We start from the raw sequence: 252,091 nt of genomic DNA on the forward strand, positions 1-252,091 counted from the left end.
CACACACACACAAAATGGAATACTACTCAGCCATAAAAAGGAATGAATTAATGGCATTCACAGTGACCCGGAGACTATTATTCTAAGTGAAGTAACTCAGGAATGTAAAACCAAACATCATAGGTTCTCACTCATAAGTGAGAGCTAAGCTATGTGTCACTTATGTGACTCTTACGTGTCACATAAGAGTGACACAATGGACTTCGGGGACTCAAGGGGAAAGGGTGGGAAGGGGGTAAGGGATAAAAGACTATAAATTGAGGGTAGTGTATACTGCTCGGGTGATGGGTGCAACAAAATCTCACAAATCACCACTAAAGAACTTATGTAACCAAACACCACCTGTTCCCCAATAACCTATGGAAATAAAAAAAAAAATTTAATAAAAAAACTAAAAAATAATAGTTACAGTAATCAAGACAGATTGGTATTTGTGCAATGATTAACAATTAGATCAGTAGAGCAGGATAGGGAGTGCAGAAATAGACCCACACATTACTGACTTCTGATTTTTGACAAAGGTGCAAAGGCAATTCAGTGAAGCAAGAGTAAGCTTTTCAACAAATAGTGCTGAAACAATTGAAAATCCATCTGCAAAAGAAGAAAAGAACTTTAACCCCTACCTCGCATCATTCGCAAAAATTAACTCACAATAGACCATAGACCTAAACATAAAACCTAAGACTATAAAACTTCTGGAAGAAAATATAGATCCCTGTGATCTTAGGTTGGGCAAAGATTTCTCAGATATGAAAAATACAATTCATAAAATATCAAATTGACAAGTTGTTCATCATAATTTAAACTTCATCATAATTTAAAACTTACATTATTTGAAAGACATTGTTAGGTAAATGAAAAGACAAGACACAGACTGGGAGAAAATATTTGCAAATCATGTCATATGTCAGATAAATGACTTGTATCTAGAATATATAAAGAACTCTTAAAATTAAAAACAACAACAACACAATTTTTAAAAAATCAGTAAAATAGTTCAACAGGCATTTCACCAAATATGATACACAATTATTAAATAAGCACATGAAAAGATGCTCAACATCGTTAGGGAAATACATACTAAAACCACAGTGAGATATCACTTCCCACCATTGGAATGGCTAAAATTAAAAAGAGTCACCATACCAAGAAAAGCTGAGTATGTGAAGGAACCGGAACTCCCATACATGGTGGGGTTATGAAATGGTATAACCACTTTGGAAAACAGTCTGACAATTTCTTAAAATGTCAACATATATTTACCATATGATCCAGCATTTCTACTAGGTATTTCTCCAAGAGAAATGGAAGCACATGTATGTATAAAGACTAGTACAGGAATGTTCATAGCAGCTTTATTTTTAGTAGCCTAAAACGGGAAGCAGCCCAAATGTCCATGAACAGGTGAATGAATAAACAAACGGATATCTATACAATGAAATGGTATTCAGCAATACAAAACAATGAAATTGATGTATACGACAATATGAATGAATTTCAAATAATTATGATGAGTGAAGGAAGCTAGGCAGAAAGAGACATATTGCATGACTCCATTCATATAAAATTCTAGAAAGTGCAAACGAATGTACAGTAATAGATAACAAATGAGTGATTGCCTGAGGATTGAGGGAGTGGGAGGATGGGGGACAGGGATAGGAAAGGACACAAGAAAACTTTGGGGGTGGTGGGTGTGTTCAACATTTGATTGTGTTGATGAATTTGTGCGCATATCCATATGTCAAAACATATCAAATTGTACACTTTAGGTAAGTGCAGTTCATTGTATGCAATTATACCCCAGATGAGCTACTTAAAGAGACAAAAAAACTAAAATCTTTACAATTATGGTCTCAAAACTTTCAGTGTGGATAGGGATTACCTAGGATCCTGTAGATGATACTACTTATCTCCTTTCTTTCTTGAAACTTTCTTTTGCCACCATTTTCCTAACATTATTCCTTCTAGGCTCCTTTCTCACCTCTCAGAGCCTCCTGTCTTCTCTGTTTTTTTCTTGGTTCTTATCCTTCCTCCTGTGTCTTAAACGAGAGCATTCTTTAGGGTCTGTAGTTGTTTTCTCTTTTATTCTGATATATACTCCTTTCTGAGGCATCTCTCCATCCTTCCACCTCAGCTACTATCTATACAACAATAAATCCCAAATCTACATGGCAAGACTTGGCCTCTCCATATTTCTACCTGGCTCCGATCGAACACCTCTATACCACTTCCAACTTAAGACTGCAAAATGACATATCTTCCCCCATCCACACCTGCTGTCCAGCATGTGTTGAGGTCTCAGTTTGCAGCACCACCATCTCTACAGCTAAGCATTGCACAGTGGATGAAAGCATGGGCACTGGATTTGAGTCTTAACTTTGACACTTATCAGATTTGTTTCTTGGGCAAGTCATTTACCTTCTCTTTGCTTTGCTTCTTCATCTTTATAATGAGTCTGTTCCACATAAGATTACTGTGAGGATTAAATAAGATTATAAACATAAACTGTTTTATATCGTGCCTGACAAATAGTAAGCGTCCAAAGATTACTTTGTGGTAATCTTTGAATTGTGTGTGTCAGGGCTGTTTGTTTCATTTCTGCAGCTTTCTTGTGCCCTTCTCTCTCTCTCTGCCATCTCTAATCCCAAACTTATTATATCTTGCTGCCATGATGAGACAGCCTATTCTGATCTCTTCTCTTCAGTCCCTTCTTTAAAGTCCTACCTAAGTGCCCACTGAGCTCAGGTCAGATCATGCACTTCCATGATCAAAGACCTTTAATTGGTCGCCTTTGTTCAAATAGCATGGGACATAACAGGACATTCAAGAGTCTATAAGCTCTGACACCACCCCACTCTTCCAGCCTCAACTCATAAGACACTCTCTGGCCTGAACCCCACATCATCCAGCTACTCTCAACTATTCTGCCCTATCCTCCTTAAACCCTAACCAGCGCTCCTGTCATGGTTTTGAGGACGGCATTCTTCAGCTACCCACCTTCCAGCCTCAGCTCAAATATCCCTCTTTCTTTTTTTCTTAGCCAGGTCTCATTCTGTCACCCAGGCTGGAGTGCAGTGGCACGATCATGGCTCACTGCAGTCTTGACATCCCTGGGCTCAAGCAATCCTCCCACCTCAGCCTCCTGAGTAGCTGGGACTACAGGTGTATGCCACGGCACCTGGCTAATTTTTGTATCTTTTGTAGAGACAGGATTTCACCATGTTTCCAAGGCTGGTCTCAAACTTCTGAGCTCAAGCGATCCACTCGCCTCAGCCTCCCAAATTGCTGAGATTACAGGCATGAGCCACTGTGCTCAGCCCAATTCCATGGCTGGAATTAATCAGTCTCTCTTCAGTGCTTCCACTATACTTTGTTTATATGTTGATCTGGAAGCTAACATTATTGTCATTTATTTTCCTGTTCCCCTAACTTACCTTTGTTTAGGCATTCAACGAAGGCTTGCTGAATGGAAATGAAACAGGAAGAAAGAATATGACAAACAGTCTGCCTAACAGCTGCCTGACATCTCCCTGGTAATGTCACCTGCTCACAGAGGTTCTTTGAAGATTGACACTTTACAAATTAGCATCCTGTTCAAACTGAAAGAGCACCAGAGAAACATCTCAATGGAAGGCATCAAAGTATAATAGCAGTAAACACCATTCATGGGTTTGCAGAGTGGGAGAAGAGAAATACGTAAGTGAGTAAATGAATGCTGACTTAAACTCAGGTATTCTGAAGGGTTCCTCCTGAAATTAAGATGTCTGTCTTCTGAAAGAGAAGTTGCTAACTCTTCATCGATCAGGAATGCAGGCATGTACCCTGGAGACCCTCTCCAGTCTTATTATTTTGTAAATTACAGTGCAAATTTTAAAGCTGGGACTAAGACTGCATGACCATGCAAAGTCCCTGATGCAAGAATGTGGGAGGCACTGACAGCAGCTTGTCCTTGATAGACTCCTCCAGCCACCACTAAAGGGCACTCACGGACAGGGTTAGAACGTGACAGAAGGAATGAACCCAAAAAGGTGGCTGCCAGTTTCTCCTCCCCACATTCTTCCAAATTCTCCAGGGCATCTTTTGAATATGACTCTTAGTCAGTTTTCATTTTTAGACCAATATTTTTGGAAATTTTTCACTAAAGCAGTCAATGACAACTCAACATAGTCAACAAGTCAATGTCAACTTTGACATTGGTCCATTGATTGCCCTTTCTTTTCCCAGAAACTTTGGAGTTACCGCACAACCCATACCACTATCAATGAGAGGCCACCTTCTAACTGCGAATGGTGGGCCACAGAAAAGGCCCAGTAGAGCAGAGGAGAGTATGGCCTCATGCAGCCAGCAAGGACAAATGCACCTCGGGAAGAAGGAGATGGGGCCACATCATGGGCCACTCCGCCATGGACACTGTGGCCATTCTCTGTCTATCTCCACTCTTAAAGGCCAGGGCCCATGACTTACTCTTCTTTGTATACCCAGCATCTAGTTCAGAGGTTGGGTTCTAGTAGAATTAAATGTTTGTCGAATAATGAATAAACCAATGCACTTCTCAGAGAAGTATTCTGAGTAGGATATATGAGGAATAATTTCTACATGTGGGAAAAGCCTTGTTTCTCTTTCCTTGGTATTAATTGTATCAACTATGTATAAAGGAAAATTCACTTTTTTCTAGACATAAGTACTTAGGTACAGTGGCATAACTATTAAGAAATTTTTAACTCTAAAATTTAGGAAATACGGGGAAAACTTTTCTATGTCTGAGAATACATAGAAAGAATATATATAACAATGAGTTTTGCTTGGTCAGGTAATTTTCATTCCAAATAAACTTATCACAAAAAAACTCAGCTTCCCAGGATCATCCCCACCCCTGCCAGATACATACTTATCTCTGAAAGAGCTTGGAAGATGGACCTTTCAATTCCTCTACAATTAGTAGCTGAGTTACAGAGTAACCTGCCAGCAATCCTATCAGCATTCATCAGACTATTTAAATAGAGCAAAGTCCACAAAAAGTTCCACTGAGACATGCTGAGCAAAGGCTGGAGCCCCAGAAGAAAACAAGTGCAGACTCAGAGGAAAGCTGCCCTGGTCCTGAGTGTGACTCCCACGGTCCCCGTGGGGTCTGTGTGGTTGGCAATGAGCTCTGTGCTGTCAGCTTTCATGAGGGAGCTCCCTGGCTGGTTCCTGTTCTCTGGGGTCTTCCTCCCCGTGACTTTGCTGCTGCTCCTCCTCATCGCCTACTTCAGGATCAAACTGATTGAGGGTAAGTCTGAGGCCACACAAGGAAGAACTTGGGCATCCTTTCCCACAGCACATCTTGAAATATACCGATGCGCCATCAGTGTTTTCTGGCCAGGAGAAACATATATATATATATATTTTGCAGGTACTTCTCAATCAGTGTTCTCTCAAGTTCCTTGATCAATTTGGCCAAGTTCGATGCTTTCCACTGTGTGGATCTTGTGCTGAGATGTGAAGGCCTGCTGTAGGGGGCCCTCACCTGTAGCACCTCACAGACATACTGTGAGTCAGCAATTTTGACATATGGTTGCTTGTCTCTCTTTCTCAAGGCAATATTGTCACATATGTGAAAACATTGTTCATGGTCTGCCTTCTTTACATGACAGATGTGTTTATGTGGCCATGTGCATGCATGTCCGTGCGTGTGTATGCACCCATGTGTGTGCACACACACAACTTTCTCATCCACTGAACTTCTGGTCAGGGAATGTTCCAAACATTCTGCTGTCACAGTCTTTGTAAATGTAAAGCCCTAATAGATAAATACTTGATCTTGGTGTAAACATTCCATGGGATTATAGTCTTAAGATGGAAAAAAACAAACCAAACCAAATAACTCAGGAAGCTTAAGGTGATTTGGAATGGACAATTGGGTCTTGGATTGACACTGTTTATTCTGCTATAATTAAAATTCATGAAACTGGGCTGTAACTAGATAGACTATGTGTTAATACTGTGCCAAGTACACATGAGATTAATATCATCAAGGTTAATAACTATTTTAGCAAAATCAACAAAGACCAGTCATATTTCTTAATTTGGATAGTGTCATATTAAAACAAATTTGAAAACCCCTCCTCTTTGAACATCTGTTTATGTAATAACATACATGAAGGCATTTCTTGGACTTGCCAAGATTTTGTGGAAATCTTAAATCACTAATGCTATAATATATAACCTAACACAAGTACAATGAGGGATATTTGTTCCTAAGATGAGATTTAGAACATAAAGAAATCCTAGGAGACATAGAGAGTATGTCATGGAATCAAGTTTTTCATCATAACTTACTCAAATATCCCCCTAGCCTTTCATTTTTTGTGTGTCTCATTTTTATGAACGGCCCTTTTGTTGAGTGGTCAAGCCATATTCTGCCTCACTCTATAATATTCATGTGATAAAGCCTTTTCTTTGTTAAGTCAGTTTATCCTCCACTGCCCTAAGACCAGTCTGTTGGATGCTCTTGTCACCCAGCCATTCATTACCACTGAACCCCGGAAGTAGCCTCCAAAAAGGAAGAGAAATAAGAAATCCCCAAGATCCTAACCATGGCTTCCCTTCAGTGTCTTCCAAGTCGAAACGTTTTTCAGAGTTGTTGCAAAGATTCCCATCAGTGACACTCACTGCATCTCAGCCTCCCATGGACATTGAACGTCCCAGGGACAATAAAAGAATGCTGATGTCACCACTGGGGACTTGGAGACTTCCTGTAGTTTCCAAGTTTCATCTCTGGCTGGATGAAATTTTCAGTATTTCAAAAACTGCACAAGTACAGGTCTAGATAGCCTCATGGATATCAAGATCCCTTATTGGCCTCTACTTCCCAGCTATTACAGGCCAGTTAATTCAGTGGGACATCCGGTATTTGGGATAGACTCTGCAAAAAGAGGGTGAATCTGTTTTATAGTTTTATTCATTCCTGGAAAAACGTCTGTAATATGTAACATGTAAATGGGTCTATGGTATTTTATTTAGATAATTCTGAGGTATAAATGTATCAATCACATTCCTTTAGAATGCCCTGGAAAAGTCAATGTGCAGGGTATGGCCTGGCATCACAGGGGCTGATGCAGGGGAAACACAGTCCAAGTGCGAGCCCCAGAGGAAGTGCTCCATGTGTGTACATCTCTGTGATGATTGCACGGTGATGCCCTCCTATCTTCAGCACTTCCCTGCCTGTGCAAGTTATCTAGAGATCAAGTCTCAGACAAAAGTTACTACTGTAAGTTTGTAACTCAATACAATTGAAACTACTTCTGAAGGATTTGAGTGAAGAGAGCAGAGGCTCCCAATAACCTAGTTTCTTCACACTTCCTTCCCCTTTCTTCATTCCAAATTCTGACATGCTACTGAGCTTTTCTTGACTTCTAGACTTGCCCACAACTGTAAGTCTGTCCCTTCCATCTCAGAGCCTTTTTTTTTGTAGCATAGGATCTAACCCAAGGGAAAGCAAGCATGTCACCCTCACACGATGAGGGTCCATGCTCACTGGGTAGAGTCATTACACCAACTTTAAAGCTTACTCCAAACTTATGTCATATTCTGGATAGTGATAATTCTCATTCATTTATTCAACAAATATTTGTCAGTCTATCATATACCAGGGACTGTCCCAGATACTGGGACAGATTTTTTCTATGGGTTTTTAAGACTAAGAGAAAATAATCCCAGTTCTAGAAAACCACAGAACGCATCTGGCAAAATCAGCAGAAGTTAGAGGAGGTGTTGCAAATCTGTATGTTTCTGACTCTGGCCTCATTAAATGTCTGATCAAAGAGCTATAATAATAACCTGGACTTTTCCCTCAGTGTCAGGGCTGAGCACTTCACCAGAGGCAGGATCCTCTACAGTGAAGGGGCACCCCCAGCCAGGTTATGAGCCTCCATTTTCTGTGGTTTTTCCCCATTGTCTCCTACTTGGGCTTGCTCTAATTGAAGTGTGCCTGGAGCTTCCAGGCTGCAGGTAGGAATTACAGGAAGAGTGAGTGAGGAGGCAGAAGGAGCTATTTATCATGGCAGAACAAAAATGTGTGCATCAGTTACTTAACGCAATGGGGGTCCCATCTGAAATTTATTGTTGGAAAGAATACTAATGACTAGAAACACTATTACTGCCAACCATCTGGAAGATGCTTAGTGAGGATGTCAAAGGCATTTAAACCAGAGCAACTCCATCTTGAATACAGGCTAGGTAAAATGATGCTGAGACCTACTGGGCTGCATTCCCAGACAGTTGAGGCATTCTAAGTCACAGGATGAGATAGGAGGTCAGCACAAGATACAGGTCATAAAGACCTTGCTGATAAAATAGGCTGCAGAAAGAAGCCACCCAAAACCCACCCACCAAAACCAAGATGGTGATGAGAGTGACTTCTGGTCGTCCTTACTGCTACACTCCCACCAGCACGACAGTTTACAAATGCCCTGGCAACGTCAGGAAGTTACCCTACATGGCCTAAAAAGGGGTGGCATAAATAATCCCCTCCATGTTTAGCATATAATCAAGAACTAACCATAAAAATGGGCAACCAGCAGCCCCAGGGCTGCTCTGCCTATGGAGTAGCCATTCTTTTATTCCTTTACTTTCTTAATAAACTTGCTTTCACTTTACGAACTCGCCCTTAATTCTTTCTTGTGCAAGATCCAAGAACTCTCTCTTGGGGTCTGGATCCGGACCCCTTTCCTGTAAGGAGGACAGCATAGCTGAGTGGATCAAAGTAGTCCTCCCTCATGGCAGTTTTTGTTCTGTTGAGACTGAGCCCAAAGCAAACTGGGTGAGAAAAGCGGGGGCCCTGGATGGTGTCCTTGACAGATTCCTGGTCAGGGTAGCAGCTGATGGGCAAGCTGCACTATACATTCCCTCCAGAAGTTTATATTCAAACCATCTTTTGGTTGTATTTCCCTCCTCTCCCACATGGAATCAGTGCATCTATTTTTTTTTTTTTGGAGTAATTCTTGATTATATTTTCCAGTGTTAGCAGCCAACTATAGACTACGGATATTTTCGTTTTTAGGTTGATCTGGTCCCTTTAATTCCAAATATGTCTTCCTCCTAAGAAGAAAAACCACCCAAACTCTAAGAACATGGAGCTTTGAAAAAATTATAGTTCTTTCTGGCACCATTTTCCTAAGGGTAAGTAGTACTGTCTTCTCTCCAGTTTGAGGGCAAATGAGATCACTGGACTCGAAATAAAATATCACCAGTTTGTATCTCCATTTCACAGCATCCACTTAAGAAACTGTCAACAGATGGTCAAATGTCATGTCGTTAATCTTCCAACCAGGGTTATGGCAAATGTAATCATGTCTATTTTATTCCTGTAAAGGGAGGGACATTGATAGATTAACTGGCATGTTCGCAGAACCCCAGAGTCCTGCATTCTAAAACAGAAAACCAGCTTGCCTGTCTCATACAGCTGGGTCTGTCAGACAAGAGAGCCATTTTAAGATGTGATGGAAAGCATGTGGAGATATTGTAATCACTCAACATTAATCCCCACACTTCAAGCCTTAGGAGGTAATGGTGCATGTAAATTTAATTAGTATGTAGAGAATATCAATTTTCTCGCAAAGGAAGAAAGAAAATTCTCTAACATCCCGCACTCTTCAATCTGTGTCAATTTCCTTGAAGAGTAGCTCTTGGGGTGGAAGTGTGTGTCATGAACTTCCCATAGCCAATCCCTGCATCAGCCATTGTCATGGACATTTTGCATCTTCTAGGTTGGAAGTTTTCATTATCTTATTTCCCCAAGTCCTGAGATTCCCAAACCTCTACTTCCAGGCCACCCCACCCCCAAAACACCATCACCCTGATCAGGAACAATTGTTGTCTAAAATGACAAACATGGCCAAAAATAGTCATTATTTAATTAAATTTTAAAACGTGTCTACTGAAATGCCTAAATGTTTTTGCATGGAGTTGGACCCAAAAAGAAAGTCAGGTAGTTGACCAGGTCTTGGCCTTCAGCAACGTACATCCTAAAACAAATAACTAAAGTACTGATAATATACAGGCTGGCTAAGCATCTTCCACTGAACTTCATACTCCCTCTACTCAACCTCTTGAAGCTTCGGCCTCCTGGTCTGTAAAATAGAAATAACAGCAGGACATACTATAGGACTGGTATGGTGATTAAGTGAGGTAATACATACAAGGTTCTTAACAGTGCCTGTTCTGAACAACTGTTAGTCATTATTATTATCCTGCTAACTTGAGAATTCTAAGAAGGCACTGTTTGTGTCATTATAGCATTACAGTAGCTATTATTAAAATAGTCTTGGGATAATTAAGTACGTTGCCCAAGGTTACCTACCCAGAAAGTGGTAGAAAGAGGATTCGAACCCTGGCTGGCTCCAGAGATAGCCCCTCTTCACCGACGCACCACCTCTGGAGTATTGAGTCCTCAGTAGGGGTCCTATCTGTTGAGTCCTTTTGGTCCAGACAGATAAACTTACCACCAATTGTGGGACAGTTTTAAGCAAGGCAGAAATTTTACAAAATCTTTGAAGAATTTGATCAATCTCTTAATATAACAGGGGTCATAATAATTATTGATGATGGTGATTCCTCCACATAAAGATCTGCCTGAGTCAGATCACATTTCTTTACCTGTGATCTAACAGGGCACACTGCATTGCTTGCAGGATTTTCCACAACCACGACCTTGGGTGTTTTCAAGGCCACCTGCCTATCGAATCTCTGCACACCCTCCTTAATAGACCCAATGAAATGAATGACAGCCAAATTGCAAGCTCTTTTAGGTGAGGGAGGCATTATTTTACTTCTCTCACTCTTCACATGGTGCCTAGCAAAGACACTTTATTCACTGGGTAGATGATTCACTGTAGATTGATGAGCTTCCTCTTGGCCTCTCCATTCTAGTTCTCTCTCCACTCTTAATTAAGAGTTCACTTTTTTTCTGTCTCATTATTCAGGTCACCCATTTTCAGCTCTACAATCTGTATCCTGGTCCCTCATTCAAAGCACCCTATTGTGCAGTTAGCCGTTGGTAATTAAGAATAAAAGGGAATAAATTACTCATATTTCAGTGAGTTAAAAGTCTAAGCCATGGGCCATCTCAAAGGAATACCTTTGAAATAGCAATGATCTACGGAAAGTCAGTGTGACTCAGTAGCTGAAAGTGTGGTCTCTGAAGTCAGACTGCCTGGAATCAAATCCTGAATTCATCAGTTTCTCTGATCTTGGGGAAATTACTTCATCATGATTTCTTTCTACCCCAGTTTGCTCATCAGTAATTTAATAATAATGATGATGACTAGCTCATCATGTCATCACAAGAATTGAATGAGAAAGATTGCAAAGGGCTTCACACAGAGCCTGGCACAGAGCAAGTGCTCAGTAAGTATTGGCTATTAAATCTTGAGGCCCATGTCGTCAAGGACTTGTCACTCTCCAACGCATATGTACCCTCCCCGACTAACAATGATAAGCATTTGTGGAAGACTGGTCAGGGAAAGTGCATGTGTCCTGGGGTACATGACATACAATGTATCAAGCAAGGGATAAATTGCATGGGCTTTATGTGGGAGCCTAAGACAGCATTTTCAGGTTCAAGCCTATAAACATGTTTATTATCTCCCATGAGATTAGAAGCTCCTGGTCTCTGGCTTGATTAATTATACTTCTGAAAACAAAACTTTTGAGGGTGAAAGCAGGATCAGTTGTGCATCCTGGTTTCAGGAAGAGAGCTGTGTCTTCTGATGTACGAGGAAGATCAACGAATATGTTTCAGGATCTCAAGAGGGATCTCAGGGCTAAAAATCAAATCTAGTTATTGCCAGAGACGTAATAGTTGAAGCTAAGGAGCAGATAAAAGTACACAGGTGGCACACAATAAAAGCCAAAGGGAGGAGAATGATGGGGGCAGACAGAGAGAGGGGTTGTGTTGAATGCTACTGAGGAAGAAAACTAGGGATTGGAAAATGCCACTAGAATCAGTAACTCGATGTCATGGTGAGTTTCAATATTTTAGTAGAGTAGCTTTAACTGAAATTATATATTAAGGGGTTAAGGAATGAGCAGGTTGCAAAAAGTTGAAATAGAGTCATCAGTAAAATATACCAAAAGGTAAAAGGGAGAAAACTAATTTGACTTGTCTAAAGACTATAAGTGCCCAGACACATTTTTGGGAGGGATGAGCAGGGGCAGCCACTGTGACTTGCTGTGGGAGTTTCAACTTAATCAACAAAATCTAAATATACTTAGCATGTAACAGTTCTCATTACAGTGGTATTTTATTTGCTCTAACCAGGGCCATTCTTTAGAAAGAAGCCTTTACATTTCCACTGGATGTGGTTGAGGAGATAAGGATTGATCCTGTAATAGGATCTGCTTGGAAGACCTGGACTTCTGTGACTCGCCAAGGCCACCAGTGTCAGATATGCTGGCCAATAGCCCTTATGAACTCTAAATGACCAATGGCACTCAGATGTCTCCAAATTATTAACTAATATTTTTCCTTTCAGTTAATGAAGAACTGTCCCAGAATTGTGATCACCAACATAATCCCAAGGATGGCTCTTCCCTGTACCACAGAATGAAATGGACGTGAAGTTGGGACTTTCCAATAACTAAAGCACAATGCATTTCTACTGGTCAGCAAGCAATGGTCAACAGTTCAGCTAATAAAGTAGGTTGATAAACTAGAACCATAGCAAAATAGAAAGAATACTAAGATACTCATTCTGAACCATATTGAAAAGTGGCAGCTATTATCCAAGGGGACTTCTCAGAGACTCAGTAAAACAGCAGCTCTTGAAAAGTACCAAGAATGGATTTCCTGCGTATATACACTGGACACATTGTAACGTTTTAACTTTTACTGTGGCTGTGTCTGCTCTAAAGGTCATAGTTAAAAAATAAAATTCTGCAGCATCTTACTACATAGTCCCATGGGAACCCATATTATTCTGATTTTAGAGGTGAAGAAACCTTGGTAGAGATCCAATGAATAGCAAAAGATGAATGCCTTGGAGAGAGCTCAGTAGATTCCGTATGCAAGAATATTTCCACTTGCTCTTCTTGCAGTTCAGCAGCTCTTAAGTGACACTGTTCAGGTATCATTTTTGGACCTGACTTTGCTTCTCTCCTTTTCCTGATTGCTTTCACAAATCATTATTGTCACAAACATGCACAAAACAAGTGGAGTATCCCCACACTAGGTATGGATCACCCACAAATGTAGCTTTCAGCATGATGCGACCTGGAAATGTTGGCAATTTGGTAATGGGAAAAGGAAAGGACAGAATGTTCACATAATTCCTGAGGAGGAGAATACAAGTCTCTGCCTGTAATACCAAAATACAGGGAGCTGTATCTAACTATGCGGATAAGTCAACATTGCACTACAATTCTTCTCTTTCAGTGGGAGCCCCAAAGAGACAACATAGGTCATTGAAAAGAAACTTAATTCTACGGGTAGTTAAACTAGATTGTGGTTACTGTTGTGCTCCCCACATTCTTCCAGTTAACATAAGATGTTCAATGCATTCTAAGTGTAAGACTGGTTACATTCCAATCTTTGTGCAGGACACTAACAGGCTGAGTGATCCACTTTATAAAACATAATGAGTGTGGTCACCTGTAAGAAATGCACCTGTTTCAGTAGTGGCTTACAGTCATACAAAAGGTTGTGTGGATGACCCAAAGCAAAAATATACCACCAGTGCTGGATTTTTACTGCTTCTTCCCCTCAGCCCCACCCTAAAATTCTTGATACCCATTCTGTGAGTGGTTTCCACTTGCACTTCTTGCATAATATAAAACTTATTGCTAGAATAACGACACTCATTTCTGCATTTTACTGCACTTGATTACAATGAAAATGTCTGCCAGGGTTTTCAGACTGAACTAATTCAGAGTAACAAGTGCTCTTGCCATATGGAAGGAATAACAATATTCTTTCAGTTTTGGGAGAGATCTCTTTTTAGACCCTGGTGGAAATCAGCTTATGTAAAAATGCTTTCTTTAACAGAAAGTGTGAAAGGACAGATCGTATTCCTATCTCACGCAGCTGCCAGCCACATTTGTGGCTCAGCTATCAAGGTTTGCTCCATCTTCCTCCAATAATGGGCACTTCAGAAGGCCAGTTCCGGCTCTGGTGGGTGCTGGTCCACCATCTCAGCTATTGTGATAACAAATGAACTCTATATAGACATGTTTTCAGCACCAAGCACTACCAAGTACTTCAGAACAAGGCTCGTTTCTTTTCTGCCATCCAATGAGAGTAGAGAATCGCCAATGAAACTGACTAGATTTATGAACGTTTTTTAATATGTAGAGAGGGGCAGAAACATGTTCATTTTCCCATGAAGGAACAAGTCCCAAGGGTTTATCATCTGCCTGAAGGCACTGCTAACGAATTTGTCAAATCCTTTATCCAGCACAGCTTTACCAAGCAGCTGCACAGTCAGGCCTTTGCACTTCTCATTCGCATAGGTCCAGTTTAAGATCTCATTCAGGCGTGAACTGCTTCGGTCCTTTGCATTTCTGCTGTCTTGGCCTCCACCTAGACCAAGTTGGCAGTCTCCCTACATTACCCTATATTCACAGCTGCATCCTATGCTCCAAGGCCTTTCACCAGGAACCAGAAATGCTCCCACAACCCTAAATGGTCTCACTACAACAGTTCCTAATCTTATTCCAAATGCTATAGTATCTGAAACGGTTCACCAGTAGGGATAATGTTTCTCCAACTGGAGACCTTCAATAAAACACTTTAATAGGTGCTTTAATTTCTGTCACATTGTCATTATTTATTATTCAATAAATTTACCAAAAAACATATATATATATATATTATATATTGGAGACAGTGTCTTGCTATGTCACTCAGGCTAGGGTGAAGTGGTGCAATCATAGCTCACTGAAACCTCAAACTCTTGGGGCTCAAACAATCCTACTACCTCAGCCTCTGGCTACAGGACAGAAGTGCACAGCCTCACTTGGTTTTTGTTTTTTGTTTTTGGTAGATACAGGGTCTCAGTAGGTTGACCATGCTATTCTTGAATTCCTGGCCTCAAGCTATGCTCCTGCCTCTACCTCCCAAAATGCTGGGATTACAGGTGTGACCCACTGTGACCAGCTAAAAATTTAACAGAATGAACTCAAAGCTGTAAATATTATCTTTTCATCTCTCTTGATAATCATGTTGGTAATTTGGCAATTTGGTGTTGGGAAACTGCAGGTCCATGACTGCTCCACATCCTAAACCTAGCTGATAAAACAGAAATTTGGGCAAGAAAGTGCCCATATTATGTTTTCTGAAATGTTATTTGCAAACGTTTTTTAAAAATAATCTGGCCAGGTAACAGCCTCCAGAATTTTCCAGACATAATTTAGCGATTGGAAAATTCAGAAGAGGTAAACACTCGTAGACAATAAGAACAGCTTTTTGGTGAAATCTCAAGTTCTTTGGCAAGACTGAATATCAGAAATCAGAGTTCACAACTCTAACAACCATCAAAATTCAGAACTGATAACTCTCAGAATTCATGACATTAAGCACATTTTGAAAATAAATTTTCTGATTTCTATTTATCAAAAAGTTATTAGAATTTTCAAATCATGCTCACAAGATTCCTACTTTCTGACTTTATAATTGGTGTGCCAATCAGAAGAGGCCTCTGAATTTATCACAATGTAGGCAATGACATACAGTCTAATATGTGAGTGACAAGCAGAAGACAGCAGAAAACATGTATTCGAAAATACCATCCAATGTATAATTACCATCAAACAGATTGGGGATTTAAAAATATTCTTTCCACTTTTCAAATTTTTCAAATCCAATTTCCAAATCCTTGTTTGATCTACTTTCCTATTTATTCTATCATTTAGCCAAATTTACCAGATTAGATTATAACAGCCAGAGAAATATTTTATAATACAAAATATTTTTTTAAAAGACAGCCTTGCTCCTGTAGCTACAGGTGGAAATAATTATCAACATTGTTTCCAGTGGCTCTGTGGGTATTAATTCCCACAGATTCTCTCAATGCCCCAAGGACCCTAAACCCTGTTCTTGCTGTCTCAGCTGAATAAAACTGAGCCTAATCCCCGCACACCACATTTCTTAGTCCACGGGACCTGTGAAGACAAACTTTCTTCCTGTCACTGCAAATATGGTCTTCAAAACACCCAGGGAAGCTCAACCTATGATTTCAATGTGAGTGTTATACAAACTTTCCGATGAGACATACATTTGCAAAATCACATTTGGTTCCACAATATTTCTAAGGCTTGGCTTGCTGAATCGGGATTCTCCAGGGAGTTGTTGTTTTTGTAATAATTATAGAGAAAGTGAGAAAGACCTTTCACAAGGCGAGAGATAATTTAGTGGAAACAGATCTCAAAGACGACAGTTATGCAAATTGTATTTAATGTACTTACTTTAAATGACTAGAGAAAAAAATTCTATATAACACTTTACAAGAAATGTACCCTGTTGGTTATTTGCTCTATAATAACACCATAACCTGGTGTGCCCCGACAAAAGTTTTACAAGAAAGCATCCCAATCAGACTGGGATGCAGCCCCTCAGTGGCCTAGTTTGCCTGATATACAGAGGGCCAGTGGACACAAAGTAAAGAAGGACATGAAGCAGAGGAGCAAGATTCAGATGGTACAGCTAAAATATTTCCTGAAAACAAAATGAAAAATGCACAAAGAAAACAAGCAAAAATATCCCTCGGAGAATTTGTAAAAGCTGGAATGGATTATGTAACCAGGCAGAAGGAATCTGGCACTCTCAACATTAGATTTACAAACTTTCAACGTCGCTTTCACCGTTTCAAATAGTGATGTTGGCAGCATCATCAAATTACAGAAGAGCTGAAAACAGATTTTGAAATGCTACTTTTCACAAAATACTAAGACTTCTGATGAAAAATATCACTCGAGTTTGTTTTTTTAAACCTTTAGAAAAAGAGAAGTGACAAGTTTAGAGAATAAACAAACTTTATTTTATAACAGTATTACAGGAAGCAAAATATCATTTAATACAACTTGAAGCTGCTATAAATCTAATCTGGCATCGTAACTATACATAGGGTCAAAGGCAAAGGAAAAAATGTTCAATATAGTTAATAAGTCCCTATCAGGTCTCTGGTGCCAGCTTTAAATGGTATAACTTTCCTGTAACCAACAGAACACCACCACAGCCCCCTCCCCCTCTCCCCAGCGTCCTCAAACCTGTGTGAATCATAAAACTATCTGAAAGAGATAGGCCTGCTCAATAACAAAAGGTCAGTTTTACATGTGTAGACAAGGAGGTTTAATACAAAGCAAGAGTTCTACACCCAAGTGTTCAAATAATGGAAAGAATTGAAATTTGGGTATGTTAAGAAAGAAAGCACTAAGGTTTTAAGCTGCCTGAATCTTTTAGTAGAAGGGAAGAAAGTTTTCTCTTTCTCTTCCCTCCTGTTCTGGAATGCTGCCGAAGGGCATGTGTCTGACAAGCATTGGCACTGTGGTGCGGCAGGGTCTCTAAGCACAGTGCATAGTCAGTGAACTTCTTCATAATTCTCCAGTCCAGAGATTCCGACTCTCTACTAAAAGTAGAAAGTCACAGGACTGGAAAGTCAAAAGGGTCCAATATAAAAAACATCCCTGTGAAATTCTCAAATATTAGAAAATTTTCAAGATGTAAGAAATGCTTTTAATCTGTATTAATATTTTCTCATACAGTATATTTGCTGCAATATGAAAACTCCGTAAATATTTACTGTGAGAATTCAAGGAAAAGAATCCAGAAGAAGGAAAGCCACTATCTAAATTAGTCACAGAGTTTCCTTTCTGCACAACAGCACCTGTTCAAGTGAACAGCACCTTACCAGCTTGGGCTGGATTTGTTCACTGTCATTTGATCAAAGTGAGTCATTAAAAGCAGGTAGTTGCACACAAAGTAAACAGAAAACAAAAGCAAAACCCCTTAATTAACAACAACAAAAAGAAAGAGCCAAGAATATTTAGAAGTGGTTATAAAACAAAATAATATATTAAATGCATGGGAGCAATATAGACCAGAGCTGGTAAGGAAAGGTTTGGTGTTGGCATTTTAATTCTTCAGGCTTCTGGTCATTGTTACCAGTTGTAGCATAAATTCGCTGGAATAGTGGTGTGGCATTAAGACTTGGAACGGTCAAAAAATCTTCAGGGGTTCACAAAGTTGAGTGTTGTTTAAAAAATGACTTTCTAGAAGAGAAAAAAAAAAACAACAGAAGGCTTAAATATTCCAAAAACACAGGCTTGAAAAAAATGTTAAGTAACATTCATCAAGTTTTCAATCAAGTAATCAACAGTTACTGTCTGCCTAGTCTTACAGTAAATAGTATGTTTACCAGAAGACAAGCATGAGACACTATTCCATTCTCAAGGGCCTTAAAATACCTGGAGAATTGACAAGCACGCTAGAAGCAACTGGCAAATAAGAGTTCACTGCAAAAGAATTTATTAGCATAAAACAGAGACAATTCTTATGTAAGAATTTAAAGACAGAAACCAAGGTAGATTTTAAAGCTATACTCAGGGAAGGGGAAAGTCAAAGTCTATTTTCTTTGTGCTAAAACGAACGGAAATGGTGCTTCAGGTGGAAAAACACAATGAGGAAAGAGGCATGGAGGTGAAGAAGTACACAGTATTATGACAGTAAGATGTATGTTGGGGCAGGAGGCAGAAATGAATGGAAGGAATAGGACGGTGAAGAAATGGACATTACTAAAGTTGAGCATTGGTATAGTGAGTAGTAAATAAAGGTACAAAATATTAGGTCTATTCTTTAATAGACTGAGAAGTACCAGCTTGATCTAACAGACCAAAAAAAAAATGAATTAAGAACAAACATTCGGACGAAAAGACCAGTTGGCAATCTACTGCAATGGTCCAGGGCAGAGTGCAAGAGCCATGGATAAAAGACAGGTCAAAGAAACTGGGGTTGGCCAGTCATGCAGGGCATGATAAGCCCAGGAAAGGAGGTTGGGATAGTTTCTTCTTTGGTTTTGAGGAAGGGTTTGTCATGGTGTGATTTATGTTTTGAAAACACTGCTGTGGCTTCAGTGTGATGAATAAGCTGAAGCCGGCAAGGAGTAGAGGCAGGAACAACAGTCAGGAGACCACTGCAGAAGTCCTGCTGGATGAGGAAGATGACAAATGTCAGGCATTCCTGCCAGATGGCCAGGACCCAGACTTGAGTGGGCACCACAAAAATCAGGTGGGAGAGAAATTTGAGAGGCACCACTAAGAATAATAATCAGAGTGTGGTGGTTAAGAAGGAAGTATAAGACAGGATGATAAGGTTTGGAGTCTGGGACCTCAAAAAAAGGAGAGAATGAAGGCTTACAGCCTGGGTGAAGCATTAGACCTAGGGATATAGATTTGGGCATCAGAACAAGCAATAAGTGAAACCAACAGATAGAACTAAGTCTCATGTGAGCATAGGAATAAATGAAAGCCACAGAGTCTTCCAGAAGTCTATAATCAAAGGTAAGTGGAGAAGACTAAAAAAACCCATGATGGTGCAATGGCCCTGAAAGAGAAAAGGGTTTTAAGGTGGCAATTGTTTCATTTTATATTTCAACTTGGTTGGAAGTTTTGGCAAATGATAGGTAATCACAAAGGACAGTGCAGAGTGGTAATTAATGTCTTTTCCAAGAGACACTGCTCCCAAAGTCAATTAGAATGTACACTCTTTTGATTAGGTAAAATTAAGTCTTGCTTTAACGAAAAAAGTTCCTACCATTTAGATTTATCACAGATAATATTAGAGCCTCTTGATTATTCAGGACAGATTGATTAATCAACTTCACTGTTTTCTACCCTGTTGTCTGCCTTAAGCTATTTCATTACTCATTAGTACTTCTGCTTGATTCTAGGCCGGGGGAAAAAAAATCAATGGAGAAAACAGAAAGTCTTTTTTTAGGTTAGTAATTATGAAAAGAAATGTGGGGGATGATGAAGGGAAATGGATACAACTACCAATCAAATTGGATTTGGCGGTTATATGACACCTTCAGTCATGGAACCTGTTCTTGTTCCTTCAGAGCTGGTATTTCCATTTGCTTTGTTTAGTAAATATGCATCATTTGTTGAACACAGCTGCCATTTTGCCTAGTTTATGTTATTAAAAAAACAAACCCCTGATGCTATCAGGGCCTGAAAACCTACAGAGAGAACAATGTTTAGGATTCTAGTCTCCATTTTCTCTAGGCCCTATGTCACTTTATTTCTTTGCATCTGTTTTCATCAAAAATAAAAATTTCACTTTGTAATGAGTCATAAATTTGTAAAGAAAAGCTAAAATTAAACTTGTTTCAAAGTTATTACAGGAAACTAAGCATATGTTGGAATTGAAGGGATCTTGATCTCAAAAAACTTCAACATTTACTGAGCTAAATATAGAGAAAAAGACATGGTTACCCAAATAAACTCAAAATGTAATTTTTTCCATTAATAAACTTTTTTTCTGGTAATGAATATTATAAATGATAACCTTGATGTGCTCTTAGGATTCAAACAGCTTTCAGAATCATTTTATTGTCATTTTAATGTTAAAACTTATTTATTTTCTCATTCTTTAAAGATCAGTAAATCAAGTTTAACTCTGAGTTAATTAGATATTGTGTCAAAACATCCCAGTTCCTTATTGGCGTAGATGAACAAGAAGTAACTTAATGTACGAAGACTTTATTTACATATCCACTTATCTGTTTTGACTGTTTCTTGCACTTAAACACATGTAGAAATATGTTCCTAAGTACTAAACAGTTAGCTTTTGAGCTAGGAAAGAGAAAACATAAAGATAGAATAACCAATGTCACTGCTACATAAGCATCAGAAATATTGTACTTTTCTGTCCTCTGGCAGGTGTCTGTGAGAAATAAACTTAATATCTGACAATTTTTTACAGGCTAGAATGTGGGACTAAATGATTTATTACATATTCCAACCAAACTGAAAACTAGGCAATGGCTCTTCATGTAAAAGCTGTAAAAGTTTCAAGAACATTCTTTTCTTTCTCTAAGCTTGAATTCTACTCATATTCATAGAAGTCTGGGCATCTTTGTCAATACAAATTGGCAGGCATTAATTATAGACATTAATTCAACCTGCTTTCACTTTTACAATATCACAAGGTTCATCCTGAGTTTGGGTAAGATCATAGCTGTTAAGCATATGGATTATACTTTATGTATTAGAATTGTGGTCAAGTCAACAAAAATAAAAGCATTCATACCACTGTTCTGTTTCCAAGTGTCACTGTTCCATCCTGGCCTATACAATGTCAGTAAACATTTCTAACTACTATAGTCACATTCCTTAGTCTATGTCCCCCTCTTTTGGCCAATGTGAGAATAGATCAATGTGGCTCAATTTCATCTAATCACAGGTGTAATTCTATGTTCAAGTTCTTCAAGGATATATGTTGGTTGCGTGCCTTGTCTTAAGCACTCACAGAGGGATCAGAGAGTTATTTATCCCTCTCAGTGCACCCAATGAGCAGTGGTGAAAAAAGTCCATACATAGAAGTTCTATGATCTTGCCTGAAAAGCACAATCTTTGAGTTTCTAGAGACAAAGGGCTCCTGTATTGATCTCAATCCTGAGTGCTCTACTCCAGAAATTGACTCAGTAAACTGATTTTAAAAAGCATTTGACAGAAAATACTAGCAATGCTGCCTTTAAGTGGTACAACACTCATCTAGAGAGAAGTCTCAATAAAAATGCAAAAATGCGGTTTTCCCCCAGATAATACAACAATGCAAATAATACAAGAAAACAACATTTCTTCAGATTAATGAACATTCAATTACCACAGAGCAATAATATAATCAAATATTCTGAAAACAAGAATGAAATATTTACTTAAGGCCGGGCACAGTGGCTGACGCCTGTAATCCCAGCATTTTGGGAGGCTGAGGCAGGCAGATCACGAGGTCAGGAGATCGAGACCATCCTGGCCAACACGGTGAAACCCCGTCTCTACTAAAAATACAAAAAAAATTAGCTGGGCATGGTGGCGGGCGCCTGTAGTCCTAGCTACTCAGGAGGCTGAGGTAGGAAAATCACTTGAACCTGGGAGTCAAAGGTTGCAGCAAGCTGAGATCGTGCCACTGCACTCCAGCCTGGCCACAGAGCAAGACTCTGTCTTAAGACACTGCATTTCCCAAGCAAAAATGAACTCTGTGCACTCGGGTGTAAAATTAAATTTTAAATATGATACTTTATGGATTTGACAGTTATTTCAAATGCTGAACTTTTCATTTTATTCTTCTTTTATCCTCAATTTGCACGTTTGATTTTAATTTCTAAACAGAATTTCCATTGTTTAAATTATAAAAATCAGCTGGGCATGGTGGTTCACGCCTGTGATCCCAGCACTTTGGGAGGTCGAGAAGGGCAGATCACCTGAGATCAGGAGTTTGGGACCAGCCTGGCCAACATGGCAAAACCCAATCTCTACTAAAGACATAAAAATTAGCTGGGCGTGGTGGCACATGCCTGTAATCCCAGCTACTAGTGAGGCTGAGGCAGGAGAATCGCTTGAACCTAGGAGGCAGAGGTTGCAGTGAGCTGAGATGACGCCACTGCACTCCAGCCTGGCTGCCAGAGCGAGACTGTCTCGAATAAATAAATAAATAAATAAAATAAAAATCCCAGAGCCAAAAATGCAAGCATGCTAAATTTCCATTTGGTTAAACCCAGAAAAAAGTCAATTCTTAAAATGTCTGTATTACCATTAAAATACACATGAAGTGTAGCCTGCAGCCCCTGAGGACTGCTGAGTCTCTTTAAGGGGATCACAGAGTCAAAACTGTTTTCATTATCATGCTAAGACATTATGTCCTTTTCAGTGTGTTGGCATTTTCACCAATGGTGTAAACAAATAATGGTGAGTAAACCTATTGGCAGCTCAGCCTACATAAGTCAAAGCAGAGGAATCAAACTATATTTGAGGTAACCTTATTCTTTTTTTTTAGAGGCAGGGTCTCACTCTGTCACCCAGGCTGGGGTGCAGTGGTTCAATCATAGCTCACTGCAGCCTTGAACTCCTGGACTCAAGGGATCCTCCTGCCTCAGCCTCCCACGTAGCTAGGGCTACAGGCACATACCGTCGCACCCAGCTAATTTTTAAAAATTTTTTGTGGACACAAGCTCTTGCTATACTGCCCAGTCTGGTCTCGAACTCCTGGCCTCAAGCAATCCTCTCACCTCAACCTCCCAACATGTTCGGATTACAGGCGTGAGCCACCAGGCCCGGCCTGGCACCTTATTCTTTACCAGTGTGCACTCGCAGTAAAATAGAGAAGACAGTTTCACTTAAGGATGTCCTTAAGGACAAAGAAGAAATATTAATTTTCCTACATCTCAAGCCTGAGTGCATCTTTTTAATATTCTGTGTGATGAAACGGGAAGTATGCACACGCCACTCCCACTGCATACAGAAGTACAACAATGTCTAGAGGAAAAGCATCTATGCGAATGTCTGAACTGTGAGTTGAAGCAGCTGCTTTTTCATAAACCACCTTTCTTACTTGAGAGAATCACTGACAGACAAGGGATGTTATTCAATTTGGATACTAGGTAAACCTTTTATTGAAAATGAAGTTGAGCCTGTCGCCTCAAGAGAAACAATTGACAGTACTTGTTGCCAATGATAAAATTCAAGCTTTTAGGTGAACATTAGAATTTGGAAAATGGTGTTTTGGCCACCATGAGCTTGATAGCTTCCCGATATTAAGACTCTTGAGGAGATCAGTGGCAGCGAATGACCCTTTTACTGTCTCCATCATTTTACCTTTTCCAGGATGTCATACAGTTTGATCATACAACATATATAGTCTTTCTAGACAGACTTCTTTCACTATGTGATGATTTTTAACTTAATAAATATTTATAAAACTTCTCAGTTTTGACTTATGATAAATTTCAACAGATATAATTCACATGAACAAAATCTCTTTGGGCTCTTCAATAATTTTTAGGTGTATAAAGTGGTCCTGAGACCATTCAGTTTGAGAACTGCTTATATCCAGTCTGCTATCACTAAACTACTGCCGTTTTCTTCTGTCACAGATATTTGTGTATCTACTGAGTAGAGGGAGAAATTAAATCCAGTGTTTTTCTCTGCAGTCAAATGAAGCACAGTATCTGTTCTACAAATAATTCAGCAAAATGCCTTTGCTTCTCCTGGTTTGCTGGAACATGTTCATGCTGTTTGGAGCCCCCACCTTCTTAGGAGGCTCTTCTGTGGGTCCTTTAAGGCCCAAGTCCCATCTTCAGGCCTTTTGGGACTGGGTTGACCTTCCTGAGCCCTGTGTCCTCTGAATGAACTGTATTACTCTCAAAAGCCTACGTGCTAATATAACTTTACTTCAAAGAGTAATAAAGATACTGAGCTTCATCTGACTGAAAAGCAAAAAAATATCGGATTTAACTTTTATAGATGTTCCTATATGATATTTTACTCCTGGCTTTGCTTCCAAGTTAAATTCAATCTTACTCTTAGAGATGTCCAGTTCAGTCTCCCCATTACTAACTGTCTTTACCAGTATCTTGGTGTCTTTACAGGGTACTTCATCTAATCTAGAAGCTTTTCAGTCAATCATACATACTACTGATAAATTCATATTACTAAGGGACATGGCATGTAAGACCATCTGCAATTTACCTTCAACAAATGTTTCCAGCTGTGCTGAGAACTCTATACATAACCATAATGGAGGTTTGCTTTTCCCAACATCCTTCCCCATTGTTTTCCCATGTGCTCTTTCTTCCCTCGCCAGTCTCCAACTGTCCAGATTGCCCTTGGTGCTTTGCACAGAGGAGCTTTCCTGCAACCTTTCTGGAGAGCTTTGTCTTGGTTGGCCAATCAGAAGCATTTCTCCTGTCAACTTTCACAGCCCTTTATCTAGGCTTCTCTTCAAACATACTATTTTTGTGCCTTGAATGTTATTTTTATGCATGTTCCTATGCCTTCCCCTCTCACACACAGCTATAATAGTCCCTTGAACATAACAGGCTCATAATATAGATTAATGAATCCAGAAGTGAAAGTACCAGGGACTAATTTGTAACGTAAGACTGAAGAATAAGAGCTTGAGGAAACAGGGGGAAAAGAAAACAACAGAATTGCATTATGTCTTTAGGAAGAAGCACTAATTCCCATGTTTACCATTACTCTCATCTGCCAATTTTCTTGTTTAAGTAGAAAAACATCAGGTTTGTTTTTCTGTTCTCTTTTGTTGATTAACTGTATCTATGATATCCCATGAGGACTCTTACTTCTTTAAAAAACTGGTTTCCTCAAATCACTGAAGCCGTAACACAAGTTTCTAAGAGTAGTAGTGCTGGCCCTAAAGCTGTTAAGGTCTTCTGGTTCACTCTGCTAGGTCAAATCTTCTGAGAATTTGATATAAAAGCATTCTACAAAATCTTAAAGTTTATTTTAAATAACAAATGAATTATGGTCAGGCTCCACTCAGTATATTCTATTAGAGCTGAGCTTTTGTCACTTAGGTCCATAAGATGGGGAGCAATGAGAAAACATTTCTCTGTAGCATCAGATAAGAGCTTAAAAATACTCACTAACAAAGCTTTCATCTTTTAGAAAAAAAGGTTAGTGGGAATCAAAAGAAATTTCTAGACACAACTTTCTCACTTTTTATCTGAGGGAGCATGGGAAAAAAACCACTTTTCCTCAAAGTTAAATAAAGATAGCTTAAAACACTATTCCCTGCCCCCTAACAGTCTCTCTCTCTGTCTCTCTCTCCCACACACACACACACACACACACACACACACACACAATCTAAACTGCATTGTGCCATATTAGTTTAAGGTTTTCCTCTCACTTAATCCCTCCTACCCTCCACAGATCAACACTGTCCAAGAGAAATATACTGCAAGCAATGAATGTGAGCCACATACGTAAATTTTCTAGAAGCCACATTTCAAAAAATAAAAAGGGACATGTATATGTAATTTTAATGTAGTTATTAAACCCAATATATCCAAATTATTATATCAATAAGTAATTAATTTAAAAATTAGAAATAATTTATTTTTTCTCATGTCTGAAATCCAGTAAATATCTTATACTTACAACACATCTCAATTTGAACTAGCCACATTTCAAGTGCTCAATAGCCACAAGTGGGTATTGGCTACCATACTGGACAGAACAGGTCCAGACTCCCATGTGCTCTAATGCTAACTCAACTATTTTGATGCAAGAAAGCATCAATATATCCTTGGACTGTAATCCTCGTAAGGACAGGAGTATCTTTACAAAAACACACACATACACGAACTTGTTAATTAGTTGCCATAGTAAAATTCCCCTCTGATGCCACCCACAAAATGTACATGTTTAAACAATTGTTATCTGGGATATCTAACAGAAAAGCCTTGAGATAAATGAATCTATACTTAGCCCAGGTGACCTATGGCAGTTACATTAATGTCTAGGATCCTATTTCCTTATAAAAAAGGTTAGAGGAGAGACACGAAGATGCTCTATAGGCAGTTTAACATTAAATATTCTTTACATTTCCAGACTCTTAAACACAGCCTAGGACAGGGTAACAAAGTCATAACAACCACCCCAACACGGTCAGAGGCCAGATGGCTAACATATATGCATAAGGAGACTGGGCCCCAAGGGCCTCAACATAAAGACAGGATATGACAGGCAGTAGCACTGTGGTGACCTAGAGAGCTCCTCCCAGCCTGATGCTGGCCACACCTACTAAGCTCCAGCATCGTAACCACGGGGAGAGCAGGCTCAATGTCATCAGAGCTTCTGATTTTTCTAAAATTGCTGAGTATCTTCTAATTTTTAAGCATTAATAATTGATTCAAATTCTAAGATATACCCTTTAGGCAAAAACAAAAAACAAAACTGTGGATATGGCCTGCTTGTCTCTAAGCGGTCAGTTCTGTCTTGCCCCTCTCCCCACTTTTGGTGGATTTTTAACTCTTAATAACTTTTTAAATTGGGGGGAAAATGTAGCATATTTGACTAAGAGGTTAACAACTTTCATCTGAAAAGATTAGTTACTCATCTTTTCAAGTTACTAGGCTGTGTGATAACTGTGAAAACTGAGGGATAATTTAAATGCCCATTAGTAGGGATTATTTAAGTAAACTATCATGCATCCATTCAACTAATCTCTATAAGAGAAAAAAATAGACACCTGAATAGGAAAATGGACAAAGGATACAAACTGGCAACCAAAAGAAATGCAAATTATGTGTGTGTGTCTGTGCCTGTGTGTAGCATATGTATGCGTGTATTCTAACTTCACTAGCATTGAAAAAATACAATCAAAGAAGGTTCTTTCCTCACAGTTTAAACAAGGGAGAAACAAATGCTCTTTCCTGATCACACTAGCAAAGCTTTTTTCTAATGTTTAATAATGTTTAGTTGTTACCAAGGCTGTGGGGAAACATATGCTCACAAACTGCTAGTGGCGGTCTATGTTTGCAGAACCATTAAGGAGGACAATTTGGTAATATGTCAAAAACCCTTGGTGGGCAAGCAGTGGTGGCTCATGCCTGTAATCCCAGCACTTTGGGAAGCCAAGGCGGGTGGATCACCTGAGGTCAGTCAGGAGTTCGAGACCAGCCTGGCCAACATAGGGAAACCCCGTCTCTACTAAAAATACAAACATTAGCTGGGCGTGGTAGCACACACCTGTAATTCCTGCTACTCGGGAGGCTGAGGTAGGAGGAACGCTTGAACCCAGGAGGCGGAAGTTACAGTGAACCAAGATTGTGCCACTGCACTCCAGTCTGCGTGACAAGAGTGAAACTCTGTCTCAAAAAAACAAAAACAAAAAACAACCTTCATGGCATACCAAGTCCACTTTCAAACATATTTGCCCTGGAGAAACAATGAGATCAACATACAAAAATGTACAAACAAGTATAATCTTTGAAGCTATGTAATAATTGTGAAAACTGAGGGCTAATTTAAGTGCCCATTAATAGGGGTTATTTAAGTAAACCATCACTCATCCATTCAACAGCTGCTGAAAAATGATGAGGTAACGACAAGGATTAATAGCTATAATGTACTATTAAAGTGGAGGAAAAAGCAAGAATCACAATATCAGCCTATATAGAAAGAGGGGGGGGTGTGTGTATGTGAGTGTCTACATGTGTGTATATTTATGAGTACACACATACACACTGGAAAGAAATTCTCTGTCTCTGGGAGCATGGTACTTATGGATCACTGACATTTTCTACTATCTCTCCCTTTTAAAAAGTTATAACCTCTCTTTTATTACCAGAAAAAAACAATAAAGATAGTTTCATTTGAAAAAATAATAGTCAGTAATGGTTATGTCCAAGAGCAAGCCTTGGGGAATGAGTGACTACTGCCTGGTCTTAATGTACGCATTAGAGCAGTGGCACCCAGCACCTCTTGTGTGGGGGGGAGTTCAAATAGATTGTAACTGACTCATTGATAACACCTGGTAGATTTAGCAATGTTAAATGAGAACATTCCACAGCATTTCAGAGTGAAAACTGGCTATGCCTAAAACTCACTAAACCAAAACTGGCTTTTTATTTCCATGCAGAAGAAGTCAGTCCTCATCTGAGGTGTGATTAATCTATATTGAAAATGAAGCAGTAATAAGATGCTAATTTTAGGTATGAGACTAGCACAACTAGGTAAAAACAGAATAAAATAAAAATGCAACACACTTGATATGCCTGCAGAACTGAAATAATCATCTGGAAGTCAATAGGTTTGTTCTCTTTGAAGGTCAGGGGTGACACTCATCAGGGCCCACATGTAAATGAGTGGCTCATGATTAGCTAGAGCTCAGTTCAGCCAACAGGGTTCTTTTCTCTCATCAAGTCAGCTAGGCAGCTAATGTTAATTTCCTGTTTGGCTTATGAGTTCATGTTTTGAAACCCTGCACATCACCCTGACTTTGAAACAAACACAAGATTGTTTTGTTTAGAAATTGGCATTCGTGTACCACAACAATGGAAAAAGCAACACAACTAATTTAGAGGTATTCATTGCAGGTTAATGGGTGGGATGTCTAAGAGGTTCCAGGGAATGGTGAATTGACCCTGCTTTTAATAATCACACCACTAGCTCCAATGGCTCCATGACACCTAATGTTCTCCATCTTCTCAGATGAAGGCAGGCAGAGCTCATGGAAGAGCAAAAGGTCCTGTTACTGGGTTTTCAACTTAATATGTTTTCATGTGTTTTCAACCTGTTACAGGGCTCTCTCCCTACTACCACACTGAAACAGCTCTGACAAAGCCTCCAGGCTGACTTCTGTTCATCAGTTCCCAAAAACATGCTCATTTGGTTTTTCTGCCATATTTAATACTTGGTTACTCTCTCCTTCTTGAAGTTATCTTGCCTTGCAGCTTGTGTCACCTCCCCCTTTTCCCTGTTTCCTTTCTGCCTCCTGGCTCCTCCTTCTTTATGGCCTCTGTTCCCCAGACCTCAACTCTGAGCTAGCCCTGGATAACACAGCTCAAAACACAGGCTTCATCAGTACACAATTCATTCAGGGGACTCACAAATCTCTCTCCTGCTCAGAAGCCTGTTGCACTCTCAAAGCTCTTGTGCTCCCGAATGTGCCATTTCTGCATTTCACATGCATCTCAACCTCATTATCTCTGGGGTAGAAAATTCTCATTTTTATTGGACTCTTAAGAGCAAAAAGGGTTCATGGCCGACCTTATAGGTTATAAAAAGTTCTTAACAACCTGCCTTGGAAACAAGCCCTCCTGCTTCTATTATCATCCCCAGTTTACAGATGACAGCTCTGGGACAAAGGGATGAGACCAGCCAAGGTCAAACAACTAAGAAGTAGATATGAACCCAGCAAATCTGCTATCCTATGCTCCCTCTTAACATGCAGATGATCCAGGACACTTCCAATTAATGTCATGTTATAAGATGGGGACTTACAGATTCACTTCTAAGTTTCCTCCAGAATCCCCATGACAGTTGGTCTCTCCAGCAGTACCGCAGAACCAAAAATACACCTTTGCTTTAAGGTAGCCAAGCAGAGAAGACCAGCCATAGTAATATGGCCATGACATGCAAAAGACAAAACTCATGTATTGCACGATTCAAATTATAGGTGCCAACATCAACTCCCTGCCCAAGCCAAAAACCTAAATATGATGTGTGATTCTCCTCCGCTCCCATCTTCCTAATGCACTAAGTTCCACAGCCTCATGCTGACAGTCAACAAGTCACAAAGAAGGTAAGTTATATCCTTACCATCTCTCAAACACAGGAGGAGCAACCCCAGAAGACTCCTTAACATCGGGCCTCTGCCTCCTTCCTCCTGCATCTCCATTACTCTCCTACAAGTATCCCACAATCCAGCTACATCTGATTTTGCACTGTTCTTGGAGCGTCAGGTTCAATGCTCCCAATCCTGCCTGGAATGGCCCCCTTTACTCCTTTTTCACAGAGCTAACTCCTACCCAGCACGAAGCTTAAGTGAAACATCTCTGATGCTCTATTCTGAGTCAGAGGTCTCTCCTTCTTGTTCCCATTACACGAGATTCAGAATATATCGCAAAACTTGAAATTCTTCTGCTACCACTGATTTATTGTCTGAAGTGCAGACCTTATTTTATTTGATATTTCCATGGGAAAACAGCAGACGATACCCAGTGGGCATTCCATACATATTTATGCAATGAACAAATACATGAATGGATGAGTGAAAGGATGAGCAGCCACTCCTCTGTCATTTCATCCTTCAGGTGCTCACTGCTTTTGGATGAACAGGAGGCTTCATTCACTTTTTTACCTTACATCAATTATTACTCTAAGAGTCAGAGAGGCTCCTGTGAAGTCTGGGTTGGGAGAGCTCCCTCTCCTGTGGCTCATTCTTTCTGAGACCACACAGATCACACCACCAAGCCTGAAACCCTTCTTCCTCCTGATCGGGACCGTTTGGGAATACCACTGCAGTGGTGATAAGGTCAGCAATATTTTTCATCCTTGTGAGGGCTCATAAATATGCATTTGGGCTAAGCTGGCAGGAGGGAGTAGTCCTTGAAAGGACATTAAAAAGTTACAAAGATTTAGTGAAGTCCTCATCTGAAGTGTGTTTTCTTTTTAACAGAGTTTGCATTTAGCTCCTCTCTGCCTCACAGCAGGCTGCCACCCACTGAGAAAGGTGGACTTGGGAGGTTCGTCCTCTGCAGGTTGTTCTTTTACCATCTTTCTGTTTGCTCTCCCCTCCCCCTACTTTCAACACTTGATCAAAAGCTCAGAGCTACTCCAAAGGGCAAGATCAGGTCAGGAGGAGAGCTTTATGTGCCTGAAAAAGGGAGATGGAGCAGATACATTGCAGACAGTTCCCCTTCTTTTTTGACATTCAGATATTGTCCTGATCCTGCTCTTTGCCTCAGCCCACCTGCTGCCTCTGTGGGATCCTGGCAGGGCAGCCAGACAGTAGCTGAAGCAGTGAAAATACACTCTTCCCAGATCTGACAGTCACCAGCAAAGGAAATTTTTTAAGAGCGAGCTGCAGCCAGTGGGGGGTGGAGATGCCAAAATGACTTTGAGACACTGAGGTCATTCCTAGTCATCCTTCAGATTTTAAACTCAAACTTTGTTTCTCAAGTAAACTGGTTTCTAAAGGAAATTGGTTAAATTTATGATACTTCAAGTCTCCTATTTTGTTCTCTCATAGCATTTTATTTCCTTCAGAGGGCTGATCACATTTACATTTTGTTCATTTGTTAATATTCACACCTACCTTCCTGGAGCACATCCTCTCTGCCAAGGAGGGGGACCATGTTTGCTTTGTCTATCACGGAATCCTCAATACCCAGCCCTACCCTAGCACATTTAGGCACTCATTAAATACTTTTTGAATGCATGAATGAATGTTTCCAAATTTATCTAGTTTGTTCACCTTATATGTAAGTTTATACTTTAACTTCCTAAATCTGTTTAACAAGGCTTCTCATAAAAGTTAGCCTCTGAGATAGGCAAACTTCAAAAGTTGTGTGTGTGTCTGTGTGTGTCCATTGTAAAAATGAACATAAGGTGCTAGGAATAAGTGATATAATGAATTCATTTAAAAACTTATTAAAATGCCACAAGTGAAGGTGGAGCTACTGGTAAAGCTTAGAGTGTTATCAATTTTTTGCTAGTATTCCTGATTAAGAAGCAACTGATTCATAAAATTTAGAGAAAAAAATATCCAGTGCTATTACCTTATGTTTGTATAACACCCACTTTTCTCATTCATTATCTTACTCTATCCTTAGAATAAGTCCTATGAGTTAGGAAAGGTAGATCATACCATTCACTGACTTGCCTAATGTCAATATAGTTGGATATCTGGCAAGATGAAAACATAGCCTTCAGTCTTCTGACTCCTAAGTAAGAATGCTTTTAGCCTTCCCTATTTAAAAGCATTAGGAGCCAGGCGTGGTGGCGGGCACCTGTAGTCCCAGCTACTCGGGAGGATGAAGCAGAAGAATTGCTTGAACCGAGAAGGCAGAGGTTACAGTGGGTTGAGATCACACCACTGCACTCCAGCCTGGGAGACAGAGGGATACTTTGTCTCAAATAAATAAATAAATAAAACCATTAGGGGGCCGGGCACAGTGGCTCACGCCTGTAAACTCAGCACTTTGGGAAGCCAAGGTGGGCAGATCACTTGAGGTCAGGAGTTTAAGACTAGCCTGGCCAACATGGCGAAACCCTGTCTCTACTAAAAAATACAAAAATTAGCTGGGCGTGATGGTGGGCACCTGTAATCTGAGCTACTTGGGAGGCTGAGGCAGGCAGAATTGCTTGAACCTGGGAGGTGGAGGTTGAAATGAGCCGAGATCGTGCCACTGCACTCCAGCCTGGGTGACAGAGCGAGACCCCGTCTCAAAAAAATAAAAAATATATATAACCATTAGGGAAATACATCTCAAAGATAAAAAGATCAATATCCATATATAGCACAGTACATTTACTCAAGCCACTGGATGTTTTATTTTTACTAAAATTGTTAATGATTTCTGCTTATAGGCCCATTATATACCCTGTGTTTAAAATAGAATCTAAGATATGAAGAGTCAGGTTGCTAGACATAAGATTAACATAGAAAAGTCAACTGTATCTCTCTATGCTAACAACAGCTAGAAAAGATTTGTAAGACCTCATTTGATTAAAAAACTATATAATTTTAATGAAAGACATTAAAGTATATATAAATAGAGACATCTTATGTTCAAGGAAAAGAAGACAATATTAAAAAGATGTAATTCTCCCCATATTGAACTACAGAATAATTAAAATGCCAATTGAAGTATTGTAGGATTTAATCTTAGAACCCAGCAATCTGATTATAAAATTTGTATGTAACAGGAAGAGCCAAGAATGAAGAAAAAGAACACTATCAGTGGTGGGGGGAGGGGGTGCAGGGGGATAGAGACACGCATACCATATATCAAGACCCATTATAAAGTTATAGTAATTCTGGCACTGGAGCAGGGATAGACGCATGGACCAATAGAAATAGTGTCAGAAACACCTCCACACATAAGAAACTTGATATAGGATGCTGCAGATGAGAGGGGGGAAAGATGGGCTCTTCAATACAGTGCTGTAATGCTGGCTACTTATGTAGGAAACAGACCACTGTTTCTCATCATTTAGAAAAAATGATTTCAGATGGATTAAGAATATATGAAAAACAATGTTAAAATTTCTACATAAAAAATATCTTTATCACCTAGGGGTATGGAAAGAACATAAGTCATAAAGGAAAAGCTTGATAAATTCAACAATATTAACCATATTCAACTATTTTAATAATGAAAGACAAACCACAAGCCTGAAGATATTTGCAACACATAAAATTGACAAAGAATCAGTATGTAGAATCTATCAAGAATCAATTAACAATGAAAGAAAGAATGAAAGCAAAAGCAGGCAAGAGAGGTGAACAAGCATTTAAGGTTTTGAAGTTTTTGGCCATCTATATTTTCATAGAAGAGAAAACATGAATGGCTAATAACCATATGAAAATATATTAATTAAGAAAATGAGAATTATAATCACATATTAACCAAGCTAGCAAAAATTAAAAAGTCAGAGAGGCAGCTGTAAAACGGTAGGAATCCTTGCCTCCTAGTGTATGCAACAGCAGGTGGCTGTGCCATGCAAGGTAGAAAATGTGTATCCTGTGACCCAGCCATTCCTGTGGGTTACCTATCTATTGACTGTTCAACACACAGATTATTTTAACAACAGAAAGTAATCTTACTCTGTGTTATTGTGTGATAAGACCTGCTTCTTAAAGCCCTAATAGATAATTATAAATATTTACCCATTTCATCAAGATTTAGTTATCACATGGAAACAGCATAATGTGTTAACTAATCCCCTACTCTTGACCACTTCAATTTTTTTTTTTTTTTTGCTAATACTAGCAAATATAATACTCTGGTTTCTCTTCAGGGTGTGTAAATCTTTCATCTTTTACTAATACTAGCAAATATAAATTTATACAAATATAAATATTAAAATGTGATAAATACCCTTGTAGGTGAATATTTGTATATATTTCTGATTAAGATAAATTCTTATAAGTAGTTTAATGGTAGACATGTTTAATGTGGATTTTTTTAGATATATTTGTGTCAAATTGTCCTCCATAAAATATTACTAATTTATACAGCAGTATATATTTCCTGCAGCCTTCCCAACACTATTAAAAACATAAGTTTTGCCAAATTTATAGGTGAAAACTTGTCCACTGAATTTTTAGTTTGCATTGATTTAAGTAATAGTGAGGCTGGACAATTTTTGTTTATTGATCTTTTGGTTTGCACATAGTTTACTCATTTAATTCTCTGCCCATTTTTCTACAAAAGTGTTTAAATTTTCTTAATGACACAGTAGAGTTCTTAATATATTCAGGATACTATTCCTTTCTCTGCCAAGCACATTAATCATTTATTAATCGTTTGCTTTTGTTTCTGTTGGCTTAACTGAAGTATTTATTTCCATTTTTGCACAGTCAAAGAAATCTTTTCCTTTCTGGTTCATTCTCAGATGTATCTTTTTTTGAGATGGAGTCTCACTTCTGTTGCCCAGGCTAGAGTTCAGTGGCGCAATGTTGGCTCACTGCAACCTCTGCCTCCCAGGTTGAAATGATTCTCCTGCCTCAGGCTCCCAAGTATGGGATTACAGGCGTGCACCAACATGCCCATCTCATTTTTGTATTTTTAGTAGAGATGGGTGGAATTAACTCATCTCCCTCTTATCTCTCCTATAATAAAAATCTCTCATCCAAAGAAGGTTAATAGCATCTTCCAGAAAGGGTCATTGTGAATATTAATCAATGTAACTTACAGTAATGTGCTTGATAAACAGTAAAGCAATATATGAATGTCAATCATTAGCAGCCCCTCAATAAATCGGAGTTATTGACACCACACGACCATCAGTTCACAGAGATTATATACACCTGAGCAGATGCACCTGGGGATGATAACAGTCTAGAAAGTCAAATGTACTATAGGAAGAAGACACTGATATGAACTTTCATTTCACATCCTTTCACAAGTTCAGGAGTACAGAGCAGTCACTAGAAAGGCCACAGACAATGAGGGCTCTCTTACCTTACTTAATCTTCCCCTTCCTCAGCCAACTCTGTTTCTTTGTGTACCACCACTCTTGTGACCGACATGTCAGGGTGCTGCTCTCTGGCTTCCCTGATCGCCTGAGCCAGTGCCTGCCAGGGTCAGGACAGAGAACGGCTGTGAGCTGGGGAACAGCCTCCACCTCACGATGGCAAAACACACGCACACTGATCACCTCGGACCCAACCTCAAGCCAAGAGGCACTCACTTCTTTATTTGAGAAAGCAGGAAGATTTGAAATGGGTTCACTGTCATTTTACAGACTGCTTCTCATTTCCTAAATCTCCCAATCCTTCAGTCCACTTTCAAAAAATGACACCTGGAGGAAACATGCTGGCTTTGAATCCCAGGCTTATTATACTCACTGTGAGATTTGGAGAAAACAGTTCTTTGGAGCTTAGCATTCTTACCTGTAACCCGAGACCAATGCTGAGTTGTAATGATCATTTTAAGGTTTTCTGTGTGAACTGAAGTAATGCTGTAAAGCAGCCAGCCCAGTGCCTCATCTAGACATTCAGGTGATACTAGCTATCACCCAATTGCCTGAAACTGCAAGGCATAGGACCAGGCCTTGCTCATCTTTATCCTCTTAGGCTCTCAGTAATTGTTTGAACTAAAATGTTTGCTGAACTAAAAGACTGCAGGAAAGATGTCTATAAACCTCTAAGACACAGAACTAAAGAGCAGTAGCAACAACATACAATTAGTAAAGCTAAAGAACAGAGACTGACTAATCTTCGGGTTATAAAATACAGGTCCCCATTTGACAGCTGACAAAACTGCAGGCACAAAGATTAATGGGTCTTTCTCAAGGCTATCCAGCCTGTGAGCAGCAGGATAGGAGCAGGGAGGACCCAGAGGGCTGACTCCAGTGGTTTAGGGTCCTTCCTTGGACCACGCGGTAAGAAAGCAAAGTTTCTCTGTGTTTTATCAGAAAGTAAACTGTAAGAGTGTTGCAGCACAATGGAAAGATCCTATTTTTCAGAGGAGGAAAATGGCTTTCCTAATTATTACTCATTTTGTTTTTAAAGTATGGGTGAGAAAACAAAACACCAGAGAACAACCCTCGAAGTCTAGGAAAGAATTCTAAAGTCCAGGCATGGTGGCTCAGGCCTGTAATCCCAGCACTTTGGGATGCCAAGGCGGGCGATCACTTGAGGACAGGAGTTCCAAACCAGCCTGGCCAACATGGTGAAACCCAGTCTCTACTAAAAACACCAGGCTTGGCTGGCGCACGCCTGTAATCCCAGCTACTTAGGTGGCTGAGGCAGGAGAATTGCCTGAACCGGGAAGCGGAGGCTGCAGTGAGCCAAGACTGCACCACTGCACTCCAGCCTGGGCAACAGAGTGAGACTTTGTCTCCAAAAAAAAAAAAATGTCTAGGAAAGAATGCTAAAACAAAGAGAAAATTTTACCAGGACAGAGAATACCGTATCTCATAAGGAAACTGCATTTGAAATAAAGCCATGCAATTTTTTCTTTTGCTGTCAGCTGCCTAAGGGGACAACTGCATTTCTTGTTTGCATGATAGTTTCTGTCAGCTGTAAGGATACTAAGCAGAAACCCTAAGCCTCGTTTCATTTAAAAAAAGGTAAAGCTACCAAAAGAAAAAAAAAAGGACATCATTTTTATACCGAAAATTTTTTGCACAGAAACTTGGAAGACATTTGAGGGTGCTTAAATTTCCACCAGGGAACAAACTCTTGTGAGTGACCTGTGTTAGGACAATAGAGAAATAAGACATGGAACCAGACTCCAATCTGGGCAGTTAGACAAGTGTTTGTCAAGGGGGGAGAGTGAATGGCTGGAGGGCTAGCGTGGAGCAGGAGTGGGAGCAGGTATCTGGTTCCAGGGAAGGGCAGAGAAGCTTTTCAGCGTGTTGACTGGAATGGGAATAGGGAAGGGAGAGGAAGCACAGGGGTGCAGTTCTACATTTTGTGTGTGTGTGTGTGTGTGTGTGTGTGTGTGTGTGTCTGTCTTCAGAGGGAAGGAGACTGGAATGATCCAAGCCATTTACTACGTTGGTTTGTGCAGTCCACACTGGGAAAAGTCAAAGACAAGGACAGGCTCTGATGGGAGCCAAATGTAGCTACCGACAAATGATCAAATACTTTGAGTATCTGATCTACAAAGATCTGCCTACAACAAACCAGGGCAATTGTTAGAGAAAATGTAGATGATACCCAAGGGAAGGCAACACATATGAAGTACATTCTAATTCACAGAAAGGTTGGGAAAAGCAAAAACTGCTACAGTCATCTTGAAACACATTCAAAATCAGTTTGTTAAAACTCCTTTCATTCCATAATATCAGCACGCAAAATTAAATACTGTAAAATGTTAATTTATTATGGCAATAATAAGGATTATGAGAAAACATCACATCTTACTGCCAAATTGAGCAATTATTTCTTAGAAAGAAATACACTCTGAAGAGAAACTGCAGTGTATTTTACCCCTCCTTGGTATGGAGCTAAAAGTATCGTGACCAGCACAGGGTGAAGAATCTGCAAAGCAAGTTTCTGTAAAAGCATGCCTCTTTGATTTGCCAACACAAAAAAGATTTCTTGTTTTCTGTCTGGCCCAGTGAAAGTGTCCTTCCATTTTAAGATGCCTTTTTTATTTTTTTTTAATTTTGAGATGGAATCTTGCTCTGTCGCCCAGGCTGGAGTGCAGTGGCACCATCTCTGCTCACTGTAAGCTCTGCCTCCCAGGTTCACGGCATTCTCCTGCCTCAGCCTCCCAAGTAGCTGCGACTACAGGTGCCCGCCACCACGCCTGGCTAATTTTTTGTATTTTTAGTAGAGACAGGGTTTCACTGTGTTAGCCAGGATGGTCTCCATCTCCTGACCTCGTGATCCGCCTACCTCGGCCTCCCAAAGTGCTGAGATTACAGGCGTGAGCCACTGCACCCAGCCTTAAGATTCCTTTTAACGTAGGCAAGGAACTGAAAAAGATGTCAATGTTATGAAGGTCACTATATGATCAACATCGGATTTTGACAGGAAAGCGATTTCATCATTTAATGTAAAGTAGCTCTGTCATCTCATTACAGGCTTAAAGGAGAAAGTGAACCCCCAACAGCTTCTGGTGACAAGCAGACCGAAAGCCACAATCACATTTACTCAAAAATGTTGGCCAGGTGTGGTAGCTCATGCCTGTAATCCCAGCATTTTGGGATGCCAGGGCGGGTGGATCACCTGAGGTCAGGAGTTCGAGACCAGCCTGGCCAACACGGTGAAACCCCATCTCTACTAAAAACACAAAAACTAGCCAGGCGTGGTGGCGGGTGCCTATAGTCCCAGCCACTCAGGAGGCTGAGGCAGGAGAATTGCTTGAACCCAGGAGGCGGAGGTTGCAGTGAGCCCAGATCGTGCCACTGCACTCCAGTCTGGGCACCAGAGGGAGATTCCATCTCCAAAAAAAAAAGTTTATGCTATCTCACAAACATAAAAAGGCGAAATCTCTGTTCTCTTCATTTGGATATCTGACCTCAGTTTTAGAAAGGGCTGAAACATGACATCATATACAAAAAAGGAGATGCCTGTCCTTGCAACAGCAGCAGTTAAGGCTACAGGGTCATCATGATTTTTTAAGAGTCAGGTGTATATGTTATTTTGGCACTTGTATTTCAGATTGTGTTTTTAATATTCGCCTTTCAGAAGCAGTACTATCTAGATTTGAATTTTGGGGTAAAAAGGCCAAAACATTCTTTTGCCTTTTATAACAAAATTATTTTGCCTTTTGTTATAAAAGGCAAAACAATACACATAAGTAAAACCTGAGTACTGGAAAGGTGGCATTTTAAAGTGTGTAAAGGGCCTAGGTTCAATGGGTGGGGGGAAGGGGGGCGGTGGAAGAAACAATGGCTGGGAGAAGACCCTAGTTTGCACTTTCCACCATGCCAAAAAAGGTGAGCTTGTGCCTCACATATTCTAGGAATTCAGTGAGTGCTTATTGAGAAGAGTCCCAGAGAGAAAGAAGCAGGTTTGCTCCAATTTCTCAGGCGAAACTCAAGACTGTTCCAGTGGATAGTAGAATAAATCTGGAAAACTGGAGGCTTGTTTCCACATAAGTCACCCATTTTCCCGTGGTAAGCAGACAAGTGTACTAATGCTCTCTAGGAATCTCCAGTCCTATATCAAAATCCAGAGTCAAGGCAATCTTTTAACCTCTAATAACTCTTAAGAAAATTTTAAAAGTACATTACGAATATGTAAGTCAAATCATGCTTACAAAGGTCAAAAAAATTGGGAGTAATTTTCTTCTTAGGCATGAAAAAATCCATTTATCTCTGATCACATATAGGCAGCCTTTCTCAAATGAAGAATTTTGTTCTCTAAAATTTTCTTTCCTGAGCTCAGTATTATGTCCAAAGCTGTGTAACTATCGTCAGCTCCTCCTCCCCAGCTGAGATAGTCAATTGAATATTTCTTTTCCTTTTCTTCAAGTTGTTATAAAAGGAAAACAGCTTGGTCTCCTTTAAAGCTGAGTTAAAATCACTTTTAAAAAAATTGCCGGCATCACTTGGGACTGCAGTCTAAAATGAAAACTGCTCTCAAAGTCTCCAGCAGTTCCATTCATCACCTGCTCAAAGCCATGCATGCTGCCAAATTTAACATTAGAATGGAGGCATGATTCTTTTAAAAAATTTTCAGAATCAACGTAAATTTTCACTTTGTAAGAAACCTTATATTACCTCCCCTCCCCCAATAATCGCAATAGGAGAAAACACCTGGAAGTAAATAACTCAACTTTTCTAATGCCATATACTTGAAAAGTTCCTGAAAGTAGGCATAGCTCAAGCTTAGTGGCTTTCTTCATTTTTTGGAAGTTGGTGCATTGAACTGCCATTCATTTTTAAATATTTGATCACTTGCCTTTAAACCAGGCCCACACAAATCTAATGTTTTCCAGAAATCCTCCAGATTAGACCCAAAAGTACATGTAAAGCCAGTGGAAAATAAAGAGAAATCTGTGTTTTATGCTGATTCAGAGGTAGGAAAGCCTGTATCCAGGCTGTGTCTTTATGTCCTGCTTAGGAGGTGGACTTCACCCAGGAGGTATGGGGAGAAGAGGTTTACACAGGTATGTGACATGATGACAAATGTGAAACTTAGAAAACAAACATGGTCATTTCCAGAACTAGAACTTAACTTATTTACCTGGTCATGATCAATATCTCCATCTCCTGTGATCACAATGCGTTTCTCAATTCTTGTTTCAGAAATTCCACCTTTTACAGTCTAAAGGTCATAAAGGAGAAGAAGAAAAAACAGCAATCACTGAAGCATGTTTACACAGAGCAAACAGAGATGGGAGTCCACCTAAACCTGTGGATCATCGTAAGGCCACACACAACAAGGAGCAGAAAACTGATATTCTAGAAACACTCTGTGCTTTATTTTTAAGCTCAATAGAGAATCCTATTACTAAAGTTATAGCATCCACAAGTATCCCTCAACTGAGAGCAACCTTAAAACTAATTTATCAATATTCAAGATGGCATCTGTCCCATCTTAATCTCACTTAAGATAGGACAGATATTATTTAATCCAAGTAGCTCCTTTAGGGCATTGTTATAATTTCCCGAGTTTCTTTACTCCTAGCTGGCCAATTTTTAAAAAGGAGAGTAGGGAGAAATCAGTTATTTGCAGAATTACAAGAAATTATAAGAATTTAGGTATCTGTTTTTGGTTTGAGAAGCTGTTTGATGTGATATATATTTTTTTCCCCATCACAGAAGACTTCTGTATGATGTGATGGTTTTGACTGACGGATTCTGAGCATACAAATTTATTTGCCGATTTTGTTTATTGCATTTAGTGCAATAATTCTAAAAAGGATTTGCTTTGGTTTAAGATACGGAAGATGGATGAGATTTTTTTTGTTGAATGTTTGATTTGATGACACCCTGCGTAAGTAGTTGTACACGTAGACATGGCGCATGGCTGGACAAAGGATGCAAGCGGGGCTGGAGGAGGGAGCTTCTGGGGGAACTGCCTCACAGCGTTATGGGCTCCGTACAAGCTGAGAGTGCCTGGGGCACACTGGATGAGGCTGAGGAGATCATCTGGCTGTGACCTTCTAAACAGTCAATGAGCAAATACCACACGGTCCTGGGAAAGCACACACCCAACCTTTACAACTCTGATAAATGTACACTCTCAGTCACAAGTGACAGCATTTTACTGTAAGAAACCAGGCTTATCACTATGCTTAATAACTGGATATGCTTTAAAATGAGCACCAACAGTACCTTGCATTTATGCGGCATTTTTAAATTTACAAATTACTTTTGCTGTTTTTTAAATTGTTGTTGAAACATGGGTTGGGAAGGGCACAAGGGATACCTTTAAGACCTTTAGACACTTATCCAAAGTGAAAAACAGAAGCAGAAGGAAATAGTGGAAAATAAGGCTGGAGTTAGAAAGCTGATGACTTCAGCATGCATCAGAATCACCTGGAAGCTTCTTAAGACAATTCCAAGGTTTCAGGAGAACTGAAGTGGGGCCACGCTATTTATACTTCTAACAATGCCTCAGGTGAAGCTGATGCTGCTGATCCAGGGATGACTGGTTACCCAGTGCTAAACATTTAGAGAATTATGCGGGAAGGGACAGGGGAATGCCCCAAATCAGCACACTAGTGATCTTAAATGAGGGAAATTCTACATTATTTGAACAACTTGCTGAAAATTCTGAATGATGGCCTTCATTCATTCGCTTTAGTCAGGAGAGCTGGTTTAATAAAAGTAGAAGCACAAGTTTGTTTTTATAAATTATAAATTTTATTAAATTATTTATGCTTTTGTAGCAATCTTACATATAGCTATTTGTAACAGATTTTTACCCCCTTGTACTTCACAAAATTGCAATTTGGTTTGAATGCATTTGTCAATGGAGCCTAATTTCTTGGATACTTTAAACCAAGGCATTCTGATTCCACTGGCACTGTCTGTATCTTACCTGGAAGTGTGCACAGGAAGAGAGAAACAATTCAGAAAAGATTCTGTCTGTAATGTACCATCCTCTCCATATGATCCCCTGCATTGCTTTACCTTGGTGATGTGTGTGGTTGTCGTTGTTGACACGGACTCAGATGTGATGGTTTGTGCAGTCAGTAACGTGCCCGAATCACCACCAGCCCCGCCATCAATCTTTGGATAGTTGGGGGAAAAATACAAAGTAATGCTTAACTTCCGTTATGTTGTCAGAGAAGATCCCCACCCCATCGAATATGCATCTTTTAAAATCTGTGTGGTTTGCGTGTTTGCAGTAGTAATTACCATCCAGGAGAGCGGCTGGTATTTGAAACTGAGTAGAGGCAAAAGGCTAGGTGCACATGGAGAAGCAAACTCAACTGTGTGAGTGGAGAAAAGAGAGAAGAATGGACATAGGAGGTGCGACTGAAAGCTACAAGGGAATTATGACAGAATTTGTCTGAAGGACATTTGCACAAGCTAGAAAATGAAACTAGAGAGCCAGGCAGAGAAGTTTCCACAGTGACCAGAAGCGCTGAGTTTGTTGTTTTTTAAGCACAGGTGGGTAAAAATAGATAAACATTTTATCAAATTACCAAGCAACAGAACCTGACTAGGACAAACTGAATCTGCATGATTTGGTTATCTGCTTACCTCTAGCAGATTGTTTTTATCAACTACATTGTTCCTGTAATTGTATGTTGTGAGCATATATATGGGCACATATATTTCAATACTGCACATACGCATGTGCTCTCTACATATATATAAATCCCATACATATGTTAAAATAGATTTTAACTTGTTTGCTTTGATATTGAAAGATGCAGAAGATTCTAGAGTTTCCAAGGGGAAACAATGAAGCAAATTAACAGCCTAATAGTTTATGTTAAGATCACGAAACATATTTGCCTTCTGTTTCCTGACACTGACACGAGGAAATAACTGCACGGTCCAGAGCCTTTCTGACTGTAAGAGGAAACCTCTTTCAAACTTGGGTCATGCACCTGTATTTCTTCATTCTGGCAACTTACCACAATACAGACACATGACTAATGCTCCCCCGCCAAGCCGTTCATAAGAAACCTATTTGTGCTTATGTGGGATCAATGCACACACAGGGACGCCATATCCAAAACAATTTTCAGATGCGTTTCACACGTGCATGCATTAAACCTTTTAAAAAATATTCTGAGAGGTTGATAACCTGACATCCTCCACCATGATACAATTCTACCACAGAAGGTGCATCTTCTCAGTGGAGAAAATATTTATTTTATATTCTATTTTGAAATAATGAATGCTTTCTCTTTTTTTGTTATTCTTAAGGTTAAACATCTTAATGCTTATTCCAAATCTTTACAGAACCAATGTGTGAAAACCTAAAATCAAACACACAAATCTAATAATTATTTAGACACATGGTATCACCATTCACATATGAATGACTACATAGGTCTTTAGAAAATAATTCCACATGAAGGAGAAGCACAGGTGTGTGTGCCTGTGTGTGTCTGTGTGTGTATGTGTGTGCATGTGTGTTATTACAAGCAAGAATGAGTTGATTGGGTCAGTCTTCATGGAGTTAGAGAGGGAAAGAAGCCTAAATCACATCCACAATTAGATCGGATTATTATTAATCAATGAATTATATCAGATAAACTTTGCAAGAAAATTTGTTTCCTAAGTGTACACAAACATTCTTAGGTATGTCAACCCAGAAATGGCTTTCAATCATATGAACAAGATTGATACTGTCTGTCCTAAATAATATGTACAGTTCCCCTATAATTACTGGGTTACCAATTTAATTGCAGCTCTCTGTCTCAATCTAAGAGAAGAACATAGCAAATTATGTTGTTGAAGTACAGTTATAAAGTGCAGATACAAAAAGCTACATCAAAGCCAGAAACATGTAAACTAAGAGAAGAAAGAATGAAAACATGGATACACTAAGGGAAAAAAGAGCTCGAACAGTCCAAGTCTAGAGCTTTTGTACCTGTGGAGACTCATATGTGATGGTTTTGGTCTCAGTTTGGACAATGGGGACTTCCTTGGTGGAGATTTCTGTCCTTTGTGAGGCATCAGAAATTGTTACCATCTCTGTTTTTACCACTGGTGGCTGAGGTGGAAAAGGAAGGGAAAAATAAATTCTAGAGGTAATAAAGTAAAAGTGTTTAATGGAACCTTCACAAATAATAGTAAGAAACATATCCAAAGACACACTCATGCACAAAAGAAAAGAGTAAAAGCAAACAACCTAAAACAAACAAAAGAAATAAAAGAAAAATTTTCCTTCAAATATATCATATATACACACACATACATGTGTACATAGATACGTACATATATATGAATGTGTGTATGTGTATATACACATACATGAAAAATAAGTTGACATGATGGCTTCTTAAATTATGTTACTCTTTAAATTAAGATGGTCCCAAACTACTTTTATGTCAAGCCTAGTGTATAGTGATACACACACACACACACACACACACACTCTCTCTCTGTCTTGCTCTCTCTCTCCCTCCTTAGCTTTGGGCAAGTAATAATAAATTGAAAAGAAAATAGAATGAACTATGTGAAGTGACCTGTCTCTATTTTTATCATAATTTAAAGGACCACATAGTTTGTGTGAAGGCTCACTGCCTTTAACTGGCATGCCAGCTAGGTAGGCTAAGATTTGTTCTTCTGCCCACAATACCTTTTCTGCCTTATTGTTAACAGACACACCATTTTCAGAAAGGATGTCTTCAGGTATTACTGTTTTCAGTTATACTTGTCTAAAATTTGCAGTGTTTCTTCTGTATTACCTAAGTTAAAATGCTCCATCTAAAATTACTCCATCAATGTTACACCAATGCTTTGAACAATTTAAAACATTAAAGGAAATATTCGACGGCTTATTAACATTGTAGTCTGCGGAGTATGCATGTTTAATATTAATGCAACACCAGACTATACTACTACCAAAATACTGCAGTACTTTCTTTGAGAGAACATTCTCAACAGGCATAATTATTTAAAGAGGAGTAACGATATGTTAAACACAGAATAGTTCAAAGTGTTCAAAGACTCTTGAAAAATCTTCTCTAAAGTGAAACAGAAGTTTAAAAGTAACATGGTTAAAATCCACTTAATTATTTTAAGACAAAGTCACTTCAACATTTTCCATCCCATCGAAGAGAACAAAATAAATCTCTGTATTGTGGGCATTTAATATTAAAATCAAGAAATATTCCCAAGGAAATAAACCCTCCCTCAGCCTAACTCCCAAATGAGAGACACTGCACCTAGTGACCAAAAAGTTCTCTTCTTTGAAGAGAAGAGAAAAAGATTCATGTCCAATGTATAGATAATCCACAAAACATATAATCATCTGGCAAATACTCCAGAATTGACATTAGGATAGAATGAGAAGCGAGGATATCCTCCTATCAAATAGCCTAGCCTCTGGCTGCCTGGAAAGGCTCTTCACAAAACCATACAACCCCTGGAATCCCAAAACAGAAATCACAGTGGCATTCAAGAAATAACATTCTCATCACTGCTGGATACTGCATTCAGAGAACCACGGTAATCAGAGCCTGCTGTCATCTCTAAAACTCTGAAGTTGAAGAATGAGCCAAGAAGTCAAACCCAATCATGACATCAGGGGCACACGCACTCAGCACTGACCATTTTTTTTTCAACATTACATATACATTTTTCTAATTAAACCAAAAGGGGAAAAAAAGGCATTTAGTGTGAGGAAGCAGTGCAACTGAAGACAAAACAGTTGAAAACACCCAAAACATGCAAAGAAAAATTTAAATGTGAAAAGGGAAGGAAAAATTGATGTGGTGCTTGTAGGAAAGTTTACCCTACAGGTGTCCAGTGGCCGCAGAGAAGCTGGAACCCATGAACTGAGTGGGCAGAAAATCCACAAAGCAGTGCTTCCCCCTTCCTCCCATGAGAGAGAAAAATCAGATTCTTGTTGAAAAAAGCTGAAGAACCGGGAGGACAGGAGAAGAAAGGCAGGAGTTCCCCATCTGAGAAGCAGCTCTAGAGTTTGGCTCCCACCTGGGACTCCCATTTACCTCTGAACAACAAATAATTTGTGGCAAAACATCAATGTCAACATGGGACACCTCTCCGTTAACTTTCTGTGGCTCTTCCTCTGCTTCTTCTCCCAAGTCTTGCTTAAGAGCGCCTTCGTGTACACTCTTCTCTCCGGGTATCTTTTGGGCACCTACATTTTCCTGGATCACTGTTTCTAATGTGATTACACTGGCACCTGCTTGTGTGACTGGGCTGGCTTCGGGCACTGCTTCCTCCCTCTCGACTACCTTGGCTGCCGGGCGGGGTTCTTCCTCCACCTCTTCTTCATACTCCTGTTCCTCCCTGATGGTGCCCTCGGTCACTCGGTGGTGGGGACGGTACTCTCCCACGTCTTCCTCCTCACTCTCACTGCTGCTGCTGCTGCTCTCAGAAGACAGGGAGGTGGAGTCTTTTTGTGTCACAGGCTCCACCTTACGAATCTCCCCAGGACCACTCCCAGGTGATATCTCTTTACCATTCATTTCTTCTGTGATTACTCTTTCGTCTTTCCCAACCTCTGCCCGCTTCTTCTCCTCCACTATATTCAGAGTCTCATGTGAACTCTGTACAAAAAAAGATGGACGAGGGAAAACAAAAATATATGAATAAATAAAAACAACGGAAACCCAAATTAACCGATGGCAGATTCATGTCATGGAGAAAAACAAAGATGATTATGATGGCTGACTGAAAGGGAAGCGGGGCAAACGTGAGAGCAATGAGAAACGTGAGGCAATGGTGTTAACATGGAAAAAGGGGAGAACCTTAACAGCATCCCTGGCTCCAGTGCAAGGCCCTTCTGACTCAGGAGCACGTGTCTGCGGAACAAAAAGCAACCAAGGACACAAAATCAATACAGTTTTACCTCAACAACCACTGAAAAAAACATCTGACACTGCAAAGACAAAACAGCAAGAATCAACATCTACAGAAACCTCTGCTCAGGGTCACATAGAGGACAATCAAGACAAATGCCAAAAAAGCTTACAAAAAGACACAAAAACACAAGAACAGCCAGCATCCTCCCAAAGAAGTAAAATGCTTTTATTATAGATATATCTATAAGTTCTACCTATGTTGTTAAAACAGTTTACAAAAATTGAATTATACCAAAGCTGACTCATCATTTTAAAGAAAAAAATTTAACTTTTAAAACCTAGTAACAGTTTTGGTTTTAATCAGACTATAAAGTCTAGCCTGGAATCCTGATTCTTAAATGAACATAGAACCAAGGAGATGGCACTTTTATTTTTTGCTGGTTTTCTTTAAAAAAAAAAAAAAAGTTTTAATTGGCAAAATTATAGTTAGCCTCAGAAGGCTATTAACATGAAAATGTTCATTCCAGAAATGGTTATTAACATTCCAACTCATATCGTAAGTCGGCAAAGCCTATTATACAATAGAGTGGGTGTCAGTGGTGGCTCCAAGTGTTTTCTCTTACAATTTAGCTCCTCTACTAGCATCTTTGACATCTAAACTCAGTCAAGTTTATTATTTGACATGTTCACTTCTGTCCCCTTCAGACATCTGCTTCTTGGGAGTAAAGTAATTTACTCCAGTTGAGTAATATAGCACCTAAATGTTCAATAAATATCTGTTGACTGAATACATTAGTAACAAATTACTATGTTATGATATTATTAACTAGGGTGGAAACCTTTTTGTACAGAGGGGTTTTTAAAGCTTCACATTTTTCTCACACTTACAAAAAGTCTGCTTTACAATGATATAACTCAAGAATGGCCAACTTTTTTACTTCTAGGTGGTACTACTGCCTATTGATCTAACTTAAAAATAATTCAGCTAGAGCCAGGAGCCCTATTTATTCACGAAAGTGACTCCATTCTGGATGGAGAAGGGCACCACACCACTGAGCCCTCTGGATATTGTTGTTAAGTTGCCAAGGTACTAACTGGACTGGAGCCTATAACAGACAGCAGGGCTGAGTTCATCTGTCCCAGACACATGGACAACCATGAGCTGAAGATCCTAACATCACACACACATGTCTCTGCAGCACTGTCAACGTCTACTCACAAACTCTCTTGGACCTGCCCTATTATTCTTAAACACATGGTAAGGGCATGCTTTCATTGACCCAAATTAATACCATGTAAATCACATTACTAACAGAAGACAGCTATCTTTCCAGTTTCATTGAAAACTCAGAGGTTTTTAGATATTAAACTGAAAAAACTCTCAATCTATTTTGATAAACAGGTAACATTTAACCATGACTACATATAATAAACATATCCAGTGACCAGAACATTTCTGAAACACACATTTCATTATTATTATAGATCAGTTAATTACTATTATTGTTATATCTTAACCTCAATTGGCTGGATAGGTTCTGCCCAAGTTCAGGGAATTCCTTAGGGTCATTCAAAAGCAATTATTTCATGGAGCATGGGAGGCACTTCAGATTTTTTCCATATAAACAGAATTTTAAAAATAACATGCCATCAGAGGATGCCTGAAATTTGGGGTTTTGAAAATGTCAACTCTGCAAAGCACATCTGGTTGAGGGTTTCCCTCTGCTTAACAGCCCAGACTCTGGAACTTAATGATTTAAATTATTCTCTGAATTTAGGCAGATTTTTTTTTCTTTGACCAAAGAAGCAGGAGAGACATCCAATCTATATCTTTTCTTCATGTTCCAATTCAGTCATTGTTTCTTGAATGTTTCTCCCAGGAAGAATTAATTTCACCAATGAAAGCACTGGAGGGAATGGTGCCTGAATATTTAAAAAAATGAAAATCTCTCTCATATGTGGCTTTTAGTAACAGGGGAAACAAAGTAAAATGCACCTCAAGCAAGTGTGAGAAGGGCGAGGAAGAAAGCTTTTCAGAAGGTGCATTAGCGCTCACAACAGCGCCCTCTGCTGTCCAAGTGGTGGCTGAAGTGAAGGTGGCTTTCATGCTATCAGAAAAGCCCTTTTCACTAAACAAAATTGATGTTATCTCCTCTTCTAGGCTCTAGAGAGGTCAGAAAAGGAAGAGCAAAGAATTAGCAATAAGTCAGAACAGACAGCAGTGACCTATTGAAAGAAAGGAAAGGTTACACAAGAAAGAACAACAGAACAGCATAAAATGAAAGAAAAGATGAGAATTCTGAAAGATTCTGCAGCAGGCTTATACAGAGGTTTGAGCACCAGCTTTTCCACCCTGCTTGAGAATCTTTGATAGTTGTGACCTCCAGAAACCAGTGAAAATTGCTTGGCTGATCACCAACTGAACACAACCGACCCACCTAAACGCCATTTCATATATTTCTTGAGGTAGTTCCTTGGCCTTTCTCTGCACGGAATGGCCTCTTCAGTGGCCCCTACACTTGAAATGCTTATTCCTGTGTTACAGCTTGGGCAGTCCTCCCTCTCCTGCCTCCAAGGCCCTTCTTTGCCGTTCTCTGCACACTGTGCCCCTTTCCAGTTTTCTAACCTCCCTGAGGCCCACTTCATCATCTGTATTTTCTGTAAGGCCTTCCCTCACCACTCCAACTCCTACAATCTCCCTCCTCAATACCACCTTAACTCTGTACAACAAACATTCTGACAGTAGCCCACATTCATTCCCTCAGGCGTGCTAAATATGCCACAGAATAAATTACCCTGCCCCCTTTTTTTGCAAAAAGAAACAGGTAAAGAAAAACAATTCAAAATAGGAAGACAAACTCAGAGTTGAAAGCTCAATGAGCAACGTGAAAATTATTTCTCCCTAAATTAAACCATTAAAGCAAATTTAACTTAGCTGTGTCTGGCTCTTAAACAATGGCTTCTAACCTGCCTGAGGGACAACAGAACTGTCCTTAGAAACTTGAAATGTCAATACTCAAGAGTCACCATGAAGCACCCCCTCATGTCAGAAGTGTGAGAATAATTCCTAATAAACCCCACTATTCAGATTTTTTTTTTTTTTTTGAGACGGAGTCTCGCTCTGTCACTCAGGCTGGAGTGCAGTGCCGTGATCTCAACTCACTGCAACCTCTACCTCCCAGGTTTAAGTGATTTTCCTGCCTCGGCCTCCCCAGTAGCTGGGATTATAGGCGTGCAGCACCACGCCCAGCTAATTTTTGTATTTTTAGTAGAGACGGGGGTTTTGCCATGTTGGCCAGGCTGGTCTCGAACTCCTGACTTCAGGTGATCTACTCTCCTCAGCCTCCCAAAGTGCTGGGAATACAGGTGTGAGCCACCGCACCCGGCCACTATTCAGAAATCTTAAAGAAAAATCAATGATGCTCCCAAGGGGCCCCTTCATACCGTGAGCTAAGAAGGGTGAGGAGCGCAGAAAGTGAGGTGAGGAGGGTGAGGCGAATAGGCACTTGCAATATTCAGCAGAGAAAAAAGCTTTTGGACTGACTTAACTTCATTACCATCTCTACGATTACATCATCCCTAGGGGAAGTGGGGGTGGGTGGGATGCCCTTCCCAGTGAGAGATCACTGGGGAATTTAAAGAAATGCCACACATTTCATTATCCAATGACATACCTTCAAAAGTACCTTACAACTCAATGTATATAATCTCTTAGACTCAGGAGAGAATAGTCTATGCAAATTCAAGTCATCATAATTCGTACAACACATTAAGAGGATTACAATAGAGTTATTTACCCATTAAAGACTAAATGACTTAGTTTCCAATTTTCTGCTCTACTCTCAAAATTGTTCAAATTCAAACTACAGCCACTTTGAAAATTCAATGTATTTTTTTTTAAAAAAAGAAACTATTACTGCTTTTTTTTTAAAAAAGCTATAAAAACCGATATTACAGAAATTTGGAAAAGTGGTCAAATTATATACTTATGCATAATTTTTTTTATTTTACTTTCAATAAGAATTACAATTCAAAGATAAACGAGAACCCCTGCAGAATTAACAGTAAAATGAAGATACAACAAAGACAGAAATTGAAAAGGTACTCTGGGTAAAGTCAAAACACTCCCACAGACAAATGCTCACATACTTTCAACTAATAGTAGTATGTTATTTGAAGAAAAACAAAAAAGATACAATGTAGGTGGTCAATAAATATTTGCTGGGCAAACAGATGAATGGATGATTGTAATAAGAACAATATCTATATGAATGTCAAAAAAGTATGTATTTTCCTGCATGTATTGGAGAGGAAAAGAACAGAAAAACAAGTAACTTCAAATACAGATAAACCATTTGGGGGCTTTTCCAGATTTAAATTTCACATTAACATCACTTTAATGTGACTTCTATGGCAAGATATTTTATACTGTACATTTCTAAAACATGAGATCCAAAAAATGATAATAATTTTAAACATCTCCACTAAAATGTCAAAGTTGCCTACTGCAAAAACCCAAGGACATCACTTTAAATTAGATCGAATGATACCATGTGATTGCTTCTGGAGGATAGGTTATCAAAAATACATAATATTTCAAAGCATGTGATATTAAAGTCTTCATTATATACATGAAGTCTAATTGGCTTTGGTTTCAGGCTAACCTTTAAAGTATATAAATATGTCACTTGGTTTAGCTTCATGACATTATCTTTCTCATTTGCAATGTTCTGAAAATATTTCATCTCAACTAGACCACAAACTCCTTATTTCTACTTATTTTGCCTCCTTTCCCAACCCTGCTATGTGTTCTGATGAATACTCTGTACCAATTAATAGAATCTACTTTGTGGAAAGGAATCACTGTTTCCTTATTAATAATCTCTGCTCTCATTCACAGCCCCTATAATCTATTCCTCATCCAGTGCCAGGGGGACTTCTGTCAGACACAGGTGGGATTCTGCCACTACTCACCTTCAAACTCTCCAATGCTTTCCCATCATTCCTATTGTACAATTCCAAACTGTTAGCATGGCCTTTAAGACCGTGACATGACCTAGGGTCTAACCTCCTTGAATTTTCCTTCCTTCGTGCTCCCCCTTGCTCACCAAGCCCTTGTCATTTGGTCTTTCAGTTCCTGTGTTGTGGCTCTTCCTTACACGTGGATACATTTTCACATGTCCACCTGGTTATCATTAAGGTTTCAACTCAAATGTCATCTCCTCCCGACCACAATGACAAAACCGTCTTCCTAATCCCCTCCTAACACAACATTGTATTTCACCTTCTTAACATTTACTTCTTAGTGTCTGAAACTTTCCAAGTACCAATTAGAAAATTTTCTAATCACCAGCCAGGTGTGGTGGCTCACGCTTGTAATCCTAGCACTTTGGGAGACCAAGAAGGGCAAATCACGTGGTCAGGAGTCCAAGACCAGCCTGATCAACACAGTGAAACCCCGTCTCAACTAAAAACACAAAAAAATTAGCCAGACTTGGTGGCGGGCACCTGTAATCCCAGCTAAACAGGAAAGTTGCTTGAACCCAGGAGGTGGAGGTTGCAGTGAGCCGAGATCACGCCATTGCACTCCAGCCCGGGCGAATGTGCAAGAGTGCATCTCAAAAAAAAAAAAAAAAAAAAGAAAAGAAAAGAAACTTTTCTAATTAACTATTTCCATGTCTCCTCCACTAGACTCCAAGCTCTCCAGTCCCAGCAAATAACAGACTGACCATCTGGCTAAGTAAAATCAGTAGAAAGAGAAGAATGAGGATGTAAAAGCAATGGAAAGTGAACTTCCTCACCAATGTCAGAAATGTCACACATGCAGGAGCAGAGAGAGAGTTGAGGGGCTGCTATGGTGCATCAAAATCTTTGTTCCCATTAAAAATCTTACAAATGAAAACTCAAAAGGTTTCCATATGTAATTAGTAAACTCATAATCTAAGGCACATAAGTGGTTATTTTAACAACACGGCATGCATAAGTATTGTACAAACAGTGCATTTTCACATGAAATCAGTTTCCCAACTGTCAGCCACATACATCAAATTAGGAACCACTTATCACCTAAATTGGTTGATGTTTCTGTATTTCAAATTTTGACTTTTCAAGTGCTTCTGCAATATGGTATTTCTCATCCAACAATCCTATGCTTCTATACACAGGGGATTTAACTTTTTAAATGCTCAAAAATCATTTCAAAAAAATTTTAGTATGACACACAGGAAAAAAGAAATCTTATGGCTGTGGATAGAAACAAAAGGAAAAGGGGAAAAAGCAAGAGTAGATCCAAGGGTGCAAGGTGAACACCTTGTCCGTCTCCTGAGCTTTTTCTTCAACTGTCCGTGTTGTTGGCATCAGGTACTTCTCCTTCACGGATAAAATATCCTTGAAAAGATGGTCTCCTTTTCTCTATTGTTTTAAACAATAGACATAATCAACAAATAAGACACATACATTACACCTATAGCAACACAAACATAAAACACTGACCCAGTGTGGGTCAATGACACACACCAGGAGAAGCGGCACATAATGGAAGGCAAAAACCTTGGCATGGCATCATAACCTTTCTCCAGAAAACACAATATTCTGGAATAGATTGCTGAAATTGACATTTTTTATCATCTTCAGAAAAATCTGAAACTAAGAACTGAAGTTGTATCCAACTTCATAAGACTCTACCATGCATGTCTTAATATTTTCAAAAGTTCTGTGTTTCAGTTCAGCAATTCTTTTTGCTCATCTGTTCTTAAAGAGCTTTCTTTTCCAATGGCACAAACTTAGAAATTTAAAGCAACTAACAGCTTTTCTTTCTAAGGAAAGGTGAATAAAAATAGCACTAGAATATCTAAATCAATGTCTACAATTTGGCGACATTCAAGCCAGACTAGATGCTGAAAGGAAAAAGATGAAATTGTAGGGTAACATCTTTATACCATTTTTTAAACTACAGATTAAATATAGTATGATCACTGTCCGCTCAAGTATCATAAACGAGGCCATGGAAGTTCTTGGTCAATAACAGGAGGGATTTGGAAGAATCCTAGAGGCACAGATGTGGATGACAATGAGTGGAGAAGTATATTGAGAATATATCCTGAAGGCAATATGTACTCATATCAGTGGTGGGGAGAAGTAAACCATGAAAAGAAATAGAATAAGTGAGGAGAAATGTTATGATTGAAAAAACGTTCTTAAAACACAATTCTAACATTTCATTACTAGGGAGTTTCAACACAAAGTCGTATTATATATAATATTTTTCAAGATTTCAACAGGGCTCATCGGTCTTTAAAGCTAAGTTAAACTCATTTTCCTCACAGTAATAACCTTAAACCACTCTAAAGATAGTCTATATTCCTTTATTTATACTAAGTAAATTTCCCTATTTCAAATATCAGTAACTAAAAGGCTTATTTTCTAAATTGTCCTATATAACAATTCATTACTACTCCCAATTTACCTGAGTAAAACAGTGAAATTATCCTAAAACTATTTCAAAAGTATTTTGAAACTCATGCAATTTACCTAAGAACTAGGCCAATAACTATTACATTGTTAATAAATATTTAGTATTTAAAAAATTGTTAGTAATTACATAAAAATAATTAAATGGGAACATTTTGTAACTTCCCTAGACTCAACATAGGAGATTAACAATTTAAGTTTTATTGAGCAACTGGAGTGAGACAGAGCCAACAAATAGCTAATGACATACCCCTTGTGTCTGTAGGGACAGAGGTGTGATACGTCGTTTTTCCCATTCATTAGGGCGCGGCTCAGGTGTGGATTCCATAAAATTGCGCTTGAGTTCACTAATGCTAGCCTGATGTTTCAGTATGTCCTCCTGGGCCTTATCCAGTTCCTAGCAATATGTAACGTAACAAAGGGGGGAAAAATCCAAAAGGAAAAAACCCAGTAGGACAAAAATAAAACCAAAAAATAAGACAAAGCAAACTTATGATTTAAAAAAACCCATAGTAAAGCAAGAAAAATGCCAAGTCTCTAAAGCCATATTATTATCTATGAATAAGTTCATGAATTCATCAAAATTTGAAAATCAAGTCAATGCGTACTTCTTCAATGATTTACATTTTAAAGGGTTCTGATTTCTTCTCTGTTTAGGATTTTTATTACATTATTAGAAAGATGACATGGAACTGATCATCAAAATGGCTAATAACACTTCCTTCCAGTACCTGGATTTGAAACTCAGACTATGACTTTGTTCCAGCAAATTTACCTTTCTGATTAGGACTACTCCTAAAATTGCATTCTGTGAACATAGGAAATCAAGTACAAAATAGAGGAAGGTAGAGACTCAGAAGCACACTGGCTGGAAGAAAAAGCCAAACCATGATCATCCCCCAGCTGGAAAAGCCAAGGTTTTTTGTTTGTTTGTTTGTTTTCAGGAAATTCCAGTGGTGGCTTTTAATTCTTAAGGAATAAAAATTACTGCTTCCAGAGGCTGCTTCTGTTTAGCCTCTTTATAAAATAAATGAACCACAGACTGGTCTCATGCACTTGCCAAGCACAAAAGTGGGGTCTAGCCTCCGCAATTGCCAGATCGTCCTTATACAGACAAATATACAAGAAAAACTACCAGGTCCATTTTCATGGGAGCAGGCCCTGATAAATGGTATTTGTGGAATTTTTTGTGACTGGCTCTCATAAATAGTATTTGTTTTAACCAAATTTTAAATATTTATTTATATTTCAAAAATCATAGGGCCACCTGTGGATTATAGCTTTCATCCCACTTTAAGGAACAGGTCATGCAACCAATAAAATTAGATATTCCATATTCATGCACAAGCATAGTAGCTCATCTATGAGCTTCTATAGCCATTTGCAAAAACTCATGAAAATCTAAAAATCTTTGCATGGCATGGAAAAATGACTGTGGCTTGAGATCAGGCACATTTCTTGCATTGGTTCAAAGCAATGTTACTTATTACACTGTACAGCATTTTAGTAAGTTAAGCAAAAATACATTTCCATCAGTTACCAAGCTGCCAAAAGCAACCAAACAGATTAGTCAGATTACTGAGAGCTGCAGTTCTCCATTGAATACATTGCCACATACTACTGTAAAATAAGAAGGGGAAAAAAAAAATGTTCTCATGTGACACGGGGAACATATTTTACATTTTACATTCATAATTGGGTGATTGGGCTTTCTTTTTCTCCTTTCCTTCTCTCTCACTTTTGCTTGTTCTTTCTAATTAAAATAATTCCTTTAATTAGCATATTCCCAAACAGAATACTGAAAGTGGACCACATTCCCAATCATGGATTTTAACCAAAAAAACAAAAAAAGTGGGCACAGATCAAGATCAACAGTCAAATGATTTAATGCCAGATCAATAAACAAATCTCTGTTCTAGTTAATATATATTAAGGATGAGATTGTGTTACCTCAGGTTGATGCCCTAGGGTTAACCCTTTAGGAGAGAATAGGTTTACTTGTAGAACAACTTCAAGAGTACTGGATAAAAACTTGATTCATTTAACTAAACTTCTTTTTCCCACTTGTCACTTTGAGAACTTCTAGTAGATACAGTCCTGCCTAAGCCACTTGAAAGGAACACCGTCAGGCTGGTAACATGCACTCCCGAGTTGAATTCCCCCATGCACTGCATGCACCGTGCTTGAAGAACATTGCCAGCCAGCCTAGGCGTGACCTCCCGTCCACAGCAGCCGGGCAGCCATTAGGACAGAGTTGTTTTTTTAGATTATACAAACCTCCAACATTAAATTGCTATGTCTGACATAAATATTATCCCCTTCTACTCTCAAGGAATTTTTCTGTGAAATTAAATCACACACAGGGGGGAAAAGGCAAATAAACATAAGTGTATCAATCAGCAAGCACCAAAATGACCCAGAGTTCGACAGTCTAAGACATTAAAATAAAAGAGGAATACAAATCTTATGAACTTAAAGCCACAACAAACACAACTCACAAATAAACCCTGCAAGTGGACCCTCCCCGCACCATACTAATGGCAGGCAGCAGCCATGAGATGTTTAACTTTAGGGAAAACTCAGCCACCTCTTCCAGCTGTGTTTCCTCTTCTTCCATCTTCGCCTGAAAAGTCACACAGCAAATGGCCAGAAAGAAGGGGAGTATTAGTGGAAACTCTACCATCAGTGCAAAGAAGCTGTATTTGAACTTAAATGGTGAACCAGTGTTACCAACCTTTATTGTGAGGCCCTCAGAAGATGCAGAATATTAAGCCTCTTTGGTCTTTCTTCACCTACAGTGTTGTATGAATGATGGAAATGATCCTTTGCAAAGGTGGAATGGAGGATGGAAGCTTCACTCTTTCTCAGTCCCTAGATTATGCTCTGCTTTTGAATATTTTGTACTCAGGAACAAAAATATGAGAGTGCAAAAATGGCATAATTCAATCTGTTCTAATTTGAAACGTCTAAACAACTAGTGATGGGGTAGAGTGTAATGATGTAAAATTTGTTTTTAGCTTTATGTTGGGGAACAAATGTTCAACCTATGATTTAGTTTGTTAAATATGGATTTCTTTTCTGGCTGGGGGAGGGGGATTGGCTTATTTAACTAGTTTCATATTAAAATGGTGGGTATTTAAAAATAATCTTTGAAATATAACCACTTACATAAAATTCTTTAAACAAGAACAGCTTTTCATAGTTGGACATTTCTCAATATCTGATGATTCAAAAGAATGAATGTAGAAGTTTAAAACTACCAAATACTGACTGAATTTTGACTCAAGGGAAAAAATGGTGAGAATAAAAATATTGACTCCCTTATCAAAGGCAAATCATTTAACCTTTACAGGTTAATTCCTAATATATATCCTTTTCCTTCTTAATTAGGATGATAGTGTCAAATCTGAGAGTTCAAACGGCTTACCTTTTTAACCATTCATAGTATTTTTCAGAGGTAAGCAAGGAGCTCAGTCTTTATCAGATGTGAAAAATGAGACACAGACATTCAAAAATCTGTTAAGAAACATCTTCCAACTCCTTGGTCAACACTTAATTTCCCAAAATGTTGATCTTTGATATTCCTCAGGTAAACTTTTAACAACTGTGGTTTCTCCTACAATGCATACTCACTGCATTATCTTTACATTTTTCTTTAGGTTTGTTCTAAATTATGTATTGTTAGTATCCACAGAATATGAGGCACTAAATCATCAGGCCACATTTAACAAAATAATCAAAAATATATTCTACATGTTAATGCTGACTTAGTAGCACAGAGGTAGGATACTTGAAAAAAATTTGCCTTATATAGGGGTAAAAATCCTCAAATCAAACACCTAATTTTAAATAAAAGAGCACTAAGAGGCTCAATCTTAGTGTTATATAGTCTAAATTTTCAAAAAGCCATGTTTCACTTTTCATATACGTTAAAGACAACAGAATAGTACCTTCCTTATAAAATACCCTACAGTGACTCTTATATATAATTACATAATTTAAGGTTAGAAAAAAAAACTAGCTAAAATTCATCTGGTCTCCAAACACTACAATAATATGGAGATAAGGAGCTTTTGAGATTAGACTTACAAATGTCAGTAGTAAAGGTTACAGATACATCCTCATAGATGCTAGAACACACTTGGGTTTCCAACAAGAGAAATAACAGTACTAAGGAATTCTACTAATATACATCAAGAACAGTTATGTCCACTGCATCATAAGTTCTATATCAAAACAAAAAGGTTTCATCCTAAAGGAACAGCATTAATATCTGTTTGCAAAATGGAGAGACCCTGTATGGATTGTTACGGGCAATACAGGTTCCCTCCTCCTTCCCTCTTCCCCGACACCTTCTGTTACAAATCTAGTTTGATCTAGATATTTGTAAAATAATCCTACAATTACGCTCCTAACTTAGAATGTGTGGACCTGGTCAATGGTATCAATGAAGGAGAAGTGTCTACACTTATTTCTCATGCACTAAAATATTGTGTGTGTGAAAATGTGCAGGTACTACTATGTTGAGGGTAATCAGTTGTGAAATGTATGCACACATTTACACTCTATATTAGGAAGGGTTTAAGATAAAGTGTATTGTGTTGACTCCACAAACTGAGCTTATGTAGGCATGCCAGCAACTACTTCCTCTTCCTCTAGTTTGTCATTCAAGTCACAGTCATAAGAAACATTAAAGGAGGCGGCTTTAGCCTCCAGATAGCAGAGGGATAGAGCCAGAGGAAGGGAAAAGGCAAGAGAAAAAGGAACTGACTGAGAAGCAGACAGAAGTAGCCCAAAGATGAGGATAAGGGAAGGAATGAATGAAGGGGAGGTGATTGGGACATAGTGCTGCACACCAGCCGGGAGGAAGGAGACCCAGACCTTGGGGAGGCTGGGGAAAGCAAGATATCCATCTTCATCAAGAAGGGAGGGGAAGCCGGAGGGAAAACATTTGGGGAAGCCGGAGGGAAAACATTTGGAGAAACTGAAGGAGAAGTAACCAAACTCAGAATCACTGTTGTCAGCTGCTTTAAGAGTCTTCCCACGGATGGGAGAAGGACAGTCAGGCTGAGAAGGGGCTATGGCAGAATCCAAGACCAAATCAGGCATGGCAACTTCAGAATCCCCCTGTTCAGATGTTTCACCTGTGGAAAGGTGCTCTAAGCTGTCTAGTGTGATCTGGTCAGCCTCCCCAAAGGGGTCTTCCTCTGAAATGTCTGAAAGCAAGTCCATTTCAGGGACAGGCAATAGGTTTGGGGAAAAAGATGGAGTACGGTGGATGAGAGGTGAAGGTGGGCACATGGAAACAGTCTATTCTCAAGTGCAAACCCGTGATTGAACATGAAATTACACAACAGACACAATCAAAGGAAAAACAGATGCAAGAGAGAAAGAGGACAAAAGAAAAAATGAGTAGTTAGTGAAAACGATTACTTTAAAGGAGGGATCATATTAACACAGTGTAGTTAGAAATGAATTAAATGACCCATTTTTAAAGAGAAAAGACTAGACTACTTGTGTCACATAAAATTTATACATATTGACCCATTTAATTATTTTCAAACTGGTTGCAAATAGATCCCATGAAACTCAAACAGCATTATTTACTTTTAAACCTGGTTGCTGACATTCAAAGCATTAGCAAAAATGCCAGTGTACCCAGTTGTTTGCTGAAGACAAGCAGGATTTCCTTTGAAATTTAAAAGAACTTTTTCATTTTTTAAGGAAAATAACTAGATATGTCAAGTTAACTAGGCAAAATGGAACAGAGATATTCTGAAATGCTGAGCTCTTCTGTTTCAGATGTAAGCAGTCACTCTCCTGGGTGCCTTGTTAGCAAAATCTTTAAAGAACTATCCTGACAACTTGTCAGCAATTGAAAGAAACCTTGTTGGACACAATTTCTGTTATTTTTAACTGAATTCCCAACCAAATAATTTTTCCATATGACAGTCACAAATTCTTTAACGATGGAGTGTCGATGATTTGATGTCACTTGCTATACAGGTAGCACTTGACCTTGTGGCACAAGACTGGGCCCATGTGGTGGTCCCTGAGACCTTCTCCATGCTGAGCCTCAGAGGCTATCAGTGCAGGAATTCCTGAGGCACTGGCAGCTACTTCATCTAGCAAGTCTTTATACATTTATGTCTTTAAAAAATTTTCAAAGTTAAAATTTAGAAAACACTATACAGCCGGACGCAGTGGCTCATACCTGTAATCCCAGCACTTTGGGAGGCTGAGGCAGGTGGATCACTTGAGGTCAAGAGTTCAAGATGAGCCTGACCAACATGGCGAAACCCCGTCTCTACTAAAAATACAAAATTAGCTGGGCGTGGTGGCAGGCGCCTGTAATCCCAGCTACTTGGGGGGCTGAGGCAGGAGAATCGCTTGAACCTGGGAGGCAGAGGTTGCAGTGAGCTGAGATCGAGCCATTGCACTCCAGCCTGGGCAACAAGAGTGAAACTTCATCTCAAAAAAAAATAAAAAAAATAAAATAGAAAACACTATGAATCAATATGATGGATTCATTTGTTTTTATCTGTGCTTACTTCCAATGTTGCATGCAAAAAAAAGTTGCTTTGTGCAGACACAGAAAAGAGATCTGAAGAATTCAAAGGCTTCTCAAATCAATATTCAAGTGATGCTACTGCCCAAGGTAACAAAAGATAACAGTGACACATTTGAAAACACAATATGGGTTACTTCTCCATTTCACCATGGTGTACGCACAAGATAAAGCCAAAAGCAACACACCATGTTCTCACTCTCTATTCACAAAACAATTACCTTTTCTTGAGAATTTCATTAATTATAGATTATTAATGAATACATTTGTTCATAAAGATTATCTTTGGTGATGTCAAAAAATTCAAGTCAATAAAATAATCAAGAAGCTACATTTTAAAATTTACTTCAACCAAACCAAAAATAAATTTCAAATCATCATAGCTTTTCTAGTTTCAGGATTCAATTAGATAAGGTGATTATGAGGACAGTCAAAAAGGCCAGTAAATTACTTACTTGCATTAAAATAATTTACATTGAAATATTCTGCTTTGAACAACAATCAAACAAAGGTCAGAGTCCACTATGCATATTTGAAAACAGAAATGACCAACAGAGAACATAGAACAACTAATTTTAAATACTTGATTTCTGAAACAGAAAATACAACAGATACCCTCTAGGTTAAGTAAATGTTTAAAACCACATACTGTGCTACTTTACCATACCTTTCCTTCAATGAGCTGCAAATGGGGGGCTTTAGTTGGGCTTCTCACTTCCCTCCTGCCGTCCCCATCTTGTACCACGGCAATGCTGACAACTCCAGGGCCATAGGCTGAAATCTCCCTGGCAGCGCCAGGAAAATCCTTCATAAGACTTTGGTCCACGACACCAATCGGAGCTAGTAAAGAGTGACAATTTTGGATTATTTTAGGACATGTGAATCCTCAATTTCATGGAAAATTTCCCCCTTAAAGAGATAAACAGGCAGCATATAAATAGTGAACATGAACAGAGACATTGCTTGAGCTCTGAAAATACCCACCATATAAAATAAACTAATTTTTAAACGTTTACCAAATTCTGAAAGTATTCTGAATTTTAATGCACTGAACTACACCAGGGTCTCAAACCACAGGTATTGGGAAGAAAAACTCAGATCATGGGACTGGCCAGTAGGAGGAGCTCTAAGACCAGCTGAAACACCAGAGTTAAGGCAAACAGAATTACAAGGTAAGTAGTATTTTAACTCTTTGGTCTCCTATGATTTATTTCTGAATCTATCTATTGCAACAAATGATTATGCAATTATTAAGATGATTTGCTCCAATAAGTTTTAAGAATTGCTCCATAAAGGAACCTTTAATTTGAATACCATTCAAAAGATAAAATAGTAAATAAAAGACAGTAAAGGTAAATTTTAGGGATTTCAACTTCTGTATTTATGTTTAATATTTTTTATTTTTTAATCCCCTTCCTCAATGTCTCAACATGAACTATGGTAAATCTATACATACACACCTCCCTCATCCCAGAAAATCTGGCCCTCATGTGCTCTCTTCTTCTCTCCTACAGATAGGCAGAAATGTATATTGTATTGAAAATTCTGTCATATTGCAGATCAAACCAAGACTACCTCAAACATCAGCAAGGCAAAGTGAGTACTAGGTGGCAGGACCTCTGGCCATCTGTAGCTCCTCCCCAAACAACAGAACTACCACAAGGTCATTTCACTTTACATAAAAAGTACTCTACGGACACCATGAAGTTTACTCTGGTTGCATGTTCCAAGTGAAGCCTGGTCAACACAAACACCTTTAGACTGCAAGCTCTTGGAGGGCAGGATTGTGTGTGAACTACCATACTGAACTTGAGAGGCCTCAAGCACTTTGAATACATGTATCCCAAGATACCTCTCAATCCACAGCCTTCACCTGCCCTGTCTAAAACTTTATTCTTTCCCAGTCTTGCCTTTTTCACAAAATGCTCTTCTCATATTTGCTCCCATTTGCTTGAACTGGGAATGTGAACATCTTCCAGGACTCTACCTTCACCCCTCAACACCAGCAAGTCCAACAAGGTCCTTGTATATATTTCTAAATGTGGCCAGTTCTTTCCATTTCTAATTCTACCACCTCGCCTTGTGGAGATTTTCGCAGCCCTTAAGTACTCATACTTTGAATGCCCATATCAAATCATAGTCAACATTAGAATAAATTTGCATTTTACATTAAGTATAGTTATTTTCCAGCGGTTTTTGTTGTTGTTGTTGTTGTTGTTTGTTTTTGAGACACAGTCTCGCTCTGTCACCCAGGCTGGAGTGCAGTGGTGCAATCTCGGCTCACTGCAACCTCTGTTTCCTAGGTTCAAGCGATTCTCCTGCCTCAGCCTCCTGAGTAGCTGGGATTACAGGCATGTGCCACCACGCCTGGTTAATTCTTTGTATTTTTAGTAGAGATGGGGTTTCACCATGTTAGTCAGGCTGGTCTCAAACTCCTGACCTTGTGATCTGCCCTCCTTGGTCTCCTAAAGTGCTGTGGTTAGAGGTGTGAGCCACCACGCCTGGCCTCCAGCAGTTTTTTAATAAAAAAACCTCTAACAAGATTTAAATAATTTTCCCTTGGAAAGTATATGGCTATGATTAATTCTTTTGCTTACAATTATGATTTCTACACACCTATTATACATACTCAGAAATTTTGCAAAATGAAAAAATCTGACCTAGAAATGGCTTCAAATGTAATGCTATTAAAATTTGAATATCAAATTAAAAGTTATTAAATAAAGTTGACAAAATGCTGATTTTGCATACTTTTAAACACTTATTAATTTCAGCATGCAGTTTCTTGTATTTTGAAGCTGATACATTTATTCAGGTTTTAAACATCTAAGAAGCTTGTAGGCCCTGGCACAGAGCCCACGATACCAAATGGCTAACTGGCCTACTCCCACTAAAGGGAAGACCACCATCGCTTTCACCTGGACCATTCCTAGCCGGCCTGCCTGCTTCCTCGCTCAATCTAATTGTTCTCTTGCATCAAATGATTTTTTTTAAAAAGGTAACACTGTGCTCTTGCGTGCACATAAACCCACATAAACCCTTCAATGGTTTCCTAGAGCACACGGAATAAATAAAAACCACATTCTTCACCATGGGCTCCAAGGCCCTGCATGACCTGACCCAGGCTTACCTCTCCCGCCACTTCCTAAGCTCTGACTACACTTGCCTTCTTTCTGTTCCAGGAATGTATCCAGCTCTCCCTCGCCTTATAGCTTCATCGTTGCTGCCTCTGCCAGCTGGAACGCTTTATTATTAAATATCTCTTGTCCTTTCCTTGGCTGCCTCCTTCTCATCCTTCAAGTCTCAACTGACCTGGTTCCTCCTCAAATAGGCCTTCCTTTCCTGACGATCCTATCTAAGTAATGTCCCTGTTCATTATACTTTCCACCTTCAGGAAATCACTTGGTTCCTCAACCCCCAAATGTATCTTGGTTGTTGGTTCTCTTAAATGACTGATTTGTCTTCTTTGGGGTTTGATTTTCTAATCTCGGAGGAGACTCCCTGTCCTAAAACAGCTGTTCTACATTGATTTTCATTTTGATATTTGATCTTTAGATTGAATCCCGGTTTTCACTTGCTATGTAATCATAAGAGGATTTATTTTAACTTGCCAAAGTTTAAAGTGAGGCTAATATACCTAAATTATTCCAGCCTTACTTAAGAAGTAAACAGGAAAAAGAAAACACAATACATGAGGACTACAACAACAAATGGTATGTTGATAAGCAGCGGTAAAGAAAATAAAGCTCAGTGCCAGGTTACAGCCTAGCTTTGCTTTGGCAGAAAAAACGGAGACTATAAGCCCTAATCAAAGAGTTCACTGGCTGTCTGGTCATGTATTGGCATTAAAAGCCTCCTATTTTTCACAGTAACACAATAATCCTTTTGATGACTTACCCATCTGATGAATTACGGCCTCCAAAACACAAAGAGAAAAATAATGGATTACTGTGCCATGTTTGTTGTTTTTACTTGTAAAAATCATTGTTTTCAGATACAGACCTCCTGTAACCCTCTGCACTAACTACCCATACAAGATGGTGGATTTCCTTGAGCACAGTTTGTATACCTCAAAGAAAATGCTGTTTTACTGCTCTTTTTAAATGCCAAACTTTGCAATATAAGAGTTATACAGCCTCATAGTTTCAAACAAATGTTGAAAATAGATAGTGTTCCAGAAAGAGCAATGATTTCTCTCAGGGCACTAAACAACAGTGACTGTATTTATTCAGCACTTGTATAAATTCTCTGTGGCAAGGGGCAAGGCTTGGGAAATATTTACATGGGTTGGCACATTCTTCAGATTTACTTAGAAAAGTGCTCAGTTATTGAAGAGCTAAAAGATACTTTAGCAGTGATAGCACATTAACAATCAACTGAATTTAAATCATTTCCAGAATTCTGGAAATTTGTTTAAAGCACAGTTCACCATCCCCTTGCACATTTCAGGATTTAATAACTATATACCAAAATCCCAACCAACAAATCCTGGCAAATGTCTCTATGTGTCCACCTGCATTTGTTTTCCAAGTTTTTCTTCTAGGAAAAGCAGATGAAGGCAATCCATATGAATCCTTCACTATTAAGAAAGCTTTTTTATCTGTTAGCATTGTCTGATTTGTTTTACTCCAATTATTTAAAATATAAGTTGTTCGAGCTTATATTTCAGAAAAATATAAGTAATAAACAAGAAAAAGGGTTTCTGCTAATAACTAGTAGTAAAATACAATTTTCAAATTTAGTATTATTATTATATATATATTTTAGTTCAATCAACCAAAAATGTTGGAAAACTATTTCTTTGGGTAGAAAATTATCCATACTAATCATTTTCTATTACAAAGAAAGAATATTCCTTCATAAGGCATTCTAATATAAATTTAACCTTAGCTCTTTTATAGAAAATCTATTATTAACCCATTTTGGACCAGGTAATTTTTATATATATATATTTTTTTTCCATGTGTAGTTTATATAAAACTTATTTCATTTGTAGTTTATATAAAACGACAAAATGTAGCTAATTAGAATTCTAATAGAAAAAAATTCACATTTACACATATTTTCCCTTGGGCTAAAGAACAAACAAACACATTATATTTACTTTTTGTTAAAATGCTGTATTTAAAATGAATCCTTTGAAGCTACTAAAGCTTTCTCATAAGATGGAAAGTTTGGTAAGTTGTTTCACTCATGAAAATTTGCTGATGCAGGGAATGTTTTATGTTTGTCTGAATTAAGGTTCATATGCTACCATACAAAAAAACCCTTAGAATTACATTTTGCCATTAATTAACAGGTTCAGGAAACTGAACCAATAAAACACATCACGATCAAGAGAAATCAGTAAAACATATGTGTCCAACATCTCATAAATGAGAACTCTTTACAAATATTTGTGTGCACTGACAATACAGGTTGAGTATCCCTTAACTGAAATGTTTGGGACCAGAAGTGTTGCAGATTTCTAATATTTTTTGTATTTTGAAATATGCATTATATATACTTAGCAGCTGAACACCCCAAATCTGAACATATGAAATCTGAAATGCTCCAATAAGCATTTCCTTAGAGCATATGTCAGTGCTCAAAGACTTTCTGATTTTGGAGCATTTCAGATTTTGAGATATGGAATGTTCAATCTGTTTAAAAAAAAAAGTATGACAACTTCAAAAAAGAGTAAAAACTCTAAAACACAACAAAATTATTTTCTTGTAGGTGTAAGTAATAGCATTTTATTTACTCGGGAAAAAAATGGCTATCCCTGTAGGGTATTTCTGGTGGCTTTATTAACTGGATTAACATTTTCTGACCTCATGGGATTGGAGAAAGATGAATGAAAATCAAAATTATCATAAATGTGTTTACCTCCATCTAGACTCCTGGAGACCCGTTTACTAGAAGTGCGCTCAAAGTGTGGTGCTGGCCTGTCTATAAGGGTGCTGGCCTGGCGGGTCTGTGCTTGGGTGCGGCCACTATAGCGAAATTTGGACCCCAAGGTCAGGAACTTGGCTTTTGGTGGCTGCTCTGGAGAAACAAGCCTATAGGAGGAAGGAAAAAAAAAAAAAAAAAAAAAAAAAGGAGAGAAAGGGGAAGCAAAATTAGACTTTATGGATTTTTTTAAAAAAACTTTAAAGCTATGTACTTTCATATCTCATTTTAAGTATGATTACTCAGAAACTAAACTTTCTAAAGAACATTATTTATAAACCCTCCTACACACACAGCTTTATGACGGTGATGAGTAAATCCACATTCATGTATTCATGAATCAATGTTCTTCTCCACCTAAGCAAAGAAACAGCTGTTCTCAGTATATCAAAGGTTATTTATTTGTATTAGCTTAAATCATTTATATAAACACATCTGAATTTTTGCTTCTAGCTATAAGCGCCAAGTAACAATCCATTACCATTAGTAATTCTTAATATTTATGCCTATTTCTCCTGGGGAGAAAACATCTAACTCAGGAATCTGTTCCATTAAGTGATTCTTTCCCATGAAGAACACGCCACACAGTGGATCTGTAGAGATGGCTAACACTCCTTCTTGCCAGCACAATTCTACTGGTTAATCCCTGGGTTCATAAAGAATGAAATCAAACTTTCTTGATGTCAAATATTTCCAGGCTTATACAAAAGCATGTTTTTAGCAAATGGGCCAATCTTTTTGGCAGTTCAACTGAAATTATTTTGCTCTCTTTGATCAAAAGTTGACAAATATCTTAACAGAAACATAATCTCAGAGCTCTTAATTTATTAAATGGAAGACTTTTGTTGACAACTCGAAAACATGAAGAATTCCACCAAAACTTTTCCTATCATTTACTATGGAAGAGTGATTTCTTAAAGAACTCTATCATTTCAAGTATTTCTAGACCTTCTGTACAATTTTTTTAGAAATCACCTTCTGCAATAAAGAAAAAAAAAAAAGAATCCCTGTACAACACTCAGAATGGTGACAGGCTCTATTAAATGCTCCAAGCAAGGGTGTCAGCTTTATTTATTTCTTTATTTAATTTTTTGAGGAGTCTCGCTCTGTCACCCAGGCTAGAGTGCAGTGTTGCAATCTCGGCTCACTGCAACCTCTACCTCCTGGGTTCAAGTGATTCTCCTGCCTCAGCCTCCTGAGTAGCTGGGATTACAGAGGTACACGCCACCATGGCCAGCTAATTTTTGTATTTTTTTTAAGTAGAGACATGGTTTCACCACGTCAGGCTGGTCTCAAACTCCTGACCTTGTGATCCACCCGCCTCAGCCTCCCAATGTGCTGGGATTACAGGCATGAGCCACTGTGCCCGGCTGTATCAGTTTTATTATTACATTCTTGTTCCACTAATATCAATCTAGCTGATTGGCTATCAATTAATAGATCTGTTTATAGATGAATGGCTTCAATCTGCAAGCCACTGTAATTTTCTAAATAAATCATTTGTACCTTTTGTGATAAACTGAAACGGAATAAATTCCACTGATCTGATTCAAAGCAATCTATAGATAAAGTATGACTGGCCCTTTGTGTTAGATATATTCTTTTATATAGCTTTGTAAGCAACATTATGCAAGATTTAAAAATTTAAAACTGCTTTTGTTAACCATTATATTGAAAGTTTGCAGGAGCAAATTGGTCTACTTTTAAATTGGAGTCCATGGTACATTAGCAAAAATGAGGAGGCCTGAGGCTTTGCACAGCTAATGCATCTCGGAAACTCCTGCTACAAGAATACAAGAAGAGGACAGCACAGAGGTGAGGAATACAGGTCTCAGAATCAGGGGGCCCGGTCCCCATCTCTGCTCAGATGCCTGGCTGCTGTGCTCCTCCATAGGCACCAATCTCTAAGCATCAGTTGTCTTGCCTAGGGCGAGAAATAGACTACCACAATATAAAGCAATCAATTCTGTGTCTGACTCTAATAAATGTTCAATGAATGCTAGCACTTGTCATTTCTAAACAGATTATTGCTTTTTTTTTATCACTATGTGACAGGGAAAGCTGTTGTCTGCCCAGCTTGGACCTGTGTCATAAATGTCATCTACTAGCTTTATATGAGCTGGCTCATGTTGTCTGGAGGAGAAATTTGTTATGGCTACCAAGGAAAATTATAAAGTTTTCAAAGATATATATGATCAGTGTAACTTGAGGGATTCAAGTATATTTTATGAGTTATATTTCTCCTCGAAAATTAACATATTAGTCTTGAAAAACAGACATTAGTCAATTTAACTTCAAGAAAGAATCATTTGTGCCAGCTGATAATTCACATTAAAAATAGCAAACTGTGATACCAAACTAAGAATAATGATAATGGTGAAGATAAATCTTATGATATGCCAGAAATGGTTCTAAGTTGCTTCATGTGTGTTATCTCATTTAATTTTCAAAACAATCCTATGAGGTAGATACTAGTATTACTATCATATATGGATGATGGAAGTGAAGCAGAGAGGTTGGTAACTTATCACGGTCACACAGCTCGTATTTGGTAGAACAGTAGTAGACCATAAGTCCAGAGCAAAAACCTTAAAGATGAAGGATCTAGATACACAGCTAGCTAAACTGCAGTGGTAGAAAACTGAGGAAATGGAGAAAACAAAGATAAGCAAACTACATGTAAAAAATATGTCCTTGAAGAAAAGTATAAAAAGAGATAAGATATAAGCTAAAGATAGTTAGATGATCAAAGATTTTATATATAAAATCTTATATAACCATATATACATATTTGTTGTTGTTTTTTAAAGAGCAAGATGTGGACATATTTTTTAAAGAGCAAGATGTGGACATATTTATTGGCCAAAGAAGCTAAAGGTACCCACTAGAGAATAAATAATTTACAAAGCAGGATACTTTATGAGGCACAAAATGAGGGATCAAAGCAGAGGAATGATTATCTCCTCCTTGAGACAGGAGAAGGGAGAAAGAATGAATGGGAGGAGAGAGGAGCAATGCTTCATTAAAGGCAAAAGGGAAGAAGGGAAGTTGCATGAAACCAAGAACACTCATGCACAGCCTCTTCTTTCAGTGACCGGCACAGTGGAGGGCATCAGAAGAGGAAGCAGGGGTGCCTAGGGACTCACGAGGACAATGAGCATTTGGAGTGGCAAAGGAAGTCAAAGGACAAATTGCTTGCCTAGCAGCACTGAGGATCCAGCTCATGCTGGAAATTATTTATCTGTAATAGCACTAATCCATAGAGTTGTGCTATTTTTTGTCATATAGAGTAACTGCATGTGTCACAACAGTTGTACTATTTTTAAGGTAGCACTTGGACAGCACAGGTCCAAAAGTGGTGAGGTCAGGACACAGGACTAATCCAGGACTAGCAGACAGAGAAGGTAAACGTGCAAAGAGGAGAGTAGTTTGAGGGGGTCAGAACACCCTGACAAAGCAGTCAGACCACAGGGTTCAAGTTGGTTTGGGAAAGAAGTTAAGTCAGGAGGCAGCTGATGAGAATATCGAAGTGAAACCTAAGAGGAGGGATAGTGGAAAGAAGAATGGTTGCAGGCATAAGGCAGTGTGGCTGTGGTGGAAGGAAAGGTGGTTAGAGTCAGAAAGTGGAGCTCTAGACTGCTGCAGGGGCAGCTCAGTTCTAAATGACAATGAATGGACAGAAATGGACCTGGGAGGGACTGCAGACAAAGGAGATGAGGCAAGGAGGGGACAAAAGAGTTCAAAGACGGGGTTAATGCATCTGCCACATTCCCTACCACTACCACCTCCTAATTCACAGAGGTTACTAAAAGCAATACCAAGCTGTTTTCTTTCTTTCTTAGAAAAAGAGAGAGATGGAGTCTCAGTATATTCCCCAGGCTGGTCTCAAACTCCTGGGGTCAAGTGATCCTACCACCTCAGCCTCCTGAGTCAGTGGAATTACAGGCATGTGCAATCATGCCCGGCTTCCAAGCTGTTTTCCTAAAATTACCTGTAGAAAGTATGATGCTCCACGCACACTTTCCATAGTCTTTTTGCCGCCCGGTGGTTTGGCAGTTTGAATCCAATGGTACTCTCAAACTGTTCCAGCTGGAATAAATCCGTAAAACAAATCAGCACATTTCCTTAAGAACTGACTAGAAGTTACTGAAAAGCATGGATTCAGATGTTTCTGTTAGAAGCAATTATTCTTCTCAAAAAAGGTAAATATTATATATCTAATATAATCATATAAAGATGAATTTCATAGACTGCAATACTATTTTCTACAAAAAGCAAGTAACAACGGCTCACATAAACCAACTATCCTTCAATGTTCACTAAAACTCATCTTATTGCTTTCCTAATGATCACAACTTAATTGATTCAACAAGAAAAAATGAGCCCATACCTTATCACATTTTCTTTTTCGTAAAAAGCGTGATGGTTGCTTTTTTAAAAAACAGACCAGACATATATATACTGCAATTTTACCATTAAGAACCCTGATCTTTTACAATGGAAGAATAAACAGTTTATTTTCTTAAAATTTTAGAATTAATAGAATTTTTAAATTCATGGTTGCAAACAGACCGACTAACAACAACTGATTAGAAATGTCTTTGCTTACCTCTGCTGGTCTGACTTTAATGTAGAAGTTACTGCGTTTATAGGAAATTTTTAAGATTTTCGGCCAAGCAAAACGATTGATTCGCAGTCTGTCTTTGTAAATGAGAAGTCCATTAGCACACACGCCCAGCTTGATGTCCACACCTTCTGAGTCCTGCCAAGCATAACCCAATTAACCATGGTTAAGAGCTGTGAAAGTTATACAAATCAAGAAGCTAATTAGCTCCCTCAAATCACGATCAGGAATGCCAGTTTAACAGGTTTGTATTTAAAGTTTAGTGACAGTACGCACGTTAATGAAAACTACGGCGCACACACGTACATGTTAAATTTATTCATCTTCAGGGATCAGGTGTGATTTGCCGAAGAGTTATGGCAATGTGACTATAAGACACAGTGTCCTTCAAAAGGCATAATGCATATGTTCTCAAGCTCCACTGTAGAAGCTAACAGAGAAGAAAGGAAGCAGAACTAGAGATCCTGAAGATATGGGAAATAAAATGAGCTTTTCCTGTAGGCTAGTCCAGCCTCAGGGACAGTCTTTTGGCCTACCCTAAGATGTGTTCAACCGTTTTCCTTTAGGTGCATTTACCTCAGATGGATTACCCTAGCTAACAGCTCTTAAAATTATGCCAATATTTTGCAAAACACCAATCCCTCGCAGATAATTTCTCTTCCAGGCTGACAGTGCTGAAATCTCTGAATTCTTTCAAGCAGTTTTTCATTAACTTAGAATGCTGACATCCAGTTCTCATTAGGCATTCCTTTGGCTGGCATGTTTCAAAGGACTGCAGACTATTCTTGAAGTTATTAATAGTTTTCTTTCCCTAGAGCTTTAATTTGGAATCGATGACAATCTAGAATAATCACAGGCCTAAACTATGTTTTAAAAACCAAACAAATTTACAGACAAAAGTGAAAACCTGTCTCCTCACATTTCAAGTAGTGAAGATCTAAGATGCATGTATTCAAAATATACAAATTATTGTTTATCTCTAAGAGGAGAACTGGCTCTCATTCAACATATGTAAAATTGAAGACTACCGCTCAAAGATATTCACATTTTCAGAAATCACAAACAATACGAAACAAATTCTCACAAAAAATGCTGCAACAAACCCCATATTTAGTTTAACTCCCAATTTAATAAAAGGACATTTTGTCTATCTTATTACTCAGAACATTTTGATACCATTTAAATCAGTTTTTTATAAATAAAAGTATAGTATTAGCTAATTGATGCCAGTTGCTTTTCTCTGCTGTGACACTTGAGTAATTCATATACACTAATAAAATTACATTAGACCAACTTGAGCCATTTTAAAAAATCCAATCAATTGCTTTACTCACCCTTATCTTGGCAGCCACAACTCTCTCTAGGAATAGACTAAAAAGCTGGGGTGAATCAGGCACAGGTGCCCAAGCAACTTGGCACCAGACCCCATGGTGTGTTTGCCAAAACCATCACTGCCCATGGCCACGGGGAGCAAGGCAGAAGATTGCCCGAGACGGCATGTTCTCACCACAAGTGGGGAGGGAACCCGCATTTGAAACATTGAATGAGCCATCTCTAGTCTGAAGCAATCTTTGGAAAGGACAAGGAAGCTATTTTATCTGACTTAAAAATAGACACAACTCAGATTCAAGTAAATCAGTTGATTTTTGTTGTTCTATATAATTATTTTAGAATTACCAGTATTTGTGTGAATAGAAACAACAGATGAAGGGTAGGAAGTGAAAGAGGAAAAGGCAGGCCTTGATCCTTCACATGTAAGTTATGCCACATGGTATCAAAATCAGAAAAATAAACTAAGGGAAAGGAGCACATTCTCTGCATTGCTCACTGCCCCATACGGAGATGGCTGGCTTTCAAATGAGTTCAGTATAAAGGGAGTTCTCGCAAAGGATCGGGAGAGGAAGGAAAGGGAGGTCAGAGTGTTTAATACCCAGATTCCCTCCCTACGTGGTCACCTCAGGCTGACTATGTCCCTCTGACAATGGCTCCCCACAAGACGGCCCTCTCCACACATATCTCTCTTTGGGAGTTTTGGAAATCACTCTGCCCTCCCTCCTTCAGACAGACCTAGAGAGATTAAGATAGCTGCAGATATCAGCCTGGGGCTACCACGGGTGTCCTGCTTCTCTTACGGTTTCTCTGCACCTTTGTTGAGATTCCTTTTATTTAACACTCTCCAACTCATCCTACATGAATATGACATTACAAACTCTTCTAATTAAAAAAAAAAATCTGATTTTAAGGCAATGAAAAACAAAGACACAAAACTTTAAATGACATGAAATATGAAAAGTTCTTTTAAACTGCCACATATATTCTTCTCAATAAGCCACAAATATCTTGCTTATCAAATATTATCTAAGGAGTCTATCGGATGATAAACAGAATGAAGGTTATCTTGAATTTTTTTAGTGTTCTGCTCCTAACTACACAGCAAAAAAGAATATTATACTTAGAACAGAGTCCACAATTTCTTACTTTTCTAAGAGACAACATTAAAAAACAAGAATCCTGAAACCTTACATACAGCATTGCCATTTAAGAATTGGTTTCTAACTAACGATCAACAAAGTAAAGATGCAAGATTTACATGTGGTAAGAATGGCAGGGTCTAGAGGAGGAGAGGTTTGGGAGGTCTTTTTGGTCCCAAACTTATTTTTTCCTTCCTCCCTATTTCTGTTTCTTGGCTAACCTAGCCTGTCCCCATTACATAGAAAATGATCTGAAAAACACTGGAGTGTTAAGACAATCTGTTTCACCTCCTACTAGGATTTGCCAGACGGTATCAGGCAGACAGACCATTTAACAATACATGGTTTTAAACAAGTCATTCTCTGCACTGTTTTATGTAGCTGTAAAATTAAAAAACATTCAAACTTTAAATGAGATGGTATACTTGTAAAAAATGAGATGGTATGAAAGTACTTTTTAAAATTAACGGCATACAGCATCTAGTGGTTAAAAATGATGCTGCCAGAGACTACTTACTGACAGAAAAATCTTATAATATTAAATTAAAAAAAAAAAACTAACAAAAATGATGCTCATAGTATGACCCCAGTTTTAGAAGGCATGTGAATTCAACTGCCCAGAGATCTAAAAAAAAAAAAAAAGAAAAGAAAAAATGTATTAAGAGTGCTTATTTCTGCATAAAAAGATTTAAGTGATCTTTATTTTCTTCTGTTTGTCTCTGTTTTCTATGATGAACATGTATTAGTTTTGTAATAAAGAAAAATATTTAAATAAAGGAAGCCACTGAGGAGAAAAAAAGTGCTTTGTAAATATGAAGTATGATTAATAACACAAATGCAAGAATTATTAATCAGAGGCCTAGGGAGGAAAGACATCTTTGTGTGGGGAGCTTTCCTAGAGATTTCTCAAATCATATAATCTGGGCTTCTAAACAACATCTACAGATTGGCAGGGTCTTTTAAAAGCAGGCAACCATAAGGAAATGTTGACTCTGGACATATTTGTTAAAACCAAATTCATATTTCACCTTGCCTGTCATTCTCCTCCTCGACTCTTCCCACTACATAATCATCTAAACTAGAACCATGATGTAAGTGATATTGTTACTGGCAACCAACTATAGCGATGTGCGCTTACACATTTCACTTTTTGACTTATTTCTTTATGAACAGGATTTGTCTATTCATAACTCATACCCTGTGACTCTCATTAGTATACCGGAACATTTATGCTTGCAAAATATGTTATGTTACTACTGCCTAATTTATCGTGTAAAGTGGCCTATGAAGTTCTGTTGTGTTTTATGTTTCTCAAATCCCCCCTTAAAAACGTAAATAAATGTCTTTTAAATAACTTTTAAAATTATTTTTTCGAGCATTATATTTTTGAGATTTTGATCTTTTGGGATTATGGTGTTCAGGATTATGATTGGCTTCCCATGTCCCCATTGTCCCACTCTTTTACCTTCTTTCATATTAGACTGAAGGTGCTTTATCACCCAGAGCCTGGGCCCACCTACATTATCTTTCACAAAGTACAAAACACACCTACAGGGAAAAGACCAACTCTAGGGCTCCTTCATCACACAGAAGCTTTTTGGAAAGTGGTCCCATGCTGCTTTTGCCCTTTTATGGTTGCTAAGGTCTGCTCTCCTCTCCCAAGACAGAGGTGGGAGAGGGAACTGGGACAGACACAGCACTTGGCCTAGCAGAAGCTGCAATGCAGAATAAACCAGGATAAGCGGTGAAAAAAAAAAAGGCTGACAAGGTGTGTCACAGAAAGTACCTAAGAAAGGGCATTAATTAAAAAGACTGGGAAAAGAAGTGGTAGAGAGAGAATACATGGTCCCTCCCACAACCAAACACCCCATAATTAGTCACCAAGGAAATATTCCAGAGACCCTCAATTGAAGGCAAATATCCTTTTCCCAAAAATAAGCTGTGCTATCCTGAAACTGGAGCCCTCTCAAAACTTCAGTCAACAGACTGCTATGATGCTACTCCCCGTTACATTTACAGTACCTTGGCATGATGTAGGTCAACACCGTACATGGAAAGCCTCTTTGCATTTTCTAAGAACTGGGAATCAGCTTGTGCTGGAGATAAGCCCCTGAGAATCAAAAGAAACAGGATTATCTTATTAATGGATGCAGAGCAAATGTAGTCAGAATGGGAGGAGTGTCTGCGCTCAGAGGGTTTGGAGGAGAGAAAGAAACCCAGCCAAGTTTGCAGAAAAGTAGGAAATGGTAAGAAAACAACTCTCAACCTCTAACATTTTTCCCTTAATATCCTATAATCTAAACCTGCTAAACTGCATGGAGGTATACCTCCACTCTTACCCATTTTATCTTAAAAAGTTGCTTTTGATTATTTCCACTGAGGAAAAAAGCCCCAGCAATAGAGTACAACATAAGTACTGGAGAATAAAAAATAGTGATCTCATCTTTCTGTGATAAACACATTCTTACTCCTTCATTTTATTTCACTAGAGTTGATCATAATAAAGATTGAAACTACTTGTATTTGATTTTATACCTATGATAGGTAACACAAATCACATTCTGTCCATACTAAAATTATTTCCATTCCTATCTATATGCCCAACTAAATAAACTTTAAGCTCCTAAAGAGCAAGATCATGTCCCATTAATTTTCACATTCCCCATGGCATGTCAGTACCTGATATTTCATACTAGAATTATACAACGTCTATTGAGTAGAATTTAAGTAAATTAACAAGAAAACATTTAGAGTCAAATACCATATTGTTTTTTTAAAGAAAAATCAATGAATGTGGCCTGTTTAAAAACCTAATTTTTGAAAATTCCTTTCAGATCACTTTAGTAAATATTTAATAAAACTGTAATTTTGCAATATAGAATAAATTATCATTTTGTAGCTAGCGTTATAAAAATTTGTGTAAAAAGTCCATTTTCTTTTCACACACATATAAATGTTCTCGAAGCACAATATGGTATTGATGTAATGTCAGTAATCTTAGCTAAACCAACGGGTCATCTTCCAGTGGAACCACCTGTACATTTCAGTTACTATTCCTACGTCCATCACCACCTACGCTGGTAATTCAAATCCCAATGCCTCCTTATCTCCCTAGCTTTCTTACCACATATAGTAATAAGGACAATTATAAGGCAGAAGAAATATAAAGTAAATGTCAAATAAGTATGTGGGCATGTTTGTCTCCAATGTGTATGTGTTACGGGGATAGGCAGAAGAAGGTGTCATGTAGAAAAGCACATTTTTCCAATACATGAAAACATACAGTCTCACGAGCATAGTTTCTCACACGATAGTTATAAAAATAATGAAAGGATACCTCAAGGGCTCCACGTTGCCTTGATTAGTGCTAAGTGAAACTCCAAAAGGAAAAATTGGATAAGCCTGTAAATCGCGCTCAAATGTCTAGTAAGTGCTACAAGAGAAGCTATTTAAATCTACCATGGCCATTCTCTCCAGTAAGCAAGGCAACAGACCTGTGGGTTTTGTGCAGCTCTGCCACCTTCTCTTCCAGCTCCTTAGTCTGAGTAGGGGCAAACTGGAATTCACTGAGGTCGATGCTGCCATGTTCTTCTGGGTCATAGTCACCAAGTTCAGCCTGCAGGGTGTAGGATCCCAGGAGAGCATGAGTCACAAAAGAGCAGGGCAGGCGGCCAGAGGCAATGTCCTGCCGGAGCTGAAGGCACAAGAAGTATCTGCGAGGAGCAGAGGGAGAAAGGGGTCAGAGGAGAACCATTAGGTGAGATTGGAGCACTCACAGTCCTTAAAAGCTAATATCCCTTTGAAAACAAATATACAATATAGGCACTCTTCATATCCACAGCAAAAATCATCTTCTCTAATAAAAAGCCTCAACTTGTTCCTTGGGCTTCTAAACTTGTGGCTTATTTATAGAAACTGAGTCCAGAAGGCTAATTTATATGTGTGTGTATATATATATGATTACTATGAAGAGTTTTGTAACCGAAGTAAAAATTTCAATCACTTAAACTGTCTCCTTGGATTTCAAACTATAATAAAAATTAGCACGCCCCTCAAAAGATGTAAAGATTAATAGATTAAAAAAAAAACTAGTCTTAATCATTTGTAAGAAAAGCTAAGGTCACCCACCCTTTATCATCTTGACATTTCTTCTTTTCCAGAAACACCTTTAACAACAGTTATTGGTAAATCTCTACTTTGAAGCCCTTACTTGTCCACTTACCCCATCTAAAGCAGTAGCTAGCTCAGTTTAGTGGAAAAGGCCTGGGCTTTGAAGCCAGGAAGACCTGACTCTATATGACCTTGAGCAAGTTAATTTACTTGCCTAAGGGTAACTTCCCACCTGTAAGACGCTAAGAACTCTACCTCCCTTTGAAGATGAGCATGAACATTAGATAATATAAATAAAATATCTGGCACATGCTTAAGAATCAATAACTAGTAGCTATAATAATTAGTGGCTATAATAATGTTTCTCACTCAATGTTCCATGTGGCTCACTACAGTTATAAAAGAATTTCCATTTTCCATGAAATAAAATGCAGAAACACGTGATATACACTGTGTGGGTTCCCCCCCCCTTTTAAGCCCCACTATCAATTCCTCTTGGTAACATTTTAAAATGTGATTTCTACTCTCTAATTTCATCATTTGCTATGGTCACCACAGATCCTCCCAAATCAACAGCAGAGTCCTCATTCTTTAAGACCTTTTAGAGACTGGCATTCATACTGGCCGCTGGCCATCTTAGTCCTGTGGACACTTGCCTGGCCTGGGTTTTAGGGGCCAATCCTCTTCCTGCTCTCTACCCTACACAATCAAATGGGGAGTGCTGGCCTCTGGTCCAGGCCTTGTTGTTACTGGGTCAGAGAGTACAACTCAGCACATGGGGCCAGGTCAGTTCAGAACCTGGATTACCAGCCAAATACATCATCAGGCAGGGCAGGGACTCTGTTTATCATCACTATAGTCCCACCAGTTACTAGAGGGCTTGCCACATGACAGGTGCTTGGTAATTGAGAGACTAAAAGTCTTCTTGCTATCACTACAGTATTTGGAGTATTTTATGCCTTGCAGAAGTTCTCCTTTTAAGGAGGATTATATGTTTCCTTGACCCATAGAAAAACATAAGCGTAACTGTACATACTTCAGAAAACTGAATTTTCAACCATGGGTCCAGGTTATCCTCAAATTCTCTAATCAACAACAGTGATAGTTCTCCACATTTTATGGAAGTTTTAGAACCTAAACACAAAGATTCCATCTTGTTGCTTCCTTTTATATTATTGTCTCTGCTTTTCACATTAGTCCTTTCCTCTGTTTTCAAAGCCTAAGTCTAAACCCTAAAAACTTCAAACAAAAAATGGCATGAGCTTCCTGATTTACCCAACTGTACCTTCATACAGCACTATGAAGCATTCTTCGAACATTATTCGAAATAGTGTTCTTGCCCTTCTCAGAAGCCTACCCCACTTTCTAAATGTTCACTCAAGTCATGGTGAAGATTTCAATCATGACATTTAAGATTCCAAGCCACAAGTGCAGGCAGGTGGCTGGTCTCAGGCTGCACCACTGAGACCTCTAGTTAGCTGAGCAGACTATATTGTTCCTCCCACTAGATAGGGAGACTGTTCGAGTTCCATTTATATGGAAAACCAAAGTACTTACTGATGCTACAAAATTGCAATCACCAAAGGATTATCATTCCCCAAACAAATTACTACCAGGAGGAGTGTATGTACAGTGTTGGGTCACAAAGCCCCAATTACATGCATTGTTCAGAGGCACTCCTGCAGTGAAGCTCTGCATCTTACACACGCCATTCGGTCAGGTTTTATGCTCTAAGTAGCTCACTGTGCAGTTACAAAAGCTACTATTTATTATTTACTAGGTGAAGCTAATTCATTCAGAGCTTAATTAGTACATTCCTATTCAGCAACAAGTAGTTAAAAAAAAAAAAAAAAAAAAGGCCGGCCTGCTATATACCCAATATTGGAAAGAAATTTCCATCCTTCCTATTTCACATGGATATTATGCACTCTTAACCACCTCCACAACTTGATGTCTGACAACAAAACTGGCCTAGCAGAAAGCATCAAAGATACAGGAACTAAAGACAAGCAGACTCTTTTGCTAAGCCCCTCTAGTTTTCTAAAAGTCATGGACTGCACACAGTTGTACTTGACCATGTAAATAACCTTTTAAAAATATGGTATATAAAAATCCTCCTTTAAAAAAAAAAATCAACCCTTTATACTTCCTCTTACCAAAGCTAAGAAATGCTATCCCTGGTACCCAGTGTAATCAGGCTAAGAATTCAAGGTACTTGTTGATTGATTCACAATGTTTCTGGTACCCAGTCTAATTGGGCTAAGATTTCAAGGTACTTGTTGATTTACAAGGTTTCTTGGTTGCCAATCAAGTACTCAGAATCAATAAATATTCTCTTGCTCCTAAACAGAATACTTTCTTTGCAATTCAAGTGTATGTTCTTATAGCTCACACAATCTCCAAGGAGATGGAAATGAACTAACTACTGACTCTACATAAGAAATCCTACCTTGTTTGGTTCTGGAGGGAGAAGAGAGAAAGAAATTACCAGTTCAATTGGCCTTTCAAAATAATTTCATTTTGCTAACCTCATATCACCTTTGTAATGAGACTAGTATATAAGCACACATGAGTTATATACAATAAAAATGACCTTGGTATTAAAATCTCAAATATTAAATACTAGTGACTTTTAAAATATAACATAGAAAACAAAGCTGTCAGCAGTATCATTTTTAAAATTTTCATTACTAGAATATAAATGAAGATATTAAAGAAAGTGAATAAAAGTTTTGAAACTGGCAACATTTCAAACTATTTGGATGTACCCATTTTCAAGGAAACTTCTAAAACTTAAGAAAAACTGTTTTGGTTTTCAATCCTGAAATTACCACTATGCTCCCAGGGCACAAAAATAAATGAGAGCTGTAAGGAAAGGTTCATTTAAAAATGCAAATATAAAGTACCTGGTGATATCTTCAGTCAATTGAGAAGGATCAGGAGGATAAAACTTCACATTAAAAGTGAATAGCCAGGGAAGGTCTGTAATCATTAAATATCACAGTTATGCACCCAATTAACAGAAGAATGACTATTGTGATAAAATTTAAAGGTCAAGGATCAAACAGTACAGACTAATCCAACTATAAATCAGCATGCAGAATGTTTTTATTTAAATAAAATTAAAATTGTTTATAAAATTAAAGTGAAATAAAATATAAAATAGAAATCAATTACATAAATAAGCCACCATTAACGAGTAATAGGTTCTCTTTCTTATAAACATTTACTGGTACCTCAACATGTGTTTTATATGGTGATCTATTATACAAAAATTTTAATATAACCTCCATGTAATAGTTCTGAATAAGATTCGATTTAACCACAGGATCTCCTGTTGCCAAATATTTTCTACCCTTTTTTTTTTTTTTTTAATTCAGGATTTCTACATTGTTGTGGGGAAAGAGAGTAATGATCAAGAGATAATAGCTATTCAAAAAATTATTAATGGGCTATTTGAAGAAGGTGTTAAAAGAGATCCCAAGAAGGGAAAGTGTGGTATAATTTCATGATACTTTAGGACAATACAATTATTTCCCAGGTTTTATAGAGTAGGTGTAAGTATATTCATATATAACATACACTTGGCTGTATTGTGCCATAAAGAATGAATAAGTCAAGCAACCATATCATAAATGGCTTGTTAAAAGTTAAAACACTGCTATTTTTATACGTAAAATTTAACTGCTATTTTGATAGATCATGTGTAGGATAGCTTTAAAAAAGTAAAACTATGGGGGAAAGGGCAGGTATTATTTTTCTAATGGAATCCAAATAATTCCACTAGCCTGAATTTAGAGTTTGACTTCAAGTTCATAATATTTTTAAATTAAAAAAAAATGTGTGTGTGTATATGTAAGTTATTCCTTTTTTTTTTTTTCCTGAGACAGAGTCTCACTCTGTTGCCCAGGCTGCAGTGCCATGGCATGATCACGGCTCACTGCAACCTCGACCTCCCAGGCCTAAGTGATCCTCCCATCTTAGCCTCCCAAGTAGCGGCATGAGCTACGATGTCCAGCTAACTTATTTTTTACTCTTTCAGAGATGGGGTCTCCCTATGTTGCCAGGCTTGTCTCAAATCCCTGGGCTTAAGTAATCTTCCCACCTCAGCCTCCCAAAGCGTTGGGATTACAGGCATGAACCACCATGCCCAGCCAAGTTATTCCATTCTATACATATTTAAAGACCTTATGAGATGTTTAATTTATGAATTTGAAGAAAAATTCCTTGAATCCCATTCTCTTGTTCAGTGTGGTATTTTGGCCTTTGTCTTACCATCAGCACACTACCTTTTCACTCACTCAAATATTTATTAAATGGCTACTGTTGTATACAAATGCATTTTTGCTGGATTTTGGCTCAATGCACCACTGATTCAACCAATGAAGTCAATCCTGCTGAACTTAAGAAGCAGATTTCAGTTCTGCTTTATGCATTTAAAACATAATAATGTGATATAAGATTTTCCTGAATATCAAGATATATGAGGTTTCTTGGCCTATAGCGCCATGATGACTGTCAAATATTCATGCATCGTGTTTGTGTAAGCATTTCTTCAAGGTGACTGCTAATCTCGAATTAAGTAAAGTTATCACAGGATCATCATTTCTTAATTGCTCCTTGTTTGTTTTCTAGGTAATAACACTAGAACATGCTTGCCTGGACAGGACTCGGAGACATTTCTACTAGACCACATATTTTCTAATATACTTCCAAATCTAAAAGCTGTTGAAATGTACCAATAATGCTAAGCTTTTTTAAAACTGACAAATAAAAATGGTATATATTTATGGTATACAATATCATGTTTTAAAATACGTATACATTGTGGAATGGCTAAATTAACCTAACTGACATATGCATTACTCTTCACATACTATTTTTGCAGTGAGAGCACTTAAAATCTACTCCCTTAGCAGTTTTCAGGTTAAACTTTTAATTTGATTACATATTATTATCATCATAATTTTTACCTAGCTGTTTATAAACAGTCCTTCTAGCTACAAAAATGTTTACATACTAGTCATATGCAAGCCTTAGACATATAGTCTTATTTATGTTTCATTAAATAAAGGTTTTAAGGCAAATTTTAAACGAGAATCATTACGTTGTTGGTTGCCATAGGTAACTCAAAAAAGATTAATATTTATCTTCGCTAACTGCCTATGAGCTGAAAAATAAAAATAAAATTATAGCAGAGACCAAGGATAGAATAGGCAGGTTTTTTTGTCCATTTTAATACAGAAAGAAAGAGGTAGATACAACTGCTAAAGCTTCATTTCCTCAGCCTGCTTTCATGATGGGTACAGTACAGGATGCCATTTAAAGAACTGGTTCCAACAGTTTTAAAAAGTCTAATCTTACTGTTACTCATATTGCCAAACCGCAAGGGTAAAAGTTCTGAAATAACTTTTTGAAACTTCACAGATAATCAAAACATAAGAACATGATTCATAATTGGCAAGAGGTTTGGCTTCCAAAAGTTAGGAAATCTCCATGACTCTGAAGAGAGTGGCACAAAAAAAAATAATAATAATAGTCAAACAAGAACCCAAGCAAAACCATAGGAAACAACTCAATGGAACATCAATCATGTTTCAGAGGTTGCCCTGTTCTCTCTCTCTGTTTGGGTCACTTGGCAGGTCTGGTTTTAGAGAAAGTATAAGAACTAAGCATCCGTAACCTTTTTGAATGCATGCACTTTGCAAAGTAACAACTGCAGAAGGGACAAAGGAAAAAGTTTCAAAGCTCTGGTACTGTTTCTTCCATAAGGCAAGCAAAATGTATCTGGTGTCTACTTATTCCTCTTCTTTTTCTCCCTTTTCCGTCATGAAGCAAGCATAAATGGATGAAACACCAAGAAAATAAATGCAAGAGAGAGAATGCGGGAAAGCCAGGAATAATAATCAAAGGATAGTGACCAACCATGCCAGCCTGCCTGGGACTGGTTCCAGCTTTAGCATTTAAAGTCTCATATCCTGAGAAGCCCCTCAGTCCTGGGCAAATCAGGAGGTTGGTCACTCTAATAAAAGACATTTTAAAAAAGAAAAAGAAAGATGAGTCTACAGGGAGAGAAAATGGGAAAAATAAGGTATATGCTCAGAATAAAAAAAGAGAGTAGGGAAGCAAAGAAATGATAGGAAGACTACCAAAAAGATAAATAATTCAAGAGAGAAATAAAGAAAACAAATGTGAAGAACCTAAAATGGGAGCTAGATGGTAGATTAAAAGGGCAAGAAGGGAAAGGACAGATTGGTTTCAGTATTTTGACCTTAGGAATAATAAATAAGGAAGGAAATGAAATCAACAGCACAAAGGGCATCTTGCAGGCTGGCACCTGGAGAAGAGGTTTCTCCTGGGACAACTCTGGGCCCCACAGTCGAGGAGGGCTGTTAGGAATTTACCAGTCTTCAGATTTTATTCTCCAGACCGAAAATTCCAACTGCCTGTAGCTGCCTACCTTCTCTGCTTCAGTCATTCACAGACCCCGAAGTAAATTAAGTATCCAGATCCCCTAACAGAGATTTCTCTCTATTGATCATGTTTCTTGGCACAGATACCAAAAAAACAGCCACAGGCAACACAACCTGCAGAGGCAGAACGTATAGAGAGAGCTGAAGCTGGTTAGAGTGGGACCCTTGGAGTCATTTTGGGATTGTACAAGAACGAATGCGAAAAGGGGAAGAAAGGAACAATGAGGCCTAACTACAAGCTCAGGCTCAAAGAGCAGGCAAAGTGGCCTTGGATTGTAGAACCAATGAGCAGAGATGGCAGTGACCTCAGAGAACTGAAAAGATTGTTCCCCTTGCTTCTCCCCGAAGAGTCCTCACTCCAGTACATCCAGGAACAGTGTCTCTATATGTCTCTGTGGCCAAAGATGTGCATATTGAACTAATTATACACTCTCAAAATGAAGCAGACAAAGCAATAGTATCAGGTCTCACTGGAGTAAAATTTACATAAAAAGTAAAATTTACAGAAAAGTAGCTTCTTTTTCTTTCCCAGAAAAAAAATGTCAGATATTACTTGGTAGGACATTCTGAGTGAATATTTAGGAATGTAAGTCTAGAACCTTCTCAAAGGTAGGAGCACCTGAGCCAGGTATGAAACAGTCACAATTCCACAAAAATATTATTAGTATTATTAACTTCTAAGATGGCATAAATGCAAAATAGAACTGACCATTCTATTACTGATCATTTATATCACAAATAGATATCAAGATACCTTAACTTCAAAGAATGATTATTTATATACTTACTTCTCAGTTGTCTCTTTATTTCTTTAGCAGGATCTAGCCAGTTCTGCATGAGGGAAAAAAATTAATTCATAATAAATATTCTAGAGTCTAAAATAGAACAGTTTACAGTTCACATAATTATTTAAGTGTAAACACATTTTAATAAAGTCCTATTCAAAGCAACTTGCACCTATTGGCATTCCACTGGGCTAAGTATTGCTTTGTTCTTGAGGACATATGTGTGTAAATGTGTTAAGTGTGTATTATAAGTAAAATATTCACATGCTTTTAAGGTGGGTCTCATGGGCCTCATTCTCTTGCATCTAAAATGGTCCAAATGATAAGACATATCTTCACACAGTCTTTATTCTGTAGAACTGCCAACAAATAGCCCCTGCAGACACTGAAATGAGAGCTCTTCAAGGACAATAATGGGTTCTTAATCATGAAGGACAAAGTGTGAAAATTGAAACTGTTGGCTAAAAGTATATACATACCAATCAAACACAATTATCTCAACTCCTAAAACCAACTACTCCTCCTCCTTAATCCTCCCTTTCCCTCCAACTCTATAATTATAAGGAGAGGTAAGGTCAGATTGGAGACAATTATTTCCCTTCCTGGTCTTAATATAACATCCTTCTTTCTTCTTAACCTCATTCTAAGTTGGAAGTAACAATCACAAGGAACTCCTTAAGAAAGCTTTACTCAGACTGCTGTGCTGGCAGCTCTGACCAGAGCAATCAGGCAAGAGAAAGAAATAAAAGGTATTCAAATAGGAAGAAAGGAAGTCAAATTGTCTCTGTTTGCAGATGACATGATTGTATATTTAGAAAACCCCATTGTCTCAGCCCAAAAGCTCCTTAAGCTGATAAGCAACTTTAGCAAAGTCTCAGGATACAAAATCAATGTGCAAAAAATCACAAGCATTCCTATACACCAATAATAGCCAAATGATGAGTGAACTCCCATTCACAATTGCTACTAAGAGAATAAAATACCTAGGAATACAACTTACAAGGAATGTGAAGGACCTCTTTGAGGAGAACTACAAAGCACTGCACAAGGAAATAAGAGAGGACACAAACAAATGGAAAAACATCCCATGCTCATGGATAGGAAGAATCAATATCGTGAAAATGACCATACTGCCCAAAATAACTTATAGATTCAATGTTATCTCCATCAAGCTACCATTGACTTTCTTCACAGAATTAGAAAAAACTACCTTAAATTTCATATGGAACCAAAAAAGAGCCCATATAGCCAAGACAATCCTAAACAAAAAGAACAAAGCTGGAGGCATCACACTACCTGACTTCAAACTACACTACAAGGCTACAGTAACCAAAACAGCATGGTACTGGTACCAAAACAGATATATAGACCAATGGAACAGAACAGATGCCTCAGAAATACCACCACACATCTACAACCATCTGATCTTTGACAAACCTGACAAAAACAAGCAATGAGGAAAGGATTCCCTATTTAATAAATGATGTTGGGAAAACTGGCTAGCCATATGCAGAAAACTGAAACTGGACTCCTTCCTTACACCTTATACACCTTATAGAAAATTAACTCAAGATGGATTAAAGACTTAAACATAAGACTAAAACCATAAAAATCCTAGAAGAAAACCTAGGCAATACCATTCAGGACACAGGCATGGGCAAAGACTTCATTTCTAAAACACCAAAAGCAATGGCAACAAAAGCCAAAATTGACAAATGGGATCTGATTAAACTAAAGAGCTTCTGCACAGCAAAAGAAACTATCATCAGAGTGAACGGGCAGCCTACAGAACGGGAGGAAAGTTTTGCAATCTATCCATCTGACAAAGAGCTAATATCCAGAATCTACAAGGAACTTAAACAAATTTACAAGAAAAAAATAACCCCATCAAAAAGTGGGTGAAGGATATGAACAGATACTTCAAAAAAGAAGACATTTATGCAGCCAACAAATATATGAAAAAAAGCTCATCCTCACTGGTCATTAGAGAAATGCAAATCAAAACCACAATGACACCATCTCACGCCAGTTAGAATGGCGATCATTAAAAAGTCAGGAAACAACAGATGCTGGAGAGGATGTGGAGAAACAGGAACACTTTTACACTGTTGGTGGGAGTGTAAATTAGTTCAACCATTGTGGAAGACGGTGTGGTGATTACTCAAGGATCTAGAACTAGAAATACCATTTGACCCAGCAATCCCATTACTGGGTATATACCCAAAGGATTATAAATCGTTCTTTTTTAAGGACACATGCACACGTGTGTTTATTGCAGCACTGTTCACAATAGCAATGACTTGGAACCAACTCAAATGCCCATCAATGATAGACTGGATAAAGAAAATGTGGCACATATACACCACGAAATACTATGCAGCCATAAAAAAGGATGAGTTCATGTCCTTTGCAGGGACATGGATGAAGCTGGAAACCATCATTCTCAGCAAACTAACACAGGAACAGAAAACCTGCATATTCGCACTCATAAGTGGGAGCTGAACAATGAGAACACATGGACACAGAGAGGGGAACATCACACACCAGGGCCTGTTGGGGTGTGGGGGGCTAGGGGAGGGATGGCATTAGGAGAAATACCTAATGTAGATGACAGGTTGATGGGTACAGCAAACCACCATGGCACGTGTATACCTATGTAACAAACCTGCACGTTCTGCACATGTATCCCAGAACTTAAAGTATAATAATAATAATAAAAAAGAAAACAAGTCAATAGTTACATCCAATGGAAGTTAAATAAACTCTCCAATTAAACAACAAAAAAAGAAAGCTTTAAAAAAAAAATGCTAGGAAACTCTAACAGCATCTTAAAGCAAAAAAGACCAAATTTAAACCACTAGGTTCGAACCACCCAAGGACATTAAATTTTGTTTTTCGAAGCTACAAGCAAAAGTCCAATAAAAAATATAGATTTTTTGTTTATATTTTTATATTTACATTTTTCTATCCTCAAGTTATCACTAACATAGGAGAAGTGCAGTTTCTGAGGTACAATAAACTAATTCAAATAAATGAGTCTAATAAGTTTTATTCATTCTAAGCAGTGTCCAAAATAATATAACAGGGGTCCTCAACCCCCATCCCACAGACTGGTACCGATCGTGGTCTGTTAGGAACTGGGCTGCACAGCAGGATGTGAACAGCAGGTAAGTGAGCATTACCACCTGAGCACCGCCTCCTGTCAGAGCACCACCCGCATTAGATTCTCAGAGGAGCACAAACCCTATTGTGAACTGCACAAGAGAGGGATCTAGGCTGCACACTCCTTATGAGACTCTGACTAACTCCTGATGATCTGAGGTGGAGCAGTTTCATGCCAAAACCATTCTCTCACCCCTGCCCCGGTCTGTGGAAAAATTGTCTTCCACAAAACCGGTCCCTGTTGCCAAACAGGTTGGGGACCACTGTATTATAACATCTGTGCTTAAACAGAATTTTATTCAGATATATAAAGCAAACAATTAAAATGCTTATTAGTACACGGAAAATAACCTGCTGTCTTAATACCATATTAAAATGGTATAATGGAACATTAACTGACACTATTAAAAAGTAAAACAGTAAGATGCTGTGAAAGCAGAGCCACATGGCCCCTCGGGTTTCACTACTGTTCATGGCCCGCACTCGGGGTAGCAAGGATCCAAGGTGTGCATGGCTCTGTTCTAACACTGGTTATATTCAAACCTCTCAATAAAGAACCACCAGAGCATGGTCTAGTTTCATATTACTGGTGTCCCAGCTGCATGCACTACTGATGTGAGGGGCAGCAGGCCTCTCTAAGGGTGCCTCCAGTGCCATGTGAAGGAGCAACTCTAATTCTCCCTTCAGAAGACAGCCTGCCATTCAGTTTGCATGCACTGCAGCTGCTCTCCCACCCAACAGCTGGCTCACAAATGGCCAGCCTCGATAAGTGCACAAGAATGAAAAAAACACATCATTCAGCCTCTAGCCCAGACTGGTTGGAGGCTGGGAGAGAGGTGAGAAAGGGGCAAATGGGTGGAATTTTCACCCAAGGAACAACCATAGCAAGAAAAACGGAATTGGATGGAGCCAAATTGAAAAGAAAAAAAAAAGTCCCCAGAATATTAACACAGAGAAATAAGACAGTAGAGGAGAAAGCGCTGGTCTTAAAGACAGACCCTTCCAAATCCTCAATTTCATTAAGTGTGAGCAGTGATATAGATCCCCGGTACAGAAGAGCAACAAAGGACCCTTCTCTGTTCCAGAAGATGGTGGAAGCTTGTGACCCCAAGGACTAACCCTGTGTCCCAGCCACCTGGCACCTTCTATTCTCACCTAAAGCACCCAGCCCTTGTACAAATTACCTAACGGTTTCTATAGGGCATGGTGAGAGTCAGCTCTATAAACCCAGCAATATGAGTGAAAAGTCAGACAGCCAAATTCAGACTTGGTGTCATTCTCAGGCCACTTTCCACAACACTTCCAGAGAGATTACTGAAGGCTGAAATGGCTTACTTTCAACCATCCAAAGACTAAGTGGGCGGGGTTTACCTGATGTGATCAAACAGCAGCATTACTTCCTCACCTGGTTTTCCCTTTCCTAACCACATTCACTTTCACACTGTAAGTTCCATTCCTGCCAAGCATTAGGCTGTCTCCTCACTCCCCAGTACTACAACTTTGCAAGGGCTGGAACAGACTATATTATTTATATCTTCCAGGGTACTTAATACAGTTTTAGGCAACCAGTAAGAACTAAATTAATACCTGCTGACTGATATATGCCCATTGCTTGCCTCCTTCCTCTCCACGCTGTGATCATCTTAAATGATCACGTTATATTATTTTTATTACATTTATTTTTACTTGAATAAGTATCTCTAATCAGTACTTAGATGGTAAGTGGGGTACAACATCATAAATTCCTAAGTAAAAAAAAATGACTTAAATGACTTAAAAGAAATACAAGTTAATGATCTGCATAAACAAAACTTTTAAATAAATACAGTAAATAATAAAAATTAATTTATTGGTTTGACACTTAAGGAGGAGGGCTGAGCGGACCAAGAAGCAGATGCAAAAAGATGGAAAACGCCACAAGAGAATGAGAAAAATGCATGAGGGTGTGTGTGCACAACATACAACAACCGCCCTCACCCCATGATACATTACAGTATTCATTGCCAGGTTTTAGACTTAAAGATTCGTCTGCTATGGACACATATATAAACCATGGAATCAGAAATACATGCAGTCAAATTCTGGTTTTCTATCAACTCTAACTTGGGCACATTCCTTGGCTTCTTTAAGCCTCAATTTCCTCAAACACAAAATGGGGATCACAACATCTACCTCATACGGTAGTTCTTTTCAAACAATATTCAAGCCTGAAGAATAAATATGCATACAAGTACTTTCCCCAGCAGATCATCATTAGTAGAACACTATCTGCAATAATAAAACTAAATTATCATCTTTTGGTATATATCTCTTCTTCACATAATTTTATATTTCCATAGGTGATGTGTTATATACATTAAAGAATTTAATCTCTACATGAATATTTCTACCCACAAAAAGTTAATAAATCAGACTTTCGGTTCACAAAATAGGGTCACTGTATTCACAGGCGAGATGAAATGAAAACCAAGCCCTTTCTATATGACTAGTCTAAGAGCTTCTATGTACATGTTAAAGTATTATCCAGCTAAGCTTTTCTACTTTTTGGCCGATGGTAAAAATCCACCTGGCAAATTTTTTAAAAGACAGCTTTGTCCATGGACAACTCCCCGGAACATCCTAAAACAGTCTCCAGGGAAGGAACCCGGTAAAGTGACAGCCTCAGGCAATTCAAGATCAGGCAAGACAGGGATTTTCTCAGTGTTTCCCAAACATTAAGGTATAAGCAACCACGCAAAACTCGAGAGCTGACCTATATCAGATTTCAATAAAATTTATCTTGGTTTATTAAAAAAAAAAAACACAAGGATTTTGCCAACTACTTAGGGGCAGGAACAGTCACTTACTCAATTCAGTATCCTCCTCACTTTCTCCTCTCCACTCCCCAATCCAAACCCAAAACATGAACATAGTAAATATTTATCTCCTGAATGAACATCAGGTAAAATAAGAGACTAATAATAAAGTTACAAGGAATCCTAAAACAGGCTGCCATCAGAAGTAAAATAAAATTAAAATGTGGCCTTAGAATATCAAGTATTGTTAAATCACCTTCAAACATGAAATTGGGAGGTAATGAACTCAAGTTTGGGGAAATATTTTCCATCTTTATTTTTACTAACTTCTAACTGAAACTTAGCATCACTGTCAATTAGGAACATAGCAGAAAAAAACCTGGTTAATATCAGCAGAACCTCTCTGTCACCTGCAGAAATCAAAAACATTTCCACATCACATTGTAGTAGCTGCAGATCTTAAAATACCATTTATGCTAGCCAATATTTTGAAATCACAGTAGCTACTAGATTTGATACTGATGATTAATATATAAATAAAAACACATAATGATATGGTTTGGCTCTGTGTCCCTACCCAAATCTCATCTTGTAGCTCCCATGATTCTGACTTGTTGTGGGAGGGGCCTGGTGGGAGATGAGCGAATCATGGGGGCAGATCTTCATGCTGTCTCATGATAGTGAATGGGTCTCACGAGATCTAATGGTTTTAAAAACGGGAGTTTCTCTGCACAAGCTCTCTCTCTGCCTGCCACCATCCATGTAAGATGTGACTTGCTCCTCCTTGCCTTCTGCCATGATTGTGAGGCCTCCCCAGCCATGTGGAATTGTAAGTCCAATAAACCTCTTTCTTTTGTAAATTGCCCAGCCTCAGGTATGTCTTTATCAGTAGTATGAAAACAGACTAATATACATACCTATTACTTGGTCTCAAATTTTAGATTACTATTTTGGGAATGTTATTTAGTTATTGGCTTTCTTTGTAGCCCTGTGTACTTTTATTATAGTTATACATTGAAAACACTGTTCTGAGAAGCAGCCTATAGAATTCAGCAGACTGCCAAAGGAATCCAAGGCACAAAAAGAGGTGGGATTTTTTTTTCCTGCCTTAAAAGGTTACAGAATTTTTTTTTAACTAAGCAGCACAGTGAATAGCTGTACTTATATGTATTTTACACTAAAATCTTTCTATTAGTTAATTAGAGAATCTCCTTAATCTTACTCTTTATCTGCCACAAATCTGAGGATGAAAGTCTTGTCTTATGACATTTCCCCTACAACATTTTCATTATGGGTTCCCAGAAAAAGTGTTAAAGATGATTCTCAATTATGCTCTAGTGACAGAAACATCTAGGGAAAAAAAAAAAGCTTAATTATGAATCCTAATACTGTATTTATATTCATAGAATACCAGTGTTAGAAAGAACCTCAGAATATATGGTCCAAATGTCCATATCTGGGGAACGGCCTAACTCTTGCCTCAGTGGCTATGAATATTTGAACACTTCTGGGACCATGAACCACATGGGCCCACTAGGACTCCCCTCCTCCCATGGCTTTCATGACATTTCAAACTCCTGTAATGCTCTCTGCTACATCAAAAGAACAGTTTATCCCTACATCGGTGCTTCTCAAACTTTAAAGGTGCATATGAATCACCTGAACATCTAGCCAAAATAAAGTCTATTTCAGCAGGTCTAGGGTGAGCGCTAGAGTTCTTCATTTCTAAGAAGCTTCTGCATGGCGCCAACACTGCTGGTCCTTGGACCACTCTTTGAGTAGGATAGCCCTAGAGTTCTTTTTATGTAGAAATTCCTTTCTTTTCCTGAAAGCTCAATATAGAGAGACATTTTTCAAGTCCTATTGGCTTGTCAGCCTTGACTGAGTAAACCTTCTAATTGTTGACAGCTTTCTGCAGAAAGCCCTGGCAGGGCACAGTTTCCACATTCCCATATCTAAGTGTTCCTTTGAACTCTTCCCCATCACAATAAGCAGCTGTACCAAAGAATTCCAGGTCTTTTTATTCTAATTGCTAACCACTTTCACCTGACAAGAGATATGCAACCACAGTCATCAACTGGCATTAGTAGTCTGGGTGTGCAGTTGTCCACAGCACGGTCCTAACCATGCTTGACCTGGATAACAACCCAAAATACAGTCACAAAATCCATCTTCTAGTTAAGACAAAGAGTCTTTTCTTGACCAAACTAATTTAGTCAGGCTCCTCTGAATCCTCTTCCCAATTAGGCTTCAACTTTTAGACTTCTGGGTCCATCTACACACCATCCAACTTTAGCAAGAATCCTGTTAATAAGTTGGTTTAGTGGGAATCCCCCACCCCTGATAACTAATTACCCTTGATATCTGATGGGGTTCCTCATCCTCCACCATCCCCCAAGTGATATCAGATCACCCTCACCTGCCTTCAGCAAGAATCCTGTTAGCTTGGTTTAGCCAGAATTCCCCTAAGTGCCCCCCTGATGTTTCCTCTTAGTAGTTTCCCATCTACTGACCCCCACCCTGCTCCTTGACTATAAATTTCCACTTTTCCTTGTCGTATTTGGAGTTGAGCCCAATCTCTCTTGCCTACTGCAAAACCCCACTGCAAAGGTCCTTATACCTATTACAACAGTCCTGAATAAAGTCTGCCTTACCATTTTAACAAGTGTTAGAATAAGTTTTTCTTTAACAGTTCCTTTCTCCAAAAAAACATCTATCTCATTCATTTACTTCCCCTTTAAGTTAGACCCTAAGACCTCAGAGTTCGAAGTTTCTCAAATGCCTCGCCATGGCTTCCTCACTTGCTTTAGGTGATCTCTAATTTGGCCAGGTAAGAGAAATTAACAAATTCACAGTGTATTGCTAAGCGTTAAAAGTTAAAAGTAGTTTTGTCTAGAATCTGCATTTTCTCACAGGAATTTATAGTGCTGAAACAGATCCCCTTTAATGTACCTTTGCCTAAATTGGGTTTAAAATAACTACCGTAATGCTGGTGTTAGGAGAAAAGTTACAGGACTGTATCACAGTGAAACATTCACTACACATCTGGGAGAATGTGGGATTATAAAGTTGAACTAGATTGAATGTAGAACTTTATTAAAGAATAGTTTATATATGCAAACAGTTTAATATTTGAGTTTTTAGTTCTAGTTTCTGGAACAAAATGGTCTATTAGATGACAGCTTCAGCTAATTTTCATAAAGTTAGCCGTGGATATCAACTACATTTCTAACAAGCTCCTTTTTCAATATAGCTTGCAGCAAAATGACATTATAATGTCATTTTGGGCCAAATGCCAAACTATTAACATCAAAAATTCAAGACAATATTTTTCCCTTTAAAAAGAGTCCAAAACCCTTAACGATGGTTTCATTTAGACATGAATACAAGAACTATATGGACTTGGAATTCCATATTGAATAACATGTTGCTTGATTCCACATATTTTTAACAACATTTTCCATAGTAAAGTTTATATAAGCACTCTCAATAGACATTAAAAAAGCTTTAACACTAACAATGACAGATTTTTCATACCCAGAATGAAAAAGGCTTTCACCTCAGTGTCTCAACTATGAGAGATATAGTACTGTATTAAAACCAAACAAATGTGTAGATTTTCTCTCCATGAAAAATTTGTACACAAATAATCGTGGTTTTCACTCACCTTTACTTTATAATGGTTTGAATTAAGTATTAAAATTTCCCATAAGTACAGATAATATTCAGCATGGAAAGGAAAGATCCTTACATCATTATATTCTGTTGTTAAAACTGCATAGGTTTTAAACAAAGCAGGACTGATTGAGCTGAGTTAGTATAATAGTAATAAATTTCTGTGGGGAAAAAATAGGATACCACACAAATCTATAGTGGAAGAATAAGAGCTGTTTTGCCTAGATGTCTTGAGGACTGGACTTTGTCTACATAAGCAGATAGAAATTTTTAAAAATTACACAACATAAAAGTTATAGCAAATCAGATTATATATGAATAATTAAAGATATTGCTAATTATATTTAAATATTCACTCCTGAAAAGTGAATGTCTCAGAAAGGACACCTCATTCTTAAGTTCCCAAAGTTTTTGAGTTAAAGCCTATATACAAAGCACGTGTCTAATTTTATATGTTCATCTTACCTTTCATAAGAGAAACTACCACGTATAAGGAATTATGAATTCCTTATTTAGCGTTAGTGTCCTTCTGTCAATAAGAATGCTACAGTAGACCCAAACAAATGTACCTTTATCTTAGTATTTTCTTCCTTAATGACCTTAATCTCTCTCCTTGACTTCAGCCATCCCCTTTTACAGCCACACCCTGGGTCTTGTCATCATCACATAGCTCTTCACCTCATTAGACTTCATCAGCCCATTCTCAGATGCGATCATTTCCTCTCCCTCTAATTTTCTACCCATGTATCCCCACTGTACCTACTCTTCAACATCTTTGAACATTCATCCTTTGCCCCAGCCATGTTCTCCCAATGTATCAGCCTATTACAGCTTCAGTAATTTTCTTTCCTGTGACCCTGTGAATAATCGGCTTAATTACATCTCATCAGCAACTCCAGATTTCACAATCCTGCACCCTCTTACTATTGCCTCCATGAACATAGTCAACTGAGAACCCTGCTAATACTCCATTTCTCAACTATGATACTCAGGTTGCTAATGGCAATTAGAGAAAAACACACACAAATATATTCTGCTGTCATCCCTAATGTATGACCCCCCAATCTCAGCAGAACTATTAACAGCAATCCACATACTAATTCTTGGTTGGCTCCTTCTCTTGTCCCACTGCTACCCTAGTCACTCTTAAGCAAATGCTTTTACCCTCTATTTCACAGAGATTGGAGACTGCACTTTGCTCAACTAAGATTTTTTTTTTTTTAACAACTGCACCACCTTTTATTCTGTTTCTTGCAGACTCAGGATGACATAACATCTTTATTCAAGACTAATCCTCTTCATGACTTTCATCATCATAGTCACTCTCCTCTTTCTTCAAACATAACTTCTCTTGGATTTTCTCATAGCTAAACTCAAAGTTATTTCCATCAAAGTAAATCTGCCCACCCCAAAACTCTCAGTAAACTCTCTCCACTGTGCAATATGATAGCCACTGGTCACACGAGGCTATTTCAATTTAAATTAGTCACAGTAAATAAAATTTAAGTCTATTTCCTCAGACACACTAGCCCTCTTTCAAGTGATCAATAGCCATATGCCGCTAATGGCTGCCATGCTGGACAGTGTAGGTATCAAACATTTCATCATCATGAAAACTTGTACTGGACAATGCAGGTCTACATCCTCTGGTATCATTCTCCCATCTGTTCTTTTCTCCACAGCCAAACACTTCTTTAAACAAGTTTACACTCACTGTCAAATTTCTTTTTTTTCTTTCTTCTTTTTAGGCAGGGTCTTGCTCTGTCACCTAGGCGAAAGTGCAGTGGTGCGATCACAGCTCATTGCTGCCTTGACCTACTGGGCTCAAGTGATCCTCCCACCTCAGCACCCCTCTCCCCTCCTCCGAATAGCTGGAACTAAAGGTATATGCCACTATGCCTGGCTAATTTTTTAATTTTTTTGTAGAGACAGAGTCTCACTATGTTGCCCAGGCTGGTCTCAAATTCCTGGGCTCAAGTGATCCTCCCACCTGGGCCTCTTGAAGTGCTGGGATTACAGGTACGAGCCACCATACCTGGCCTCTCAAATTCTTTACTCTTAAATTTCTTCATCCTTCACCTACTCCCTGATCCCCAATCATCTAGCCAACAGCTTACAAACGTGTCCAACTTGGCAAAATAAAAATTAAATTCCATCTCCGCTCCCTAGCATACCTCAAACTGCTGCTTCTCCTCCAAGGTCCCTGTGTAAAAGTCTCCATCAAGCTCCCCAGCTCCCCAACCCTGAAACCTAGGACTTTTCCTCAACTCTCCCCTCACTGCCATAGCTAAGAGGTGGCAGTCACAAAGTCCGGCAGACATTACCTACACAGAATCTCTGTCCTTTCCTCTTCACTCCTAGTACCACTGCCCTGGTTTTCATCACCTCTAGACTAGACTACTGCAACTGTCTCCTGACCTTCCTGCCTCTGGTCTCAGTCCCCTATCATCTCCCTCCACATCATGAACAGGTTCTTTCTGATACACAAATCTGACCATGTTACTTCCTACTTAAAATCTAGATTCCTCAGCATGAGATACAAGATCCAAAGAATGATCTTTGCTTATTTTTCCAGCTGCTTTCCCATAAACTCCATTAGCACTCCCCACAAAGTCACCACAAATTAACCCATGATCTAAGTTAAAACAGTGTGCTCATGAGAAAACACAGCTGCAACACGAGTCCCTACCTCCCCCTGCCAGCTTGCCTACCCCTCACAGGTCTTTCCTATTCAGAGAGGCTGGAACTGCCACATCCTCCAGCCCTCCGGACAACTTTAAACTCCGCACCCACATCGTGATCATTCATGCTGGAACGATTACTTTTCTTCTGTGCAAAATGTCCCTTCCCTGCCCACATCCAGAATACTGGCAGTAATTCTCAATAGCTATAATAGAATGTCAACACTAAACTGCTCATATGATTTTCCAAATTTATAGATCTGCTTTAATATAACAATATAAAATATTCATACCACAGGCCCTTGTCAGGTAGTAAAACTTGAAAGTGTCTCTCCTATCTAGTCCCTAATAAATGTCCATCTGGTATTTAGGACAGGGTATATTAAGCTCTATCATTGAATTAAATTAGATTACTGGAAAGCTATATACTTGAAAATATCAACCTGACCAAAGGTTAATCTGTTTTCTGGCCTAACACATCTGAGGAATAGGACATATCCCTGCTGGTAGCACAGCCCAGAACATCCTTCAACATCCTATATGTAAATTAAATAGTAATGGCACTATTTTTTAACTGGAAAGGGAGGAGTCATGGCATACCCAATGAACGTGCATTTCTATGTGTGTGTGCATATGCGCACACGCACGCATGCATGTTTACGAACAATGGAGGAAGAAGAGAGATAAATAAGATTCCTAATTGAAAATCTGTCTCCCAGGTGATTCTAACACAAAGGAAGAAGTCTCTTTTGAGCAGTACTGGCTCAGACGATCACAGAATCACCATCAGTAAGTTGGCAGATGCCCTTAAATTTGTTGACAGTATAATAGAAACATCAACTGTGAAACTCATCCTAGGAACTCAGCTCACAATGTCCTTCAACACCCTATGTTTAAAGTCTTGCAAGGTGACTTTCAGAATTTGAGAACATGAAAAATTCCTCTGAGGCAAGATGGTATTCTTCTACTTTCCAGTTATGATAGCTATGAAAAACTGTGCCCATTTTTACCTTGACTGACAGAAGGTTTATAACTGTTGGCATTTTCCTTAAAATCTAAAATGTATTTTTTTTCCTGAGATTTTTGCCTGAATTTGAATCTTATCACCAACATTTATTGGCTAGGTGACCTTAGGTGACTTCTTTAACTTCCTCTATGCCTCAAATTTCTGCGTCTATAAAGTGTAGTTAATAGTACCTACCTCTTAGGGTTATTCTGAGAACTACATGAGACAACACAGGGAAGGTGCCTGCTGCCTAGTGAGAATATCAGAATGATCAGCTGTTAACAGCCATTTCTATTTTATTTGGAATATTTGTAGGGTAAAAGCTACCTCTGATTTTTTTTAAAACAAGTAAGTTACAAAGAAGTACGCCTGGTTACAAGCCTCCATATGAATATGATATTCACATCAGGAAATAAAGCTACCCCATGCACCCTGCACTGCTAAGACAGATTATACCTAGAGTGGAGTATTTGTTCCGTGCAAGCTGCCATTCTTTAAGACACCTCCAAAACTAAACTCATTTATTTACTTGTTCTTTCCTTAAGTTATTGAACCTAAAACTCAATATGTCAGAAACTACACTCACGATATCCCCTACCAACCCCCCATTCGAGTCCTCCTACCCTTCTTACTGAACAGCTCCAACCCTCCAGAAACCCAGGCCTTAATTCTTGGTATCTGTCATCCTTCATGTCCAATCATCCATCAGATTGAGTCAGCCTCCTTCCTCATTCTCTCTTCAATCATTCGCTTTTCTACTTCCACTGCCAAAACCTTACTCAAAGCTACTTTTGTGCTTTGGGTGTACAGCCCTACTCAAGTCCCCTCTCATCCCATGCCACCCATCAACCAAAGTGACCTTTTTAAAGACAAAACTGGTCATCTCGTATCCTTGCTTCAGCCTATCAACGGTTTGCCATTTTTCTTAGCAAAAAGGAAATGTCCCAGGACTTAACATATAGCCTTATGTGGCCCTGCATGATCTGACCCTCGTTAACACCCAGCCCTTCCCCTAGCCTAATCTCATTCTCCCCTTACTAACCCACACCATGCTTCTTTCCAGTTTTTAAGCAGACAGCTGCTCCAGTCTCAGGGCCTCATGTATGTGCTTCCCATGTCCCATCGCCCAGCCAAAGTCCACTCACACATGAGGTTTCTGCTTAAGCATCACCTCCTCCTAAGCAGAGTTGTCCTGTTAGCATCCTGACTTTTTCCTGCAGAGTAGTAATCAAAATTCACTAACTGCAGAATTAGCTTTTCCACTCTGCCTCCTCAACTAAAACATAAGCAGGGACATCTCTGGGGGCAGAGTCAGGTCCTCACTGTTTATGGTTAGAGCCTCAGCAGTGAGCACGCTGGTTTGTACACAGGTAGTGGGATTATTTTTAATTGTAGTAAAAAACACATAACATAAAACTTGCCATTTTAACCATTTATTTATGTACACTTGAGTGCTGTAAACTACATTCTCATTGTCCAACAGATCTCTAGAACTTTTACATCTTGCAAAACTGAAACTCTACCCATTAAACAATTCCTCAACTCCCCCTTCCCCAGCTCCTAGCAACTGCCATTCTCCTCTTTGTTTCTATGAGTCTGACTCTTTTAGATACCTCATATAAGTGGAATCCTATAGTGCTTGTCCTTTAGTGACTGCCATAACTCACTTAACATGGTGTCCTCTAGGTTAATCCATGATATAACATGTGACAGGATTTCCTTCTTTCTCAAGGCTGAGTATGTACTGATATGCACATACATATTCCATTGTACGTATACACCACATTTTCTTTATTTACCCATTAATGGACATTTATGTTGCTTTCATCTCTTGGCTATTATGAATAATGCTGCGATAAACATGGGTAAACAAATATCTCTTCAAGATCTTGCTTTCAATTATTTTGTATATATACTCAGAAGTGGGACTGCTAGATCATGTAGTTCTTTTTTTTTTTTTTTTTTTTTTTTGAGATGGAGTTTCACTCTTGTTGCCCAGGCTGGAGTGCAATGCCGCAATCTCAGCTCACTGCAACCTCTACCTCCCGGGTTCAAACGATTCTCCTGCCTCAGCATCCCAAGTAGCTGGGACTACAGGCACGTGCCACCGTGCCCAACTAATTTTTGTATTTTTAATAGTAGAGACAGGGTTTCACCATGTTGGCCAGGCTGATCTCGAGCTCCTGACCTCATGATCTGCCTGCCTCAGCCACCCAAAGTGCTGGGATTATAGGTGTGAGCCACTGTGCCTGGCCACTAGTTCTATTTTTATATTTTCTGTGGAACTTCCACACTGTTTTCCAGAGTGGTTGTATCAGTTTACCTTCCTACCCATAGTACACAGCATCTCCAGTCTCTCCACATCCTTGCCAACACTTGCTATTTTCTATTTTCATGAGAGTGGACATCCTTATAGGTGTGATATAACACACAGGTAATAAATAGTTAATGTCTACATATACGGAGCCTACACAGATAAGTAAGGCATGGCCTCTACCCTCGAGGAATTCATAGAATAATGGGGAGAAAGAGTAACAAACAAGGTGTGTACTAAATGTGTAGATGCCAGACAGAGGGAATCGCCAACTCCCATATCCAGTAGGCAGTTAAGAATATGAGTCTGAGATTCAGTGAAAGCTATGAAGTAGACACATAAATTGAGAGTTGTCAAAATAAAAAAATAGTATATCCTACTATCTAAATAAATACTACTAAATACTACTTTTTCTTATGCAAAACTAGTATTTCAAAAATATCAGATTTTTTTTTTTTTTTTTTTTTTTGAGACAGAGTCTCACTCTGTCGTCCAGGCTGGAGTGCAGTGGTGTGATCTCAGCTCACTGCAACCTTAGCCTCCTGGGTTCAAGCGATTCTCCTGTCTCAGCCTCCCAAGTAGCTGAGATTACAGGTACCCACCACCACGCCCGGCTAATTTTTGTATTTTTAGTAAAGATGGGGTTTCACCATGTTGGCCAGGCTGGTCTTGAACTCCTGACCTCAAGTGATCCGCCCGCCTCGGCCTCCCAAACTGCTAGGATTACAGGCATGAGCCACCACGCTACGCCCAGATTTCTTAATGTAGTATATCCTATGCCCACTAAGAGAACATGTTATTCTACATATTGCACAACATACTGAATTGTCCCTCCACTTTACAAAGATTATATTATATGCTCCTATGAATCTACCAGTGTGTGATCTCAAAAAAAGTAGGTAATCCTAGCCAAATTCCCACCACTTTCTCTTTTGCAGCTTTTAGGACAAACAGAAGAGCACACAATTGGAAACATTATCAAGACCACCTTATAATTTACAGTCTAAAAAACCTAGTTTATTTAGTCAAATGTGCTATTACGTCTGAAAACAGTACTCTAAACAGAGTTCTATTAAGAATACTCATGTAGTATTCAGCAGGCAGGCATGCAATTTAATTGTCTTTAGTCTAAACAAGGAATTAAACCACAAATTAGATATCAAGTATTTAAAGCTAAGCAAGTTGAGAAAACTTAAAGTATATATAATTATCACTCTTACTATCCTGTATTTCATTAGTAGAACATGTAAATACTAACAATGATAGCAATGTAGGCAAATAAAATTCACACTTCTGTTCTTCTATTGATTGCTCTGTTCCACTGACTGTGATTTGAATGTTAGATCATGGAGAGTAATCCCTTTCACTGTGACCAGGTGTTCTTGGTATCCTCAGACAGAATCGTTCCAATGTGCTGCCTTCCCTGCCTTTCGGGTATGTTTTAATACCTAGCATACAGGTGACTGCACAATATGAGCAGATATGACCAGCTTCTTTACTTATTTAGTACCAAAAGGCCAGACTGAGTGATTGCGAGCCAAAAGTGATTAAAATAATACCATTTAGTCTGTGTTCTCTTTATGCCAGAACATCACTTTTCCACTGATGACATTCTATTCTGTCTGCTCATGATGTAAGTGCAAAGCATGTACACATATGCATGCACACACACAAATACACACACGCCAAAAAGCTACACGTGGTTTCTCTCTACACAAGAGAGTTTTTCAGTATTTACCAAATTTCACAGTGAAGTCATAATAAACACTTAAGTTATTTTAAAGCTAAATTTTAAACTGAGATAAACTTGTTAATAAAAAAATACAGTATGTTCTAAAAAGATACAAATCAACTTGAAATCACTTACTTTCTGCTCAGGGCTTTCCTGAAACAAAAGTCCAAAGTAGTCTTTCTCCAAGAGATTGAGGTGTTCACACACTTTGTCAAATAACACTTGTCCCTTGGCATGTTTCTGGAGAAAAAATAATAACTTTACTTTTCAAGTACTAAAGATTCCAAGACTGCTATAAATGTAAGACATCATATCAGATACATGATTTATTATCAATTAACATTAAATATTTGTTTTCTCACTTTCTAACAATATAAAAGTGATTAATTCTTTAACTTTAGCCCTCCCACCCTGCACACATATACAAAGCATAAAATCTGAAACAAAAGCATAAGCAAGCACCGTCTGCTTTACTGCTACTCAATATAGACATAAAAAGGACTAAAAAGGAAAAATGTTAGCTGTTCATTTTCTTATTTTAAAAATGTTCAAACTGCTTCCATCAATTCCTCAAGGTGGCTCATATCTATAAAGTACACTACTCCCCAGGAAAATCATTTAGCCCTATTATTCAGTAGATCCTAACATAATTTATCCTATCAGCAATTCGGTCTCATGTTTGATTTTTTGTTCCATGGTATCTGTAGAATAGAATTTTATTTTCTATATGAGCTATGCTCCTATTTACAATTTCCTAGAAAATGATATGGTGTTCGCTCCTTGGGATAAATTCTAAAAATACAAGATAATGGAAGTGGGACAAGAAATCAACTGCCCCTAAGGACTTAACATATTTTTACCTTGAATATATATATATATATATATATTTTTTTTTTTTTTTTTTTTTTAATTTAAGAAGCTGCTGTGAACAGAGATGTAAGAGCCTTTGACAGCCATAGAAGAAAAGCTCATTGTCTCTTCAATGGCAAAACATAAGCAGAGTGGTGACTCATCTCCAATTAAGATGCACACCCCTGGAAAAACTCAACTGTGAGGTCAGGTCAGACACACGCCTCCTCCCCAGATGCACTGATAAAAGCCACCAATGGACTGCTAGTGAAAAAGAAAAAGCCATCAGACTTTTCCATCCTCAAAACGAATGCCCTCTCACTATCAAAATGTGTACTAGTTCATCCAGTGTGTGAAAATTAATGTTCCCCACACATGTATCTTGAGGAGGAGAATCTGGTATTTTTATTATTAAGCCTCTTATGGTAACATTTCTGAAAAGAATAGAATTGCATCAAATTGTAAAGGGAAGAAGGAGAATGCCACACAGATTACATTATTTCAACATAATAAGCAGTGTAAGGCCAGGCATGGTAGCTCACGCCTGTAATCCCAGCACTTTGGGAGGCTGAGGCAGGCATATCACTTGAGCTCAGGAGTTCAAGATCAGCCTGGGCAACATGGTGAAACCTCATCTCTACAAAAAATACAAACATTAGCCAGGTGTGGTGGCGTGTGCTTGTAGTCTCAGCTACTCCGTAGGCTGGGGTGGAAGGATTGCTTAAGCCTGGGAGGCTGAGGCTGCAGTGAGCTGTGTTCACGCCACTGCAATCCAGGCTGGGTGACAGTGAGACCCTGTCTCAATAAATAAATACGTAAATAATAAAAAATTTAAAAATAAAGCAATGTGTCACATACATATTACAGGTTTGCAATCAGGATTTAATAGTCAATTAAATTACTGAGTATATTTAAGATAGATATGTGCTTGTTTGTCTATATATTAAAAGTATATACAAATACAGTGTAGAGAATAAGAGTATTGGGCTCTGTATGTCAAACACCAAAGTTCTAAATACACTTCCAGTACTTACAAGCTATGTGACCCATGGCAAGACACTTAACGTCTGCTTGCCTTAATCTGCTCATCTGTGAAATGGGGATAACAGATAGCAGATACCACAGGAGGTGCGGTGAGTACTAAAAGAGTTGCAGTACATAACAATTGGTTATGATGCTATTTGAAATTAGGGTAAAAAGGATATTTAAGACAACTGATGTCTACAAAAATACACCTCACTTCAAGGAGAAAACACATTCCAATTCCAACACTAGCTTCAAGTCAATTCTTATTAATAATTCACACGTTCTCGTTGGTTTCCATTTCAAAAATAGGAACATGCCCTCATGGGCAGAATTTCCCTACAAGATTAAGAGGAAAAAACATCCACACAGCTCACCACTACAATTTGGCAGTACATGAGGTATCAGCATGATGGCTGGACCAGTTCCTCTATCGGACCTAGTTCCTCTATCATTCAACATTTTGTAAGCATTTACTATTACTGCACTGCACCAGTGTGACAAAGTAAAACCACTTAAGTCTCCCTGTCTGTAAAATGAGGGTAATAACTACCTCAGAGCTCACGTGAGAATAAAATTAACCCAGTGAGATGGAATATGCCTCAACCAACCATAGCAGTACTCTACTGTCAACTATTCCTTCACTAGTCCACATCTAACAAACACCAAAATGTTTCTAGATGCTAAAGCTGCTTCTCTACTATTCTTTCCTTCTCTCTCCAGGAAACAGATATTCTCAATGCTTGATGAGATCCGGATTGCACATAGACATTACTTAAGCTTCCATATGCCTCTCCACCCTCAATGAACTCAAAATCTGGAAGGAAAAGCAAAAATGCAAAAACACATGAAGCACATGTTCAGAGAGCGATGTACAAAGTGCTATTAGAACACCAGGAATGGAATGAGTAAATGTGACTAACAGAAATCACAGCTGCGCCAAGAATATGATATCTGAAGTGAATCTTAGAGGAGGAAATGATTTTTTGAGGTAGAGAAAACAGATATTCAAAATAACTTACTTTTTACTTTGGATGTTTATAGAGCTTACTTTTTACTTTGGATGTTTATAGAAACTGAGTGAATTTCTGTTCAAAAGATACTGGAGGATACGGTAAAATGAAAAAAGGAAGCCATCCAGAATAAACAAGCCATGCGATATGACTGCTGGTTACCCTGTCTGACTCTCAGATGACTGTGAGGACTTGCCAAGCTAGCACTCCATCTTTATTGACCTATATGTGTCAGTTCCTATGTTAAGATACCAGGGAATCAATGATGAGCACGACAAACATGGTCTCAGGAAATTTATATGCAACTGGCAGAGAAAGAGAATGAATGGGAAGCCAAAAATAAAGCATTATGTATCTACCAATTTGGACATAATTAGGTACCTGGCCCAATTGGCTCAAAGAAAAGTGACCAGTGGCCTACGAGATAGCCTGATACAAGAGCGCTGCACAATGACAATGTTTTGCTCTGGGGATAAGGAATAGCAGATAGAATCATGACTTCCCTCAGGGAGATTAAATACAAGACAGACACACACAGGCACAGGCACACACACACACACACAAACACATACATGCACAGCCATAAAGTGGTGTAAACAGTAGGAAAGACAGCGAGAAGGCAATTAGCAGAAGCCAAAGGTATCAGGAGGCCAACCTATATTTGCCAAAGTTATTTTCCACTGGTCCCACTCATCCCATGAGTTATACACACCCCTCATTCCCAAAAAGAGCAGCAGAGTGGGACAAGAAAAATTCTGCTTGTTGCATATGATTACTGAGCATCAAAACACCTATTTGTGTAACAGACACCATGAGGAGTTCTGCAATGCAAAAACCCTGTTTCCCATTATTCCTTTCACTTGGGAAACCTGATGTTTCCCAAAACTATTTAGCAAAAGAGCCCACTATTTTTTAATACAACATTTACTAATGTACTCTACAACAGAATTATTGTTTTAAAGACCACACCTCAAGAAATGAGGTAGGAAAGAATTACAGGTTGAGCATCCCAAATCCAAAAACCCAAAATATGAAATGCTCCAGAATCCAAAAGTTTTTCAAAACCAACATTATGCTCAAAGAAAATGCTCATTGGAGCATTTTGGATTTCCAATTTCTTGATTTGGAGTGCTCGAGTATTACAAAATCTGAAAAAACTTGAAATACAAAATATTTCTGGTCCCAAGCATTTCAGATAAAAGATACTCAACCTGTACCACCATCTGACTCTAACGCAGATGTAGACACTGGTATTCACATCCGTTTGATTCAAAAATGCCAAAAGATAATCCAGCTTAAACTCGTCTAAGATTAGATTTGCCCAGCTGCCTGGGAGAAGCAAGAAATTCTCATAGACAAAAATCTCAAAAAACATACATTAAAAATCACAAAACAACAAGGAAACCAGACACCATTATTGAGAGACACAGTATCAGAATCAGATCTTCAGAGACTGCACATAATAGAACTATCAAGAACAAAACACAAAATATATATGTTTTATGTGTTTATAAGAAATATTTTAAAATATGACTAAGGAAAAGGTGGATATGAAAAAGCAGGTTTTGAAAATAATCAAATAAAACACCTAGAAATGAAAACTATAGTAACTAAATTATAATCCAAATGGACAGGATATGACAAAGCTGAAGAGAAAACCAGTGAACTGGAAGATAGATCTGAAAAAAACTATCCAGAATGTGACTGAGAAAGACAAAAGGAAGGACAATATGAAAGAACTTCACAGACATGGAGAACAGAATGAGGGGTCTACAAACATCTCATCAGACTCCTAGATGGAGACGAGAGAGAATAAGGGAAAGGCAATATTAAAAGAAACAATGCTATAAAACTTCAAATGAAGAAAGCTCAATGAATCCCTAGCAAAATTAATAAAATTTATTAATCTACAATGATTTTATTCTACTAATTTATTATTTATACTCAACATATAAAAGGTTCTAACATGCATTATTTTTTTAAATAGCTATAATAAAGTCATCAAGACAAGAGGGAACGAAACATAAGCTAGGGAATAAAAAGAAGGACTGAGAAGGAAAATTGTAACAAAAAACACAGAAAAGTCACCCCTAAGAAACCTAAAACAGATGTGCTTTGGAGGCTTATTCAAAAAGGCAAACAAAATAAGTAGTACATTTCTTCTTATATTCTAAAAAGCATCAGATTATCAGGTGACACATATTAAATGCTACATATGAATGTTCCAAGTTATAACATTTATAGCACTAATGTTCAATCAAACTCGATTGGGTCGGCTCAGACAGCAACACCATCTAGTGGCTCACAACTTTGTCTTCACACTGTTCACAACACACTCCATAAATAATAATTCTCTTTGGGGTGGGGGTGAAGAATCAAGGCACAATGCATAATGGTAGCACATAAAAATGTACGGGGGCATGTAAGTTGAAACCGTTCCTCAAAATAGTTCTTCCTTTCCCCCGAGATTCTGGTATGTTCCATCTTTCTTGAGAATCACCAATTCTTAACAATACGGAAGAAAAGTACTGCAGTATAATCACAGTGTCCTGGGCTTGACCCACAGCCCTACTCTTAACAGCTCTGTAACCACAGTAAGTTACGTAACTTCTCTATGCCTCAGTTCCTCTCTTTAAAAGTACCCACCTTATAATGGTGATGAGATAATTAAATGAAGTATGTTTAAAGTGATCAATAAAATGTTTGGCTTATTACATGGATTCATTAAAGCCAGCTGAAATTACAAGACCTTTTTGAGCTGCTCTAAAATGATAATTGATTTTAAATATGATTTTAAAGTTTTCCATTATCTAATCAAACTTCCTTATTTCACAAATAAGAAAAATAAGGTTATAGAAAGTTTATCTAATTTTTCAGTCTGATTTCTGAATTTCTTTTAAAATAATTAAATTATTATGTAAGCTCTTAATATACACTAATATTCCACACTTCTATCCAGGAAAGTAATTTTCTTCCATTAACATTGCTTTTTTTAAAAAAATAATCAACAACTTGAATTCTACTGTATAAAAGGACTACAAATATACATTTGTCAACCAAGCAAAATATACACATAATTTTGCTTCATAACTTTCACCTAAGATACCAGTACACATAGTTGCTTCATTAGTTGTCACAGCAATTTTGGGGTATTGCCCCAGATAAAGAGAACCACTTACTGACTTATCAAGACATATTCTAATTTTTTTCCTCTGATTTATTTACAAGTGTCAAAACTACCTCTACTTGTATACAAATCTCCAAAATATCCTTCCCTATGAAGCCTGTTCCAATCTCTCAATATTGCATCATTCTCCTTCAAGAGCATTATTTCACATCTATGGCATTTATTCTTCTATTCTACTCCTTTTGATACTTACTACTTTCGGATACTGAGTTCTTTAAGAAAGAGGACATCTTACATCAATGCCTCCTACTGAGTAATTAGCTGTCTACTAGGCCAAAAGATATCTGCTGATGGAATGGCTCAATGCCATAAGGCCAGTCAAAAAGTTGGCAGAGTTGAGTCTAGAATTCAGACCTGCTGGTTTCTTACACAATCTTCCTTACCTAGCTCATGGACTACCAACCCGTAATGTTCAAGGACCTAAACCAAACACACACTGCCAACTAGTTTCTGGGAGAAGACCAGCACAAACCAACACTTCATTTTCACAATTCTACATTATGCTTATACTCTTCCTTAGTAAACTAGGGCATTTCCAAATATGCTTTGGGAACTAGAGGGAAAAAGCCAACCTGCCCCTTCCTCTTAAGAGTAGGCCATACCTCACCTTTATGCAGAAAGGACAGGGGGTTTCCTAATCTTGCACATTCCTCCACTAAGACATCACTTTCGCTGTCATTTCTTCTTGTTATCTGAAGCATGCCTTTGCTTTGTTTCTGTTCTTAGAGTAGAATCTTCATAAAGTACAACCTGTGCCAAACTCTATTCTAATAATATGACATCAAGTTTATTAAACAATAAAAACCATGCGACTGTTAATAAAACTTGCGAAATACACTTCAAAAAGAAATATTTTGAATATAACTTTCTACATTAAATACCAACAAGCTTAGCTATCTATTTTTCTTCTGTCTGCCTCTCCCTAACCCTACTTATACCACTCACTAGCAATATAAAGTTAATGGGTTGAAAACTTTAAAAAAATAAACAAAAAAAGCCCTTTGGTCTACTTTCCAGGTATCAGAGTTTTAGTTTTTTTAAAAAACCTACATACTATATTATAGATACCCAAAGAAGAGAGACAAAACAAGACAATTTAGATGGGCTCAAAATACATTATTCAAAAATTAGAATGCTAGCTTTTGGGAACTTTCATTTAAAAAGAAAAAGAGGCAATGAAATCTACTGCAGATGCAGCCCAAGGAAGGCAGGCTGGAATCTGAGAGGCTGAGCAAAGTCCCCCATGCCTGTGCTGTTATTTGTGGCATTCAACACTGAGGCCAAAACATGACATTTCTGGAGGCCTCTCAACTTGGAGGAATTTGTGCAACTGCTTACCCGGCAGATTGTAGTGAACGCCACACACCACTGGCGTTTTATAAACACCATCACTGTCTCCGTGTAGGGTGCTCCACACTGCAGTTATTGTGTGCTGAGGAGACGATGACGGGAAGCGCACAATGCAATCTATACATTACAGCCCTGAAGCTATGTATTTTGCACTAGCTCCAAACAACACTATGCAAATATAAAAGGCCAAGGAAAGAAAGGTATGCACAAAGCAAACACAACAACCGATACATTGTTGGGGGAGGAGGATGGGAATCCAATAAAACCATATGGAAGAAGAGTGTCTCAAATAACCTAAGGCTGTGATATATCAGATAATTATTTTCTTACCAATCTAAGGGAGCTGTCAACACATCTCTTTCCCAAAGTTCATTCAAACCCCAGGAAAAAGAAACCCTGGTCAATTTTGTGTGTGTGTTAAAAACATAATTCCAGTAGTAAATGAGACATTTATATAGTAAAGGAAGATTCTTAAGAAAAGCTTCCCTATCATTAATAAGAATTAAGTTTGAAAACATTTTTTCCAAATACTCAAAAAAGATACATATTATATATAATATACAAACATATGCATGTAGATACATAAATATAGAAATATATCTACATACAAAATATGCATGTAGATACATAAATATGTATATACATATATACATATTTTTCTTTTCTAAGAGATGGAGTCTTGCTCTGTTGCTGACACTGGAGTGAAGTGGCACAATCCTGGCTCACTGCAGCCTCAAACTTCTAGGCTTAAACGATCTTCCTGCCTCAGCCTCCTGAGTATCTGAGACTACAGGTGCATGCCACCATGCCTGGCTAATTTTTAAAATGTTTTGGTAGAGGCAGATGGGGTTTCATCATCTTACCCAGGCTGGTCTCTAAAACCTCTGGGCTCCAGCAATTCTCCCTCCTTGGCCTCCCAAAGTGCTGGCATCACATGCGTGAGCCACAGCACCCGTCCCTTTCTTTTCTTTTTTTTCTTTTTGGTAACTGAAAAATTTTTTTCAAACTTAATTTTCATTAATCAGGAAACCTTTGTATATATGTATACAAGTAAACAGTTAAGATAGACAGATAAGAGATTTATGTAAACATGTTGGATTCTTACAACATATTTTTCTTGTATACTATTCCTTAGAGAATAAACCAAAAAAAGGAAGGGAGGGAGAAAGGAAAACTTCTCACAGTTCATTAAGGATTGCCACATCTTTTCCATTCCACAGGATTCAGAGGATTATGACAGAATATTGGGGGAATTTTGCAGTGTTGTTGACAGGAATGACACAAAATACCATTCAATGTAGTTTCAGTTGCTAAAAATTAAAATTAAAGAGCTGCTACTTAGAAAAACACACACTAGACTAGAACAGACTGCAAAGATACCCTCCAGTAACTGTAACCTGCAATAATTTAAAAGGAAATCCTAGTAAAGCTAGAAGCACACAGGTTCACCTTTAATAAAATCACATAGATACTTTGACTCCTCAAGTAGAGAAGTACTTGCCCTTCTTACGTGTTATATAAGTAAGGCCCTTATTTCATGAGCATGATGCTTCCAAGCCCATCAAGTCTAAGAGCAGTATTCAATGGAATGTTCTTCCACCCCAGTCTGCTGGGTTTTGAAATATTTCAGAATTCTTAACTGAGCATATAATTAATCTCATAAGCAACTCGGTAAGCTTAAACAAAATGGAAAAATGTATTTCATTTTTATGCTATGGGGAAAATGGCACCAAAAAAATCTGAAATCCTGCTACCAACATTATTAACACACACAAAAAAAAACACACTGTCAATAACAGTTGAAGTCTATGATATTGCCCCTTTTTTTAAAAAGAAAATAAATACTAATTTTTAGTTTTAAACAATATTAACCTTTTAATATCTCATTCATAACTACACACAAATGTATTTCTTAGGCAGTTGTAGTTTTTATCTCCTGCAGCCCAGAAATTTTCAATAGTTTTCAAGACGCAAGAATCAGCTAGTAGACTAGGGTGTGCCCACTTGGAGGACTTCTATCTCCAAACAGGTATGCAGAAGGCTATTCCAGGAACCAATTCCCACTCCTTACACCTACATTCTAGTTCCACAACAAACCCAAAGCCAACCTCTGGAATGAAGATGCAGAAAACCTCAAAAAAGCCTCAGAGCAAGGGATCTTAAAGCTTGCTAAGAAAACCATATTTGATGACATGTAAATACCCACAAATTTTATACAAAAAAAGTTTTGCTTAAACAAAACAATAAACACCTCTGTCAGTTCCAGTATGTGTCAGTTGCTCAGCCATTCATAAAATACAGCCCTGCAGGCATTCCATAAATGCCTTCCTTTGGTAATAAAAGTTTAATGGAATAGTATTCTAGCTTATGAGGAAGAATTATCTAAATCTTCATTTGCTCTAAGTGAACAGCTGCTAAATAGCCTGCTAAATTTGCAATTTCTTATCTGCAAAAAACAAATATTTCTACTCTTAGAGTTTATTTCAGTGGGAAATAAGTTCACCTTTGACATTCTACATTTTTGTAACACAACTGGTTATAGCCAATGTCTCTCTTCTGACCCTCCAACAAAAGGATAAGTCCTTGGACACTAGGGATTGGTTCATTCAAAATTACAAGATAAAATATATTATTTTTAAATCTTGTGGGGTTTTTCTTACTTGTAAAAGTACTAAATAGGCTTTAATTTTTCAAGTTATTTAAATTACAAAGACATTGCGAATATGTAAGTGGCATACGTTTACATTAAGGCCCTTCTAAGCCACATAGTTAGTGATAAAATATAAGAATACTAGAAATTTATCCACGGCATAGGACTTAAGTATTTTCATCAGAAATTTAAGAAAGCTGGTAAAATCCTGAGAAAAACATATAATCAGGATTTTAAAATATAATAACAATTAGAGTTAATATTTATCAAGCCCTTACTATGTCCTAGGCATTGCTCAAAACAAATCATAATCAAATTCAGCTACCAATTAGAGTTAGCAAACAGCTGTGAAGTAAATGAACCCAAACATGCACTTAATAAGACCTCCTACAGTCTTAACATGAGGCCTCTCAAACCAGTTCTTAACTCTGGCTGCGCAAATGCTCCAGCCGGCATCAGACCCACTGAATTAGAATCTACAAAAGAAGAACCTGGGCATCTGTAACTTTTTATTTAGACCAGTTTTAGGTTCGCAGCAAAATTGAGCATAAGGTACAGAAGTTTTCCATATATCCCCTGCTTTCACACATGCATAACCTTCCCCCATTGGGATAATTACCAACATCCCCCACACAGTGGGTACATTTGTTACAACTGGTGAACCTCCACTGACATGTCATTATCACCCAAAGTCCACAGTTTATGTCAGGGTTGACTCTTGGTGTCCTACATGCTATGTGTTTGGACAAATGTACAATGACATGTATCCACGATGTATTATAGCATCATACAGAGTAACTTCATTGCCCTAAAAACCCTAAAATTTTTTTAAAAGCTTAACCAACAAATTTTTAAAAGCTTAACCATGAGGCAGTCAGCAAAGAGAATCCCTGTCCCAGCATTCAACTATCTGCCTGCATACTCCAAATCCATCAATTTTCAGTTTTCAATCTGGCCAGGCTACATCCCATGGGGTATATGTGCTCCTTTTGTCCCTTTCAAAGACCCAGATAGAAAAGCCAGGATAATAAATCAAATGCTCAATTATTCACTTAAAATCCTTTAAAAAAAAAAATGATTGGCTGGGCGCGGTGGCTCATGCCTGTAATCCCAGCACTTTGGGATGCTGAAGTGGGTGGATCATGAGGTCAGGAGTTCAAGACCAGCCTGGCCAAGATGGTGAAACCACGTCTCTACAAAAACTACAAAAAATTGCCAGTTGCAGTGGCAGGCGGCTGTAATCCCAGCTACTCGGGAGGCTGAGGCAGAATTGCTTGTACCAGGACAGCAGAGGTTGCAGTGAGCCAAGATCGTGCCGCTGCCCTCCAGCCTGGGTGACAGAGTGAGACTCCATCTCAAAAAAAAAAAAAAAAAAAGATTAACACAGCCTGCTAAAATAAGGTTTATCTGACAATCTTCAATGACAACTATATTTGAGTCTACCTTTGTGAAAGAAATCATCAGGTGGAAAAACACAAGATTAGAGATCCTACATCTTACCACAAGCCAGACTCATTGAAACTGTTCTTACCTCTATTAGCCAGGAGTGCTTATTCTTTTAACAACTAACCAAAGTAGAAGACAAGTTACAATGCAGAATAATCTTAATCACTTAAACACTTAACTTTATTATGGTTGTAAAGCAGAGGGAGATAGGATGTGACACAAAAGGAGAGGTCTTGATGAGTTTCCTAACAACAGTAGTTGCCTTATACTTCATCATCTGAATTTCTGATTCTTGAATTTGATGACAAGCAACCTCTAGGCAATCTAGGGAAAAATCCACTTCATTTTGAGATATCTCAGTTTTTAAACATTGATCTACTTGGGGCAACAGTGTTTCTATTCAATTTGACATTTTTTCCAAGTAAAAGTTTTTCATTCCTGGTGGATGACTAACAAAGTAAAATAAAAGACAAAGTGACAACAAGGTCTTTGTTCACCACTGGAGTGTGGAGGGAGGGGACCTGGCTGGGTGAATCTTTAAGGTCTTGCTTGATTTAAAACACACATACACAAAAAATGCTACAACTATGTAAGGAGGAAACTGTGAGGCATCAGAAAGAACCTAGAATTCAGAAGCAGGAAAGTTAAGCAGCTTTGGGTGAACATAGCCCTGAACTGTGCCTTTCAAAAAGGCTGTACTACTGGTAGTGTGCCCACCTGATCCAAAGATGCCAAAAATCCAGGCCTCTACCCTCCTCCCACCCCAAAATGCCTTTATTTTTTTACTTCTCTTGGCTTCAATAGTGAAATTCTACCACTAGAATTCGACCACTAGATTCTTCAGAGTAAACAGGTATCTTCTTTTAAAATGCACATATCTCTTAGAAGGCAGTACAGGTAATTCACACACTAAAGTCATTCACTCAAACTGCTGATCCTCTGTTACTTAGCTGCTTATCTGCTAGATTTGAAAAAGTAGGGATTTTGTTTCCAGAGGAAGAAAAAGTAGGCAGGAAGCTTAGAACATTTTTTGTATTATAATACTATAAAGGAACACCTGGATATCATCATGGACCTAGTAACAAGAAAGTCTAAGGGTGAAAAGCACCAAGAAATAGAAAAGTAAATCAGTGAGAAACCCAACCATGAACACAAGAATGAAACCTTTCCCCTTTACTGCACAGGCTCCAACTAGGGGTCAGAGAAGACTAAAAATTCCTCATGGCATCACCAATGCTTGGTCCAGAAATGTTTAATGAATAAAGCCACAAAACTATATATAATAAATAGTGACCCAAACCAAGTGAATAACAAATGAATTGCACCTATTATTTGCCAAAAACCCAAACAACTTTTTCTTTTTTTTTTTGAGGCTGAGTCTCACTCTGTCGCCCAGGCTGGAGTGCAGTGGCATGATTGCCGCTCACTGCAACCTCTGCCTCTCGGGTTCAAGCGATTCTCCTGCCTCAGCCTCCCAAGTAGCTGGGATTACAGGTGTGTGCCACCAAGCCCCGCTAATTTTTTGTATCTTTAGTAGAGATGTGGTTTCTCCATGTTGGCCAGGCTGGTCTCGAACTCCTGACCTCATCATCCGCCCACCTCGGCCTCCCAAAGTGCTGGGATTACAGATGTTAAGTCACCGCACCCAGCCCCAAATAACATATTTTAAGGAGAAAAGCATTTCTATCCTCTTTCATCTCCTCTGATCCACCCCCCAATTAAACACACATGCAAAATAAAACGGATTATCTAGACACCAGCAGGGAATAATAAAGCAAGAAAATGAAAACTAATGAAAAGCATCTGCAAGAAAACAATGGACTATGTCAAAACAGATGCTACTAAAGCTACCACAATCAACAGTCTTTTTAGAAGATATCCAGAGAGCCTAATGGTAACTTTGACATGTGCTATATTCAGGGGAAGAGTCCACTTTATTTTAGTATGTGATAAAACATGCTCATTGTTCAACTTTTATTAAGTAGAAAATAGACTTCCAATTAAAGATGGTAGAATGAACATGCACATTTAGCTCTGCTCCCTACAAAATCTGTTCTAAGACAATGCAGAGTGTACATGTTACTGTGTACATATGCACACATGGATTCTTCCCCCAGTGCAAGGACCTGCGACCAGCAAAATTAGGATAAGCAGACTGAAAAAGGATAGGAGGCAGGATCAGTGCATTTGTATTTTATGCTTTCTTTCCCATGGGTGGGAACCCACTTCTCCATATGATTTAGCAGAAGCAAAGAGCTTAATTTACTTAAACCCCAATAAATACACTTGCTTTGCAAGATGGAAGATTCCTAATTAATGCCAAGCCAAAGAAAGCCTGGATCAAAAATGGCAACACTAGCCCTGTAAAGCCAGGAAAGTGGTTTGCCCTGAACAAATGTTTACAGTACATTTTTTTTATGTCATCCTTGGTATACAAGGATATATTAAAACCTTTTCTTTCTTGTAACCCCCAATTTTTGCTTGGATTATACTATTTAAGCAGTTTTCAAATGAAAAATGTAATAGGTTAGGTTAGGTATAGCTGAGTTTTTCCTAAATATATCTTTTTTTTGGAGATGGAGTCTCACTCTGTCGCCCAGTCTGCAGTGCAGTGGCATGATCCTGGCTCACTGCAGACTCTACCTCCTGGGTTCAAGCTGAGACTACAGGTGCCCCCTCACCATGCTCAGTTAATTTTTGTATTTTTAGTAGAGATGGGGTTTCATCACATTGGCCAGGTTAGTCTCAAATTCCTGACCTCGGCCTCCCAAAGTGCTGGGATTACAGGCATGAGCCAGCATGCTCAGCCCTACATATATCATTCTTTGAAATCCAAAAGTTTCTCCTCAATGAAGACATGCATACCAACTCCAGCCGATAGTAACTTGGCACTTCTGTGCTTTTATATTACTTTTCAGAACTATAAACAATACTTGATCAATTTGACTCATATGTGTGTGGATGTAAGTGTGTGTGTGCATAAACACCTGCTATTACTGTCTTATATGTAAAGCTTATCTCTGAAAGTAAAATTCATAAATAAAAGGAAAAATGATACCTCATACTTTTTATCTTCTCAGCCCAAGTAGGAACCAAATCAGTATCTGGGGATAAAAATTACTTCTGAACACATAGGATATATTTAAATAAATATTATTTTGAGAGAAAATTTGTAAAATAGTGTGAAAATATGACTTCCTTAACTTCTCATTTTTCTTAAAAATTATATACCATCACTAAGGGAGACTAGCAACCCTGTCATTAATTTTTTAAAAATGAAAACCCAAGATTTTCATCCAACTTTTTCTATTACTCACTTTAAACAGCAAGACTTGGCTTAAGTCTGTAACAAATTATAATCTCTTTTAAAAGACGGAGAAGTGACTATAACTGTTAGATAATAAAGAGGCTAGTATCGATCTTCTAGCCAGAGGTGCACACCAAATTTTTTTAAGTATCTTTCATAAAAGTTGCTAAGCACCATATTTCCATGAAAACTTATTTCAAAAGCCATGAGCAGCAAACTTCTGTAGACTAGCACATTCTCTGTAAACTATTTGCCTAGAATGAATTTTGACATTTGATTCACACAGGCTTTCTGTGCTACAGAAGAATAGCTTATCAGAGCAGTCCTATTTGATTCACTTGAAACTGTTGCTGACAGAAATCTGGAAGGAGATATCAATGAACACAACAAGTAGATGGTGGTAACACTCAGATTAAGTTTCTTCTCTGTGCGAATAACTAGACTGATGCACAAAATCAGGCTTAATGTCAAAACAGGCTAAAATGGCATATTCTGCAAATGAAGTACACTTACAAGATGTAGTTTGATTACTAGATAGAATGGAGCTTTTGTCTTCAGGTGCCTCTCCAGAATATAAGAGTCAAAACAAAATAAAAGATAAATTAATACTTCTAATCATAATTTTTCTAACACAGTTCAGAGTTGATGTATAACTCCATTGTAGAGCAAAATTAAATAAATATTTAAACAGCAAACTGACAGATCACTTATCAGTGCTTTAATCATTTAGCTACCTTGCATCACAAAACTATTTTTCTGAATAATCCAGGGATTTTTATAGACTATATTTTATTATGTTATACTGCACATTCTATCCCTTTAAGCTCGAAATGCTGGCATATTATGTTATAGAGCTATAAATACTAATGATAAATCCTGTCCATGTTTCCACTTGGCCACAGAGTATGCGCTCCTGCTAAGGGAATGGATGAAAAGAATACACCTAACTCCAGCTTTTGTGCGATAAATTAAACAACATTCACAGGTGGAGACAAGATTCTCAAATCCCTGTCCCCCATATCATGCCTGGCAGCTGGGAAGGTGGAGGTAGGATGAGGAAAGCAAATAATTGGTAGAATTTCCTGACAGCTGAAAAACAAAAACTATGTCAGTAACATCATCTTTAATTTGTTCAGAAGAACAGAAAGCAATAGAAGAGAAATCAAAGACTAGAAATAAAACAGTAATAATGAGAGAATGATTCTAAACACGGTGGGTTTAACAAAAGATACTGATAATTGTTGTTGCATGAGAGAGTAATTAGATTACATCCCTTCATTTGATGAACTCTGGCAAAGATTTTTTAAATTTTACTGCCTACATATTTTTTTTAAATTATACTTTAAGTTCTGGGATACATGTGCAGAACGTGCAGGTTTGTTACATAGGTATACATGTGCCATGGTGGTTTGCTGCACCCATTAACCCGTCATCTACATTAGGTATTTCTCCTAATGCTATCCCTCCCCTAGGCTCCACCCCCTGACAGGCTCTGGTGTGTGATGTTCCCCTCCCTGTGTCCATGTGTTCTCATTGTGAAACTCCCACTTATGAGTGAGAACATACAGTATTTGGTTTTCTGTTTCTGTTTTGCTGAGAATGATGGTTTCCAGCTTCATCCATGTCCCTGCAAAGGACACGAACTGATCCTTTTTTATGGCTTCATAGTATTCCACGGTGTATATGTGCCACATTTTCTTTATCCAGTCTATCACTGAAGGGCATTTGGGTTGGCTCCAAGTCTTTGCTACTGTGAATAGTGTTGCAATAAACATACATGTGCATGTGTCTTTATAGTAGAATGATTGATAAGCCTTTGGGTATATACCCAGTAATGAGATTGCTGGGTCAAATGGTATTTCTGGCTCTAGATTCTTAAGGATCTTCTGCACTGTCTTCCACAACGGTTGAACTAATTTACGCTCCCACCAACAGTGTAAAAGCATTCCTATTTCTCCACATCCTCTCCAGAATCTGTTGTCTCCTGACTTTTTAACGATCGCCATTCTAACTGGCGTGAGTACATATTTTAAAGTATCAAAAATGTGTCCAAACTGATTTTAAAGTACAAATTTTATTCTGAAAATAACTTTTCCCACCATTTCTAACCCTACTCGACCCTGAAGTAATTTTCATTCCAAAATAGAAAAATAATTCAAAGATCTAGTTCCTGTTCTACTACCACCCTCTGATGAGAGTAAAAACTAAGTGGTAAATCACCAAGGAGTTGGCATGGCTGCCAGTGTGTAGCATGCCTATCCAGCAAGAGGTGGATAGTTTCTTCAAAAGTATGTCAGGATTGCTGCTTATAGTTAGAAATTACTTTCAAGTTTAATGCTTTTAAAATACCAGTGATGCAGGGACAAACAAAGTAATCCCCTGGTTTTGAAACCAAACGTGGAAAAGACAGAGAAGAAAAAAGCATGTGAGAGAATTTCTCGAATGCTGAGAAATAAAATGGCCTATCATTCTTTAGTTTCCTCAAGAGAAGAGGCATTATTAGAAAACAAGGGGCAAAGAATAAGAATTATAGTCTCTTCAAGCCCAGCCTACGCCCAGCCAGCAAGCAACCTGGTCTGATAGCAGCTCCAACAGAAGTGAAAGAACAGAGCTTCCGGGAGCCTGCAATTCCCCCTGGGCTGTGAATGTTAGCTCGTAAAGGGCCAGGGTCACACCATAGTAACTTCTACATGGCTCTCATGCCTAGAGTTTCACAGCCTTTTGAAGAAACGTCATAGTTTTCATTTACAATAGGCCCTTGAAGTATTTATATAACAAGTCGGTCTGCTGTTTCCAAGCATCTGAAAAGCAGGGCAATAGTGGACAGCAGTCGCAATGATAAGGGTGGGTGGATTATATACATACATACATACATACACACACACACACACACAAATGCCCAAATTTTGTTTTCTAATTAGAGGGGATGGAGAGAAGACTTAGGAACATAAATAAGCAAATGCTATCATTTATCTTGGATAGAAAGATAAAAACTTTATAAATGTACAAGAAAGTACAGGGAAATAAATCAAAAATTACTTTCTATGAGAAGTATTTTAGGCAAAGTCCTCCATTAAGACTCTATGGGGAGAGAGAAGAAAGTTATTTTTCTAGAGAAACTAATAATAAACCAGGTGAAGAAACATCAGCATGAGAAAAATCAAACAATACAAGAGTTTAGCAGTTGTTAACGCAGCAATACAAGAGAGTCTTTCACAAGGCAGTGCATGATTAATTACCAAACTAATGGTGCAAACAAGTTCCAAGGAAGAAAAGAACATTCTGAGAGCTGGATTTGAGTTGGAAATTAAGATAGGCAGGAATCATGTGATGGGGAAAGCAAAATGTGGAGTTGGTAGGGTCAGAAACTGGAAGGAAGGCCAGGCAACTCAGCATGTGTCTGATTAGAGAGGACCAACTTGACGCAAGGGAAGACTCAGAAAATCAAGTGGTAACAGAGGTCAAAAGATAGCCTGAGGTTATACGTGACCAAGTGTGGAGGAGGGAGGGGGGCCGAGGTCCAGCTAAGGAGTGACTTGATTATGAGGCCAGGTTCTGCTGCTGTGAGCTCCTTGTGTTCTTCAAGCTGGACCAAAATATTCTGTCACTTACATGGCACGGCTGTCTTTTCCCATTTAGTAAATACAAATCAAGTTTCGAATAGAATTACCACCCTAAATCCTGTTTTAAGCTAAAAGGATAAAGACATTCCACCTTGACCAAAGTCACTGGAATTTTAAATTGCACGTGATACATGCCCATTAAATTATTCCTAGTTCCCAAAATGACATATAAATCTGCCACTATTTTTATGGAATCTTATAGAGTGCTGTAACTTCCAGATCCTCTACAAATATCTACAGATAGTTGAAACTGTTTAACTAGTAAACTTAGTAAGTGTCAGTACTATAGGTCTGAAATACCACCTTGGACGGTGAAAAGAAACAATAATAAACAAACAAGCAAATAAAACACACTCAAAGTAATGATAGCAAATTGGATTTCCGAGACCCGAACTCAACTCAAGAAAGGCAAAAAGACCTCGACACATTCTGCTTTCTGAGAAATACTTTTATCAACAGAACACTGATGAAGAGAGCCTACATTCTGTTAGCCTTATTCATAACTAAGAAAAAATGGTACTGACATTCCTGTGTAGGCAGAAACAATGCCCTCGATTCTCAGACAAAATCAACAAGTGGGAACAACTTTGAGATGCCGGAGGAAAATGTGAGCAACTCTAACTCAGAATGCACATTCACTCAAGCTTCCAAAGTCTTGCAGGAACTTTCACACTTATTTGCAAACTTTAAAATACATATACCGACTTATCAGTTGTAGTAAAACCAGCTCAATTCTAGAAATGGAGGAAGCAAATATTTTCATTCTCTTTGCAATCCGAGAATAGAAGAGAGGAAGTGACTCCCCCAAGATACCCAAAGAGTAAAAAGAAAAGTAAACATAGATCGCCTGACTTTATACCCATGGCTTCAACTAAACCTTATTGTTTTTTTCCCCCACTTAGAGGAAAGAGCTCTGCTGTTTTAACACACTGAGTATGTAAATGACCTTAGCAGCAATATCATAAAGAGTGCTAGAGTCAAGTCCCTGAAGCAAACATGCAGGATCCAAGAGACACCCAAAAATTCTTTACAATTTAACTCTGGAACCAAAGAAGGTTGGCACATACCATTTAAATATCTCAATGAGATAAAAACATTTCAAAAAAATCAAATTATAAAGTTTCTTCATTAAAAAATCTTCAAAGTTTTTTCAAAAAATATTTGAGATCTCAGTTTACTATCAATAGATGATAAATTAGTATAGAATGTAAATTGTAATGATCAGTGACAACAATGAAACAGTGCCTACCACAAAGATTTGGAACAAATGCACAAAGAGAGCCTAGGCATCAGGTCAAAATTAACGCATGGCTTAGCAATAAACCTATTGTTACATAAGCCAAAAATAACATTAAAGTTGGGCCATTTCCATAGTGTTTTTTTTTAACTTAAATATAATCATCCTTTAAAAATGCACTGTTACCCAATGTTTATGTTCATTTATTATTTCCAGCCTTGGGGAATCCAGAAAATTCTGTGTGGCATAAAAATTTTTTATCCACTTAATATTAGCAAATGTCCTCTTTCCTTAAAAGAACACAAATTTCAAAGATGGTGATTTGTTTTTAAAAACAGTGCTGTATTGGTTCCTTGGGCAGTTATCTTTATCTAATTCCTGAAGCTTAGGAGAGAAAGAATAGGCTGATAGCCCACAGGAAAAAGAATGTGGAAACAGGAAGCCATAAAAAGTAGAGGATGAGGGGAGAAAGAAGGGATATGAACAGATATATGGGGATATACACACATAAAATACATATAAATATATAACAACATGTTAATACAGATTATACGGAATATATTAATTATTTCTATATAGAGTGAGTAATCTAGGAAGCAGAGATGATGTTCAGATGTCAAACAAAAATGCCCCCACGAATTATGTTTTTTGATTTTAAAAAAATTATTCCATTAATATAGCAATATTCACATTAAATGGTTTAAAGGGGGTACTTTTGTTGACCAAAGGTACTGATAGGTAACACGAACAGGAAAGTGCCTAACATACCCAATGTTCTAATCGTATCACAAAAAAAAATTATCTATAGAGACCACTGATGTGCATCATAAGCAATGTAGTGAATAAAGAAGACCCCCCCCCCGCCCCTTAAATTACTGCAGCCATGTAGCTAGCTACAATGTTCCAAAATCTAAACAGCGCCCTTGACTTTGCTAGGTCCTGTATACCAATGACTTTACAACCTCTGGTCCATTACTAAGCAGCTCCTTTTTGCTATGGATCAGTTTTAATCTTCTCATCCTGGCATTTGAGGCCTTTTAGAACCTCACCCTACTCTCTATAAGATCCCTATAAGCCAAGCTATCATCTCATGACTTCCTGCACAGCCCATGCTTTGAGTGGCTTCTCTCCATTGCTGTAAGCACCCTAAGTGAAGACAATTAGGTCTTCTTCAGTGGGCATGTTATATCAAGGTTTAATTGAAAATTAGACACATGTACATATAGAAAGAAAAAGAACAAACAATAACTACAGTCCTCTGAAGAGCCATAAGGAAATACAATATTTGCTGAGAGTAAACAGATGGAAACAAATCTATTCTCTCAAACCAAATACAAGTATTTCTTTCCCATATTCTATTCTCCTTCCTTGAGTGCTCAAAAGTTCATTAATAGCTACAGTTTCCCACAACTACTTCCCCAAATAGTCCTCAGACGGTGATTTCCGGTGTAGAGATACAGAACCACTGATAAGCAGCATCAGCATATCATCCAATCTGCCTAAGGTCAACACTGGAACTGGGAAACATGAGCCTGCTCAACCCCATGATGGCTGTACTCTGGGCTCCACTCCTGAGGAGGAAACAAGAGCAGGTCTGATGAGTAACAGACCCAAACTAATGATACTAAGCAAGCAACAGGAAAACCAAAATAAGAGGAAAACTTGTATAAAAGGAAAATTCATTAAAATGGGGAATATAATTTATAACTTCTGCATTGTTATAATAGCTATTAGGATATTGATGAATTATGGCCTATGTTGAGATGTAAAGTCACAGCTTAGAATTCAAGTGAACTGCTGGTACATAAGATCTGCTGTGGGATAGCATCACTAAAATCTATTCAAACTCCATTTTGCTATGAACTCAAAAGAAAAAGAAAGGATTACTCAACACAAATGCTGTTTTTAAGCTTATTTCATCATGTCTTGTCCTCCGAAGTTCATTCTTATAATGGCAATATTAAGTAATCATGTATTAAATGAAAAGATACTCTAACTATAGATTAATACAGTCATAAAAATGAAGACTCCTATGCTTTCCCAATCAATTTAAATCTTGGTGAATTAGAAGACTAAACTGCTGCTTTTCGCTTTGGTTACTATCTCAACTCTGCTTCAGGCAACACAGTAAGTTGATTCCCTACAGGTAGCAGATCACAGAAGGACTAGTTACACAGATGAGAAATTGTTGTTTTTGTATCATTCCAAAAAGAGATCCGAGATCTACGAAATGCATACTAAATAAGATGGGGAAAGAGGGGAGTAGGCATAGTGATTAGCATTAGACTTTATTAACTCAAGTGTGTCTGTAATATACTTAATTTCTAAAAGAGCAGCAGTAAAACGGAAAAAAGAAAATTCAAGTAAACAAAGAAAAATAGACAATCCAAAATTAGATGGCAAAATAGAGTCACTAATCTCAGTAGCACTAAAAATAAATGGTCTAAATTTACCAGTTAAAAGACAGAATTCTCAAATGTGATTAAAAAGTCATCTAAAAGACATAAGAATACAATGTTTAAATGCAAAAGTCAGAAGATAAAAGGCAGAAGAGTGTCCTGAGAAATTCTAACTAAAATAAAGCTAGTACAATAACATAAATATCAAACAAAATAAATTTCAAGGTATTATATGATGGTAAAAAAAGAAAAGCCTATCCACGAATATATAATTCTGCACGTGTGCATCTAACAATCTAGCCTCAAATTTTATAAAGCATAAACTTACAGGAATACCAAGAGAAATTATCAAATCAACAATTACAAGGAAAGGTTTGAACACACCTCTCTTATTCACTGATAAACTAAGCAGTTAAACAATTAATAGAGACAGATAACATGACCCACATAATTGTCTGATCAAGAGGACAGACCTAGAAACCGGTATCAACAATAAGAAGATCATGCTTTCCAAATTCAAAAAGAACCCTTAAAAAATTGACTATATATTTCAAAGTCTTAATAAATTTAAGAATCTCTATTATTTAGACCACATTCTGACCACGATGTAACATAAAACTGGAAATATGAACAAACAAAAAAATTCTCTCTTCCCATAAAGCATGCATACATAAACACAAACGCACACACATTTTGGAAATTTTAAATCACACCTATAAAAAATCCAGTGGTCAAAAATGATACCTAATGGAGCCAGACACAGTGGCTCATGCCTGTAATCCCAGCACCTTGGGAGGCCAAGGAGGGAGAATTGCTTGAGCCCAGTAATTGAGACCTACCTGGGCAACAAAGCAAGACTTCATCTCTACAAAAGGAATTTAAAGATAAGCTAGGCATGGTGGCATATATCTGTAACCCCATATATTCTGGAGGCTGAGGCAAGAAAAAGGACTGCCACTGCACTCCAGTCTGGGCAACAGAGAGAGACCCTGTCGAAAAAAGAAGAGAAAAAAGAAGAAAAGGGGGATGGGGGGGAGGGGAGGGGAGGGGGGGAGGGGAGGGGAGGGGGGGAGGGGAGGGGAGGGGAGGGGAGGGGGGAGGGGAGGGGAGGGAAGGGGGGGAGGGAAGGGGGGAGGGGAGGGGAGGGGGGAGGGGAGGGGAGGGGGGAGGGGAGGGGAGGGGGGAGGGGAGGGGAGGGGGGAGGGGAGGGGAGGGGGGAGGGGAGGGGAGGGGGGAGGGGAGGGGAGGGGACGGGAAGGGGGGAGGGGAGGGGAGGGGGGGAGGGGAGGTGAGGGGACGGGAAGGGGGGAGGGGAGGGGAAGGGGGGAGGGGAGGGGAAGGGGGGAGGGGAGGGGAGGGGAGGGGAGGGGAGGGGAGGGGAGGGGAGGTCCAAATGGGATAGGATGAGAAAATTAAAACTGAATGGTAATGAAAGCACTATATAGTTGACTCTTGAACAACACAGGTCTGAACTGCATGGATCCACTTACACCTAGATTTTCTTCCACCAAGAAGCAGACAGCAAGACCAATCCCTCCTCTTCCTCCTCCTCCTCAGGCAATATGAAGACAATTAGAATGGAGACCTTAATGATAATCCACTTCCACTTAATGAACAGTAAATATATTTTCTCTCCTTCTTATTTTTTAAGAACATCTTTTCTCTACCTTATTGTAAGAATACAGTATATAATACATATAACACACAAAATCGTGTTGACTGTTTACGTTATCGGAAAGACTCCAGGCAACAGGAGATTGATATTAGCAGTTACATGTGGCGGCAGTCAAGAGTTATATGCAAAATTTCAACTGTGCAAAAGGCTGGTACCCCTAACTCCCTCCTTGTCCAAGGGTCAACTGTATTTCAAATTTGTACAATCAGTCAGAGGTACTTCAAGGGAAAATTAGAGCCATGAAAGCAATGTTTTAAGTGTTAAGAAATTAGAAAAAGGACAGTTACCCCAAAGATAAAGAGCAAAACGAGATGAAATGTTACAAAATAGAAAAGATACAATAGAAATGATAAAACCAAGTTGTTTCCTTTGGGAAAAAATATATAATGGTAAATCTATAGTAAGAATAATTTTAAAAAGGCAAACAACACTAGAAATAAGAAATAAAAATCAAATGCACAAAACAAGAATATTATGAAAACCTTCATGCCAATAATTTTTTCAAATTAGATGAAATGGACAATCTCTACCAAAAATATTAATTGCTGTAACTAACTCAGGAAAAAAAATTAAAAAATTTGAATCAATGATTTAAAAAAACAACAAAAACTACCTTCCACTTCCACTCTTCTCCCAAAAAGGCTACCATCCAAGACAGTTTTAAAGTCAAGTTCTACCAGATCACCAAAAATAGACCACCAGTAATTTATCCAAGGCTTTTCTAGGTAATGGTAAAAGGGAAGCAACTTTATGAGGATAGAATACAAACCCAGATAACAAAATCTGATGAAGACAGTTTAATAAAAGAAAATTAAAGGCAATATATGCAAAAGTCCTAAATAAAAATAATACAAAATGAATGCAGAATCATCACTACCAAGTTTACATTAGAAATTCAGATGGTTTAACAGTAGAAAATAATGTAGATTACAACATTAGCAGGTTAGAAAAATACATGATCCTCTTAGTTGATGCAAAAAATACATTTGATAAAATTCACCACCTACTCATGAGTAAGTCTAGAAACTAGGGAAGAAAGTCCTTAATCTGAGAAATAATATTTATTTTTAAAAATTTCAGAGTGATCATATAAACCTAAATAAAACATAAAAAGATGGTGAGGAGTTCAAGACCAGCCTGGCCAACATGGTGAAACCCCGTCTCTACCAAAAATACAAAAATTAGCCAGGCATGGTGGCATGCATCTGTAATCCCAGCTACTTGGGAGGCTGACGCAGGAAAATTGCTTGAACCCAGGAGGTGGAGATTGCAGTGAGCCGAGATCATGCCACTGCACTTCAGCCTGGGTGACAGAGCAATCGTCTCCAAGAAAAAAGGAGGAAGAAGAAGATGAAGAAGATGAAGAAGACGAAAGAAGACGGAAGAAGAAGAAGAAGAAGAAGAAGACGAAGAAGACGAAAGAAGATGGAAGACGACGAAGAAGATGAAGACGACGACGACGACGACGAAGAAGACGAAGACGACGACGACGACGAAGAAGAAGAAGAAGAAGAAAAAAGATGCTTAGCCTCATTGCCTTTTTTTTTTTTTTTTTTTTTTTTTTTGAGACAAAAGTCTCACTCTGTCACCCAGGCTGAAATGCAGTGGCGCAACCTTGGCTCACTGCAACCTCTGCCCCATGGATTCAAGTGATTCTCCTGCCTCAGCCTCCCCAGTAGCTGGGATTATAGGCACCCACCACCACGCCTGGCTAATTTTTGTATTTTTGGTAAAGATGGAGTTTCACCATGTTGGTGAGGTTGGTCTCGAACCCCTGACCTCAGGTCCGCCTGCCTCAGCCTCCCAAAGTGCTAGGATTACAGGCATGACCCACTGTGCCCGGCCAGCCTCATTAATTTTAATGGCAAAAACTGCAATTACTTTTGCACCAGCCTAATACAAGCTGTAGTACTGTTTCCATGGTTTTGAGTATCCTTCCCATGAGAGGATCATACTTGCCCACTATATTGTTATCAGCCTTGGCCACGAGACTTAATTGGCCAATGAAATGTGAGTTAAAGTAATACATACCACTTCCAAGCAGAAGATTCAAGAACTGTAGTATGGTTCTACCATGTTTTCTTTTCCCTTTATCATGAAACCAGCATATCCCAAGTAGGGGCTATTCTTTCAGTCTTGATCAGAAATAAAGATGATGTGGAAAAGAGCCATAACAAACCCACCAAGCACATGTAACATGAGCAAGAAACAAACCATTTTTATTAAAAGTCGTGAAGATTTGGAGCTTTTTTGGCTACTGCAACATAACCTAGTGAAAGCTCACAGTGAACAAACAAATGCAAGTTAAAATACCGAGAAGCTGTTTCACATACATTTGATTGGTCCAAATTAATAAGTCTGGTAACAAGAATCACTGATGACAATGTGGCAAAATCAAACTTAATGGTTGCTGGTTGAAATGTAAATGGTAAATTTTATCAATTTCATTTATTACTTTGGCAATATCTGGGGAAACTGAAGAAGTAAAACTGGATTCCATCAATCTAGCAATTCCACCACTAGGTATCTACCCTGAAGAAACTCTTACACAAGGAAACATGTCTTAAAATGTTCACTAAAGAACTATTTCTTATAGTATACAAAGAAACTGTGACTCAGGAGGGGAATAAACTAGTTTAGTCAAAGAAATACTATACAACAGTCTAAATGAATAGATTTATATATCACAAAAAGATACATGCAGGACAAGAAGAAAAAGATGAGAATGAGACTTTGGCAATGTATTAAATGTTCTATTTTGTTAAAGATCTAAAACACTGTAATCCCAGCACTTGGGAGGCCAAGGTGGGCGGATCACGAGGTCAGGAGATCGAGACCATCCTGGCCAACATGGTGGAACCCCGTCTCTACTAAAAATACAAAAATTAGCTGGGTGTGGTGGCTCATGCCTGTAATCCCAGCTACACAGGAGGCTGAGGCAGAAGAATCGCTTGAACCAGAAAGTCGGAGGTTGCAGTGAGCCGAGATCGTGCCACTGCACTCCAGCCTGGGCGACAGAGCAATACTCCATCTCAAAAAAAAAAAAATCTAAACCACATGGCAAAATGGTAACAACTGATAGAAATTTTTGTGCTGGATACACAACTGTCTCCTCTATTATTTTTATATTTTTGTATTTTTAAAATATTTTATGATTTTTTTTAAAAAAGACAGAGAACAAAGATAGATTTAAACCATAAAGTACGTTGGTCAGTCTTGTGGTTTAGTGATATAAAGAACTTCAGAAATAAAAGGGCATTCTAGATGATCTAAGTAATTCTATATTCTATAGATGAAGAAACTGAGGTCTACAGAAGTTGAGCAAATGACTCAAGGTCACATAACATCAAGTTGGTTCTCAAAAATCTACATCCCCTAATTTCTAGGATAAGTAGGAAAGACAAGGGACATGCAATCAAATATAATGTAATTGAGTCAAGTTCAGAAAACCATTCTGTCCCTTTCTTTATGGTCTCTCACTCCTATCCCTAAGACCTCTCCACTCTCCCTGGGATAGAAAGGGAGTCTCAGGAAAGGGCAAAGGAAAGTGTTAAAAAGAGCAGAAGAAGAAAAGAAAGCTTTAAGGACTGCCATGGTCGCAATGCATCCCTCCAAAATTCACGCTGAAACCTAATCCCTATGGTGGTGGCATTAAGAAGTGGTGTCTTACATGTTCTCACTCACAGGTGGGAATTGAACAATGAGAACACTTGGACACAGGAAGGGGAACATCACACACTGGGGCCTGTCATGGGGTGGGCGGAGGGGGGAGGGATAGCATTAGGAGATATACTTAATTTAAATGATGAGTTAATGGGTGCAGCACACCAACATGGCGCATGTATACATATGTAACAAACCTGCACATTGTGCATATGTACCCTAGAACTTAAAGTATTAAAAAAAAAAAAAAAGAGGTGGTGTCTTTAGGAAATGACTTAATCACTGTGCCTTTATGAATGGGATTAGTGCCCCTGTAACTGACGTTGAAGGGAGCTGCCTTGTCCTTCTATCAGGTGAGGACACAGCACTTGCCCTTTCCACCATGTGAAGATCCAGAAAGGAGGGGCTGTCCTGGAAGCAGATATCAAGCCCCTCACCAGACACCAAATTTTCTGGTGCCTTGATCTGGGACTTCCCAGCCTCCAGAGCTGTGGGCAATAAATTCATGTTGTTTTTAAATTACCCAGTTGAAGGTATTTTGTTACAACAGCAAAAACTAAGACAAGGATTTTTAATCCTCTTTTGCTACTCCTTTTTTCTTTTTTTTTTTTTTGAGACAGAGTCTCGCTCTGTCTCCCAGGCTGGAGTGCAGTGGTGTAATCTCAGCTCACCACAAGCTCCGCCTCCTGGGTTCACGCCATTCTCCTGCCTCAGCCTCCTGAGTAGCTGGGAATACAGGCATGTGCCACCACGCCTGGCTAATTTTTTTGTATTTTTAATAGAGACGGGGTTTCACCATGTTAGCCAGGATGGTCTGGATCTCCTGACCTCGTGATCAGCCCGCCTCGGCCTCCCAGAGTGCTGGGATTACAGGCTTGAGCCACCGCACCCAACCCTAAAACTTTGGGCAAGGAATTTAACTTTCTCTAAGCCTTAAGTTCCCCATTGTAACATGTAACACTGAAAACAGCAATGATAATATCTGCTTTTATTGATTCTTAATCAATAAAACCAGATAATCCATTAAACAAGATAATCCATTCAAAGCACTTCACACGGTTCTTCAGTAAACATTAGCTATTAGTATATGTTACGTAAATAATTTGTGGAAAGCAACAAACTCTTCTGATTGACATAAAATTATAAGGTACTAGATGCGTTAAAAGATTAAACTGACTTCTGTCAGCACCAGCGCTAATGAACTGTATGTTTTGCAAATCATAGATGTTTTTTAATTAAATGAAACTAAATAAATTAGATGTTAAGCCAGCATCTGTCTCAGGAAAAAACACTTGGGGCTAAGTTTACTGCTGAAACTTCTTTATTCTGAAATGTCAGCCTAGTGCTATCATTTTTCCTCATGAAAAACATCTTCTAGCCAAAAGCAATGTTCCAAATATTTAACACCCATTCAGAATACACACAAACCAGTAAACATGACTAGTGCAGACTGGCAGAATAGCATCCCTACTTATTCTAAGGTAATGAAATATTATTTGTGACAGAAATGATGACCCACTTCAATGTATTTTTTTTAGTGCAAAACTGTAATAAACTGGCTTATAGGAACTTAGTAAAACACAAAAATCTATTTATCATGCCATGCCACAATCCACATATCAAGCTAGCTCTCACTCAGCTCCCTATCTCACCTCCAGGTCACAGCTGTATTCGGTGCCATCTAAGAGGGTCACTTTACACTGGACAGTTTTGGTCTTCTTGGCGACTTTTTGAGATGCCTTCTCTGCTTTCAGCTCATTGGTCTGCACTTCCTTGGTCTCCCTTTTTGCTGCTCCTCCTTCTAATTTGTCTTCCTGTGTTTCTTTTACCTTCTCTTCTCTCTCCTTACTTACTAATTCAGTAGGCTGTTGAGGAAAAAAAAATTAAATTCTTACTGTAGTCAACCAACTTGCAGATGACAACATACTAAAAGGAAAATCTTTCATAAGAATTAGGATCATTACTTTAAACACTGTAACTTCCAGATTTTTAAAGACTTGAAAATTCCAATAGAAAGGATATTTCCCCTCGTCCTCTTTTCACGGCCAAAATTCTCATTTTGCCAAGTTGGTCACTCGGCATTAAATGAATCAAAGAAACTACATCCCAGCAACTACAATTTAAGTATCATCTCAAATAATAACATTTCCAATTAAAATCTTATACCATGGCAAAACCTAGGCTTTGTTAGGCAACTAAAATGCGCACACACAAATCTACTACTTACTGTCCAGTGAAAACTTAAAGAGGCACAAAAGAGCATTCTGTTTAAAAAAGAGATGGCAGGGCTCAGAGTATCTACCTCACCTAAACAGGTTACAGACATGAATTTTTTAGTAATTTGCATATATCGTGGACTTTTTTTCAAGGAGTAACAGGGAAAGGGTATGGTAGACCAATCTAAGACCCATTCCGTATACATTAAGCCAAAGCAGTATCTCAGTACAAGAAATCTGGAAATGATCCAAAACAAACAACCCCTTTTTATTATGTGGTTACGCTATCAGGTTTTCATTTCCAGGCAATTATTCCCAAACATACCTGCGTCTCCACTTTGCTCACTGAGGGTTTTTCTTCCTTGACTTCAACTTTAATCTCTTGTTTCTTCTGAGCCATTTCTTCAGCATCACCCTTAGCCTGTCTCTGTTCTTCTGGAAGGGGTTCCTCTTTATCTAAGACCTGTTCTTCAACAACAGCTTGGGTGGGCTCTTTTTTATCTCCTCCATCTTTGGCCACTACTAAGGTATATGACTTTTGCTTCTTAAGCCATGGCGGTATGAACCGAGAAATACCCCTGCTCTCAGATGTTTCCTTCTCTCTCTTCTGGCGGCGTAGACTACTTTGGCTTTCAGCTGCAGGAGGTGGCTGGGAACCTTTTTCCTCCTCTGGATCGGAAGACTGATTCTGCTGATTTTCTGCTACTTCTTTAGGTTTTTCCTTGGTTGCATCTGTTCCTAACTGGCTAGAGTCCTTCTTCACTTCAGACACAGAGCCTACTTCAGTAGTCATGGCCACAGCTTATGCTGTAATCAAAACAAAAATCACAAAATGTCATTTTATAAGTTCTCTCAAATTTAGTTTGGTTGCAAGGGGCATGGTAAGGAAAGATGGGAAGAAGAGTAACAGATGACAGGGAGAAAGCACATCAAGAAAGAAGATTCAAAAGCACAAGACAAAATGGAGACTGTTGCTCTAACTTTCAGCATCACAGACCCAAAACTAGCATCACAATAGAACTCTGTGTGTTCTGAGTTCTATATAGCTAGAACTTAAAATCATCAAGAACTCAAGAAACAGGGATTACTTTTATTTGGTTTCAACTTGTTATAAACAATAATTGATTTCTAAAATCCAAGTTTTTTAAGAAAAATTACTTTTATCTGTACTTGGTATTCTTTATTCTGTAACAGGAAGATGTTATCAACAGTGCTAGAAAGCAATGAGACACATTTCACTACAATTTCATACATTAAACCCAAAACCTATCAAAATGCTAGGTATTAGAAAAAACAGTTTTAAGTGTATGGTGTGTAACAGCAAGAAGGTAAAATAACAAAAATGTATTATTCTGTGTTCCAATATTAAATCCCGTAATTCACCATCACTGTTCCAATGCAAAAGTTAATCTTCTGGAAAAGGTACTCAAATTCTAATCAAAACTCCAAACCTCCATCCCACCCAACCATAATCACACTTTTCTTTGTATATATAAGAAAAATATTTAAGGGCCATAATCCAAAACAAATGAAGACATTATGAGGTGGAAAAAAATGCATCCGACGATTGTTCTTATAAGGAATTAGAACAAAATTTAAATAAATTCTGAAAATAACTAAATTTTACATAAGCAAAGAGGGACTTTTAAAGTGTTACAGCAAGCTGACATAAAGAACAAAAGGCAGGGCCTGCAGAGACAGCTGATCACATTCGCTCTCCCCTCCCTCACCAATAATAAGTGCCCAGAGTCCTGGCACCCTGGACAACGAGTAGTGTCCCAGCTATCTTCAAAGGTGGTAAAAACTTAGAGACGGATATGGTGTATTCCTGTAGTCACAGCTACTTGGGAGTCTGAGGCAAGAAACATGCTTGAGCCCAGGAGTCTGAGGCCAGCCTGAGAAACAGAATGAGACCCCATCTCTTAAAAAAAAAAAAATTGTGTTAACATTTTAAGTGGTACAAACTTGAATAAGTCAAAAAAAAAAAAGTACACTTGTTTTAAAGCTTTATTAAGATACAATTCATGTACCATAAATTTCACCCTCTTAAAGTATACAGTTAGTGATTTTGAGTATACTCACAAGGTGGTGAAACCATCACCACTAATTCTAGAGCATTTTCACCACTCCAAAAAGAAATCCTGTGCCCATTAGTAGTCACTCTGCATTCCCCGTCACCCCCTGGCAACCTTACAAATATATCCAAAACCACTGGACTTTAAAAGGGTGAATTCTGTGATATGTAAATTTTCTCAATAAAAATAACTTAAAAATGTTTTTCACATCTAATATGCAACCACAAAAACAGTCAAGTCAATTCGCCTATATAATGGCTTCTACAATGTGGTAAGTTCATGGGCACATGAATAAAGACAACCTTTGAGGAGCTAAGGGAGTGAGGGCTACAAATAAGCATACATTAAGTCAATAGCATGTTGCACAAAAAACACAGGACTAGGCCAGGTGCGGTGGCTCATGCCTGTAATCCCAGCACTTTGGGAGGCCGAGGAGGGTGGATTACTTGAGGTCAGGAGTTCAAGACCATCCTGGCCAACATGGCAAAACTCCATCTCTACTAAAAATACAAAAATTAGCCGAGCGTGGTGGCACGTCTCTGTAATCCCAGCTACTCAGGAGGCTGAGGCAGGAGGACAGCTTGAACCCAGGAGGCAGAGGTTGCAGTGAGCCGAGATTGTGTCACTGCACTCCAGCCTAGGCAACAAAACAAGACCCTGTCTCAAAACAACAACAACAACAAAAAAAAAAAGCAAAGGACTTAAGCCAGGTTAGGAGACGAAGAGGGTCACCAGGCAGGCGTTTCTGCAGAAGTTGACACTTGAGTTTATTTTTTTAAATGGGTACTCATTATTCAGACAAAATAGCCAGAATGGAAGGTATGTGTCAGGCATAGGGAGTTGTGTTGAAACATGAGAACATTCCTCATAAAAAAGGAAACCACAGGCACAGAACAATAATCCACTGTACAAGTGAAGTGGGGGCTTATGAGTGAAGATAGGACAGGCGGAAGCTGAACTGGTAATAATGAAGTAAGAAAGGAAGGCAGAAGCCAAAACATAAAAGATTTCGTGTTATTTTAAAGGCAATGTGGGGGTTATTTGAAAAGCAATGAGAAGTTACATAAGTACTTGAAGTAGAGGAGAAATGTAATAAGATTCTCATTTCACTTAGCCCAACCTGGCTGTAAAGCACAGCATGAAAGAAAAGACTGAAGCAGAACAACATCCAGGAGATTAGGTTGATCTGATCTCTGGTTGATCCAGACCTGAGAAGACGATGGTCTATATATACTACAGCAGAAACAGTAGGGTAAAGGACAAGAAATTAATCTAATGGTAAAGAGGTAGAGTGGATATGACTTGATGTCCAGGCTGAATATAGAAAGTCAAAGAGAGGAAAGAGCTACGGAAAAGGCCCAGGTCAAGGAAGACTAGGGTGATGGTAGAACCATTCATGGAAATGGGGAACACCTGTAAAAGTGGGTCTGGCTGACACATATAATTCAATTTTGTATTCAATGTGATTGAGAAGTTGTGGAGATGTCTAGATGACCCCTAGACACACAGGTTTTGATTGGAGACTAGATACACACTAGAGATAGGGTTTGGAAGTTGTCATCACATGGGGATAGCAGGGGATACATCACCTAGAGAAAAAGGGTAGCTTAAACTGAGAGGATCCTTAAAAGAGCTCTTATCACCATCAACATACAAGGTCAGGCAGAAGAAAAGTCATGAGGGCCAGAAGAAATATATAGTGAGGAGGGGAGATCGGGAGACAGTAATATCCTTGACAGCAATGCTATGTAAGATGGAATAGTTAACTATCATACCCACATATTCTATGCTGCTTCTCATTCTCAGGCACCTGAAATTCAAAAGTATGTCTTCCAACAAGACCCGAGGACAGGTAAACTGGCTCCATATTGCACAGAAAACCTTTTTTCCTTCTTTAACGTACCATTTCCCATGTACCATTTAAGTGGACAATATTATTTACTTTAATCATGAAATAACCAAAGTGTATTTCTAGTATATGCTCTCTAATTACATTCTGAGAGCTGAATAAATGTCCCGGTAAAATTAAAACCAAAATGCCCCATACTTGTCTAAGCTAACCAAGATAAACTGGCAGCTCTCTAATTACTTTGGCTGTGAGAAATAGTCCGGGAACCAATCAACTAAGGCTGATTTTTGGCCAAAATATTTTAGAAGCAGTGAAATATAAAACTTGAGTTTCCACTATTATGTTAAAAGCATTAATAGTTGTTTATATTTTAATCATAAGGGTTTCCACTCACTGTTTACTGTCTGACACAGTGCCCATAATCTGTTTCTCAAAATATTCTACAAAGTATGTATTATCCCTATTTTACAAATAATAAACAGAAATCACTTATCCAAGGCCACTAATGGAGAACCACACAGCTGTGTATACCTTCCCTCACACACACTTCATAATGCAATCACAGCTCCATTATGCATGAATGACCTATTCAACCACAGAGTCCTTGGCCTAGTACTCAAAGGTTCCTGCCAGTTAGTGAAAATGACTATGAAATAACATAAATGTATTCTCAGATTTATTCAGAATATTCTCTCTTAAAAGTAAGAAATTTATAGATGAATTTAAATAACAAAGAAAATCCCATTTGAACATTATTGCTTGACCATGTAATCATAACTGAGCTGGTTGACAGAAACTGAAGACAAAGTACAAATACAGACACGAAGAGCACCGACAAAACCATATGGTTAAGCCTCACGAAGTCATCCTCAATCACCACTGTATTCACAACACCTACAAGGGTTAAGAGCCTCAAAAGTGATGATCAGTGTCACCCATCCAAATGGAAGTTATAAGACAGAAAACAATGGAAAAGACCAATTGGATCATTACTCAACATATTCTTGAAACAGTTTCAAGAGTTCAACAGAGCTCAAAACAAAACACTACCTTCTTTGTTGATAAAATGGCTTCTTGAACAAATTACCACCATCAAGAAAACATGATTACAGTACATCCACTCACTCTAATTATCATGCCTATAACCCTGAGTTTCTTTCAGATGTGGATAAGCCTTTAAACTCTATCACCCATGAAAATGAGAACTCTTGTAGTGGAATGCTGACATTCCCACTAAAACGAAAGCTCCATGAGGGCTGGGATCTTTCTTTTATATACTGCTATATTCCCAGCATCTAGGCCGGCACATAATAGGTACCTAATAAGTACTTACTAAATGAGTATTGTTCAAACATCTAGTCTAATATCCTCACTTTATTTTATTAACAACCAAACTGAGGATCAGAAAGACCAGGAGATTTGCCTGAGATGGTAAAGTCAGATGGGCAAGCCTAAACTGGAACTAAGGTTTCCCAAACTCTGGCAATGCTCATTGACTAATATTTAATTATAATTACCCAAAATCCATCATTAGTATAGTTATATAATACATTAAGTAATGATCTTTCTACTTATCATCAACCAAAAAGAACACTGCTGTGAACAGCCCACCCATTAGACAAGCATGTGGTTTTGACACAATTACCATGTTGGCATGCTCCATCTGGGTTGATAAAAGTGTTCGTTATTGTGACAGCTTCATGAGAAAAAGCATGCATCATTTAACATGCAACGAAGCAGAAAACCATCATCAATAGAGGATCAGTACTGGTTAGGTAAGGAGCTGTGTTACATAAACCCATTCTTTTTTTTCCAACGTTTAAAAAAGGAGGTAAATTCTAATGTGCTATCTCTATCACTAGGCTAAACTGCCAACCATATAACATAATGCTACTTAAAACATTGGCCCTTAATCAGAATACTACAGCAAGCAAAGCAAAGCAGATACACAACCTCACAAACATACAAACAACTTCAAGCAAGGGGTTCATGCTAATTCTTGGGTTCAGATGTTTCCTTAAAACCTTGGGGAAACTGGGACCTTACTGTTAATAAAACCCCTGAGCAGGGAACAGGGTAGGTGCTGCTGCCAACTGAGTAGCTCCCATTCTCTGCTGAGATCACAAGCAATATGAGAGTCTTTGATTTCTACCAAGAGAGCTCAACCCATTTTTTAAGGATCCAAGATTCACAAAATGGGAAGGTACGTATTTCTAAGCTTTAAAAATGGTAGCGAGAGGATGGAGGGAGGCTTTCATTTCAGCTTTGAGAAAACAACAAAACTTTGCAACAAATAACCATTGAACTTAAAACATATTGGCAATGTGTAGACAGTTCTGGCCATTTTCTACATCTGACAAAACTAGTTTTCATCTGCTTGTGGGTAGAGGATATGTAGAGCATCTTGCTGATACCCACAATCACGTGCTTGTATGTTCACCTCCCCGAAGGGCCTATAGCTATTGAAAGAGAAGGTCTTTTAATAATGTACTATTTGATGCCATCAAACGTGAGAAAAAAAAACAAATATAGAAATGATTCAGCAGCCACCTAACTCTACTTGGGAAATAAAGAGATGATGCTTCTCAAATATATTCATCATTTAAAAGGAGAAGGGGAAGAGGCAGGAGAGGCAGGGGCAGAGGGGAAGGAGGAAGGGGGGGGTAAGGGGAACAAGGAAGAAGAAATATCTGGAGAGGAAGAAGGAATAACAAAAACAGGCAGACTTAGAGCAGAGTGCAAGTAAGTCCTTACCCTCACAGGTTTATGTTTCTTAAGTGTCAGATGGTCTAGAAAATACTATACTTCATATTCAAGTAAGTATAAATACATTCCAAAGGGACTATTTGTTAGTTCATATTATCTATACGGGGAGGATGAACAAGTAATCCAATGCTGCTCACCCTAGTTACCTTTATAACCCACTATATCACTTGTTTATTTATTTTTAAAGGGATAAGGGACCTATTAGACAGAGCTATTACTATAAAGATGTAAACTAATATCCGGTTTAAATTAAACCCACACATACAAAACATATGAACTACAGTCTTCGCTAGTTCAAGTCTAAATGGGATCAGGTGACATTCAGAGCATATATTTCTTCCACTCTTTCTCCTTTTTAATGGAACCTAAATTTTGTTCCACCTTCCCCCCTTCCACATGTGTTTCAACAGAGGCTAGCTCCAGATTGGCCTCAAGGGTAGCTTCTATTGGTCTAGGGCAATCATGGTAGTCTCTCACCCCTTGCCAAGAAAATATGCACGAAGTCCACTGGTGGGCTTCTGGAAAAGGATCTCTCCGTCTAAAAAGAGCCACAGGAAGAGGAGGCCCCTTCTGCTGTCTCTGAACATTGTATACATAACTCTGTTAAATGCTGTTGTCATCTTGAATCCACAGAGAAGAAAAAGCCTGATGACACACTGACACACAACAAAGGAAACTGGCAAGAGAATCACAGAGAAGAGGATCAGCTCCCTGATCGCGCCACACATGGCCCGGTCCTGTGCTGGAGCTTCCTGTTTGTGAAATCACATACTCCTCTCTGGCTCAATGAGCCAGGGATTTCAGTTACTTGTAGTCAAAAACATCTTGATGTTGACTTCTGCATATTCTGAGGAGAGCATTAGAAAATAAGCATTAAGAAACTGAGAGTACACATAGATCTTGGGTCATTATTACTCCCACTGCATTTTATGACCCTCACAACTAAGAGCTATGGTGGTCAAAGTATTCCATTTTTTCCAAATGATGTTCAATTTTTAAAAACCTAATACTTGAGTTAATATTAGTGAGATAAATCACTAATTCTTTATTCTAACAACTCTAAATAAGAATGAAACCCAAAAAAATCTAACTTTATCAACATATGAGTCCCTTTCTTCATATGTGGGAGACAGGGGTATATGAAAACTAAGGCATAATTTTCAATAACATCCAGTTGCAATAACAATCAAGATAACAATCTCCTTTGTTGAAAGCAAGTCCCTACTGCTGTCATTAAGGATGGAGTCAAGAAAAAGACCTGTGCCAGGCAAAGCATTCTCCACCAGCAACTAAGGCAATCTTGGAAATAGATACAATTTCCTGAAGTTAAAGCTAAACAACCAGAAGCCATACATAAATCATGAAGGACTCTAATATTGGATATCTTTATTCACATAACCATAATGCATATAAATCTTGTAATACTGGCAATCCAACAACACACACTAGCAGAGATTATCTAGAGACATCCAGAACCCTGCTGAGTTCTCATCAATCAATTATGCACACTGAGTTGTATGGTCAGAAATCTTGGTGAACTGCATCTGCTCTAATTCCTTCTCTCAGGTAGAGACCCAATTCTGTGTAATAATCAAAGCTGGAGCTATATTCTTTCTTTTCTTTTCCTTTTTTTTTTCAGACGGAGTCTCCCTCTGTCGCCTAGGGCTGAAGTGCCATGGCATGATATCAGCTCACTGCAATCTCCGCCTGCCGGGTTCAAGTGATTCTCCTGCCTCAGCCTCCCAAGTAGCTGGGATTACAGGTGCATGCCACCATGCCCGGCTAATTTTTGTATTTTTAGTAGAGATGGGGTTTCACCATGTTGGCCTGGCTGGTCTCAAACTCCTAACCTCAAGTGATCCACCCGCCTCAGCCTCCCAAAATACTGGGATTACAGGCATGAACCACTGCGCCCAGCCTGAAGCTATATTCTTTCCGTGAGAAGTTACCTAAGTCTGAATAAAATAGCCTGGTGGTTTGGAGATGAAGACTGTGAAATAAAACAGGATTAGAATTTCAGCTCTGCTTATTAGCCATGTAACCGCAGACAACTTATTTTAGCCTTGCTGAGTTTCAGCTTCCTCATAAGCAAAAAAAAAAAAAGGATATAAAATGTACTCATTGGTTGATTCTACGCATTAGATGCTATAATACATAAAGTGCGTGGCACATAATAAATTCATAATAAATGATCAGCCACTGTCATCACATAGAGATTCTGCCAAGAAAATAAAAATCACATAGAGATTCTGCCAAGAAAATAACTATATTTGTTTACTAAAAAAAAAAAAAAAAGTAATGGTAGTAATAACAGTAATCACAACAGAAATAATCATGATAATATCAGCTATTTGTTAAACACTGCTCTAGAAACATTGCATGCAGCAACTCGAATCTTCTCAACCCTTTTAGGAAGGAACTGAAATTATTCTCATGTTACAGATGAAGAAGATAAAAAGAGGATAGATGGGTTGGTCAAAGCCATATAACCAATAAAGAGAAGTGCCAGAATTCAAACCCATGCCGTCCAGCTCTAAAGACCTTGTACAACACTGCCTTCAATCCCAAAATGACTTCACTACTGTATAACTTGCACCTAGCATGATGCCCGACAGTTAATGATTTGTTGAAAAGTGAAATTGATAATTACCACTACCTTTTGGGGCTTTATAATCATTAGCAGCATGTTCTAACGGAGCACCCCTCATGAATTTCAGTGACCATCAGGATGTGAGTGGGGTCAGTATCTTATCCCCTTCTTTCAAGACAAGTGTTTATTGAGTACTCTCAAAGCATATGCACCAGGCACCAGTAACACAGATGAAAGAATCCTGCTCTCAGTATAGTGGGAGACATAGGTAATAAGATTAGCATTCATGGTCAAACAATTTGTAACCAATTCATAAATCTTGGTAATTTAGATTTAAAAATTACTACTAGTTTGAAAAGCAGCCACAATTTTCTTGTTATCTCTTCAGGAAATCACACAATGAATGGTCCTTCATAGGAAATACTGGTTAAACACTCATAACATACAAAATAGTCATTACATGATTTTTGGAGAGGACTAATTCTCCTTCTCAATTTTATTTGGTCTCTATCTGAATTCAAGTAACTTGAATAAAAAACCCCAATAAAACAAGTCTGGGTGTAAGTTGCCTCAACATCAAAAAAATAAAAAACAAATTTTATTTTTAAATTTTTGGCTAGGCCGATTTAAATCATCAGTCCAATGGTGGAGAAAGTGGCCAATGGATAAACAGAGTTATCAAAAAAAAAAAAAGAAAGAAACACAAGTGGCACATAAACATATGAAGAGGTACTTGTCACACTCTTAGTAAAAGAAATGAAACTAAAAATTCAGAATGGAGACATCCAAAAGTTTAATCATGCACTCATTGAGCAGGACTATGGGAACAAAGGCATTCTCAAACAATTGCTAGCAGAAGAATAAACTGGTATGGGCCCAGTGGAAGTCAATTTGCCAATAGCTTTCAAAATTCCAAATGTGTCCACACTTTAAACTAGTAATCCTGCTTGTGGTAATGCAGGGGTGTCCAATCTTGTGGCTTCCCTGGGCCACAATGGAAGAAGAATGTCTTGGGCCACACATAAAATACACGAACAACAGCTGATGAGCTTTAAAAAAAAAATTGCAAAAAAAAATCTAATAATGATCTAAGAAAGTTTACAAATTTGTGTTGGGCAGAATTCAAAGCTGTCCTGGGCCTTATGTGGCCTGCAGACCACTGGTTGGACAAGCTTGTGGTAAGGTATCCTACAGATATATTTGTGCATATGTAAAATAATTATGTAAAGGTGACTCACTACAACACTGTAAAAGCTAAGGATCCATGTCCATCAACAGGGGGCCTTATACCACATTCATACAACAGAACACTAGGCAACTGTAAAGAGAAAAGATGAGAAAGGCTACCACCCCGCTTGGGATAATAACTCCAATTGTTAAGTACATTGTTAAGTACAAACAGCAAGATTCAGACGGTATAAGTGATAGGTCACTTTATAGGGATAAGATACCTTATACAGATATCACATCTTATAGGTTGAAAGCAAAGCGTGGGGGAGATACACAAATAAAGGATATGAATATGCATATGTGAATATGCACACACACACATTTTCCTTTAAATGAGTAAAGAAACTAGGGAAGAATGCAAGAGTAACAACAGTGATTACGGGGAATGGAGGGTGGTGCTGGGTAGATGACTGCCGAGGTACAGACATAGGAGACAATGTTTTTAATGAACAGAAGTTTTCATAAACTTAAGCACTTAAGTACTTTACTAGGAGAACAATATTTATGCATTAAGTGAACCCAGATTGGTTAGCCAGCTTCCTTGGAGATAACACATGTGCCAACATGACTCCCACAAGCCACGATGCCAATTTGCCTTGTCACACAGCTCTAGCCACACAAATGAACATCGACTCCAGCCCAGCAGTAGCATTAAAATGGCCTAAGCTTTGGATTTCCTAGCGTATGAAGGTTAAGACTGTTTCTATATCCTCAAAGAAACTGATTTCTGCCAGCCTCCACTTCAGTATATTTCACAAACCCATCACTTACCCCCCATCTAGATTGTTCCCCTAAGTAGTTTAAGCTTAACACCCAAGCTTTTAGTGCAGCAACACTTTTTTTAAGAAGTGTATCAGTTCTTCATTTAAAAAAATACAGTTGTCCCTTAGTATCTGTGGGGGATTGGTCCACAGATACCCAAATCCACGCATACTCAAGTCCCGCTGTCAGCCTTACTGAACCTGTGGACAGGAAAAGTCAGCCATCTGTATCCAAGTTTAGCACCCTACAAACACAGTTATTTTCAATCTGAATTTGGTTGCAGATACAGAAGTTGCCTATATGGAGGGCTGATTAGATTTACTGAAAAAACTCACATCTAAGTGTACCTATGCAGTGCAGGCTCATGTTGTTCAAGAGTCAATTACAGTTCCTGAGAAAACGTTGCTTGTTTTTTATCCTTTTTTCCTCAGTGTGGACTTGAAACAAACAAGTGTCTTTTGCTAACAATAATACTGGTGCATATGCAGGCAGCGTAAAAAGATTATTCTTATTCTCTGCTGGAGGGCTGGGAATGGGGCACTTGGAAATAGAGTTCTCTGAAAGTTGGGGACATTTTTTTTTAAAGGCAAAGTAAACAGAATGGCAAGAGTCCTATTAAATGTCTAAGCTGGTCATACATAAACATTCCCCAATCTCTTTCAGCAGCTTCCTCCTCACAGGGAAAAGCAGGAATAAAATTGGCCTGACAGCACAAGCTTGTCATCAGTTTCCTGTCCACACCTCTTCCCTGCCCACCTGCTACTATATTCATATGAAGAGGGTAAAACTTTTGTGCAGATAAAACAACTACATGTTCCTAGCACAGTGTTTGCATCCGGTGGCTTCCTCATAAATATCTTTTGTGATGTTCCTAGTATTTAGGGAACATTTATTTGGGCCACCCCCCTATAATGCTCTATAGAAAAAAAAAATGCTAATGTGCAGTTTATTCCAGTGACATCATAACCAAACTCAAACCAGAGCAGGGCCAACACCAACAAACTCCCATGATCATGACAGATGCCAGAGAGTCTATTTTTCCTAAGCTCACCCCACAACTATCTTATGCATTAAAATGGCTCCCCAGCCCCATCATAAAACTTGTGCTCACTTGGTATCCAACAGTAACCAACAACCAGTCTAATACTATTTCTGTGTGAATCAAACTCTAAAAAATAACAGTAGTGGTTCAGGAGGCATTTCCCAAATAAGCAAACGACAAATCCACCAAGGTTAACTGCACAGGATAAACGCACAGGCTGCAGACGCTGCATTTTAATAGGTCATAAGACAAAAGCTTGTCAAAGTCAATCAACTCCCCCACACTATGACAAGTCCACCAAGCTGGAGCCTACACTGATCTCATACTTTCAAATCCTCTTCTCTATAAGCTTTGGAATGCTGTAGTCAACAGGCATAAATACCTAAACCTCATAAAAAACATAATTCACTTTTTAAATTTTGGCCATTAGTTCTTCTGCCATTTTAAGTAATTATAGCACTACTAAAGAGTTCTACCAATACATAGCATATATTCTCAAAATTAAGACTATAAACTGAATGACACTTCTAGCTTAAGCAAGCATATCCAAATGTTGGCCCCAGTCCACTGGCTGATCAGCAGAACGTGCGAGAGAGTATCCAAATTATGGACCCTCCAAGCCTGGCTTGATAAGAGCAACTTTCCCTCGGCGGGAAAAGCTGTAACTACAATGGAATTACAGACATTCCATTTGGAGTGCTATAAAACCTTTTTTTTTTTTTTAAGTTAAGTATTTCTACTCTGAGGATTCATTTAGTTCAGAACTACTTAGCAAGAACTTCAAATAACTATTTTTAGGTGGTGGTGGCTAGAATAAGTTTTTACTTCAGTGAAATGTATTTGTTTTCTTAGAGGTAAAATTCTTGAAGTTCAACATTTGCAAAAGTGATTTGGTAGAGAATCATGCTGGAGAATATGTCAGGCATTCAACGTCTGGAGTCCACCAAAAAATGCAAGCAAAACCAGCGTCAAAGTTTAAAATTTACCTTTCCAATGTAACTTTCCTTGTGATCCTGCTATGATACTAAACTATAGATCATCAATATATTATATCATCCGTACAGGAACACTACAAATCAGATGTGGGGGATGATTGGCTGTCCAGGTCATCAGCATCACCTCAACAGTTATCATTTATTCGGCACCCACACCCACGTTACAAATAATTTGAAGAGACAATTCTTCCTTGTGACAAAAAAAAAAAAGGAAAACTTAAAACTTCCCAAGTACACATGTACCCCCCTCAAAATACCATAAATACTTCAGTGATATAGAGCATCCCTAACGGTGTCAACAATAAAAAAGGAATCGCAGAGGTCATCTGCTAATTACAGTGGCCCTGTTTTTAATTTTGTCAGGAAGTCGCAATGAAGCAAGGATCTTTTTGAAGACTGCTAGACTGTTAGATTATATAAAGAAAACGCAAGAAGATTTTTTCCCAAGTCTGGATGTCAGAATCTGGACAATATGCATTTTCACATTTATTCAATGTGACAACCAATTAAATATTCAGTAATAAAAGAAGATGTTGATACCTATTCTTATTCTATCAGTATTTAGTTAGGGTGTAACAATATCAAACCAATAACCAGACTTTGGTAACTGTTAATGGCTAATAATCTACAGATGCTAAAAACTGTGAACTCAAATCTCTGATAGCTACAATACAACTTCTTTTAATCAAACAAGTTAGGGTGAAAATGAAGCACTTTATAAGCAAATTGAAAGTTATAACTCTTTAAGATGCTAAAAAGAAAATAACTGCACACTATTAACCTTAATAGTCCTCACTGTGCTTCCAGAAATAATATCATACTAATTTTGTACAGTATTATGTCATACCACTGAAAAAATTGTGAAACAACCAGACAAGCATATAAAAGAAACCAACTAGCTTCATTATTCCCATAGGTCAAACCTGAAAAAGCTATCATGTTAAAGATAGCCTGACAAAAGTCAACATTTGCCTAGAAAAATGCAAACAAGTCATCTAAAACTAAACTTGGCCCAGTGGAAAAATGTATTTTTCACAGGGCTTAGTCCAAATATCACAACATATTCCCTTGCGAAACAGTGTACGTACCCAGATTCCATCTACTCTGTACATTAGTATTTTCCTAATTTCAGTCCCCTGACTAGTCACACTTTCAATAGCAAACTTCCTCCACAAGCAGAAACAAACAAGCATGTATCACAAAACCCAACCACTGCAACAAAAACGTCCTAATAATCTCCCCCCTTGAAATACATACGCAGCTTTCAAGCACATCAAGCCCGCTGTCTGCTATTTCCTGTCATTGGAAAACTGTGGAAAGCTGATGGAAATCCAGCGTCCAAAAGCTTAACGAGCAAGACTGGCTCCACCCAAGCCAGACCTTGCTGGAGAGGGACATGCTCAGTAGAAAAGCCCAGTTTGGTTCCAAGTCACTTCATTCCTCAGCTAGAAAATGCACATGGGTCAAAGAAAAAAGTCAGCTTCCTGCTGCCTGTTTTACCCACTAAATGAAGAACCCTTCAGCATAGAAACTAGTTTTAATGACACAACTATAATTCTATAATTTTTATAAAATTCTTCTATCCTAAGATTTTTTTCTCATTTAGTTTTTCTGGTTATGATTTTTGCTTTGCTTTGGGTCTCCATCCTGCAACTTTGTTTTTATTTTTGTCATTTTAATTCATCCCAGAATAGACACCAAAAGTATATGTACACAACATAAAGTAGTCCCCCTTATCCTCGGGGAAAGAAGCCCAGTAGATGCCTGAAACCATTGAGAGTACCAAACCCAACTCATCAACTGGACGTGTTTCTTCTGTTCATGCCTTCCACCCACAGATTTAATGCCTTGTACTTTTTAAATGTTCTTACTTATTTTTAGAGACAGGGTCTCACCCTGTCACCCAGGCTGGAGTGCAGTGGCACACTCATGGCTCACTGCAGTCTCAACCTCCCGGGCTCAAACAATCCTCCCACCCCAGCCCCTCAAGTAGCTGGGACCACAGGCATGCACTGTCACGCCCAGCTAATTTTTTTATGTTTTTGTAGAGATAGAGTCTCACTATGTTACAGACCAGGCTGATCTCGAACTCCAGGACTCAAGTGATCATTCTGCCTTGGCCTCCCAAAATGTTGGGATTACAGGCGTGAGCCACAGCGTCCGGCCACCCTCTTACATCCTAACTAAGCACTTATGCACTGTGGCCATAACTTTTGCAGTTTGAGGTGCGACAGCCAAACTAGCACAAATTTATTTTCCTTTTTTCACAATTTCACAGGTTGAAGATTAGGTTCTTATCATAGCTCTTAGCGACCTCAGCATGCGATTTTTTTCCTTTTCCTTAAGAACTTTCCCTTTTTCGCTTAATGGAAGCACCTGATGGCTTCTCTTTGACATATTCAAATGGCCACCGTTACTATTCTTGTGATTTTATTAAGTAGAATAAGGGTGATTTGAACACAAGCACTGTGATATCACGATAGTCAATCTGATCACCAAGCCAGCTACTAAGTAACTGACAAGTGGCTGCTTCTACAACATGGAGCCACTGGGCAAATGGATAATTCACGTCCTGCACAGGATGGAGCAGAGAGTGTGATATTTCATCATGCTACTAAAAATGGTTTGCAACTGAAAACTTATGAATCGCTTGTTTCTGGAATTTTCCATGTAATATTTTCAGACCACAGATGACTGCAGGTAACTGAACTGCAGAAAGCAAAACTATGAAAAAGAGGAGGCCTACTGTACAGTCTACTCATTTTTATCTATAAATTACTATAGACAAACTTTCAGATATAGAAAAACTGCAAATACATCGCCCATATTTCAACATTAAAAAATAAAATATTCGACTCATTTATACAAGAATGTCTATTCATTCACCCTGTACATAAAAATGGAGATGCATTTTAACCTAGATAGTATACGTACCATGATATAGTTATAAAGCTGTTAAATCCTTGTTTCATATTTCAATCCTTAACTGAGAAATGACTAAAAATGGCCAGGCGCAGTGGCTTACGCCTGTAACACCAAAATTTTGCGAGGCCAAGGTGGACAAATCACTTGAGATCAGGAGTTCTAGACCAGCCTGGCCAACATGGCAAAACCCCACCTCTACTAAAACTACAAAAATTGGCCAGGTGTCATAGCGCGTGCCTGTGGTCCCAGCTACTCAGGAGGCTGAGGCAGGAGAATTGCTTGAACTCAGGAGGCCGAGGTTGCAGTGAGCCAAGATTGCGCCATTGCACTCCAACCTGGGCAGCAGAATGAGACTCCGTCTCAAAAAAAAAAAAAAAAAAAAAAAAGAGAAATGACTAAAAATAAGATAATACTACATCCACCTATCATATGACTCTAAAGAAATATGGAAGCGACATAAATGTAAAGTCACTAAAAGAAAATGTGTCAATTCTAAGATTCAGGTCAGCACAATCTGAGAAATAACTAATGTTCCTTAACTCTACAGTACCAACCCCCCTTTATATTTCCACAATTTAAATTCTGGGTTTTTTTTTCCCAACACACATATTTGCATTGACAATTCAGGACTGAGATAGACTATAAGTGCACCTGTGCATTTTTACAACTTTACCCAGCTACTGTGTTACTCTCCTACAAAGCAGTAGTAATTATCTGTTCACATTCACCTACAGCAAAGTCTTTAATGGGTCTCTTGTAAATCACAAAGAAAATGCTTTAGATATTTATTAATAGATAAACAAGATGTCACCAGTACCAATTAGCAGAAAAAGTAAGGTTTGCAGCCAGGCGTGGTGGCTCACGCCTGTAATGTAATCCCAGCACTTTGTGAGGCCAAGGTGGGTGGATCACGAGGTCAGGGGTTCGAAACCAGCCTGGCCACCATGGTGAAACCCCATCTCTACTAAAGATACAAAAAAAAAAAAAAGCCGAATGTGGTGGCGCACGCCTGTAATCCCAGCTACTCGGGAGTCTGAGGCAGAAGAATCGCTTGAACCCGGGAGGCGGAGGTTGCAGTGAGCCGAGATCGCGCCACTGCACTCCAGCCTGAGCGGCTCCATCTCAAAAAAAAAAAAAAAATTTTTAAAAGTAAGGTTTGCTTAATGGGAAGACTTGATGAAAGTCTTCACTTTTTCACTTTTTTTTAAATTTTATTTTGGTAAGTTTCCGTGGCACCTCTGAAGAGATTCATCTTTGTCAAAATGGGCAGACACAAAACTTTTTTTTTTTTTAAAGTCATTCTACATAGCGGAAGTAAATTTTACTACCCATCATAAAGTTTTCATTGGTTCACAAAGGGACAACTTGGTGAGTTTTTTAATAGAGCCAATTTTATTCAATTCAGAGCATAATCCCTTATGCAGATTAAGTTCTTCCCACCTTTTTATGTTAAATGTGTTTTTAAATAAATACTGCTGGCATAACTGTAAATTTGTTACAATATACTTAACTTGGAAAAATATTGCCTTTGTGAAAGGAAAATAAACCTTGAGGCCCCCAAATCACTAAGCTAAAGGGAAAAGTCAAGCTAGGAACTGCTTAGGGCAAACCTGTCTCCCTCCTTTCTATTCAAAGCCAGCCCTCTGCTCACTGAGATAAATGCATATCCGATTGCCTCCTTTGGAGAGGCTAATCAGAAACTCAAAAGAATGCAACCATTTGTCTCTTATCTACCTGTGACTAGGAAGCCCCCTCCCCACTTCGAGTTGTCCCGCCTTTCTAGAGCAAACCAGTGCTCATCTTACATATGTTGATTGATGTCTCCTGTCTCCCTAAAATGTGTAAAACCAAACTGTGCTCTGACCACCATGGGCACATGTCGTCAGGTATTCAGGGTTCACACTTTCAACCTTTTTTCTGAAATTCATAACTCCATGTAATCCAGAAATGTGAAAACTTCTAACCTATAGCAGCACTGGGCCCTATGAATTCAACAGTAGTAGATCTTCTGGTGCATCCTAGGCATTTCTTAAAACCCATGCGTCTCCTGCTCTCTTCTCTTACTCTCTTACTCTCCTACTGCTATGAACTGAATTGCATCACCCTAAAATTCCTATGTTGAATCTAACCCACAATGTGATGGAGGTAGGAGCTTTGGAAGATAAGTTTAGATAAGGTCATGAGGGTGGGGCCCTCATGATGAAATTAGTATACTCATAAAAAGAAGCACCAGAGAACTTGTGTAGTCTCTCATTCTCTCTCTACCATGAAGGGCACAGTAGAAGGCAGTTGTCAGTAAGCAAAGAAGAGCCCTTACCAGAAATCCTCCAACTTAGAGTAACTGTGAGAAATAAGTACCTGTTGTGTAAGCCACCCAGTCTACGGCATTTTGTTATGGCAGCATGAGCTAAGATGCCTACTTCTTAGCTATGGAACCCAATGCTACTGCTCAGCTCCTCCCTGGCCTCAAAAGATCCTACTCAGGAGACCTGTGAATCTCATTGTTCAAAAAAAGTTTGGGAGAATTCAGAGAGGATGAGTTTTGTGGCACTATGATTTTGAAAGAGAACTATTAATAGAGTGAATTTAAAAATTAAGACTATTAGAATCTAGAAGAAATTCAATCTCAAACTCATATACCCATTTATGAGTGGTAGAGCCAGAATTCACATTAATTTGGTCTGCCTTCAAAGCCAATAGACTTTTCCACCAAGGCAGCCTCTTTTTTTTTTTTTTTTTTTTTTTTTTTGAGACAGAGTCTTGCTCTGACTCCCAGGCTGGAGTACAGTGGCGCAATCTCAGTTCACTACAACCTCTGCCTCCCAGGTTCAAGTGATTCTTCTGCCTCAGGCTCCCGAGTTCAAGCGATTCTCCTGCCTCAGCCTCCAGAGTAGCTGGGACTACAAGTGCCCCCCACCACACCTGGCTAATTTTTGTTATTTTTAGTAGAGACGGGGTTTCACCATATTGGCCAGGCTGGCAAGGCAGCCGTTTTAACACTCTTGTTTTCCAGGTAAGTCAAGTGAACCCAGAGAGGTGAACTAACATATGAGGTTACTTGATGGGTTATTAGCAGAGAAGTATACAAACCAGGTCCAGTGTCATTTACTTATTTCCAATATGATTTAAATACATTTGAGTACACAAAATATATAGGAAACATCTACAAATATCTTAATATTCAAAAATTGTTATTATATGAATTTATATCTATTACATGTATTTTGAGAAGACCAAAAAAGGTCATGTTTCGACAATGTCTCATTATTTCATTGAAACAGGAAATTAGGTTTATTCTCCAAAAGTTAATTTTAAAATACTCAAGGAAGTTGGTTAAGGTTAGGAGGGGAACACTTTCCCTACATTTGTGTATGTCAGTTTATGTAGACATAGAATTTTATCTTAAACCCAGTATCATAATTTGACTTTTAAAAATCATCCTACCTCCTATTTTATGAGGACAAAGAATGAGTAAGATATAGAGAACCCAATAATCTGATGAGTCACTCATGGCTCGAAAACCTTAAGAGACACAAACTCTAGGCAGAAAGTACAGTTATCAATATCACAGAAAAGACAATGAGGAAGAAGAATTCCTTTTGGTCATCTCACTTCTGCTCATCTAGCCCCCATCTGTAAAGTGATTATCATCTATCCTACTAAGAAAAGAACCAGACAACACAATTTTCTGGAAAAAAACTAAAATAACCTAAAAAGTACTCAGAAGAAATTTTTTGAAAAACCTCTGGCCGGGCGTGGTGGCTCACGCCTGTAATCCCAGCACTTCGGGAGGCCAAGGTGGGTGGATCACCTGAGGTCAGGAGTTCAAGACCATCCTGGCCAACATGGTAAAACCCCGTCTCTACTAAAAATATAAAAAAAAAAATTAGCTGGGCGCGGTGGCATGTGCCTGTAATCCCAGCTACTCAGGACTCTGAGGCAGGAGAATCACTTGAGTCTGGGAGGCGGAGGTTGCAGTGAGCCAAGATTGCGCCATTGCACTCCAGCCTGGGCGACAGAGCAAGACTCTGTCTCAAAAAAAAAAAAAAACTCCTTTTTTATTCTGATTGTACAGGGAATCCAATCTTCCCATCTACCAATCGTCATGCAAGATTACTTCCTGAACAAACATGGACAGGAGTTTCATGACTCTTCAATATGGATGAACTTCCCAGTCGGTCTATAAAATTTTTTTAACATTTTTAAAAATGGTCCACATTTCATAGGATCATTCATACTGACATATCTGATGTCCGCAGAAAAACTAATTTTTTTCACTAGCACCTTGGCTCTAATGTGCAAGTTCTTCTTTGACCACACACCACAGTTTAACTTCTCTCAGGCTCTAAACCAGAATAATGTATACAACTGCAAATGAGTCACCTGCAATGTTTCTTCCCTACCAGACATCTTAGCAATGTTAGACTCATATGTTCGATTACATTAAAAACAATTACATTTTTAAGATGTAATGTTGAAAAGTACTGTAGATTTATGGGACTCTAGGAAAGAAAGACACTGCATGACCCCAGATTTTTACAAGGGGTATAGAGAGAAAGTGGGAGCAGGTACAGAAGGAGGAAAATGGACAAAAGAATAAAAGAGGGGTGGCTGAGAATCTCTAATCAAAAAGTAATTGTTTTGAACCAAAGAAACATCTAAAAAGTATTAGGATAAAACTCTTAACAAATCCTTCTTGTTTGCTTTTAATTAACTACAAAAGTCAAAAGCATCACTTTTTAAATTACACAATCAGACCAGTATAGTAATCCAGCAGGTACATTAAACTGTATTTTTTCATTCTACTTTATGTCTAAGAAATATGTGCTGAATTCCTGCTTTACACCAGACACTGGTCTAGGCCCTAAGGACCTAGGGAAAGTTCTTGCCCACAAGAGTCTACTGGACATTTACAGTCTAGCAGGGAAGTCAGACACATAAACAAATCATTACACCATATGTGATAAGGGCTGTAAGAGAGGTACAAGAAGGGCACAAAGGAAATGGTCACCTCCTTTGGGTGGTCAAAGAAAGCTTTATAAAGCTTACAATTATAGGATCATTCTCTCACACTTTGAATGAGCAGATGCTACCACTAGGTCATAATGACACCCACCTTGCCTTAGGGATGAAAGAAATAAAAGCACCTACCACAAATCCACTACATACAAAGCAGAAACAACAATCTTGCTAGCAGTTGTATAATACTCTACATATGACTGAGCAAAATGGAATTTGTAAAGAATCAAAGTAGTTCAGAGCTAAAAAGGATCTCAATGTTCATGTACCTCTACCTCTTGCCTTTAATTAGATGAGAAATCTAAGGCCCAGCAGTTAGATTATTTACATAGCAAATCAGTAGCAAGATCTCACCGGGCTAGATGTCAGATTCTTACTAATAATCCCAATGCCTTTTCCTGTAGCAAACTGTCCTGCCTGGATGAGAAGGGGAGACACACTGTTAAGGAGAGAAAAAAGAAAAAAAGAATAGAGACGCTTCATTGTTGTCCAAGGGCCAGAAGAAACAAAACAGCCCTAAGACTAGGAATCCAAGAGACCTACAATGCTCCCCAGCTCTGCTCCAACTTCTGTACCCATGAAAAATGCCATAACCTTCCTCCTCCCCCAAAATTGTAAGTCTCCAAAAATAAAAGGGCAATTGTCAAGAAATTATCTACTCTTCTTAACCTTAAGGAACATCAAACATACTCAAACAGCTTTAGATATATTCCCATGTTGCCAGTTAGCTACACGTATAAAATAAAAGTAGCAGCTGCTAACCTACCTATATAATGGGATTGTTTTAAAAATCAAAAAAGAATCATAATAGCTACTGGTAAAGTGCAAAACACTAAATGAATGCAATTTACTGTTAAACACAGAACTTCCATGGTCAAAAGATTCATCTACGCCTTTTCCCCTAAAAGTGGTGGAAGGTATCATTATGGTTTAACTTTATTTTTAAAAAGCAAACATTAGTGTATAATAATTTCCTACCAATCCAATGTATCTATTTCTTTCTCAACTTGTAGAAGGAAAATTATATCCCTACCTAACCCACCCCCTATAATTTCCCTTCTTTATTTTCTCTCCTTTACTTTAAGACAGCCACCACCATTCCAAGAGGCTCTGCTAGAACCATATAAACATCAAACATGTAAACACAAAGCTTTTATCAAAAAACATGTCGTAAAAAGTTGAATTCTGCTCCTACCAGGGCAAGCTGGGGAAACGTTAAGGTGTATGTAATAAGCAATGCATAGCTACAAACCCAGAGTGTGCTGGGGAGGTACAGCCCCAATCTGGGGCCCTCTCCTCACTTCACCTGTCTCACTATCCTCCTTCTGCCTGATATATGATCTGCAATGGTGTGGCCACTTGTTGAGAACCCAGTGTACTTCCAATCTTTCATAACTTTATTAGCTCTCCATAATTTGAGACTACAGCTCTGTAGCTTCACTTTCAAAACCTAACTCTAAACTTGAATTAGAAAATCCTAACCACAAGTGCCAAGATGTTCTCAATCCACAACCACACCTACTCAAAACAATAAACAAAAAATATCTAATACCAAGCCATTATACTCACCATTACCTCTCCCCATGAAATCTTGATTTTAATACTGTACTTTTGGGTTTTGTAAAGATCCATTCATTCCATGAGGAATTGCTTTGTGCTTGCTGATAGCTGCTGAGGATACAGACCTGTGTAAAATGTGGCTCCAGCAGTGTGAGAGCAGGGCATTTAAATAGCTAACTACAAAGAGAATAAGAGCTATAATGGAAGCATAAACAACTTACCAGTTAACAGACTTGATGAAGGAAGAATGCTTCCCGAGGTGACACTTGACCTGACCTTGAAGGATAAGAAGGAGCTTACTGGGCTTATTGTAAGTGGGTAGAAGCACACTCCTCACCGTGGGAACAGTAAGTGAAGGACACAGAATCATGAAAGATAAATGCATTGTAGAGAACACTGAGAACTTCAAGTGCCTGGAACACTGGGTGGGGAGTGGAGGAGACAGGACAAGGGAAGCAACACCCAAATAATGCATGATCAATATGCTAAGCTCAGATGTTTTTACTCTATTCTGCAGGCAATAAGAAAATGCTATTAACTTTGTATTTCTGGAAGAAGACTTTGGCAGCCACGTGAGATCAACTGACACAATGAAAGGAAACTGACTGGCCGGGTGTGGTGGTTCACGCCTGTCACCCCAGCACTTTGGGAGGCTGAGGTGGGCCACTTGAGGTCAGAAGTTTGAGACCAGCCTGGCCAACATAGCGAAACCCCGTCTCTCCTAAAAATACAAAAATTAGCCTAAAAATACAAAAAAAGAGGCACACGCCTGTAATCCCAGCTACTTGGGAGGCTGAGACATGAGAACTGCTTGAACCCAGGAGGTGAAGGCTACAGTGAGCCAAGATTGTGCCACTGTACTCCAGCCTGGGTGATGAAGCGAGACTCTGTCAAAAAAAAAAAAGGAAACTGGTTAAGATGATGCTCCAGGGATCCAGGAGACTAAGACAGAAGCAATAAGAATGCAAATGAAGAGATGGCGTCAATAAGTATTTAATGGATAAAATGAATGGGACTTGATAATTAATTGGATTGTGGGAGTAACGAAAAACAAATCTCCCAAGTTCCTGTGAGTCAAAGGTTAGATAGTGGTACCATGAAGTTAGAAAGAGACTTCCAAACAAAGTAAGAAACAGAAAGGAAGGAAGCAAAAGCTTCCACTTTGAATACATCTGGGCTGAAAATGTGTGACATCCAGGTGGAAATCCAAAGATGGTTGAAGGTATGTGTCTGAATGACAGAGCCTGGTTTCCAGACTAAGATGTGGAATTGCTCAGCCAATCAGTGGTATCAGAGGTAGATGAAACTGTAGAGAAAACAAGCAGTAGGATAAATGCTCATCAAAAATCCCCAGGCAGAGAGACCAAAGAAGCTATCAAGGAGGCTAAGAAGGATCAGCATCAAGAAAAAGGAAAACAAGAAAGTACTGACAAGAAAGAAGAGTCTTACAGGGAGGCATGGCCAACAGGGGCAAGGGCAGATTGCTTCAGGGAACAATAAGGGTTAAAAGAGTCATAAGATGGCTGCTAACCTCAAAGAGCAAGTTCAGTGGCTAGGAGAAGAAAAAGCTAATGGCTACAGATAAAATATTAGAAGAGGGGAGGGAAAGAGGTAAGTGTAAATTAATATCTGAAGTTTAGCAATGAAGAAAAGGCAAGTAATAACTACAAAAAGTCTAGGATTGAGGGGAGATGTATGTTTAGGCTGTTTTTGTTTGGTGCAGTCTTTCGGTGGGAGAGATAGAGATGAGAGGTTCAACACACAAAGTAGAAAGAAAGGAAAATGAATGGCATGTAGTTCAAAAAAAGATGGAGGAAAAGGATCAAAACCACAGAGAAGAGTTTAACCTTCAATAGCAGGAGGAACATCCTGACCCCACAGGCCAAAGAGAACAGTAATGGGAAATAGACATCGGCTGGGAGAGGAAGGGGTTTAAGGAAGCTAGAAAGATTGGGGGAGGGGGAGGGGTGGGGTGGATCTAACAACTTTGCAGCATTTTGTTAAATAAAATTTATAGGAGGCCATTGTTTTGGACTAGCCTCCTGCACTAGGCTCCAACAGACCATACCACACCAGAATGGAGCCAGGTAATCAAACTCAACTCTGAAACGGGGCAGTTGTTTAAAAAGGAAGAAAGAAATTCACAACAACCAATCCAAAGGGGTAGGCATGATAAGGAAGTCCCCTCTGTTTTAACACTATAAGAAAAGTCACTTTGAAACAACCAACATACTTTTGTTCTCTGTTTCTGCTTCCCTCAGCTCTTTTCTGTCTATAAAAGCAACTTCCTCTGTTCAGCTTATCGGACATTCGTTCTATTTTATACAATGAGGTGTTGCTCCAGTCTTGAATGGCAAATAAAAACCAATTAAAATCTTTAAAATAAATTTGCTGTAATTTTAACAATGTAAAGGAAAAAAACTAAGGAGAAAGGGGGAAATTTTGGAGAAAATATGGTCAACAACCCAGAATATATTCAATGATAATTCTCCTAGCATTTATGTAAACATATGGCTTAAAACAGTTAGGCCAAACAATTTTCAATATGAGAAGTCATTGGTGTTTTAAACTCTTCTTACATAGTAACTTGATTTGTAAATCAATATCTATTAAATAAGTTACTCAGGAGAATAATCAAATGAGTGCCAATAATCAAATGAGTGCCAATCTCCTCTGTACAAAGTCTAGGATTGAGACAGAAAAGTTGTTAAAAATAATTCGCTGAAATTGCAAAGTATGGGGAGGGGTATTTTGTTTTCATCATAGTGTGTGCCAAGGGCTTGACTAAATTTATTTTATTAGATACAATACCTACAACTGTAGCTCCTATTCTCAAACTGTGAAGCCTGTGTCTCAATAAAATGCCAGTTTAAAAGACAAGATAATGAAGACCACCATCACCACCAGAACTCCATAAGAATATGTGAAAGGTTATAAAACAAAACTCCTTTTATAGGGTTGAATCCTTTCCAGGGTGGGCCTTTAAGACATTCTGACAGTGCACACAAATACTATCTCTGGAACAAAACCAAAAAGGCACAGCTGCAAGACATCTTCCACTGAAGTTGTAAATGATTCAATAGCAGTTCTTCCTGAGCAAGAGAGTCTATAAAAGCCAGAAGCAGAGCTATTTTCCCCTACAAACTGTTTAGTGGAACTGTCTTCTACTGATCCAAATTGTAGCTTTATTAAAAAGCTAAAATAGCATGTTCACTTAAATTTCTAAAATAAAAATATAAATAAAATTTGGAAAAAAAAGTATATGTGGTTTTCATTACGCAAAATCCCCAACTAAACCAAAATTATGCTAAAATATATAAAGATATATACATTTTTAAAATTACTATTTATCACCATCACCAGCAGGAAATTTGAATTTATTATAACAGAATTATTTTTTCAAACTACTAAGGAATAATAGTGATTTTAAAAGTTTAGATGATTAGCATTCATATTCAGAACACTGATTTATTTTGAGCTTTATTTCATTTAAACTTATATCTGGATATTTATGACAGCTAAGAATAAAAAAAAAAAAAAGGCATTTTTAAGTCAATTAGGAATAACTCCGAAACAAGAAACACAATTTAGGTAACCAAATCAATGTTTTATTCTGTGATGCTTTCAATACTGTAGTTTTGACTATGTTTCTATAGCAACACCAACAAATACTTCTTCTGCAGCCAAGATGAAAACCAATAACCACTTCTCTAGTTTATTTCTATTATGGCTTCTAACAACAACAACAACAAATCAGCCTTTCTAAACCTCATTCTATAAACTTCAAAACCTAAGGCTTAAATATATAACAGCTGCAGTTAACCACAAGTGTCAGATATTCTCCAATTCTTTGGAAGGGAAGTTAATGACAGACAGGGTATAATTCTGTTACCTTTTTGACAGCAATTCATTCAGAAAAATAAATATACAATAGGGGGAAATAAAGTAATGACCAACAAATGACTTACTTGGAACATTATCTAAATTCTAGAGAAACCGAACATGAAAACTTTGTGTCAAAATGTAAAGAACTCAATATTGCAAGAATTATGCAACGTTCTCTGCAGAAGTTTCAGACTTTCTTTCAAAAACGATTTTTTGTTGAAGTCATTGTTTTGAAGAAAATATTTTACTACTAATAAAAGACCTATCTACCTGGTGAGAAAGCTTTCTGCTAAATGCTTTACAAACATATTTATGCTTCAAAACATCTCTGTAAGGCACATATTATCAAGTTCCTTTTGTAGTCAAAGAAAATGAGGCTTAGAGAAATTAAATAACTTCCCTTAATAAGGATATAATGCAAAAATCATGCAGTGGTTAATCAACAGTCCTGGAGTTAGACAAACCTGAATTTGGATTCTGGCTCAACCGCCTAACAACCATGTGTAAATCCAATTCTAGTTTATGTGAGATACATTCTTGACATCACACCATGATGCTTACATAGCCTGAACTACAAAAAGCAGCCTTTAGGTAAACAGCCTCACCTTCTGGTGTCTCACATTTGCCCGCGGACTTTACTATAATCATCAGGACTTTATTCAACTGTTTCCACTCTAGTACCATAAAGTTCTCAAAAAGATTTCATAAGAGAAACCAGGAACTGCAAATGAAAGTCGCAGATGTTTCTACCTTCCGAACACATATGTACGTATCAACAGAGGCTTGCCTGGCATTTAATGTTACTGGCTAGATATATCAGTATATGCCTTTCTTCAGAACACCAAGAACTACAGTAATGTGTCAATGAGGATCATGTTTTTGAGAAATGTATCCTTAAGGTGATTTCATCCTTGTGCCAGCATCACAGAGTGTACTTACAACGTACATGGTATAGCCTACTACACATCTAGGCTAGATGGCATAGTCTATTACTTCTAGGCTACAAACTTTTACGGCATGTTACTATAGACTTGTACACTACTATGGACTTCTTTTTTTTCTTTTTTGAGACAGAGTCTTGAGTTCACCTGAAAGTTCACCCAGGCTGCAGTGCAGTGGTGTGATCATGGCTCACTGCAGCCTCAACCTCCCAGACTCCAGTGATCCTCCCACCTCAGCCTCCCAAGTAGCTGGGACTACAGGCAGACACCACCTGCCCTGCTGATTTTTTTTATTTTTTGTAGAGATGGGATTGCGCCATGTTGTGCAGGCTGGTCTCAAGCTCCCGGGCTCAAGCAATCCTCCTGCCTAGGCCTCTCCAAGTGCTGAGATTACCGGCATGGGATACCATGCCTAGCCTGACTACAGACTTTATAAACACTGTACACTTAGGCCACATAAATTTTTTAAATATTTTTATTCAATGAATTAACCTTAGCTTACTGTCTTTTTACTTTATAAACGCATTTTTTTAAAGCTTTTTTACTCTTGTAACACTTAGCTTAAAATGCAAACATTGTACAGCTGTACAAAAATATTCTTTCTTTATATCCCTATTCTATAAGCTTTTTTCTATTTTTAAACTTTTTTGTTAAAAACTAAGATAAAAACACACATACTAGCACAGGCCCATACAGGGTCAGAATCATCAATATCACTGTCTTCCACCTCCATATCTTGTGCTTTTAGAAGGTCTGCAGGGGCAATAACATGGGGCTATCATCTGCCATGATAACAATGCCTTCTTCTCAAATACCTCCTGAAGGACATGTCTGAGGCTATTTCAAAAGTTTGTTTTTTGTAAGTAGAAGAAGTATACTCTAAAATAATGATAAAAAGTGTAGTAAATATATAAACCAGTAACATAATCATCTATCATTATCAAGTATTATGTACTGTACCTAACTGTATGTGCTAGATCTTTATATGATTGGCTGTACAGTAGGTTTGTTAACACCAATGTCACCACAAACATGTGAGTAATGCATTGTGCTATGACATTACCATGGGAACGATGTCACCAGATAATAGGAATTCTTCACCTCCACTAGAATCTTATGGGACCTCCATCCTATATGTGGTCTGTTGTTGACCAAAATGTTGTTATGTATCACATGACTGTATTTGGGGAGATCAGAGAAGTCCAAATGAAAAGCTATCTCTATAAACTTGAGGTAACTATAAATGCATTTTTAAAAAGATGCCTAAAGGACTACCAACACATATACCAGGTTTCCCAGAACAGCTCTAGTTTCAAATATTCTGTCCCACTGTCTCCTTAAGAAAATACATACATTCTAGATCACACTTATCCTTTCTATTTTTTAACTGAAACAACATAATCAACAGACTTATGGGCTTGGGACCAAGAGATTACTATTGGCTAGAATGGTAAATAGAAGAAACATGAATAAAACTCTGAAAGGGAGAATGAATTGCCATTGGTAGGAAAAAGGGACAAGAACATTCAAGAGAGATGGGAACAGCCCTAAGGCAGGGTGAAGATGAAGAATGGACAATATGCTCTTGAAGATCTTAGTGATAGTGACAGGAGGCAGCCAAATGCCTAGGCAGGTCCCCAGTGAACCCTCACCTTCAAGCCAAAAAAACCAGCCTGAATGCTGAAAGACCAGGACTGCTGGTCCTGAATGAAACACACAACCCAGAGTGAGATCTTCTGTTCCTGTTTGCCCACCCTTTCCCGACTGATTCTTTCTGAATAATGCTTTTTAACCAATTTAATGTTGTCTTTTCCAATACTACCTTTGGCCTGCTCCTCCCCCACTCTGAGCCCATAAAAGCCCCAGACTCAGCCACATTTGGGTGGACTTTCCCACTTTCAAGTAGTAGGACCACCCCACATCTCCTCTCCACTGAAAGCTGTTTTCCTCTCTCAGTAAAACTCCCTGCCTAGCTCACTCTTCAACTGTCAGTGTACCTCATTCTTCTTGGGTGCACAACAAGAACTCAGGAACCAGTGCATGGGACAAGAACTTGGGAACCAGTGCATAAGCTAGATTTGACCTAGAAGGGCCAAGTGAACGTGACATCTCCTGCAGCAGGTAGCAATGGCCAAGCGAGGTCCAGATGTGACATCACCAGCTGAAGGTCCCCAGCTTGCAAAGTGACCAGGAAAAGAATCCTGTGTCATTGGGAGTAGGAGTCGGTGAGCCAGGCAGTGAAATGACCACTGTCACTGGATCAGAATTATATACAAAGATAAATCAGAGGTAATGCTGAAATATGACAGCTGGAAAGACTGCTCAGGGCTTTGAAGAACAGAAAAAGAAATTTGGGCTAAAGAATGTAGGTGAGAAGCTCCTTGAAGATGTTTTTCTTTTGTTTTGCTTTTTTGGTAGCAGCTTGGAGATATACAAGTCACCCATTTTAGGTGTACAATTAAATGGTTTTGAGTATAGTCACAGAGTTGCACAACCAGCACCACAAACAACTTTAGACCATATTTATCACCCCGAAAAGAAACCCTTCCTAACCCATTCATGGGGCCTGATACAAAAGCCAAACAAAACCACCACAAGAAAAGTAAACTACAGACCAACATCCCTATAAACATAACGGGCAAAAATCCTTGGCAAAATACTGGCAAACCAAATCCAGCAGGATATTAAAGGATCGTATATCGTGGGCAAGTGGGATTTATTCTAGAAATACAAGAGTAGTGTAACAAAAGAAAATTAACCAATAAACCGTATTAATAGAAACCAAGTAGGGGAACCCACATGATCACCTCAATAGACACAGAAAAAGCATTTGACAAAAGCCAGCATCCTTTTCACAATAAAAATACTCAATAAACTAGGAGTAACATTTCTCCAAGGAAGACATACAAATGGCCAATCATAACATGAAAAGATATTAAACATCATTAGTCATTAGAAAATGGAAATCAAAATCACATTCGGATACCACTTCAAACCCACTAGGATAGCAATATTTTAAAAAGAAGAAAGAAAAAAAAAGAACTGTTGGCAAGGATTTGGAGAATTCGAATCCTTATCCATTGCTGGCAGGAATGTAAAATGGTGTAGCAGATTCAGAAGGTTCTAGGGAAAGTGAAGAGTGGGAAGTGACTACTTAAGAGGCATAGGATTTTTTTTTTCCTTTTTTTTTTTTTTTTTTTTTTTTTTTTTGAGATGGAGTCTTGCTCTGTCGTCCAGGAGGCTGGAGTGCAGTGGCACGATCTTGGCTCACTGCAACCTCCGCCTCCCAGGTTCAAGCAATTCTCCTGCCTCAGCCTCCCGAGTAGCTGAGATTACAGGCACGTGCCACCACACCTGGCTGATGTTCTGAGATAGTAGTAATGGTTGAACATTTCAAATGTAATAAAAACCACTGAACTATATATTTTAAAATGGGTAAAATAATAAATTTTGTTATATGATTTTGATCTCATTAAAGAAAAAAGAAATCTCATACTCTAGCTGTCACACCACAATACACCCAGCAGTCACTAATCTACTATCTGTTTCTATAAATTTCCCGATCCTGGACATTTTACATAAATGGATTGTATGTGGCCTTTTGTGTCTGATTTCTTTCACTTATGTTTTCAAGGTTCATACATGTTGTAACATATCAGTACTTCCTTCATTTGTATGCCCCAATAATATTAAATTCTATGGCTATATCAGAGGGTGTTTATCCATTCATCAATTGATGGATATTTGGGTTGTGTCTGCCTTTTGGTTAGTATGAATAGCCACTATGAACATCTGTGTATAATTTATTGTGTAGTCATATGTTTTCATTTCTGCTGGGCATATACTTATGAGCAGAACTGCTGGATCAAATGATTATGTTAAGTTTTTGAGGACACACCAGACTACTTTCCAACATGACTGCACTTACATTCCCACCAGCAGTATATACATGGGTTCCAATCTCCTGGGCCTACTGTGGCCAAGCAGGATGAACACTAAATGTTGTTCTGAGGGTCAGGCGTGGTGGCTCATGCCTTTAATCCCAGCCCTTTGGGAGGCCAAGACAAGTGGATCACTTGATTGCTGGAGTTCAAGACTAGTCTGCCCAACATGGTGAAACCCTGTCTCTACTAAAAATACAAAAATTAGCCGGGTGTGGTGGCATGCATCTGTAGTCCCAGCTACTCTGGAGGCTGAGGCGGGAGAATCACTTGAACCCGGGAGGCAGAGGCTGCAGTAAGCCGAGATCGTGCCACGAACTCCAGCCTGGGCAACAGAGCAAGACTCCGTCTCATAAATGAACGAATGAATGAATGTTGTTCTGAGAAGATAAATTTGGGAGGCTAAAATTGGGAAGGGTAGTCAGTAGAAACAGGGAGAATGCAGACAGAAAGGTAAATAGGCTCAGGTGGGCTAGGTGAAGTGGCTCACACCTGTAATCCCAATACTCTGGGAGCCCTAAGCAGGAGGACTGCTTGAGCCCAGGGGTTCAAGACCAGCCTGGGCAACATGGTGAGATCCCTATCTCTACAAAAAAAATTAAAAATTAGCTGAGTGTTGGTGGTACATGCCTGTGGTCCCAGCTACTCAGGAGGCTGAGATGGAAAAGCTGCTTGCACCCAGGAGGTGGAAGCTGCAGTGAGCCCTGACTGGGCTACTGCATTCCAGCTGGAGTGACAGAGCAAGACCCTGTCTCAAAAATAAATAAATAAAAATAGGCTCAGGTGGAAGTACCAGTCAAAATAACAAATAAAGAATAGGTATTAAACACATTTTAGAGAAAATAATCCATAGGAGTTGAAGTCTAAATAGCAGATAAAGAAGAATAACTAAAAAATAATGCCAAGATTCAAGGCCAGAAGACAAGAAGACTCAAGATTCTGGAACTTTCAGGCATACTGAGTTTGAAGTGATGTAACACCTAAGTTCTTAGAGAAGATTACAGAAATCCAGAGTAAAGATGATAACTTAGGGGTCACCCCAGTGGTATGAGAGATTAACCCTGATCCTATCATTTGCTACTGGTATTAATCTTAAAACTTTTTTCCAAACAAGTGACTATTCCTGAAAAGTTTCAGTAATACAAAAATAGAGAAAAAGCACCTTAAAGCCAGGCTTTCCTGAGGGGTGGCGGGGGAGACTACAGCAGGGCATCCGAAGGGGCTAGAAATATGTAAAAGTCTGCATAACAAGAATAGCATCAAGGTGCTCTAAGAACTAAACATGGCAGACCAAGTCTACCTTTTTAAGAAGGTACAGTCATCTCCATGTGTCTAATGAAAAAATATTTGGAGGGAAATCTCAGTGGCAAACTAATCTACCTGCTACAACACTAGCTACAAATCAGCTCAACAGGCAAGATAAGTGCTAAGAATGAAGGAAAGGAGGCTGGGCACGGTGACTCATGCCTGTAATCCCAGAACTTTGGGAGGCCGAGGCAGGTGGATCACCTGAGGTCAGGAGTTCAAGACCAGCCTGGCCAACATGCTGAAACCCCATCTCTACTAAAAATCCAAAAATAAGCTGGGCATGGTGGTGCATGCCTGTAGTCTCAGCTACTCAGGAGGCTGAGGTGGGAGAATTGCTTGAACCCAGGAGGCAGAGGTTGCAGTGTGCCAAGATCACACCACTGCACTCCAGCCTGGGAGATAAAGTGAGACTCTGTCTCAAAAACAAACAAACAAAATAAAAATGAAGGACAGGAAGCCCAATATCAGATCATTCATTGAACATTCACTCATTCAGCAAATAACTATTGATAGCCCATTAAGTGCCAGACAATTGTGGACACACGTGATAACTGCCTTAGGTACACACACCTAATACATACTCTTCTGAACAACCTCTATTCTCCCCAATTGACTCTCTACTTGCCTTTCTCCCCTATCAGGTTACAAGCTCCACAAGGCTGTATAATGTTTAAAATAAAATATAAAGTTGACAAATAGGTAGTCAACAGCCCCTGCTCTCTCTCCCTCAAAGAGAAGTATGCCTTTATAATCTCAATTTTGAACACAGCTTGACTGATATATTATGGAATGGGCTGAGTAGAAAAAAGAAAAGAATAGCTGCTAAAAGAACTGTGAGAGAGTTGATATTTGGTGGGAGAGAAACCGGTTTAAGGGAGAGCGTTTGAGGTCTGCTCTATACTGTGATGAAGAATCAAAAAAGGTAAGTTGATGAAGATAATTTTTCTTAAGTTCTGCTGTTACAACAAAACCTTTTCTTTTGCTTCTCTAGAGACTAAAAACTTAAATGGTTTGTCAATTATTTGTCAGTGTTGGGATCTGTGTTTCTTTGGTTATCAAAATTAAAACTAGGCCCTGAGTGAGCTCATCTTTATGCAAGTTACAGTATCTGAATAGGGAAAGTGTCAGTGGAACGAAGTGGATAAATTCAAGAAATATTCAATTAGTAGAATGGTAAGACACATGGCCAAAGACATTTGGGAATTAAGAGAGCAAGGGAAAGCTAAAGAAAGAACAATTAGAAATGGGACAGTAAAGCCATTCACTAAAATAGTTAACAAGGAAGGACTAGGCTCTTTTGGAGGCAAGTTAATGAGTTCAATTTAGACTGGGTAACAACAACATAAAGACATATAACTAATAAAAGACAATAGTGGATCGGCAGGGTACAGTGGCTCACACCTGTAATCCCTGCATTTTGGGAGGCCAAGGTAGGTGGATCACCCGAGGTCAGGAGTTTAAGACCAGCCTGGCTAAAATGGCGAAACCCTGCCTCTACTGAAAAAGCAAAAATTGGCTGAGTGTGGTGGTGCATGACTGTAGGTCCAGCTACTCAGGAGGCTGAGGCAAGAGAATCACTGGAACCCGGGAGGCAGAGGTTGCAGTGAGCCGAGATCACACCATTGCACTCCGGCCTGGGTAACAAAGCAAGACTCTGTCTCAAAAAAAAAAAAAAAAAAAAAAAAGCCAATAGCGGAAAGACAAAATGAAGTCAGAGAAAAACATATCTAGAGGAAGCCTGTAAAAGAGAAAACGAAACGAAGACTAGATGGGAGAAATACATAACATATAGCAAGATGGTACTCAAATATATCAATAATTAAATGTAAATGGTCTCAAGACACAAAAGGCAGAGATTGTCAGGCTGGTTTAAAAAGGAAGAATCAATTCTAGTCTATGTACAAGAAACCTATTTTAAAGATAAAAATATGGGAAAAGAGAGATGGTATGAAGCAGCAAATTGTGACAAACAGAATTAACTTTGATTGTAAAATAAAGAGATAGCCCTAAACAGCAAAAATAAAGTGCTTTGTTTAGTGCAAGAGTGAAGGATGAGTCTGTAAAAGTCTAGACAAAGATCTCATAATAATACAAATGAGTATGGTTGGTATACTATGCTGAAGACATATAATTAAATGTTCTAAAGGTGCTTATAACCTTATTAATTATACAGGTAATTTTTTTTTTTTTTTTTTGAGACGGAGTTTCACTCTATCGCCCAGGCTGGAGTGCAGTGGCATGATTTTGGCTCACTGCAATCTCCACCTCCAGGGTTCAAGTGATTCTCCTGCCTCAGCCTCCCGAGTAGCTGGGAGTACAGGCGCATGCCACAACGCCCGGCTGATGTTTTTTTGTATTTTTAGTAGAGACGGAGTTTCACCATGTTAGCCAGGATGGTCTCAATCTCGTGACCTCGTGATCCGCCAGCTTCAGCCTCCCAAAGTGCTAACATTACAGGCGTGAGCCACTTACCAAACAGTACAATCTTGGTTCAAGTCCATGACTTGGAAACACCAGTAGTTCTGAACTTAAAATGTCAATTTTGCGGCTGTCATACTCCTTTTCTACCCTGATTTCCACTGCCCCCATCTACCATGTTAGTAACGTGTACCCCCACAGCTATGTCCTCTTCCACACACACAAAACACAATGGTAGTCATATGCGGGCTAAGTAGCTTAAAAAATCAATCAGTGTGGTATACCAAGGAGACATTTACAGGGGCTTTACAGTTTACGGAGCCTTCACCCTTTCCCAATCATATTCTTATTTAATAAATTTGAGGCTTTCAACATGTTTAATTCATGTTTGATACAGTAGAAAGCTCTTACTACTGGGCATTCACATTTTACTTGGCTTATCCTCATAAATCTAATCCTACAGTATTTTGTTCCTTCACACTCAAAACACATTCGTTAAAACAGCAATGTCCAATAATATTTGAACTCCACTACGTATCTACTTCTTTTTTTATTTTTTTACCGTTCAGCTCTGTTGGACTTGATATAGCTACATCTTTGTACTGGTTTTTAAAGTTTAAAATCATGGCCAAAAATAATAAACATTTTGAGGTGCTCCGCTAATTATTAGGGAAGGTGTCAACAACATGAAGATGCATATATGCTTAACATGTTGTCTTTGCTTTATTCCTCTTCAGAAGGAGATTTGGTCTTTGTAGAAGAAAAATATAAAAAAATATTTTTTCAAGCTTTTATTTTGAGAAGACTGTGAAAAGTTCACATCCATGGTTATAATTTGTTTCTCTTGGATCTAAATATACACCCACCCATTGGCTTCAGAAAAGTACTTGGACAGAAATCCTAGGAGAATGATACTTCCTGGAAGTTTCAATTGGGGGAAAAAAAAAAAAAGAAAAGAAAGAAAATCTTTCTATGGAGTGACAGCCAGTAGCAAATTATACAAATGTTGAGTTAATACCAATTTGTAAAAATCTATTCTTACACAAAAGATACATTCATTGACTCAACACGTTTCTTGAGTAATTATTAAGAGGGTGATTTGCGAAAAGATTCACACTCACACATTTGATATGTGTGACTGTGATAAGATTATGAAAAAATTCTGTTAAATATTAAGCAAAATGGTTCAGTATGAAAAATTTATGTATCCACAGTTTTGCTGGTCAAATTCCTATCACCGGCATCCTTCTCTTTACCACTAAATTGCTGTTGACTGGCTGCCACTCAAGCAATCAGATTCCTACGGGAAAGTCAGCAATCTTACATCCATACCCCCCACACCCTAATAACTTAGGCTTGCAGTAGGAAGTCAGTGGAACATTTTATGAGTTAATCAATAATTGCACCTAATTCATTAAGTGGTGTACAGCTACAAACCAAATCCCAGTAAAACAAACAAAAAATGAACTCAATACAGCCATCATTCCTCATCCTTTCCTCTCTATGGGGACTCACTTTGTTGTCCTTTCTCTGTATGTATTTCTACTACTGAAATTACCAATTCAAATTCTTTTTTTTTTTTTGAGACAGAGTCTCGTTCAGTCGCCAGGCTGGGATGCAGTGGCGCCATCTCGGCTCACTGCAACCTACGCCTCCCAGGTTCAAGCGATTCTCCTGCCTCAGCCTCCCAAGTAGCTGGGACTACAGGGCCACCACGCCTAGCTAATTTTTGTATTTTTAGTAGAGACGGGGTTTCACCATGTTGGCCAGGATGGTCTTGACCTCTTGACCTTGTGATACCCCTGCCTCAGCTTCCAGCCTCCCAAAGTGCTGGGATTACAGGCGTGAGCCACCGCACCCAGCCCCAATTCGAATTCTTAATATCAGTCTGCTTTACTGTGAACTCAGCAGCTCAGTCTTCTTACTCACCTTTGAATCCCTAGCCTGGCACACACTAAGACTGGGCACAAATTTATTTCATAATAAGGAAAAACAAATACCAAAGATAGCTCCTTAAATCAGTATTCTCAATCTTTGTGTTATTTTACAGTGGTAAGCATAATGAATTTAATTGGCAACAACAAAATTCACTATTACAATTAAAAATTTGATCCTAGTCACCTTTACAATAAATACTCCAAAAAGGTATATACATATACCACCAGGTGTTACCGCACAGAGAGAAATACAAGATCATTACTGGACCCGGAAATGACATCTAGTAGCTATAGATAAAAGAAATATGAAATGAGGCTTCCTTGGCCCAGGGAAATTAGGTAATTTTCTAGGAAACCCAACATATATTTCTAAAACACAGGTACTTATAATTGTCCCTGCAAGGCTCTTGTATCGGTTCAGACCCTGAGAGCGCGCCAACAAACAACACAAGGCGGTGTGTAGCAAAACGCTGTTTTAATGAGTGCCTGGGTGCAGGCGGGCTGAGGCTTAAAAATGGCGTCAGCACCAAAGAGGATGGGGCAGGGGTTTTATAGTCTCCTGTAAACAGCAAGTGTCTCAGTCTGATGTAACTGCTAGGTAGTACCCAGACAGCCTCCCTCTCGATCTTCAGGGGGTATGTGTCTTCCGGCCAGCTCTCTTCCTGCTTCTGCTATCTTGCTGACACCGGCTGCTGGCGCAAGTGCCCTTGCTCCTTGGGACTGGGCCTGAGGAGGGAGGATTTATTCATTCCCTTAAGCTTTCAGGCCCCGGGGAGAATCTTTCATTCCTATTTGGTTATAGAAAAGGTAAAGCAGAGTAGGTTACCCCAGTATTAATTTAAAAAAATATACTGGCCTACCTGCCACCATCAGGGTTACCCTTGGCTGGGATGAAAAATGTTTAAAAAACCAACCCAAGCTTCCAGGTATAAGTTTAAAAATAGGCAGTATATGACCAAACCTAACAATAGCTCTGTTACCGATTTTAAGCCACAGTATACCAGGAATAAAACTTGGGGTTGGAAGAAACGTCATGAAGTTATTTGTGAGTTTATGGTACACACATTCACAAATCACAAGGCTGTGAAAGAGACATCTAGTAGATGGCAAACCAACCCAGCAGGGAGTCTCTACCACTCCAGCAAAATTCACTGGCAGAGTAAGCAGGATGCTAAGAATGTGAAAGGCTAAAATGGGCTAAGAGAAATGTAGCTCCTTTTCCAAGATGACCCTGAGCTGTAACATAGTGCATGAAGGAACCAGGGGCAGTTAGATCTGATCAGGAATCACACTTCAAGGACAAGCTGAGACCCAGAAAAACCACTGTTCTCACTTACCTGATCATCTACCCATAAGCCACACAACTAATGACCTACAGAATTGGGATATGGCTGTGCAACAGGAAAGGGCAGGGCAGAGTATGTCCTGGGGAAAACCTAACGCTGGGACTCACCACTGACACATAGGCTGGATAGAAATGGAACCAGAGGAATGAACAGCCCCTGCAGACTGCATTCTATGAGAAAAGACAGGGCCTCCAGATGCAACAGGTCAACTGGACTTTGCATGGTCTGCTCCAGGCGACAAAAGGACTGTGTCTACAGTTGTACCTATAAAAGCTGAAGTATGACAGACAAGGACATATCTATAGCTACACTCACTGAAAGGATATACATGTTTATATATTATACTTAAACATACAGAAAAGTATAAGTACTGCGAAAAACATAAATCTTGGGGCCCCCAAATCAGTAAGCTAAAAGGAAAAGTCAAGCTGAGAATTGCTTAGGGCAAACCTGACTCCCATTCTTTTTAAAGTCACCCTCTGCTCACTCAGATAAATGCATATCCAATTGCCTCCTTTGGAGAGGCTAATCAGAAACTCAAAAGAATGCAACCATTTGTCTCTTATCTACCTATGACCAGGAAGCCCCCTCCCCACTGAGTTGTCCCGCCTTTGCTTCAAGTTGTCCCGCCCCACCTTTCCAGACAGAACCTATATTCATCTTACATATGTTGACTGATGTCTTATGTCTCTCTAAAATACATAAAACAGGCCGGCCAGGTGTGGTGGTTCACACCTGTAATCCCAGCACTTTGGAAGGCCAAGGCGGGTAGATCACGAGGTCAGGAGATCAAAACCATCCTGGCTAACACGGTGAAACCCCGTCTCTACCAAAAATACAAAAAATTAGCCGGGTGTGGTGATGGGCGCCTGTAGTCCCAGCTACTAGGGAGGCTGAGGCAGGAGAATGTCATGAACCTGGGAGGCGGAGCTTGCAGTGAACTGAGATCGTGCCACAGCACTCCAGCCTGGGCGACTGAGCGAGACTCCATCTCAAAAAAAAAAAAAAAAAAAAAAAACAGGCCAGGCACAGTGGCTCATGCCTGTAATCTCAGCACTTTGGGAGGCCTAGGCAGGCAGATCACCTGAGGTCAGGAATTCAAGTCCAGCCTGGCCAATATGGTGAAACCACTCCAGCCTAAGTGACAGAGTGAGACCCTGTCTCAAAAATATAATAAAATAAAATGTATAAAACCAAACTGTGCTCTGACCACCATGGGCACATGTCGTCAGGACCTCCTGGGGCTGTGTCATGGGTGCAGGTCTTCAACCTTGGCAAAACAAGCTTTCTAAATTGACAGAGACCTCTCTCAGATATTCAGGGTTCATAGTACATACTATATATCTGAACAAAAAGGTGAAATGTAGCACTCATAAAAATTAACTTAGCTGCCATACCTAACTTCCCCTTTGTCATGATCTGCCATTGATCCTTTCCTCCTCCCATGGTCAACCTCACTCGCATGATTTAGACTAGCTCTGTTTACGCAGTTGGAGTTCAGCCATGTTTTGGAACGCTGTCATATCCTCCTTCCTAATCCTTTTCTGTCTCCTCCCACTGTCCCCTAAAATTCCAGGTTAACCATATTGGAACACATAAATTCAATAGCAGAGTTATGAATAGATAAGAAAACTTGTTTTTCCTGTTCTATTATCTGTATATCGTAAGTAAATATTCTTCCCATTGGACCTCAGAGTAATAAGGGAGCCAGAGATACTTTGTCTCTTCTTTGGAGAGGGACTGGCCCCAGTATCTGCCTCTCCTTGGAGGGTTTCCTCTCACTTATACCCCTTAGTTACAAAAGAGTTGGTTTCTGCCATAAAGTTTACTGTAACAGGATCTGTCCTGTACCAATTGTGTATTTATCTTGAAAATACACAGATGGAATGGCATGACCAAGAGCTTGGAATCGTTCTATAAAAGAAGCCCAACTGATGCCCAGACATAAACAAACACTGGAACCCCTGTGTACCTCTGCCCCAGATGACAGGAGTCAGGCCAGCACAGATCAGCTCTTGTTGGAAATCAGTGAGCCGGCTCTCCAGGACGGGTCAGGGCTTATGTGATCAGATCTTTACTTGTTTCAAAGCCTTCTTAAGAGTTATAATATAGACTTGTTACACTTACATGATCCTGGAAAACATCCAAAATGACTAGCCTATGTCTTTCTGACGCACATCTTCTGTAGGCAATAAATGTACACACTTTCTACAAACTGTGAACTTTCAAATGAGTCCATCTAATGAATGAATGAATGCCCTATAGATTAACACTTCCAAAATTGAGTTCTACTACCTTAAGAATTTGTGGCAATGCATCGCCCTATTTTGCAAAGGGAAAACAAGTGAATTTAAAAGGATAACGCTGTTGTTTTAACCTATGTGAACATATTCACAGACAAGAGACCGGAAATGTTCAACCAAAATGGTAATGCTAATCATTCCTGAAATGTGGGTACCTGGAAATTTTGCTTTATTTGCATTTTTCTGTTACCAAGTTTTCTGCACTGAACATGTGTTATAATTTTCAAAAATTTAAATAAAGTCCATTAAAATTAAAAAATGTAGGGTTTTCTCCCTTTAACTCTATACTCCTTAACAGTTTTAAGGGCAGTACAAAACAGGATAACTAAGTCCCAGCAAAGTTATAATAAACTGGTATTGTTCCATGTGGTATAGATTTACCAAAAACACAGAGGTACATTCATACTATTCCTCTTTGAGCCTGGCACTATACACAAGAAATCACTGGACTCTGAGAAGCTTTCAGACACCGTTACATCAGAGGACTTTTCTTTAAGTTAGATTTTAACTGGATTTAAAAGAATGAAAGGAATTTCCTGGAGTTTATCACAGCAATTTCCCAGGAGATTTTTCCCTCAGTTCTTAATACAAGGATTAAAGCCACTTAGCAAATTAGAGAGTGTACTTGCCACTTAAAACGCTATTAAGATCATGTAAATTAAGAGGTCTTTAAAAAGCAATATACATCAACAAAAGACTTAAGAGTTCCTGCTCAGAAGTTGTTTTAACAGTTTCCTATGAAGGTAGTCAAAAAGCATCAACCATCTGAGGTCACATCTAAGTGCAGGGGGGATCTACTTTCAGACCACACAGAGCTACGAAGGGATCAGGGAACACGTATCTACATTAGATCAAGAAAGAGCCTTTCTTTGTTATATGACAACTGTTACTGTCAAATTTTCTCTATGACTTCATTAAAATATCAAGCACAATACACGCACAATTTAACACAGCACAAGGCGGACAGGGACATATTTTTCAGGACTGCAAAATGGCATCTGCAGAATGTCTCAAAGGAGTGACAAAGGCACTTGTTTAGCCCTAACAAAGAGAACAATGTTTCCAGTAGGACACTACAGAACTATTGCATTTCAGGGGGGAAAAGGCAGTGAAAATTAACACAAAACAGAGCTAAACATGGAGAATGACAGTCTGTAGGGAAGAATTAAAAGAAACTATTGAGGACACAAGTTTCACTCATTATTGTACATAAGAGCACCTAATGTTTTAAAAATTGAGTTATTGCAAATGTTAAGTTTGCAAATAAAATTATAACTAAAAAAAATCACAAAATAGCCTTACTTATCAATTGAATTAATTTTGGATTCATAAGCACTGTATTTCTATAATTCCTGTTAAAAGGTAGTTTATAAACAAGCAATAACAGTATTATGATAAGCAATCTATGTGTATCATTTCATTTAATTTCTCATGACCACTCTATGAGAAACGTACTACCAATGACTCCATTTTACAAGTAAGGAAATTGAGGCTTAGAGATATAACATAGCTCAGCATCAGGCAGATCTGAGTTTCAATTCCAACTCCTTCACTCACTAGCTATGAGACTTTGACTTTCTTTCCAAGATATTCTGAATTCCAAGACTATGAAAATCAAATAATTTTCACATGGATTAAGGACAAATTCTTTTCAAAAATGAGACAAGAACTTTCCTATAACACCATACAAAAATGGAGCTAGTTGCTTAATGAATTGGGGGTGTAGGGGAAATTGGGATATACCCACCCAAGATCAACCAAGTAACACTTGCAAAACACTGTTAAAAGAGTAGCTTAAGAATGCCTTAGGAAAAAAACGAAGAGAAGGAATGATGAGAGTTACGATTAATTACAAAATAAATATCATATCTGAATAGACTGGATGGGGAAAGATGATAATCAGGATACTAAACTGATTATTCTTCACTTTATCTGAGGTGTATGTGCTTAGTTATCTTCAGTGGACAGTACTCTAAAAAACTATTTGATGACTTCTATATTGTGAAAAAACAACTTCAGCCGTAGTTGTTTCTTCAGCCGTAGACTCTGATTACAGTAAATAAAACCAGTAAATAAGTTAGCAACAAGTAAATTTTTCTCCCTATGACTATCTGTTTCATAAATTGTCAATCCTACTTTGAATCCCAGGACACTGCTACCCAACTAATCTTCTTGAACTCCAGTTCTGATCATATCATTCATCTGTGCAGGAAACCTCAGTGACTCCACTGAGTGAGGAAAGCAAACCCAGAAAGCAATTCTTCTACCTCGAATAGAGTCCTCCACACTCTGGCCTGACTCTCCTTTTCCAGCCTTTCTACTCAGTTCTGCCCAGGATGAAAGCTATCATTCTGGAGGTAAAAGCCACTGTCTCCAGGCTCAACCCTCAAGCCTCTTCTCAAAAGACAGCCAACCAAGTAGAATGCCCATAATCACGAGCACCACCGTAGAGTCCAGTTACCAGGCTATGACTTTGCCAGACCTCCCTGCCTACCCCAGCTCAATGCTGTTCTTCTCTCTCCCAGATCCCATAGCATCCCCTACCCCTCTTTCAGAGCTCAGCACTTTTCCACACTCTAGGCCCAACGCGCCCATCTTATCCACCTTACCAAGCAAGTCTGTCTTACATAAGTATGCACCACAGCAACCAAACATACCCTTTTGCACAAAGTTCTACTTAATATATGTTGGGCAGAAAGAAACAATAAGAAAAATCCAGCATGCCTAAGTTTTCAAACCATTCTAGGCATTATAATCTTACTTTTTTCTATTATCCAAGATAACCATCTTAATGATTCAATAAAGTTATTGTAATATTAAGTCAAACAGCACTCTATTGGAACAAATATTATTTCGGCACATTTGTAGTAAGAAATCTCATGTCGTCTTTTAAGATTCCTATCAAGAAAATAGGGGAAGCATGGTATTTACTATCTTCACCCTGCATGATTGCCTCTCATGGATTAAGATTGGCCTACTGGATCACTAGCTTCAAAAAGATATCAAATTCTAAGAAAAGCAAGAAGAAACTAGAAATGTCTCTAGAAAACATGCTAAAATTAATTTGGGAGGGGTATACAATCCTCCTGAATCATATTAATTTTAGATCTGGAAGGGACCCAAGAAAATAACTTAGCCAACCCTTTATTACGCAGATATTAGAGAATCAAAGAAATTTTAGACTGAGCTAACTGACTGAAAGATCAGCTTTTTAGAATATCCCGAGCAAAGGCAGAAACCTAACCTCCTGGCAAAAAGTAGTTGCCAGGTATTTCTCATTTGCATAAACATGTTAAATCAACCAGGCAATGAGCTGAAATCAATTAGGTGATAAGCTCACATTTCTGAATGAATTTACCCCTCAGTGTTTTCTCAAATGGAGCTCACTTTTGCCAAATATACTTTCCTCTTGTTATCTTTGTTTTCCCAATGCATCTCTCACTGTTGACTTTCCAATTTCCTATAGATGTAAATATCGTATAAAGATGTGGAACAGTGGCTTTTTAAAAAAAAAAATACAGGCATCACTATAATCTCTCATCTGTGTATAATCTTTACCAGACTGGGGTAGGGAGGATCTTCTTCCTTCACTGCTCAAGTTGGTGCTAAAACCACAGCAGAAAATAGGAACACACAATGCCTGGAAAAGTGAAGGGTGCCTATCCAGGAAAGCTCACATCTGAGGCATAAAACAAGAAATCCGCTCTTATTGTTTTCTTCTGCAACCCCTCAAATATAATTTGTAATGGTAACACATAACTTTTAGCAAGAAAAATACAAGCTGTCTTCCAGGAAATGTGGCCATCACAACTACCAAAAATCCAAATCTGTACCATACATCAACGGGTTAATGGCACCGTATGAAACAAAATTCACAGGTATTCCTTCTGTTTGAGGAGAATAACACAATAACAGAAATACCACTTGCCCCACAACGGAGCATCCCAATTAAAAATCGACTCACATTTATCAATAATAAATTCGCTGGGTAAACCATAGATCTCCTCAGAACTCACACCTGCAGCCCGGGCTGTGATCACTGTTACCACCTTGCTTGCTGGCACCGTGCAATCCAAGGACGCCTGGATTAGGATAAACGCCTTAAGTACAGTGCTGACACAATCCAGTCCTAGTGCTTAAGTCAGAGGGGCCCAGCCCTAGGTCAGGAGATAATGAGACTGATAATAGAGCCCAAAGGTAAATATAAATATCCTTAGGAAGCAGCATTGCTTTTCCAATCATGAAATGAATTCCCAAATTATTTTACTTCTTTTTTTCCAGAGCGAAACAAAAACAGACGAAAAATAATTCCAAATGATCTGGAGAGAGTGTAGCTCCATTATTACTTAAATATAATGAATAATAAACAAAGACTAAAGAGAAATGAGATCCCGCTCTAGCAACACAAGAAACTTTCTGCCAAGTATATCGCAACTATACAACTAGACACTTCTCTTTTTTAAGAGAGGAGAGCATACATGACTGAGTACACACTATAACTCAAGTGTGCTTAGACTATAAAGTGATGTGGCTGCTTCTCCATGAAGCTCATAGAACCAGTCACGTCTACGTCCTGACAATTCCATGGTGAACAAGTTGAGGGACAGGGAGAGCTCCAATGCCTACTCGGAGACAAGCAGCTGAGAGAGAGCAAGACAGAGCGCAAGGGAAAGAGAAAGAGAGCACATGAGCGCGAACAAGCATGTGCAGGCAAGCAGTCAGTCAAAAAAGAGATGCTTTATATTACATGGAACAAACTTTTTGGTACAACACTAGAGAACAAGTACAGCATTATAAGAAGCGCAGAGTGCTGCCAGAAAAAAAAAGAATTTTTTTTTTTAGTTCTGTTTCTTCCTACTCTATCTAGTCACTCACGCCAGTTTCCGTCATCTTTCTCCAACACTTAAGCTGTCATCTTTACTGGAGTTTCCCCACCCACCCCATGCATTTGAAAACCTTCTGGAAAAGAACCAAAAGTATAACCAACTTTGCAAAATGACATTCAGAATTAATCCCACCCTAATATTTGGCTGTTTATCCCCCTTATTTCTTGATCTCTTTCCATTCTTTCTTCCTGTCCTTTCCCTACCTACAAGTAGATCCTAGCAACGAAAGTTACTTCCTTTCCCTGCCCTCCTTAGACTTTCAAAACTAAATTTCTCCATTGCCCCCACGCCAGCTTCAATTCTTCCCTCAAGATAAAGAAAGCCGAGAAATGCACAAAATTGTCAATAAGTCTTTAGGATGCTGAATTTAATATTCTAAAGATTTCTGTGGAAGAGTATTTCCAAGAAAACAAAAACTAATGATTCTCAATCATCTATTTTTCAGACACTCCTTCTCATCTCATCAAATTCACCTGAGCCGTCATATATAGATTTTTCTAGATTTAGACTAAAGTCAAATGCAAATAAAGGTGAGTCTGAAGCCATGATTACTGCCCCAAAAAGAACTTTAACTACCTGTTGATTGAAAGTGTGCCAATCATGCCAGACTTGCTTATTCTTCAGAGGCATTCCTTCGATCATCAGCACCAGCACAACTATAAACTCACACAGAGAAGAGACCTTGTCCTCAAATTAGCGGCAATTCACTCACAACGTTTTTCACCAGTCCTAGCAATAATATTGAGAACGTACAAGGCCCTCTGCTAGCTCTATGGAGTCGAGGGAAAGTGGAGGGGAAAAAGAAGAAAGAAGGGGAATGGCAATACAACAGCCTTGTCCCTGAGGAGCTGATAACCTAGACCGCTAACACAGACAACCTCATGAAAAGTTAACATTAATAAATGGGTCAAATTTCAAGGTGACATTAGAATAAATGCCATAAGACTGTGTATGAGCAATTGCTAAAGGAATTACACAGCTACAAATTCAACAAAATGAAGTGAATACATCCCAGAGTAAAAGGAATCTGGCATGTGAGATGATAGTTACTTTGGCAAAATCATTTTAAAAGCTTTAATGGATTTATTAGTTTTAATATGGTGGAAGAGAAATACTTCAGATATGACTGTGTGTTTTTAACCTCTATTCCTTTCAGGTTCACATCAAATAACCCTAAAATGGCAACAATCCAGCCACATCATAATGGTTTTCAAACTTCTTCCAATCGTTTGGGCCAAATTAACTAAACAGCTGTGTTTGGGTGGTCTCAATTTTTCACTCAACGTTATAGTTACACGGATTTAACCCTTGGGGTCAATGATCTTTTAAGTCATCCTAGAGGAAAACAATACTTTATAAATTTTCCCCAGTAGATAAAGTAAAACAGGCAGAATGGTATAGTGAAAAATGTTCTGGAATAGGTGGAACCAATTCTAATTCCAGCTATGAAAATAATAGTTTCAAGCAAGTTATTTTATTTCACTTTACTAAATTTCCTAATCAGTAAAATTAAAGGAGGGAGATTAGTTATCTCTTTTTAAGTGTCACTTAGTTATAAAATTCTACATTTAAAAAAAATCACTTGGCATTGCAAAGAGTACACAAAATAACACTGAGTGAAAAATGACAACAAAACCAGAATATGAGCCTCACTTTGTGAAATGTACAAAAATATGTGTTTACTTAAAGATTTATTCCATAAGCCATGAATGTAGCGTACAAAGATAAAAACGATATAATATTAACAGTGAAGGTGGAAATGAGGCCAGGTCTCATTTTATTATTTATGCTCTCTATTTCCAATTCTAGTCAATAAACATATAAAAAGATCCAATCCTTTGAATCCAAGCTTGACATTTTGAATCAGAGCTCTTCAGCCTCTTCGAAATACACTGCCAATCAAAATTGTCTTAGAAACACTGTAAGCCCAGTCTTCAATTAGGGGGAAAAGAGAAAGGGCAAAACCACAGTTTTGTTTTTCCACTACTACTTTTCTCATCTAGTCTAAAATCCCTTTCTCCATCCCCACTCTCCTCACAAAAACCTCTTGGGAGTGACTGAACGCAAGTAACCTGAAACTGGAATTTCTGGAACTGTATGGTTTTCAAAAACCATCATATTGTCATCTCCCTACTTCTACACACACGCCCAGAATTGGATTTCATACTTATTTTCACAACAAAATCTTCCAGTAGTACTTAAACATTTTCTTTTTCCTTTTTTCAAAAGCATGGACAGGTTATATCGGAAAAAAAGAGGAGAATAATTTGGCACCTGTGGAGGTGATGTCATTACCAGCCATGGGTCTGAATTGTCCCTGGAATGCAGCTTGCAGCTTCAATCTCTGAGCCCACCCAATGCTGTTGAACATAAAACACACTCATATTTGACTGGCTCTGCTTAGGAAGCCCTGTACTTACAACTTATCAGCTTTAAACTTTTTATAGAACATAGCATCAAATATTGTCAAGGATCATCCTTGGAAGGCCAAACTTTACAGCTCTAAACCTTTATTTAATATCTGGCAGGCCTGTGAACAACTTGTTCTGCATGCCTATGTATAGACAGTCCCTGCTTCATGATAGGTTGTATTCCAAAAGCCTGATTTTGAGTCACCAGCTTGAAAAAAGAAATACACATACTCCCAACAACAGATGGAGTGAAGGCTTGATTGAAGAAGGGGTGGGCACAGTGGGGGAGTAAGACCGACAGGGAATGACAAAAGTGAACCTGGGGGTGTAAGCTCCAATCCTCAATCTGTAAAATCAGGTTAAGGAAATCTAAAACAAAGCAGGTAGGATAACAGTTTCTTGACATAAAGTAAACACCAATAAATGTTAGCTACTGTTATTATTTTCTCTCTTTACAGAAACAGTCATTAAAGGGAGTATTAATTCCCTAGGCCTACCAAAGGAAGTTCAATTAACCTATTAACACACTTGAAAGTACTTGAAAACCACAAATCCTAACAACACTTCTAAGGAAAGCATGCAGTAAGGAGTTCCGACTAGCACACCTGTGCTCTCCAGAGGAAGAAGTGCACCCTCCATTCATGCCAGACAGTGCAATGCAGAATCCTTACCCCCACCACTCCTCCAGCAAAAAGCCCACCCAGAAATGAGGTGCCTGTAAAGGAGATGGGGTGTGAACTCTTAACTCCAACAGACTAGGGGTGAAGAGCTACAGAAATTTAAGCCTCTGCCCAAATCACCCAACTCCCCACTACACAACTCCCTGGTCACCTTTCCCTTCCTTTTTTGTAGCCACCGAATGTAGCCCTCCTGCTTCCCACTGCCAGCATCTGTCCAGGACGGTCATGTACAAACAGGAACTAGACTCTTCACCTTCCAAATTCAGTCTCAAAAGCAACATAAAGCTTTGCAACTTTCTATCAAGATTTTACTATTCATAACAATCAAGAAATGGATAAGAAAAACCTAAATATGTTTGTCTGTTTTTGCTTACATTCCAAAGGCAAAGGCAAAAATCACACTCAGACGTCAATGCTAATATAGATATATTTAAAGTAGTCAAGACAACAGAAAAAGGAAGAAGCTGCAACTTCTGTCTTGCAATTCCCAAGACGGTGCTTACTTGATCTTTTACAGAGTTTTTTTTTTTTACCTTCACAAATCTCTAAAAAGTAGTCAGTTTTCAATTATCTACTGCTGGTGATGTTTTATAGGCAATGACATAGCTATGTTCCAGAAAGCTCTCTCCCTATGACCCAAAGCACATCCAAAGTCCCCTCTCCTCATTGCACAGCTTTTACAGACTCACAAGATCTTAGAGATGCCCTAGAACCTGACATTTGTCTAATCTATTTCTCCCAGTCTGACAATGAAGCTGGAGCTATCTGTGTGGAGCCAGAAGTTCAACCAATACCTCTGGGCCATGCTTTTCCCCACCACTCTATAATGTTTAAAGTCAGTGGAAAGGGGAGTATTGCGGGGAGCCGGAATCTCAAGACAAGCCTTCACATATATAATGTATTCCAAATGTAAACATTTCTTAGTTATTACCCATATTCCTGCTCCTTTCTATAAGGCACAGGGCAGAGGACTATGTGAGTGTGTATGCATTCCTACTTAAAAGGCAAATCTCAGTAATCTTGTTTTTTCTCACTATCTCAGTTACCCATTCCCACGGTCATGCCCCAAGAACTGGCTTTCAATTTTTTCCAACTGTGACCCAGAGGGAAATATTTACATCCCAACGCAGTTCACAAATACACAGTAAACACACCCAGTTTTAATGAAAACAACATTTTTAAATGACTACGTGATCATTCTGATCAAGACTCAAGGCTAAGCTTGGGGAGGAGTTCATGCTAAATCCAGCCCCAACCCTTCCACTCAAAAAGCCTTCTCCCTGACAGCAGATTGCCTCAGCCAGAAAAAAAAGGGACATCTCTTTCCCCCCCTTCCTTATTTCTTTCCTTTCCCAAAGAGAAGTCCTTCTTGTTGTGTGTTAGGTTTTCTTTTGTTTTTTTTTTTTTTGAGATGGAGTTTCGCTCTGTCAACCACGCTGAAGTGCACTGGCTCAATCTCGGCTCCCTGCAACCTCTGCCTCCCAGGTTCAAGCGATTCTCATGCCTCAGCCTCCTGAGTACCTGGGATTACAGGCACCCACCACCACACCCGGCTAATTTTGTATTTTTTAGTAGAGACGAGGTTTCACCAGGTTGGCCAGGCTGGTCTCGAACTCCTGACCTCAAATGATCTGCCTGCCTCCACCTCCCAAAGTGCTGGGATTACAGGCATGAGCCACCGCACCCGAACAACTTCTTTTTAAGTTCACTTAAGGCTGGGCCCGGTGGCTCATGCCTGCAATCCCAACACTTTGGGAGGCTGAGGCAGGCAGATCATTTGAGGTCAGGAGTTCGAGACAAGCCTAGTCAACACGACAAAACCCCATCTCTACTAAAAACAAACAAACAAAAAATTTAGCCAAGTGTGGTGGCACGTGCCTGTATTTCCAGCTACTCGGGAGGCTAAGGAAGGAGAATCGCTTGAACCCAGGAGGCAGAGGTTGCAGTGAGCTGAGATCACACCACTGAACTCCTGACTGGGTGACGGACTGAGACTCTGTCTCAAAAAAAAAAAAAAATTCATTAAAAGTTCCATGAGTTAGATTTTTTAGCATTTTTTTAAGATGCTGGTCGTGACTCTCTAATACTAGGTTTTTGAAAAATCCCGCCCTAGACCTATTACTCTACAATTATCTCAATTTCATGCACCCCGACCTCTGAATATCTATCTTTCCAGCTCAATCCCTCTTCTCCAACAATTCTGTAACCCTGAGGATCCTGTGCCCATATCACCTTCCCAAGTGCCCCAGTCTTCACTCCCTTCCTTAAGCAGCTTGGATCCCATGAGCCCTGATCACATCTTAACTCCTTTGCCCCTCCCTACCTCCAGCACACTCACCCTATTTATGGTTACATTTACCTTGGCCTTACTTCAGATGTGCACCAAAGCAGCCAAATGAAAATAGCCACAATAACTTTTCTCAATTTAAATTCACAGCCACAGACTTTAAGCAGACGGATATGGTTTGGCTCTGTGTCCCCACTCAGATCTCACCTTGAATAGTAATAATCCCCGTGTGTCAAGGGCAGGACCAGGTGGGCAGTTTCCCCAATTCTGTTCTCGTGATAGTGAGTTTTCACAGGATATGGTAGTTTTATAAGGGGCTTCCCCCTTCGCTCAGCACTCATTCTCTCTCCTGCCGCCCTGTGAGGAGGTGTCTTCCACCATAATTTTGTTTCCTGAGGCTTCCCCAGCCAAGTGGAACTGTGAGTCAATTAAACTTCTTTCCTTTAAAAATTACCCAGTCTTGGGTATTTCTTTATAGCAGCATGCAAATGGACTAATATAGTAAATTGGTACCGGGAATGGGGTGCTGCTGTAAAGATAACTGAAAATGTGGAAGCAACTTTGGAAATGGGTAACAGGGAGAGGTTGGAACAGTTAGGAGGACTCAGAAGAAATAGGAAAATTTGAGAAAGTTTGGAGCCTCCTAGAGACTTGTTGAATGGCTTAGACCAAAATGCTGATAGTAATATGGGACAATGAAGTCCAAGCTGAGGTCGTCTCAGATGGAGATGAGGAATGTGTTGGGAACTGAAGTAAAGGTCACTATTGCTATGCTTTAGCAAAGAGACTGGTGACATTTTGCCCCTGCCCTAGAGATCTGTGGAACTTTGAACTTAAGAGAGATTATTTAGGGTATCTGGTGGAAGACATTTCCAGGCAGCAAAGCATTCAAGATGTGACCTGGATTATTCTGAAAGCATTCAGTTGTATGTGTTCACAAACAGATGGTTTAAAATTTGAATTTATGTTTAAAAGGGAAGCAGAGCATTAAAGTTTGGAAAATTTGCAGCCTGACAATGCAATAAAAAAGAAAAACCAATTTTCTGAGGAGAAATTCAAGCTGGCTGCAGAAATTTGCATGAGCAACAAGGAGCCAAATGTTAATCCCAAGACAATGGGAAAAATGTCTCCAGGGTATGTGAGAGACCTTCACAGCAGGTGCTTCCCATCACAGGCCCAGAGGCCTAGGAGGGAAAAATGGTTTTGCGGGCTTGGCCCAGGGCCCCCCTGCTCTGTGCAGCCTCTGGACATGTGCCCTGTGTCCCAGTTGCTTCAGCTCCAGCTGTGGTGGCTAAAAGGGGCCAAGGTACAGCTCAGGCCATTGCTTCAGAGGTGCAAGCCCCAAGCCTTGGTGGCATCCACATGGTGTTGAACCTGCAGGCGCGCAGAAGTTAAAAATTGAGGTTTGGGAACTTCCACCTAGATTTCAGAGGATGTATGGAAACACCTGGATGTCTAGGCAGAAGTTTGCTGCAGGAGTGAAGCCCTCAGAAAGAACCTCTGCTAGGGCAGTGCGGAAGGGAAATATAGGGTTGGAGCCCCACACAGAGTCCCCTCTGGGGCACTGCCTGGTGGAGCTATGAGAAGACGGCCACTGTCCTCCAGACCCCAGAATGGTAGATTCACCAACAGCTTGCACCGTGTGCCTGGAAAAGTCACAGACACTCAATGCAAGCCCATGAAAGCAGCCGGGAGTGGAGCTGTACCCTGCAAAGCCACAGGAGCGGAACTTCCCAAGGCCATGGGAACCCACCTCTTGCATCAGCATGATCTGGATGTGAGACATGGAGTCAAAGGAGATTGTTTTGGAACTTTAAAGTTTAATTACTGCCCTATTGGATTTCAAACTTGCGTGGGGCCTGTAGCCCCTTTGTTTTGGTCATTTCTCCCATTTGGAATGGTAAATACCCAATGCCTGTACCCCCATTTTATCTAGGAGTAACTAACTTGCTTTTGATTTTACAGGCTCATAGGCTGAAGGGATTTGCCTTGTCTCAGATAAGACTTTGGACTTGGACTTTTAAATTAATGCTGGAATGAGTTAAGACTTTGGGGGACTGTTGGAAGAACATGATTGTGTTTTGAAATTTGAGGATATGAGATTTGGGAAGGACCAGGTTGGAATTATATGATTTGCCTCTGTGTCCCCACTCCAATCTCACCTTGAATTGTAATAATCCCTATGTGTCAAGGGTGGGGCCAGGTGGAGTTAAGTGAATCACGAGGGCAGTTCATCCATGCTGTTCTTGTGATAGTGAGTTCTCACGAGATCTGATGGTTTTATAAGGGGCTTCCCCCTTCAGTTGGCACTCATTCACTCTCCTGCTGCCCTGTGAAGAGCTGCCTTCCCCTATGATTGTAAGCTTCCTGAGGCCTCCCCAGCCATGTGGAATTGTGAGTCAATTAAACCTCTTTTCCTTATAAATTACCCAGTCTCGGGTATTTGTTCATAGCAGCATGAGAACAGACTAATACACAGACCCTTAGCGATTCTCAGAAATCCTATGAGAATTCCCTACTCAATCCACACTCCCAGGCTCTTAGAAACTTATTTCGTACATGTACATATTTCACACCTGTACATAAAGCAAAAAAAAATTACAGACTTAAAAAGATGTAACACTGGTAACTGGATGTTCCCATGTTCTCAGCCATAATCCAACTACAGCTATCCTCCAATAGGAAAAATCTAACCCTGTTTAACAAACTGTTACCCACCCCCACCAAAAAAAACAAAACAAAACAAAACAAAAAACTAGTCATTTAGAAAAAAAGATAAATCTGCCCCGGTAATATTAATAAGTTTAAGGCCACATAACCATTAAAGAATACAAGAAAATTTACTTTCAAAAAGTGCTTTTGTTTTCTCCCCTTTTATGAAAATGTTTGGTAATATTCTCTCTTAATTCTCTTACCAAATCAGTCCATATGCAACTATGTTCTGCCTCCGTAATCACTGATGGGCATAACAGTTTATTGTCCAAATATAATTTGTTCAACCATGCAAACATCTGTGCAATCAGGCATGTTCAATTTGCCAGGGACAAGTCCAATGACATGGCCACAAGTGATAAGCACCAATGCTCTGTTAGTGGGCCTTTTGCTGAAAAAAACAGCTTTTCCCACAATTATCTCTAGATTGAATTCAAGTGTCTGATAAATGCTTTCATGTAATTCAACAAAAACAAAACATGTACATTATAGAGTTACTATTTATTCTAACCCAAGTCACTAACGGTAACGCTAATGCACATAAGCATATAAACGCCAGAGTAAAATGAAGCTGTGTTTTTTCAAATTCAAGGGGCAGTAGAAGTGAAGGCTAAGGAAGCATGTCTGCCCAAAGAGATAGTAAGAAGCACAGCCCAGAATTCCAGGTGCTACAAGAGTGCTGTCATTGTACAATCACTGCTGGACATCAAGGGCCATTTCTATTGCTTTGAAACTCCTTTCTTCCTGAGAGAAATAAAGAATTAATTAATTTTTCTTTTTTTTGGAATGCAGTTTCACTCTGTCACCTAGGCTGGAGTACAGTGGCGCAATCTCAGCCCACTGCAACCTCCGCCTCCTGGGTTCAGGTAATTCTTATGTCTCAGCCTCCCAAGTAGCTGGGATTATGGGTACAAGCCACCATGCCCAGCTAATTTTTTTATTTTTAGTAGAGACGGGGTTTCACCATGTTGGCCAGGCTGGTCTCGAACTCCTGACCTTAAGTGATCCTCCCACCTCAGCCTCCCAGTGTGCTGGAATTACAGGTGTGAGCCACTGCACCTGGCCAGAATTAAATCATCGATTTTTAAAAAACATTCAGATTTGAGTGTGCAAATCCATATACCAGCAAATAGGCAGATCATTCTTCAGCTTGCAGGAACCTCAGGTGAAAAACATTAACACCTCCTGGACCTGCAGATATAGCCAAGACCACACGCTAGCCTGCCAGCCTCCTAGCCTCACTCATCCAGACCTCCAGCATCAAAAAGGAACATGCACAGCACCAAGATGATCAAGCTAAGGCAACAATTCCTACCTTCACTTACTCAGGAGCCCTCCTCAGCACCCTGACTTTTCATCATCCTACCAACCATTTTCCCTTATTCAGTGTTAAGACTGCTAAGATGTTTGCTGCTTCTTCTCCTCTACCATTCATTTACTCAAAATTTAGGGACTGGCTATTATGTAATCAGCACTGTGCCAGGACCTCGTAGCCTAGTAAGGGACACAGAGAGTAAGCGCATAATTACAATCCATTCTGAGAAATATCTACAGAAAGCCACATGCAAAGCAGCATAAGAATAGAGGATGAAGTAGGATAAAACTGGAGCCATTCATAAAGGATGGAGGGAAGAAAGGAGGTACAGATTCCCAAGTACCTGCAAAGGCATCAAGCATAAAAGACCACTACAAGTTGCTCTTTTCAATTTTTCAAATTTAGTCAAAATCACAAAGGGTAGGCCCAAGAACTCCTGAGGTAATAAATCAGTCCATTTTTCCACTAACACGGTGGATATTTTTTAACTGAGAAGTTTATTCAAGATCTTCTGAAAATTCCATGTAACCATATTGTATTTCAGCTTTCAATTTACAAATCAACACTTGACTCTATAGACATGTACTTCAAACTTACGTCTTAATCACAACTGCATTCTCTGGTACTCAATATAATTCTGAGAGGCAGACTAGGACCTTCATCCAAGCCAAAACTGTCTTAAGTGAAATTTATCTTTGGTGGGTATTCCTTTCATTCTTTGGCTTCTCTCCCACCCCAAGCCAAGGTAGTTCAGGTACCACTCTTAACAGGCAGTCAACTATCGTGGCTAATAGAATGGCAGATAACAGTTTAAAGGGTGACCTCCTCTAAGTAGGGGTGAAGACAGGAAGCAAGTGAAAGAGAATCCAGTGTACAGTAAATGGGTGTTAAGTTAGGACTGGGTGAGAAAACAGATGGATATCCTCTTCCTCCACCTCTAGAAGAGAAAAACTTTCCAGGCCAAGTACAGTGGTTCAAGCCTATAATCCAGCACTTTGGGAGACCGAGGCAGGTGGCTCACTTGAGGTCAGGAGTTCAAGACCAGCCTGGCCAACATGGCAATACCCCATCTCTACTAAAAATACAAAAATTAGCTGGGCGTGGTGGCACACGCCTGTAGTCCCAGCTACTCGGGAGGCTGAGGCATGAGAATCACTTTAACCCAGGAGGCAGAGTCTGCAGTGAGCCAAGACTGAGCCACTGTACTCCAGACTGGGCAACTGAGGGAGACTCTGGATGGGGGCGGGGGGAGCTTCCCTAGTTACTACTGAGTTGTTTTGTTATGAAAAAAAATATCATGAAGTCAGAGCTTCTAACGGATTAGATTTAGCCTGGGCCCTGTGTTAGCTAAGTCAGGGTTTCTCAACCTCTGCACTACCAATATTTTATTGTGAGGAGCTGTCCCTGTGATCTGTAGGATGTTTAGCAGCATGGCTGGCTACCATATACTAGATACCACTAGCACACCTTCAAGTTGTGGAAATAAAAAATGTCCCCTAGGGAACATCACCTGGGCTGGGAACCACCATACTAGATAATAAACATCAGGCTACTTATTAACTATACAATGAAGAAGAAACTGATGTTGATGAATAGGACAAAATATTGAGATGAGAAAAAGATTATGCCATATTGGGCTACTGCCTGAATTTTAATGAAAAGCCAATAGATATCCCCAATAGAAGAGGAAAAAAAATCAAAATTAAGTCCAACAAAGTAAAGCAAAGCAAAGTCTGCAGCATTTAAATAAAAACATGATTGAGTGTATGTGATGCTAATTGCTAACTGAGACCGCAAAATTACACTAAATGATTAAGTACACAGGTGCTCAGGTATGGTGGAAGTACAACAAAGAAAGAGTTTAGTGAAAACATTAAAACGAAGTCAAACCAACTCTATCTTCATTCCACATACCCAAGCCCATTCTACAAGAATCTTCTTTAAGTGATTTGATTCTACAAAATGAACACGTGTAATAGTAACTATTTTGTATTAATAATAATTAGCAACACATAGACAGGACTCCAAATCCCAGTTCCAACTATCTTCTAACTACATGACACCCTCTCTAAGCTACTTCCCCTATCCAGAGAAGTAAAAGGTGTAACCAATGTAAGAACATGAGCACAGTGCCTGGCACACTGTAAGTACTAATAAATGGCAATTACCAGTAGTTACACATATTATTTTGTAAACATGTTTTTACCACAAAATGGAAGACATTGCCCAAGTGGAACTACGAAGAAAACACACTTCTAATCAGTTAACTAAAGAAAAAAATATATATATATATAAGACTCAATCCTGTAAAATACATGCCTAAGATGCCAAAATTTACTTCACTCTAAAGGCAGGAAAAAAACATGGATTACCAACCAAGCACATGGCTATAATAAAAGCAAAATATAAATGCTACTTTTTTTTAAGTATCACATCATTTCCCACTTGCACCCACTCCAAAGATATTTCCCCAGACTTTTATCCAGATCAGCTAAAATATCATTTTCAAGGGGTTGAGATTAAAAGTTCACTTTATAAAAGAAATTTTCTATGAAGCCTAATAATCAAGTAGAAAAAAGAGTATTTTCTCACACATATCCAGAGCCAGTTTAGAGTTGCTGTTTTTGCCTCACAGAAGTTGTTTTCCAGCCACAAGCTACTACAGATTGTTCAGACCTTTTGGCAGCAACACAGGAAACTGCCCTTTTCACCCGTTCTCCCACAAAAATGTAGTCAATTTCTAGGCAAGCCCATATCTCAAGGCTACTTTGCTTTATAGAGCCAAATGCACAAAACTTTTCATTTAGCATTAAGAAAGGGCCCTAAATATTTTGCATTTTTGTAAAGAAAATTGAAAGCAAGTCACCAAAGACATACGGGCAAAGTTATTTATTAAATCAGCTCATAAAGTGTGCCACACCAGTATTTGAAATTTATAGGGCATTCGGAATCACAGCTGTTTCTGTTTTAGCCAAATCATCCAGGATGCAATGGGCAACATGTGAAGCTATTTCCTGATGCTTAATTGTGCCTTGGTATCCCACTATTCTCAACTTGCCATGTTTTAAATAAATAGTTAAAATAGGTGTGATTAAAAAAAAAAAAAAACTCAGGCAGCCCACTCACTCACCATATCTTTCATTTGAATCTGAGGTTTTTCTACAATACTATGGATCACATAAAGACATCTGAGCAAGTCACAGGATGAAGCTGAAGTTCTTCTCAGATTTCTTATTCAAGTATACAAAATCAACCCACATTTTTCTCCTTCAGTTATTTAAGGGGAGGTGAGGGTAGGCGGTGGTAAATTATGCAACAGCTATAATGTATTTAATTTCTAAAAATGAAGCCAACGCTTCCTTTTAAATGCAAAATTAAAGACGACCCTTTAAAAACCAGGAATCCCTTTGTATCCCATTTGGCTTAAAATTTCACAGACTGGTCATTTATTTAGAACACAAGGAAGTCCAAATGGTAAAAAGGCATCTGTAATCACTCACAAAATGAAGCTGGATACTACCCTGTCCTGGGAGAGTTGAATGCCAAAATTCAATCTGTGACCCAAGCTCCACAATTCATAGATTGGGGAAAAAGAAAAATCAGCACAATATTTTCCAAGGGACGTTTTCTGTCTCCAAAAATGACTTGCAACTGCAAACAAGTTCCAATAATGACGCAAAGGCAACCTCTCCAAAAGGGTACAATTTCAGAAACTGTCCAAAAACCCCATACACAAAAATGATAAGCAAAGGAACCTCGATTCAATTACACAAGACCCATTACACTGTGATTCAAGAGAAGATAAAAGAGTATTTTTCAGTCAGAGTCCAACATAAACACTAATGTAAAATATGCTCAAATTCAGAACTTCTTTTCAAAGGCACACTTTAAATTATTCCAGCATAATAAATCCTATAGATTACACAGGGAAGAAATCCGGAAAGCAAACCAAGGAATTCAAAATAGAAATTCAAAGGAAAATGTTTGGATGTCTGGTAGGTAAAGAGACCTGCTTGCCTATACCTGGGTACAAAAGGCACATCTTGTTATTTTAGGTAATTTTTCCAACTTAAATAAACTGCACAGTGGAGCAGGAACCAACTGTAAACGTGCTTTCATTCCCTGCTTGCCTTAACAAAATGTTAGTAAACCAGGCTATCTTCCATCTCCATAAACAAAACAGAATATCAAAGAGATTTCACATTATTGTTTAACAGCTTATCAGCATCATCAAAGTACATCTGTAATTGATACTACTTATGAGAAAGCATCTGTGGAAAGAGCAAGAAGAAAAAGTCTGTTGGAAACTCACTCGGGAGGGTCTGAAGGAGTTTTGTGTGCTGTTCATCACTATCATAAAATAGCCTGTAAGACAATCACCGAAGTAAAAACACAGATTTCTTGAGTTAATGGTCCACATCTTCACAAGAATAACTTTCGAATAAGTAAACAACAACAGAACAACTGGGCCAACGTTATCCAGAGGTCTGGCATAAGAAGACAAAGCACTCAAGTTCACAGTTTAAACATGGGTTTCCTGGCCCACAGTAGAAAACTTCAGCCTGGGCAAGATTTACTTCAAATCAAACTAAATGGGCAATTAAGGAATCTCTTTACTACTGTTACATTTTTTAAATTCACCCTATTAGAACACTCATCTTAAAACAAAACTGGACTCTTCTAAAAAACAAGAGATGAAAAATATAGAATTGGTCACTGATTTCTGTTCATTCTCATCCTACTTCCACCTACATTCAATTAATATTTATTGTACAGTTACTATATTAAAAAGCACACAGCTAGTACTGAAGAGGGATAGAGTGAGCAAGACAGAGAGATGTACTTACTGCCAAATAGGCTATGTCTGCATCTGTAATTTGCACACAGTAAGTTCAGGTGTTTTATTTGCTTCCTGGTGTTGTTTTTAAGAATGTCTCTGTGGTTCACTGTTTATATGGCAAAAGCACTGAAGGTCCTTCATGTGTCTAAATGAAAAAGTCTGGACATTTGGCTTCAATAAAGCCATCGCTTTCTTGAAGATAGGTTCCAGCTATGAATCGTCTAGGTTTGTGTGCTGGACAGGGTGAAAAGGGCAATGTTCTGTGTAGCTGCCAATGGGCTGAACAATTCCCAGTAGCTTGTGGCTAAAGAAATCTTCTCCGAGAAGAGAACTGTAACTTCCAAGCTGGCTTGGGATAATTGTTTGAAACAATGTGATTTTTTTCCATTCACTTATTTTCTGTTATACCTTTTCCAGCAAAATTCTTCTGTGGAATTTTAAAATAATCATGTTTTTAAATGATCTTTCAGTAAAAAGAATGTTTCAAAAATAATGCTTAACAGCTTAACTGAAAACCAATTTCAGCACACACTAGAAAGAGCATTGAATTATTTCTAGTATTCTCCATCCACAATTAACACAGTATTCATTTTGTTCAGGTATTCGCTTCTGGAAAGCTCTTCCTGAAATCATCCTGCAAATATTTATTAAGCATTTAATAAGGAAACACTCACACACACACACACTCCACCAGGCTGGTCACTGTGGAGAATACCAAAATGAAAGAAAAACTCACAGCCCTTAACAAACCAACATAATAACAGAGAGAAACAAGGGGGTCAGAGAATCTGTGTTTTTCATAAATTCCCAGGATGATTCCTGTACATACTAAGGTGATGGCATGTGCCTGTAATCCCAGCTACTCGGGAGGCTGAGGCACGAGAATCACTAGAGCCCGGGAGGCGGAGGTTGCAGTGAGCTGAGATCATGCCACTGAACTCCAGCCTGGGCGACATAGGGAGACTCTCTGTCTCCAAAAGAAAAAAAAAAAAAGCACTACTATATTCACACACAAAAAAAACCTGGCAATAAATTAGTAAGCCATTATTTACTTTAAGAGACTCACCATTGGTTCTCTTAAATTAGAAAGCCACTATAGTTATATTTAAAATAACACTTGTTCTAAACACTTATTTGCACATGACTTTTTCAGCAATAAATCTGCTGCATAAATGAAGTATACCTAGACATTAAATTGTGCATTGGAAAAACACTATGAAACTATTATAAAAAGAACTAAACTAGGCATCGGAAAAGGTAAATTCAAGTCCAACTACCATCACTTAATTTGAGTTACAATAAAAATCTTACCTGTCATATTATCTCATCAAGTTATTAGAATACTTAAATAAAAATATACATGAATATGTTTTGCAAAGTGCTTTAAATTTTAACATTATACCACTGGACTAGGAGCAGCTCAGTGGTTTCAGTATCCCAGCAGGTAAAACCTTGTTGGGAATAAAACAAACTAACATTGGCTGGATTTTAAAAATCAATTTTTAGGCTTCCAGAAAATTCGCTGATGAGTAGAAATCATTTATCAGAGTTTGCACATCTCTTAATGGATGGTAACAGTACTTCACATAGTTTCATTATTGTTTTCATATTTTATATAAATTCTCACCATCTTCATAGTTTTTTGTATTTTAGTACATTATGTTAATATATGTAGCTCTATGTAGTTCATATGCAGCTCACTCATTTTAACTCCTATACAGTACTTCATTATAAAATATACTTTATTTTTCCTAATTGAAGGATAGGTTGCTTCCAACATTTTGCTATTATCGATGTGTCAATAAGCATGCCTTCTGAGTTTCCCTTCACCTACAGGTACAGGAATCTCGAGAGTTCATACCTAGTGCAATTGCTAGCTAGTATGGTATGGTCAGTTTTACACTGCCAAACTGTTCTCCAAGATGGTTATGCCAACTTAGGCTCTCACCAACAATGAATCTTCCCCAACACTGGTATTTTTATACTCATACTATGATGGTTATTAAAACGTCTCTATTTTAACTTACATTTGCCTAACTACTAGTGAGACTCAGGGTTATTGGCCATTTGAGTTTCCAGTTCTCTGGATTGTGTACAATTATGCTCTATTTTGCTACTAGGTTATCTGCCTTTTTCTTATTAATTTGTAACAGTTGTTCATATAATCTAGATTTTTAATCCTTGTAGCATATAGGCTATTTTCAACAGGATTGCCACTTGGCCAAGGCTACCTAAAGGCCTAGCTAGAATAGACCCAAGTACATTCTGACTACAAGTACAGGAGTAGTCAAGCCATGGCTGTTGTACATAGTCAAGGATGTCATCAAGGAGGCAAAAGCCTCCTTTTGCCCTCCTGCTCTGCCGTCTTTAACACTAGCCTCATTTTCACCTCTGCAAGACAGCTGCTGCAGCTCTAAAAATTATGTCCACTTCAAGGGTAGGGGAAGAAAGACCAGACCCCATATTCAAGAAGCAAAATTTCCCCAGAAATCCTAAGCTCACATCTCATTGGCCACCACTGAGACCTCTAAAGGACATCAGATGAGACAGCTATTTCTAAATGGGCACAAAATCAAGGGTTGTACTGGTAAAGAAAGGGGAATAGGCGAGGTAGGCAGCTAGCAATGTCTTTCAAACATGCCTTACAAATGTATGACACCAATGTGAACCTTTTGTTTCCACTGTGGTAATTTTCTTGTATGGAAGTTTATTTTAATAGAATCAAATTTCTGAATCCTTTTCTTTATCATGTTCTCTGTGTCCCCCCCCCACTCATCAACAATGCTTATATTTACTGCTAAATATTTTAAAGATTGGCTTCTTGCCTTTAAGTCTAAATGTAATGCATCCATAAATACATCTATAATGCATTTTGTATATGGTATGAAGTAGGGAATGAATTTTTTTTATATAGACCAATCAGTGGATGTTTACCCCATTTATTTAATAGTTTACCTTTCCCTACTAATTTATAACACTGCTCCTATAGTGTAACAAGCTTCGTTATATTTGTTTATATTAAGTTTCTAGGCTTGTATCTGTTTAAATCAGGTTTACTGGTATAATTCTCTATCCTTGCCACAATAGTTTCAACAGCCTTGATATGTGATAGGGACAAAATCTTCCCAACTTGTTCTTCAGAATTATTTTGACTATTCTTCAACACATGCTTATTTGCATATTAACTTTAGGATTGGCTGGCCCAAAAAACCCTACTTGGATTATGCATGAATTTTCACTGAAATTACCCATTCATTTGGGGGAAACTGTTATCTTTACAATATCAAGCATTCCCATTTGTGGACAATGAACATTTCTCCATTTATCCAGCCCTTCTTTCACATCCTTCAGTGTTTCAAGATTTATCCATAAAGATTTTACATAACTTGTTAGATTTGTTCCTAGGAAACAGAGTTTTGCATTTTTAGAAACTGGAAATACGATCTTGATCTTCTTTACATAAATTTTCTAGCTGGTTATTCCTAGACTCACTTAAGTTTTGCACACAGTATATTATATAAACTGCAAAGAATAATTTTGATTCCTCCTTTCCAATATTTATGATCATTTCTATTCTTGTCACATTGTACTGCCAAATTTCAACAACTATATAAATGACTAAAAGTAGTAATTTTGTATCTTGACCTTAAGAAATCTGTGCTATTATCATATTGCTAAGTATAATGTTGGATTTTATTTTCAAAGACATTATTTAGCATGGTAGAGAATTATACTGCATTCCTAATTTAGTTAGCATTTTCCTGAATGAATATTGGAATTTCATAAAATGCTTTATCTAGCAAAACAATTTTATGTTTTCCTTTTAGTTAACAATCAATTCTTTAAAGAAGTGTGAAATTGTATATTATTTCTTCATTCCTAAAATAAATTACAGTTAATATACTACGTATAATAGATTTTTTTTCTGTTTTACTGGGGCATTACATATATTTATGGGTGACATTTACCTGTAATTTTCCTGTTTTCACTGTTCTGGTCAGTACTGTTACCAGGGTTATGTTAGCTTAAAAATTCAAGAATGCTTTAATATATTTCTATTTTCTGGAACAGTGTGGGCGTTTCTCTTCCATGGCAGTATGAAAATACTTTCCCATAGTCTAGGTCCAACAACCACTATTTTTTAGTCTAATAACCATGGAAACATGGTTACTAATTTCCAAGGTTTTCTATTTTTCTGGAGGAAAACATATGTTTCTATTTTGTTGGTATTTTCAAAAGTATTAACATAGATGTATATATTTATATTGTCTTCTAATCTGAGACGGTAAATATTTTTCTCTCCCTTCTTTTTTCTTAGATAAAATGGTAAAGGGTTATCCTTTATTGGGTGATTTGCCTTCTCCCACCCTGCCCAAGAATTAGCACTTTGCATTTTCGCTTTTTTTCATACAATTTTTGTTCATATCATTAACTCCCTCGTATTTATGTACATAAATTATTCGTGTTTTTTCTATTGTCTTTAAATGTAAGGCTGAGCTCCTTTACATTTTTTTCATTTAATATGTCTGTAATTTAAAGCTGAGCATTTGATATCAGTTTCTGCAGCCTCTCTCAAGTTTTGCTATGTAGTGTTCTCACTGTTACTGTGTTCTAAATCATCTGCAAGTCTACCTTTTACATTCTCCTTGACCCAAAGTGATTCCCTCTATCTACTGCTTCCACATATTTCAAGATATTCCCATCATTGGAGTTATTCACAGTTGAATGAAATGACAGTGAAAAGACTGATGGATTGATTTTTCATGCTAGATATCTAAAGTTTATTTGGTGAGAGATGCCAATCATTAATTTTGGCTCATTCTTTAGATGGGCTCAACCAAGCCATTACTGATGATTTCCATCAAAGTTGCTCAGTTCACTGAGGGGGGTTTCCCGTGAGTCTTCAGCTCTTCAGCACTCATTGTGCCAGTAATGCTCTTGGAACAATTTTTTTGTTGTTAAGAGACAGAGTCTTGTTCTGTCACCCAGGCTGGAATGCAGTAGCATGATTATAGCTTACTAAAGCCTTGAATTCCTGGACTCAAGCGATCCTCCCGCCTCAGCCTCCCAAGGAGCTGGAACTACAGGCATGTGCCACCCCACCAGGCTAATTTTTTTTTTTTTTAAGTTTTTTTGTAGAGACAGGGTCTTGTTTTATTTCCCAAGCTGGTCTCAAACTCCTAGCCTCAAGTGATCCTTCTGCCTTGGCCTCCCACAGCACTGGGATTACAGGTGTGAGCCACTGCACTAGGCTTGGAACAATTCTTAAGTTCACTCTGACCTCTCCCTTTCTTATCACTTCATGGGAGTTTAGTGAGTGCTGTGATCTTTCCACAGAAGGAGCTCATGCAGAAGAATATCATTTCAACAAACATCATTTCAAGACTGCAGGACTTCCTAGGTTACAACACCTACTGATGGCTCTATTAGCAGGTATAGCAAACGAGAATTAATGGAAAACATTTAAAAACCCACATAAACTTAAAGAACTGCACACCACTACCCTCTGAACAAAATGCTGGCCAAAACCTCCCAATTGATACAAAACAATAAAATGAATCAGGGAAGCAAGCAAGGTATACACCCCAAAATATGGCAACTTTTTCAAAATAAAAACCCTCAGGAAAAAGGGAATCCAATTTAAAAATGGCAATAAACAAAAAATTAGGCAGGCATGGTGGCAGGTGCCTGTAATCCCAGCTACTCAGGAGCCTGAGGCAGGAGAATCCCTTGAACCCAGGAGGCGGAGGTTGCAGTGAGCGAAGATCGCACCATTGCACTCCAGCCTGGGCAACAAGAGTGAGATTCCGTCTGAAAAAAAAAAAAGTAATAAAAACAATAATAGCAAGAGCATTAGCTAACACTTCCTATGCACCATTCTGTTGTATATACTAATTTAATCCTTACAAAAACCCTATGAAGTAAAAACTATTCTTACTCTCATTTTATAGATGAAACTAAGGCACCTAGTTGGTAAGGACGAACCCAGACAGTCAAGCTCCAGTAGTGCTCATAATTACCACACTATAAGCCGGCAGTCCCAACCTTTTTGGTACCAGGGACTGGTTTCGTGGAAGATAATTTTTCCACAGACCAGGGTTGGGGGATGGTTTTGGGATGATTTAAGTGCATTACATTTATTGTGCACTTTATTTCTATTATTATTACATTGTAATATATAATGAAATAATTACACAACTCACCATAATGTAGAATCAGTGGGACCCTTGGACTTGTTTTCCTACAACTAGGCAGTCCCATCACGGCGGTGATGGGAGACAGTTACTGATCATCAGGCATTAGATTTTCATAAGGAGTATGCAACCTAGATCCCTCACATGTGCAGTTCACAATAGGGTTCATGCTCCTATGAGACTCTAATGCCACTGACAAGAGGCAGAGTTCAGGAGGTAACGGCCACCTACCCCTTACCTCCTGCTGTGCAGTCCATGGCCTGGAGACTGGGAACCCCTGCTACTCCTGTCACATGGTAATGTGACACTGCATTCTTTCTACTACATTCTTTCTACTCCTAGTTATCTATAGGAGCTATCTATCTCCTATCTATAGATAACCCTCCACCAGCTTTATATTCAAATCTTCACTAAGTCTCTTATTAAAGGGAAAAATCTCTCCATTGCTTTATTTTGAACAATAAATTACTAACAGGCTTGAGTTCAAATCCTGGCTCCATATTTACCTGCTGTGCAAGTGATTTAATCTCCTTGCCTTGGTTTCCTCAACTGTAAAAGGAAAATAACTGATAGCACCTATGTCAAAATTAAGTGTGGGGTTCAAATGAATCAAAGCACTCTAGTTATATTACTGGGCCAGGTAAGTAAATTGTGTTCGCTGCTATTATAAAAACAGTGTCATCATCATCATCATCCAGTGCTAGTGCTCCTAGGTTATTATTTCCTTTAAACTGTAAATAATACCATTGTACATAAGCCTTTTAAAAATATTTTTTAAATGGAATTCTGTAACACTAACCTCTTGGAGATATCGTAGATATTAAGTAATCAAACATGTTTCTGGATAAAATTCTTGTGACATCATCATACCAGACTCAACGCTAGAAGATGATTTCCACAAGGGCAGGAATTTTTGTCTGTTTTGTAAACCACCTTATTTCCATTACCTACAATATTGCTTGGCATCAATATATGTTTGTTGAATAAATTAGTAAAAAGTATTGAATCTCAAACAATATAAAAGAAAATGAATATAGTATGTCCTAAAAAACTACGTTAGATAAGTTTTACACAATTTTACATAAAGTTTCATAAAATAATGCAAAGTATTCCTTCCATATAATGATATATTGCTATTTTCACATGTGTATGTGACTACTACGTAATAAATCCAATATTTAAAGATTTTATTATTTCATCTGCTACCTTAAAAGTTTATAAAGCGTTCTTAGGATGTTAATGGCCTAATTTATTTCCTATTATTTCTTATTTATTTTCCTGTGTTGTCCTTCATCTTCCCTCCAAAATTAATTCCATCTACTATTTAGTAAGCCAAAGATTTCAGTAGATTAAAATATAGGCTGAGCACGGTGGCTCATGCCTGTAATCCCAGCACTTTGGGAGGCCGAGGCGGGTGGATCACAAGGTCAGAAGTTCGAGACCAGCCTGACCAACATGGGGAAACCCTGTCTCTACTAAAAATACAAAAATTAGCCAGGCGTGGTGGTGCACACGCCTGTAATCCCAGCTATTCAGGAGGCTGAGGCAGGAGAATCGCTTGAACTCGGGAGGCAGAGGTTGCAGTGAGCCAAGATCGTGCTACTGCACTCCAGCCTGGGCGACAGAGTGAGACTTCGTCTCAAAAACAGAAGAAGAAAAAATGTGTGTGTGTGTGTGTGTGTATATATATATATATATCCCTTTCCTGAAAAGAACTCTATGTCTATAGGAGTATTTAACTCTTTTTTCCCATATCAAATAAACAAACCTTTTTAAAACAAATATTGGAGAAAACTGTCATTTTCTGAGAGACAGTCAGCCATTATTATTTCACTTATTCAGGATCCGTGTATTGGATACTCCCCCTATGACTCAGGCATTAGGCTGAACACTGGGAAAAAAAAGGAGGAAAGCGGACAAAGCCCTGCAGTCACTGTGAAAGATAGACATGGAAACACATAATTTTACAGAGCTCTACATCTACAACAGAGGCAGAATCACAGAGGAAGGAGAAGCCAAATGCTGTAAGGGGGAGGGCAGGCCAAAAACTCAGGAGAGTGAACACTTTTTTTTTTTTTTTTTTTTTTTTTTTTTTTTTTTTTTTTTATTTTTTTTTTTTTTTTTTTTTGACTTTTTTTTTTTTTTTTTTTTTTTATTATTATTATTATTATACTTTAGGCTCTATGGTACATGTGCACAATGTGCAGGTAAGTTACATATGTATACAACACTTTTTTATTTTAACTAAACTCTGAAGAGCAGCAGAAGGTTGACAGGTGAGAAGAGAAAACAGGCAGAGGGAGGAACAAATATACAAAAGCCCATGTGCGATGAAACAATATGGCATGCTGAAGAAGTAAATGAGTCATTTGATGTCACTCGTGTGTTAGGTTTATGGTTGAGATTGTGGCAGAGCTGCCGGGAAAGAGGGGTGTTCATTATAAGGGGTCTTGTATCCAGGCCAAGGAAGAGGTGTGGCACAGCTAAGCCTTCCAGCTGCAAGAGGTTCCCAAAACTAAGCATCTCTGTTGTAGAATGGCACGTCATAAACCCTTCTATGACAGAAATAAGGAGGAGCACAAGCCAAAGCACCACATCAACCACGAGAGCTATTCACCAGCACACAGTAATTTATTTATGCTTTAACAATCAAATCCCCCGACTGCACCAAGAGCTCTTTGAGCGCAAGGACCGACCGTGTCTTACTCAAGTTATCTCCCAAATGTCTACTAACATAATTCCCTTACTTAACAAATGCCAAGCACATCGACGCACTAGGTGTTATACTAAACACTGGGTAGTCACAGATCTTAGACTACCCTGTCCCAACTAAGCTTAGAGCCTTCTCTGAGAAACTGATACCTGAGAATAAAAAAAGGTTAGCTTCTAGAATTTTTGGTTCCTACCCTCTCCTTATATCCTCAGCTGATGTTTAACATTAAATCTCCTCTTTAATACACTTTTATTTGGGTTCAAAGTCATTCTTCCCTTAATTCCCTTTATTCTCCTAAGAACAGTCTTCTTCCTCTCTATTCTTCATTCTATGGGTATCATTCCAAAACTCAGTTCAGCCCACCATCTTCTCATTGGAGGCCTCACTCTACTCTGCTTATTTCAGAGTTTTTTTTTTAAGCCATATGCTTTTTAGATTGCTTTTATATAAATTATCTGAGGGGAAATGCAGTGTAGTAGTTAAGAGTAGTAGCCAGATACCCACAAGTTCCAAGACGACTCTTGGTAACGGTGACTGTAGGTGCCTTTCTAAGCCTGTTTCCCCTCCGGTATGACTGGGACAACTGAATCCAATTCCTAACTTGTTTTGAAGACTAAATGAGATACTACATCCAAAAGTACTTGGCATAATACCACAATAGTGCTAGCTATTTTATTATTAATCATGAAACCAACATCCTAAGGAACTTACAGCATGAATTGTTGCCTTTTTTATAGACTTGTTTTAAAGATGCTCAGAAAAAATAACAGATTTGATCGAGATCAGACGCGATTATTTCATATTACATTGCCCAAATGTACATTTCTGGCCTTGATCAATCGGCAAAGTCACAGTATCAAACCACACCAAACCACTGGCCTATAATCATCTCCACTTGGATGATCTACTGTGGCTCTGTCAAAAATTAATCATCTTCCCACAAAACTGACTCCCCCTTGGGCTTTCACTCCAGAGTTGCCTCTGACGCCATCCTTTCTTTAAAACACATTTGTCCTCATTAGTGTCTGTCATCTATTCCTTGCGAAGGTTGGTAGATTGATCCCTGTCTTTGTTCCTATAGCAAACTCTCTACTCCAAACCCCCTGAAGTATGGAAATACTGTACAAGCAGCAAAGCAAGCTCACAGTCAGAAGCTGAACCGATGAGCTGACTTCCTGGTTTACTTCCCTGCCAGCAATCTTGGTCCATTTCAAATTGTATGCAGTACATAGGGGCAAAATGAAATCTAAATGTAAGATTATCCTTTAAGAGTATACAAAAGTCATCACAAAGTGGATCAAAGCAAAGCTGTGCAAAGTCACCTAAAAAAATACCAAACAGCCCCCAGGTCACTGACACTGAAGACACTATGATTGAAATTATTAAAAAGACTTTTTATATGTTTGTAAATCTGAAGAGTGGCCAGCAATGAGGAAAGAGAGAAGGAATTTAGGAACTTAGTCCCTTCTAGCAAAAATAGCCTTATTGAGTAGATAGGCAAGGGCAGGGACTAGATTCGTTTTGTTGAAGCTGTATGAACAAGAGGAAGCACCTAGCCCAGGAACAAACAGATAACAGATCCAAGAAATAACAAGGAATTTCTCATAAGCTCTATCATTATAACCAACCTTCCAGTTCTGATTCAACCCCCATAATACACCATCTGACAATGTGCCATGTGGCCAACAAGCAGAACACACACAGTAGACAAGATGATGTGTATATTTATTGGCATTCTAATTCATACCCTCCCATCTCCTCTAAAGGCTCATTATTTGTTTGTGGGAGTTGGGTTTTCGGTTTTTGTTTTTCTTGCTTGGGAGAGAGCAGGAAGGGAATGGTTCAGCTTTCCTAAGCCCTATTAACAAGACGCTGACAAGACTGAATTTGTGTATCTAAACCAGAGGCTCAAACAAACCATACTGGACATCTCTGCAAATGCTATTCATTTGTTTCAATGCTACTTTCACTGTGCCACACCTTAACAGCTACAATGGAATCCCTATGGCCTGCAGATGAAATTTTAACTCCTCTAGTCGTATGGAAAGCCATACAGCCCTCTACGATATATGCAAGATGGCCCCTCTGCATTCATCTCACTTCCATTCTTCTCTTCCCTTGCCTTTTCTAGCCCCATTCATCAATGTTTCCCAGACTTCTTCCCTTACTACATATTCCTTTAGGTACCTCAATGCATGTAATACATCTTACTGGTCTAAAACTTACTCTGTCATTGTTTTATCTATATAACTCATTTGTCTGACTTACTAAATAAGCTCAAGTACAAGAATGCTTATGACTTTTACAGCCCTCATTCCAAATACATATACTACGTAAGAGATTGAGCAGGCAAAATACATTGGAAAAAACACATTTTTCCTAATAAATGGAAATTATTTGATAACTAAATATTTAAAAAGTTAAATTTTCTATCTATATCAGGGCTGGGTTTGGAGTTATTGGTTTTTTTGCTTGTTTTTGTCTTTTCTTTCTGCAAGCCAGAACCATCAGGTGTAACTGATTCTATTAAATCTGAAATATACTGTCATAACAGCAAGCCTTACAAGTTAGACTCACATCTAAATGTGCATCACCCACATCCAAGTGTGTATTTTAATACAATAAAAGCTGACAATAAGGCAAACAAGCTTCCTTTCCACAGGGACAGGCCCCAGCATAGCTATTATAGCTCCCCCTGGAACACAACAGATTGGGTCTCAGCAGGCTGTTGCCTAGCAAGTCCAACAATTACCCATTACCTCACAAACCTGCAGAGACTCAAACGTTTGCCAAAAAGATACAAGGCCAATGCTTAATGCAGCCAATGATTAATAGTGGCACCAGGAGCCAACCGTCATAGCAATAGGGCTGGCATCATTCTGAAAAGTTTATATGAAACTTTTATAACACAGAGAATAAATGCTTGAAGGAATGGATACCCCATTGTCCATGATGTGATTATTTCACATTGCATGCCTATAAAAACATCTCATGTACCCCATAAACATATATACCAACTACGTACCCACAAAAATTTAAAATTTTTAAAAATTTTAAAAATTAAAACCAAACTGCAAGGACTTGAAATATTCCCAAGGAAGGCAAAATGAAAATTTTACGTTATAACTTCTCTCATAAGTGCCTAAGCAAAATTCAAATATCCAACATACAATATACTTATTTGGTGTCTGCCGAGATCATTTCAAAAGACCTGACAAAATGCAAATACCAGTAAACAGAAAGCAAGGTTTCAGCATGTTTTAAAATTAGATATCTGAGTTTAAAAGTTAGCAGTTATAATACATGAAGTCAATCTACCCCTCATTACCACTATCAGTAAAAAGATGATGTCAATTCACCAACTAACACTACCAATCTAGAGCAACATCAGGATTACCGACACCTTCTAAGAATTAACGTGTTTTAAAATACTATTTCTGGAGTGGACAAAATGATTATTAGGCCACTTAGAAGAGTATATGCCAAACAAGCCTTTCATGATGGGCACAAAGCAGTTTTCTAGGCTGGTACAGAACTCATTTCCCCTTCTGAGCCTACCTGGCCATGTTCTATTTATTTGTCACGACTGGATTGGGTCATCCCTTAGTGCAACAATTTTGCTCTCCAAGGAATAAAGCAATGAACTAAAAATATCCCAGTGTCTGATGCTCGGGACGTACTAGACTATATAAAAGGTTGACTCTAGCTGTGTTATTATTTTAAAAGAGAAAATGTTAATTACACATATGATCAAATCATTAAATCTGATTCCACACTTTGAACACTATAATACTACATTGTCTAAGTACACATACCTCACTGAAGTAGCCCTCAAACAACACAAGTTTTTTGTTCCCATAATCACAAGAAAAAAAGATCATACAGTCTCTAAATCATATACCAAATTATCTAAATATGTATTAATATTACATAACACCAGTTTCATGGAAAATTCTTCAGGGTACATTACCTACCACAGATAAGTATGTATTTATATATACATGTTTTTCTCTTCATTATTGACCTCCAATCATACTTGGGTAACTAGGTGACTCAAATGCTCTAAGTAATAATTATCTAAAGCAACGTTTCTCACTCTAAAATAATCTACATTTGCCATGTCTTCATTCCTTTTATCCCCATGTATACATACGAATGCTATAAAACCCTTGCTGCATTTTTGAATAGTCAGATTACTAAGGGTACACCAAAATGACTGATCAACTGGGCTTTAGAGGGTTACAAAGAATTCTGCAAAGCTACCACAATTCTCTCTGGGAGATCAGTTGCTTTTATCAAATAGCAAACGTTTCGACCTTCTCATCTTCCACTCAGTATAACTCATCAGTGGTAACAATGGACAGAGAATACTAAAGGGAAAAAAGTCTTGAATATTTCATATTTGCATGGGTATTTTCCTCCCTGACATCTCTCTACTTCCCAAAATTCCGGTAAAGAAATACAAGACTTTGTCTCCGTATAACTTCCTCCTTTAGTGGGCTATACTTGGGAAAAGCATCAAGGGAATACTGATGTTTTTTTCTGTTTTGCTTAGGACTGAAAAGCATAACAGTTTAGGGTTTTGCAAAAACCTGAAAATATCACACCCACCCTATTTGAGCATTTGTTTAAAAAAAAAAAAAAAGCATGCTTAATTCCACTAGTCAAATTCTGAAAACCACCTGGCTAAATAGCACATTAATAACTGTCCTTTTAGAAGCTATATTTACATTCTACAATTTCATTCTATAGAAATAATTTTTTAAATACGCAGAAAGGATTCAACATTAGAGCTATCACAGCTCTATTTTTAAACTGCCAAATTAATTCCAGAAATTAAAAGTTCATTCTCCCACCTCAACCCCCATGGAATCCTGAATGTGATTTACATGTCAAAGGTTGACTTAGATTTAATACATTTACTTCGGAAAAACTTAGAGATGCCTGTCAAATTACAAAGCAATTGCCTAAACATTCCAGTGACATTTAACTGCTATCAAACAGCCCAAAGTTGATCTTTAACAGAATACAGCTGTTGGTGCCACAATACCTAAAAGCCCAAAGCAAGATCTGATTGTTCTGAGCCCTTTAGCCAACAATGAAATCCTCAGGGGAGGATTTTTCTTTTTTTTTTTTTTTTTAAATGCAACATCCCAGCCTGCACAATTGGACTGTGGCTTTCCACACATGTACAGTTTCAATCACAGTTTCACACACACTAAAAACTATTCAGGACCACTGTTTGCAGCTCCTCAATGACTTTAACAAATGGTTCAGGGCCCTACTGTTATCTGCTCCCTACAAGGACCCCGTGCTCTATGCTTACAGCAACCCTAAGAGAAACCAGAGGCTCTGCCAAGTGACTCGCTCAAGAATAAAGTCAGCAAGAGGCAAAGGCAGTGTGACTGCAGGGCCTGATCCCTTCCTTGACCAATGGATAGAGGAACCTCTCACAGCACAACATGGCCGGGCTGAGATGGGCTGCAGGGCCCTCCTTGGGGATGGAACATCCTGGTCTCACCACTGCCTCTCAGAAAACCAACTACTTGAGCAAGTGCTCCATAAACTGGCAAATTTCTACCAATAGGTTTTTAATGAAAGTGTTTCTCAACTGACTAAATAGCCAGGACCTGGCTAAAAGACTAATATATCTTCTTCAGAAAGCAGAAAGTGACAAATCATTTCTATGTAAGCTTTCTTTTGGATGGTAATAAGATCAAACTAGAATATGCAGCCTTCTCTGTATATTTTAGATCCTCAAATAGTAACTCTTTAAAATGCACTGCATTTTTAAATAGACAATTTTTCAAGCGCTTACCTCAGTATGAAACAATTTTCTTAATCTGAATTAAGTCAATCTGAACCATTTATATTATGATTCCACTAGGCCCATTTTGTAAAGATGCATTTGTAGTCAAACGTAATTACATGTATACAGCAACAGCTGCTCATAAATTAATTGTGGTCCTCTGCCTAGAGGTACCAAAGGGTCTGATGTATTAAATAGTGTATGGAGAGGCAGGGCATGGTGTGTCTCACGCCTGTAATCCCAGCACTTTGGGAGGCCAAGGCAGGTGGATCACTTGAGCTCAGGAGCTTGAGGACCAGCCTGGGCAACATGGCAAAATCCCATCTCTACAGAAAAAAAAAAAAAAGTACAAAAATTAGCAAGGCATGGCAGTGGCATGCACCGGTAGTCCCAGCTACTCAGGAGGCTGAGGTGGGGGGATAGCCTGAGCCCAAGAGGTTAAGGATGCAATGAGCCGAGATGGCGCCACTGCACTCCAGTCTGGGCAATGGAGGGAGATCCTGTCTAAAAAAAAAGTTTATAGTGAATGGTAAGAAATATTAAAATGCAGCACAATTAAATATCTAGTAGGCACTACCCACCCCAGAAAAGACAAAATAACTGAATCATTGGCTTAAGTATTCAACTTAAAAGCCAAATTACCTAAATGTCAATTTAGACTAATGGATAGAAAAGTAAGCAAACGAGTAAGAATGAGAAAATATACAGAGATTTCTTTTTTTAAAAAGCCATAATAGAGTAAGCTATAAGTGATAACAATGAACAAAAAATTGCCATAGAAACAGCTGATAGGGTACCAAAAAAGGCTCCAAGATAATCATATATAGTTAGTAAATTCAATTGAATAGTTTTGTACCAAGGAGCATGCTGAAAGAATACACAGTAACCTATAAATATTAGAATTATCTTATTTAATTAACTGGAAATTTTACTAATAAATTAAATCCAACTCCTGGCAAATGTTACAGTTCAAAACTTCCTAATTTCCTCATTCAATTCTTCTGTCATATGAATTGCCACACAAAAAAGAAAATAACTTATAAGCACACTAGCTGAAAATTCAGTAGAATTGTAAACATTTACAATCAAAAGAAATAAATAATCCAATCTGTGAGATAGTAATTGTCACTATAAAATGAATCTTTTGACCATGATGCTCTGATAATATATATTTTCTATCTCAACCTTTCTCCAATTCTGAAGGTGGCATTTATCAATGTACACAAATGAGAACTAGAAAAAAATTAGAAAAAGAAATGCTATGTTAATATGAACATTGGCAGAAGATAATATTTTCCTCTTTAAATGCTATGAAATTCTTTCTTGAAGAGAGCATAGCTATACTTACTCCAAAGTGAAGAGGGTATAAAAGGGAGAGGAAGCAAGGCATTTGTTTAAACTATAGCAAATTTCAAAATGGCTTCAACCCTGAGAAAATACCCCTAAAAACACATTTGAAGAGAAAACTACTCAAAGAAATGCTTATCAGATAAGCCCATAAACCAAGTTTACATCAGTTATAGTCCCATATAGTCTCATATATCATATATAATATTCTATATATTACCATGTCAAGAACCACAGAGACAGCCCTAGCCAGCACAATAAAGTCTTGCTTGAAGAGGGACTGGTACAGTGGCTTACAAAGCTATGGAAAAATACAAGGGTTTCATCCTTCCTTCAGTTTTTTCATCCCTAAGATGTAGTAGCATTTATCTTCTTTCAGCTCCCGAGAATGTAAAGGGAATAAATGAAATAATTTTGGTTCTTTTAAAGACAAGTGCTACATAAACCTTCACTTTTTTCCCTCTTGATTAAAAACTCGCTTGCACAGAGGGTCACAGTATCTCAGTGGGCCAAAGTAAAAAATAAAAATTGGCATTATTCAGTTCACAAAGCACTTTCAGATTTATACTTTAATCTCAAGAACCAGTAGTGAGGCAGAGTGACCATCATCCCAGGATATTACAAGGTAAGCTCACTTGCTAGGTTAACTTGCCCAAGGCATGGACTCGAGCCTGGAACTTTACAGAAAAGTAACAGAAAAAAATTCTGTTTACTACATCACTTAATGTCTCAAGTCACAAAAGAATTATTATTTGTGAAAAACTGTATGAAAGAGGATGTATTCTTATCTACCAGTCCTGCCAAAATAATAACCATAAGGTAACAATTTTATATATACCAATGCTGAAGTTAAGTGTACTAACCTCGTAATGGTACCTCTTTATTCAATGTTACATTTAAAAATCAAAGACTAACAATAACAAAAAAAAATTTAAGGCTGGGCACGGTGGCTCACGCTTGAAATCCCAGCACTCTGGGAAATCCCAGCACTTTGGGAGTGCAGTGGCGCGATCTCAGCTCACTGCAACCTCTGCCACCTGGATTCAAGCAATTCTCCTGCCTCAGCCTCCCGAGTAGCTGGGATTACAGGCGCTTGCCACCACACCTGGCTAATTTTTGTAGTTTTAGTAGAGACAGGGTTTCACCATCTTGGCAAGGCTGGTCTTGAACTCCTGACCTCGTGATCCACCTTCCTCAGCCTCCAAAAGTGCTAGGATTACATGCGTGAGCCACTGTGCCTGGCCAGGATGGCCATGATTTAAAAAAGAAAAAAAAGAGACAGAGAAAGGCAAAGAAAGAAAAGAGAGAGAGAAAGAAAGAAGGGAAGGAGGGAGAGGGAAAGAAGGAAGGAAGGAAGGAGCAAAACAAGTATAGGCAAGGAGGTAGAGGAAATAAAACCCTTATGAGTTGCTGGCAGGAATACAGAATGAACGGCACATCCCTTGTAGAACTGTCTGTTTGTTCCCCACAAATTTAAGAATTACCATATGACCTAGCAACTCCACACATAAGTATGCACTCAAAAGAAGTGAAAGCAGGGACCCAAACAGATATTTGTGCACCAATGTTCATAACAGCATTATTCACAATAGACAAAAGGTAGAAACAAAAATGTCCAACAATAGATGAATGGATAAGTAAGACATATACATACAATAAAATATCATTCAGCCTTAAAAAGGAATAAAATTCTGACACATGCTACGACATGAATGAACTTTGAAAACACTATGCTAAGTGAAATAAGCCAGATAAAGAAAGACAAATATTGTATGATTCCACTTTTATGAAGTACTGAGAATAGGCAAATTCATAGAAACAGAAAGTAAAATAAAAGTTACCTGGGGCTGCGAGGAAAAAGGAAGAGGAGTTACTGTTTAATGGGTACAGAGTCTGTGTTTGTGACGATGAAAAAGTTCTGGAAATAGATAGTGGTGATGGTTGCACAGCATTGTGAACATACTTCATGCTTCTGAGCTGCACTGTACAAATGGTTAAAATGGCAAATTTTTTACATATTTTTGTATCGTTTTTAATATATCTTTATATGTATTTTACCACAATAAAAAATGAAACTGAAGGGCTAAATCTATCATCACCAACAATTACTTGAAGACATAAGCATAGAAAGAGCTTATGACTGGTAAAACATCTAATGAATATGGAGAACCATAAAGTCAGCATGCCAGTTTCTGAACATACTACAAGGTGTAATACTACTGCAAGTTGACACTAGAGACCTATTTTCTTAACCACACAAAGGGAATGTTAACTATGGTTTCTTATCTATGAGAAACAAACTGAATTTGGGGTCTGAGACCAGTAAACATATTGGGGGTCAGGGGGGACAGTATAATATAATCCAACTCATTAAAAGTTTAGAAATGATGAAAACTGGTCAGGTGTAGTGTCATACGCCTGTAATCCCAGAACTTTGGGAAGCCAAGGCAAGCAGATTGCCTGAGCCCAGGAATTCAAGATCAGTCTGGGCAGCAAGGTGAAACCTCGTCTCTACAAAAAGTACAAAAATTAGCCGGGGCTGCAGTGAGCCAAGATGGCGCCACTCCATTCCAGCCTGGGCAACAAATTGAGACCCTGTGTCAAAAAAGGAAATGAAGAAAATTAAACTCAAAATTACTTTTCCAAAATCATACAACTGGTTATAACAAAATAAGGACTAGAACAACTCAGGTCTCTTATCCCTAGACTGGTGTTCTTCCTACACTTAGTTTGGCTTGAACATGTCACTTATCCTCGCTTTCAAGTAATGGCATTCATTTTAAAAAGGTTATTCAAATGTCCTGAAAACTATACTTCAAAGATCACCCTACAACTCTTGAATCTATCTGAAGGTTGGGTTCATTCCCATATTCCTGTGATCACTAAAGAATTAAGCTGGCACAATATCCTACAGGGGTTAGTTCAAAAGAACAAACAAGACTAAACTTAAATCCTAGAAAAATGGAAAATCAATATGCTTAAACAGCTTAAGGGTTTCACTTTCCTAACACGCAGAAGAAGGGAGAAAAGATTCTTCACACCTAACTGCCTGACTACAAAAGGACAATCATTCACACATCCCACATCCACAAGAAAATGACTTGCACAGCTTAAGCATGCTACCAGTTTGGGAGCTCTTAGTTAAGAAGACAAAGTTCAAGATCCTACCTAAGAAAAGCAACCGAGACCTCTGTTGGCTAAAACAACCAACCTTACAAGGAAAGGTATTTGTTAATACTCTTGTTGTGAGACAGTTTCAGGACTACTTAAGGAAGGAAATGCCAAATACAACAGTGAGCAAAGCCAGCAATGACAATGGCAACTGAGATGCTATCGCAAACTCTTACAGGTGAATCAATGTGTAATGTTGGGTTACCACCAGCAAATGAGGAAAGTTATGAACCTCTGCTGTCCATATCATTCCAAAGAAACTTCAATCACCTCCACACCTTTGTCTCCTTCCTAGATCTAGAGCCTAAATGTAGTCCTACTCTTGTACTTCCCATCTCCCCTTCTGCTTCCTTCCCTGACATACACCAACAACTTTATCTTCAAGATGCGGTCAAAAGTTATGATCTTTCCAATTGAAGTCAATAAATATTTACTGAGCTCTTCTGGGATAGATGTAGTAGAAAATTCAAAGACATTTAGTGACCTATTTATTGTTATCCAGAGCCTTACATTTCAAACTTTCTGTGTAAAAGAATACAATACAGGGTATTGAGTCCAGTTCTGTGACCAGATAGACCTGGATTCAAATCTAAACTTCGATCCTTTAAGACTTTTACCTCTCTAAATTTCAGCTTCCTTACTTCTATAATGTGGATAACAATATCTATGTGTGCTTGTGAGGTTAAATGAGATAAGCAATATGCTTAACAGTCCAGAGTTCAGAAGTGAGAGGTTAGCAATATCACTGCTAATTATTACTACAATAGAAAGCACAAATGCTGCCATGATTAAAAAAATGGCACCAAAGTTTAGAGGCCAAAATAGACCCTCTAAGTTGATCAGAGAAGGTTTGAGAGAAACAGTCAAATCTCAGTTACATCTTCAAAGTGAAAAGTGAACAGAGAGACATTAGTTATAACCTGGATCTGAGGCTAATTTGCTTTGTGACCTGGGTGATGGGCAGTGGGGGATCATTTAAAATTTCAGGGTCTCAATTTTTCTATTTGCAATTTCAAAAACTGACTTAAAGGATGATTATAATCTTCTAGAGCTAACATTCTGTAATTTGGTGTAGGAACCAGGTAGGCAAAGTGAAAGGAGGAAGGAATTCCAGGTACAGTTTATGGAATGTTGTAAAATTCTCAAAAATATATAGCTGTATAGAAGTCAGGAAAGGATCCCCTAGCTACAGCATAAGATCCAATGGGGGGAAAAGGGAGGAGAGAACATGAACTGCTCATTTTTACCTCCACCATAGGTAGAAAGGAGCTACTAGAGGTTACTGAGCAAGAGAGTGGCATAATAAAACAATAATAGCATCTTAAAGAGCAGAAGACGGATGTAATTAAAAAAACAGCATAAAGAGTAGAATAAACTGGGAAAAGGAAAGTAAGAGGATGAAAACCAATGAGAAACCAAACGAATGGGATTCAACGATTCTGGGACAATGGGATGGGAATGGCAACCACAGTTCTTGCCTCAAGTTTTTAGACTAATTAGAAGCATTAGCTCAGAAAAGTCCCCTAAAGTCTCTAAGTCTCAATTCCTTCATAAAATAACTTTTATCTCCTCCAACTATGATTCTAAGATCCTGATACAATTTATCTGGATTGAGGCCCAAGTTTTTTTTAAGATCCCCAAATGTTTCTATTGTACAAGCCAGGGTTGAATACCATTGTCTAAACAAAGGGGAAAAAAACCAGTTATGGGTTAATTAATAGGATATCTGAGAATAGGCCAGAAGTGAAGAGACAGAATTCTAGGGCACAGCCAGGATAAGCGTACTTATGCACAGACTGAAACAAGGTCATCTTTTCCACTGAGAGGGGCAGGAAAGAGGTATCGTTGGGTAAGTCGCTGTTAGGTTGCAAAGCAGAAGTTGTGAGCTGATCACCTCCACCTTCTCCATTGAAGAATCTGTCTCAAATTCAACTATAAGCCAATTCACATTACGATTAGCACTTCAGAAATTTCTGTACAATAAAAATATTGCCAAAAGCAGCTAATGTATTTGCTTATTCCAAAACAAGCAAACCATTAAACAATCTGAACTTTATTACAACTTTCATTTCATTTACTGGTTTTCATTCATTCCACAAGCATCTACAGAACGCCTTACTATATGCTGATCATTGGGAATACATGAATAAATTAGGGCTGCTGCCCTGAAAAAATTTATATATGTGGAGAAAACTGACATTTTTAGGATTTCAAAATCCAACCTGGTAAGTGCCACAAAAGACAGAGGTATTAACGCTACTTGTGGGAGTTAGAAAAGACTTAGAAAAGCTGACATATGAGCTGTGCCTTAGATGATATGACTCACGTACACAGGGCCCAGGGTTTGAAAAAAAGTGGCTCTAAAACATATAAATGCTTATAAAATGCTTTAATAAAATAAAACTGAAAAAATTAGTCTCAGCTATTAATTATGGTAATTTTTTTTTCAAAAATGTTATTCATCTTTATACTTTGAAAACCTAAAACTTTTTTTTTTTTTTTTTTTTAGATGGAGTCTCACTCTGTCGCACAGGCTGGAGTACAGTGGTGCAACCTTGGCTCACTGCAACCTCCACTTCCTGGGCTCAAGCGATTCTCCTGCCTCAGCCTCCAGAGTAGCTGGGACAACAAGCATGCGTCACCACACCTGACTAGTTTTTCTAATTTTTGTAGTGACAGGGTTTCACCATCTTGGCCAAGCTGGTCTCAAACTCTTGAGCTCAAGTGATTTGCACAGCTCGGCCTCCAAAACTGCCAGGATTACAGGCGTGAGCCATCACACCCAGCCCTAAAAACCTAAAACATTTAAGGATTATATTCAAGGGGGAAAAAATCTGCAAAAATTTACAGTAGACATTTCAGAGAAGAGAGATTTATCAAGCATTACGTCTTTTAAAAATATTTCTTGTATATATACATACAAAAATACACGTAAACAGAGTATCAATAAACACATATGTGGATCTTCATTTTTATATTTCTTTTTATTTTTAATGTATTTCAGCTTGATTTGTTTTGAAGGCCAGGTACCTTCAAAATAAAAAAGAAATATAAGCAATTTAAGCAATATAATAAAATTTTAAGCAATTTTATCATAGTTATTCCCTATTCAATGCCTTAAATCCTTCATACAGTGATGCAGAAAATAACTACCTCTCTAAAAATATATACTGGTATTTCTCATTTAAGAAACACCAAGCCTGTAGAGTCTTATATGGGACAATCCAGTGCAGATTTTAATTGTACTAATTCACAATTCATTAATATCATGAATGAGACAGAAATGATGAATCAAATTATTCTAGTTGCTATCACCATCTGGAAAATTCATAGAATAACTTTATTTACTAGATATAACAGTATTCACAGTTAAAGCAATTTCACACATTTTTTAAATGCTAGTTCTTTAAAAATAAGTAATGGTCTACTTATAGTTATAAAAATAATCTTGTAAAGTTATTTCACAAATCAACCATGCCTCCTAACACTGAAAAGAAATAATTTTAACTAAAATACAGTATAACCTTTTATTTACTCCAAAATGTAAGTCACTGGTAAATAAATACAGAATTCCATAATACTTCTTTCATTCTTGGAGAAGAAATGGTTTTTCAAGGCACAGCATTTTGTTTTTATTAGTATGGTAAGCAGCTGTATTATTTGTACTGCTGCCCAACATTCAGTAAGTGTTCAAAGTATTTCAAACCGGCAATTCGTATTTAATGCCTAACAAAAGAGTCATGATAGTGACTATTGGGAGCATAAGGATAAAACTGAGCCACATTTATTCTGGGGAAAAAACTTACAAAACTGACAAGAGTGACCATTTTCCACATTAAACTCTACATTAGGAAAAGAAAAGTCAATTTACAAAACCAACATTTTTTTTAAGTGTCAGACAGTGACTTCCCAGAGGCTTAGAAACATGATATAAGTATTATGTTATTCCATTAGAAAACGGTTCTTCACAAATTCAGTTATATATTTAAACTCTCGATGAATCCTCATCTATTTACCCAAACCAGAGGAAATAAAGCTGTCTGCAGGAAACAAGACAGCAGCTTATTGATCCAGCATTACAAGGTTGACCTTCTCTCAACAGAATGTTTAGCTATGTTATGTTGGAATAAAAGGCAAAGGTTAGGACGCAAACCCCTTCTCACTTCCTCTGGGTATGGACTTTGTAACTGTAAAATATGTGGGAACTCCTACATTTCCAAATTTCCAATCCTTTAATCCATGGCCCAGGAAACTATCAGAATAGGAAGAAAGCAATGAAGATGCTGTTTAACACAAAATTTAACAACACGCAAACCCTTGAAATATTTTGTTCCAAAAATAACCAAATAGCGAAACAGTTTTATAGGTAGTAAAAGATCACAGACCAGAGGCCTTAGAGATCATCTAACTTTACCCTGTTTTTCCATTTGCTGAATTAGGGCCTCAGTATCAAGGTTTCACCGTGCTCTGTAGCACCTTCCTATAATGTAAATGCTTTCTGTGCCACGATCAATGGAGATTTGATGTTATTCCCCAAAAGAAATATTACTGCCTTTAAATAAACATACACCTTGCTTCCAAGGCCTGACAAGGTTGTGTCAAAAGGATACAGGAGCCAGTTTGAAGAGGATGGCCAAAGTTGGGACAATCTGAACATCAAAAAGAATGCCTGTAATTGACTGAAACACTGAATATATAAAAATCCTTAAGTCAAAAATGATACTCAAAAAGAGAATCACAACCAAAAAAAAAAAAAACTTGAGATAACTATTATACCAACAGCTTATTCTGAAATTTGATAAAGGGGAAAATTAAGTATTTATCCTGCATTTCAAATAAAGGGCTGTATTTCACAGTAATCAAATAGCCCACATTAATGAGGGAAAGCTATTTTGCTCAGAAAATTGCAACCTAATGAAATTGAAGAAATAATAAAACTTAAAAATTCCATTTTAGGGTATACAGTGTTAATGTTGCAAGAGTTCCAGAGACTGGTTGCACAACATTGTGAATGTGTTTACCCCTACTAAACTATATACTTAAAAATGGCTGAGATGGTGGCCGGGTGCAGTGGCTCACACCTGTAATTCCAGCACTTTGGGTGGCCAAGGCAGGCAGATCACCTGAGGCCAGGGATTCGAGACCAGGCTGACCAACATGGCGAAACCCCATCTCTACTAAAAATACAACGAATTAGTCAGGTGTGGAGGTGCGCACCTGTAATCCCAGCTGCTTGGGAGGCTGAGGCATGAGAATCGCTTGAAACCAGGAGGCAGAGGTTGCAGTGAGCTGGGATTGCGCCACTGCACTCCAGCCTGGGCAACAGAACGAGACTCTGTCTCCAAATAAAAAAGGCTACAATGGTTAATTTTAGGTATGTGTATTTTACCACAATTCTTTAAAAATCCCATTTTATCACCATTTTGCTATTCCCAAAGAGATAACTGATTCAGGTAAAATCACCAATGGATACTAACACTATCATGTCAAAGACGTCAAGGAACTAACTATTTGTATGGTACCAACATCTCACTCCTCCCAGATTATATGCCAGTATCAAAGGGAAAACTATAATTTTACAACGGGGAGATCTGTCATCACCTTACTCAATCTTAGCTTCACTAATAGATAACTGCATTATGTGGTGCCTGATATGAAGCAATGTAAACCATACAAATTGGCTATGAAAACACTCTTACCAAAAATGTTTGTTCTGAGTCTAATCAAGAATTTAGATCTAAATTCTACTTTACAGAAAATACAGAGTTTAGACGAATAAATTAAATACCTCACCAAGAAAAACAAAGATTCTCCAAGACCTGTAACATCTTGCATCTCTCCAACAGCTCACCGTCATGAAAAGGGAATGAAAAAGGAAGGGGAAGAACTATTTTAGATTGTAAGTGACTTAGTGAGATAACCACAACTAAATGCAATACGTGCTCCTTGGCAGGATCCCAGTTTGCCAAACACACTATATAAGACATCATGGGAATGACTGGAGAGACTTTAACGTAGCACAGATATTAGAAAATATTAGAGAACTACTGTCAACTGATTAATATAATAGTGTGCTGGTTAAACGGGAAACTGTCCATGTTTTTTACAAATACATAACAAAAAAGTTAGCGCTGAAATGTGATGTTTCATAATTTAAATTACTTCAGGAAAAAACATATGGGAAAAAGTTAATGTAAGGAAATAATGTATCTAGGCAATAATCACCAATGGCTGTTAAAAACCATTAGGCAAAAAAGCTTAATGGGAAATCAAGCTTTTCCCATCAGACTGATGGATGGATCAGTCCAGCTAGAAACACCTGAGCTCACTGATCAATCTTCATTCCAAAAAGAAAACTAATCCTACATTGTATCACTTGATAGGAAGCAGTAAGAAATATACACTAATAACTAGGAAGGATTCTATACTCCTAACTCCCAATTAATCTTGAATCTGATTAAGCCCCAGATCTACTACCAATTTATAGGAAATTCAGAAGAGAGAAACATATTAAACAGCACCACAGGCAGGGATGCAATCAACAAATTCCAGAATGTGGGAAACTCTATAGAGCAAACAATAGAGTTTCAACAAATCAATTGAATATAGAACAAACAACACAGCTTCAACAAATAAACTGAAAGAAAAAGAAGAGAAACAAAGTACATATTAAGATACTGTGTTCAAGAGACATATAAACCAAACATAATATAGATCTTATTTGGATTCTAACTTTAACTATGAAAGCATTTATGAAACAACTGGATAAATATGAACACACATTGAATATTTGATAATTTAAGAAAGTAAGTTTTTTAGATGTAACAACAGTATTGTGGTTTTCATTTTGTTTAATGCTTACTCATCACAGACCTATTTTAAAAAGGGTGAATGAAGTGATAAACTGTGCTTTAAGACAATCCAGCATGGAACAGGGAGCATGGGTTTGGAAGGTCCACAGATGAAAACTGGCCATATGGGAGTAATTAGTTGGAAGGCGGGTACGTGGGGATTCATTATTCTACTCTATGTTTGCATAAACCTCCATTATACAAAGTATTTTTTTAAAAAGAAACTCAGTAAGAATGCAGGGAATGAACCCTAATCCCAGCATCTTCACCTCATCATAGAATCTTCATCTAATACTTAGCAAAATGAGTACCAGCCAAAAGACCTTAAAATAAAAACTAGCAAAAGATTTACCAGCATTAACAAAAGAAAGAAAAAGATGTAAAACCTACACTACAAGCCTGATACAACAAATGAAATAATAGGGAAGATTCCAGTGAATAGCAGTGTGACTTCATCCCCATCTCTTAATGCACTAAACATTAGGGGAAAAACAAGGTGGTGAGGAAATGTATGGTATTATTCTGCCCTCTTTATTTATACATAGGAGAATTTCCACAATAAGAAGTAAAAACAAATGATTACAAATTCCTTCAAAGGATCACTATAGAACACATTTATTTGATTTCCCACATAAATTGGTTGCTTTCTGATTTCACATCTTCTCACTTTTATCCTTCTACTTCTAACTGTCAAGGAAGAAGAGGGGGAAAAAAAGAGTCACCAAGGATACTTGCTTACTGGGTGAGAAATCTAACTAGCAAAACCAAAAAGTTTCCATCATTGTGCTAGAAAAATCAAGACTGATTTTACTGTAAAATGTCTCACTTGAACTGAAAACCTGGTTTGTGGTACACGGAAATTACTAAGACAGCTGCTTTCTCCCTTTCTTTTTTGGAAATGAAGCTGGAGTAGAAATTCTTGTGTAATCTGTATTTGGATGTGGTGTTTGCAGAGGATTATTATCTTCCCAAATTTCTAAGTGGTTCCATCTGTTTTTATGGGGAATTTGGCTTAGGCTGATTTTAAAAACGAAGAACCAAGTAAGAAATCCGAGGCTGGGCAAGGTGGCTCATGCCTGTAAAATCCCAAGTTTGAGAGGCTGAGGCGGGCAGATTACTTGAGGTCAGGAGTTCGAGACCAGCCTGGCAAACATGGCGAAACCCTGTTCTACTAAAAATACAAAAAAATTAGCTGGGTGTAGTGGCACACTCCTGTAATTCCAGCTACTCAGGAGGCTGAGGCAGCAGAATTCCTTGAACCCGGGATGCAGAGGTTGCAGTGAGCCGAAATCGCGCCACTGCACTCCAGCCTGGGTGACAGAGTAAGACTCTGTCTTAAAAAATAAAAATAAATAAATAAATAAATAAATAAATCCAAACATCCTTACATTTAGCATTTAGGTATGCTCTTTGAGTATTAACAACAACAAAATGAAGTATTAACAACAACAAAAAAACCTGAACCAGAAGCTGATGAAAAGCCTCTGCATGTACTACCAATTCATAGGATAAAGGCATAAGTTAAACTACACAGGGATGGAATCAGAAAAACAGAAATTGCAGGAAGGATATAGGACAACCCAATTTCTTCAACAACAACAAAAATTGCAAGGAAATATAAAAGAAAGAAGGGGACAGAACCGATAGATTAAAGAGAATTGAAGAGACCTATCACAATCGCAATGTATGTACCTAACTTGGATCCTGATTCAAATAAGAGACTATGAAAGAAACAAAGACAAATGGAAATCTGAACATAGTGAATATGTGATGACATTAAGGATTTACTGTTAATTTATTTAGTTATTATAATGGTATTCTCAAGAGTCTCATCTTTTATAGATACATACCGAAGTATATGTAGATGGAATGATGACATGCCTGGGAATTGCTTCCAAATAATATAGTAAGAAGTGAAGTGAATAGAGAGATAGATAAAAGAAAGCCAGCCATGAGCTGACAGCTGTTAAAGCCGAATGGTGGGAAAGGAACAGGGAGTCAATATGCTATTCAGTTTAGTTTTGTATATATTTAAAACTTTCTAAATAATGCTCTTTTTTTTTTTTTTTTTTTTGAGACAGGGTCTCACTCTGCTGCCCAGCTTGGAGTGCAGTGGTGCAATCACCACTCACTGCAGCCTTGACCTCCTGGGCTCAGGAGATTCTCCCACCTTAGCCTCCCAAGTAGCTGGGACCACAGGCACTGGTCACCATGCTTAACTAAGTTTATTTTGTATTTTTTGTAGAGACAGAGTTTCACCATGTTGCCCCAGATGGTCTCAAACTCCTGGGCTCAAGTGATCCTCCGGCATCAGCCTCCCAAAGCGCTGGGATCACAGGCATGAGCCACGGCACCCAGCCAATAATGCTTTTCTGTTTAAAAAAAAATTGAAATAATGGAAATGGAAGTAAGTTAATAATGGAAATACAGTTAGCGCACAAAATTCTTAAAACTTTTTAATTTAAAAATTAATTTCTAAAACAATTGAGACATTTTTGACAAAAAAGTAGAATCATGGTAAATAAAATTCAGAATCTTTTTCGTCTTCAAATAACTTTAATCATCTTAAAATTTCAGCAAGTCACAAGATGGGAATCATAAAATCTTAAGCTTGGAAGACACCTTGGTGGTCACAAAGCTCCATCTCCCACCCACTGAATCTTCCTCCCACCTTCCAACAGCCTGTTGCCTGGGTCCTTCAAGCCTTGGGAAAGCACTCCACTCCAAGACAGCCCCATTCCATCGTCAGCCTTCTCCAACTTTTTAAAAGTTCTTCTGCTACCAGGTAGAAAACTTCCCTTCTCCAAATTTCTTAGTTTTATCCACGGAAAAAGAATTTTTCAAATTGCAGTGACAGTCCACTGGTGAGTTGTGAAATTAAGTTAGTGGACTATTGACTGGAATTTTATTATTATTAAGTAGAAAAGAAAATCTCAAAGCACAATACACACAGTAAGGTTAAGAACTAATTTGTGAAATTTGTTTCTGTTATTCATACATGTATATACACATACACACATCCATACTGAATAAAGGGTCAAGATGTAAAATATATTTCTTCCAGCAGATTTTGTCAAAAACAAAATTAGAAAGGCAGTGCTCAAACATCAGCTCTCAACAAGTTGCCCCCCAGTAAGTCTTATCCCTTCAGTTATTTCAACGGCTAGTTCTTCAGGTGCTATAGTTTCTCCTCATCTCAACATCCCAGTAACCCTTCATGGACATGGTTTCCACTCATCTTTATTGAACAAACATCTGTTAGTGCATACTATGTACCCCTTAAAATGAGGTATCTAAATATTCTAAGTCAATGCAAAATAATCCATTACAGCCCACATTTTACACAAAATATTTCATACATTCATTTAAAAATGATGAGATGCTGGCAGAGATTCTTCTAAGTCACTGAAATCCAGAACTCAAGAGAAAGACTTAGCCTGGAGAGACAGATGAGTTAACAGATTAAAATAGGTAAAGTCTTGGGTGATAAAAATTAGGGCTACGAATCAAAGGCTAAGGACAGAACCCTGGGAAACAGGAAAATTGAAAGGACAGTCAGAGGAAAAGAAGTCTGCAAAGAACAGAAGGAAAAGGAGAACAAAGAGCCAAAACATGTCAGGAGAGACTCAAAGACTTTCAAAGACATCCCAACAAATTTCATGTTATTTATTTCAGCCTATTTTGTAGCTAATAAGACAATCTAGGAACAGCTTACTCGGTTTCCCTATAAACTTCTGTGAAATCTGTATATCTGATAAGCAATCCTTGTTTGTTAGTTATCATTAAAAATCACTGGCAAAAATATCTTGGATAGGAGATGACCAAGGTTAAAATTTCAGTAACAAAAACCACAAGAGATTTTTTTCTGAAGTTGTTTATAAAGATATAAAGATACCATGAAAACTTTATCAAATGTTTTGCCAAGATCTACGCCTATATTTTTCTTTCCCTCTTTTATTTTTTTGAGACAGTGTATGACTCTGTCACCAAGGCTAGGGTGCAGTGGCAAGATCATAGTTCACTGTAGCCTCCATCTCTGGAGTTCAAGGAATCCTCCTGCCTCAGTCTCCAAAGCTAATTTTTTTTTTTTTTTTTTTTTTTTTTTGGTAGAGACATGGTTTCACTATGTTGCCCAGGCCAGTCTCAAACTCCTGACTGAAGCAATCCTCCTGCCTCGGCCTCCCAAAGTGCTAGGATTACAGATATGAGCCACTATGCCCTGGCTCTTTCCTTCTTAAAGAAAGGACACTTTAAATCACTTTCTCCACAGACAGAGATGAATGAGCAACAGACATATAAATCAGGATTTATTTCACGGTACCTGAACCACCTAAGAGAAAACAGACACGAAAAGCAACATCACTTGACCACCGTCACACTTAACTAATGAGTGTACTGGGACTTGAGGCTAGAACAATTGTCTTTCCATCCTCTGCTCCTTTCAGAAACAAAAGGGAAAAAACAGTATCAAATACCTGGTTTGTTGAAATTCCGGCCACTACAGATTCAGGATAAATGCCTACAAAAGTCTATACTCAGCAGTACTGACCAACAATGGCCCAATATTCCAATAACACACCTGCCATTTCAAGGTACTCAAGTGAAGACAAATTTTCACCTTTCAATGGTACTGTGAACAACAGGCTTCAACAGCTCCATTGTAACCTGTCAACATTCCAGATAGACTCAACATTCCATTTCTTTTTTAAGGGGGAAGAAGGAAGATGGTAAGGTAGAGGTTATCACCTTATCCTCTACATGCTTCCATTTTCCCACTTCCCCTTTATAACTAAAGCTGGTAAAGGAACATGAGTAGAATCTCATCAGTGCTTTCTAGTTTCTGAATGAAAACTATCCCCTAACGATTAAATTATACCCTAATGCAATAGTGTAGTATTAGCTCTGATTCAAGATAGTTAACCCATGGGGAGGGGAATGCAAATAGGATCGGGGTTTGACGTCGTTTACATATTCTTAGGGATAATATAAGACAGTAGTTATGGCTATAGGCTCTGGAACCAGACAGCCTGGGTTCAAATCTCTGCTCCACCATTAATTGGCTGAGTGACCCTGAGCAAGTTACTTCAAACTGCAGTGCCTCAGTTTTCTTATAGGATACTTAGGATAATAGTACCTACCACAAATAGTTACTACAAGAATTAAATAAATAAATATATGTAAAAGTGCTCATAGATAACCAGCATGGTGGCACACACCTCTAGTCCCAGGTACTCAGGAAGCTGAGACAGAAGGATCACTTGAGCCCAGGAGTTCAAGGCTGTAGTATGCAATGATCACATCCGTGAGTACCCAGTGCACTCCGGCCCAGACAATACAGCAAGACCCCATCTCTAAAAAAAATATTTAAAAATAAAAGTGCCTATAGAACAGTGTCTGATGTATATTGAGTATTCAAAACATGGTGCTTGTTGTTATCAATATTTTATAACTCAATGTCTTTGCAAGGAAATTATATTAAATAATTATATCTTAATTGAAAGTACAAATTAATATATAAAATAAACTATCTCCAACATAAAAATCCTGCCTGTTATTTAGGAAAAGCACTTTGACCATTAAGTGACAACAATTTACATACGATTTCTAAATTAGTGTATCATCAATGTTTAAGGCATGTACCTTCCCCTCGATACTGCCAGACAGAACCATATACAAACAGGTTGCTTTGATTTTATAACTGTATAGTCCCATTAAAATTCAGTCAGCTAAAAAAGAATATTTTGCTTGGTCTAGTTCCAACATATTGCCACTAAACTATGTTAGGCAAAAGAAGGGAAGAAAGAAGTCAGGGTGGGAAGAAGAAAAGAAAAAAGAAAAATCGGCTGGGCGCGGTGGCTCATGCCTGTAATCCCAGCACTTGGGAGGCCGAGGCAGGTGGATCACGAGGTCAGGAGTTCAAAACCAGCCTGGCCAAGATGGTGAAACCCTGTCTCTACTAAAAATACAAAAATAAGCCAGGCATAGTGGCGGGCGCCTGTAATCCCAGCTACTCAGGAGGCTGAGGCAGAACTGCTTGAATCTGGGAGGCAGAGGCTGCAGTGAGCCAAGATCGCGCCACTGTACCTCAGGCCTGGGCGACAGAGCAAGACTCGATCTCAAAAAAAAAAAAAAAAAAAAGAAAAAGAAAAAAGAAAAATCTAAAAACAATAAAATCTAATATAAACATAAGCAGGATTCATAGGAAAAAAAATTATACAACATCAACTTTAACATTACCTTGAGAACATACTAGAATTTGAAGATCAGTTCAGATTTGGTTTAGAAATTGTTGGGGTTTTTGTTGTATTTTTTTGTTTTATGTTCCTTGTTTTTAGCCTGGTTAAAGCATTCTCTATGTCCACAATGCTACATTTAGATGAAACTGCTTTTACTGACTAAAACAATATTCAGATATTTATTCCAAAAACATCACAACAGTATGTCACAAATGATCTGTTTTCTGTTATTCCACAAAATCAGTAATAAATATGAGCTTTATTTGGGAGACCAGGAAGTACATGCCAAGAAAAGGGGAGCAGGGGGAATCTCACTTATTCACAAATAAAATTATATGATGTCTGGAATTTGCTTCAAAATATAGATGAGAGTGGGTCAGGGAGTCAAAGGGAAATACAGATGAAACAAGACTGGTCATGTGACTGGTAACTGTTGAAGCCAGGCGAGGATACGCGAGGTTCATTATACTACTATTCTCTACTTCTGAATATATTGAAAATTTTCCATAATAAAAAGTTTAAAAAAGAAGAACACTTTTCTGTAACTGATAATGGTACATTCTTTCTTCCAAAAACACTTCGATAATCAGATACTACATGGCTTTAAAAAAACCTAACCAAACATGGCTTTAAAAAACCTAACCGGAAAAAAAAAGTCCTTAAAAAAATGCCACATTATCCTTCACTGCTATTACGTGTTCTACACAGAGCAAGTAAAACATAAATCATAGATCTATAGACTATTCTAGAATCTACCCTCTTTCGATTTAAGCTTGCAGCACTGAGGATGAAGGTAAAATGGCCTCAATTGGTAGGAGCCACATCTGCACCACATATGCAGCCCACATCTACGGCTCTTCATTGCAGAGCTGCAAAAGTTTAGAATATCTTCAACATACCTTTATTTTCCTCCTGTTTTCGGGCAGAGGGAGGTGGAGGAAGACGAATGTATTCACATTCCCATATGTGTATAATTTAAAACAGACAATCTTGGCATTAAGGAAATTAAGACGTAGGCTTTACTGATGTTGATTTTAATGGCCAAGATCCAGAAACAGTTCTAGTTACAAGTTCATGGATAAATTTGATTTCTTTGCATTGGACAGACCCAACTCAGTACTTGACATTCTGACCTTTCCCACACACAACTTTTACCCACTTTATTAAGGAAAAAAAGTTTTCCTTTTTCTCTTTAAGAGAAGTGGATTAAAGAAAATTTTCCAAAGAAGATGTTCATTTAGTAGCTTTTCTACCAGAGTCTAGAAGCAATTAAACAGAGTACTGGGAAACAGTAAAAGATTATCATAATAAAAATGGTCCCCAAAAGCGAAGGCTGAATATGAACCATTGTCTAGTGTATAACCACTGCCACATTTGCTTTTCAAATACTTGTGGAGGCATTTGGCATCATTTTCCAATAATCCCATAGGACTTTTACTTCCTTGTTTTTTCAGTAGTATTTCAAAATGTTGACACATTTATTGAACTATTTTTGGAAGACCGAGCTCTGTCTACCTTCAGGGCTCAAGACACAAATATATAAAAGCTACAGGACATCCCTCTAACTATAAAACTTGGCAGACTTCCTGAGTTTTCCAAGAAAATTTCAACTGGCAAAAGTGCACAGTATAGAGAGAACAACTCTGGACACCAAAGATCTTGGCTGTGCCTGAAGCTCCATTAGTAACTGCTCCAGGACTTTGGTTAAGTTTAAACTCTTCGCTCTTCTTACTTGTCAGACCCGTGGTACAAAATTGTTTTAAAAATCAAATGGGGGGCCGGGTGCGGTGGCTCACACCTGTAATCCCAGCACTTTGGGAGGTCAAGGAGGGCAGATCACCTGAGGTCAGGAGTTTGAGACCAGCCTGGCCAACATGGCAAAACCCCATCTCTACTAAAAACACAAAAATTAGCTGGGCGTGGTGGCGGGCACCTGTAATCTCAGCTACTCAGGAGGCTAACGCAGGAGAATCGCTTGAACCCAGGAGGCGGAGGTTGCAGTGAGCCGAGAATGCGCCATTGCACTCCAGCCTGGGCAACACAGCGAGACTCTGTCTCCAAAAAAAAATGAAAGACTCAAATCATTTAGCATACCAACATACTCTGGGGAAATACTTCCCTTATTTATTCCCTGTAACATCTTCTACATTAATGCATAATAGATTTGAATTTCTAAATCTCTAAAACCCACTGGGCAACTAACTTAACCAACACTGATCACATCACAGGCATTAGATCATCCTGTCATTTCCTCAGACCTCACAGTCACTACTGACTCACTACGATATTCAGAACCTTCCTTTTTGTTTTACCATCCCCAAAACCCATACTCAAAAATCCCTAACATCCGTACCTTCACATTAATGTAAATCCCTAATTATGTCCCACCTAGTAATGAAATTTTCGCCCTTACAATATTTAACAGAACCTGCATATGCTCAAAGCTTACTCTAATCCCCAAATCATATTCAAACAATATTCTTTTATTTATTTAATAGAGATGGGGTTTCCCCATGTTGCCCAGGCTGGTCTTGAATTCCTGAGCTTAAGTGATCTGCCCGCCTTGGCCTCCCAAAATGCTGGGATTACAGGCATAAGCCATCGTGCCTGGTCCAAAGAATATTCAAGTATATGTGTGACGACAATATGTCTGTCTAAAGACAGACAAACCAAGATACTCAATAAATCTAAACTAACACTGTCACCTCTGATACATAACAAAAGCAAATTTGGTGAGTATGTATTGTTAAGTCTAGTTCAAGTATATAATATTTCTAAGAGTTTATAATGAACTCCTTGAAAGACCACAGGAAAAAAATATAATACATTTACTGAACTTTTCCTAGGAAGTAGCTTCTTGACCAATAACATATCAGCCATCCACTCCCAGGCACCCTAGATGTTCACTCAATCACCTGACTTTTCCACCTCCCTCTATATAAACGAAGTTCAACCCAGCAGCTGGCATGGGGAAACAAGTATAATTTTATTATGGCTACAGTCCTTACCAAATGTGAGTACCATGGCAATCTTGTGGAATTTTGTTTTTAATCAATTTAAATTCCAAAATCCAATATATTTAACATGAGCTAATTTCTGCTTCCTCCCAGAACCACACTAAAATGACAGTGAGAAGTTTTCTTACAAGGAACAAATTCATAAAAGCAAAGCAAAAAAAACAAAAAACAAAAAAACACACAACAGCAACAATGGGAGGGGTCAGGCCAGCAGATATGTCAACAAAATTTTAGAAGATGGAAAGCAGATGTACAAAGTAACTGACTTAGCAGAGCAGAGGAAGCAGAAAACTGTTACTGTTTTGGTGGGGGGCCTACGAGAAACAAGTTGATTGTTGGAAAAGCCCTGAGAGCCTGAAGAATTGGAGGTTCCAGGTATCTTTGAGGACTGAGGTGAGAGAAAGAGCATCCTTCAAATGGCTTCAGAAGATGCCTTCAAAATTTGAAGGGAAGGTAATCACTAACAGAATTCTATATACAACCAAACTATAAGAGCAATCAAACTGAGAGTGGAGAAAGACATTTTAAGACATGCAAGCCTCAAGAAACTCACCTCCCATTTACACTTTTTTGGGCAACTACTAGAAGTCTTCATTAAGGAAATTAGGATGTAGCCTGTGCTGTGTTGATTTTTTCCTTTTTTTTTTTTTTGAGACGGAGTCTTACTGTGTCGTCCAGGCTGGAGTGCAGTGGCACGATCTCGGCTCACTGCAACCTCCACCTCCTGGGTTCAAGTGATTCTCCTGCCTCAGCCTCCCAAGTAGCTGGGACTACAGGCGCCCACCACCACACCCAGCTGATTTTTATATTTTTAGTACAGATGGGGTTTTGCCATGTTGGCCAGGCTGGTCTCAAACTCCTGACCTCAGGCGATCCAACTGCCTCAGCCTCCCGAAGTGCTAAGATTACAGGCATGAGCCACCACACCCAGCCACTGATGTTGATTTTAATGGACAAGATCCAAAAACAGTTCTGGTTACAAGTTCATGGATAAACTCCTGACTTTGTGTCAATGAACCAAGAAAGAAACATAGAGCCCAGAAAAAGAGGCAAAGGAATTCCCTGCACACAGCTACACAGCAATTCTAGAAATAAAACCAGTCCAGGATGATGGAGGGCCCAGCCAGGAAGGACAGCTTTAACAAAAAAAGAAAATGGAACCAAAAGATTATATCACGTTTGATCCTACTGGCAAGAATTTCACAGTTTCTAACATAGTTTAAAGCTGAACCAAGGATGGGTACAAAGAAAACGAAGAAAATAAGGAAAAGGATAAGGATCAGGATAACTTCAGGATAAAACATAAAGTTGTAAAAGAATGTACATGTAATCAAAGCACTTTACATGACTCAGCTTTTGTATATATGAGTTGGAAAATGGAAGGGGGAGAAAATCGGAAGAGGGAGTTAGGAAGATAACTAGAGGTACAAAGTCAAACAGGTATTACATTTAAAATCTAAAAATCAAGAAACAGGAGTAAGCAGACCTCAGCAAGGTGGCAGAATAGGCTTTTCTAGTGCTTCTCTGCCCCACTCGCCCTGCTAACCTCACCCCTACAGAAACATCAATTTAAACAACTATCTACACACAAAAATATAAAATTTTTTTTTTGAGGCATTTCACTCTCGTTGCCCAGGCTGGAGTGTTATGGTGCGATCTTGGCTCACTGAAACTTCCACCTCCTGGGTTCAAGCGATTCTCCTGTCTCCGCCTCCTGAGCAGCTGGGATTACAGGCATGCACCACCATGCCTGGCTAATTTTGTATTTTTAGTAGAGACAGGGTTTCACCATGTTAGCCAGGCTGGTCTCAAACTCCTGACCTCAGGTGATCTGCCCGCCTCGGCATCCCAAAGTGCTGGGATTACAGGCATGAGTCACCGTGCCCAGCCACTAAACTTTTAACAAATAATAAAACATAAAAATATTCTGTCACTTTAAAAAAATCAAGAAACAAGAAAATCATGTTATTTAAAGACAAAACACCAGAAAATAAAACCAAAACTAGTGAAAGTAGTTGTGGCAGACTGTCATGGTTACTACTTGAGACCATCACTACGACAGTTACTACTTGAGACCCTCATTAGGAGACGGGACAAAGGGACGAACATGGAAATGATAACAAAAAAAAAAAACAAAAGAAACTGTTCTAAAGGAAGGGCCAGGGGAAGAAGAGCTCCCTGCTTCTAGTGAGCAAAGGCAGCTCCCCCTGAGCTTCCACAGCCCTTCGTATTTATTGGGTAACAAGAGCAGGGAGGAGAAGGTAAGGATTGGTCAGCTGCTTAATTGATCACAGTTTCATATTGTTACTAACAGGCTTCAGATGTACCTAATCACAAGAAACACTGCACTTCGGGCGTGACTGCCTTCAGCGTTCCTTCTGGGTGGCATACACAGTTTGTCAGTTTGCCAACATTCTACATTTATGAGAAACAGTTTGTTGCTTACTCATATAGCCTCCAGTGGTATACTGAGTTGATCACAACCCTCATTCTTTCGGCCTCCAACGTTTCTCCCTTTTTGTTTTTGAATTAATTGAGAAAGGCAACTACAGGCTGTGCAGCCCTTAATTGCCAGTTGGTGGTCTAGCTGATCTTACAGATGCACAGGAAACCATGGCCGGCATGGCCACAAACATGGAGTCAGGGGTCTTTGCCTGACCCTGACACTAACAGTGTCTCAGCTTCCTGCATGGTTTTCTTATCTGTCCCCATGTCATGGGGGTTGATGTCAGTGTGACTCCGGTCGGTCCTCGTTCCATCTTCGCATTCAGATTCAACTGGCTCATGGCTCGTATTAGGGGAACCAGGCCTGTAGCTAGAATCCATGGATCTCTCCAGTCTTCCATTCCATGGTCGCACACACCTTGAGGGCACCCACACAGTTTGTTCATCTCCTTATGTTGCTGCCAGCAGACTTGTAATGGGGTTTCTCATTTATCTGGTTAGTTTTAGTTTTTTCTGTTCCAGCAGACCTTCCTCGTTCAAGTCCCTATAGGACCCTGTCTCTATCTGTCCCTGTCTGTCCCTGCAAGTTTCTGCTAGTCTTTGCTAGTCTCTGCTAGTCTTTGCTAGTCTCTGCTAGTCTTTGCTAGTCTTTATCTATCCCTATCTGTCCCTGTCTGTCTCTATGGTCCCTGTTAGTTCCTCCAAGTTGGTGCAAGTCCCTATCTTTCTCTATCTGTCTCTATCTCTATTTATCCCTACTTATCTCTATTTGTCCCTGTAGGCCTCCTCAGGTCTCTTCAGGTCTCTGTTTGTCACTGATAGTCCCTGTTCGGGCGCCACTTGTGGCAGACTGCCACAGTTACTACTTGAGACCTTCACTACAACAGTTACTACTGTTACTACTTGAGACCGTCATTACGAGACCGAAGGAAGGCACAAACGTGGAAATAACAAAAAAACAAAAGAAACTGTTTTAAAGGAAGGGCCAGGGGAAGAAGAAAAGAGCTCCCTGCTTCTAGTGAGCAAAGGCAGCCCCTGAGCTTCCACAGCCCTTCATATTTATTGGGTAACAAGAGCAGGGAGGAGAAGGTAAGGATTGGTCAGCTGCTTAATTGATCACAGGTTCATATTGTTACTAACAGGCTTCAGATGTACCTAATCACAAGAAACACTGTGCTTGGGGTATGACTGCCTTCAGCATTCCTTCTGGGTGGCATACGCAGTTTGTCAGTTTGCCAACATTCTGCATTTATGAAAAACAGTTTGCTGCTTACTCATATAGCCTCCAGTGGTATACTGAGTTGATCATGACCCTCATTCTTTCGGCCTCCAACAAGTAGTTGCCTCAGGGGAGCAGAAATCTGTCAAGAAGGGAGCTAGGGCACTGGTCTGCTGCTTTTCTTCATAATCCCTGCAGTACTACCTGACTTTCTAAATCATATAAAGCACCCTGGGGATGCCATTTGCACTTTAAATGAAAGCAAAAAGTGCAAAACCACAGGAAAGATAGAAACTAAAGGTCGGGGGAGAGCCACATTTTATTCTGATGTGTTTTATCCTCTGGTATATTTTTCTAATATTGAAAAATCAGGCTAGAAACATTACTTTAAATGTTTCTAGTCTGAAAAACAAGATGAAGGGTACTCCCTGTTCCAGCATGATTCAAGAATCACACAACTAAAAGTAGTACTCAGGTCTGCTTCATAATCATACCTTTACACAAAAAACTAGATGGGCGAACCCAGTCAGGTAAGCAATCCTGTCTTTTATAAAAGTTAGATACTGCAGATGCCAACAAATTGCAAAAAACTTCAACTTCTACTGAGTAATAACATCGAACAATTAAAAGCAATAACTGGAACTCAGAAAAAACAAGGGTTTTAGCCATACACAAGCTGGATGCCCTTGAGCCATTTATTCAATTTTTAAGCCTCAGTTTCTTATCCGTAAAATGAGCACACCAGCTACTCCAAGATGGTGCTGCAAAAAAGAAGCAGGGTTATTAACATATGTAAAGTACCAATTACAGCACTTGGTGTATAGTCTGTGCTGCAAAACCATTAGCTTCCTTATTTTTTTTTTTACATGTTTATTAATTATCAATGCTTCAGGCCTTACAGGTTTACTTACAATGGAACCTAGAACAAAGCTAGAACTAAGCATAAAATGCATGCGTCAGGGATAGGTTAAGCAAAGCAGCTGATGCGTGAGAGCACCAGAAGCAAAAGACGCAATAGACCCAGTGGACCCAGTGGGCCCAGTGCTACACCATCATCTAATTTTTCTAGCCTAAAATAAAGACATTTATATGAAACCTGATTTCTTAATGCTGGCAACTAACTTAAGTTAAAACACGATGTTGCTGGAAAATATGCGTGCAGGTATATTTCACACAAAGATTCATAAAGGTTACATTTTAATGCCATATGCAGAGGTTTAAACATTATCAATAAAAATTCTACTCACTAATAGGCTTTTTTCAGCAAGTTTACTGTGGTTATAGAGAGAAGAAGTTAGAACATATGCACACAATTTTACATTTATAATCAGTTACCTCTGGCAACATAACAAAAAAGACTACATTATCCCTGTGTTATTGAAACTAGATCCCAACTGTTTTGCCATATATATGCTCTTTTGTAAATTAACAAAAAGAATGAAGTTAAGACAAGAGTTTCTAAAAGCTCAAACATTATAAATACTGGAGTAAAATTGTTAAAAAGTGGTTTTAACTTGTGATCACCATGGGAAATTACCGTTTCACTTCAAAGACTGTACTTCCACACAGATAATTATTCCTGGCCACTGCAAAAAATCTGCTTACCACATATTCACCAGCAACCAACCCACTAGGTCTCTTCTCAACCTAACAATTTTTACAGATGCCAGGCACTCTGTGAAGCATTTTATAAGCATTAGCTCATTTAATCCTCATGTAACTCTGAGGTAGGTATGATTTTTAACCCCTTACTACAGGAAATGAGGCTTTGAGAAATAATTTGCCCAAGGTCACAATGGCATATGTGGCAGTCTAACCAGCATCAAATAGTGTGGACATGTTACTGATTCCTTCTAATCAATATTCCATCAAAGAAATTTGTGACGAAATAAATGCACATTCATTAAGTTCACAGGTAAGAATATGAGTGGCCAGGATTATATCAGAATTCAGTTTAACCTTGACAATTAGGCAAATGGGGGCCAACTAAATGAATTCAATTGAATGGAAAGAAGTACAATGGGGGTAGGGGAGAATAAATGATGAAAAGTGCAATAGGGTGAAAAAATGGAAAAAAAAAAAGAGAAAAACAAAAGAATACTCTTAAAACTTCCATCTTCTAATCTCGAAAACAAGAACTGAAACATCAGTTCTCAACCTTTTCTGTTTCCCAAAACCCTTTCAAAAACCACTCCTAAAGTTCTCTTTCTCCCTCAACCTGTCTCTCATCCACTTGTGCACACACACACAGAGATGCTGCACACACACACAGAAGTGCATGCACATGGGAACACAATACCTCACTTACAGTCTCAGGCAGTTTATGCACACATGAGGCCCAAGAACCCCACACTCCACCCCAGGTCAGGAGTCTGAACCAAATAATCTCCCCCAAGGTAAATGAATCTAGGGTGAAAAACAAGTAGCTTCTGGACAAAAAGAGAAAGAAACAAAGAATTATGGCAGAGTGTAAATCACATTTTAATTTTATGTCTTCAAGCTACTGGGATATGTACATATATCAGTAGAATGTAGGAAACTCTGAAAAATATGAGTGAATTCAGCACTGTTGTTATAATGGCCCAGCCCTGAAGTTCATCAGCAGGTCTGGAAACTTAAATACAAGGGCTTGGAAAAGGTGACTTCAGAGTTGGTAATCAGAACTATATGACAAGCTTTTTAAAACCACAATTATCCTGGAAAAAGGCAACTGAAGGGTAACATAAGTTTTTAAGTATTTGAAAATTATTTCATGAAGGTTGATGGTGAGGCCCTAAGAGCAAAGCAAGAGGAAACTGGTCTCTTCAGAAAGATTTGGTTTAAATGCATGCTACCCTACCTGACCTAGGCAATAAGGTCCGATAGATGAACAGTGACAAAACCACTTTGGGAGCCTTTCCATGCCTCCAGTTCCTAACCTGGAAAGAACTAAAATGATCCCCATGATGCCGGATTTAGTTATTTATGCAAAATTTCAATTTGGCTATCTAAAGCAAAACCTTACTTAAGATACAGGTCAGATCTCAGGAAAGATTGTTCTTATCCTTCAATTTATTCCAGATTATTTGGGAGACAATCTATGTACTTTTTGACTTTATGGCTCTAATATGCTAGAGTGAAAATATGCAAAATTCAGAGAGGTATCTGTGAAGTGAAAACATGTTTCCATTTTAAAGATAACTGAGAATATGAAATTAGCTCAATTGCAATCTTTGAAGAAAAAATATCCAGAAGCAGTGTGAATGCACTCATAGATAATATGAAATCTATTCCAATGCCAAGAAGTAAGAGATATCACTTTAAAATAAGAAAATTCAGAAAGCCTCTGAAATTCTAATTAAAATTAATACTATCCCAACACCATGGAAATATACAGATTATCTACTCTCCTAGACATGAAAAACATGCCTCTAAGAAACTTACAACACAGATCCCAAGCCAACCACAAAACCAGGAGAAACAATATCAGTGGTTAGAAAAGCAAATAAACATTACCGACGTTATATTTCTACATGAAACATTACCCATTTCTACGTCAACTCTATCAAAGAATCTTCACTAAAGATTCTTCACCTCTAATATATTAAAGGTTCAATGAATTAATTCATCAAATATTTATTAAATACAATGAGTAGGTGCTTCACATCACGAATACATATAATAGTCCCTCTCTCATATGAAATACACACACATACACATACTTTATAGAAAAAGCTACCAAAATCTATTAGCTATAACTATAAACCGGCTGGGTGTGGTGGCTCACACCTGTAATCCCAACACTTTGGGAGGCCAAGTCGGGTGGATCACTTGAGGTCAGGAGTTCAAGACCAGCCTGGTCAACATGGTGAAACTCTGTCTCTACTAAAAATACAAAAATTAGCCGGGCATGGTGGCGCATGCCTGTAATCCCAGCTACTTGGAAGGCTGAAACACGAGAATTACTTGAACTGGGAAGATGGAGGTTGCAGTGAGCCGAGATCACGTCACTGCACTCCAGCCTGAGTGACAGAGTGAAACTGTGTCTCAAAAACAAAACAAAAACAACAACAACAACAAAAAAAAACTATAAATCATTTCTAGATGATAACTGAGATTATTTATTTCTTTCCTTCTTGGCTTACCTGTAACTTCTTTTTTTTTTTTTTTTTTTGAGACGGAGTCTCGCTCCATTGCCCAGGCTGGCATGCAGTGGCGCGATCTCCGCTCACTGCAAGCTCTGCCTCCCGGGTTCACGCCATTCTCCTGCCTCAGCCTCCCGAGTAGCTGGGACTACAGAGGCCTGCCACCACGCCCGGCTAATTTTTTGTATTTTTAGTAGAGATGGGGTTTCACCGTGTTAGCTAGGATGGTCTCGATCTCCTGACCTCATGATCCACCCGCCTCGGCCTCCCAAAGTGCTGGGATTACAGGCGTGAGCCATCGCACCCGGCTATAATTTCTAAATAACTCTAATAGCTAACTTGGAGGCCATTTCCCTATAGTTAATGATACCAGGCATTGACTCCATTTTAGATTTTAGTCTAGGGCACTGCCCACGCAGAGAAATGATACAAATATAATATCAAGTTGCTGGTTTATGCCAAAACATGGCATCCCAAAAGATGTTCTGTCTAGAATCGGTGACAGAATCGCATACAAATCTTCTATTTGCTCAGACATTCCAAAGACATTAGAACTGTTTGCATGTTGAGAGGAAGAGACTAGGGCTAAGAGTGGATCTGCTGACTCCTAACGGTTCAGCCCTGAGATTCCAAGATTCTATAAAAGAGCAGTGAATTAGGGTTTGGCTACTATTTGCTGACTACGAAAGCCAGCATAAACATTTACTTCAGGCTTTGAAATCTGTAAGGGTACCCAGTGGTTAGGTACAGTAATTCTGAATCTGAAAAAAAACAAGCCCACTGGAAATGTTTCTAAATAAAGGTGGGATGGAGGAGGTAGGCACATTTCTATTGTTTTCTCCAAGTAAAAAACACAGATTTTAGAAATGCAAAATGTGACTCAGTGGTATTGATCCCTACAAACTGTTTATTTGCCTTATAAAACTAATAGCAATTCACACTTTTCAATAAAAAGCCCACACACAGCTTTTAAACAGGCTACTTCAGTTCAAAAAAGAAAAAGGCCCATGTCTTCAGCTGGGATTACAGGCGTGCGCCACCATGCCCGGCTAATTTTTGTATTTTTAGTAGAGACAGAGTAGAAACAGAAATAAAACAAAACCTTCAAAAATATTTAGTATTCTGCTATATAAAATATAAACCCTATATTCCTAAATGAAATGGCAAAGATACAACCTTTGTAGTTCACCAGCCACAGTAATATGAGAGGGGTGATTCAGGGCAGAACCTGATGTTAAACATAACTGTACGATATTACTAATTACAGAGAAATTGTACCAATAAATATTTTGGTTGTGGACTGCTTTGTCATCTTTGCAAGTATTTTTAGTTGAAAGCAAGTGGTTGGGTAGTACACGTGGACATGGTTCTGATTTTTAAATACCTATTTTTACATTCTGGTCACTGGTTAGGTTTTCTAAACTCAATTCCTTAGAACTAGTAATTTGGAAAGGGTAAGCCACAAGAATGTTACGTTAAGAAGCCAAGGATCTAACTAGCTCAGCAACTCAGATCAGCACAAAGCTCATTTGGAAACCTCCAAGTGCTCACATTATCTAATGATGGACCCAGGCAGTCAGTAAATCGCTAAGAACAGGTATGAAAGTGAGCAAACTGCCCTAAAGCTATCTCCTGAAAAACAGCAAGAGATATCTGAACTTCCTTTTTATATTTAGATAGTTATTTTTTTGGTGGCCTCTCTTCAGATTCATCCCCGAAATTAAATTTGCTTCTTTCTACTTGGACTTAAATTTCAGATTTGAAATATACATACTCAGTTGCTACAAAATGCTCCCTGGCAGTTTACGTTTTTTACAAAAGTTAGGAAAAATTTTACTGAAATTACAGCTTTGTTAACTGATTTTTTTAAATCACTTTTAATCTTTTTTAACGATCACCATGCAACGTAGATATCAAGAGTTCGAGGGACGTGGCTCAATTCATCCACAAATTTTCTTTCGAAGGTTTTTGCAAAAAGTGCTCTCAGCTACTTGGACTAGTGGTGAAAGATTAAAGAACTGTTATGACTAAGTCTTTCTTACAGAGGGATGTTTTAAAAGGAAAGAAACCGTCCCTTCCCGTTACCCTAAATGAGCAGCCTCTTGTTCTCAGCAGTCTGTCTGCACACAAGACCACTACTGACTTCAGTGGGAATTCTGCCCAAGAAGTGAGGAAGACAGGATAGGATTACATTAGCGCTAAATCCACACCATTGTTCCAAGCCATTACCACTTGCACAGTTCTCCAATAACCTCCAAAGAATAGATATCTGAAGTTTGATGGTGGTTCTTAAATTGAATTAAAAGAATGACCACTCGAGCTCTGACAGGTGACACAGCATAGCTCTTTAAAAGTTGTGTCAAACTCACAGCCTGATGGATGCAGCCAATCGGCCCTTATCACAATTCAAGATTGCATTGCAATGCAGCCCCCATCAGTGGCTGCAACAGCCACCCAGTGATTTCTCACAGCAATGAGTCTGCAAAGGGAAACTGAATAGGATTAAGCACTATTCGTTCCCCACTGAAACCTGTTCAAAGCTTGAGAATTCTAAATCCTAGCCCCTGCAGCACAGAAACTGACTCAGTTTCCCTCAAGTGCAAAGTCCAAGGTGAAATGTGACAGAACACCAACTGAAATGCTAATTCTCAACAGCGTTATAAAGAGACCAGAGAAATAACGTATTCCGTTGAAAAAACAATAAAAACGTAAGGTGGGGGAGGAAATAAAGACTGAAAAAATGAGGGGAAAACCGCGAAAGTCGTTTTTTTAAAACAGCTTAAATAACAGTAACAAGAGCAACAAGACGCCTGGCACACACATGCCATTTCAGAGGCAAGAAGTTCAAGAAACTGGGGAAAGATGTGATTCAGAAAAGTGAAAATATAGCCACAGCTCCTCTAGATTCCACCTTCTCTCCCACCCACCCAGGGATCTTAAAATTAGGGGCAGCTGTGGTGTTGATGGGGCAATTCAATGAAAGACTACCCGGGTCCGTAGGGAGGGCTCCATACGCAGACCCCTCCCCAAAATAATAGACTCTAGGCAGGAGTTCTTCTCACCAAACCTCATTTTATTTATAAAAAAAAAAAAACTTGACCTCAGGGGAGGTGAGCGATCTAGAGAAGCATAACTGATGTCCCACCACAGACCTCAGGCTGCTGGGGGCAGCGTCTGCGCCTGGGGATGGGGTCCCCAGACGCCGACTTCAACCCTGTCGCGCTCCTTTAGGTTCTCCTCACCCTTTCCCGCTGCTCACCTAAAAATGCTCCCAACCCTCGGCCCCCAGTGCAGGAGGAGAAAAAACAAGCCATCTGTGGTGAGATGGCCTGGGTGTGGGAATTGTAAGGATCCCAGCACGAAACACGCGTCCCTCTCCGCAGCTCCCAGACGGCGCAGGCGGCAACCCGGGGCGCGGGCGCGAGCCGACACCGGGCCCGACCCGCACCGCGCGTGGGGCTGGCGCGCCGCCCTCGCCCGGCTTCCCGCAGTCCCCACGCGCGCGGCCGGCCCGCGCTTCCCCTCCTAAAACCTTCCTGCTGAAGGGCGACGCCGCGGCCGAGCCCCTCCCCGCAGGGGGGATGGAGCCGGATTTCTCCCGCTGTTGCTCCACGGGGCCCGGACGCGTGACCTGAGCCCACGGCACCCCGGGGGGGGGACGGCGTCCTCCCCGTGCCCCCGCCTCTCCTGGCTCCGCCGGGACGCGGCCCCGGTCCCCCGGAAGAGGGAAGAGGGGGACCGCGGGGAGCAGCGAAGCCGGGATCCGGCCCGGAGCAACAGGACCCGGACCCCCGGGCAGGAATCGGGTCGGGCAGAGACGGGGAAGGAAAGGAGAGAGGGAGCCGCAGAAAATCCCAAAGCCGGGCCCCCTCTCCCCGCCCCCCATCCCGGTGGGACCGTCCCGCCACCGCTTCCTGCCCGGGATCAGCTTCCCAGCTGCAGCCAGAGGAAAAATCTGAGCCGCCCCTGCAACCCCACACTGACCAGTCGCCCGGCCCGTGCAGCCCCGCACGCCTCCTTACCCCGACGCCGCACCTCAGGAGCTCGCTCGCCGCGGGGACCCGTCCCTCTTCAGTCCCAGCCGCCGGCAGCCGCGCCTGCCTCCTCCCTCCGCTAGGTTTCAAATTGAAATTCCCTGACTGGGGCCGTGAGAGGACTCTGAGCGCCGGCCCCGCCCCCTCGCGGCGGAAGCCCCTCCCGCGCCCCCGCCGGACGAGCCCCCGGCGCGGAAACCCCCGCGGGCGGTCCCGCCCCCGACGCCCAGGCCCCGCCCCTGCGCGGGCGGGGGACCTTTCCCGCGGGATTCGCCGAGCGCGGCCGCGGAGACCCGGGGCTGGAGGACGTCTTTCGCCCTCAGGGCAGCCGGGATGATAGCTAATCCAGGCGTTCTCAACTGCGATTCCCGGCCTTAAATGTCCTCTCAACTTTTAAAAGTTATTTATTCAAAGTGCATTTGCTGACTAAACCTTCATTGAGCGCCTTCCTAGAGGTAGACACTGGAGCAGAGCCTGGAGATGCAGAATAAGGAAAACTGGGTCTCCCTCAGTCTAGAGTGGAAAAAGTGCTTTCACAGAAAGGGCATTGAAAAGGAACCATTTATTCTTCCTGTGGGAGGGACAGGAGGGGTTGGGGAAACCCCGTGGAGGAAAGGCCTCCCCAGAGTAAGTAGGATTTCTCTGGGCAGAGGCCTGGGAATCTGGATTGCAGAGCATGACCACGGGTGAAGAAGAGTCTGGAAAAAACCTAGTTTGGGGCTAAATTGTGGAAAGCCACAAGCACACACACACGCTACCCTTCTGGTTCTTTTCTTTTGTACAATGAGGTCAATATGTTTCAGATTCAATATATTTCACCTTTTTGAAGGTTTGCACGTCAAGCTGGTGTCAAACAACGTGTCCAGCTCACTGCCTCCAGCATCTGCCTCACACGCACCTCTTATCCTTTTTACTCCTCTCACTTTTATTGAGGTCTTTAGTGATTCCACCACAGCCAAAGTCAAGTAAGTCTCCCTTTCTTTCCTAAACAGAACCTTTTCCAAAATTAACAATGTCAAATGAAACCTCAGTAACAATACCTTCCAGTTAACAAAATACATTCACATATTTTATCATCATTTGATCCTCACAATCACCCTATGAAAAAGGCAGGGACATTTGAGCTCCATTACATCAAAAAGATTTGGGAAGATAAATTATTTGCCAAGGTCTTTCTAGTAAATAATACAAATAATAATAGTTAAGGTTGATTGTGTGCTTTATGTGCTAGGCATTGTTCTAACTCCCTTACATGCATTAATTTACTTAATCACAATCCCATATGCTAAGTATACAAGTTAAATTTTATAAGGTGTGCTAAAACAGAGCAGAAATCTGATTAGACAGCAATTCTGGTAAAGGAGACCTGGGAATGTAATGAGAAAATACTATTATTTTCTCATAATAACAAATATGCAGCAGATTTACAACGAAACTAATGAAACAAACTTCGGGATCTCTCATTTTCACAAACCTTGAAACTAACTTTATAATTTTGTATTTCATTTTGTGTTTTTTAAAGAGTCCCTAAAGTCATATAAGCTTTTGGGCCCATAAAACATTGATCTACCCCTGATGGAGCCCCCTTTAAAATGCTAGAGCAAAATAACATAAATATAGGCATAGTCAATAAAATATAATGCCCTTCTCATAAGAAAGGATATGCTTACTATACTCTCTGTTGAAGTACATGAATCACTCCTATATGCCACCTCTTAAGAAGAAATTTTTCCCTCCAAAAGAAAATATTGATAAGCTAAATTATAACCATAAATAGGTGACCTTGAAAATGTGAGAACCAGCAAGATTTAGCCTAAAGAGATGATTAAAGGTGATAAAAAGGTTGTCAAATGTCTAAAGGCTATTGTGTGGAAGAAGAATTGAACTCTGTTTTTAGACACAGCCTTACATAGCCCTAGCATTTTAATGGAATGGAACAGATTCAGTGAGGACCTAGCAGGAACTGAGGGCAGAAAAATCAAGTCCCAGAAGCTATAAGGAAGTGAGGAAAACTGATGGAAGGCGGCACCATAGAGATTTTAGCAAACAACAGGTGGTAGTCCAGACAACCAGGGAAGTCTAACAAGAAGAGAAGAGGGGTTTGAACAGAAAGAAGGACAAAGTCCTGAAATAGGTGATATCCAAAGACTCAGGCAGGTGAAAGTACCGTCAGGACTACCAGGCTGTAGTTCAAGGGCAGAATGTTAATCCCCAGGAAAACACTAGGTAGAACAAGATTGGGTCTTCCTGCTAGACACACTGTAGTAACAGGCAAAGGACTGACACAGAGAACAAGAGAAGAATATAGGTACTAGTCCTGAGAGCTACCACATCCAAATTTACCATAATAGCCTCAATCCTGGGCACTATGTGCAAGCAAAGTTAGTCTGGAAGTATGGACTAGAAATGTACCCAGGACTTCCTTAGTGCCTTTACTTACCAACTCACCCCCATAGGCATGGCCCCTGGAAGAGCTTGATCTCACTATATCCATGAGTCATCATTTTATCTTTGTGCCTTCTGTGTGCCAAGCCCAAACCAGGTTGGAGTGGCTCTGGGTTGAGGACCTGCCCTTCCTTTACGTGGTCCACAGGCAGCAAGACCTGAAAATGCCCTCTTCTACTATTTCTAAGGCATTCTCAAGCTTCATCGTGAATTCATGCAATCCCAGTTCCACTGCCACAGCAACAAACATATCACACAAATGACTGCAAGAGTCACTCTGTCACCTGGCCAACTTCGGCTCAGTTTCAATTGGGCTACAAGACCCTGCTTTAGTGACTTAAAACAACCGTTTTATTGCTTGTGGTTCTTTGGGGCAGGAATTCAAGCAATGCTCAGCTGGGAGGCTCAACTGTGGATAAAGGATCTAAGATGGCTTCACTCACATGTCTGGCAGTTGGTGCTGCCTGTCAACTGGGACACCTAATTTCTCCTCCACATGGACTCTCATCCTCCAGACTCTTTCTCTCTCTTTCTCTCTCCCCCTCTCTCTCTCTTTCTCTGTCTCTCCCTCTCTGTCTCCCTTTGTTTTCTGCACGCGCTCCCTTCCTCCATCCTCTGTGTGGCCTATCTAGTAGGATAACCCAGACTTCTTTACATGACACCCAGCTTCCAAGAGAACAAAAACAAACGCTGCAAGGCCTGCAAGGGCTTGGCCCAGAAGTCACACAGCATCACTTATGCTCCATTCTGTTGGTCAAAGCAAATCAGAGGGCCAGCCCCAGTTGAAGGAGAGGGGTCATAGACTTTGCTTCTTGGTAGGAGGAGTGGAATGTCTGCACAGTGAGGGGGAAAATTGTTGACAGACATCTTGTAAGCAATTCACTACAGACACCATGTTTTTCTCGTCTAGTATTCAAGTTGGCCCTCAAGCAACTCTTTACACAGATTTTTTATCAAAAGCATCACAGGGCCTCCTTTCCATCTAAGACACACTAAGTGATGTCATCTTTGGAAAAACCACTCCCAACTATGGCTAATAACAGGTATATGCATCTCAAGCCTGCCAAACTGAGGTATTCTCTCAATTGTAGTTGGAGTTTTGCCACACACACACACACCCCTACTTAATTAGGCTCAATGACAGAGAAACAGGGATGGACTGGCTGATTCCCTTAAGCTGGAACAGTCTTCAGAGTTGCTCCTCATGACATCTCATAATCAATTGCTCCCTAGAACTGAAAACAGAAATGGTTCAGATCCAATAAAAGTCCCAGAAAAGCTACATTTGGAAAGCACATATGTATATTATTTTGGCGCGTGGCTGCACACACCTGTAATTCCAGCTACTTGGGAGGCTGAGGCAGGAGAATGGCTTCAACCCAGGAGGCAGAGGTTGCAGTGAGACAAGATGGCGCCACTGCACCCCAGCCTGGGCGTCAGAGCCAGACTCCCACTCAAAAAAAAAAAAAACAAAAAAACAAAGAGACATCAAAAGAGAAGGCTCCAGGCTCATTCACAGACACAGTCAAAGCAAAGAGGAGACTCTGAAAAGAGCCTAAAGGGCTCTTTAGATTCCTATTTTGCAGGGAATATGCAGAAGTCCTGCTATGGAAAATGATTGAGACAGAACACCAAACTTTAATAAAAGTGGACTGGCATGTGACCACCGCACTCCACTACATGCCTGCAGTCAGCAGACTGCCCACTTAATTAGATGTGGGGATGAGGAAGGCAAAATGACCTTTAAGCAGTGTCATTGGACTTTGCTGGACAGACAGAATTACCCCCACAATACCATAGACAACTTCTGATGTGGTGTGACAAGGCGAGCCAAATTCCTTGGGCCCACGCTGGGGAGCCTTGCCTGAGGAGCATAATTTGTAAGTGGTCTCAGCAAATGGTGGTGAAACCCATCAACAGCGACAATCAGAGCAGCAGAAGAGGCTGTTGAATTAAAGTACCGGGGGAAAATTAGAAGAGTAATCCCCTGGATTATATCCTTGAAATATTTACATAGCCCAGACTTGATTGGCTAGTTTGTAAAATAGCCCCTGGAAATAGTGGCGACAGTGGGATCGGAGCTGGAATGTTGCCGTTTCTAAGCAAACAAATAAATTCCTCCCTTTGGAAAATGGACCATCTTAGAGAGTGGTCCTTCCTTTATTCAAAACAGATGTGTGGAGGAAGGTTGGTATTAGCAAAGTACCATTCTTCAGTTTAGTTTTGTGTGGTTTCCCAAGGCACACAAATGTGTTCTACTTATTAGAAAACACTTAGAAGGATAGGGGTTTAAGGTTATGTGTATGCTCTTACTGCTTATGATCCCACTCTCTCCAGAGGAAAACCTTCCAGGAGGGTGCAATCGCTGAGAAGAAAAACACACCCAGAAAATGAAAGAGGACGACTCAACCATAGGTTTTGCAAAGGCAGGGACGTCACTTTCTGTACCATTGTATTTTAGTTCCAAGCACAGCAACTCATAAAGGGCTTCTTCATTAAATATTTGTTGAAAGAGTGAACCTAATTGAAAATGAGTGAGGTACCTTCAATTTCCTACAATTTGATAGATCCAGTATTCAGAGGAAAATTCCCAGGGCATAACACCTAAAAATGATGAATGTAATTTTTTAAAGCATTTAAAAAATACATGGCTGAGCCTGGTAGAAAAGGTAAAGTAATTGTGAGAGGCTAGAATCTGTAAGGAAGAGCAAATCCCAAAAGATAAGCAAATGCTAAGCAGGCACAGACTCTGCACACATTGATAAGGCTGTGCCTTGCGCAAGAGCACCCAGTCAAGGTGAACAGTGAAGCGATGTTTAATCCACACTTAGCTTCTCAAGGCTTGACTCAGCCTGGAAGAAGAAATGTGTTTTTTTTTAGATACGTCCCATCAATACCTAATTTAGAACTACAAACCACTGCTCAATGAAATAAAAGAGGATACAAACAAATGGAAGAACATTCCATGCTCATGGGTAGGAAGAATCAATATCATGCAAATGCCATACTGCCCAAGGTAATTTATAGATTCAATGCCATCCCCATCAAGCTACCAATGACTTTCTTCACAGAATTGGAAAAAACTACTTTAAAGTTCATATGGAACCAAAAAAGAGCTCACATCGCCAAGACAATCCTAAGCCAAAAGAACAAAGCTGGAGTCATCATGCTACCTGACTTCAAACTATACTACAAGGCTACAGTAACCAAAACAGCATGGTACTGGTACCAAAACAGAGATATAGATCAAAGGAACAGAACAGAGCCGTCAGAAATAATACCACACATCTACAACCATCTGATCTTTGACAAACCTGAGAAAAACAAGCAATGGGGAAAGGATTCCCTATTTAATAAATGGTGCTGGGAAAACTGGCTAGCCATATGTACAAAGCTGAAACTGGATCCCTTCCTTACACCTTATACAAAAATCAATTCAAGATGGATTAAAGACTTAAATGTTAGACCTAAAACCATAAAAACCCTAGAAGAAAACCTAGGCAATACCATTCAGGACATAGGCATGGGCAAGGACTTTATGTCTAAAACACCAAAAGCAATGGCAACAAAAGCCAAAATTGACAAATGGGATCTAATTAAACTAAAGAGCTTCTGCACAGCAAAAGAAACTATCATCAGAGTGAACAGGCATCCTACAAAATGGGAGAAAATTTTCGCAACCTACTCATCTGACAAAGGGCTAATATCCAGAATCTACAATGAACTCCAACAAATTTACAAGAAAAAAACAAACAACCCCATCAAAAAGTGGGCAAAGGATATGAACAGACACTTCTCAAAAGAAGACATTTATGCAACCTAAAGACACATGAAAAAATGCTCATCATCACTGGCCATCAGAGAAATGCAAATCAAAACCACAGTGAGATACCATCTCACACCAGTTAGAATGGCAATCATTGAAAAGTCAGGAAACAACAGGTGCTGGAGAGGATGTGGAGAAATAGGAACACTTTTACACTGTTTGTGGGACTGTAAACTAGTTCAACCATTGTGGAGGTCAGTGTGGCTATTCCTCAGGGATCTAGAACTAGAAATACCATTTGACCCAGCCATCCCATTACTGGGTATATACCCAAAGGACTATAAATCATGCTGTTATGAAGACACATGCACACGTATGTTTATTGTGGCACTATTCACAATAGCAAAGACTTGGAACCAACCCAAATGTCCAACAATGATAGACTGGATTAAGAAAATGTGGCACATATACACCATGGAATACTATGCAGCCATAAAAAAATGATGAGTTCATGTCCTTTGTAGGGACATGGATGAAATTGGAAATCATCATTCTCAGTAAACTATCGCAAGGACAAAAAACCAAACACCACATGTTCGTTCTCACTCATAGATGGGAATTGAACAATGAGAACACATGGACACAGGAAGGGGAACATCACACTCTGGGGACTGTTGTGGGGTGAGGGGAGAGGGGAGGGATAGCATTAGGAGATATACCCAATGCTAAATGACGAGTTGGTGGGTGCAGCACACCAGCATGGCACATGTATACATATGTAACTAACCTGCACATTGTGCACATGTACCCTAAAACTTGAAGTATAATAATAATAAAAAAAAAAGAGTGAACCCTCAAAAAAAAAGAAAGAAAGAAACGTGTTTTTGATATTCATCCAGCAGGGCACAGTGGCTCATGCCTGTAAACCCAACACTTTGGGAGGCCAAGGGAGGCGGATCACTTGAGATCAGGAGTTCGAGATCAGCCTGGCCAACATAGTGAAACCCTGTCTCTACTAAAAATACAAAAATTAGCTGGGTGTGGTGGCGTCAGCCTATAGCCTTAGCTCCTCGGGAGGCTGAGGCAGGAGACAGAAGTCAATAGGAATACATAAGATTTTTAAAATATAATTAACAATATTGAAATAATGAACATATGTAGAAAATTTCACTCAGCAACTGCAGAATATGCATTCTTCTCAAGCATACAAGGACTCTTTATGAAAATTACATAGGCTATAAAATAAGTTTTAACTAACTACCTTCCTTCCTTTTTTTTTTAAATTTGAAACAGAGTCTCTCTCTATCGCCCAGGCTAGAGGGCAGTTGTGTGATCACCCAACGGTCCCCACAATTCTTCTGGGCTCAGGTGATTCTCCCACTTCAGCCTCCCAAGTAGCTGGGACTACAGGTATGTGCCACCACACAAAGCTAATTTTTTCTTTTTTAAATTTTTTATAGAGACTGGGTCTTGCTCGGTTGCCCAGGCTGGTCTTAAACTCCTGGCCTCAAGTAATCCTATACCACCTGGCCTCCCAAAGTGCTGGATTACAAGCATAAGCAACCGTGCTCAGCCAGTTTACAACTTTCAAATTTCAGGTTTAAACCGAAGTCTCAAATTTCATACAACCGATATAGTATAGCATACCGCACACTGACTTCATTGCAATTAGGTAATGAGTGAATAGTAACTAAATAACTTTTAAAACTGCATTTATTTTCAGGAGGAGGGAACTTCCTAATATTTCATGGGTAGAGAAGAAAAAACATAATAAAAATTATTAAAATGCTCAGAACAACGTAATGACATGATTAGAATGATTGTGGAATTCAGCTAAAACAGTGCTTCGAAAAAAATCATAGCCTTGGATGTATGTAGTAAAAAGAAGGAAGGCTGAAAATTAATAAGATAATCATCCAACTTACAAAATTAGTTTGAAAAGAATATTCCCTAAGAAAGTAATAAATATAAGAGGAAATTAGTGATCTAGAAAACATTGGGAAGAGAGGATCATCAGTCAAAATTTGGTTCTATGAAAACACTTATAAAATTAATAATCTCTGGCAAGACCAATCTAGAAAAAAAGCAGAAAAACTAGAAAAGTGAGATGGCACAAATGAGCAATAGTAGGAATACCAAAAGGGAAAAAGAAGCAGCGATTTAAAAGATAACGCAAAAATACTATTAAGTTTAAGACAAATGTAAAAGCTTAGGGAAAGGGAAAAATTCTTAGAAAAATTATGAATTGCTAAATTCAACTAAAGAAGAAATAGAAAGGCTAATCTTTTCTGTGAACATTATTGAAATTGAATCAGAAGTTTAAAATTTCCCAAAAAGAAAGCACCAGAGTTAGGTAGTTTATAGACGAGATCTACCAAACAGAGTCAAGAAACAAGAAATAACAAATTATCCTTGCTCTGCTGCTACAGTACTGCGTGTTTGGCCTACAGACCACTTGGCTTTTTAGGTGATAGCTTGCTAGATCATGAGAAGCCGTATCTGAAACTGAAGGAGAGGCTGCATATCACCTACAGATCATGTATTTTGAGCTAAATTACATGACATTGTGGGACTTAGGGTTGTTTTCCTTGTGGAAAAGGTGAGTATGTTCTTTGTGTGGAAAGAAGGGGAAGCAGATGTTTCCCTACCAAAAGAAGAGATCACTGGAGACAAGGCTATGTAATCACCAAATCATATTTTCTTTTCCGCTGGAGCACAAAACTATCTATATCTCCCAGCATCCTTTGCATTTAAGTGTGGTCATGTGAGTGGGTTCTCGCCAATGGGATGTGGGTTAGAGATGATGTACACTGTCTGTAGGCCTAGTCCCTATTAAAAAATCTCTTGTATGATCTATCACTCTCTGTCTCTTCCTTTGTTTGTTAAATGCAGAGGACCCAGAGGAGGACTCTGAAGCCCTAGGGGATAATAGATCCTCTAAAATGTAAGAAGCCTGGATCCCTTAATGACTATATGGAGCAGAGTCCTCCCCCATGCCCACCCATAACCGATACTGAAGTGTGAGTAAGAAATGAGGGAAAAATAAACCCTTATATTGTCGAGCCACTAAGATTTGAGGGGTTTTGTTTTGTTGTTGTCGCTGTTGTTTTTAACAGCAGTTAGCCTACCCTGAAAATATAGCAATGCTAAACCAACTCACCCAGAAAACAGGAAAAGAGGAAATACACTCTAAGTCATTTTATAATTCCAAAACACAAGAACACTACAATGAGGAAAACCTTCAAACCAATCTCAACAACAGGGAAATATACACAACAGGGAAAATAGCTAAAATCTGAATTAAAGATATTAGCATAATAAAGAAAGAAATGATAAATTGTGATGAAGAGTATCATGGAAATTTGACAGAGTTGGTGGCTTTTAAGAGGAACTTCATGAGCAAAGGTGTTGAGACTTCAAAGAGGAGCTTGAGTTTGTTCCTGATTGCCTATATGCAATAAGGAATCACTACAGATTTCCAGAAGAATTGTCTTTTATTAAATGTTTTATTCATTTATTACTGTAAATATAGCTGTCCTATAAAGTCTTACTTAAACAAAACTTCAAAGTATAATAACTCAATTCATTAAAGTCTAAATTCAGTAAATTGAGCAAATATTTTTATTGCAATGTGCCATGAGCTAAGTAGACTTGCAAGCCAGTCCCTCCCTCCATCCCTCAAAAAAAACGAGTGCTTGGCTTATAACTTCTTAACCCGTTGCTCAATTATGCCTAAATAAAAAGAGGTTTGGTGAAATTTTACATTAAAAAAATTCAGTTTTTCTCTAAGAGCTTCATATATCCCTTGTGAAAGAATAATACTCATGCTGATATGTTGCTTATGTCAAGTATTTAATATTCCAAAATATCTGCACCCCCCCCCAAAAAAAGAGTGAACTAAGTAGAATCCTCCAAAAGTGGGTGGAGGTGAGCCTTTGGGATAAGTAGGGTCTGACTCTTCATGTGAGCTCAGTGGTGTCAATCACAGCTTTCTTGCCAAGTTAATAACACTAGACATACTACCACCCGGAGTAGGAACACAGTGGGAGAATTTCAGATGCATGAGGTTTTTCCAAGAAGAAAAGTTTAAGATGTGAGAATAGGCTGGTTATGAGATCTATCAAGCAAATTCACCACCAGTCTGAACTGATCTGATCTGCCTGGTCAAACACTTTGCCTTGCTTCCTCGCCAGTATTTCTTCAGATCTCCAAAAGCTCTGACCTCAACAAACAGCTTTCCCAGTTGGCTTCATTTCTAGTTCTAATATTTAAAAATAATTTTTTGTCTGTTTTGGAAAAGGCTAACAGGCAAGAGTAGGCTCCCAAAGATAGAAGTCGTATCTAACATCTTATACCACAAAGAAAATTAACCCACTTATACCAAAGGTTGCAAATTTCTTTTTTGAAAAATCAAACCTTGGCAATGACCTTGAGCAGTAGGACATAAATAACCCCCACAAGCTTAGCATCCCAATAATGGAACACTAGACATAAATGGATTAATTAATTAATCCAGAAGTTAGCTGAGGTTAGGGTTGGGGAAGACAAAACCTGCAGTGAAGAACTCAAACTTCCCCATGAGAAGGGGGCATTTATACCATGCATGCAAACATGACAGAGTGAAAGCAACATATTAATCTGTGTCTTTTTTTCAACAGCTGTATTGTAAAGTTACAATGCATTTAACTTGTCCCTTATTGAATTATATGTAGTTAAAATTTTTTGCTCCTATAAATAATGCTTATAATAAAATTAATATTCTTGTCTAAATGTCTGTAAGTAAAATGTACAAGTATATATGTAGGATAAATTTCCAGAAGTGTAACTACTGGGTGGAAGAATATTTGAAGAAATTCTTCATATGTGTTGCCACATTTGATGACAAATTTTCATGGCAAATTACCTCATAGGTCACTGGCTGGACTGTGGATTGGCTGGAAGGCTGTGGTTCAGATGCTTGGGGATACAATATGGCTGTGCATATACTGGGGGTGAGAGGTGAGGGTGGCAAATTTAACAAGAATATTCCTGCTCAAGGAATATCCTGGGGCCCATTCCCTCTGTAGAAACTGTAAATACTACAGGTACTGTGTTTGAATAGTTCAATATTAGACCCAGGGGAAGATCTGGGTCTTGAATGCCCTAGAACATACAAAGAGAGAACAAGGAAACAGGTTATTTGAATGATTACATTTACTCCAGGCATAATTACCGTGCCAACGCAAAGCTACTTCAAGATGGAGATCTCTTTGGTAGGGTCAGAAAAAGAGTAGACATCTGTGTGTTTAGTCAATTTTGTCTTTATTATATTTGGAAATTTGAATATTCTAAACTTGCTTGTTTTTATGCTTTTGAATTTTTTAAATTGGATTTTGATTTTAGTTTAGATTTATTTTTATTGCTATCTATTTTAAACATCTGCCAGAACTACAGTGAAGGAAAAAAGATAAGGAAAGATTTTGATAAAACCTAAGTAACAGGCCAAGGAAATGGAAAGCCAGTTGCTTCCAGATATAACAGAGACAACATTAGCAGAACATCAGGAGATCCAGAAAACCACAGGAGGCTGACTGCTTGGCACAGTTGTGAGATAAACCTTGTAGGCCAAAGAAAGAAAATTGAGGATGATAGAGATTTCTCTTTTGCTTTCACACACAAGTTTCTTTAACCT

General features: G+C 38.7%; 2 protein-coding genes across 33 annotated transcripts; one reads left to right on the plus strand and one right to left on the minus strand.

Annotated features, from left to right (window-relative positions):
- Positions 1 to 5,031: 5,031 nt before the first annotated feature.
- On the plus strand, positions 5,032 to 14,780 carry SMLR1 (small leucine rich protein 1). The gene is made up of 2 exons (XM_002817354.5): positions 5,032 to 5,269; positions 12,513 to 14,780. Exons 1-2 carry the CDS (start codon positions 5,032 to 5,034, stop codon positions 12,596 to 12,598), a joined length of 324 nt encoding a protein of 107 aa, XP_002817400.1. The 3' UTR covers positions 12,599 to 14,780.
- A 2,206-nt stretch (positions 14,781 to 16,986) lies between these two features.
- Positions 16,987 to 240,382, minus strand: EPB41L2 (erythrocyte membrane protein band 4.1 like 2). Of its 32 annotated transcripts, none has more exons than XM_054556755.2 (23): positions 240,198 to 240,365; positions 133,352 to 133,833; positions 132,463 to 132,675; positions 103,524 to 103,628; positions 86,027 to 86,069; positions 81,672 to 81,747; positions 78,150 to 78,368; positions 76,678 to 76,765; positions 72,170 to 72,322; positions 71,552 to 71,649; positions 67,498 to 67,670; positions 62,297 to 62,469; positions 57,339 to 57,401; positions 55,312 to 55,458; positions 53,901 to 54,002; positions 49,588 to 49,755; positions 47,538 to 47,591; positions 47,022 to 47,336; positions 44,687 to 44,809; positions 42,766 to 42,864; positions 40,871 to 40,951; positions 35,685 to 35,797; positions 16,987 to 18,240 (listed from the first exon to the last, which is right to left on the minus strand). In XM_054556755.2, the coding sequence occupies exons 2-22, from the start codon at positions 133,817 to 133,819 to the stop codon at positions 35,690 to 35,692; spliced, it is 3,069 nt and encodes a 1,022-aa protein (XP_054412730.1). In that variant the 5' UTR covers positions 133,820 to 133,833; positions 240,198 to 240,365; the 3' UTR covers positions 16,987 to 18,240; positions 35,685 to 35,689.
- Between the last annotated feature and the right edge of the window lie 11,709 nt (positions 240,383 to 252,091).

The sequence above is a fragment of the Pongo abelii genome, chromosome 5 (genome assembly GCF_028885655.2).
Source record: "Pongo abelii isolate AG06213 chromosome 5, NHGRI_mPonAbe1-v2.0_pri, whole genome shotgun sequence".
NCBI classification, from domain to species: Eukaryota; Metazoa; Chordata; class Mammalia; order Primates; family Hominidae; genus Pongo; species Pongo abelii.

What these genes read in the sequence shown, in the direction of transcription:
- EPB41L2 (XM_054556752.2), bottom strand. Translation starts at nt 133,819, where the DNA reads ATGACTACTGAAGTAGGCTCTGTGTCTGAAGTGAAGAAGGACTCTAGC. An exon ending in AGGAAAGCCCTGAGCAGAAA is followed by an intron (nt 86,070 to 103,523) that starts GTAAGTGATTTC and finishes TCCCTCATGCAG; the next exon opens with AACTGGCTAGATCCTGCTAA. An exon ending in TTGACCTACATCATGCCAAG is followed by an intron (nt 72,323 to 76,677) that starts GTACTGTAAATG and finishes TATGCTTGGCAG; the next exon opens with GACTCAGAAGGTGTGGACAT.
- SMLR1 (XM_002817354.5), top strand. Translation starts at nt 5,032, where the DNA reads ATGCTGAGCAAAGGCTGGAGCCCCAGAAGAAAACAAGTGCAGACTCAG. An exon ending in CAGGATCAAACTGATTGAGG is followed by an intron (nt 5,270 to 12,512) that starts GTAAGTCTGAGG and finishes TTTTCCTTTCAG; the next exon opens with TTAATGAAGAACTGTCCCAG.